The sequence below is a fragment of the Aegilops tauschii genome, chromosome 6 (genome assembly GCF_002575655.3).
Source record: "Aegilops tauschii subsp. strangulata cultivar AL8/78 chromosome 6, Aet v6.0, whole genome shotgun sequence".
Classification (NCBI taxonomy): domain Eukaryota; kingdom Viridiplantae; phylum Streptophyta; class Magnoliopsida; order Poales; family Poaceae; genus Aegilops; species Aegilops tauschii.
The window spans coordinates 288,808,008-289,096,365 of NC_053040.3; the positions used below are offsets into that span (position 1 = coordinate 288,808,008).

Sequence of the window (288,358 nt, forward strand, 5' to 3'; positions counted from 1 at the left end):
GATCACATCCGGGACTCCGAACAACCTTCGATACATCAAAACATATAAACTCATAATATAACTGTCATCGTAACGTTAAGCGTGCGGACCCTACGGGTTCGAGAACTATGTAGACATGACCGAGACACCTCTCCGGTCAATAACCAATAGCGGAACCTGGATGCTCATATTGGCTCCCACATATTCTACGAAGATCTTTATCGGTCAGACCGCATAACAACATACGTTGTTCCCTTTGTCATCGGTATGTTACTTGTCCGAGATTCGATCGTCGGTATCTCGATACCTAGTTTAATCTCGTTACCAGCAAGTCTCTTTACTCGTTCCGTAATACATCATCCCGCAACTAACTCATTAGTTACAATGCTTGCAAGGCTTATAGTGATGTGTATTACTGAGTGGGCCCAGAGATACCTCTCCGACAATCGAAGTGACAAATCCTAATCTCGAAATACGCCAACCCAACAAGTACCTTTAGAGACACCTGTAGAGCCCCTTTATAATCACCCAGTTACGTTGTGACGTTTTGTAGCACACAAAGTGTTCCTCCGGTAAACGGGAGCTGCATAATCTCATAGTCATAGGAACATGTATAAGTCATGAAGAAAGCAATAGCAACATACTAAACGATCGACTGCAAAGCTAACGGAATGGGTCAAGTCAATCACATCATTCTCCTAATGATGTGATCCCGTTAATCAAATGACAACTCATGTCTATGGCTAGGAAACATAACCATCTTCGATCAACGAGCTAGTCAAGTAGAGGCATACTAGTGACACTCTGTTTGTCTATGTATTCACACATGTATTATGTTTCCGGTTAATACAATTCTAGCATGAATAATAAACATTTATCATGATATAAGGAAATAAATAATAACTTTATTATTGCCTCTAGGGCATATTTCCTTCAGTCTCCCACTTGCACTAGAGTCAATAATCTAGATTACACAGTAATGATTCTTACACCCATGGAGTCTTGGTGCTGATCATGTTTTGCTCGTGGAAGAGGCTTAGTCAACGGGTCTACAACATTCAGATCCGTATGTATCTTGCAAATTTCTATGTCTCCCACCTGGACTAAATCCCGGATGGAATTGAAGTGTCTTTGATGTGCTTGGTTATCTTGTGAAATCTGGATTCCTTTGCTAAGGCAATTGCACCAGTATTGTCACAAAAGATATTCATTGGTCCCGATGCACTAGGTATGACACCTAGATCGGATATGAACTCCTTCATCCAGACTCCTTCATTTGCTGCTTCCGAAGCAGCTATGTACTCCGCTTCACACGTAGATCCCGCCACGACACTTTGCTTAGAACTGCACCAAGTGACAGCTCCACCGTTCAATGTAAACACGTATCCGGTTTGCGATTTAGAATCGTCCGGATCAGTGTCAAAGCTTGCATCAACGTAACCATTTACGATGAGCTCTTTGTCACCTCCATAAACGAGAAACATATCCTTAGTCCTTTTCAGGTATTTCAGGATGTTCTTAACCGCTGTCCAGTGATCCACTCCTGGATTACTTTGGTACCTCCCTGCTAAACTTATAGCAAGGCACACATTAGGTCTGGTACACAGCATTGCATACATGATAGAGCCTATGGCTGAAGCATAGGGAACATCTTTCATCTTCTCTCTATCTTCTGCAGTGGTCGGGCATTGAGTCTTACTCAATCTCACACCTTGTAGTACAGGCAAGAACCCTTTCTTTGCTTGATCCATTTTGAACTTCTTCAAAACTTTGTCAAGGTATGTGCTTTGTGAAAGTCCAATTAAGCGTCTTGATATATCTCTATAGATCTTGATGCCTAATATATATGCAGCTTCACCGAGGTCTTTCATTGAAAAACTCTTATTCAAGTATCCCTTTATGCTATCCAGAAATTCTATATCATTTCCAATTAGCAATATGTCATCCACATATAATATCAGAAATGCTACTGAGCTCCCACTCACTTTCTTGTAAATACAGGCTTCTCCAAAAGTCTGTATAAAACCAAATGCTTTGATCACACTATCAAAGCGTTTATTCCAACTCCGAGGGGCTTGCACCAGTCCATAAATGGATCGCTGGAGCTTGCACACTATGTTAGCTCCCTTTGGATCGACAAAACCTTCCGGTTGCATCATATACAACTCTTCTTACAGAAATCCATTCAGGAATGAAGTTTTGACATCAATTTGCCAAATTTCATAATCATAAAATGCGGCAATTGCTAACATGATTCGGACAGACTTGAGCATCGCTACGGGTGAGAAGGTCTCGTCGTAGTCAATGCCTTGAACTTGTCGAAAACCTTTCGCAACAAGTCGAGCTTTATAGACAGTAACATTACCGTCAGCGTCAGTCTTCTTCTTGAAGATCCATTTATTTTCAATGGCTTGCCGATCATCGGGCAAGTCAACCAAAGTCCATACTTTGTTCTCATACATGGATCCCATCTCGGATTTCATGGCCTCAAGCCATTTTGCGGAATCTGGGCTCACCATCGCTTCTTCATAGTTCGTAGGTTCGTCATGGTCTAGTAACATAACCTCCAGAACAGGATTATCGTACCACTCTGGTGCGGATCTTAATCTAGTTGACCTACGAGGTTCAGTAATAACTTGATCTGAAGTTTCATGATCATTATCATTAACTTCCTCACTAATTGGTGTAGGTGTCGCAGAAACTGGTTTCTGTGATGATCTACTTTCCAATAAGGGAGCAGGTATAGTTACCACATCAAGTTCTACTTTCCTCCCACTCACTTCTTTCGAGAGAAACTCCTTCTCTAGAAAGGATCCATTCTTAGCAACGAATGTCTTGCCTTCGGATCTGTGATAGAAGGTGTACCCAACAGTCTCCTTTGGGTATCCTATGAAGACACATTTCTCCGATTTAGGTTCGAGCTTATCAGGTTGAAGTTTCTTCACATAAGCATCGCAACCCCAAACTTTAAGAAACGACAACTTTGGTTTCTTCCCAAACCATAGTTCATATGGTGTCGTCTCAACGGATTTCGATGGTGCCCTATTTAGAGTGAATGCAGCCGTCTCTAAAGCATAACCCCAAAACGATAGCGGTAAATCAGTAAGAGACATCATAGATCGCACCATATCTAGTAAAGTACGATTACGACGTTCGGACACACCATTACGTTGTGGTGTTCCGGGTGGCGTGAGTTGCGAAACTATTCCGCATTGTTTCAAATGTAGGACAAACTCGTAGCTCAAATATTCTCCTCCACGATCTGATCATAGAAACTTTATTTTCTTGTTACGATGATTTTCAACTTCGCTCTGAAATTCTTTGAACTTTTTCAAATGTTTCAGACTTATGTTTCATTAAGTAGGTATACCCATATCTGCTCAAATCATCTGTGAAGGTGAGAAAATAACGATATCTGCCACGAGCCTCAATATTCATCGGACCACATAGTTGCTCTCTCCATAGTTCCGGAGAACGGTGTTTTAGTCATCTTGCCCATGAGACACGGTTCGCAAGTACCAAGTGATTCATAATCAAGTGATTCCAAAAGTCCATCATTATGGAGTTTCTTCATGCGCTTTACACCGATATGACCTAAACGGCAGTGCCACAAATAAGTTGCACTATCATTATCAACTCTGCATCTTTTGGCTTCGACATTATGAATATGTGTGTCACTACTACCGAGATTCATTAAAAATAGACCACTCTTCAAGGGTGCATGACCATAAAAGATATTACTCATATAAATAGAACAACCATTATTCTCTGATTTAAATGAATAACCGTCTCGCATCAAACAAGATCCAGATATAATGTTCATGCTCAACGCTGGCACCAAATAACAATTATTTAGGTCTAATATTAATCCTGACGGTAGATGTAGAGGTAGCGTGCCGACGGCGATCACATCGACTTTGGAACCGTTTCCCACGCGCATCGTCACCTCGTCCTTGGCCAGTGTTCGCTTAATCCGTAGTCCCTGTTTCGACTTGCAAATATTAGCAACAGAACCAGTATCAAATACCCAGGTGCTACTGCGAGCTCTAGTAAGGTACACATCAATAACATGTATATCACATATACCTTTGTTCACCTTGCCATCCTTCTTATCCGCCAAATACTTGGGGCAGTTCCGCTTCCAGTGACCAGTCTGCTTGCAGTAGAAGCACTCAGTCTCAGGCTTAGGTCCAGATTTGGGTTTCTTCTCCTGAACAGCAACTTGCTTGCTGTTGTTCTTGAAGTTCCCCTTCTTCTTCCCTTTGCCCTTTTTCTTGAAACTAGTGGTCTTATTGACCATCAACACTTGATGCTCCTTTTTGATTTCTACCTCCGCTGCCTTTAGCATTGCGAAGAGCTCGGGAATTGTCTTATTCATCCCTTGAATGTTATAGTTCATCACGAAGCTCTTGTAGCTTGGTGGCAGTGATTGAAGAATTCTGTCAATGACGCTATCATCCGGAAGATTAACTCCCAGTTGAATCAAGTGATTGTTATACCCAGACATTTTGAGTATATGCTCACTGACAGAACTATTCTCTTCCATCTTGCAGCTGTAGAACTTATTGGAGACTTCATATCTCTCAATCCGGGCATTTGCTTGAAATATTAACTTCAACTCCTGGAACATCTCATATGCTCCATGATGTTCAAAACATCGTTGAAGACCTGGTTCTAAGCCGTAAAGCATGGCACACTGAACTATCGAGTAGTCATCAGCTTTGCTCTGCCAGACGTTCATAACTTCTGGTGTTGCTCTTGCAGCAGGCCTGGCACCCAGCGGTGCTTCCAGGACGTAATTCTTCTGTGCAGCTCTGAGGATAATCCTCAAGTTATGGACCCAGTCCGTGTAATTGCTACCATCATCTTTCAACTTTGCTTTCTCAAGGAACGCATTAAAATTCAACGGAACAACAGCACGGGCCATCTATCTACAATTAACATAGACAAGCAAGATACTATCAGGTACTAAGTTCATGATAAATTTAAGTTCTATTAATCATATTACTTAAGAACTCCCACTTAGATAGACATCCCTCTAATCATCTAAGTGATTACGTGATCCAAATCAACTAAACCATAACCGATCATCACGTGAAATGGAGTAGTTTTCAATGGTGAACATCACTATGTTGATCATATCTACTATATGATTCACGCTCGACCTTTCGGTCTCAGTGTTCCGAGGCCATATCTGCATATGCTAGGCTCGTCAAGTTTAACCTGAGTATTTTGCGTGTGCAAAACTGGCTTCCACCCGTTGTAGATGGACGTAGAGCTTATCACACCCGATCATCACGTGGTGTCTGGGCACGACGAACTTTGGCAATGGTGCATACTCAGGGAGAACACTTTTATCTTGAAATTTTAGTGAGAGATCATCTTATAATGCTACCGTCAATCAAAGCAAGATAAGATGCATAAAAGATAAACATCACATGCAATCAATATAAGTGATATGATATGGCCATCATCATCTTGTGCTTGTGATCTCCATCTCCGAAGCACCGTCATGATCACCATCGTCACCGGCGCGACACCTTGAGCTCCATCGTAGCATCGTTGTCGTCTCGCCAACTATTGCTTTTACGACTATCGCTACCGCTTAGTGATAAAGTAAAACAATTACATGGCGATTGCATTGCATTCAATAAAGCGACAACCATATGGCTCCTGCCAGTTGCCGATAACTCGGTTACAAAACATGATCATCTCATACAATAAAATATAGCATCATGCCTTGACCATATCACATCACAACATGCCCTGCAAAAACAAGTTAGACGTCCCCCACTTTGTTGTTGCAAGTTTTTACGTGGCTGCTACGGGCTTAGCAAGAACCGTTCTTACCTACGCATCAAAACCACAACGATAGTTTGTCAAGTTGGTGTTGTTTTAACCTTCGCAAGGACCGGGCGTAGCCACACTCGGTTCAACTAAAGTAAGAGAGACAGACACCCGCCAGTCACCTTTAAGCAATGAGTGCTCGCAACGGTGAAACTAGTCTCGCGTAAGCGTACGCGTAATGTCGTTCCGGGCCGCTTCATCTCACAATACTGCTGAACCAAAATATGACATGCTGGTAAGCAGTATGACTTATATCGCCCACAACTCACTTGTGTTCTACTCGTGCATATAACATCAACGCATAAAACCAGGCTCGGATGCCACTGTTGAGGAACGTAGTAATTTCAAAAAAATTCTACGCACACGCAAGATCATGGTGATGCATAGCAACGAGAGGCGAGAGTGTTGTCCACGTACCCTCGTAGACCGAAAGCGGAAGCGTTAACACAACGCGGTTGATGTAGTCGTATGTCTTCACGATCCGACCGATCAAGTACCGAATGCACGGCACCTCCGAGTTCAGCACACGTTCAGCTCGATGACGTCCCTCGGACTCCGATCCAGCCGAGTGTTGAGGGAGAGTTTCATCAGCACGACGGCGTGGTGACAATGATGATGTTCTACCGATGCAGGGCTTCGCCTAAGCACCGCTACGATATTATCGAGGTGTAATATGGTGGAGAGGGGCACCGCACATGGCTAAGAGATCAATGATCAATTGTGTCTCTAGAGGTGCCCCCTGCCCCTGTATATAAAGGAGCAAGGGGGCTTCGGCCAGCCAAGGGGAGAGGCGCGCCAGGAGGAGTCCTACTCCTACAGGGAGTAGGACTCCCCCCTTTTCCATGTTGGACTAGGAGAGAGAGGGGGAAGAGGTGGAGGGGAGGAAGGAAGGGGGGTGCCGCCCCCCTCTCCTTGTCCTATTCAGACTGGGGGGAGGGGCGTGCGGCCCTGCCCTGGCCTCCTCTCCTCTCTTCCACCTAGGCCCACTAAGGCCCATTAAGTTACCGGGGGGTTCCGGTAACCTCCCGGTACTCCCGAAAAATCCCGATTTCACCCGGAACACTTCCGATATCCAAACATAGGCTTCCAATATATCAATCTTTATGTCTCGACCATTTCGAGACTCCTCGTCATGTCCGTGATCACATCCGGGACTCCGAACAACCTTCGGTACATCAAAACATATAAACTCATAATATAACTGTTATCGTAACGTTAAGCGTGCGGACCCTACGGGTTCGAGAACTATGTAAACATGACCGAGACACCTCTCCGGTCAATAACCAATAGCGGAACCTGGATGCTCATATTGGCTCCCACATATTCTACGAAGATCTTTATTGGTCAGACCGCATAACAACATACGTTGTTCCCTTTGTCATCGGTATGTTACTTGTCCGAGATTCGATCGTCGGTATCTCGATACCTAGTTTAATCTCGTTACCGGCAAGTCTCTTTACTCATTCCGTAATACATCATCCTGCAACTAACTCATTAGTTACAATGCTTGCAAGGCTTATAGTGATGTGTATTACTGAGTGGCCCAGAGATACCTCTCCGACAATCGAAGTGACAAATCCTAATCTCGAAATACGCCAACCCAACAACTACCTTTGGAGACACCTGTAGAGCCCATTTATAATCACCCAGTTACGTTGTGATGTTTGGTAGCACACAAACTATTCCTCCGGTAAACGGGAGTTGCATAATCTCATAGTCATAGGAACATGTATAAGTCATGAAGAAAGCAATAGCAACATACTAAACCATCGAGTGCTAAGCTAACGGAATGGGTCAAGTCAATCACATCATTCTCCTAATGATGTGATCCCGTTAATAAAATGACAACTCATGTCTATGGCTAGGAAACATAACCATCTTCGATCAACGAGCTAGTCAAGTAGAGGCATACTAGTGACACTCTGTTTGTCTATGTATTCACACATGTATTATGTTTCCGGTTAATACAATTCTAGCATGAATAATAAACATTTATCATGATATAAGGAAATAAATAATAACTTTATTATTGCCTCTAGGGCATATTTCCTTCATGGGGGAGACCTAACTATAGAGATACAATGGCTGGTATATGTGTGGAGGAGGATAGAGACCTACCTTATGTATTGAGGGAGATCGATCGGCATCCATGCATATGTGCAGGAGAGGAATAATGTTGTGCGAGAGACAGAGCTAGTGTCAGAGGGGTTGGTGGTGGAGTTGCTTCTAACAAATGGTGGGAGAAGCTTGCTAGACAAATGGAGGGCACGCCTGCAATATCAATAAGAGAGGGGATGCCTGCCTGTCTGTGCATGTGCGTGTGAGAGACAGGTCAGGAGGCATGCACGAGTGATGAGGGAGGACGATATGGCTATGGTAAGAAGACGTAAATACATAGGAAGATCAATCGTCCTTTGTCAGAGAAAGGAGAGACATAACTTGTGAGGTACGTCGATCGATGGGTGGGGAAAAATAATTAAAGTCGACCTAGGTATATGTAGGGAGATCGATCGATATACATGCATGTATGAGTTAGAAGCAAATAAGGCCCAGAGAGAAGGATAGAGAGAGAGGGATGCAGCTAGGAGGTGGTGCGAGAGGCATACTATATCAAGGGGGATGGATTGTGCGAGTACGAGATCGATGAAAATAGGGGCGGTTGTGAGGCATGGACGGTGAGAAGAGAAGAGGGAAAGCTTGTGTTTGTGGTAGGCACACCCGGCTAGAGAGGCATATGGATCAATGAGTGCCGTAAAGAAGGAGTTGGGGGGCCTACACACACCGTGGGTGAACGACCTAAAGTGAATAGACGAATTTGCACGATGGAGCTAGAGAATGCTGAGGGAGGGTGACAGGGATGCGAGCATGTGCATGCATGAGACAAAGTTAGCGCTAGCTATAAAGATAAGAGGATTTTGTGGGTGTAAAAGACGAATGGAGATCATAATTCATTATAAAAAGTGAAATCAAATATTTGAAGAATTTATCATAGTGTTTTAAACCGACGCATGTATGAATATAAAACGGTGATACACGTGGTGTGGTTATGAACATGTTATACTACATATAATATATTTTATATAAAAAACAGAGTTGGTGATGATGGTGTACCTGCCATCCTACAATATAGGTCATCCGATTTATATGTGACGGATAGGAAGGAGACTATGGAAATTTTGAAAAAAGATACCCCTCACCCCTCTCCACATTTGCAAATAAGGCCTCCCCTCGATCATCTTGATGTTCGGTGCAACGCATGGGCATCTTGCTAGTACTACATATAATATATAGAACATTGATTATAATTTGGGATAATGTGTGGCTTTTGCAGCTCAGGGCTAAATACTTGTCATAATGTAGGGGGCGGGGCACTATACTTTGTGTGATAAACATGGTGTATGTATGGAACATGGTTTAGATTATGAATATCTAGTTAGTACATCAAATGTACTATTATTTGGAATCAACATCAAGTGTATTCAAAAAATTGAATTCGAGTTCATATAGTACACATAGTTCATATCTATCTCTATAGTAATCATGTGGTGTGTTGTAAGGTAATACGCGGATGATGGTTGAAGTTGGCAACAATCATGATTGTAGATTCTTATTCAAATAGAGAAATGAATTAAAATTTAGTTCGAATTGCAGCGGTAGTATAGACATTTGGAATGCACTAAATGTTGGTATGAGTAGGTTACATGCATTATACAGCCAGCGAAAAAATTTAATTGGACATAACATGGATTCATAGCTTTGAATAGCATTTGTATAGTAAACCGGGACAAGACTCTCTCTTTGTGTGGTGTGAATAATTATTTTTCGTTTTTTCGTTGAGGGAAGTGGGAATTGATTTGGTACGTACAAGTACAATATTACACGTTAGGCTTGTCCCTAAAATTCAACCCACGCCTTGTTATATCCCGAAAATTCATATATCATGCTCCCAAAACTCACGCCTTCACAAACCGCGCCTTGCTATCCCCAAATTACAACATGCGCGAAAACTCCTCCAGCTGCCAAATCCCGATACGTGAAATCCCCCTTCTAACCTTGAGCCGAAAGGGCCGCTAGTTCAAATTGGTGGGGGTACTTTTGTAACACACCCTAAATTTTGTACAAGCGCGTCCCAAGTCATGGTTCCCCCCTCCCATCACCTCCTTTTTGCCATTCGAAATCCCACGCCATCATAACCTCTCTGTTGCCCACCCCCTCCGTCCTCCAGCTCACCGCTGCCCAGCCGGAGCCTCTTCCCCGACGATGTCATCCACATCAACAACTCGACATCCCTCATCCACCTCCCCGGATGAGGATCCGTCATCCATCTTGTCGTCCCATCGGTTCAGCCGCCCCGTCCTTCACCTCCAAGGAGCTGCTCCGATGATCGCCTCGTCTATCGCGGCTGCTCCATCCCCACAGCGCCGCCTTAACCTGCTCCATGGAACCGCAGGATCCTCACCGACTCCTCGGACGAAGCCGAGGCCTACTCAACGCCACCAAAGAGGTTGTACACTCATCGCATCGCACCTTCTCCTTAACTCGACCTCCCGTCGCCGACGGTGCTCCATCCAGCACCCCCATGGCACGACTACCTCGAAGCCGGCGCCGCGAGCGACATCTCCATGGCGGCTCTCCCCCAGTGCGAGGCCCCTTCAGCGGTGGCATCCATACCAGCCGGATCTGCTGCTGCTGCTCCAGCTCTCGCTCGCTCGCGCTGCTGCTGTTGCCGCTCCGGCTCTCACTCGCTCGCTCGTGCTGCAGCTGCTCCGGCTCTCGCTCGCTCGCGCTGCTGCTGCTACTCTCCCCCTCGCTTGTGCTGCTGCTCTGCTCCGATTTACCTACACTTCAGTCGACTGAATCGACTTTTGGGTCAGTCGATTTTCAGGGGGTGGGGGGCTCGCCGGAGTTAAGGAAGAACCACCCGCAGCGGGGAGGGGGGCTCGACGGAGAGGTACCCCAGTATCTATCTTAGGGTTCAAGGTGGGGGCGGTGGTCGCTGGCGGTGGAAGGGCGCGGAGGTGGCGCGGTGGCGTGGGTATCGCCGGAGAAAAAGCTCGGGCACGGGGGGGGGGGGGTGGGGTGCTAGAGGGCTGGCTGGGGCGGCGGCGAACCGGCGGTGAGGAGTGGTTCCGGGGCGGCGAGGCGGCGCTCCCGGCCGCGGGCGGCAGGGGCCGGCGGTTGGGCCGGTGGTGGCCGGCGGCTTAGGGGGGTGCAGGTCGAATATGAACTACAGGCCCTCCCTAAACTACATGTGAAGTGCCTCTCTACTACCATTGCGTTCAGTTTCGACAGTAACATTTAGATTCCACAGTAAATTTCAGTGTCGACAGTTAAGTTCAGAGTCAACAGTTTTTACCTCATCTATTGTAGTCAGGTGTTTTTGGTGATGTAAATTTTACATCTAACACTTTTTGGTAATGTATTTTAGATCATCTATTGGAGATGCTATTAGAATCCCACTTGAGATTAACGATGTATGTCTTGTACTGCTTCAGCCTCGACGTCTTACGGCTCGCCGGAGCTGCTCCAATGACGGAACCATCCATCACAACAGAGCAGTGCCCTGGACGCCATCTACAGATTCCTCAGATCTTTCTCCACACCTCCGACAGCCACCTCTGCCTCAACTTCTTCAGCGACCAACCCAATGATGCTGAGGTCGACACAGCTACGGCAAAGAGGTTGTACACTTGTTGCATCACTTATTACTCTACATTCATGTCGATCCATTAGGGCTATTTTGGTTCAAAGGAAAAACTTAGCAAAAGGAAATTTTCCAATGGCACTCAACTATTCAATTATTCATGCATTTTGTTAAAAGGAATGGAGCAAAACTTCCACCTGGACCTACTTTTCAAAATCCTATGCCTGAAAACAAGACCAAGTGCATTAGTGGCAGAATAACATTCTAACTGTACACGCTTTTATATGGTTTCACTTTAATTTGGCCATGTTTCTTTGCATTCCTCTGCTCTTCCAATTCTTGTGAACCAAACACCCAAGTTGAAAAATATCATGTGTTTACAAATACTTTGTTTCCCATGTGCATTCCTATCCTATTCCGGTGTTTTTCCTATCCCAGCGTTTTTAGAATCATGCAAGCCAAAGGAGCCCTTACTGAATTACTTCAGTTACACGTAGGTGTCGAAGAAAAGTTTGTGTGGTTTGTCCTGCTCCTGCCGCAACATCGTCCACCTCACCTGAGCTGCTCCATCGACAGAAGCGTCCACCAAACCAGACATCACGACTCTTGACTGTCTTTCGCCACCTCAGATCCCCTTCCCTGCCGCTGGCACCCACCGCAACAACAACATCACCATCATCGACTCAGCAGATGAACCCGAGGAGTACACGGGTCCACAAGAGAGGTCGCTCTCTTTTGTTTCTGCTTATGTTATGCATTGCTTAATATTACCTGCTACTTTCTCGTCCTGTTCACATCTTAGACTCCAAGTCAGGTCCAAATTAATGTTCAAACTTGAGTTATAAATTAGTTGTGGGGCACATATCGAGGCAGCAATGAATAGTATCTTTGTCTATTATCTGGTTCACCTAGGGTATGCCTATGTTGTTCATCTTGGGTGGGTAACAAATAGTAAGCAATCATCATCTGTCTTTTTATTAAATTAAAGCAATCATCAGCCTGCTATCATTATTTTTGGATCTGTCCACTGGTTGTTACCATCACTCTAGATTTCTGCATGCTCTCCTTACATAATCTCACTATCTTTTTTCATATGCATGTCAGATATTGTACACAGTCATGCTGAACATGTAGAGAAAAAGAGAAGAGTTTTGCGCGACAATACAATGTCATAGAGACATCGCTCCATGGTGGGTTCAATGGCAAACCCTCCCCCCTCTCCAGATTGTAATCCACAGGAAGATATCTGTTCTGAGGCGGATTCAGACGCAGCTGACAACACCTATTTACCCCCAAGGTGTTTTCTCTAACTTGGCATGATGATGTTAGTCATATCATGCATATGTTGCCTTGCAGTGCCTACTTTCGACATCATATATGTCATCTGCTTAGTTTAGACATGTTCTGTAATGCCACCTGTTTAGTTTCTATATCATATATGGGAATTATGCAGTCTCATGTCTTTTAGCCAGCCATAATATATGTGAAATGTGCAATGCCATCCTGTTTATTTGAATGATATCTTGCCCATCCTTTTCTTCATTACATTCCCATTTGTCGACAATGTTTGTACATTAAACTACTCTTCCTATGAATCATCCATTTGAGTGGGTGATGGAAAAATCTAGAGTGAAAACAAGGCGTTTAGAGCAGACAGTGCTACCTGTCGAAGCAGATCTCTTGCTGGGTCCCGATAGCTCCTCAGAGATGGATTCAGAGACACATGACCAGTCCTATTCCCCCACCGAGGTGTATGTTCTAACTTGGCACGGTTATACTGCTCATATCATGCATATGGTGTCTTACATTGCATAGTTTAGACATCATATACACAATATTCAACACCATGTTCTTAGTTTAGACATCATATATGCGAATGTCGTCTGCTTAGCACATAAATCACATATGTGAATTAAATCATGCGATCCTGATTACTTAGATAACATGTATGTGAATTATGTCATGCGATCCTCTTTAGTTAGTCATCATATCTTTGAATTATGTTATGTTATGCTATCCAGTTTAGATAGACATCATATATGTGAAATTATGTCATGCTGTCCGTTTTAGTTAAACAATATACATGTCAACTATTTTATGCCCTCTTTTTTCCACACTATCTATTGCATATGTCTCTCATACAATGTCTATACATTCATGGCAGTATCTAGCGGAGTAAACACGGTCTTCAAATAAAACAGTGCTACCTCTTGGTGGAGATAGCACCCCGGTTGTACATGCACGAGAACCAGCCCTACCACACATAACCCAGACTCTCGCAGATTGTACCCCTACTGCGATGGAAAGAGAACCAGATTCACCCAATCTAACCCCAACCCTAGCAGATAGTAACGCAGTTCCTATTGACACAGCACCATCTCCACCACAGAGCCCCCAAAGAAGAGCAGTTAGTAAGGCAGCTCCAGTGCCCAAAGCGCCAGTACTACCATGGCGAACCCCAACTCCACCAGTTAGTACACCTATTCCCATGGAGGAAGCACAACCAGCCATCCGTAGTTTAGCATCTATCGCATTTGATGTTGTTAAATCCTATGTGCGTATCTTCCCATCATGGAAATATTATACTGAAGATGAAGGAAAATGCCAGTTGCAGGTGTTTTTCCAGGAGTTATGTGTAAGTAATGTTATTCATGGCAATTACTTTGCTTTGTCCCATACATTCTACCGACATGATGGTTATAATACAGCAAATTTCCCATTTTTCTCTATAGAGAAGGACCCATTTGGAAACTCGGGATGAGGTAACCTGTGCTAATACCTCTGCTATCTTCAAGAATGCTTGGTGGCAGTATTAGAATTACCTGAGGAAAACATACTTCACTGGCAAAGAAACTAGTCAAATTCCCTTACGTTCTCCTAAGACACATTTACTGGACGCTGACTGGGAACGCCTTGTTCTGTACTGGTCCCGATCCAAGAATGTGGTAAGGTCTATGAGCTCATTTTTTAAGTACTATATGCTTGGGTCTTACTGTACTCTTTTCATGTAGAACAAGTGCTTAAACCTGAAGAACAACTGTTCTCATTTAAGATTCCATTGCTATCATGCATACTTCTTTGCTCTTGTATCATTGTATTTACTCATACAAACTTATTTTTAAATTGAAGGATCCAAATCGAAACTCCAATGGCACAACAGGTATGTTTACACATGTTTCTTTAAAAGGTTTTCTCTTATAAATAGCTCTGTTGATTTCAATTTCAATTGTGTATACAGTTGACTTCTCATATCATGCACATTACTAGCATCACAACAGAGCCAATAGTGTTGTTGTACAGGTAGACCCATGGTACCCATCAGAAATCTTGTTGTGCCGTGTAGTTTCCCACGCTTTGTATTCTTTCAGTGCTGCTTTCTCCTGAACTGATATGATTTGAACCGTGTCTCTATATTGATTTGGAAAGACAATGCAGTGACCATAGGATATAGATATATGCTTGCACTACTAGGGAAAACCTTATACACAGAATCTTACCAGCAGCGCGGTTTAAAAACAAACACTACCGCTAATTAGCAGTAGCACTGTTCGAAAGTGCACGCTACTAACACCAAGTTAGTAGTAGCGCGCTAAGGTAAAAGAGCGCTACTACTACAATTGCCTGGGAGTTGCCTCCAAACTATGTATTGTAGTAGCGCCCTTCACATACATTTGCTACTGCTAACTTGCCTAGCAGTACCGCGTTATTCCAGAACCCGCTACTGCTAAAGTCCCATCCCCTCTCGCACCTAAGTTTAATCCCATACTGCTAAATGAACAGGGTTTTTACCACCTTAAATACGTACTTCTCAAACCATCACAAGCACTTGGTCTCCATCGAACTCTATGTGTAGGATCTGTGGCCGCAATAGGAATCTTCACCGGTCCTTAAAAACCGGGGAAGATTCGTATTGACAATTTAGATTCTACACAAAAAGATCATTGATGAATAGTGTATTTTTGAATTTTTTTACATGCCTAGTCTTAGCAGTAACGCATTTTTCAGAAGGCGCTACTGGTACAGGCATGGCAGTAGCGCTTCTACTGCTATACGCGCTACTGCTATAGAGATTAGCAGTAGCACTTTATCCTGTCAAGCGCTACTGCTAAGTTGAATTTTACCTCCCCCCACCGCCCGCCCCCACTCTCCCTCTCCACTCTCTTACTCCCACGCACCCCCCGTCGTCCACCGCCGCCGCCTTCCACGACCACCGTCGTCGCCCGCTGCCGCCGACGCTCTTGCTCCTCCTCCACTGAGGTAATCCCTCCACCTCCGGCCGCCCCCTCCTCCCTACCGCGCCCCTCCCTCCACCTCCAGTCGCCCCCTCCTCCCTCCTCCCGGATCCTCCGGCCGCCCCCTAATCGCTCCTCCCTCCTCCTCCGGCCGCCCCCACCTCCCCCCTCCCTCCCCCTCCTGTCGCCCCTCCTTCCTCCTCATCCTCCCCCTCCACTCCTCCTCCGTCCGCCCCTCCTCCCTCCTCCTCCCTCCTCTTCCTCCTCTCTACTCCCTCCTCCTCCCTCCTCCCAACCCCCTCCTCCCTCCATCTCTCCTAAACCCTAAACTTTTTTTGTACTGTTCTTGTATAATGTAGTTTTTTATTGTTTTTTAGTTAGAAAATTAATTATTTTTATTTATAGTAAGTGCTTAGTTGTACTAGTTTAATTAATAGAACTATTTATTTTTAGTAAGAAAATTTAGGTATATGAGATTTGATGATCTAATTATAATTTTACTATAGAAGTAGTTTATTTTTGTAAGAAAATTAATAGAACTACTTTATTTTTAGTAAGTGCTTAGTTGAACTAGTTGAATTAATAGAACTAGTTGAATTTATGTCATTATCACTTTGTCATCAAAGAATGCTATATGAGATTTGATGATCTAATTAAAATTTTACTCGGTGGAATATGCAGGCTTTGTACGGTCGTGACTCATTGCAGTCATCGTCATCCGAGCTACCTCTACTTCCTCTACACTCGAGTCGGTGAGCTAAAAGTCCACCTCCTCTTTATCCACTTCTCGGTGTGTTGAATAGAGTAGAACTACGGTATTTAGTCGGTGAGCTCATGTGCGAATGCTTATGATAATTGATCTGGATGGAATTGCTAGTTTAAGCATGCTAGGAAAATCCGAGTGGCCTATGTTTTGCCAGAGTGCTGATTCATTTCCGTTCCGGCAAATTTCAGGAGCTCGATATGTCCTATTTTAGCAACGGTCGTGCCGGAGTTTTTTGTGAATTTAAGCATGACTTGTGCTAGAATATGTAGGAAATATTGAGTGCCCTGGATTTGTGTGTTGAGTTTCCTGCTAGTTGCCTTCGATTGATTTTCAATTAATGTTTTAACCATGAACATAGGAAATGTCTGACGACGAAAAGGATTTCGGTATTTACGAATACTGTGAAGACAAGCGAGGCCTGTGAGACAGAATCTTCCAAGTTGATGATAGGCGCTTCAGCATCAAGCTGGACGAGACCTTCGAAGTGGATATAGTAAGTCACAACGACAAGTCTTTTTTCGTAATTAAGCATGATTTCTGCTTCATTTGCTTCAAATTATAATTTAATTTTTTTACTATTCTACTAGCATATCCCCTGCCATGCAAGAGTTTTTCTCTTGGATAAGATAGGTTTCAGTCCTATGAAAACTATGGAGGTAAAGAGAGTTTACTTGAAGACCGAGCATGGTTATACTTTTGATGCAAAATTATACAATGCAGACACCTACACCTATTTTGAATGCAAAAGTTGGCAAGCACTATGCAAGGCTTATGTATTTGAGCCTGATATGGTCATCACCTTTGATATTCGTCCGGAAGATGATATTGAAGTTAATAGAGACAACTGGGTCGATGTGCAGACGCCTCCAGTTCTACCACTATGTGAGTTTCTCAACCATATTTATGTCTTGGATATTATTTATTCAACAATAGTTGACAACTAATTTATATTGACAGCTTATTTCCATTCAAGCAAACATGTCCAGCGCTTGGTAGACATGACCTTCCACTGTCCCGGGGCTGAACTAAACTGCGAGGAGATATGTCATTATGTTTCCTGGCTTCAGGATATTGATGTTGTCAAGACAAATTATTTTCCTGGACTTAAAAATCTTAGTACTCAAAACGTGCGACCAATAGTGTTCGTATTGAACTAGGTCACATCTATTTAGGAAAGATGGTAAGATTTTTACTATTTGTCCTCAGTGCATCTTTTGCATACATTATTTTTTAAGCTAAACTTCATTGCGAAGTATGTTACTACGATGTTCTTCAACAGGGACTCCCGATGAATGTTGTGCCTCATTGGATCGAGACTAAAGGTCGCATGAGTATGGTTAGTTTACGGCCAAGACATCCTACATTGGACTTTAGTGCATTCAAGATTTCTCAAAGAGAGGAAGTCTTAATAGTCAAAGACTGGAGCAAAATTGTGAAGGATCGCAGAGAAGTACTAGGGGGCAACAATCAGAAGCGCAGCCCACAATTAGGAGACAGGTTCATCTGCCTGCTCCAATATGATGAAGCAGGAGTGCTACACATGTTTTATGTTATTTTACCTGACAGGGAGCAGTAGGAGTGATTAGCTAGTTAGAATGAGTTCGAAGATGATGATGTGCTACACTATGACTATGATGATTAAATAGATAGTGTTGGTGGTAATGACTATGATGATGATTACATAGCTTGTGTTGGCGGATTAGATTCAAGTGGAGGCAACATGTGGTGCACATCAAAAGTACTACTAGTCAAAATTAGATCAAGTTTGGATTAGTAGTATACTTTCGACATGCACCACATGTTGCCTCCACTTGGACCTAATCCACCTTCATTTCCGACACTGTTATGAACATAATGATATAACAACCGCATAATTGGTATTGTACCAAAATTTGTATAACGGTGTATAAATACACTAAAAAAATGAAAAACAAAATACTAGTAGCGATGGACAGGAAACACGCTACTACTAGCTAGATTAGCAGTAGCGCTGGAGTAAGCACACGCTGCGGCTATATGTCTTAGCAGTAGCATGTGCCGCACGCGCTACTGCTAAGGAATAGCTGTAGCGCCTTACTAGTAGCGCGGTTTTCCCGCGCTACTAGTAGGCATTAAACCCGCGCTACTACTAGGCTTTTCCCTAGTAGTGTTGTTTGATGCTTTTATAAATTACTACTTGGCAATAGAAGACTTGGTAGTTTAATCTTGTCCACCTTACTAATGAACTAGTTCACCGAAATGAGTTTCACATACTAGTACATGCTAAACCTGGTATGTGTCTGCTTGTTTCTTCTTTTAGAATGTTGACAGAATATTGGGGAAGAGTGCCTTATTAAGAAGTAATGCAGATAAGGTTCATGATAGTGAGACATCCTTGTTGGTCTCCAACAAAGCTGAAAAAACAGCTTAGGAAAACTATCTTGAAGATAGTGAGACAACCCCAAAGTCATGTCTTGGTTTAGTGTTCGAGTTACTGGCCACTACCGCTGGCATAAGCTATTCAAACTCACTGTCTGAATCAGTTCGGTTTCTTGAGTCTCAACTACAAGCTAAAAGACATCGATCAGCTGTGCTGCGACAAGAAGCGGAAGGACTGCAGAAGTCCCTGGAGCATTCAGATGCATACTTTCTGGTGCAACAGCAAGCGTTGGAGGATTTTAGCGCCAAACAGGGCAAAGCTAATAAGCTTGCTAAGCTTATTGCCAGCATGGTGGATACCCAGGATAACATTTCTTGAGCTCTTCCGAAGTTGTTTCAGTTATGGACTTGTTTTGTTGCCGCATTTATTTGCACTGGTGGCCAATTTAGACGGCCAGTGTATGTAATATGCTACTTTGTTCCCTATATTTGCACTGGTGGTGAACTTTGATGCCCTGAGGATGTAATATGTGTAATAGCCGTAATAGCCTAGCGTTAGTTGCCTACTTATTTATTTCCTTATTGTCTAGTTTAGTTGTTTTCTTGTAGTCACTGCAGTTATTTTTCCGCGTTTTTCTAGTGGCCACAATAACCTATTTTTGATAACTAGGCCACAATAACCATGGCAACACACGGACTATTTTAACCATGGGCCTCCTGCGGGCCGTAGGATCCATGGGCCTTCTATGGGCGGGATCCATGGGCCTTCTCCGGGCCGTAGGATCCATGGGCCTTCTACGGGTCGTATGATCCATGGGCCTTCTATGGGCCGTAGGATCCATTGGCCTTCTACGGGCCGTAGGATCCATGTGCCTTCTACAGGGCATATAATAATTTCACCAAACATGGGCAGTACTACTCGTTGACCATAACGGGCCGTTAATAGGCTGTATTTGATAACGCTACAAGAATAGCCCAACGGGTTAATGGGCCACAAACGGGTCGAATGTAACCATGGGTTGAATTTGGCCCACAAACGGAACAGGCCAGTAACGGACCGTAACTAACCAAATTCTAGAAATGAGCCCAAGAATAAATGGGCCCTTAGAAGACCTAAAGTTAACACGGCCTGGAAACGGCCGACGGAATAATGGGTCGTTAATGGGTATAAAGCGATACACTGTTCATTATGGGCCAGTTTCATCTCGGGTCTTTAATGGGCCTAGAGTTACAAAGGGCCTCCTATGGGCCGAAAGACGTCATGGGCCATACATGGGCCGGAAGTTACAATGGGCTAGTATCATATTAAATGGCCCAGAGGACGCTACTGGGCCAAATTCCGCTAGGCCATGAGTTAGCGGGCTGTAAATGGGCTATATGCGAACATGCCGTTAACAAGCTTTCCGTGGGCCGGCTCGCTACCTTTTGACCAACTCAAATGGGCTGGCCTTTTCACTGGAATGGGCCTCTATTGGGTCGTGCCACGTGTAGATGAATCATAGGCGCCTTCGGTCCAATGAGTGGACGACATCTGTCCCAACCGTGAGCCGACACGTGGTTACTCTGGCCATTGAGAATTTTACATATGGAAAATCCCCATTGGTCCGGGCTGTTAACGGGTTATCGGATCCAAACCGGAACACGATAGCTTAACGGTGACCCGTTATGGTGGATGCCACGTGTCGGTCACCCTTGTCGAAAGCACTTCTATGACGCGTGATTTATCGTCAAGGAAGTGGACACTTCCGTGATGATAATTTTGATAATGTCATGGACCACTTCTACGACATCACAGGTATGACTATCTTTATTCTGTCATAAAATCGTCATGGATGTACTTGCATGACAGAAAACGTGACCTACTATGACAAACACGTATCATCACGAAAATGTATTTTTTTTGTAGTGATATCTTTGGTCAGAATCTTGGTTTAAATATGGGGCAAGGTCATATTGATCAAGGCGACTTCATTGAGCTTAATGATTTGCATTATGAGGTTCAACAACTAAACCAACAGGAATTTGAGGAACTTAATGATTTGTTAAACCCAACCCTACTATTCACATGCCACTGGAGCCTCTGGATCTTAATTTACCCATAGCTGAAGATAACAGTGACCCGACGGCTACCTTCAGCCTACATTCTGAAGGGACTACTAGTGGATCTATCCAAGGATTGGGTAACCAACAAGCTCCTGATATCGATATCAATCTGATAAATGCTCCTGCTAGGTTTAAAAATTACATTGATATGCGGGTGGATCATCAGTTACTAGTTCATCCTGGTGACCCTAATCAATCTCTGGTTTTACCTGCTGCTCAAAACCAATATTTGCCTCAAGCTCAGATGTTCCAGAACTTGCATGTTGGTATGATTTTGATAGAGCCTCATGTGGAATTCTAGGATCTGCCCAAGCATGCTGCACCTAAACTATCTGTTACCCAAAAGGGGGGAAAACCAATGAAGTTTCCAGAGGATATACAGTTTGAATGCTCTGTTCTGGAGAAGGCAAATACTTACATGGTTTGTTCCACGGCCATGCCTATTAATGTGGTCCTTTATTCCCTTGACACACACATAACTGAATCCAGTGTACATTCTGCAGAAATTTCTCATGATACTCCAGCCATGGACGTGGAGGAAGACCCACCTCAGGGAGTAGAGGATATACCACTACATATAAGACTGGGGATGAGCCTACTTTTGAACATGTTTCCAATGATAATCTGGTTGTCTCCACTATTTTCTCCCGAGAGGGGGAGAGGGCTTGGAAAGATTTCTTCTGCCCAAATTCTGAGACCATAACATCCATCTCAGTCCTTGCCGAGGGAGTCCTGTACTAGGGGGTCCTCGGGATGTCGGCCTACCTCTGGTGGGCCGGACAGGTGGGGTCGCTATACAACTACCACAAGGCCGAGCTATAAGGTGACTCCGTCTCTGGATAGGAAACCCTCAAAGTCTTTGTGTGTACTCCATGTCAATATAGAAGATACGGCATGTTTATTCCCTTGTCGTAACCGACCATGTGTAACCCTAGTACCCCTGGTGTCTATATAAACTAGATGATTTTGTCCATACAGGCTAGAATAACAATCATCATCCTACTCGCCTAGGGTTTAGTTCATCTGATCTCGTGGTAGATCGACTCTATAATCATCCTTTACACTTCAATATAATCAAGCAAGACGTAGGGTTTTACCTCTTAGAGAGGGCCCGAACCTGGGTAAACATCGTGTCCTTCGTCCCTTGTTCCCCATTGATCTTAGGTACATCACACACAATTTTTCCCATTAAATCATTTGCGATAGCATTGCCATTGCACACAATATTAAAAAAATTATCGTTTGCGTTATTGGATGCATCGCACATGGTCCGTAGAACAAACTGTGTGGCAAAGGTTGTCCATCACACACAGTTTTTAAGTGGTAAACGTTTGCGCAAGGTGGCCTAGCGCAAACAGTTTTCAAGAGAAAGTCGTGTGTGATTGTTCATTGATCCAACACGGTTTTACTCCTAGAAACTGTGTGTGTTGCCTGAGGTCATCGCCCACGGTATTTTTTTAATAACCGTTTGCAATAGCAAAACCCAATTAGCAGGTTAATTCGCCATTAGCAGGCTAATTTCCCTATTATTAATAATCCATTTATTAATCTAATTGACATTCATATTCAGCACGTAATATATTTCATTTCCATATTAAGGAAGCAAAATTTCATAATTGAAATACATCAGAGTACAACATGATATAGCTTCAGCACTCAGCTACCCATTACACGACTACACCAGCACCAAGTTTCACAAGCAACATGTAGAACCTTTCAAAATTAGCATCATAGGCGGTATATAGACGGATGCATCTCATCTGGAAAACTGCTGAAGCGGAAGGCGAATATATTGATCCTTCATTCATGTTGAAGGTCTTTGCAACTTTAGGCTAGTGCCTGTGGATGATTGACCGTCCGTCCTTTGTCCTCTTCAGAAACACTTGAATATTCAACAGTTGGTGTTGTATGAAAACCTTCCTCACCTCCTGACCATAGAGGTGGTTTGAGAGGTAATCATCATTGAACTGCTTTGGAAAGGCCTGAAAACAAGGATGTGTATAAATATCTTCTCTATATTGGAAATGGGGCAAAGGAATAAAAAAAGGCAAGGTATAATAGTTAGTACCATCCTGTAGTGAACTAATGTCTTCTTCATTGTGCAAACAAAGATCTTGTTGTTTTTTGTCGCTAATTTCTTTATCCTAACAATCTTTCTGGGTTTCTTGACTTGATTGATATTCATGGACAACTCATTTCCCCATATGCAAAAAGGGTCGAACAGTGGGTCAACACTTCTGACAGCAGGACCTACATGTGCAAGACGAAATTGTTAAAAACCTAAATATTAGAATGGTTGCTGCAATTGCACAATAATGTGCTATTAGACAACGGACCATGCACATGCAGTTAACTAAACACCACAACAAATGAACCAAACATTAACTGAGCACCACATTGCACAATATAACATACTCCTAATAGAAGATTAGACAATTAACCAAACCAAGCATGCTTAAGAACTTGGAAATATAGCAATTGTATTTGTTTCTCATGTATTTAGTACAGCCACATTCGATTTATTTCTCACATGGTATACAATAACAGAATGCAGCCACAACAATTGAACATCGCATTGCAGAATTGAACCAAACAGTTAACTAAACACCACAACAAATGAACCAAACGTTAACTAAGAACCACATTGCACAATATAACATACTCCTAATAGAAGACCAGACAGTTAACCAAACCAAGCATGCTTAACAACTTCGAAATATAGCAATTGAATTTGTTTCTCATGTACTTAGTACAGCCAAATTCAATTTATTTCTCACATGGTATACAATAACAGAATGCACCCACAACAATTGAACATCGCATTGCAGAAATGAACCAAACTGTTAAATAAACAACACAACAAATGAACCAAACGTTAAATGAGCACCACATTTCACAATATAACATACTCCTACTAGAAGATCAGATAGTTGACCAAACCAAGCATGCTTGAGAACTTGGAAAATTGCACACTGAGGAATTGAACATCACATTTGCAGAATTGAACCAAACAGTTAACTGAACACCACATTGCACGACATATAGAACATATACTCTAGAGCAGAAGATAGCATGGTAAAAGTAGATAGCACAATTCACTAGAATTTGTTAAGGAAAGGAAGTAGCTAGCAAACTGAACATGGGTCGTTATAGTGAGCTAATAAGACAAGCTACTCCTTATTGTTGGAGATATCGATGATGATTGGCTCCTTGGACATGGAAGAGGGCGAGGCCTCCTCTTCGTGGGTGCCCTCATTGTAGTGGTGAGTTGCCTGAGCCGCTCCGGGCACCAACCTGCTGGCTCTCGAGATGAGGTAAGCACGTGCACGCTGAGAAAACACCTCGTAGTCTTCGTCGGAGGCGCCGACGGTGGCCTTGAGAAAATGTGACAAACTATCGTTTAAAGAAGCCAACCGCATCGCGGCGTTGACGCGCGAGGCGTCGACGGTGGCCTCGATGGCGAGGTGCTCCTCCAAGATCTGGGGGTCAGCGCGAATGGCAGCCATCGCGACCTCATCCGCGCGTGCGACCATGATTTGCTTCTCCGCTGCCAAATGCTCCTTGAGATCCTGGCAATACTGCATGCACCATGGCTTAGGGCGGCGCTTATTTGGTGGAGGGGTCGGTGATTTGGGTGGAAGGTGTCGCGATCGCGCCGGCGGTCGGGGCATGTGGGATGGGGCAGGGGGAGGAGGATGGGGGTCGGGTGTGGATTACCTGCCTGGATAGGCAAGGCCGAGCAGCGTGAAGGAGGGTCACTGGCGAGGAGGCGGCGCTGCAAGCAAGGAGTGAAGGTTTCCACTTGGAAAGGAAGGCGGAAACAGGGGAAATGTGGCTTTTGGTAAGGGGGGGGGGGCGGCGGGGAGGTAGATATTTCCGCGGAACCCGAAAATTTGGAATCGCTTTAGCGAAAAAACTGGCGCACAAAGTGTCATCAGACACGGTATCTTATTCAAAGCGGGCTGTGGACTGTAGCCGTCGCACCTTCTCGGGTAAGCCGTATGCGTACTATAATCCGACGGTGCTCCAAGATATTTTGTGCTGCATCTGACACGTTTGGTGATAATAAACTCTGTGGGGTCTACTTGATTTTTCGTCATGATTTGTATTACATAATGGGGTCACAACAGCAATGGACGGTGTTTGAATTGCTAGACCTTTTATCTACAATGAACATGCAACTATACGTGTGTCGTAAAAAATTGGAATTATTCAGGCGAGTGCGTGGCGATCTTATCCCCTCCTCGACGCCGGCGAGGGGGTCAGGCGGGGACGCGCCCCTGTTCCGACACGGGTCGGGGGAACAGGGAAGGGAGACAAGGCAGGGTGGCCGGGCCGGCTGTTGGGAAGCTGGGCCAGGTGGGCCGGTCTGGCCTGTGAGCTGGGCCGCCTGGTCCAGTGGCGGGCCCTTTTCTCTTTTTTTATTTGTCTTCTGCTTTTGTATTTTCTTTTCTTTTATTTCTTTTCCTTTTCTGTTTTATTTAATTTAGGGCATTTAAGTATTTTATAAAATTGGGTCTTCTACACCAAAATTACCTATGCCATATTTGGCACTGTCCGAACATTTTTGTTTCAACTTTTGAAAACTTTCGTTGTTTGACATATTTTGAATTTGACTTTTGAAAGGGTTTTGAACTAACGAGAGATTGGCAACAGTAATTAGAGATGACATGGCACCATTAGGAGAGTTTTACTGTAGCCTAATTATGTGGGCATTACAAATCTCCTCCACTACAAGAAATCTCGTCCCGAGATTTAAGAGGCGTAAGGTGGGGAGGTTCTGGTTACGAAGTTCTATCGAGTGTTGTTGGTCTTCGTTGCTCTTCTCAAAGAGGTAGATCCATAACGCTGATGTCTTCATACTTCAGCTTGAGGTCATCAAGATGACGCCGGCATCCTTTCTTCGGGAACTCCATCGTCCTTACGAAAAGGGTAAGGGGGTAGCTCTACAACGATAGAATGTTATAAAGGAAAATCATCTGGGGGTATCTCAAGAATGAACACATGAGTATCTCTCGAGTCGAACAAATGAAACACATCGAGAGCAAAGTAAGAAGGTACCATAAAAAGTTTCAAGCGGTTAGACAATCGTCGTTACCTGAAACATCGTGTGAAAGGGGTTCAGTGCAACGAGAATTATTTTTGAGTCTGATACCAGAATTGACGATTTCTCGGAAGGTGGCCCATGTATTACCCATGAGGATACATGCGAGGAGTATATTTGGGAACATGGGGTGTACAGGAGAGTCAGGTTTCAATCCTGTGGAACTGTGGGTTATGGGCCCACCATGTGGATTAAAAGCAGGAAGGGCTGTGACGTCTTGCACGATCATGAAAGCAAGGCATGTCAGAGGATAGTATGTCGGTTATGTCGGCAACAACATCGGTAGCAAGGGCGAGGGACGAAGAGAACCATTTTCCTGCTCGTTGAACGAGGCGGACCAATAGGCAAAGTTCTCATCCATCGGTGGTTACCGGAATGTCATCAACAATAGTAACAGGGTCTTGCTGACAGAATTGTACATCGAGGGGGTTACATAAGCAAGAGAATATTACTCCTTAGACCATATAGATCACAAGAAAGGTTAAACCAAACAATGGAAAGGAAATATGATTATCAGATTGAACAGAACAATGAAAAGGAAAATGTTTTAAACACATATTTCAACGGTATATCCTTCCCAAGGACAAGCAGAGCATGATATCCATGTCAGGATATAATGTAGAAAACTCTTTAGGTAGGGGAGAGAAATTTCATGACATTACCCATACAGCGGTGTTTGGATAATTGAGCAGGAAACATTTAGCATTGGGCTTCAAATGTTCTTATTGAAAATCGGAGTACCACAGACAAGCTTCGAGATAGCATTGACATGGTCTTCAAGCAAAGGTCGGACTTTTGATGCAGGAAGGATCCATCAGGAACAACTTGTAGAATAAGTCTTACAATTTCCTCATGGATGAATGGATAACCTTGCAGAAAAGGAAACTATAACACTAGGTGCTCCGGCCAGGTGTGCTAGGCATGACATCACCTTACCCGGTCATGTAAAGATGTTATAACTCTTGGAAATATGTTCCAACCATCATATCTGACCGAGATTTAGATCTGATTGGTGTCAGGATAACTCAGACTCAGGATGCCTGAGAGGAAAGGTGCAACCCAAATTGTCGCGACGACATTGTAAGATTCTCGGGAATTGAACCAAGGAAGTGAGTTCTGAGACAAGGGTTCGTCATCGTTAAACCAAGGAGAGGACAAGGAGGTGGCTGATGATCTCAGCGACAATTCATTGGGATTTCGAAAAGATGGATTTCCACAATTATGTAAACAAGGAGATAACATTTGTCGGATCAAATGATATAATGAGGTATGCTCGAGGAAAACATAGACAATTAAACATTGGTTGAAAAGTGCACCCGAAATATGGGCTTAGGTAGTACAATCAATGCTTAGAATGGTGATTCGATAACCAATGGTCTAAGAATGAAATGTCGACCATTAACTTCAAAGCAATAGGACCGCTAGAAGTTTCGAATTCGCACATCCAAGTTCAATTGTCAGTTTTTTGATTGGAAACAACATGGGGCCAAGAAGGAATTGTGATGGTGAGAAGTATTAATTGTATCAAGAATTCTCAAGAGGTGGTAAAATTCCCACGACATTCTTGACATAAAAGGTGGTAATATTCCAAGGTAAAGAAGAACAAATATTGGATAGCAAGGAACTCCAGGTATAACACAAAACACAAACAAGTTTGTGTTGGAGGGAAGGCAATAAAGTGGCCGATGATAACACAATTCATCGAGGGCAAGGATGGTATTTCTCATCATGAATCCGATTGATATCCTGGAAGAGCTCATAAGGTTGATGATGATCACGACACATTTGTCGAGAGATTTCATGAAGATGTATTCAATCAGCGACGACATCAGGCCAAAGGAATGATGAAGCGAAGGGTTATTGGAACCAAGGGTACGTCATAAACTCAGAATCCAGATTGTGGTTCGAGGTGAAACGATAAGACAAGGAAATCAACGTAAGCTTAGCTTATTGTCGAAAGATGTGCTCCGGTAATAAGGAACGGGTGGCACGGTTAAAATTTAGCACGATAATGATATAGCCAATCAGGCTAGGAATGACTTGAAGGATTATTAAACTCATAAGCCACGAATAGAGTTATTGAATCGGCGTGCTGAATGGATTCACTTATCGGTGTTCTCAAATGACTATTAACTCATAAACCGGGAGCACCGGAATCGGCAAGAATAATAGTTGATGAAGAACTCATAAGAAATCGTGATATTCTCGAGATACCTGAGGGTATACTCGAAGGTAGAGCAGAATAGAGGTTGGATAGATGTATTGACCTGCAGAAGACAAGTACTTCAACTTCTCCGAGAAATGGGATCAAAGAAGAAGAATATGGTCGGAACCATAGCTGCAGGGGATCCAATTTAATGACACCAAATGAATTACCCAAATGATTAAATATTTTGCAAGAAGCTTCCATGATAAGTTCCACATCGGGTCCATGGGCATGAACACAAGTTCAAGGTCGACTCCCACTTCTTCAATGTATAACCTTCCATTCACCTCTCATATTTCGAAAATGACATTAGTTGTTGAGAGTTTTACCTAGTGCAATACCAGATAAGTATGACCCGTGAAATCTTCCGGGCTCACACAGATTAGGGAAGGCGTTGGTTCAACCCATCGGGGCATCTTAGGAACATATACCACAAACTTCAGAGTAAATAATACAAGCTCGAAAGTAGCACAAGGTTGAGAAAGCAGAGGATACAATTTACCCAAGGCATTATGTATCCGCGGACGGCTCAGAAGATTATTGAATATGAAGGACGCTGTTAGATAAAATCCAACAAAGTACCTGACGGTCCATAACAGTGTTAATGTGAGTACCGGCACAATCAAAGGAAGAAACAATGCAAAGGCACTGGATTATAGAAACAACTGACTAATTCAAAGTTCAGATGCAAAGGACTTTATGATTTCCAAATCAAGGGATCAGAAGCAAACGCTCTGATTAAGGATGGATAACTTGAGTAAGCTTAGGGGTACAACCGACGATAATTTGATTGGTTGAGATCCAGCTCATGTTAAAAATGACGTCTGGGTGGGAAGGATGAATTCTAGGATATGATTGAGGATTGCGAGCATACGCAACATATTGAATCAATGGACTCAAAATGATATTGACAAAGGATGCTAATAAGATTACTGGACTTATGGGATTAATCATAATGCTAGTAAGCAAGCATTTCAAGAGCATTAGGATGTCAAGGATTTTTAGAAGAACGAATGGTATTTTGAAGACATTTGTGAAATACAGGAATCAACTGTGGATGAACGGATACTCGATAAGTGTGAGGAATTATCCGTAGGGGGATTCATGTGGTAAAGAACTGCAAGGCAGTGAGCTCAAAGGATTCTCGGGACAACAGAGAGTATTTCGGGACATCTTGTAATAACAAGATCAACGGGGAATGATTTTATGAATGGAAAGTGTATTCAGTTTTCATAGGGGTTGGCGCCGGAAGGAAATCGCAAATGCGATGGCACAAAGACTCGAGAGAACATCGTAGAGTAACTTCGGAATCTTCTAGTGCAGCAGGCGATCATCTGAAGTGAGGGGCTCTCCGGGAGAAATTACTTTCGAGAACCTAAAGTTAGTTTTGTTTTTAGCAAAATCATTTAACCCGAATAGAAGAGAGCTCAGAGTCCCAGAGTAAAGATCGAGGAGTAAAAGATCCTAATACCACCCAATGGTGACATGGGCCCATAAGCCGCACAGCCATGTTAGTAAAAGTTTTGCAATGTCTAGACTCGACTTCGGCCAAGGAGTGTGGAAGGGGGATTCCTACAGGCAGTCGGCTCTGATACCAACTTGTGATGCCCCCGATTCAATCGTACACTAATCATGCACGCAAACGTGTACGATCAAGATTAGGGACTCACGGGAAGATATCACAACACAACTCTAAAACATAAATAAGTCATACAAGCATCATAATACAAGCCAGGGGCCTCGAGGGCTGGAATACAAGTGCTCGATCATAGACGAGTCAGCGGAAGCAACAATATCTAAGTACAGACATAACTTAAACAAGTTTGCCTTAAGAAGGCTAGCACAAACTAGGATACAGATCAAAAGAGGCACAGGCCTCCTACCTGGGATCCTCCTAACTACTCCTGGTCGTCGTCAGCGGGCTGCACGTAGTAGTAGGCACCTCCGGTGTAGTAGGAGTCATCATCGACGGTGGCGTCTGGCTCCTGGGCTCCGGCATCTGGTTGCGACAACCAGGCAGAAAGGAAAGGGGGAAAAGAGGGAGAAAAGCAACCGTGAGTACTCATCCAAAGTACTCGCAAGCAAGGAACTACACTACATATGCATGGGTATATGTGTAAAGGGCCATATCGGTGGACTGAACTGCAGAATGCCAGAATAAGAGGGGGATAGCTAATCCTGTCGAAGACTATGCTTCTGGCCACCTCCATCTTGCAGCATGTAGGAGAGAGTAGATGGTAAGTTCACCAAGTAGCATCGCATAGCATAATCCTACCCGGCGATCCCCTCCCCGTCGCCCTATTAGAGAGCGATCACCGGGTTGTATCTGGCACTTGGAAGGGTGTGTTTTATTAAGTATCCGGTTCTGGTTGTCATAAGGTCAAGGTACAACTCCGGGTCGTCCTTTTACCGAGGGACACGGCTATTCGAATAGATAAACTTCCCTGCAGGGGTGCACCACATAACCCAACACGCTTGATCCCATTTGGCCGGACACACTTTCCTGGGTCATGCCCGACCTCGGAAGATCGACATGTCGCAGCCCCACCTAGGCACAATAGAGAGGTCAGCACGCCGGTCTAAATCCTATGGTGCAGGGGTCTGGGCCCATCGCCCATTGCACACCTGCATGTTGCGTGGGCGGCCGGAAGCAGACCTAGCCTAGCAGGCATTCCAGTCCAATTCGGCGCGCGCCGCTCAGTCGCTGACGTCAAGAAGGCTTCGGCTGATACCACGACGTCGAGTGCCCATAACTGTTCCCGCGTAGTTGGTTAGTGCGTATAGGCCAGTGGCCAGACTCAGATCAAATACCAAGATCTCGTTAAGTGTGTTAAGTATCCGCGAACGCCGACCAGGGCCAGGCCCACCTCTCTCCTAGGTGGTCTCAACCTGCCCTGTCGCTCCGCCACAAAGTAACAGTTGGGGGCCGTCGGGAACCCAGGCCCACCTCTACTGGGATGGAGCCACCTGCCCCTTCAGCCCCCATCTCCGAACAGTATCATCAGTACCGTAACAGTTTAAAGTATATAGCATATGCCCGTGATCACCCCCGAAGTGATCACGGCCCAGTAGTATAGCATGGCAGACGGACAAGAGTGTAGGGCCACTGATGGAATACTAGCATCCTATACTAAGCATTTAGGATTGCAGGTAAGGGTAACAACTATAGCAACAATGACAGGCTATGCAGCATAATAGGATTAACCGAAAGCAGTAACATGCTACACTACTCTAATGCAAGTAGTATAGAGAAGGAATAGGTGATATGTGGTGATCAAGGGGGGGCTTGCCTGATTGCTCTGGCAAGAAGGAGGGGTCGTCAACACCGTAGTCGGTCGGGGCCCAGCAGCGGCGTCGGTCTTGTAGTCTACCGGAGAGAAGAGGGGGAAGAAACAATGAATACAATGCAAACAGATGCATAACGATGCATGCCATGACAAAGCGTGATGCTAGGTGTGCCCAAACGCGGTAGTAGGTGATACCGGTGAAGGGGGAAACATCCGGGAAAGTATTCCCAGTGTTTCGCATTTTCGGACAGATGAACCGGAGGGGGAAAGTTGCGAGTTCGATATGTTAGGGATGTGTGGCGGACGAACGGGCTGTGTATCCGGATTCGGCGGAGGCTTACGGAGCGGCACACACGGTGGCCCTTGGGTGTTTAGTAGCTGCAGGGGTGTCGCCGGAGTTGGTGAAGAGCGGCGGTGTAGCTTGTCGGAGCAGAGGAGGAAGACAGCGACGTCGTGGGCGTTGCGGTGGCTCCGGACTCCAACGGGGTGCACCGGTCGAAGCAGCGGACGACGGCGGCCCTTGGAGACACAGTGGGGCGGCGAGGTGGGCAACGGTGGCCGTGGCTAGGCCGGAGCCATGGCGGCGGTGGTGCTCGGATGCGAAGGGAAAGGAGAGGCAGCGAGGTGGATCTGAGGGGAGTGGGAGGCGCAGGGACCGAGAGGGCGAGCGGGGGCGAGTGGGAGATGGGATCAAGGAGGCGAGTGCGTGGCGATCTTATCCCCTCCTCGACGCCGGCGAGGGGGTCTGGCAGGGACGCGCCCCTGTTCCGACCTGGGTCGGGGGAACAGGGAAGGTAGACAAGGCAGGGGGGCCGAGCCGGCTGTTGGCAAGCTGGGCCAGGTGGGCCGGTCTGGCATGTGAGCTGGGCTGCCAGGTCCAGTGGGGGGCCCTTTTCTCTTTTTTTTTATTTGTCTTCTGCTTTTGTATTTTCTTTTCTTTTATTTCTTTTCCTTTTCTGTTTTATTTAATTTAGGGCATTTAAGTATTTTATAAAATTGGGTCTTCTACACGATAATTACCTATGCCATATTTGGCACTGTCCGAACATTTTTGTTTCAACATTTGAAAACTTTTGTTGTTTGACATATTTTGAATTTGACTTTTGCAAGGGTTTTGAACTAACGAGAGATTAGCAACAGTAATCAGAGATGACATGGCATCATTAGCAAACTTTTACTGTAGCCTAATTATCAGGGTGTTACACACATGCTCTAATGCATATAAATTGGTTGAAAAATCAAATCTGTGCCCCTGGGTGCATGCTTAGGTCTCATGCAAGAAATGGGAATGAATTTCAAACACCCTGCCACAGTCACTCGGCCGCAAACATTGAGATACCTGGTTTTTAAATTCTAGTAAATCCAAAGCTCGTCTGAAATTCATGAAACTTGGCATGCTATCAGGGAGCGGCATCAACATGCCATGGCAAATTTTTTGTCCCATTTGGGGTAGGTTTGGGGATATGCTTCTCACAAACCAGAGCTTCTCACAACAAGCCTGATTGTTTCGGTAGGGAATGTCCCACCTTTGGGGACGAAACGATATCCATTGCCTCTTATTTCTTTCAAAAAAATTCTCGTGTCAACACAAAACAACTGGAGTGTTGTGCCAATTTTTTTGATTTTTCGGGGCTCGTTTGGACGTTTTTATGCATTAATTGAGTTTCCAATGCATTTATGTGCATAATTCAAATTTGAACTACATGCACATGCTCTAATGCATATAAATTGGTTGAAAAATCAAATATGTGCCCTTGGGTGCATGCTTAGGTCCCATGCAAGAAATGGGAATGAATTTCAAATAGCAGGGCATCGTTGATTGTCGGCAAAACGTTGAGACACTTTGTTTTTAAATTCTAGTAAATCCAAAACTCGTCTGAAATTCATGAAACTTGGCATGCTATCATGGAATGGCACCCAACATGCTGTGGTATTTTTTGTGTCCATTTTGAGAGAAGGTGCACTCGAATAATAGCCAACAAAGGCATTTTGAAAAAATAGCTGCCACTTTAATATCTCAACGTTTCTATAATTCATATCGTGTGCGTTCAGTCAACCATTCATGTGACACCACGTGTCTTCGTTTTAATGGCTATAGGAGGTGCCATGCGGACAGCTGCTTGACCTTGACTGAATGGCAGGCGTGCGAGCGGAGTCCGGTGTGAAGGCTCACCGGGAAGCGTGCGAGCTGTACGCTGTGCGGGTTCACGGGAAGCGAGCCCTTTGACTTCCATTGCCGCCCGCCCTCCTCTCCATTAATGGCGCCCGAGCCACTGTTTAAAACGGGCGGCCTTACTGGTCGCCTCCCATTCCCCTCCCTCCCGCAGACCTCCACCAACGCCATGACGCAAATGATCATCTGCCACTAGTCTTCAAGTTTGGTGAAGTCGACTTCGAGCCGGAGGAGATAGAAAATAAGGAGGAATGGGGCCTCATGGACATGGCCCAGAACGAGCTGGCCGCAGCGGTTGCTGCCCCCGCTCCCATCCCAGCTCCCATCCCCGCGCCCGTGCCAGCGACCATCCCCGTAGCATTGACGGGCTGGTAGCCGAGCACTATCGCAAAGCTGGAAGCCGCGGGCGTCAGCAAGATCTCCGTGGACCTGTGCGAGCTCGTGTACATGCCAGCACCAGCGCCCGTGCCCGTGCGCGCCCCTCCACCCACCGTGGCGCCGGCCCCCGTGCGTTTGGCTGCACCCACCGCGCCCGTGCCCCTGCCCGTGTGCGCCCCTCCACCCACCGCGGCGCCAGTCCCCGTGCGTTTGGATGCACCCACCCCGCCCGTGCTCGTGCCCGTGCGCACGCCCCCCTCAGTGGCATGTGACGCTGCCGTCGACCGCTACCTCTCAGCGGCGCTAGTTGCCGTCCTCCCGCGCCCCGCCCGTCGATCGCGCGACAACATGATGTTTGATTTACAAGTGAAGAACATTTTGTGCTGCCTTGAAGACCTAAACAACGGCGTCCCGGAGGACAACAACGACAATGACAGCTCGGCACGCCACCTCCGCCGCCGCCGGAAATAGTTTATTTGGGGTTGAATACTGTATCTCGAATTCTCGACCATATGAATATAAATTCGCAGTGTAACTGAATGAAAGATATGGTTTGAACGAACTTGCGTTTTTCTCTCTTAATGTACACACTTATCAAACGGTTTTCTTTAAAAAAAACATCAATGGTTTTTAAATATAAAACACTCATCACAAACATTTTAGTTAGAACACCCGTATGCAAACCGACAGCTTCCCCAGGAAGCCAAGGGAAAATGTGCCGAGCAGGATTTTTGCATTCCTTAAACACAAACGTTTTAGTTAGAACACCCGCATGCAAACCGACAGCTTCCCTAGGAAGCCAAAACAAAATGTGCTGAGCAGGATTTCTGCAGCTCTTGATCGCAAACGTTTTTTATAGAACACCCGTATGCAAAGAGAGAGCTATGGTCTTCCCCCTTAAGTCGAGGAAAAATCCACAACGCAGGATTTGTGCATCCCTTCAACGCAAACGGTTGTTTTGGATGACCCGTGTGCAACCACGTACAAACAATTTGATAAGATTTGCATCTGTTATATTGGGTATGTTGCCATTTGTCAAACTGGAAAGATTGACATTTGTTGATCTAGTAAAATTGCCATTTGCCAATCCTTGGAACACTGCGATTCGTCAAAATATGAAGCTAAAAATCACTAGCAGTATCTAATTTTTTGCAACTAAATTTTAGTAATTAATCTTAGATGGAGGCGAGTTCAGCCGGGCGTGCAGCGGGCGGTGCAGTACTATTTGATTTGACAGCGGGCGGCACAGTTCCCGATACTGCTTTAATGCAGACGAGGGAGAGGGTAGCGGTTCCTGAAATGTTGAACGGCCAATGATGCATCCTCCTTCAATTAGCATCGTGTGAATGCATGAGGGAAGTAATGGGAGGAGGACTAGGAAAAGAGGCTGCATGATGTGAATGCAACACAGTTTAAACTCATATAAAGGCGCCTCTCCATTCCAATGCATCTACCACATCGTACGCACCTAAGCACCTACACTAAGCACAAAAGTGCTCACTCCAGACCCATGGGGGCGATGCGCGCGAGCGGCCAGCGGCTGTGCTAGATGTTCCACGACGCCAGCCCGCAGCATGGCCCCGTGGATCGTCTCCAAACGGTGTTGGCGACCGGCTGGTGGATGGCCGCCGTCGACGCCAGATACAATTCTCATTTGGACCAGATGATGGTTCACACCACCAACAGGTTCACCGTCATCAAGAGGCTCGCAGACGACATCGCCGTACTCCTCCAGCCCATGTGCCCGGGCTCCTCATTGCCAGCCACCCTAATCGGCCTCCATGGTGGGAACCTCTTTCAAGCACTGGTGGCCCTGCGACTTCCCGTCGACGCCATGAAGAATGCCACCTGGAGGTCGCGCTCGCCGCGAGGCGCCTCGCCCTATAAGAATCCGTCGACCTACACATCCATGTGTACGAGCAAATCGTGTACATAGGTGTCTACAAGGCTAGTGAGGAGGCCACGACGTTGACCTCGCCACAAAAGCCGCCGCTCCTTAGCCGCCGATCGGTGGCCCGGCGCAATGAGTTGAGGAGGAGGAGGTCGTACGTTGATGGATGCATCTTTCTTCTTGCCTCCTGTAACCACCACTGCGGTTGCATCATTGTGGCCTTAATTCTTATTGTGCTATTGCATTCTCGTTCCAGTCAATACAGACATGTGCGATCCCTTTGCTTAATTATATGCATCACTGTAACTAGTACTCCATCCATCAATTTATAAGTTGTGTTGCCAGGGTCTATCTCGTAACTTTTTGATAATTTTTGTTTTTTGAACACATGTTGATTGGCTTGAATGAAGGTATATCCCGCTGTTAGGCGCCGCAGTGCACTGTGCTCGCCGTTAGGCGCCGCGGTGCACTCTACTCGCGTCCGTAGGTGCGCTCTGCTCGCGTCCGTCGGCGCGCTCGGCTTGTGGACAACTTTTCCTTGCATGTTCAACTACTATATATATATATGTGGTTGCTCGCCGTTGAGGCCACCGCGGAGCGCTCTGCTCGCGTCCCTCCGAGCGCGCTCTGCAAGCGGTTGGGCGTGTGCAGGGCCCCATATGCATGCGGTTGCGCCGCGCGCGTTGCCACGCGATGCAGTTACGTGCGGCACGATGGAGTTACGCGCTGCAAATTAGAACTGCCATCAGGGCCTGCCGATATTCCTGGCCGTCCGGCTTCCCCTTTAATCCCCGCGGCCATTATAACCTTAGTCTCCTCAACCTTTCGATCGCGCCCCACAACACAACAAGCACACCCACGATGACACATAGAGAGGGGATGTCCAGCGGCGCTCCAATGGAGTTCAGCGAGCATAGAGTGGAGACCCATGCGAGGGAGACGGATCTCTCGGTGGTGTACACCATCGACCCGGCCATGGTGGACGACTACATCAACAGCGTTGAGCAGTTGCTTGCTCGAGACAAGTACAAGGTGGTCGGCATCGACCTCCACTACACCGCCGGTTGTCCTGGCATAGATCAGAAGGTTGCCGTTGCCTAGTTGTGCATGCGCCATCATGTCCACATCTACCACTACTGCATGGCCATAGAGCCTTGCGAGCGTTTCAACAGGTTTGTCAACAACACCGACTACAAGTTCGCCATGGTGGAAACCACTGACGATGTAAACACGCCCAGTATTACGAGCATGGCCAGCAAGAACCTTGTCGAAATCCGTGACCACTACAGGGTCTGAGGCAGCACGAAGAAGGACTCCTTGGTCAAACTCGCCTCGGCCATCATTGACCCCTACTACGAAAAGATGAAGAAGGATGCCCAGAGAACAAGTCCCCTATCCTGGCACAGGGCCTGGATGCGGCAATTGGATGAACCTCACCTCAGGTTCACGGCCAAGAGCGTGTACACATGCTACGACATGCACAGGCGGATCGTTGACATGAGGAAGTGCCATGTTACCCAAATCGACGAGCCCGGATCGAGCCACAAGCAGAGCAAGCGTCACAAGAAGTAGATGATGATCAGATGATCGTTTATGATAGTTAATCATGCATGTAATATATAATTTACATTATTGGTGTGTGGAAATGTCATGTGTGTAGTAGCCACCTATGTAATTATGCATGTAATAGTTTACTTTGGTGTGTGCAAATGCCATGGTTGTAGTAGCCACCTATGTAAGTGGATGTTTAATTTGGTTATGCAAGCATGTCCTTATAAGTGTGTGTGTGTGTGTCTATATATATATATATATATATATATATATATATATATATATATATATATATGTTGTTGTTCTAAATGCAATCCCATCACACAACACACACGTCTTATTAGCAGCAACCGTCTGTGTTATTATCGGTCTTCGCACACATTTCTGATTATAGACCTGTTTGCCGTGTATCACACACATCTTGTTATATTGAACCGTTTATGTTCTCTTGTCTCAACACAAACAGTTCATCCGAGTGAACTGCATGCCATATATCGCACACACCTTGATCCGGGTGACCGTTTCTTTTATGTTGCCTAATCACGAACAGTTCATCCGAGTGAACTGTATGCTGTATATCGCACACACCTCCATCTGGCAGCCCGTTTCTTTTGTTCCTCCTCATCGCAGGAAGTTAATTGAACTGAACCGTATGCCCTGCATCGCACACGCAACTAAAATATGAACCAGGTTTGATGCATCCTCCATCGCAAATGTTTTGCACCTTTTTTTACGGGTTTTTTACACCACCGTTTGCGATTATGGCATCGCACACAGTTTTGTTGAAGGGTCTCTGATCATAGTGTCGCGTTAGCAGCATCCTGCAGTAGTGCATCTTCATCCCCGGCTAGCTTTTCGCGTTCGGCGGCATCGTTCTACACACCGACTCGACCGGTCATCTCGACCAGGTCGATAGCCTCGCCCCTGAGCACCAGATCAGGTTTGGTAACCTATAGTACATCGCCGACGCTCGTGGCGATCTGTATTCATCGGCTTCGCAACCTCATCTGAGATGCCCACAAACCCTGAAGCATCGACTTCGGGACCTCTTCCCGATCCAATCTCGGGATCGGCTCTTATCTCACAACTAGCTTCAAGCCTAGATGCGACAACCATGTTCGAAGACCGGTAGTCATCTTTGGCCAGACTCACCCTCCTTACCACGGATCTGGCTTTGAGCCCTCACGCAAGTTCGGCGTCCAAAGACGAGGGGTCAACCCTGGCCGAACTCACCCCTCACCTCACCATCACACCGGAGACAGACTCCAGAGAAACCTCATACGCTAATCCAGCTACTCTCGCCCTATTAAACGGGGCACTAGATCGGATCCAGATGATGACTAACTTGGATGGCCCATCCTTTGCCTACACTCAGCGGGGCCTCGAGGCAGGCCACATGGAATTGTATGTCCCACCCACCACCCACTTAGTAGCCACTATTGAGGACTTAACTGGCATGATAGACTACGCCTCTAAGGAGGCCGACGACCTAGACGAAGATTGTGAAGCCATGGCCCATGCTGACACTACCCCTTCTGTCACTGGCCAATGGACGGCCACCTCCACCTATGATGTTTACATGGTGGACACTCCCAGGGACAATGGCGATGGCACTAATAACGGTGACAGCGGCCCCAGGAGATATAGCAACAAGTTGGGCGAGGATCCTCTCAAACGCCAAAGACAACACCAACGATCCAGGGGGCGTCGGGGCAGAGAAAGCAATACGGGCACCGGAGAAGACGGCACCCCAGAAAAAATGGAGAACCTCGGCGATCCAGCTACCGCCGAACAACAGCCAGACTATTCGAAGTAGCGTGAGGCGCAGTTCGATCGCAAGGACCCTAATGACTCCGAGGACAAGCCGGTTGGAGAGGCCAAACACCCACCCACTCCTCCTCGTCAAAGAGGCAAGAATACAAATACGACTTACGCCATGACCTGGATGCTAGAATAGGTCAAACAAGCTCCATTTGCAGATCGAAAGAATACCCTCCTGATAGACGGGACAGATACCAAGCTTGGCTCGATCGAAATGATAGGGTTTGGGAGCAGCACCGTGCCCGGATGGCAACAGAACTTCGGCGCCACATGGCATAAGTCAGGGGCGCCGCTCACCCGATGTGCTTTACAGATGAGGTAAGCAGCATCAGTTCCCTGAGGGATTTAAACCCTTAACATCGGACAATATGATAGGACTACAGACCCGACCGTGTGGATCGAAGACTTTCTTCTCCACATTCACATGGCTCGAGGAGATGATCTCCATGCCATAATATACTTGCCACTAAAGCTCAAAGGACCAGCCAGGCATTAGCTGAAGAACTTCCCTGAAAACTCCATAGGGAGTTGGGAAGAGCTTGAGGGTGCTTTCCAAGCTAACTTTCAAGGCACTTATGTCCGTCCTCCAGATGCCGATGACCTGAGCCACATAGTCCAACCGCTCGGTGAGTCAGCTCAGCAGTTTTGGAATCGGTTTTTGACCAAAAAGTACCAGATCGTCGATTGTCCGGAAGCCAAAGCCATAACTGCATTTAAGCAAAATATCCGGGACGAGTGGCTAGTGCGCCAGCTCGGCCAGGATAAGCCAAGGATCATGTCGGCACTCACCTCTCTGATGACCCCCTTTTGCATCGGGGAAGGTAGTTGGTTGGCTCGTAGAAGCACCAACCTAGAAGACCTCGGCACCTCGGAAGTTCGGGACGGAAACGGGAAACCACGGCGCAACAGGCATAAGCGTCGCCACAATGACTGTGAAGCCGAAGACACGGCAGTGAATGTCGGATTCCGCAACCCCAAATCAGGACCGCGGAAGAAGCCCTCCAAATGCATTCAGGATGGACCCACTAAATTGGACATAATCTCGGACAGGCCCTGGCAGATCCACGACGCCTCTGACAAGCCCGCCAATCACACCAACCGTAACTGTTGGGTGATTAAACAGGCCAGCAAGCTCATGGCCGAGCTCATAGGCAAAAGTCCCCACAGTGAGGATGATGAGGAACCTCGCAGGCCGAACAATGGAGGCTCGAAACAATTCCCTCCCGAGGAAAAATGGTGAATATGATCTACGCCACCCATATCCCTAAGAAGAAGAGGTAACGGGCACTTTGGGACGTCTACACCGTGGAGCCTGTAGCCCTGAAATTTAACCCATGGTCGACATGTCAGATCACCTTTGACTGAAGAGACCATCCGACCAGGATCCGTCATGGAGGATCGGCGGCCCTGGTTCTTGACCCCATTATTGATGGATACCACCTTAGTAGAGTCCTCATGGATGGAGCAGCAGCCTCAATTAGTTTTACGCACATACACTGAGGAAAATGGGTATTGACCCGTCAAGGATAACCAAATAACACTACCTTTAAAGGGGTAATCCCAGGTTTGGTGGCCCGCTGCTCGGGCACCCTAACCCTGGAAGTGGTGTTCGGCTCACCGGACAACTTCTGCAGTGAAGACTTGATCTTCGACATTGTCCCCTTTTGCAGTGGCTATCACGCACTCCTTGGCCGAAAAACGTTTGCTCGTTTCAACATTGTCCCCCACTATGCGTACCTAAAGTTAAAGATGCCTGGACCCAAGGGCGTCATCAGGTCAACGGCAATACGAAGCGCTCACTCCGGACAGAGGAACATATAGCAGCTCTGGCAGCCGAAGACCAAACCGGCATTGAAGGGCCGAAGTACCAGCCCGCCATTAAGGCACGAGATGCAAGTAAGCGGGCCCGAGCCCTGTCCCCATTTAGGGAGCCTCCCTACGCTCGACGTAAATAGGGATACACACCCCACAACATGCCCACCACAGTCGCACGCTACATGCCTCGTAAGCATAACTTCGCGCTCAAGATACCATGGGTAACTGTGGGACCTAACTAAACTAAACACCAAGTATTTGGCTCAGCCGAGCTATGGTCACATACGTCTTCGGACGTTGAACAGGTACCATCTAGGACCTATCCAGCATCAAGCTAGAATAGTACATCGACCTCTCAAGGCTCCATGTCAAGGGCCCGTCGGCCAGTTACCACCCCCTGTGTGGAGTTCTTCTTCCCAACAGAAGCAAAGGTGCAGACATGCAGCATGGCATAGTAGGGGCATCAATCCACACATCAAGGCCCTGTGTAAACCTTTCATCGGTAAAACCTTATTTCCTTTTATTACAAAGTACCTGTAATAGATGCTTCGGTAGTTCAAATTGTACGACTCGACGTCATGAGCTCATTGGAAATAAAGACCATCTTTTACGTTCCTCTCGCAGTCATTTATATTGCACCTTTTTCGCTCTTTGACGCCGCTATAAACTAGCTCGACACAAATTTTCTCTAAGATGGAATAGGCTAATAGACCGGGGGCTCGATCGTAATACTTGCTCTATGCATCAAGTCTGGCACTAGTTTTTCTCCATGTGTTCGGCGTCTCGAATATTGCATTATATGAATCGGTTCCGAATTATGTCTTGGGTCAATAGTTGGGTTGCCCGGCTCCTGTGCTTACCTTCTTACGTTCCGCACGTTCAGCTAAGATGGTAAAGGGAGAACCACTGCAACTGTACTTCTGGCTAGCCTGGTTAAGTACCTCAGTGGAGAAAGCCAAAAACTGACTATCATAATAAGAAAGAACTGGTCGGCGATCCGACGACAAGTGTCAAACTAAAAATCGATGGCGATTACCCCATGTCATACGAAGGGTTTGTCTTCTCACAAACCAAGTGATAATGGTATATACCTCGGCTCTCCCGAACGTCACAAACACTGGGGGCTAGTCACTAGCCCCCGTAGTCAAGCTCCTATGGCTAAGTGAAGGTAATAAAACCGCATAGTCTGATTGCCTTGTTTCACTTACGCACTACAACCTCCGGGCACCGAGACGTTGGCTAAGGGTCACAGTGCGGAGGAGGAAACACCCCTCATAGTATCTACATGGGGGCTGAAGCCGACGACTGGTAACTTTCAGATTCAAAACGGCCGCACAGGAGTCAAAATAAATCAAAACAGACACAAGTATGATAAACCATACAAAATAGCCGCATTAGCAAAAGGCCCAATTATCATTTAACATATAATAGTATGTTCATTCAAGGTTTACTTCTTTGGGACACCGGTCCTCTATCGCCCGAGCACCATCCATCACGATGGGGAAATACCGCTCAGGATGTCGATGCCCCTTTCCAGGAGGTGGGGGACCGGTGGCCATATCCACTGGCTTGATCTTAGGACAATGCACCATGGTCTTCGCAAAGGCCATTTGAGCTCCCTCAACCGAGGAGGCTGCATCGCGCAGCTTCTACACCAGGCCGAAGTAACTGCTCGGTATGGGCTCTGCAGGCCATAGCCGGACACAAAGGTCCTCATGGCCGGTTTCGCCATCCGATGCAGTTCCATCAGTTGCTTCATCTGGTTGCTCAGGAGGGAGGGTGTTCGGGCATGTGGAACTGCGTCCAGAACAGTTTGTGCTCGATGTCACCCACCTGAGCGGCGTAGTACCTTAGTGCATCAGCCACACTCCTGGGAAGCTCTGGAAATGCGCCTGAGGAATGCCAGACTCGTTTGACCAATGCAAACCTGTGGCCGCAAAAGGAACTCTGCAGTAAGTATGGCTTGCCATCAACAATTTGCTTTAATGGGCGGGGCTCTTCTCGGGCGCCCCACGCCTCCGTCCTTGCCTCCTGGATCTTCTACCCTATCTTGGACAACTCGGTGGTTTGATCCTTATTTTTATTCTCAAGGTCCTCACATTTAGTGATGGCAACCTTGAGCTCTTTGCACTTAGGCTACCCTGGCCTCGTGCTTGTCATTGACGATTTTCCTCGTCGTGAGTTAGGCGGTCGCTTGTTCAACCACCGCTTTCTGTTTGGCAGCATCTTTCTTGGCCGTCGCCAGTTCGGCCTTGAGGCTCTCGACCTCCGCGACGACAGCTGCAGCAATATTTAAGCACCTCTTGCTTAGGGTTAATCCGAATACTTTGCTCAATGTAAAATTACTAAGTCTCGATCGGGCTAACGGTGCGCCTCGTCAAACCGCTTCTTAACAAGGTCGAGCTCCTCATCGGCGCTTTTGAGCTTCCGATTCATCTCATCAAGCATTGCGGCATTAGTAGCTGCTGCCAAAGACGAGGCCTAAAATAAAAAACCGATCACATCATTAAGACTCCCGATCCAAGAATTTTCGATCCTCCCCCAGGTTTTTCAATCCTGATAGAGTCTCGGTAGCAGCTATATATGAGGACTGATCAAACTTTGCTCGCAAATTCCGCTCTGTGGAAATAATATTATGTGGCTTGCCTTGAAGACCGTCAGAAGGCCGCTGAAGGCTTCCTTTAGTCCACTGTTGACGGCCGAGTACTTCACAGAACCACGCCCATCAGGGCGCATTGTTGCACGATGATCGAGGAGTTCTTCGCAGCGTCCTCTGTCGGTGTCAAAACCGGTGGATCTCGGCTAGGGGGTCCCGAACTATGCGTCTAGGATCGATGGTAACAGGAGACGGGGGACACGATGTTTACCCAGGTTCGGGCCCTCTCTATGAAGGCAATACCCTACTTCCTGCTTGATTGATTTTGATGAATATGAGTATTACAAGAGTTGATCTACCACGAGATCGTAATGGCTAAACCCTAGAAGTCTAGCCTGTATGACTATGGTAATGAGTCTCTACCTATCCGGACTACGCTCTCCGGTTTATATAGACACCGGAGAGATCTAGGGTTACATGGAGTCGGCTACATCAGAGGGTATCTACATAGTCGGTTGCCAAGCTTGCCTTCCACGCCAAGTAGAGTCCAATCCGGACACGGGTACAGTCTTCGGTCTTCATGTCTTCACAGCCCATCAGTCCGGCCCACGGATAACAAGCCGGACACCCGAGGACCCCTTAGTACAGGACTCCCTCAGTAGCCCCTGATCCTGGCTTCAATGACGAGGAGTCCGGCGCGCAGATTTGTCTTCGGCATTGCAAGGCAGGTTCCTTCCTTCCGAACTCCAGAATAGTCTTCGGATGTAGTAAGTATATCCGGACCTATGCATATAATTGCAGAGAATACAATATTCCATGAGTCCAATTTGCTGATAACTGTTACGACGTCGTATCACGCCTGCCCGGTTACTATTTCCAACCGTTGGCTAGGACGTCGCCCCACGTCTCGGGACGCGGTTTTACTGGCACGTCTTGTCAAGGTAGAGATCGTGTCCCCTTATTCACGGGATTTTCATTAATGCAGGCGTGGGTAACCCAACCGTCCCCTAGGTACAACTCTTTGGGGATAGGTAAGTTTCGAGACCCAGGTGGAGACGCTCAGTATTTGGGGTCTTTATATAGGGACCTAGTCTCGTATTTTTCTTTTGCGCTTGCTTCTTCCTCAACCCCAGCCACCTCGAGTTCTAACCCTCGGGTTCCAATCTCCACCAGCCCCAATCATGTCCGGATCCAGCCGTCCAGGCCGGTGGGTGGCTTCTTCTGTCACGGAGGAGGATATCGCAAAGCTCCGCGCGATGAGGTATCTGACCCTAGAAATCCTTCATCGGCTTCCCTCAAAGGGGCAAGTTATTCCTACCCCCAAATCCGACGAGAGGGTAGTATTTGTGTCCCACTTCCTCCATGGGTTAGGGTTCTCGATTAACCCCTTCGTCCGGGGGCTCATGTTCTACTATGGGCTAGATTTTCACGATCTAGCCCCGGACTCTATTCTCCTCATCTCGACAATTATCGTCACGTGTGAGGCTTTCCTCCGGACTCCTACGCACTTTGGTTTGTGGCTCAAGACCTTTGACGTGAGGCCGCAGGTGACAGAGGAGGAGCAGGCAGAGTGCGGCAGTGTCATAATAGGCAAGCTTGCTAGCAAGGTTTGGTTTGAAGATCTTTCGCCAAGTCTTCCGACCTATGGCAGCAGGGGTGGTTTTATATCAATGAGCCACGGGGCTCCAAGTGGGCGGCTACGCCTGCGTACTGACCCGGCCCTCCAATTCAGCTTGCTTCATGGATCAATAAGGGATTGGACTGGGGATCCGTCAATGAAGTGCAGACTCTGCAAGGTCGCATCCGAAGCCTTACCGAGAAGGGCATCGATATTGTGAATGCCGTTCAAGTAATGCTAGTCCGTCGGACCCTGCCATGTCAGCGGTGGCCTCTCCGTATGTGGGAGTTTAATCCAGAAGGGCGGCGGACTCTTCAGCACTTCTTCGGCACCACGCACGAAGGAATGTGGAAATTATATTTCGGAGAACAAGAGCAATGGCCGAACACCACCGAGGATGTTGGCCTTGACTGCAATCATCCGGATACTGCGGTAAGTATTCAATCTCCGAACACCTTCCATTCAAGCATCTCTTGACAAGATACTGAACAATCCGTCCCAATACAGGACTGGGTAAGGAAAGCGGTGTTAATCTGGTGTCCGGTGCCCCTTCCCGAAGACTCTGTGACCGCCCTGCTGATGAGAATGCTGATTCCGACACCGTACCAGGTGTCTGCAGAGGGGGGCGAGAGCGGGGAGCCCAGAGGTGATTCCCGCCCTGAGGATGAATTAGATGCTGTGTTCGGGGAAACTGATACCCTTTTGGCCAAGGGCAAAGGTGCAGAGGAAGCCCTCCATGGCAAAAAGAGGGTCGCTTCCGAAGATCAGGAGGGGAAGCCTTCCAAGAGAGGAAAACTGCCATCGTCGGGTGGCCTGGGCCGGGCGACCGATGCTTCCATAGGGCTTTATGACGAGGATGAACCTCTGGCCAGACCGTAAGTGAAGCTGGGGCACTTTAAACGTACCTCATTCTTTTCCTATTAGTGAAGTAATCATCCGACATATGTACATCCACGCAGGTTAACGCCCGGTGTTTCTCAATCGTCCTCCTCCTCGGGAGACCTTCTTCCGGAGATGATGGAGAGCGATACGCCTTCTCCGGCCTCATCGCCCAACAGGGCAGTTGATTTTGAGGTATCATCCCGGAGGACTCCTCCCGATCGACAAGTAGTGCAGGAAATGAAAAAGCCGCTACCCGAAGGTGGTGCCTCTGTCACTCAAGGTTCGGGAATCAAGAATGATGGCCCCGAACTGTCCGGTTTATAGCCGGAGACGATTCTGGAGGCGAGTAAGCGGATTCCTTCAAAGGAATGTCGTACTCCGGCGGCGGTTTCTGAAGACCCCGGAGCGCCGGAAATGCTGACGGACATGCTGCAACAAGCGTCCATTTCAGAGGAGCACCGTGCCTTGATGGTTACGGTGGTCGAAAAGGTTCTATCCATGAAGAGAGGATTGAACGAGGCCTTCTCGAGCCTTCTAAGAGGTTTTGAGGTTTGTGATGTAGTTTTGTCAATTGAATAACATTGACAGAATGCACCTGTTGTATATTCAGTACCCCTGAGACTCGGATTGCCTTTCGAAGGAGGCGATCGGAGGATCAAAAAGATATGCTCAGGTACTAACCTTGACTTAACTTGGAATACAGGTTGCCTCCCCTCCTGCGGCTACCCGAAATATGGAAGTGGCCGAACTGCAGCGAAAGCTGGATATTGCGGAAGATGACATTGCATTGATCAACAGGCGTCTTGACGACTTGCAAGGTATATATTGCGAGCGTTCCTTACACCAATGTGCTTGTAATTTAGGCCTGACGCCGAAAAGAGTTTTATATGAAATGCATGAGTGCAGATGGTGCTGCCGCCATTGAAGCTCTTCGGGCAGAGCTAGCCCGGGCCAAGGAGCTGGCCCGGTGGAGTGATGCGGCTGCCGAGAAGGCATCGACTGATCTAAGAGCCGAACAAGCAGCTCAGCGCCAAAATGAGGAGAAAATATCCGCACTGGCGCTTGAATTGAAGAATACTTCCAGCCGCTGTGAGTACCTTGAGAAGGAGAATAAAGCCAAAATGGCTGAACTTGATAAGGCCGTACAAGAGGCAAGTGAAGCTCAAGCTCGGTCTGAATCTAGGGCAGCTCGTGAAGAGATTCGGCAGGCTAAGGAGATAGCGGCCGGTAAGCCCTTTTTGCTTCAGACTAAGTTTGGCGATCCGGACTATGCTCAGCTGAACCAGGTCTGGAGTTCTCCGGCTGAATTTTTGGACTTGCCGGAGAGTTCTTCCGATACGGCGCAATTTTACCAAGCACAAGAGGGGTATGCAACGGAGAAGCTTTTCTTGTCATAATTTGGCGCATCAAAGCGCCCTCTGTTGCTGAATGAACAGATGTCCCAATGGGCCGAGCTTCATAGGATATCCGGCGACGCCATGAAGAACGTCATAATTCGGTTGTGGCCGAATGAGGCTGTTCCAAAGAGCTACTTTGTCCTGGTGCAGCGTCTTGTTGATGCGGTGCCTCGTATCGATGATGCGAAGCGGTCAGCGTGCGTTGAAGGTGCACGGATGGCCTTTGCTCGAGTCAAGACGTTCTGGGGGAAGATGAAGGACGTCGATGTTGCGGCGAAGAGTCCGCCCAAGGGCAAGGACCGTAGTGAGTCAGAGCATTATTTTGAAGATGTCCTGGAAGCCGCCCGCCTGATAGAGGGTCAATGCTCGAAGAACATAATGTTCGAGTGAAGTGTATTAGAATTGTAAAAGACAATTTTATAATTGATCTATTTTTATATTTTTGCTCAAACGCTTGAATTCCTCCTGTGTGGCCGTTTTAATATAATCTGAAAGTTTTCCAGTTGTCGGCTTCAGCTCCCTCGTAGGAAGTACGGGGGTGTTTGGAAAAGCATTTAATCACTCTTTATCCAACGTCTTAGTCCGTGAAGGAGGCGATAATGCAGCGAACCAGGCAATCGGACTATAAGGCGTTAACACTTTCACTTAGCCATATGAGTTTTATGGTGGGACTACGACATAGCCCCTAGTATGTATGCGGCGTGTAGTGCCTGACATATTTGATCTAAAAAAGATCCCTCGTGTGACACGGAGAATCGCTAAGGATTCCAAGAAGTCGTCAAGTGGTTGACCAGCTCTCCCCGCATCATGACAGTCAGTTTTCGGCTTTCTCTACTGAGGTGCTCATCCGGTTTAGAGCAGGGCACAATCGCAGCAGTTCTCCCTTTACTACCCTAGCCGACAGAGCGGAACGTAGGGTAGCAAGCACAGGAGCCGGGCAACCCAACTATTGACCCAAGACAATGATTCGGAGCTGATGCATATAAGGCCAAACTTGCGACGCTGAAGTACGCTATAGAGCTATTCGGACTTGTACTGGCAACTCATTCGTTCCCATTCCGAGCCCCTGGCCGGGTATGCCGAGGTGCATCTGTAAAGCAGCCGTTGAGGCCGTACACATTGTTGAAAGAGTATGAAAGGTTAGTTCGGATGAGGTTTACCGGGAGCGGAGCAATATTCCAATGATAAATTTATGTATATGTATATAAAAAGAGGGAAACCACAAACCCGGCTATTTGACATGCTCGGGGTCGGGAACAGAGGAAAAAGGGCATAGTACAGGCTCGGAATAAAGAGTGCGGTCTACGAAAAGTTATTTTGGACCTCCTGTCGCACGTCTGCGCAGCCCGTCCTCGGGGAGGGGAATCCCTAACGGAAGTATCCCCTTAGGTGAGTGTACGGATCCGAACTCCGATAGAGTCCGTTGTAGATGATTTCCTGTTGGTCACCTGTTCTTAAGAAATGATACAGAAAAATAAGGAAAACAGATAAAAAAACGTTACGGGAATGCTTGCAGGGTTGTCCGTATTGTGCTTCCGCCGATGCCCATGGTATCTTGAGTGCGTAGTGATGTACGCGTGGTGTGAATCTTGCGAGTATAGTAGGTGGGTGGCGGAAACCGAACTGCTATTTCCGTTCCGGGAGTGGTCGAACTTCATAGGGAAACTATTTCTGGCCCCTGGTGTGTGGCTGGCGAGCCGCTCCGTCGTCTTTATCGCCTGGTGGCCTCCTCCCCTTATGAGCGACGTTAAGCTTGCCTGCCTGCTTGAGGACCCAACAGTTTCTGTTGGTATGATTAGCTGGCTTATCAGGGTGGCCGTGAATCTGACAAGGTCGGTCCAATATCCTCTCAAGGGTGGATGGTCCATCCTGGTTTGCCTTTAGGGGCTTCTTCCGTTGACTGGGTTGCGGATTGTGAAATCCGGCGTTGATCGCTGTGTCACGTGATCTTTCAGTATTATTGCGGCTGTTGTGTTCGGTTCGTCGTGGCTTACCGTTGCCGTCTCGGATTTCGGAAGTGCCCGGGTCGCTGGCGTTGTAGCCTTTACGAGCGAGCCAATTGTCTTCTCCCGCACAAAAGTGAGTCATTAGAGCAGTAAGGGCTGTCATGGATTTGGGTCCTTCTTGGCCGAGGTGGCGTGCTAGCGATTCATCTCGGACGCTATGTTTGAAGGCCGCGAGGTCTTCCGCGTCCGGAGAGTCGACGATTTGGTTCTTTTTGACTAAGAACCTGGTCCAGAGCTCCCTGGCTGACTCGCCGGGCTGCTGGACAATATGACTTAAGTCGTCGGCATCTGGTGGACGGACATATTTTCCTTGGAAGTTGTCTCTAAAGGCGTCTTCCAAATCTTCCCAGTTGCCAATAGAATTTTCTGGCAAACTATTTAGCCAGTACCGAGCTGGTCCTTTGAGCTTGAGATGTAGGTATTTAATGGCGTGAAGGTCGTCTCTGCGAGCCATGTGAATATGGAGGAGGTAATCCTCAATCCATACCGCGGGATCTGTTGTTCCATTGTATGACTCGATGTTAATGGGTTTAAACCCGTCTGGAAACTCATGCTCCATTACCTCGTCAGTGAAGTAGAGAGGGTGTGCGGCTCCTCTATGTTGGGCCACACTATGAAGCACCTCCGGCGGACTCCGTTTACAGTGTTCGGACCGGGCGTGGTCAGCTCTGTTGTGTCCGAATAGGTAACCATCATCACCGGTCGGGGCATGTCCCCGCGATCTGTATATCGATTTTGTGTGTCTTGTTCTACCCTCCAGGTCTTGTTGGATGTCGTGAGTATTCCCCGAGCTGTTTTGTTCTTGTTTTGACGGCCAGATGGGTTGGTATGGTGCTCTGCTTGGGCTGCTGCTTTATCCAGACCGAACTGTGGTCGGCCTACCGCATTATTCGATGGTGGTGTGGGCTCCAACGCTCTACCATCGTATTGAGGGAGCCACCTACCCTTGGGGTGGCTTTTGTCTGGGACGCTAAGGCCGTATTCTTCGACGGCCAAGACCTCGGTCCATCTATCATTGAGCAAATCTTGGCTCGCTTGAAGCTGTAGGTGCTTCGTCCTTAGGCTCCTTGTAGTGGCTATGAGCCGGCGTTTAAAGCGCTCCTGCTCGCGAGGTTCCTTAGGCACAATAAAATCTTCGTTGCCAAGGATCTCCTCTTCCTCGGAGAGTGGGAGATAATTGCTATCCTCTGAACCTGCATATGTGGCCTATTCATCATGGCTGTGTTGCCCGCCTTCCTGTTCCTCCTGTTCGGATCCAACCTCAACAGGGTCTTCATTGTCTAGAGTGTTATCTTCTCCGGTGCTAGTATTGTTTTCTCTTGAGCGACGTGACTTAGGGCGGCGCAGGACGCACCGGTGTTCAGACTGTGTACCAGGAGGTTTATCCTCAACTGGGTCTACCTTGTCATCGTTGAGAGTGTCGTTGGGTGTGTCTACCATAGACACGTCGTACCATGAAGTGGCCAGTGAGGGAGTCCTAGATTAGGGGGTCCTCGGACGGCCGGACTATATACTTTAGCTGGACTATTGGACTATGAAGATACAAGATTGAAGACTTCGTCCCGTGTCCGGATGGGACTCTCCTTGGCATGGAAGGCAAGATTGGCAATACGGATATGTAGATCTCCTCCCTTGTAACCGACTCTGTGTAACCGTAGCCCCCTCCGATGTCTATATAAACCGGAGGGTTTAGTCCGTAGGACAACAACAATCATACCATAGGCTAGCTTCTAGGGTTTAGCCTCTACGATCTCGTGGTAGATCAACTCTTGTAATACTCATATCATCAAGATCAATCAAGCAGGAAGTAGGGTATTACCTCCATCGAGAGGGCCCAAACCTAGGTAAACATCGTGTCCCCCGCCTCCTGTTACCATCCGCCTTAGACGCACAGTTCGGGACCCCCTACCCGAGATCCACTGGTTTTGACACCGACATTGGTGCTTTCATTGAGAGTTCCACTGTGCCGTCACCGTAAGGCTTGATGGCTCCTTCGATCATCGGCAACGATGCGATCCAGGGTGAGGTTTTCCTCCCCGAACAGATCTTCGTATACGGCGGCTTCGTACTGCGGGCCAACTCGCTTGGCCATCTAGAGCAGATCGAGAGCTACGCCCCTAGCCATCAGGTCAGGTTCGAAAACTTGAACTATACTGCCGACATCCGCGGATACTTGATCTTCGACGAATTCGAGCCCATGTCAGGTGCGCCGCACAATCACGACGAGCATGACTTAACTCTGCCGTCGGACAGTGTTCGGGAGATCACACTTGCTACTACTCCGGCCCTCAATCCGGAACAAATTGCGCCATCTAAGGACGGGTGGATAGACCCCGCCACAGAGGCCGCACTCTCAGTGGCGATAGAGCCGAATACTGACTTCACCTCCTATGAGAGCCGTGTTGCCGAACCATTGGATTCGTCCCCGGCCACGGCCTCCGAGCCGCCCGCGTCCGTGCCTATCGAATCCGATTGGGCACCGATCATGGAGTTTACCTCCGCGGATATCTTTCAGCACTCGCCTTTTGGCGATGTGCTAAATTCATTAAGGTCTCTCTCCTTGTCAGGAGAACCTTGGCCGAACTATGTCCGGCTAGAATGGGATGCGGACGACGAAGAAATTCGCTCCCCACCCACCACCCACTTAATAGCCAATGTCGACGTTTAACCGACATGCTCGACTTCGACTTCGAAGACATCGACGATATGGACGATGATGCAGGAGACGAACAGGAACCACCACCCACAGGGCGCTGGACCGCCACCTCATCATATGATATATACATGGTGGATACCCCCAAAGAAGGTAATGGCGATAAGACAGCGGAGGATGACCCCTCCAAGAAGCAACCCAAGCACCGACGTCAGCGGCGCCACTCTAAGTCCCGCCATAGCAAAAGTAGCGATACCGGCACAAGAGACAATAACACTTCGGATAGTGCCAAAGACGACGACAATCCCCTCCAGCCAGATTTAGAGCGGGAGGATGAACAAGCTAGCCCTCCAGAATAGGCAGCAGAAGGAGAAACGGAGGATGACAATTACATGCCTCTCTTCGAAGACGAGGTGAGCCTCGGCGATGAAGAATTTATCGTGCCTGAGGATCCCGTCGAGCAAGAGTGCTTCAAGCGCTGGCTTATAGCCACAGCAAATAGCCTGAAGAAAAAGCAACAACAGCTTCAAGCTGATCAAGATCTGCTAGCGGATAGATGGACCGAAGTCCTTGCGGCCGAGGAATACGAACTCGAACGCCCCTCCAAGAGTTACCCAAAGCGCAGGTTGCTACCCCAACTCGAGGAGGAAGCATTAAAACCCACATCACCAGGATATGATGCGGCTGATCGGCCACCTCATGGCCGAGACAGAGGGGCATATCAGCCCGAAGTCCAGCCCACACCCCGTCGCCAGACAACCAAAAACACCAAGGCCCGGGGCAACACGCGGGACCTGCGAGACGTATTGGAAAACAAAGCAGCATACAAGATCAATCTACGGATCACGGGGTCGCGCCCCAACGCGTGACGATGATCGTCACGCCGGATACACTAAAAGCAAATCCAGCTGGGCCGAACACAGCAGACAAGACTCGTATGAACTGCGTCGTGATATAGCCCGGCACAGAGGCGCCGCACACCCCCTATGCTTCACTGATGAAGTAATGGATCATGAATTCCCAGAGGGTTTTAAACCCGTAAACATTGAATCATATGATGGCACAACAGACCCCGTGGTATGGATCGAGGATTTCCTCCTCCACATCCACATGGCTCGCGGTGATGATCTGCATGCCATCAAGTACCTCCCACTAAAACTCAAAGGACCAGCTCAGCATTGGCTGAATAGCTTGCCAGCAGACTCCGTTGGCAGTTGGGAGGATTTGGAAGATGCATTCCTTGACAACTTCCAGGGCACTTACGTGCGACCACCGGATGCTGATGACTTGAGCCATATAACTCAGCAGCGAGGGGAATCGGCCAGGAAATTCTAGACCCGGTTCCTAACTAAGAAAAACCAAATTGTTGATTGTCCGGATGCAGAGGCCTTAGCGGCATTTAAGCATAACATCTGTGACGAGTGGCTCGCCCGACACCTCGGCCAAGAGAAGCCGAAGTCCATGGCAGCCCTCACAACACTCATGACCCGCTTTTGCGCAGGCGAGGATAGCTGGCTGGCTCGCAGCATCAATACATCAAGGAATCCTGGCACCTCAGATGCCAAAGATACTAACGGCAGACAACACCGTAACAGACACAAGCGCCGCAGCAACGGCGATAACGCCGAAGAGACGGCCGTCAATGCCGGATTCAGTGGCTCTAAATCCGGTCAGCGGGAAAAGTCGTTCAAAAGAAGATCTCCGGGCCCGTCCAGTCTGGACCGTATACTCGATCTCTCATGTCAAATTCACGGCACCCCCGATAAGCCAGCCAATCACACCAACAGAGAATGCTAGGTGTTCAAGCAGGCCGGCAAATTGAATGCTGAAAACAAGGACAAGGGGCTGCATAGCGACGACGAGGAAGAGCCTCGGCCGCCGAACACAGGAGGATAGAAGAGGTTCCCTCCACAAGTGAAAACGGTGAACATGATATACGCAACCCATATTCCCAAGAGGGAGCGGAAGCGTGCACTAAGGGACGTCTATGCGATGGAGCCAGTCGCCCCAAAGTTCAACCCATGGTCCTCTTGTCCGATCACCTTTGATCGCATGGACCACCCCACTAGTATCCGTCATGGCGGATCTGCCGCATTAGTCCTTGACCCCATCATTGACGGATTTCACCTCACTCGAGTCCTTATGGACGGTGGTAGCAGCTTGAACCTGCTCTATCAGGATACAGTGCGCAAAATGGGCATCGATGCCTCAAGGATCAAACCCACAAAAACCACCTTTAAAGGGGTAATCCCAGGAATAGAGGCCTATTGCACGGGCTCAATCACACTGGAAGTGGTCTTCGGGTCTCCGGACAACTTTTGAAGCGAGGAGTTAATCTTCGATATCGTCCCCTTTCGCAGCGGCTATCACACACTACTCGGACGAACCGCATTCGCCAGATTCAATGCGGTACCACATTATGCATACCTCAAACTCAAAATTCCAGGACCACGTGGGGTTATAACAGTTAATGGAAACACAGAGCGCTCGCTCCGCACGGAGGAGCACACTGCAGCTCTCGCAACAGAAGCGCAAAGCAGCCTTATTAGGCAAGCTGAGAATTCGGCGAAAAAGACCTCGGACACCTTCAAGCGAGTCCGGAGTACCCCACAGGCGGATCAGCGGGCACGTTTGAGGCTCGACTAGCAATTCGGCCTCCGTCCTAGTCCCAGTCAAGTGGCGAAATCTGTGCCACGCATACATAACTACGCACTCAAGATACCATGGACATAGGCGGAGGCACCAATACGGCACATCCCACCATGCGGCTCAACCGCCCCAGGGGTTGTATACCTTTATCATTTCTCTGTCTTTCAGGACCTTATTCTCTGGAAGCCCTTTCCGGCAGTCCAATTGTTGGACTCATCGCAGTAAGGAAATACCAAGGAAGCAAGACGGTCTGACGTACAAGGGAATCCCCAGTGGTCTCTGATAACGATCAAAATACCTGTTTTACATACCCGCACGCAACTTGCCATTGGATAGGACATGTCAAATGGCCCTATTTTCTGCTTATTGCGCTACTTGTATCCGTACGCTTTGACGTACTATTTAATAACAATACGTAGCGTTAGCCTATTATTGCATTACCCTTTCTTTTTTTTTCTTTCTCTTCTCTGCTTAATTATGACAGATTGCACCCGTACATTCTAGTACGACTAGTATGCCAGGGGCTTCAGCATAACCCATAATACGGCATGAGAAGTCCGAACACTTTCGACAGTGCGGCGCCCCGAACTTATAGCATTATATGCATGAGCTCCGAATCATGTCTTGGGTCGATAGTTGGGTTTGCCCGGCTCCCTTGTTTTGGTACCTTACGTTCCGCAAAATCGGCTAAGGTAGCGCTGGGAGAACTACTGCGATTGTGTCCCGGTTATTCCGGACAAGCACCTCAATAGAGAAAGCCGAAAACTGACTGTCATGATGAGGCGAGAGCTGGTCGCTGTTCGAGAGGTCTCAAGTCCTTAAAGACTTTTTCTGCTTCGGGCGAGGAGTCGGCCTTGCCCGACTTAGGCATATATAGCGCCCCAAATTCGGCCTTCCGAATACTAGGGGCTTCGCCAAAATTTAAAATTGTAGACTTCTATGGCTAAGTGAGTGTTATAAAGCTTTATAGTCCGATTGCCTGGTTCACTATGCTGAACACCTCCTTCGAAGGACCCAAAATTGGGATAAAGAGTGTTCATGTTTATCCCAAACACCCCAGTACTAGTTACATGGGGGCAGAAGCCGACGACTGTCCAACCCTCAGATTTCATAAATGGCCGCACAGAAGGTAATATTTTAATATAACAAGCGTTGCATAGCGCAAATGAACTCGTTTCACATTACAGGATCACATGAGTACATTCATTCGAATATTACATCCTTAGCACATTCCTCCGCCACAAGGTGGGAACCCTTCAGGACACTGTCATAATACATTTCGGGGTGGCGATGCTCCTTCACCAGCTTTACGACGTCCAGCTTCGCCCAGTGCACCTTCGCCCGGGCAAAAGCCCTGCGTGCACCCTCGATGTAGACGGACCGCTTTATGACTTCAAGCCGTGGGAAGGCGTTCACAAGCCGCCTCACGAGACCGAAGTAGCTATCAGGCAGGGGCTCGCCAGGCCACATCCGGACTATAAGACCCTTCATGGCCTGTTCGGCCGCCTTGTGGAGCTCGACCAGTTGCTTCAGCTAGTCGCTCAAGGGCATGGGGTGTTCGGTCCCAGTATACTGAGACCAGAAAAACTTCTCCGTCGAGCTCCCCTCCTCAGCCCGGTAGAACTCCGCGGCATCCAACACACTGCGGGGAAGATCTGCGAATGCTCCTGGAGAGCTCCGAACTCGGGTAAGTAAAAGGAAAGTTTCCTTCACATGCTTGCTTTGCATAATGACTGCCTTACCCGCTGCTATCTTCTTAACCGCCTCAATTTCCTGGAGGGCCTTCTGGGCTTCGGCCTTGGGGTTTTGTGCGCTTTCGAGGGCATTCGCAAGCTCGGACTCTCGCGTCTTAGAGTCAAGCTCCAAGGACTCGTGTTTTTTGGCGAGAGCCTGGAGCTCTTGCTGCACCTCGCCCACCCGGGCTTCTTGCTTTTCTCGCTCGATGCGCTCCTTGGCCGCTTTGTCTTCGGCCTCGGATAGCGCCTTCTGCAGGGTCGCCACTTCGGTCGTGGCCCCTAGCAAAATTCATGGCGATCCTATTATTCTAAAACCAAATCTTAATAATGTACAGACGGGGTATGACTTACCTTTGTTCTCTTCAAGCTGCCTCTTGGTAAGGCCGAGCTCTTCCTTGGACCGCTCAAGATCCTACTTCAGCGCAGCAACCTCTGCAGTACGTGCGGCAGCGGCTAGCAGTGAAGCCTGCATATGCACATAGACATATTCCGATTAGACTCTTGCAGTCATTATTTGAACCTCTATTCGGCCTTTCTTCGCGAACGCCAAATAGAGCATCAGGGGCTACTGTCGATGCGGTAATATTTTCTTATAATTTGATTACTTACCTAATAGTTAGTCCGCTTTTGGCGGACTGAACTTTCTCGATCACCGCACTCATGATAGTGCGGTGCTCTTCGTCGATGGAAGCGCCGCGAAGCGCTTCCAGCAAGTTGTCCGGTGCCTCTGGATGGACAGAGGCCACCGGCACAGGCGGCTTGCCCCTCTTAACGAGGGGTCACCTGACAGAGTCCGGAACCACTGGAGGTTCCGGTGCAGTGTTCTGCTGGGGACCGAATTCGGAGCCCATGGGAGTCTTGCTCCCCTTGCGCCCAGGGTCCGGAATGTCGCCTTGAGGCAGCTCCAGGACTACCTCCCCTCGGCTCGGTGCCCTTTGAGACAACACCTCAACGTTGTCCGTAGGGCGAGGGGAGGAGGCGGTCGGAAGTGAATCGCTATTCATATCTGACGGGTCCAAAGAACCATCCGACGAAGATACGTCGATATGGGCTTGAGACGGACTGCATAATCATGTTCGGCGCGATGAGAAGCAGTGCAATAAAACATACCATGAATTACTATGGTATCCTGATACTTACGACTTCGTCAGGGGCTTGTCCCTGGGCAACCACTCGTCGTCGCTATAGGCGGCCGTCGTGGAGCAGTCCGGGAGAAGGGTCCTTCCCTTCTTGGACCCTTCGGCCTCCCCGGATGGGGCGGCCTTCCTTTTCTTGTCTCCCCCGGCTGGGGGGAGAACTTTCCTCTTCCTCCTCCTCATTTTCGTGGGAGGAGTGTGCCTTAGTGTTCTCGGACGATGAGTCCAATATAACCTTGCGCCGGAGACCCTTCCGGGTCCCCGTGGCCTTCTTCTTGGCCTTCTTCACCGGCACCTCGTAAGGCGCCGGAACCAGCATCTCTGTTAGGAGAACATCTGCTGGATCTTCAGGCAGGGGGCTGGGCAATAGTTCTGCTCCGCTGTCTCTACCCAGTCATGTTAAATGGCGTGGAGACTTAGATCCCCACATGGTTAAACTGGGGAAAATAAACATCTTATGAGATATAAAAGACTTACCAGATTGGCAGGGCGCTTTGCGCTGAGTCCGCGGTCCTCGGTAAGGGGAGGAGGTACCTCGGCGCCCTTGAATAGCACCTTCCAAACGTCCTTGTGCGTCGTGTCGAAAAGCTATCGCAGCGTCAGGTGCTCGGCCGGGTCGAACTCCCACAAATTGAATGCCCATCATTGACACGGGAGTATCTGGCGGAAGAGCATGACCTGGACCACGTTGACGAGCTTGATTTTCTTGCTCATCATGTTTCTGATGCATTTCTGGAGTCCGGTCAGCTCCACCGATGAACCCCAGGATAGGCCCTTCTCTTTCCAGGAGGTGAGTCGTGTGGGGATTCCGGATCGGAATTCAGGGGCCGCCACCCAGTTGGTGTCGCGCGGCTCGGTGATGTAGAACCACCCCGATTGCCACCCCTTTATGGTCTCCACATAGGAGCCTTCGGGCCAGGTGACGTTGGGCATTTGGCCACCATAGCGCCTCCGCACTCCGCTTGCTGGGCGACCACCACCTTCGGTTTAACATTGAAGGTCTTCAGCCACAGGCCGAAGTGGGGCCTGATGCAGAGGAACGCCTCGCACACGACGATAAACGCCGAGATGTTGAGGATGAAATTGGGGGCCAGATCGTGAAAGTCCAGCCCGTAGTAGAACATGAGCCCGCGGACAAACGGGTGGAGGGGAAATCCCAGTCCGCGGACGAAGTGGGTAAGAAAAACCACCCTCTCATGGGGTTTTGGCGTAGGGACGATCTGCCCCGCATCTGGCAGCCGGTGTGCGATATCCGCGGCTAGATATCCAGCTCCCCGTTGCTTTGTGATGTTCTCCTCCATGACGTAGGAGGCCATCCACTTGCCTCCTACTCCGGTCATGCTTGGAGTGGTTTGAGGAGAAAAATGCGAACTTGGGCGCTGGAGCTCGAGTGCGCAAGAATGGATGAGCAAGGAGGAAGAAGGCGTGGGTGAAAAGGGGGAATACTTGTCCCTTTATAAGGGCGGAAGAAGCTATGCGTCCTGATAAACTCGCTTATTCCCCAAGCGCCGTAATTGATGGCGCGGTTGGGTTACCCACACCCGTATTGATGAGAATCTCGCGATAAGGGGACACGATCTCTGCTTCGACAAGACGTGCCAGGAAAACCGCCTCGCAATATGTGCAGTAGCTGGTTGAGAAAAACGGTTCGAATAATGACCGGGCCGTGGTATGATGTCATGCTGCCGAACGTGTCAGCAGATTAGATTTGTGGAAATATTATTCTCTCTACGAAGGTATGTGGAATTTATTTTGAAGAGCCGGACACTGTCCTTGTGTTCAAGATCTTCTATGGAGTATTCGGAGGAAGAACCCGCCTTGCAATGCCGAAGACAAATCTCCGCGCCGGACTCATCGTCATTGAAGCCTGGTTCAGGGGCTACTAAGGGAGTCCTGGATTAGGGGGTCCTCGGACGGCCGGACTATATACTTTAGCCGGACTGTTGGACTATGAAGATACAAGATTGAAGACTTCGTCCCGTGTCCGGACGGGACTCTCCTTGGCGTCGAAGGCAAGCTTGGCAATACGGATATGTAGATCTCCTCCCTTGTAACCGACTCTGTGTAACCCTAGCCCCCTCCGGTGTCTATATAAACCGGAGGGTTTAGTCCGTAGGACAACAACAATCATACCATAGGCTAGCTTCTAGGGTTTAGCCTCTATGATCTCGTGGTAGATCAACTCTTGTAACACTCATATCATCAAGATCAATCAAGCAGGATGTAGGGTATTACCTCCATCGAGAGGACCCGAACCTGGGTAAACATCGTGTCCCCCGCCTCCTGCTTGATGTAGGGTATTACCTCCATCGAGAGGACCCGAACCTGGGTAAACATCGTGTCCCCCGCCTCCTGTTACCATCCGCCTTAGACGCACAGTTCGGGACCCCCTACCCGAGATCCGCCGGTCTTGACACCGACAGCCAGCCCGCGTCTAGCGGGTAGTGAGTTCTGGCCTTGCCCCTCATCGTCGTCCATACCGTCGATGTCTTTGGAGCCAGGGTCAAGCGTGTTGGTTGGGTCTTCGACAGTGGCTATGAAGTGGGTGGCGGGTGGGAAGCAAAATTCTCCATCATCCGCCGCAAGTTCGAACCGAACATAGTTCGGCAGCGAGTCACCTGCCAGGGATAGGTTTTTAGTGAGTTTAGTACGTCGCCCATGGGCGAGTGTTGGAAGACGTCTGCGGCGCTGAACTTGAAGATCGATAACCGATTGAGTTCTGTATCCGCAGACTCGCAGGGTTCGGAACTAGTCACTGGAGATGAGTCCGGGGCTCCATTGATGCAGATATCATATGAAGTAAAAATTGTGTGTGGCTCCAACGCCATGGGATCAGCAGCCTCCGTGACGGGGTTGAGCTTCCCATCCTCGGATGACTCGATCTGTTCCAGATCTAAGGCCGGAGTTGTTGCAGGAGCTATCTCCTGGATGGGGCGTGATGACAGGTTTAAGCCATGCTCATCGGGGCGAAGGGGAGCGGTGGCCGCGGTCTCAAATCCGTTGAAGATCAAGTCTCCACGGATGTCCGTGACGTAGTTTAAGCTTCCGAATCTGACCTGATGGCCAGGGGCGTAGCTATCGATCTGCTCCAGATGGCCGAGCGAGTTGGCCCATAGTACGAAGCCGCCGAATACGAAGATATGTCTGGTGAGGAAGGTTTCTCCCTGGACAACGTCATCACTGACGATCGAAGGGGCCATCGAACCTTTCGTCGATGGCACAATGGAACTCTCAATGAAAGCACCAATGTCGGTGTCAAAACCGGCGGATCTCGGGTAGGGGATCCCGAACTGTGCGTCTAGGATCGATGGTAACAGGAGACGGGGGACACGATGTTTACCCAGGTTCGGGCCCTCTCTATGGAGGTAATACCCTACTTCCTGCTTGATTGATTTTGATGAATATGAGTATTACAAGAGTTGATCTACCACGAGATCGTAATGGCTAAACCCTAGAAATCTAGCCTGTATGACTATTGTAATGAGTCTCTACCTATCCAGACTACGCTCTCCGGTTTATATAGACACCGAAGAGATCTAGGGTTACATGGAGTCGGTTACATCAGAGGGAATCTACATAGTCGGTTGCCAAGCTTGCCTTCCACGCCAAGTAGAGTCCAATCCGGACACGGGTACAGTCTTCGGTCTTCATGTCTTCACAGCCCATCAGTCCGGCCCATGGATAACAGGCCGGACGTCCGAGGACCCCTTAGTCTAGGACTCCCTCATCCTCCATCACATCTGGCCACCTAGCCGCAGCCCAGTCTCTGGTGTTCGGCGTTGGTGGCCGGGCCCCGGCTCCCCCTTCGATGGGGGCGGAATTGATGCCTCTGAGGGCCTCGGGGACTCCGGAATCATATTTTGGGAGGACTCATATCGATCAAACTCCCCCTTCTTGTTCACCAGGAGAGATCCTCCCTCATGGTCGTCGGTGACTGAGGTGTTAGCCTCGGCCATGATGCCGTCGCTGCCACCTCCCATGTCCGGGCCAGGAGGGTTCCTTCAGTACAGCACCTCCCCAGTCTCTCTGATGACTAGAGGAGGCATAGAACGCAATGCAATAACACTCTCCGCCAGTTGGGCTGGCGGAGAAGTCCCCTCTCAGACTTGAACAGTGGGGTGGTCACACGGTGAGCTCTAGCATGCGATGCATATACACTATCAGTAATAGACTAATGAAACAAGCGTCTGGGCAATCTTTGAATTCGTACCTTTGGGTAGGGGCCTTCACCCTGGGGTTCCTTTTCAGAACCTCTTCCAACGTTGTGGACTCCTCGTCGGTATCTGAGCTATTGTCCGGCAGGAGCAGCTAGACCTGTGCACTTCTTCTTCGGGGAATGGGGAGGCTGCTCCTCCACAGCATCGTCCGACGCCGCCCTCCTCCTTCTCCCACTCCCGAGTGGAGGGAGTGTGGGTGTCCTCGGGTGTTCGGATGCGCTCTTGGGCGGAAGCCTTCCCTGGGCTCCTTGCCTCTTTCTTCTTCTTCTTCTTATTTTCTTTCTTCTCCGGCGCCTTGTACGGTGCCACGGCTAGCATCTCCTCCAGCTGGGCCGACCTGGGGTCTTCTAGCAACGGAGCTGGACTGTTGATCTGCTTGGCCATCTCGAGCCAACCCTATAGAGTTGAGAGAACATGGGTTAAATCCCTTCGAATACAAACTTCCGAACATAGAATGGATAAATCTTCATTATCTCGTTTGGGGGTTGCACGGCGTCGATGTCGATGTCTTCCTCCTTGGTCGGCCACGTCTTTTGGGGCTTGAACAACACCTTCCACAACTTGTCGTGGGTAGTGCCATAGAAGTGATGCATGATGGTCGGATCCTCGAGCTTGTATGACACATTGGGGTGGAACTTTGCTGGCAAGGAAGAAGGCGGCGGCAGAGCATCACCTGAACCATGTTGGTCAGTTTGCCGCCAGCATTTATCATGTTGGAGATGCGTTTCTGCAGCGACTCCACTTGTGGTGTTCTGGGAACGGGGGTACCTAGACTTTCTTGCCTGCGGCCCATGGCGTGGCTCCATCAACGACCTAGTACGGCCCAGCTTCAACATCAACAACTCAAGACCCTCACAAGGGGCCAAGACTCGCGAGGCGGACGACACCAAGACCTTCATGGGGGCGGCCTCCCCAGGTTGGCTCCTGAGGAGCGGAGATATCTATGCAAGCCTCACCTCACGAGGTTCAGATGATGTGAGCCATGACGACCGCGGCCAGGCGGGCGCCAGCGGGCACAGTGTACCAGTTTCCTCTTTGGTGCTAAGGAGGCAAGCGCAGGCGCGGGGTCCCGAGGAATCAGCGAAAGGTTTCCATTCCCGTGCAGCAAGACCAAGACCGCCAGGACGGCAGGATGGAAGTCATCGTCGAGCCCACCACGGCGTCACCACCAGAGGCTTTTGCAGGCGAAGACCACTTTTGTCAGGATAGCATGTACTAGTTGTCTCCCTTCGAATTTGGCCGTTGTGGGATCCCTTCCCGCCCTCCTTTGGGAAGAGGACCAAGGTCCCTATAAATAGAGCAGCACCACCACCATGGTAGACGACGGAACATTCAGATCGTCCTCGCACCGACCAGCTCATCGAGCACAAGAACACTTCTCCTCCTCATGTTGTTCTCCCACTACTAGTTCATCCTCAGCCCCTCGAGGCCAATCCACCATAAAGCAAGAGTAGGGTTTTACACCACAAGGTGGCCCAAACCTGGTAAACTGCTGCATCTCTTTTCATTCAGTTCGTCGAGCTAGGCTGTGAGATTAGCGCGTAGGCAGACAGGGGAGGACGAGTTCTTCGCATGCACCCCAGAGTTTGAACCTCTCAAGGGTCTACGGAACTCGAAATCCGACATTTGGCGCGCCAGGTAGGGGTGCGTCGGAGCCTCTCTTCCGCCGGTCGACTCGCCACCGCTCCACCGCTTCCATGGCTGACGCCCCTCGAGCCCGTGTGTCGAACTAAATAGCCACGGGTAGCCTAACCGACTCCCCCTGGCTCTTCGAAAAATTATCAGGCCAATCGAGCCTTCAAGCATCCAGAGCATGGGGCCGCCTTCCTCTGGCCGGCTATCCCCAAGGCCGACTACCAGAAGGCGACCCAGCCTCAAAAACCTTCCCGAAGAAAGCTACGGGATGGCCGCCTCCAGGAAGCTGGCCCCAAGAGGACCGACTCCCAGAAACCGGCCATGAAGAGGACCGACTCCTAGAAGCCGGCCATGAAGAAGACCGACTCCCAGAAGCCGGCCAAGACTGCACCCACATAACGATGATAAGACGGGGCATGGCCGCAGTACAGCCCACTACCCCCGAATCCCGGAACATGCATGGCCACAGGGCGCCGTACGGGTCAGCCATCCCCCGTCCGGCGCGGCACTGTAGCCATGTTGACCTCAACATCACCCACGACAGGCGCCAGTACGGCCCGCGGGCGGCGGGCCCCTTTAGCTAGAGAGACACTCGAAGGCGGCCCGGCCTACCCTAGTTGGCCCGGGGCATAGCCGGCTCCCAATAGCCGGCTACCTCCCTCCCTCGAAACATGTGCATCATTAAGGAGACAAGACGAGGTGAGGCTACAGTGAGAGCCCGCAAGGCGGCGGCACTGTAGCCACGCTTACCTCGACAAAGCCCTCGTCATCAGGGGCGAGGCAACAGTAACCAGCCGCCGACAAGGCACCCAGGCGGTGGGGCCGGCCTGTCGGCCAAGAGGCCGGCAGCTGGCGGGACCCACCAGTCGGCGGGCCCTAATGGCCGGCGGAGAAGCCGGCGAGCACAGACACTGACGGCTGGGACCCGCGCCCAGCCGGATTACCATTGTACCCCTTGGGGGTAGGCCTATATAAATGCCTTGGGACACCCATGCAAAGGGTGGATCTCATAGAGTTTTACACACCACATAGAGAGAAAAGGAGAGCTAGCCTTGCCCTTCTTCTTCCCCTAGCCAAACAGCTCAAGGAGCACTTGTAGCTACTCGTGTTGATCTAGTGATCATGCGGAGACCCCGCAGAGCAGGACTAGGGGTGTTATCTCCACGGAGAGCCCCGAACCTGGGTAAGATTCGCCGGCGTGCATGTCTTCGCCTTATCCCGTTTCCAGGAACCGGCGATGTCTTACTGGCTCCCACAATGATAAGCCACCAGTTGGCATATGTCGCACCTACCACCCGACATTTGGCGCCCACCGTGGGGCCAGGTGCACAGTCGTCCGGAGACCTGTTCTGGACGGGAACCCTTTTTCTCCCCCGCGAGCGTAGCCAGCCCGCTACGCCCGATGGCGCTTGCCCTGACGCGCAGCAAGGCGTCGACGATGCCTACGCGGCGAGCTGCCTCGCCGACCTTCTCGGCAAGACTCGCATCTCCGACGAGCCCGCGTCCGACGCGGGCACAGACTACCCCGAGAGCCGCCTCGTCAGCCTCCTCGACCAGCTCCACGTGTCCAGCGAGCTTGCTGTGGACTTGGAGTCGGTCGGCTCCACCGACCCGATGCTTGTCGACTCCGACACGGCATCGCTTGACGCCTTCCCCACCGACGTGGTAATCATCGACGACCCTCTCCCTCGAGCCGACAGTGGCAGCAGCGCTGTCACTGAGGTGCTAGTTATCAGCCACGGCGCCGACTCGGGCGAGAACGCCCACGACGCCCTACAAGCGGCGTTGCACGACTTGTCCGTCCCCATCCCGGCCGACGCCGACGCCGAGACTCTGGAGGCACGCCGCCTCGCCCTCATCGCGGAGGGCCAGAAGATAGCATCCATGAGACGCCTCACCGAGGCTCACCAGCGCGAAGTCGACCCCGCCGCCTTTGGTACGCCACCCCCTGGTGGGCCGAGCCGAGCCGGCCTCGTCAAGAAGCGCGGCGCGGCCATCGCCAGCATGCTGGGAGCAGACCGCCCAGTCTACGCCACGCCACTTGAGAACCTGCGTGCCGCTCAGGCGGCCGCAGAAGAGCTGAACGGGCTGGGGGCTGATGAGCTCCCCTACATGACTAGACGCATCCAGCAGCTGATCGACACGGCCGCAGAACGGCATGAAGCCGGCGCCCGCCCTGAGAGTCCTCCCCCGCGCCGAGAACACGCTGCGACATCCCGGACGCCGACTGCAAGCGGCGCCCGCACAAGGAAAGACAAGGAGCCGGCTGCTAGCCGCAGCCGGACTCGGGTCACCATCGAGCGCGACGCAGAAGGCCGCCCCCGAGCGGTGGAACGACAGGGCAATCCACCTCCCCTCCCACCTCGTGGGGAGAGATATCCCACCCTGCCGCCTGTCACGCATCCGACTCTCGGTGGCCGACTAGGCCACCGCGAAGGAGTCGGCGAGAATGATGCCCGCCATCGGATCGACCGCCTAGCGTGATCCCTGGCGCTAGAAGAAGAAGATGATGTCGGCCCGCCTTTCTTTGGCCCCTGCATCCGCGACGAGCCCTTCCCCAAAGGGTTCTCACTCCCCAAAGACACGCCAAAGTACAACGGCTCCGTGAAGCCGGAAGATTGGCTGGTCGACTACTCTACCGCAGTCAGCATAGCAAACGGCAACAGGCGCGTTGCCGTGAAGTACGTCCCTCTCATGCTTCAAGGCACGGCACGCACCTGGCTGAACACCCTCAAGCCCTACAGCGTCAACAGCTGGCTAGAATTCACGGAAGTCTTCGTACGCAACTTCACCAGCACATACAAGTGGCCTCCCAAGCCCCGCCAGCTCTCCTTATGCGTCCAAGGGCCCAGCGAATCGACTCGCGACTACCTCACGCGTTGGGCTGAGCTCCGCAACTCCTGCAAGGGGGTGCACGAGGTTCAAGCCATAGAATACTTCACCGCCGGGTGCCGAGAGGGCACCCTCCTCAAGCATCGACTCCTCTGCGATGAGCCGAATACCCTCGACGAGCTGCTGATCATAGCAGACAAGTACGCCATGGCCGACTCCTCGATGAAGACCGAGCTCCGAGTGGACGCCTCTGGAAAGGTGCTCGCTCCGGCTCCCAAGACGTCGGCTGGTGACTCCAACTGACGCCCCTACCAGAACGACGACAAGCGCAAGGCCCCTATGCTGCCTTCCACCAGTCGACAGGTGGCCACCGTCGAAGACGAGCAGCCCGAAGAGTGGCCCGCTCCCAAGAAGAAGGGCGGCAGGCCGGCTTGGCAGCCGGACTTCTCCTACGAGCAAACTCTCGATGCCCCCTACAAGTTCCACAGCAGCGCGAAGCCGTCCAACCACACGACCCGGAAGTGTCATTGGCTCATGCGGATATCTAAGGGCGAGGGGCTGGTGCCGCCTCCAGCCCCCCAGCAGCCAGCTGTTCGACCAGCAGTCGGAGCCATTCAGGATGAGTTCCCAGATGAGCACGCCGCCTACGTCGTCTTCATGAGCCAGATTGAAGACAAGCGCAGTCGGCGCCGATAGCACCAAGAAGTCAACGCGGTCGCCTCCAGCAACCCCGAGCTCATGCATTGGTCTGAAAGGCCTATCAGCTAGAGCCGGGCCGATCACCCAGAGGTGATGCCGTCTCCCGGCTCCTACGCATTGGTGTTGGATGTCACCCTCGCGACAGAAAGGCAAGCTGCCCCGTTTCTCCCGTGTGCTGATTGATGGTGGAAGCAGCATCACCATACTGTACCACGACACCATGGAGAAGTTGAACCTCAAGGTGAAGCTGCTCATGCCAAGCCAGACTCTGTTCCATGGCATCGTACCCGGCCTGTCCTGTTCCCCAATCGGCAAGATCAAGATGGATGTTCTTTTCGGAGACAAGGATCACTTTCGCCGAGAAGTGATCTGGTTTGAAGTAGTGGATCTAGAAAGCCCTTACCACGCCTTGCTTGGCAGACCAGCCCTGGCTAAGTTCATGGCTGTGCCCCACTACGCCTACCTGAAGATGAAGATGCCGATTTCAAAGGGGATCATCACTATAGCCGGAGACTACATGAAGTCCATCGAGTGCGCTGCAGCCAGCAGCCGACTGGCCGAGTCCCTCGTGGTTGCTCAAGAGAAGAAGATGCTGGACCGAGTCGTGGCCATGGCCGGCAAGCAGCCGGCCCTGTCCCCCAACCCCAAGGAATATGATGCTCAGGGCTCCTTCCAGGCGGCCAAAGAGACAAAGAAGATACCTCTGGACCCGGAGAACCCGAAGAGATTTGCGGTCATTGGTGCAAACCTGGACAGTAAATAGGAAGGCGAGCTCCTTGACTTCCTCCGTGAGAATCGAGACATCTTTGCATGATCCCCAATGGACATGCCGGGTGTTCCGAAGGATTTCGCCGAGCACAAGCTACACGTCTGAGCGGACGCGAAACCAGTCAAGCAGCCTCTCCGCCGACTGTCGGAGGAGAAGAGAAGGATCGTAGAAGAAGAGATAGCCCGGCTCCTGGCTGCCGGCTTCATTATGGAGGTGTTTTTTTTCCAGAGTGGCTTGCCAACCTGGTCTTGGTGTTGAAGAAGAACAACGAATGGCATATGTGTATAGATTACACCAGCCTCAACAAAGCCTGCCCCAAAGATCCGTTTGCCCTACCACGGATTGATCAAGTGATAGACTCCACAGCCGGATGCGAGCTGTTGAGTTTCTTGGAGTGCATACTCAGGATACCACCAGATCAAGTTGGACCCAGCCGACCGCCTGAAGACCGCCTTCATAACACCATTTGGAGCTTTCTGCTACCTGACTATGACATTCGGCTTGAGAAATGCCGGTGCCACCTTTTAGTGTTGCATGCAAAAATGCCTCCTCAAGCAACTCGGCAGAAATGCCCACGTCTATGTAGACGATATTGTGGTGAAGACGGAGAAGCACGGCACCCTACTGGAAGACCTCAGAGAAACATTTGCCAACTTGCGCCGATTCCAAATCAAGCTCAACCCCGAGAAATGTGTGTTTGGAGTACCAGCCGACCAGCTTCTAAGCTTTTTTGTCTCCGAACGCGGCATTGAGTGCAACCCAGTGAAGATCAAGGCCATAGAGAGAATGGAGATTCCTACCAAGTTGCCAGATGTTCAGAAGTTTACCGGGTGCCTGGCCTCCCTAAACCGCTTTATCAGTCGGCTAGGGGAAAAGGCTCTCCCCCTGTACCGACTCATGAAGAAGTCCACCCACTTCGAGTGGAACAACCAAGCAGACCAAGATTTCCACGAGTTGAAGAAGATGCTGACCACACCACCTGTCCTGGCAGCGCCGACTAAGAAAGAGCCCATGCTCCTTTACATTGCTGCGACTAGCCGAGTGGTCAGTACAGTCATCGTGGTCCAACGCCCAGAAGAAGGCGGAGCTCAGTTAGTCCAGAGGCCGGTATATTATTTAAGCGAAGTATTGTCCACCTTGAAGCAAAACTACCCGCATTACCAGAAGATGTGCTATGGAGTGTACTTCGCCGCCAAGAAGCTGAAGCCCTACTTTCAAGAGCATCCCATCACGGTCGTATGCACCGCCCCGCTTGCCGAGATCATAGGCAGCCGGGATGCATCCGGCCGGGTGGCTAAGTGGGCCATTGCGCTGGCTCCTTGCACGATCTTCTACCAGCCCCGCACCACCATCAAGTCCCAAGCATTGGCCGACTTCCTTGTCGACTGGGCCGAGACCCAGTACCTACCGCCGGCTCCCGACTCCACTCATTGGCGGATGCACTTCGACGGATCCAAGATGCGCACCGGCTTGGGAGCCGGCATCGTCCTCACCTCTCCCAAGGGCGACAAGCTCAGATACACATTGCAAATTCATTTTGCCGCCTCCAACAATGTGGCTGAGTACGAGGTGCTCATACACGGGCTCCGACTAGCCAAACAGCTCGGCATACGCCGGATCCTGTGTTATGGCGACTCGGATTTGGTGGTCCAGCAGTTATCTGGCGACTGGGACGCCAAGGACGCGAACATGGCGAGCTATCAATTCCTCGTCCAGCAAATTAGCGGATACTTTGAAGGGTGCGAGTTCCTCCACGTGCCACGGGCCGACAACGAGCAAGCAGATGCCCTGGCATGGATCGGCTCCACCCGACAAGCTATACCGACCGGTGTCTCTCTCCAGCGCCTCCTCAAACTGTCTGTCAAGCCGTCTCCAGAATCGGACTCTATCTTCGTACCGCCTGCCCCTGATGCAGTCGGATCCGACTGGGGGAACCCAGCAGGCGGCTCGGGGACTTTGACAAGCGGCCCGGGGACTGCCATAGTCACACCCGGCTCGGGGACTTCAGAACCCGGCCCGGGGACTGCAGCAGTCGGCCCGGGGACTACAACGACACAACAGGCGGTGGCCGACTCCAACTCTCCACCACCCAACCCACCCACCCGGGTCATAGTAGCCGTACTGACAACAGAAGAAGTCACAGCTCCATCATGGGCCCAGCCCATCCTCAACTTCCTAGTAAACAGAGAGCTGCCGACTGATGAGATCTCGGAAAGACTAGTTCAACGCCGAGCTGGAGCATACGCAATAATAAACAGAGAACTTGTTAAGCGTAGCGTCACTGCAGTCTTCCAGCGCTGCGTCGAGCCAGAGAAGGGCATAGAAATCCTCAAGGATATCAACCAAGGCGAATGCGGCCACCACGCGGCCTCAAGATCACTTGTCGCCAAAGCTTTCCGCCATGGTTTCTTCTGGCCGACTGCTTTGGAAGATGCCAAGGAATTAGTCAAATGCTCCAAAGGATGCCAAGTCTTCAGCTCCAAGCAACACCTGCCGGCTTCTGCACTCAAGTCCATCCCCCTCACCTGGCCCTTTGCCGTTTGGGGGCTGGACATGGTGGGCCCATTCAAGACAGCCCGCGGCGGCATGACACATCTGCTTTTCGCCGTGGACAAATTCACCAAGTGGATTGAAGCGAAGCCAATCAAGAAGCTGAACGGGCCGACTGCCGTGACATTCATCGCAGACATCACTACTCGGTATGGTGTACCACACAGCATCATCACCGACAACGGCACGAATTTTGCCAAGGGAGCACTGGCACGTTTCTGCGCGACACAGGGCATCCGACTGGACTTAGTGTCCGTTGCCCACCCATAGTCAAACGGCATAGTCTAGCGAGCAAATGGCCTCATCCTCTCCAGCATCAAGCCCTGACTGGTCGTACCACTGGAGCGTTCGGCCGGCTGCTAGCTCGATGAGCTGCCGACTGTCCTCTGGAGTCTGCGTACTACCCCGAACAAGTCAACCGGCTTCACTCCTTTCTTCCTTGTATATGGTGCCGAGGCTGTCATCCCAACTGACATCGAGTTCGACTCGCCTCGGGTCACCATGTACACGGAGGCGGAGGCCAAGGAAGCGCGAGAAGACGACATCGACCTGCTGGAAGAAGGCCGGCTGTTAGCACTCAGCCGGTCCGCCATCTACCAGCAGGGTTTGCGCCGTTACCACAACCGGAAGGTCAAGCCAAGATCCTTCCAAGAGGGCGATCTTGTGCTCTGGCTAATCCAGCGAACAGCCGGCCAGCACAAGCTCTCGGCCCCTTGGGAAGGCCCTTTCGTCATCAGCAAGGCCCTAGGCAACGACTCCTACTAATTGATCGACGCACAGAAGCCGAGAGCACGCAAGAGGGATGATTCCGGCAAGGAGTCGGAACGACCATGGAACGCCAATCTCCTGAGAAGATTTTACAGTTAAAAGCAGTATGTATCATGCTACCTTTTTGTATTAAGTACTAGACAACGGGGCCCCCGAGGCGCACTCGGGGACTGCCCTCCTTTATCTATGAATGACGAGTGTCATACCCCTGAATGTACTATCACATTTGATTCTGTATCTGGCACCGGGTTCGACTAGTCGGCCCGGGGACTGGCCGCCTTGAGTTATATTAAAAGTTCTACCTAAAGTCAGACAAGTAGCGTGCCAGCACCCGAGCCCTCTCTTGTTGTAAGTCGCAGCTCGAAGAACCGACTGTCCGACTGGCAAGAGCCAAAGGCAGGAAAACGGCTAAGGACTAACAAACTTATATAACACAAGCCGGCCTCCCACAACGCCTACCGGCTGTCAAAACAGCCGGCTGGCCGGCTTCCCAGTCACTTCGCTACAATCCAGGAAAGCTAGAGTACTTGCCCTCCCAACCGGCCAAGCACCCCTCCAGCCAGAGACTGCAGAGCAGCTGTCTGGCTAGGAAGGCAGCAACCAAGGGAGGGCGGCAAAGGAAACAGCCAAAGGATGAAAAGCAAGAACAATGGAAAGCTACACACATGCATGATTATATTTACACATAAGGCCTTCAACAGGCCGGCAGTCAATATAGTTTGAATACACCCCCAGTGGGTGGAACTGCGCAAACTTAACAAAATATTATTCAAAGAGTAATACAACAGGAAAGTAAAGGCGGGAGATTAGGCCAAAGGCGCAGCAGGGGAGCCGGGCTGGTCGGTGGAGATGGCAGCGCCGGCTGGAGGAGTGGCCGGCTGGCGAGTCTCGGCTTGATCATCGCCGGCTGCAGGCGGTGCGCTCGCACGCGCCTTGTTGCTGGAGGCATGGTCAAGCTGAGGCTGGCCGGCTGCTCCACCATCTGGCACGGGGTCTTCACCCTCCTCCTCCTCCTGCTCGCCCTCGTCGCTGGAGTCGATCTCCTCTGCCGAGTCCTCGCCATCTGCTGGGTTCAGCCCGAACCACTCCTCCGGCTGGGCAACGCCATTGTCATCCACCTCAGGAGCAAAGGCGCTGGTGTCGGTGTAGTCGGCGATCGCTGAGGCACGCTGGATGATAGCCGGCCCCACCGGCTCCAGCTCCGTGTCGGCCTCCTGCTGCCAGGTGGCCAGCTGGTCCAAACTCAGCTCAAGATACCAGGCTTTGACGAACTCCAGCGCCCGCCTGGCGCCTGACCGAGCCGTAGAAGCCTTCCAGTCCTCGAAGCGGCCGGCCGCTACGTCCAGCCAGTCGGCAGTCCGACTGGGGGTGCGGGGAATCACCTCGCCGGGCCAGAGAGCGGCCAGCACCTGTGCCCCAACACGCTGAAGCCGGCAGAGCATGCGGTGAGACGGCTGGAGGCGGGCTTGAATCGCTAGGAGCTGTTCCTCAAGCGACCGGCGAGCGTTCGACGCGATCTCAGCGCCAGCCTGCCTTTGCGCCTCGCGGTGGGCCTCGATGACCTGGTTGGCGGCAGTAGAGTTGCCAGGGAAGTACTCTGCACAAGAAAGAAGAGAAAAATACCAAGTTAGAGAGTGAACCAAACGGCAAGCGGCAAGCAAGGAACGAAGAAGAGGGCGGCCTACCATCAACCAAGTCTTTGATCTGACCGTAGCCGTTGATCAACGACTGCCTTGACTCAGCCCAGCTCGCCGCCTCGGTCTCATACTCGGCTTGGAGGGCGGCCTCGCTATCCTACACCGCCTTCAGGGCCGCCTTGTGGCTCTCCTCCTGGTCGGCCAGCTTCTTGACCAGGCGGTCACGCTCCTGAGCCAAGGCGTTGAACTCGGTTTCCTTGGCGCGAAGGGCGGCCTGAGTCCCACCCAGCTGCTCCCTCAGTTTGGCGTTGGCCGCTGCAGATAAGGCAGAGAAGAAAAGAGCAACAAGAAAGAAGTCGTCAAGAAAGATCCGACTCGACTGCTCAGCAGTCGGCCCGAATCTCGGGGACTACACCCAGTGGGTGCGCTGATGCGCCCCCACGTGAGATAACAGATGAAGCACTTACCCTGGCTCTCAGCTAGATCAGCAGTCTTCTGGGTCAGCTCCCGAGCCTGGGAGTTGAAGGCAGCCGCACGGAGGTCGTGGTAGTCCTGCAAGTCGGACAGAGAAGCGAATGAGAACAAGATAGCAAACAAAGCCTACCAAGAAGTTCCAAGCCGCCTGCTCAGCAACCGACTCGGAACTCGGGGACTACACCCAGTGGGTGCGCTGACGCGCCCCCACGGAAGAAACCAATATCAAGAAGCAAAAAACGGGAAGACTTACCCGAATGGCCGCCCGTGTCGCGAGGAACTCGTCATTATACTGCCTCAGCACTGCGGCCTGGGGCTGAAGCCGGTTCCGGACTTCTTGCGCCGCCACATTCACCACGGCCGTCCCACCACCTGGAGTCCACCCCGAGCTGGCGCTGGCCGTCTACACGTCCTGGGCCGACGAGCTAGGGCCCGCGGCCTTCTGCGGGTCCGGAGCCGAAGTTGCCTTCCCCGCGCGCTGGCGCGATGGCGTCCGGACCACCAGGTCCGTCCTCACATACGGCTCACAGCACCACCGTGTTTGGAGTGAGGTGGTGCGGCTGGAGTTGATAAAACTCGAGGAAGGAGCGGAAGAAGGGGCTCGCGGGCAGACCGAGGCCGCGCAGGAATTGCGAGCGAAAGATTACCCGCTCGCCTTCCTCCGGCGCCGGCGTGATCTCCTTCTACGGCGCGAGATGGACCCGCACCTGATCCTTGCCGGGCAACCGCCGCGTCTTGTGGAGGAAGTCGATGTGGTCCATATGGACGTTGGAGCCGTCCCAGTCTCCGCCGTACTGCATGATGGCGAGAAGCTGGCGAGAAAGGGTGCGGCGGCAGAGAAAGCATGGCCCCGCGGCGGCGAAGCTGCGGGGTGGTGCAAAGATTGGTGGGACGGCACGGCGGCAAGATGCTGCTGCGACGGAAAGGAGGAGGAAGAAGATGGCGGGGAGAGGACGAGCGTGCGAGCGTCTGCCGCTTCCCCTCCCCCCTACTTATAGCCTCGTGCGGCAAAGCCGAGGAGGCGAGGCGTGGGGGGAACGTGGGATTAACTGCGCCCACTCCCCCACGTCCCATGATTATTGCGCCCTAACGACGTGCAGAAACTGCCGCCGGAAGGCGTGCGGCCTGCTTTGGGCCACAGAGAATCCGCGCCTGGGCCTAGGCGTAGGAGTGGTGGGCCCCCGGCCTGCGGCGACGTCCTATCATGTGCGTGGGTTGGCAGGATTTTTTCAGCCGGAGGATGCCACGTGGTTCGCGGGCGGCGAGCGGCCGGCCCGCGGCCCGGCGCGCGCACCAACCGACTCCCGCCTTCAGACTTCAGAAGTTTCGCCAAGACGGCACGCCCAACTGAAGCCGGCTCCCAGCTGCTGGCTCGTCAAGATAAGAAGCTGACCGAGCTTCTCGACCTCCTCTCAGCCTCGAAGCCCAACCAGATTCGGGGACTACTGTCGGAGTAAATGGCCACGGTTAGCCTAACCGACTCCCCCTGGCTCTTCGAAAAATTATCAGGCCAATCGAGCCTTCAAGCATCCAGAGCATGGGGCCGCCTTCCTCTGGCCGGCTATCCCCAAGGCCGACTACCAGAAGGCGACCCGGCCTCAAAAACCTGCCCGAAGAAAGCTACGGGATGGCCGACTCCAGGAAGCCGGCCCCAAGAGGACCGACTCCCAAAAGCCGGCCATGAAGAGGACCGACTCCCAGAAGCCGGCCATGAAGAAGACCGACTCCCAGAAGCCGGCCAAGACTGCACCCACCAAGGCTGCACCCACATAACGGTGATAAGACGGGGTATGGCCGCAGTACAGCCCACTACCCCCGAATCCCGGAACATGCATGGCCACAGGGCGCCGTACGGGTCAGCCATCCCCCGTCCGGCGCGGCACTGTAGCCATGTTGACCTCAACATCACCCACGACAGGCGCCAGTACGGCCCGCGGGCGGTGGGCCCCTTTAGCCAGAGAGACGCTCGAAGGTGGCCCGGCCTCCCCTAGTCGGCCCGGGGCATAGCCGGCTCCCAATAGCCGGCTACCTCCCTCCCTCGAAGCATGTGCATCATTAAGGAGACAAGACGAGGTGAGGCTACAGTGAGAGCCCGCAAGGCGGCGGCACTGTAGCCACGCTTACCTCGACAAAGCCCTCGTCATCAGGGCGAGGCAACAGTAACCAGCCGCCGACAAGGCTCCCAGGCGGTGGGGCCGGCCTATCGGCCAAGAGGCCGGCAGCCGGCAGGACCCACCAGTCGGCAGGCCCCAATGGCCGGCGGAGAAGCCGGCGAGCACAGACACTGACGGCTGGGACCCGCGCCCAACAGGATTACCATTGTACCCCTGGGGGGTAGGCCTATATAAATCCCTCAGGACCCCCATGCAAAGGGTTGATCTCATAGAGTTTTACACACCACATAGAGAGAAAAGGAGAGCTAGCCTTGCCCTTCTTCTTCCCCTAGCCAAACAGCTCAAGGAGCACTTGTAGCTACTCGTATTGATCTAGTGATCATGCGGAGACCCCGCAGAGCAGGACTAGGGGTGTTATCTCCACGGAGAGCCCCGAACCTGGGTAAGATTCGCCGGCGTGCATGTCTTTGCCTTATCCCGTTTCCAGGCACCGGCGATGTCTTACTGGCTCCCACAATGATAAGCCACCCATTGGCATATGTCGCACCTACCACCCGACACCGTGCTGAGCGTCGGGTCGCCCTCGCCGTTCTCGTCACCCAGACGACGCCTGCTGGCGGGCCTCCCCGTCATTCCCCATCGCCTGCCGCCAACGCCGCAACCGGCCCGACGGGGCATGAGCAGATAGCTTTGTTGCTGCGCCCCTCCGTGTGGCGTGATGGGCGCACCGCTGCCCCGTTGCTGACTCTGGCTGATTCATCGTCCCATGCTCGTCACGGCCCGGCGGATGCGCAGGTTACGCTGCTCATGGCGCGCAAGCTCCTGCGCTACCGCCCCATCGACGACCTCTACGAAGACTGGCTACACCGCATCGCCGAGCTTGTTAGCGCCGCCGGGAGCTCTCCTGCACCGTCTCTCTAGCTGCCACGCCTGCCGCCTACTGTGGGTGACGTAGCCCACGGAGCACCTCCTCCACCTCCCTGTCAAGACGTCGCCCTTGGGCCGAGGCGCGAGGCCCCGCGGCGCGACCCGCCATGCAGGGCGCCGGCGCATGAGGAAGAAAGCTGCCAGGTGGTCCAGCGGTCGCAAGGCGAGGCGCGTGCGCTTCCAGCACCGCCGCGTCAAGACCGCGCGCCGCCTGTGGTGGTGGTGCACGATCTCCAAGATCAAGCTCCACCTCCACGACGGGCACCCGTGACCACGGTGTGTTGCCGCGCCTTCACACCCGAGCTACGCAGCGTCGTCTGGTAGGAGAAGTTCAAGCCCGACCTGCCTCCATGCTACGACGGCACCCTCAACCCTACTGATTTCCTGCCGTACGAGCTGAGCATCGAGGCGCCAATGGGGATGAGCAGGTTATGGCGAACTAGTTCCCCATGGCCCTCACGGATGGCGTGTGCTCGTGGCTCTTGAACCTGCCCGTGGGATCGATCTCCTCCTGGGGCGAGATGCATGAGCGTTTCGTCACGAACTTTCAGGGCACTCGCAACCGCCCACCGGCTGCGGGAGACCTGTGGCGCATCAAGCAGCAGCCAGGCGAGACCTTGCAGAAGTACATCCACCGCTTCAACAGCGTTCGTCTGAAGATCCCCAAGGTGTCGGACGAGGCCATCATCTCCGCGTTCACTGATGGCGTCCGCGACGTCAAGATGAAGGAGGAGCTCGCCATACACGAGGACCTGTGCACGGCCCTGAAGATGTTCAACATGGCGACCAAGTGTGCGAGAGCTGAGGAAGGAAGCCTCTCCCTCCTCGAGCGCCCGAAGGCTGATCCAGAGCCCAAGAAGGCCAAGGCCAAGGACGTGAAGTGCAAGGGGGCAGCCGTGCTCGCGGCCAAACCAGAGATGAAGTGTGGTTGCGATCACTCGGAGTCATCCAAGGGCAGCCGCCCTTTCTGCGTCTTCCACAACATGCACAACCACAACACCAACGACTGTCAGGAGCTCAGGGCCATCCGCGACGGGCACCTTGGTCGTCGCCCCGAGCGCAATGATCGAGGCTACGGCCGTGGAGGAGGCCGAAGTGGAGGACGCTGGGATGATTGCGGCCCCGCCAGGAGTGGCGCGATCAGCCTCGTGAGGAACGATGGCAGGGCCAGCCTCGTGAGGGCCCCTGGAGGGACTAGCCTCATGAGGACCGTCCTCAGGGGAACGCTGGCCTCCCTCCACTGCCACCACCGCCAAGATGGAATGACGACCACCACCAGGACGAGGGGGCTAGGGGCTTCCAAGAGCCTCGTGCCATCGCCTGCATCCTGGGTGGCGCTCAGGCCCCTGCCTCTCATCGCATCTTCAAGAAGTTTGCCCGTGAGGTGAACATGGCCCTACCCAAGCTCGAGGCTAGGCGTCCGCTCAGGTGGTCCAAGTGCACCATCACCTTCAGCTCGTTCGACCAGCTCAAGTGCGCGGCAACTGTCAGTGCCCTCCCGATGCTCTGCTCGCCCGTCATCAGCGATGTCCTCATCACCAAGACTCTGCAGGGCTTAATGTTCTGTCCATCGAGACGTTCGATCACCTCCAAGTGCCCTATGACCAGCTGCAGCCCACCAAGCCCTTCTCAGGAGTAACCACGGCTCCACTACCCCGATAGGGCAGATCCGCCTCCCTGTCACCTTGGGAAAGCGCGACAACTACTGCACAGAGCTCATGAACTTTGACATCGCCCACTCCGCCTTCCCTACAATGCCATCTTTGGGTATCCGGCCCTGGCCAAGTTCATGGCGGTGACTCATCATGGTTACAATTTCCTCAAGATGCCAGAGAGCCGCGACGTCATCACGGTCGCCTCCAAGGAGAAGGATGCAGTGTGCTCTCTCGAGCGCGCCTACCAGGTTGCGGCAGTCGAGAATCCAGACGATGAAGGCACCGTCTACCCTCCTAAGGCTATCCCCAAGAAGAAGAAGAAGCTGCTCCGCCAAGAACCTCCGGGGAGCGGTGTGTAAAGCGGCACCACCTCAGGACCTGCGCCCACGGATGGGGTGCCTCCTTCTCTCGCATAGGAAGGCGCACCCAGAGCCCCTCTCAGGCTGGGCTCGGGGGCTCTCCTCTGGAGGGCCTCTAACCTAGCCAACGTCACGAGGGAGGCGCTCGGGCATGATACGTCTCCAACATATGTATAATTTTTGATTGCTCCATGCTATATTATCTTCTGTTTTGGACATTATTGGGCTTTTTATTCACTTTTATATTATTTTTGGGACTAACCAATTAACCGGAGGCCCATCCCAGAATTGCTGTTTTTTGCCTATTTCAGAGTTTCGCAGAAAAAGAATATCAAACGGAGTCCAAACGGAATGAAACCTTCGGGAACGTGATTTTTGGAACGAACAAGATCCAGGAGACTTGGACCCTACGTCAAGAAACAAAGGAGGAGCCCACGAGGTAGGGGGACGCGCCTACCCCCCCCCCCCCAGGGCGCGCCCTCCACCCTCGTGGGCCCCCTGTTGCTCCACCGACGTACTCCTTCCTCCTATATATACCTACGTACCCCCAAACGATCAGATACGGATCCAAAAACCTAATTCCACCGCCGCAACCTTCTGTACCCACGAGATCCCATCTTGGGGCCTGTTCCGGAGCTCCGCCAGAAGGGGCATCGATCACAGAGGGCTTCTACATCATAACCATAGCCCCTCCGATGAAGTGTGAGTAGTTTACCTCAGACCTTCGGGTCCATAGTTATTAGCTAGATGGCTTCTTCTCTCTTTTTGGATCTCAATACAATGTTCTCCCCCTCTCTCGTGGAGATTTATTCGATGTAATCTTCTTTTGTGGTGTGTTTGTTGAGATCGATGAATTGTGGGTTTATGATCATGTTTATCTATGAACAGTATTTGAATCTTTTTTGAATTCTTTTATCTATGATTGGTTATCTTTGCACGTCTCTTCGAATTATCAGTTTGGTTTGGCCTACTAGATTGATCTTTCTTGCAATGGGAGAAGTGCTTAGCTTTGGGTTCAATCTTGCGGTGTCCTTTCCCAGTGACAGTAGGGGCAGCAAGGCACGTATTGTATTGTTGCCATCGAGGATAACAAGATGGTTTTTTTATCATATTGCATGAATTTATCCCTCTACATCATGTCATCTTGCTTAAGGCGTTACTCTGTTTTTATGAACTTATTACTCTAGATGCATGCTGGATAGCGGTCGATGAGTGGAGTAATAGTGGTAGATGCAGGCAGGAGTCAGTCTACTTGTCTCGGACGTGATGCCTATATACATGATCATACCTAGATATTCTCATAACTATGCTCAATTCTGTCAATTGCTCAACAGTAATTTGTTCACCCACCGTAAAATACTTATGCTCTTGAGAGAAGCCACTAGTGAAACCTATGGCCCCCGGGTCTATCTTCATCATATTAATCTTCCAACACTTAGTTATTTCCTTTGCTTTTTACTTTGCCTTTTATTTTACTTTGCATCTTTATCACAAAAATACCAAAAATATTATCCTATCATATCTATCAGATCTCACTCTCGTAAGTGACCGTGTAGGGATTGACAACCCCTTATCGCGTTGGTTGCGAGGATTTATTTGTTTGTGTAGGTGCGAGGGACTCGCGCGTAGCCTCCTACTGCATTGATACCTTGGTTCTCAAAAACTGGGGGAAATACTTACGCTACTTTGCTGCATCACCCTTTCCTCTTCAAGGGAAAACCAACACAGTGCTCAAGAGGTAGCAAGAAGGATTTCTGGCGCCGTTGCCGGGGAGGTCTACGCAAAAGTCAACATACCAAGTACCCATCACAAACGCTTATCTCCCGCATTACATTATTTGCCATTTGCCTCTCGTTTTCCTCTCCCCCACTTCACCCTTGCCGTTTTATTCACCCTCTCTTTTCCGTTCGCCTCTTTTTCGCTTGCTTCTTGTTTGCTCGTGTGTTGGATTGCTTGTTTGTCACGATGGCTCAAGATAATACCAAATTGTGTGACTTTACCAAACCAACAATAATGATTTCCTTAGCACTCCGATTGCTCCTCTTATCGATACTGAATATTGTGAAATCAATGCTGCTTTGTTGAATCTTGTAATGAAAGATCAATTCGCCGGCCTTCCTAGTGAAGATGCCGCAACTCATCTAAATAGATTCGTTGATTTGTGTGATATGCAAAAGAAGAAAGATGTTGATAATGATATTGTTAAATTGAAGCTATTTGGTTTTTCGCTTAGAGATCGTGCTAAAGGTTGGTTTTCATCTTTGCCTAAAAATAGTATTGATTATTGGAATAAGTGCAAAGATGATTTTATCTCTAAGTATTTTCCTCCCGCTAAGATCATCTCTCTTAGAAACGACATTATGAATTTTAAGCAACTTGATCAGGAACATGTTGCACAAGCTTGGGAGAGGATGAAATTAATGATACGTAATTGCCCTACTCATGGTTTCAATTTGTGGATGATTATACAAAAAAATTATGCCGGATTGAATTTTGCTTCTAGAAATCTTTTAGATTCGGCCGCGGGAGGCACTTTTATGGAAATCACTTTAGGAGAAGCTACTAAACTCCTAGATAATATTATGGTTAATTATTCTCAATGGCACACTGAAAGATCTACTAATAAAAAAGTGCATGCGATAGAAGAAATTAATTTTTTAGTGGAAAGATGGATGAACTTATGAAATTATTTTCTACTAAGAGTGTTTCTTCTGATCCTAATGATATGCCTTTGTCTACTTTGATTGAGAATAATAATGAATCTATGGATGTGAATTTTGTTGGTAGAAATAATTTTGGTAACAACGCGTATAGAGGAAACTTTAATCCTAGGTCTTATCCTAGCAATTCCTCTAATAATTATGGTAATTCCTACAACAACTCTTATGGAAATTTTAATAAGATGCCCTCTAAATTTGAGACTAGTGTTAAAGAGTTTATGAATTCACAAAAGAATTTCAATGCTTTGCTTGAAGAGAAATTGCTTAAAGTTGATGAATTGGCTAGGAACGTTGATAGAATTTCTCTTGATGTTGATTCTTTAAAACTTAGATCTATTACTCCTAAGCATGATATCAATGAGTCTCTCAAAGCCATGAGAATTTCCATTGATGAGTGCAAAGAAAGAACCGCTAGGATGCGTGCTAAGAAAGATTGCTTTATGAAAGTGTGTTCTTCAAATTTCTATGAAAATAAAGATGAAGATCTAAAAGTTATTTATGTGTCCCCTATTAAATCTTTGTTTTGCAATATGAATCTTGATAATGATGGGACTGAATATGATCCACCTTTACCTAGAAGGCGTTCCAAAAATTCGGAGTTTTTAGATCTTGATGATAAACTTGATAAAAGTGGGATTGAAGAAATCAAAACCCTAGATGTTAATAAACCCACTATTTTGGATTTCAAGGAATTTAATTATGAAAATTGCTCTTTGATAAATTGTATTTCCTTGTTGCAATCCGTGCTAAATTCTCCTCATGCTTATAGTCAAAATAAAGCTTTTACCAAACATATCGTTGATGCTTTGATGCAATCTTATGAAGAAAAGCTTGAGTTGGAAGTTTCTATCCCTAGCAAACTTTATGATGAGTGGGAACCTACTATTAAAATTAAGATTAAGGATCATGAGTTCTATGCTTTATGTGATTTGGGTGCTGGTGTTTCCAATATTCCCAAAACTTTGTGCGATTTGCTAGGTTTCCGTGATTTTGATGATTGCTCTCTAAACTTGCACCTTGCGGATTCCACTATTAAGAAACCTATGGGAAGAATTAATGATGTTCTTATTATTGCAAATAGGAACTATGTGCCCGTAGATTTTATCGTTCTTTATATAGATTGCTATCCTTTATGTCCTATTATTCTTGGTAGACCTTTTCTTAGAACGATTGGTGCAATTATTGATATGAAGGAAGGGAATATTAGATTCCAATTTCCATTAAAGAAAGGCATGGAACACTTCCCTAGGAAGAAAATAAAATTACCTTATGAATCTATTATGAGAGCCACTTATGGATTGCCTACCAAAGATGGCAATACCTAGATCTATCCTTGCTTTTTATGCCTAGCTAGGGGCGTTAAACGATAGCGCTTGTTGGGAGGCAACCCAATTTTATTTTTAGTTTTTTTGATTTTTTCTTCTGTTTAGGAATAAATATTTGTTCTAGCCTCTGTTTAGATGTGTTTTTATGTTTTAATTAGTTTTTGTGCCAAGTTAAACCTATAGGATCTTCTTGGATGATAGTTATTTGATCTTGCAGAAATTTCCAGAAACTTTCTGTTCAAGAAAATAATTGTAAAAAATCACCAGAACGTGATAAAATATTGATTTCAATTGCTGCTGATCAATAAACAAATTGTCTAGGTCTTCCTATTTTGGCTGATTTTTGGAGTTCCAGAAGTTTGCTTTAGTTACAGATTACTACAGACTGTTCTGTTTTTTACAGATTCTGTTTTTCGTGTGTTGTTTGCTTATTTTGATGAATCTATGGCTAGTAAAATAGTTTATAAACCATAGAGAAGTTGGAATAAAGTAGGTTTAACACCAATATAAATAAAGAATGAGTTCATTACAGTACCTTGAACTGGTATTTTGTTTTCTTTCGCTAACGGAGCTCATGAGATTTTCTGCTAAGTTTTGTGTTGTGAAGTTTTCAAGTTTTTGGTGAAAGATTTGATGGATTATGGAACAAGGAGTGGCAAGAGCCTAAGCTTGGGGATGCCCATGGCACCCCCAAGATAATCTAAAGACACCATAAAGCCAAAGCTTGGGGATGCCCCGGACGGCATCCCCTCTTTCGTCTACTTCCATTGGTAACTTTCCTTGGAGCTATATTTTTATTCACCACATGATATGTGTTTTGCTTGGAGCGTCTTGTATTATTTGAGTCTTTGTTTGTTATTTTACCACAATCATCTTTGCTGTACACACCTTTTGAGAGAGACACACATGATTCGGAAATTATTAGAATACTCTATGTGCTTCACTTATGTCTTTTGAGTTATATAGTTTTGCTCTAGTGCTTCACTTATATCTTTTAGATCATGGTGGTGGATTTGTTTTATAGAAACTATGGATCTCTCATGCTTCACTTAGATTATTTTGAGAGTCTTAAAAAAATAGCATGGCAATTTGCTTTAATATCATGAGAAAATTGATGCTTGATAATTGTTTTGAGATATAAAGGTGGTAATATCATAGTTGTGCTAGTTGAGCAATTGTGGAATTGAAAAATACATGTGTTGGAGTTTGCGATTCCCGTAGCATGCACGTATGGTGAACCGTTATGTAACGAAGTCGGAGCATGAAGTATTTGTTGATTGTCTTCCTTTGTGTGGCGGTCGGGATCGCGCGATGGTTAACTCCTACCAACCCTTCCCCTAGGAGCATGCGTAGTAGTACTTTGCTTCGAGGGCTAATAAATTTTTGCAATAAGTATATGAGTTCTTTATGACTAATGTGAGTCCATGGATTATACGCACACTTACCTTTCCGCAATTTTCTAGCCTCTTCGGTACCGCGCAATGTCCTTTCTCACCTTGAGAGTTGGTGTAAACTTTGCCAGTGCATCCAAACCCCGTGATATGATACGCTCTTTCACACATAAACCTCCTTATATCTTCCTCAAAACAGCCACCATACCTACCTATCATGGCATTTCCATAGGCATTCTGAGATATATTGCCATGCAACTTTCCACCTTTTCATTTATCATGACATGCTCCATCATTGTCATATTGCTTTGCATGATCATGTAGTTGACATTGTATTTGTGGCAAAGCCACCGTTCATAATTCTTTCATACATGTCACTCTTGATTCATTGCATATCCTGGTACACCGCCAGAGGCATTCATATATAGTCATATTTTGTTCTAAGTATTGAGGTGTAATTCATGAGTTGTAAGTAAATAAAAGTGTGATGATCATCATTATTAGAGCATTGTCCCAAGTGAGGAAAGGATGATGGAGACTATGATTCCCCCACAAGTCGGGATGAGACTCCGGACTAAATAAAAAAAGAGGCCATAAAAAAGAGAAAAGGCCCAAATAAAAAAATGAGAGAAAAAGAGAGAAGGGACAATGTTACTATCCTTTTACCACACTTGTGCTTCAAAGTAGCACCGTGATCTTCATGATAGAGAGTCTCTCATTTTGTCACTTTCATATACTAGTGGGGAATTTCATTATAGAACTTGGCTTGTATATTCCAATGATGGGCTTCCTCAAAATTCCCGAGGTCTTCGTGAGCAAGCAAGTTGGATGCACACCCACTTAGTTTCTTTTTGAGCTTTCGTACACTTATAGCTCTAGTGCATCCGTTGCATGGCAATCCCTACTCCTCGCATTAAAATCAATTGATGGGCATCTCCATAGCCCGTAGATTAGCCTCGTTGATGTGAGACTTTCTCCTTTTTTGTCTTCCCACATAACCCCTACCATTATACCTTATTCCACCATAGTGCTATATCCATGGCTTGCGCTCATGTATTGCGTAAGAGTTGAAAAGGCTGAAGCGCGTTAAAAGTATGAACCAATTGCTTGGCTAAAACCGGGGTCGTACATGATATGAATATTTTGTGTGGGGAAGATGGAGCATAGCTAGACTATATGATTTTGTAGGGATAACTTGCTTTGGCTACGTTATTTTGATAACACATAATTGCTTAGTTAGTATGCTTGAAATATTATTGTTTTTATGTCAACATTAAACTTTTATCTTGAATCATATCAAATCTGAACATTCATGCCACAATGAGAATAATTATATTGAAATTATGCCAAGTAGCACTCCGCATCAAAAATTCTGTTTTTATCATTTACCTACTCGAGGACGAGCAGGAATTAAGCTTGGGGATGCTTGATACGTCTCCAACGTATCTATAATTTTTGATTGCTCCATGCTATATTATCTTCTGTTTTGGACATTATTGGGCTTTACTATTCACTTTTATATTATTTTTGGGACTAACCTATTAACCGGATGCCCATCCCAGAATTGCTGTTTTTTTTGCCTATTTCAGAGTTTCGCAGAAAAGAATATCAAACGGAGTCCAAACGGAATGAAACCTTCGGGAACGTGATTTTTGGAACGAACAAGATCCAGGAGACTTGGACCCTACGTCAAGAAACAAAGTAGGAGGCCACGAGGTAGGGGGCGCGCCTACCCCCCAGGGCACGCCCTCCACCCTCGTGGGCCCCCTGTTGCTCCACCGACGTACTCCTTCCTCCTATATATACCTACATACCCCCAAACGATCAGATACGGAGCCAAAAACCTAATTCCACCGCTGCAACCTTCTGTACCCACGAGATCCCATCTTGGGGCCTGTTCCGGAGCTCCGCCGGAAGGGGCATCGATCATGGAGGGCTTCTCCATCATCACCATAGCCCCTCCGATGAAGTGTGAGTAGTTTACCTCAGACCTTCGGGTCCATAGTTATTAGCTAGATGGCTTCTTCTCTCTTTTTGGATCTCAATACAATGTTCTCCCCCTCTCTCATGGAGATCTATTCGATGTAATCTTCTTTTGCGGTGTGTTTGTTGAGACCGACGAATTGTGGTTTTATAATCAAGTTTATCTATGAACACTATTTGAATCTTTTCTGAATTCTTTTATGTATGCTTGGTTATCTTTGCACGTCTCTTCGAATTATCAGTTTGGTTTGGCCTACTAGATTGATCTTTCTTGCAATGGGAGAAGTGCTTAGCATTGGGTTCAATCTTGCGATGTCCTTTCCCAGTGACAGTAGGGGCAGCAAGGCACATATTGTATTTTTGCCATCGAGGATAACAAGATGGGGTTTTTATCATATTGCATGAATTTATCCCTCTACATCATGTCATCTTGCTTAAGGCGTTACTCTATTTTTATGAACTTAATACTCTAGATGCATGCTGGATAGCGGTCGATGAGTGGAGTAATAGTAGTAGATGCAGGCAGGAGTTGGTCTACTTGTCTCGGACGTGATGCCTATATACATGATCATACCTAGATATTCTCATAACTATGCTCAATTCTGTCAATTGCTCAACAGTAATTTGTTCACCCACCGTAAAATACTTATGCTCTTGAGAGAAGCCACTAGTGAAACCTATGGGCCCCGGGTCTATCTTCATCATATTAATCTTCCAACACTTAGTTATTTCCTTTGCCTTTTACTTTGCCTTTTATTTTACTTTGCATCTTTCTCACAAAAATACGAAAACCATTATCCTATCATATCTATCAGATCTCACTCTCGTAAGTGACCGTGTAGGGATTGACAACCCCTTATCGCGTTGGTTGCGAGGATTTATTTGTTTGTGTAGGTGCGAGGGACTCATGCGTAGCCTCCTACTGGATTGATACCTTGGTTCTCAAAAACTGAGGGAAATACTTACGCTACTTTGTTGCATCACCCTTTCCTCTTCAAGGGAAAACCAACGCAGTGCTCAAGAGGTAGCAGGGCACCACGTGGAGGCGTGCTTCAGCGCGCGCTTCCGCCAGGAGGGCACAAGGCACAGGGTTCCAAGTGCTCAGGAGTTCATCACCAAGGCAACCGAGGAGCTTCAAGAGGTGAGGGCCATGTGCGGCGACCGCTGCCCACCACCCGGTATGGCTCCTTGTCCTCGCGAGGACAGCGAGCTGTGTCGGAGTTATTGGCCATGGGTAGCCTCATCTGCCCCCATGACATTTCAAGACATCGGGGCCAACTGCGCCCCTCAGACCTCAATGCATGATCGCCGTCTTCTTGAGGCCGGCTGGTCCAAGCGGACGGCTGCCGGAAGGCGGCGGGCCCCAGAAGACGGCCACGAAGTGGGCCGCCTCCTAGCAGGCGGCCTCCCGAGAGGCCGGTTCCTAGCAGGCGGCCCCATGCGCCCTCAAAGTCTGCACCCTCCTGAATGCGATGAGACAGGGCGTAGCTACAGCGAAGCCTGCCACCCCCGAATCCAGGACAGGTCGTGGCCAAAGTGCACCGTACCAACCGGAGATCTCCTACGCGACGCGGCACTGTAGCCCCTCCGCCCGTGACATCACCAAAGTCAGAAGGACCATGCTCCCACGACGGGCTGTCGGTATGGCCCGCAGGCGGCGGGCCCTACCTCCAAGTGAGAAGCTAGAAGGCGGCAAGCCTGGCCAGCCGGCCAAAGGGGGAGGCCGGCACTCAGAAGGCGGCCCTCCCCTTCCTAGGATTTTGTGCGCCATTAACCAGAAGAGATGGGGAATGGCTACAGTGGACGCCCGCCAGGCGGCGGGACTATAGCCACGCCTTCCCCGACAAAGCAAGCGTCATTAGAAGCACGGCTAAAGTGATGAGCAGCCAGCGAGACCCGCAAGTGGCGGGCGCGGCCTGTCGGCCAAGTACAAGACAGCCGGCGGGGCCCACCAGTTGGCGGGCCCTAGCAGCCAGCGGAGAAGCTGGCCACAAGAGACACTGACGGCATGGGCCTTCACCCGGCCAGTTTACCATTGTACCCCTGGGGGGTAGGCCTATATAAACCCCCCAGGGCACCCATGCAAAGGGTTCAGATCCTTAGACTACACAACCACACACATAGAGAGAGTAGAGAGCTAGCCTTTCCCTTCTTCCTCCTCTAGCAATCAGCTCAAGGAGCAACTTGTAGCTACTTGTTGAGATAGTGATCATGCGGAGACCCTGCAGAGCAGGACTAGGGGTGTTATCTCCTAGGAGAGCCCCGAACCTGGGTAAAGTTCGCCGGTGTACGTGTCTACGCCTCATCCCGCTTCCTGGCACCGGCGACGTCTTACTATCCCCCACCATGATAAGCCACCCGGTCGCATATGTCACACCAAAACCTTGACATTTGGCGCCCACCATGGGGCTAGGTGCACCGTCGTCCGGAGATCTATTCTGGACTGGAACCCTCTTCCTTCCTGGCGAGCGCAACCAGCCTGGTACGCCAGACGGTGTTTGCACCAACGCGCTGCATGGCGCGAAGGTCGCTTGCACGGCGAGCTGCCTCGCTGACCTTGTTGGCGAGATCCGCCTCTCCGACAAGCCTGCGTCCGATGCAGGCACAGACGGCCCCGAGAGCCGCCTCATCAGCCTCCTCGACCAGCTCCACATCGCCAACGAACCTGCCTTCGACTTGGAGTCGACCGGCTCCACCGACTCGATGCTTGTCGACTCCGACACGGCATCCCTCGACGCATTCCCCAGCAATGTGGTGGTCATCGACGACCCTCTCCCTCGCGCCGACAGCGGCGGCAGCACCGTCACGGAGGTGCTCGTCATCAGCCACGATGGAGCTTCCGGTGACGGCGCCCGAGATCCGCTCGAGGCGGCACTATGAGACATGTCTGCACCCATTGCAGAAGATGCCGACACCAAGACGCTGGAAGCTCGCCGTGTCCAGCTCGTCGAGAGCGCCAAAAAGCTAGCCAGCATGAGACGCCTCTCGGAGGCTTACCAGCGCGAGATGGACCGTGCTGTTGGCAGCACGCCGGCTCCTGGCGGGCCCAGCCGCATCTGCACGGTCCGGCAACACGGCGCGGCCATTGCCAGCATGTTCGGGGCAGACCGCCCCGTCTACTCCATGCCCATGGAGAACATACGAGCTGCCCAGGCGGCAGCAGATGAGCTGGACAACCTCGAGGGCGACGAGCATCGCCACATGACGGAGTGCATCCAGCGGCTCATTGACGTGGCTGCTGAGCAGCAAGAAGCCAGTTGCCATGTCGAGGAACCCAACCGGCGGAACGACGACCCGCCTCCTCGCTGAGAGCACGGCGCGACATCCCGGACGCCGACTGGGGGCGCCCGCGGACGACGAGACAAGGAACCGGCTGCAAGCCGCAGCCGGACGCACATGACCATCGAGCGCGAGCAAGACGGCCGCCCACGAGCGGTGGAGCGACCAGGCGACTATCAACCTCCCCTGGGCAGAGAAAGGCGCGTCTCCCCGCCGCCTGTTGATCATCCGAGTCTCGGTGGCCGGCTTGGCCCCCGAGAAGGAATCGGAGAAAATGATGCCCGCCACCGGATCGACCGTCTCAATCGATCCCTGGCGCTAGAAGAAGAAGACGCGCTGGGATCGCCCTATTTTGGCCCCCGCATCTGCGACGAGCCCTTCCCCAAAGGGTTCACGCCCAAGTACACCGGCTCCGTGAAGTCGGAAGACTGGTTGGTCGACTACTCCTCGGCCGTCAGCATAGCGAACGACAACAAGCCCGTTGCCGTGACGTACGTTCCGCTTATGCTCCAGGGCACTGCCCGGACATGGCTGAACAGCCTGTAGCCCCGCAGCATCAACAGCTGGGTAGATTTCACTGAAGCCTTCATCCGCAACTTCACCAGCACATACAAGCGGCCACCTAAGCCCCGCCAGCTCTCCTTGTGCGTCCAAGGCCCCACCAAATCAACTCGCGACTACCTCACGTGTTGGGCCGAGCTACGCAACTCTTGCAAAGGCGTGCACGAGGTGCAGGCCATCGAGTACTTCACAGCCGGGTGCAGAGAAGGCACCCTACTCAAGCACCGACTTCTCTGCGACGAGACGACAACCCTCGACGAGCTGTTGATCATAGCACAAGTACGCCACGGCCGAATCCTCCATGAAGACGGAGATTCAAGTTGATGCATCCGGCAAAGTGGCTCCTCAGGCCCCTCGGACTCCGGCTGGTGACACCAGTCAGCGTCAGCAACAAAACGACAACAAGCGCAAGGCGCCACAGCCGGCTTCCACCAGCCAGCAGGTGGCGACAGTCGAAGACCAGCAGCCGGAGGGGCAGCCTGCTCCTAAACGTTAGAGGGGCGGCAAGCCAAACTGGTTGCCCGCCTTCTCCTATGAGCAAACCCTTGATGCACCCTGCAAGTTCCACAGCGGCGCTAAGCCGTCCAACCACATCACTCAGAAGTGTCACTGGCTCACCCGAATCTCCAAGGGCAAAAGATTGACGCCGCCTCCGCCTGCTGGCCAGCCGCCGCCACCTCCTCCTCCGCAGTAGGCGGCCCGGCCAATTGCCGCCATCCAAGACGAGTACCCAGAAGAGCAAGGAGCCTACATCGTCTACACCAGTGTGGCCGATGACAGGCACAGCCGTCGCCAGCAGACCCGAGAGGTGAATGTCGTAGCTACTGAAGCCCCAGAGTTCATGCACTGGTCAGAAAAGCCAATCAGTTGGAGCCGAGCCGATCATCCAGAAGTAATGCCTTCTCCGGGTTCCTACGCTCTGGTGTTGGAAGCCACCTTTGCTATGGAGAGGCGAGCTTCTCGCTTCTCCCGAGTCCTGATAGACGGCGGTAGCAGCATCAACATCTTGTACCGCGACACCATGGAGAAGTTGAACATCAAGCCGAAGCATCTCATGCCCAGTTGGACTGTCTTTCATGGCATAGTTCCTGGCCTTTCACACTCACCAATCGGCAAGATCAAGATAGATGTCCTCTTTGGAGACAAAGATCATTTCCGCCGAGAGCCCGTCTGGTTTGAAGTAGTTGACCTAGAGAGCCCTTACCATGCACTGGTTGGCCGACCTACCTTGGCCAAATTCATGGCGGTGCTGCACTATGCTTACCTCAAGATGAAGATGCCAAGCACCAAAGGGGTTATTACCATCTCCGGAGATTACCAGAAGTCGTCCGCCTGTGCGGCCGCTAGCAGTCGGCTGGCCGAGTCCCTTGTGATCGCTGCCGAGAAGCGGCTCCTTGACCGGGTTGTGGCCATGGCTGGCAAGCAGCCGGACATGTCCCCTGATCCCAAGGAGTCGGAAGGCTCCTTCAAGCCAGCCAAGGAGGCAAAGAAGATACGTTGGACCCAGAGCACCCGGAGAGGTACACTGTCATAGGTGCAAACCTCGACAGCAAATAGGAAAGCGAGCTCGTCGATTTCCTCCGTGAGAATTGGGACATCCTTGCATGGTCTCCTAAGGACATGCCGGGTGTTCCGACGGATCTCGCGAAGCACAAGCTACACGTCTGACCTGACGCCAAGCCGGTCAAGTAGCCCATCCGCCCCCTGTCGGAAGAGAAGAGAAGGATTGTTGGTGAAGAGATAGCCCGGCTCCTAGCAGCCGGCTTCATTATGGAAGTATTCTATCCGGATTGGCTGGCCAACCCAGTCCTTGTACTGAAGAAGAACAACAAGTGGCACGTGTGTATTGATTATACCAGCCTCAACAAAGCTTGCCCCAAAGATCCATTTGCCTTGGCAAGGATTGACCAAGTGATAGACTCCATAGCCGGATGCGAGCTGTTGAGTTTTTTGGATGCATATTCAGGGTACCACCAGATCAAGTTAAACCCGGCTGATAGGCTGAAGACCTCTTTCATCACGCCATTCAGAGCCTTCTGCTACCTATGGCGCTTGGCTTGAGGAATGTCGGCGCCACGTTTCAGTGTTGCATGCAGAAGTGCCTCCTCAAGCAGCTCGGCCGAAACGCCCATGTCTATGTGGACGATGTCGTGGTGAAGATGGAGAAGCGTGGGACCCTCCTAGAAGACCTCAAGGAGACTTTTGAAAATCTGCGCTGATTTCAGATCAAGCTCAACCCAGAGAAGTGTGTGTTCGGAGTACCAGCCGGCCAGCTCCTCGGTTTCCTTGTCTCCGAACGCGCCATCGAGTGCAACCCTGTGAAGATCAAGGCCATCGAGAAGATGGAGAAGCCTACCAGACCGAGAGATGTTCAGAAGTTCACCGGTTGCCTGGCATCCATCAGTCGCTTCATTAGTCGGCTAGGCGAGAAGGCACTTCCCCTGTACCAGATCCTGAAGAAAACCACACACTTCGAGTGGAATGACAAGGCGGATGAGGCTTTTCTCCAGCTCAAGAAGATGTTGACCACGCCGCCTGTCCTGGCCGCGCCGGCTGCTAAGGAGCCCATGCTCATCTACATCGCCGCCACCAGCCGGGTGGTCAACACAGTCATGGTAGTTGAGCGCAAGGAATACGGCAAGGTTCCGCCGGTCCAGAGACCGGTGTATTATCTGAGTGAAGTGTTGTCGGCTTCCAAGCAAAACTACCCCCACTACCAGAAGATGTGCTACGGCGTGCACTTTATCGCTAAGAAGCTAAAGCCATATTTTCAAGAGTACCCCATCACGGTTGTTTGCACTGCCCTGCTTGCTGAGATCATAGGTAGCCGAGATGCTTCGGGCCGAGTGGCTAAATGGGCCATCGAGTTGGCTCCCCACACAATCTTCTACCAGACTCGCACTGATACCTCTCCAACGTATCTATAATTTTCGATTGTTCCATGCTATTATATATTGTGTTTTGGATGTTTAATGGGCTTATTTATAGACTTTTATATTATTTTTGGGACTAACCTATTAACCGGAGGCCCAGCCCAAATTGCTGTTTTTTTGCCTATTTCAGTGTTTCGCAGAAAAAGAATATCAAACGGAGTCCAAACGGAATGAAACCTTCGAGAGCGTGATTTTTGGAACAAACGTGATCCAGAGGACTTGGAGTGGAAGTCAAGAAATCAATGAGGAGGCCACGAGGCAGGGGGGCGCGCCTACCCCCTAGGCGCGCCCTCCACCCTCATGGGACCCTTGTGGCTCCACCGACCTACTTCTTCCTCCTATATATACCTACGTACCCACAAACCATCGGAGAGCACCACGAAAACCTAATTCCACTACCACAACCTTCTGTACCAGTGAGATCCCATCTTGGGGCCTTTTTCCGCGCTCCGCCGGAGGGGGCGTTGATCACGGAGGGCTTCTACATCAACACCATAGCCTCTCCGATGATGTGTGAGTAGTTTACCTCAGACCTTCGGGTCCATAGTTATTAGCTAGATGGCTTCTTCTCTCTCTTTGGATCTCAATACAAAGTTCTCCTCGATTCTCTTGGAGATCTATTCGATGTAATCTTCTTTTGCGGTGTGTTTATCAAGATCCGATGAATTGTGGGTTTATGATCAAGATAATCTATGAACAATATATGAATCTTCTCTGAATTCTTTTATGTATGATTGGTTATCTTTGCAAGTCTCTTCGAATTATCAGTTTGGTTTGGCCTACTAGATTGATCTTTCTTGCAATGGGAGAAGTGCTTAGCTTTGGGTTTAATCTTACGGTGCTCGATCCCAGTGACAGTAGGGGAAATGACACGTATTGTATTGTTGCCATCGAGGATAAAAAGATGGGGTTTATATCATATTGCATGAGTTTATCCCTCTACATTGTGTCATCTTGCTTAAAGCGTTACTCCGTTCTTATGAACATAATACTCTAGATGCATGCTGGATAGCGGTTGATGTGTGGAGTAATAGTAGTAGATGCAGGCAGGAGTCGGTCTACTTGTCACGGACGTGATGCCTATATGCATGATTATACCTAGATATTCTCATAACTATGCTCAATTCTATCAATTGCTCGACAGTAATTTGTTCACCCACCGTAATACTTATGCTATCTTGAGAGAAGCCACTAGTGAAACCTATGGCCCCCGGGTCTATTTTCCATCATATTAGTCTCCCATCAACAAGCTATTTCTATTACCGTTTGTTTTACAATCTTTACTTTTAATCTTTATCATAAAAATACCAAAAATATTATCTTATCTTCTCTATCAGATCTCAATTTTGCAAAGTGGTCGTGAAGGGATTGAGAACCCCTTTATTGCGTTGGTTGCAAGGTTCTTATTTGTTTGTGTAGGTGCAAGGGACTTGAGCGTGGCCTCCTACTGGATTGATACCTTGGTTCTCAAAAACTGAGGGAAATACTTACGCTACTTTGCTGCATCACCCTTTCCTCTTCAAGGGAAAACCAACGCAGTGCTCAAGAGGTAGCAAGTAGGATTTCTGGCGCCGTTGTCGGGGAGTCTACGCACAAGTCAAGACATACCAAGTACCGATCACAAACTCTTATCCCTCACATTACATTATTTGTCATTTGCCTGTCGTTTTCCTCTCCCCCACTTCACCCTTGCCGTTTTATTCGCCCTCTTTTCCGCTCGACCTTCTTTCGCCATGTCTGAATCAAAAAGGGCTAGGGGTTCTCTCCCGGGTTTTACTACCTTGGATAACCCCTCTGTCCTATCTAAGCTCATAAAGAATGATGCTATAGAAAGACCTACCAGGGTCATCAATGAGAGTCTGAATAATTTTGATGAAGATGATTCTGGAATATTCCATTATTTACTTGATGAGTCTTTAAAAGATGCTTGGGATAGGTTACTATGAATCCGGGCTAGCTATGTACCCCAATATCAAATTGAAATATACTTAAAAAGTTTTTATGTTGCCTTACCTTCGTCGTTTAAGCATGTCTTAGACTCTATTTTTGAATAAGGTTTTCTTGAAGGGGATGCCATAGATACCTATGAAAGGTGAAAACCATATTTGGGCACCCCACGAATGAGAAGGTCGATTCTACCTCTCTTTTGCTCTCTTATCAAAGTGAAACTATCAAAGAGATGAAGGCTAGCTTAGATGCAAATTTTCGTAACGTTCTTAATCTTTCTTCCACCATTAATGGCCATGTGCTCTATCAGAATAGAAAGATTAATGCTTTTTGGTTCTGTTTAGGAATAAATAATCCATCTAGCTTCTGTTTAGATGTGGTTTTGTGTTTTAATTAGTGTTTGTGCCAAGTAAAACCTATAGGATCTTCTTGGATATTAGTTATTTGATCTTGCTAAAAAAGTCAGAAACTTTCTGCTCACGAAAACAATTGTTTAAAATCACAAGAATGTGATAAAATAATGATTCCAATTGCAGTAGATCAATAAACAAATTATCTAGGTCGTCCTATTTTGGTAGACTTTTCTGAGTTACAGAAGTTTGCGTTAGTTACAGATTACTACAGGCTGTTCTGTTTTTGACAGATTCTGTTTTTCGCGTGTTGTTTGCTTATTTTGATGAATCTATGGCTAGTAGTGGAGTTTATGAACCATAGAAAAGTTGTAATAAAGTAGGTTTAACACCAATATAAATAAAGAATGAGTTCATTACAGTACCTTGAAGTGGTGTTTTGTTTTCTTTCGCTAACGGAGCTCACGAGATTTTCTGTTAAGTTTTGTGTTGTTAAGTTTTCAAGTTTTGGGTAAAGATTTGATGGATTATGGAACAAGGATTGGCAAGAGCCTAAGCTTGGGGATGCCCAAGGCACCCCAAGGTAAAATTCAAGGACAACCAAAAGCCTAAGCTTGGGGATGCCCCGGAAGGCATCCCCTCTTTCGTCTTCGTCTATCGGTAGCTTTACTTGGGGCTATATTTTTATTCACCACATGATATGTGTTTTGCTTGGAGCGTCTTGTATGATTTGAGTCTTTGCTTTTTAGTTTACCCCAATCATCCTCGCTGTACACACCTTTTGAGAGAGACACACATGATTCGGAATTTTTTAGAATACTCTATGTGCTTCACTTATATCTTTTGAGCTACATAGTTTTTGCTCTAGTACTTCACTTATATCTTTTAGGGCACGGTGGTAGTTTTGTTTTATAGAAATTATTGATTTTGCATGCTTCACTTATATTATTTTGAGAGTCCTACAAAACAGCATGGTAATTTGCTTAAATTGTGAAATTAGTCCTAATATGATAGGCATCCAAGATTAGTAAAAACTTTCTTATAAGTGTGTTGAATACTAAGAGAAGTTTGATGCTTGATGATTGTTTTGAGATATGGAGGTAGTGATATTAAAGTTGTGCTAGTTGAGTAATTGTGAATTTGAGAAATATTTGTGTTGAAGTTTGCAAGTCCCGTAGCATGCACGTATGGTAAACGTTGTGTAACAAATTTGAAACATGAGGTGTTCTTTGATTGTCCTCCTTATGAGTGCGGTCGGGGACGAGCGATGGTCTTTTCCTACCAATCTATCCCCCTAGGAGCATGCGCGTAGTGCTTGGTTTTTGATGACTTGTAGATTTTTGCAATAAGTATGTGAGTTATTTATGACTAATGTTGAGTCCATGGATTATACGCACTCTCACCCTTCCATCATTGCTAGCCTCTTCGGTACTGTGCATTGCCCTTTCTCACCTTGAGAGTTGGTGCAAACTTCGCCGGTGCATCCAAACCCCGTGATACGATACGCTCTATCACACATAAACCTCCCTATATCTTCCTCAAAACAGCCACCATACCTACCTATTATGGCATTTCCATAGCCATTCCAAGATATATTGCCATGCAACTTTCCACCGTTCCGTTTATCATGACACGCTTCATCATTGTCATATTGCCTTGCATGATCATGTAGTTGACATCGTATTTGTGGCAAAGCCACCATGCATATTATTTCATACATGTCACTCTTGATTCATTGCCCATCCCGGTACACCACCGGAGGCATTCATATAGAGTCATGCTTTGTTCTAGTATCGAGTTGTAATCATTGAGTTGTAACTAAATAGAAGTGTGATGATCATCATTCATAGAGCATTGTCCCAAATAAAAAAAGTGAGAAAGGCCAAATAAAAAAAAGGCCCAAAAAAAGGAAATAAAAAGGGGCAATGCTACTATCCTTTTTCCACACTTGTGCTTCAAAGTAGCACGATGATCTTTATGATAGAGAGTCTTTCGTTTTGTCACTTTCATATACTAGTGGGAATTTTTTATTATAGAACTTGGCTTGTATATTCCAACAATGGGCTTCCTCAAATTCCCTAGTTCTTCGTGAGCAATCAAGTTGGATGCACACCTACTTAGTTTCTTCTGTTGAGCTTTCATACATTTATAGCTCTAGTGCATCCGTTGCATGGCAATCCCTACTCCTTGCATTGACATCAATTGATGGGCATCTCCCTAGCCCATTGATTAGCCGCGTCAATGTCAGACTTTCTCCTTTTTTTGTCTTCTTCACATCACCCCCATCATCATATTCTATTCCACCCATAGTACTATATCCATGGCTCACGCTCATATATTGCGTGAAAGTTGAAAAGGTTTGAGATTACTAAAGTATGAAACAATTGCTTGGCTTGTCATCGGGGTTGTGCATGATGAGAGCATTCTTGTGTGACGAAAATGGAGCAAGACCAAACTATATGATTTTGTAGGGATGAACTTTCTTTGGCCATGTTATTTTGAGAAGACATAATTGCTTAATAAGTATGCTTGAAGTATTATTACTTTTATGTCAATATTAAAATTTTATCTTGAATCTTCCGGATCTGAATATTCATGCCACAATTAAGAGAATTACATTGAAAATTATGCTAAGTAGCATTCCACATCAAAAAATCTATTTTTATCATTTACCTACTCGAGGATGAGCAGGAATTAAGCTTGGGGATGCTTGATACGTCTCCAATGTATCTATAATTTTTTATTGTTCCATGCTATTATATATTCTGTTTTGGATGTTTAATGGGCTTATTTATACACTTTTATATTATTTTTGGGACTAACCTATTAACCGGAGGCCCAGCCCAAATTGCTGTTTTTTTGCCTATTTTAGTGTTTCGCAGAAAAAGAATATCAAACGGAGTCCAAACGGAATGAAACCTTCGGGAGCGTGATTTTTGGAACAAACGTGATCCAGAGGACTTGGAGTGGACGTCAAGCAATAAATGAGGAGGCCAAGAGGCTGGGGGCGTGCCTACTATTGGGGATACACATAACAGGTAGGCCCATGAAGGGTCGAAATATCATGAAGCATGGGGTCCACACAACATGTGGGTCCAGGTAAATTTCATACAGACATACTATCCATTCGGACAAGCAGCATACTATCCACTCGACCAAGCAGCATACCATCCACTCGGATGACAGTTCACCACTCAATCGTATGACTCACTCGGATATACAACGACCAGCAGGCAGCAAAGCAGTCGGCATCATTCTCATAGTGAGGGCTTGATAGTGGGCTGGCATTATGGCATTCATGCCCCACTTTGTAACATAGGAGGTGAGGGGGTGGCGCACTCTATATAAGACACCCCCCACCACTAGACTAGGGGGGCTTTTTTCTTCATTCTCTCTCTCTTTTTCACCATTAGTCTCAGGACTACGGGGATCCGTTCTCCTCTCATTGTAATCTCCGGATACATACTAAGATAAAACAAAGCCTCTCCGGAGCACGAGATGTAGGGTTGATATCTCCCCCGTGAGAGGCCCGAACTCGCTAACCACCGTGTCACCCATATGCATCTCGATAGATCATGCTCCTTTATCCAACCCCTATATTATTGTCAGAATCGTTACCATGACAGTTGGCGCCCACCATGGGGCATGGCGTCTATCGAGCCATGATGCAGATGGTTTTTTATTTATTCATCTATGTTTATTTTATATTCCTATTGTTCATACTGTTCATCTCCGCAGCGAGTAACGGGAGCATCAAAAAAGGAGGAGAAAAGATACATCTTCACCGGACGTCATGCCGATCGATTCAAGAATGTACAAGAATCAAAGAGTAACAAACGCCGGTTCAGGTGGTCGTCTCGCGCGGACCTGATGCAGCACGGAGCATCAGCTGCACGGCGCGGACACACGGCGGCTCCGCTCTTCGACATCCTCCTCTATCGTCCCGATGGACTGCTGCGCCTAGCAGCGCGCCGCTCCTCCTTCCGATTGGTGGCTTGGCTGCAGCTTCTGTGCGGGCTAGGTAGTCCCAACCGGTCGGCCCACTCCCCGAGTGATAAAGCGTAGGAGCCAGCAAGCGGAGCTTCGTCCTCGGCAGATGCGGCCGCGCCTCCACAACGGCTCAGCGGTGACAATGGGGCCGACAGCTCGGTGGTGACCTCCGTAGGGAGCCTCAGGCCCGGCGTAGCTCCCCTCGCACGCGGCCTCGCTGGACAGCGCCGTTCCGCACGTCCATTCCAAAGCCGCTGCCGCTGCCATGGCCGACCAGGGAGCTCTGTGCCCCGCCTTTAACTCTCCCTTCTAACCATAATTCCTTCCCGTTTATTACCTGCATGCAGGGGATAGCATGCATTAACAGCCTTAACTCTTGCCTAATTAACGTCTCCTACATGCACATACAGGTTCAGGACGTGAGCCTCATAGCTCTTCCGATGAGTTAATTGACCGCCTCATTAATCGGCCAGTTAGTGGGGATTTCCAGCGTCGGTTACCTGATTATCGCGGCCAAAGCACGCTCTACTTCCGTTATTTCTGCACTAGTTAATGGGTGCATGCATGCATGCAGGTATAACCACACAACATTTTAATCGTGACTTTACTTACAAACTTGCAGGGTCACCCCCGATGGATCTTTCAGTCGGACAGTAGCGAACCAGGTTCGTTCAGAGTTCAGTCAGATAAAGCCACTCGGACACAAACTCAAGTTCACTCGGCCACGGACCTGAGTTCGCTTGGACGGATTCCTCGTCCAGTACCTGAGCGCAAGTCAGAGGAGGAGGCGCGTCGTCACTCTGCGAGACGTGTCTACATTACTCAGATGTCTACATCACTCAGATGCCCTGCGTCTCGCCACTCTGCAGAACGCGTCTACTTCACTCGGACGTCCCGTGCATCGTCACTCCGCCCTATTGGGAATGTCTTCATCAACTTGTTCACTCGGCCGCATGGCGCACCGTCAAGCAGTTGGGTACATCTTCGACAACATGCTCGACTCGGCCACCCTGTGCACCGCCAAGCAGTTGGGCACATCTTCATCAGCTTGCCCACTCGGCCGCCCCGTGCGTCGCCGCTCAGTTGGGCACATCTTCATCAACTTGCCCGCTCGGCCGCCCCGCGCATCGTCACTCCGCGGGACGCGTCTATTTCACTCAGACGTCCCGCGCATCGTCACTCTGCAGGATGCGTCTAACCCAATCGGACACCCCGCCCGTCGGCACTCTGTGGAACGCGTCTACATCATTCGGCCGCCCCGTGCGTCGCCACTTGGTTGGTCACCTCATCACCATTCGGCCGCCCCGCGCATCGCCACTCTGCTGGTCACCTCATAGCCATTCGGCCGCCTCGTGCGTCGCCACTCGGTTGGTCACCTCATCACCATTCGTCCGCCCCGCGCATCGCCACTCTGTTGGTCACCTCATAACCATTCGGCCGCCCCGCGCGTCGCCATCGGTTGGTCACCTCATCGCCACCCGGCCGCCCCGTGCGTCGCCATCGGTTGGTCACCTCATAACCACTCGGCCGCCCCGCGCGTCGCCATCGGTTGGTCACCTCATAACCACTCGGTCGCCCCACGCACCACCACCAAGTCCCAAGCGCTGGCCAACTTCCTCGTCGACTGGGCTGAGACCCAGTACCTGGCGCCAGCACCGGACTCCACCCATTGGTGGATGCACTTTGATGGTTTGAAAATGCGCACCGGTTTGGGCGCCGGCATCATCCTCACCTCTCCCAAAGGCGACAAGCTCAGATACACACTGCAAATCCATTTTTCCGCCTCCAAAAATGTGGCCGAGTATGAGGCACTAGTACACAGACTCCAGCTTGCCAAAGAGCTCGGCATTCGTCGGATTCTGTGCTACGGTGACTCTGACTTGGTGGTCCAACAATCGTCTGGTGACTGGGACGCCAAGGATGTGAATATGGCAAGCTACCGCTTCCTCATCCAGCAACTGAGCGGATATTTTGAAGGGTGCAAGTCCTTCACGTGCCACGAAACAACAACGAGCCAGCCGGTACCCTGGCATGGATCGGCTCCACCCGTCCAGCAATACCAGCCGGCGTCTCCCTCCAGTACCTCCGCAAGCCGTCGATCAAGCCTTCTCCAGAATCAAAATCTATCTTCGTGCCGGCTGCTCCTGAACAAGCCGGATCCGACTCAAAGGCTGTAGCAGTCGGCTCGGGGACTTCGGCAGTCGGCTCGGGGACTTCGGCAGGCGGCTCGGGGACTGCAGCAGTCGCACCCGACCCGGGGACTTCAGATCCCGGCCCGGGGACTGCAGCAGTCGGCCCGGGGACTTCAACGACACAGCAAGCGGCGGCCGACTCCAACCCGCCACCCCCAACCCAACCACCCTCGTACAAGTGGCCATAGTGGAGGTAGAAGAAATTCAAGCACCATCATGGGCAGAGCCCATCCTCAAGTTTCTGGTGAACAAAGAGCTGCCAACTAATGAGATCTCGGCCCGACAGGTGCAACGTCGGGCAGCAGCATACACCATCATCAACAGGGAACTCGTGAGGCGCAGTGTCACTGGTGTGTACCAGCGCTGCGTAGAGCCGGAGACGGGCCAAGAGATCCTCAAGGATATCCACCAAGGCGAGTGTGGCCACCACGCGACCTCAAGATCACCTGTGGCGAAAGCTTTTCGCCATGGTTTCTTCTGGTCGACGGCTCTAGAAGACGCCAAAGACTTGGTCAAGAAATGCAAGGGGTGCCAGAAGTTCATTTCCAAGCAACATCTGCCGGCTTCTGCACTCAAGACCATTCCCCTTTCCTAGCCTTTTGTCGTCTGGGGACTGGACATGGTGGGACCGTTCAACACAGCACGTGGCAGTATGACTCATCTGCTCGTTGCCGTCGAAAAATTCACCAAGTGGATAGAAGCAAAGCCAATCAAGAAGCTGAACGGTCCGACTGCTGTGAGTTTCATCGCAGACATCACCACTCGGTACAACATACCTCACAGCATCATCACCGACAACGACACAAATTTTGCCAAGGGCGCCTTGGCCCGTTTCTGTGCGACGCAGGGCATCCGAGTGGACTTAGCGTCGGTTGCCCACCCGCAGTCAAAAGGCAAGGTTGAGCGAGCAAACGGCCTCATTTTGTCCGGAATCAAGCCCTGACTAGTCAAGCCTCTGGAGCGTTCGGCCTGCTGTTGGCTCGACGAGCTGCCGGCCGTCCTCTCGAATCTGCGCACCACTCCGAACAAGTCAACCGGCTTCACACCCTTCTTCCTTGTATATGGCGCCGAGGCTGTCATCCCAATTGACATCGAGTTCGACTCACCTCGCGTCACCATGTACACGGAGGCGGAGGCAAAGGAAGCACGAAAAGATGGCGTCGATCTGCTGGAAGAGGGCCAGCTGTTGGCACTCAGTCGGTCCACCATCTACCAGCAGAGTCTACGCCGCTACCACAGCCAAAAGGTCAAGCCAAGATCCTTCCAAGAGGGAGACCTTGTGCTCCGGCTGAGCCAGCGAACAGCCGGCCAGCATAAGCTCTTGGTCCCTTGGGAAGGCCCTTTCATCATCAGCAAAGCCTTGGGCAACGACTCATACTACTTGATCGATGCCAGAAGCCCAGGGCGCGCAAGAGGGACGACTCCGGCAAGGAAACAGAGTGCCCATGGAATGCAAATCTCCTTCGAAGATTTCACAGTTGATGCAGTATGTACCATGCTACCTTTTGTATTAAGTACAAAGACTTCGGGTCCCTCGAGGAGCACTCGAGGGCTACCCCTTTTATCTATATGATAAGTATTATGCCTATGAATGTGTTATTTCATTCCTCCGCCTGAAACCGGGTTCGATTAGTCGGCCCGGGGGCTTGCCGCCTTGTACTATGTCGGTGTTTCCTGCAGTCGGACAAGTAATGTGCAAGCACCTAAGCCCTCTCTAGCCACAAGCCACAGCTCGCAGAGCGGCTGTTCGCTTAGCAAGAGTTAAAGGCAAGAAATAGTGCTCACATGAAAAATGGCTAAGGACCAAAACATCGACATAGCACAGGCCGGCCCTTCGCCTCACCGACCGCCTGCTGAGCAGCCGGCCGGCCGGCTTCCTAATTAGCTTGCAACGTTCCAATCGGCCAAAGTACTTGTCCTCCCACAATGGTGAAATACTTGACCAGGCCGCCGTCCGCAGAGCGGTTGTCCGGCTGGCAAGTAGGAAAACCATGGGAGGGCGGCAAAGGAAAAAGCCAAGGAATAAAAAACAAGAAAAGTCGGAACTCGCCAAAAGCATAGCTTGTGCGGGAAATAATTTACATACCAAAAGGCCATCGGCCAACATTCAACATAGTTTGAATACACCCCGCGGGTGGAATTGTGCGAATTTAACAAAAGTTAGTTGAGAAAACTACTAAGCAGAAAAATCTACGATAAACTGGCGGCCTAGACCAAAGGAGCAGCAGGCGAGTCCGGCAGGTAGGTGGAGTCGGGGGCGCCGGCTGGTGGAGTGGCCAGCTGGCGAGTTTCGGCTTGGCCACTTTCAGCAACAGTCGGTGTGCTTGCGCACGGCTCGGTGCTAGAGGCGCGGTCGAGTTGAGGCTGGCCGTCCGCTCCAACCTCCGACGCGCCGTCTTCATCATCCTCGTCTTCCTCGTCTTCCCCTTCGTCGCTGGAGGCGATCTCCTCTGCCGAGTCTTCGCCTTCATCCGGGTTCAGTCCGAACCATTATGGCGGCGCCTCGGCGCCGTTCTCGTTCAGCTCAGGGACAAAGTCACCGGTGTTGGTGTACTCGGCAATCGCTGTTGCGCGGATAGTGAGGTCACGCTCCGCCGCCACCAGCTCGGCGCCGGCTTCCTTCCAAAACGTGGCCAACTGGGCTAGATCTAGCCTAGGATACCACGCCTTGGCGAACTCCAAGGCCCGTCGCGCTCCTGCTCAGGCCGCGGAGCCCTTCCACGCCTAAAGACGGCCGGCGGCCGCTTCTAACCAGTCGGCGGTCCGACTGGGGGTGCGTGGGGCTTGCCTGTCTGGCCATAGGGCGGAGACCGCCTGAGCCCCAGCACGCTGCAACCGGCGCATCATCCGGTGGGCCGGCTGGAGACGAGCCTGAATGCTAAGGAGCTGCTCGCCAAGGGTCCGAGGGGCGTCGGTAGCAATCTTCGCGCCCTCCGCCCTTCGCTCCTCGCGGCGAGCCTCAATGGCCTGGTTGGCAACGGTGGAATGGTCGAGGAAGAAGTCTGCACAAGCGAATAGTAAGTCAGGAGTCAGAAGCTAGAAGCCGGCTCGCTAGACAAGCCAACAGTTGAGAGAAGAGAAGAAAACTCACCATCGACTATGTCTTCGATCTGGCCGTAACCAGCGGTCAGTGCCGCCTCCGTCTCAGCCCAACCCGTGCGCTCAGTCTCAAACTCGGCCAGGAGCTTGGCTTGGTTGTCCTCCGCCAGCTTCAGGGCTGCCTTGTGAAGCTCCACCTGGTCCTTCAGTTCCTTGGCTAGGCTGTCACGCTCCTGGGCCACCCTGTTGCACTCGTCCTCCTTGGCACGCAGCACGGTGTTGGCTTCACCCAATTGCTGCTGCAAGATGGCGTTGGTTTCTGCAAAAACAATCAAGAAGGAAGAAAAGTAATTGCCGGAAGATCCGACCCGACTGCTCAGTAGTCGGCTCACATCTCGGGGACTATAGCCCGCGGGTGCGCTGACGCGCCCCCGCAGAGAAAAGAAGATGCAGTGCTTACTCCGGCTTTCCGCCAAATCGGCGGTCCGTCGGTCCAGCTCCCGGACGTTGGCGTTGAAGGTGGCCGCGCGGATGTTGTGGTAATCCTGCAACAAAGCAACAGGAAAAGAAGTGAGCCGGCCCGGAACTCAGGGACTACACCTAGTGGGTGCGCTGGTGCGCCCCCACCGACGATTACATGAATCAAAAGCCAAAAAGCAAGTTACGTACCCGGACGGTGGCCCACGTCTTCACGAACGCCTTCATGCATTGTGAGAGGGCGGCGGCTTCGGCCTGGACATCTTGCGCCGCCTTGATCAAGGCGCTCGTCCCGCCCCCGCGCACCCACTCTGCCGGTGCGGCGCTGGTGGCATCGGCTTCAGGGGCCGATGAGCTGGCGCACCCGACCTCCACCGGCCTCGGCGCTGATGCCGCTTTCTCCACACGATGATGCACCGCAGTGCGGGTCGTGGGAGCCGAGCCCACTACCAGCTCACCTCCGGCTGGCGTTGCCAATGGGGCGGCCGGCTGGCTGCCCTGCGCGTCTGCAGTCGACGGTCGCAGATGCACCTCTACCTCTGGGAAGATGACATCGCCGCCTTCCCTCTCCATGACCGGCTGCTTATCGCCGGCTCCCCAGCTGGTGCCGAGAACTCTTGCGCTAGTGGCGCGGAGCGCAGGGGGGTGATGAGCTGCGGGATCTACTGGCATGTGGCATCCTCCGCCCCTTCCTTGGCCGCGGCGTCGGCTTGGGCCTTGGCCGCCGCGTCCGCGTCCGCTTGCACCGCCTTGGCTGCGGATGCCTCGTCGGCCTCCGCCTTCTTGGAGGCGGCTTCCTTCTCCTCCCACACCTCCTGTGCGTCCCTCTCCTGTGCGTCCCGGAAATCGGCGGCCGGGTCTATACGGCGGTTGTTGGTGGAGCCCTCCGCCGCCCTGACGATGGAGGCTGAGGTTGACCGCTCAAGAGAGAGCGGGGCCCTGCTCAAGCGAAGGGTGGGAAGGATATTCAGAAGGAGTCGACAAGATAATAGAACAAAAGAAGACACAAGAAAGGCTGAGCACTTATGCTGACACCATCGGAGGCTGCTTGGGGGCCTTCTGGAACTTGGTCGCCTTCGTGGCGGCCTCGCGCCGCTTGGTCGCAGCGGCCAAGTGCTTGGCCTTCTTGGGGTGGCTGCTGAATAGAAGCGCGCCTCGGCGCTTCGGCCCACCACCTGGTGCGGTTGGTATGGCTGAGGAGCTTCCATCTGCCCTGTCGGAAGGCGGCGGGCGGCGGGGCACCTCCTCCTCCTCCTGCGGAGCCGCCTGCTCCACCACCACCACCATCTGTGGCGTCGTCCTCTAGGGCGGCCGCCCCCAAGTCGGGGTCTGCCACGTCGCTCACTTCCCGGTTCGGCATGAAGTCGACGTTGGCCTCCAGCTGGGAGGGGAGGACCTACATCATGGTCGAGCTGGTCACCCGGCAAGAGAGAACCCGGCAAGAGAGAGCCCGGCAAGAGGAAAAGAAAAGAATCAAGAGCTTACCATAGGCGGCGGATCTGCGGGAGTATGTCCGCTTGCCGAACCGCCACTCCTCCGGCTCGAGCTTGAGGTTGGCAATCTCATTCACCAGATAGCCCACCTCGGCAGTCGGCATCTCCTTGGTGCACATCTGGCATGGGTCGCGATGCCCACTCATCTGGCTTATGATGTGAGGCCGGCCTTGGATCGGGAGGACTCGGCACACCACGAAGGCGAGTAGCAAGTCGGACGCCTTGAGGCCCTCCAACTCCTTCATCACCTTGAAGTGGGCGATGGCGGCGGAGGCGTCGGGCGACAGCAGCTTCGGCTTGAAGCCCCAATTGGTGCGGGGCTTAGCAGGCGGACCGGCCACGTAATCCAGCAGGTTGATGAAGTCGATCGCCAGGTTGACGTTCTTCACGTAGAAGTACGACTTCTGCCACAGCTTGACCGACTGTATCAGCTTGATGGCTGGGAAGGCGTTTCTAGCACCCGAGCGCCGCACAACAATGAAAGCCCCACACTGAGCCGCCTCCTCCTTCGCGGAGGTGCCAAGCTTGGTGTAGAAGAAAGCCCCCCAAAGCTCGATGGTGGGGCGGATGCTTAAGTACCCCTCGCAGAGGGTGACGAAGGCCGACAACCGCACCACCGTGTTCGGTGTGAGGTGGTGCGGCTGGAGTCGGTAGAAGGTTAGGAACGAGCGGAGGAAGCCGCTCGCCGGCAGGCCGAAGCCACGGAGGAAGTGTGAGCGGAAGATGACGCGCTCGCCTTCCTCCTGCGCCGGCGAGATCTCGTCGGTGGGCGGCACGTGCTTCTTGATGTAGCCCGCGCCGGGCAGCCGCCGCGTGTCGCGGAGGAATGTGAGATGGTGTCAGGACCCCCATTCTAAGTCACACCGATCTAGCATGTAACACATCATATCACTTTGCGGCCTCATGCACGGTATTCCCACGGGTGCCACCTTACCTGGCCTGGGACCGTTTGTCCCTTTTGGCTCACGTATATGATATTGTCGCTAGTATCCATATGACAGAGAACCCAGGCCGACATGACTAGTCATGAACCCAAAGAGGCGCTAACTTACGGGGATAGGCATACATGAACCAGCATCGAACGTGTCGGTCATCAGCGTGTGAATCCGGGCTGTAGCAACTGGGCTAACAGGACTCCGAGAACCTGGGCTGTAGCAGGCTAGCAGGACTCCGAAAGTCACCGCGTGACATTTCCCCGAAGGGACAGACACAGGAACGAAGTGGGACACATGTCGGCCAGTCTAAGTGTTCCGGAGCAGTAGTAACTGGGCTAGTAGGACTTCGGTAAACCGGGCTATAGCAGACTACCATGGCTCAGTGGAAGCACCAGACTACATTTCCCCATAAGAGAGGCTACCAAGGATAAACAACTAGGTTGTCGGATCCCACACATACCAAGCATTTCAATCATACACACAATATGCTCGATATGTGCAAATACAACATGGCATCACAACAAGACTCTATGACTCAGAGTATTTATTCATTAGGCTTCGAAGAGCCAGATATTACAAACATGGGTCTGATGACCCAGCATTAAAGTCATACAAGCAACAAGCACATGCGGAAGCTTATCTTGTCTGAGTACAGACAACTACAACTGGAAAAGGCTAAGAAGCCTACAAGACCCTACTGAGGGCACAAGATCGTAGCTGAGGTAACAAGCTAAACGGAGAAGTCCACGCAGAACTACTAGTGAGACTGAAGTCCCTCTGCAAAAACATAAATTAGGCAAACGTGAGTACAAATGTACCCAGCAAGACTGACATCAGAACTAACTACATATGCATCGGTATCAACAAAAGGGGGTGGTGGAGTTTAACTGCGGCAAGCCAGCTTTGACTCGGTGGCTATCCTAAACTACGACTTCGAGTAACTCTTTTGAGGTGGCGCACACGAGTCCACATATTCACCAATCAATACACCACTATGGATCCGCTCCCGTCTCCCTACGAGAAGGCCATCCATACCACTCACGCTTATCTTGTGCATTTTAGAGTATCCACTTCAAGTTATCTATGAACTGTACAGGCAACCCAGAAGTCCTTTACCGCGGACACGGCTATTCAAATAGATGATGTTAACCCTGCAGGGGTGTACTTCTTCACACACGCTCTCGCCACTTACCACCATGTACACGTCGTGTATCTCGGCAACCTTCAAGCTGAAGCCTGGCAAGGGAGTCGGCCATGACCTGACTAACCACACAAGTCTCTCGTCCAGGTGTATCACCTATTCGGGTTCCATCCGCAAGGAGATCCAGCCGGGGTGTCGCTCACGGCCCCAAATGATGTGTGTAGGGTTCCCAAGCCCACCTCGACGGATGGATCAACGCTTGGTACACCGTGCCACGGTGCCTAGTCTGTCCCAAGCCCACCTGTACCGGGTGCCACTTGGTAGACTACTAACACAACCTGCAAACACCAGAAACTAGTTGCAACTCATGGACAGAGATCAGGTTGATTAATAAGTCGAGAGAGCTTGGAGTGCCCGGAGCCCAATGTGTGGTAGTAGCTGCTCATGGATCACAAACACAGAACTCAGTTCCTAAGGACGGTTTCAATGAGACAACCCACCATGTACTCCTACATGGCCACTCACCGCTACATTTACCAAATCGTGTTCACACACTTAGCTCTCAATAGTAGGACATGTTCACCACATTCCAATTCATCCCCGATGAATCAGTCCTGACTGAACTCTAAGCAGTAGCAGGCATGACAACAAGCATGAATGAGTAGGCACATCAGGGCTCAAACAACTCCTACTCATGCTAGTGGGTTTCATCTATTTACTGTGGCAATGAAGGTCATGCAAAAGAAAGGGGTTCAACTACCGCAGCATGTAACTGTTCAATCGTTGTTGTCCTAATGCAGTAAAAGAGAGCAGAGGTGAGAGAGTGGGATTGTATCGGAATGAACAAGGGGTTTTGCTTGCCTGGCACTTCTGAAGATAGTATAGTTCTTCATCGGTGTCATCGATCTCATCATCGGAACCATGTCTACTGAGAGGGGACAAAAACCGGCAAACAAGAAAGAACACAATCAATGCAGTGCAACAATTATGATGCATGATTTCGACATCGCAATATGATGTGATTTGACCTAATGCAACTAGCAACAAAATTAAGTGTAGTTGGTTTGAACCCAAGGTTCAAATTCAAACTCCACATATGGTTATTTAAATGTCATTCATTCGATTTGTCCTAAACAGTAGCCAAAAGTTGTTCTAACATACATGAAAATTATACAGATGGATAGATTGGATTTTTCTGATCATTTTTCATATATAAATTATTTCATTTGGAGTTACGGTTGAATTACTATGAATTTTAGGAGTTTTGAGTAATTTCTGAAATAAATAAATCATTTCTGATTTATTTTAAAATCCAGAAACATTTACTGCGTCAGCACTATGTCACGGCGACGTCAGCATTGACCAAAGTCAAAACTGACCCATGGGGCCTACCTGTCATCGAGTCAGTTAACTAACAGGGTTAATTAACCTAAACGAAACCTGTTAGTAGGGCTAGGCCCACTTGTCAGTGACTAGGGGTTAGTTAAGCATGTGATTAACCCTAAACTAATGAAGCCACGTCACCTAATCCGGGGTTAACCGCCGGCGGATGCAGCCAACAGCGGCGGCACGCCGTAGATGCTCGGGCTCGCGCTACAGTCAGTGGTTTGCGGCGGGGTTTGGCTCTACGCGAAGCGCACGCTCGCGCGCTTCCAACGCAGCAAGCGGCGGTGGCTGGGGTGCACGGAAAAGACGCCGACGGCGAGAAGCGTGGCGGCCGGAGTTCGGTCAAGCTCGGGGTCGGTGTTGCGGTCCACTGTAGGGCATGCCGGTGGATGGGTTAGCTTCCTAGGAGTTCCAAGAACGCGTTGAGGTGCTCGGGCACGAGCTCTGCTAGCGGTACCCACAGCAGCGTAATGGCCGGAGGCAGAAGCTTGCGGCCATGGCCGAAGGCAGCTAGGCACGGGAACGGAGGGGGCGAGCAAAGGGAGAAGATCAGGAGCTCACAGGGAAGTAGCACAGTAGGTCAGAGGGCTCGGGGACGCGCTGGTTGCTGCAAATCGATCGAGGGCGGCCGTCGGGGCAGACGAGGAAGATGGCGACACTAACGAGCCTGCAGGGCATCCACGGTCCCCGGCTTCAGCTCGGAGATGAAGTGCTCGACGGCGGACCTTCCGGGCACGGCGTGGGTGGGCACAGGGACACCGGTGGGCGCAACATCGGCAAGCGGCGGGGACAAGCTCGTTTGGCTGGGCGTGGGAGAGAGAGCCAGGGGAGGAAGGAATGAACGAGAGGAACAAGGTAGAGGATCAGGGGGCTGCGTGGCGACGTCCAGAGCCTCTAGGCGTTGAGGGGCAGCTAGGCAGGCAGGAGGTGGCTGGCGCGCGGTGGCCACAGGCCCTCCTGCCTACTGGCAGGAGGTTGAAGACAGTGTGGCGGCTGGGCTGGGCCGGCTACCGTGCTGGGCCGGCTGGGCTGGACAGGTAAAAAGGCCCGGGTGGGTTTCTTTATCTCTCTGTCTTTCTACTTTTGTTTCTGTTTTCTAGTTTTTTGCTGTAGCTTTGAGCTTAGGAAAAATACCAAGGCATTTCCTAAAATACTGAAAATATTCATGGACACTTGCTGAATTATTTCAGTGGCCCAAAAATAGTTGCAACATTATTTGAACATTTAAATTATGTATAGTATTTAAATGCCCAAAGTCAAATACAATATGATTTAATTCAAAAATCCAGAATGGCCTAGAAATATGTGCATCATTTTTGGCAGAGTTTTCACCTTTAGCAAAAATCATGAACTTTTCTAAAGGGCATTTGGGTTCATTGAAAATATTTTTATTGAACCTATTAAGCATTCATCGCTTTCACTATTAAGCATTCAACGCTTCCAGAAATCCTGAATGCACTCATGTGCACTATAGGATATCTTGGCCGTAAGCTAACAACTGACATGCGACCTTTAGTCTCGATCCACTGAGGCACAACTGTCATCGGGAGTCCCTGTTGAAGAACATCGTATAGTAATTAATATACTTAGCAATGAAAGTTTAGCTTGAAAAATAATGTATGCAAAAGATGCACTGAGGACTAATAGTAAAAATCTTACCATCTTTCCTAAATACATGTGACCGTAGTTCAATACGATCACTATTGGTCGCATGTTTTGGGTACTAAGATTTTCAAATTCAGGAAAATGATTTCTCTTAACAGCATCAAGATCCTCAAGCCATGAAACATAATGACTTATCTCCTCGCAGTTTAGTTCAGCTCCGGGACAGTAGTAGGTCCTGTCTACCAAGCGCCGGACATGTTTGCTTGAATGGAAATAAGCTGTCAATAAAAATTAGTTGTCAACTATTTTTGAATAAACAATATCAAAGACATAAATATGGTTGAGAAACTCACATAATGGTAGAACTGGAGGTGTCTGCACATCGACCCAGATGTCTCTATTACCTTCAATATCATCTTCCGGACGAATATCAAAGGTGATAACCATATCAGGCTCAAATGCATAAGCCTTGCATAGTGCTTGCCAAGTTTTGCATTCAAAATAGGTGTACGTGTCTGCATTGTATAATTTGACGTTGAAAGTATAACCAGCATGCTCGGTCTTCAGGTAAACTCTCTTTACCTCCATAGTTTCCATAGCACTGAAACCTATCTTATCCAAGACAAAAATTCTTGCATGGCAGGGGATGCGCTAGTAGAATAGTGAAAATTTAAAATTATAAGTTGAAGCAAATGAAGAATATATAAGTCATGCTTAATTACGAAAAAAGACTTGTCATTGTGACTTATTGTATCCACTTCGAAGGTCTCATCCAGCTTGATGCTGAAGCGCCTATCATCAACAAGGAAATTTCTGTCGCACAGGCTACGCTGGTCTTCACAGAATTCGCACTTAATGAAATCTTTTTCGTCGTCAGACGACATTTCCTATGTTCATATAGGTGAAACATTAAACACTTACTAGTTCTATTAATTCAACTAATTCAACTACTTCTATTAGTTCAACTAGTTCTATTAATTCAACTAATTAAACTAAGCATTTAATAAAAATAAACGTGTTCTATTAATTTTCTTACTAAAATAAAGTAGCTAGTTCCATATAATAATATTTTAATTAGAACATCAAATCTCAGATATCTAAATTTTCTTACTAAAAATAAACTAGTTCTATTAATTCAACTAATTCAACTAAGAATTTACTAAAAATAAACTAGTTCTATTAATTTTCTTACTAAAATATATAAAGTAGCTATATATATAGTAATATTTTAATTAGATCATCAAATCTCATATACCTAAATTTTCTTACTAAAAATAAACTAGTTCTACTAATTCAACTAGTTCAACTAAGCATTTACTAAAAATAAACTAGTTATATTAATTAAACTAGTTTAAATAATCTCATATACCTAAATTTTCTTACTAAAAATAAACTTGTTCTATTAATTTTCATACTAAAAATAAACTAGTTATATTAATTCAACTAGTTCAAATATCATATATATACCTAATTAATATCTAGCTAATTCATCTAAAATTGACATTAATATTTAACATCTTTTCCATATAATTCATCTAACATTAACATTCTAACATTCTTATCTACGTAATTTATCTAACATTAATCTAAACAACAGAAAACAGAAAATAAGTAAAAACAATATGTGTGTGTGTGTGTCTGTGTGTGTGTGTGTGTGTACGAGCTGGGGGCGGCGGCATACGGGCGGCGGCGCGAGACGGCAATGCGACGGGGACGGTGCGACGACGAGCGGCAGGCCGGGGGCGACGGCGCGATCGAGACGGCGACGTCGTACGGGGCGGCGGGGGCGACGGCGGTGACGGCGACGACAGGCGGTGAGGGTGACGGCGACGACGGGCGGCGGGGGCGACGGCGCGCGGCGGGGGAGACGGCGCGCGGCGGGGGCGGCGGCGATGTCGCGCGAAGTAGTTGGAGAAGAAGTGGTGGTCGATGAAACTAAATTTTTTGTAAGTGCCATATATATATAGGAGGGGCCTTTAGTACCGGTTGGAGCGACCAACCGGTACTAAAGGCCAATTTTTGCCAGGCCAAGGGGCGGGAAACTGCCCCTTTAGTACCGGTTCGTGGCTCCAACCGGTACTAAAGGCCCCCCTTTAGTACCGGTTGGAGCCACGACCCGGTACTAAAGGTGTGCGCTGGCGCAGGAGCGGTGCAGGCAAGTTTAGACCCACTTCACTAGCCAAGGGGCGCCCGCACCAGTTTAAAAGCCCCGGCGCGCCTGCTGTCTCGAACTCCTCTCTATAGCAGGCTTCTGGGCCTAACTTTGGCGCGCTACCCGTTGAGCCTGCAGGCCCTTCTGGGCCTGTATTTGCAAACCCTAGGGTTGGCAGGCCCAGCGGGCAGCGCCCCAACAATTTTTTATATAATTTTCTTCTATTTGTTTCCGAGTAATTTTTTTTGTTGTACTTAGTTTCTTTGTGAATATAAAAAAATTATATAGTTTTTTCTTTTCTGCATTATTTATTTTCTGCTATTCATTTTGTAGTGATTTTCAATTTGTAGTTTTATAAAAAATTATATAGTTTTCAGTCATTTTATAGTTTTTTCTGCATTATTTTCTGCTATTCATTTTGTACTGAACGCAAAAATAGGCTGGAGTTCAAATAAGTTTAAAAAACATTGAAGTGCCCATGTAACAGATGAGTTCTCGTCCGAAACCCTGATACTCCGAAAGAGATTGTCCAGTATGTACACGAGGTGCGTCCAGTTTTCGCCGTGACCCTCTCTACTCTTTTGCACATGCTATGTGGGCGAAATGATGATACCATGCCAAGTTCTAACATTTTTAGAGTTCATTTTGTAGTGATTTTCAATTTCACCGTCATTTAGCTCCCTAAACAAATCGGTAAATGACTGAAAAACAGCAAATGATGTCAGAACGTGTTGGAAATTGATGACGTCGCTTTGAAAGATGCATACTGAACACAAAAATAGGCTGGAGTTCAAATAAGTTTAAAAACATTGAAGTGCCCGTGTAACAGATGAGTTCTCGTCTGAAACCCTGATACTCCGAAAGAGATTGTCCAGTTTGTACACGAGGTGCGTCCAGTTTTCGCCGTGACCCTCTCTACTCTTTTGCACATGCTATACGGGGGAAATGATGATACCATGCCAAGTTCCAACATTTTCAGAGTTCATTTTGTAGTGATTTTCAATTTCACCGTCATTTAGCTCCCTAAACAAATCGGTAAATGACTGAAAACAGCAAATGATGTCAGAACGTGTTGGAAATTGATGTCATCGCTTTGAATGATGCATACTGAACGCAAAAATAGGCTGGAGTTCAAATAAGTTTAAAAAACATTGAAGTGCCCGTGTAACAGATGAGTTCTCGTCTGAAACCCTGATACTCCGAAAGAGATTGTCCAGTTTGTACACGAGGTGCGTCCAGTTTTCGCCGTGACCCTCTCTACTCTTTTGCACATGCTATAAGGGGGAAATAATGATACCATGCCAAGTTCTAACATTTTCAGAGTTCATTTCGTAGTGATTTTCAATTTCACCGTCATTTAGCTCCCTAAACTAATCGGTAAATGACTGAAAAACAGCAAATGATGTCAGAACGTGTTGGAAATTGATGACGTCGCTTTGAAAGATGCATACTGAACGCAAAAATAGGCTGGAGTTCAAATAAGTTTAAAAGAGAGCAGAAGCGAGAGAGTGGGATTGTATCGGAATGAACAAGGGGTTTTGCTTGCCTGGCACTTCTGAAGATAGTATAGTTCTTCATCGGTGTCATCGATCTCATCGTCGGAACCACGTCTACTGAGAGGGGACAAATACCGGCAAACAAGGAAGAACACAATCAATGGAGTGCAACAATTATGATGCATGATTTTGACATGGCAATATGATGTGCTTTGACCTAATGCAACTAGCAACACAATTAAGTGTAGTTGGTTTGAACCCAAGGTTCAAATTCAAACTCCACATATGGTTATTTAAATGCGATTCATTCGGTTTGTCCTAAAAAGTAGCCAAAAGTTGTTATAACATGCATGAAAATGATACAGATGGATAGATTGAATTTTTCTGATCATTTTTCATATATAAATTATTTCATTTGGAGTTACGATTGAATTACTATGAATTTTAGGAGTTTTGAGTAATTTCTGAAATAAATAAATCATTTCTGATTTATTTTAAACTCCAGAAACATTTACTGCGTCACCACTATGTCACGGCAACGTCAGCATTGACCAAAGTCAAAACTGACCCATGGGGCCTACCTGTCATCGAGTCAGTTAACTAACAGGGTTAATTAACCTAAACGAAACCTGTTAGTAGGGCTAGGCCCACTTGTCAGTGACTAGGGGTTAGTTAAGCATGTGATTAACCCCAAACTAATGAAGCCACATCACCTAATCCGGCTTAACCGCCGGTGGGCCCAGCCGACGGTGGCGGTACGTCGTAGATGCTCAGGCTCGTGCTACAGTCGGTGGTTTGCGGCGGTGTTTGGCTCTACGCGAAGTGCACGCTCGCGCGCTTCCAACGCAGCAAGCGGCGGTGGCTGGGGTGCACGGAAACGACGTCGACGGCGAGAAGCGCGGCGGCCGGAGTTCGGTCAAGGTCGGGGTTGGTGTTGCGGTGCACTGCAGGGCATGCCGGTGGGTGGGTTAGCTTCCTGGGAGTTCCAAGAACGCGTTGAGGTGCTCGGGCACGAGCTCTGCTAGCGGTAGCCATGGCAGCGTCATGGCCGGCGGTAGAAGCTTGCGGCCATGGCGGAAGGCACCTAGGCACGGGAACGGAGGGGGCGAGCAAAGGGAGAAGATCAGGAGCTCACAGGGAAGTAGCACAGTAGGTTAGCGGGCTCGGGGACGCGCTGGTTGCCGCGAATCGATCGACGGCGACCGTCGGGGCAGACGAGGAAGATGGCGACAGTGACGAGGCTGCAGGGCATCCACGGTCCCCGGCTTCAGCTCGGAGATGAAGTGCTCGACGGCGGACCTTCCGGGCATGGCGTGGGTGGGCATAGGGACGCCGGTGGCGCGACATCGGCAAGCGGCGGCGACGAGCTCGTCCGGCTGGGCGAGGGAGAGAGAGCCAGGGGAGGAGGGAGTGAACGAGACGAGTGAGGGAAAGGACCAGGGACTGCGTGGAGACGTCCTGAGCCTCCAGGCGTCGAGGGGCAGCTAGGCAGGCAGGAGATGGCCAGGCGCGCGGTGGCCACACGCCCTCCTGCCTACTGGCAGGAGGTTGAAGACGGTGCGGCGGCTGGGCTGGGCCAGCTACCGTGCTGGGCCGGCTGGGCTGGACAGGTAAAAAGGCCCGGGTGGGTTTCTTTATCTCTCTGTCTTTCTACTTTTGTTTCTGTTTTCTAGTTTTCTGCTGTATCTTTGAGGTTAGGAAAAATAACAAGGCATTTCCTAAAATACTGAAAATATTCATGGACACTTGCTGAATTATTTCAGTGGCCCAAAAATAATTCCAACATTACTTGAACATTTAAATTATTTATAGTATTTAAATGCCCAAAGTCAAATACAATAAGATTTAATTCAAAAATTCAGAATGGCCTAGAAATATGTGCATCATTTTTGGCAGAGGTTTTCACCTTTAGCAAAAATTATGAACTTTTCTAAAGGGCATTTGGGTTCATTGAAAATGTTTTTATTGAACCTAGTTGAATTCATTTGGTGCTAGGGTTTCAACAATCCCCATTTCAACTTCCAAAGAAATTTAGACATGATGCATGGATGCTTGTGCAACTATTTGCAACCAAATTCTAGGGTTGTGACAGATGGTCTTCATGGACGTTGGAGCCGTCCCTGTCACCGGAGCTCTCCATGACGGCCCGAGCTCGACGAAGACGAACGGCGGTGACGAGCGCGCGAGCTCTCCGTGAAGCAGAGAGAGGGCTTGGAGAGGAGAAGCTCGAAGGCGATGGCGAGCCGCGGCAGCACTTCGACGGAGCGCGAGTGTGGCGGCGGTGAAGAAGAGGTAGAAGCAAGAGGAGGCGAGGGAGAGGAGAGCGCGCGTGCCTTTGCCGCTCCCCTCCTCCCCCGATTTATAGCCCCTTGCTGCGAAGCTGAGGGGGCGGGGCGTGGGGCTGTGGGATTAACTGCGCCCACGTCCCCACGACCCTGCATTTACCGCATGGTAAAGACGCGTGGTAATGGCACGTGGGATCCCAACCGCCCCGCCTCGGCCGCAGCGGATCCGCGCGCGCGCCGAGGCCTGGTAGTGGCAGGCCCAGCCTGCAGCATGTCCCGTCATGCTCGTGGGCTGGCAGGCCAGCCTGGCTGGCTGATGCCGTGTGGCGTGCGAGCGGCGGGCGGCAAGCCTAGATGCCTAGCTAGCGCGCCACCGGGTTCCTGCCTTGGCGGTTCAAAATTCATCAGGCGGCCATCTGCCGCATCCGACCCCTAGCAGTCGGCATACGAGAAGACGGACAAGACGAGCAAACAAGACTACACAGAGTAGGAAGCTGATGGGGCACCCCGCCTTGTCAGCCGCAGCGACCCACCAACTTCGGGGACTACTGTCGGAGTTATTGGCCATGGGTAGCCTCATCTGCCCCCCATGACATTTCAAGACATCGGGGCCAACTGCGCCCCTCAAACCTCAATGCATGACCGCCGCCTTCTTGAGGCCGGCTGGTCCAAGCAGCCGGCTGCCGGAAGGCGGCGGGCCCCAGAATACGGCCATGAAGCGGGCCGCCTCCTAGCAGGTGGCCCCAGACGCCCTCAAAGTCTGCACCCTCGTGAATGCGATGAGACAGGGCGTGGCTACAATGAAGCCTGCCACCCCCGATTCCAGGATAGGTCATGGCCACAGTGCGCCGTACCAACCGGAGATCTCCTGCGCGGCGCGGCATTGTAGCCCCTCCGCCCGTGACACCACCCTAGTCAGAAGGACCATGCTCCCACAACGGGCTGTCGGTATGGCCCGCAGACGGCGAGCCCTACCTGCCAGTGAGAAGCTAGAAGGCGGCAAGCCTGGCCAGCCGGCCAAAGGGGGAGGCCGGCACCCGGAAGGCGGCCCTCCCCCTTCCTAGGAATTTGTGCGCCATTAACCAGAAGAGATGGGGAATGGCTACAGTGAACGCCCGCCAGGCGGCGGGACTGTAGCCACGCCTTCCCCGGCAAAGCAAGCGTCATTAGAAGCATGGCTACAGTGATGAGCAGCCAGCGAGACCCGCAAGCAGCGAACGCGGCCTGTCGGCCAAGTACAAGACAGCCGGCGGGCCCCAGCAGCCAGCGGAGAAGCCGACCACAAGAGACACTGACGGCCTGGGCCTACACCCGGCCAGTTTACCATTATACCCCTGGGGGTAGGCCTATATAAACCCCCCAGGGCACCCATGCAAAGGGTTCAGATCCTTAGAGTACACAACCACACACATAGAGAGAGGAGAGAGCTAGCCTTTCCCTTCTTCCTCCTCTAGCAAACAGCTCAAGGAGCAACTTGTAGCTACTCGTTGAGATAGTGATCATCCGGAGACCTCGCAGAGCAGGACTAGAGGTGTTATCTCCTAGGAGAGCCCCGAACCTGGGTGAAGTTCGCCAGCGTACGTGTGTACACCTCATCCCTCTTCCTAGCACCGGTGACATCTTACTATCCCCCACCATGATAAGCCACCCATTGGCATATGTCGCACCAAAACCCCGACAAGTTGCGCGCCTGCGTCAACATCCCTGGGCTCAACAGGGTCGCCTCTCATAGCCGTCCCGCGTCGGTCGGTGCGAGGGTCCACCTCACAACTACGTTCGCATGCCTTTTGGCTTGCCGAACGCGGCTGTTACGTTCCAGTGCCACATGCGGAGCGTCCTGGCGGCTCAGGAGGCCACGCACCAGGCGGTCCTAACGGAAATGGCGACGGTTCTTCATGAGCTTCGCGGGCCTCCGGGGCCTCCCGAGGTTCAGGACCTAGGTGACTCATGAGGAGCGACTTCTGCAGCATGCATCTTCAGCTACATCAACATCTCTTTAGCAATGGTGCCAGGTGACATTTTCTGATTTGTTCAGTTGGGGGCGGCCCTCCGACTGCATCATCCACAAGCCGCATGGGTCTGTCCCTGTGGCATGTATCGTTTTTCACATCTATTAGAGTTGGCTTACCTCCTTCCATGGGTTGCTTTATGATTACCATCTGCCTATCCGGTACTTCGTTGTCGTGAACGTCATACGCCCTTGCAAACCCACCCACAACCGCCTCATGATTAAGGGCAGGCACGGCGTCTGTGCTGGAGTCCGTCCCTGCAGTGTCGCTAAACCCAAGAGGCTGCGCTCTGGCTCACGGGCCAGCTCCCGTGCACGTCACGTCCCATGGTCCTTGGTGCCTTGTTCTCGCATGAGCTAATCGCGGGCGGATGAGCAAGGGCGTGCGACCCGGTGCCTCGTTACCACGGGAGTCGCGCGCTGGTTGTCTTTCTTCAGGACTTTCGCATGAGAAGACTGGGCACCGTGTCTGTGCTTGGGTTCGTCCTTACAGCGTCGATAAACCCAACGACTAAGCTCTGTCTGGAGGGCCGGCCCCATTCACGTCACCTCCGGGGGCCGTTGGTGTTTGGCCTTCTCATGTGATAACCTCAGGAGATTCATTCAGCGCAGGTTGCCTAACCATCTCGCAGGGCCATCACAAGTGTTCCGAATCAAATTCAGGTGCAACCCGCCTTGAGTAGGGCCTCCTGAGTCCCGCGCTGGCTCACGAGTGCCCATACACACGTCCTCTAGCCCTGCCGTGCAAGCCACGTGTCAGGGCAGGGTTGTACAAGCCTCGGGGGCTCCACTCAGAGGGAGCCCCACACACGCCCAGTCGAAGCACCATGCTCCGTGATGGTAGTCGACACGGTCGAGGAGCGGCTATGCCCGTGCAAGTGCAGAAGCGCCATGCTCCGCGCTGGTGATAAACAACTAAGGGCGGCCCCATGGCCGCTATAACCTCAGGGAGCCGCCAGGCTTAGTGTTCAGCCTCCCCACAACGCTTTCCCTTCATGAGAGTCGTGTGAGGGGGCTGGGCACGGGGCTACACTCAGGTCACGCCTAGCGTACGCCGCCCTGCCAGGTCCCTCGGACCTGGTCTTCGCACGCCCCTCCCGAGCAGGACCTCGGCCAGGAAAGTTATGGAGGTCTGTTCGTATGTCAAGGGGGACTCCTGAGCATCGCGACTCAGGAGCCTAACTGGTCACGTAGCCCCTCACCCCTTGGTCTCGTCTTGGTGATCCGGACGACCCAACGGCGGCTGAAGTATGGGCAGAGTCGGGGCCTACCGACGCAGAGCGCTAAGGCCTACTCTTGCATCTCCTACCCGAGGGCTGTTTGCACGTCAAGGGGGACTCCTGAGCATCGCGACTCAGGAGCCTAACTGGTCACATAGCCCCTCACCCCTTGGTCTCATCCTGGTGACCTGGACGATCCAACGGCGACTGAGGTACGCGCGGGGCCGGGCCCTGCCGACGCAGAACTTTAAAGCAAACGGAAAAGAAATAGCAGAATCCTAGCAAATTATTACAAAACATACTGTCTCTTAAAAGTACCAAGCATAAGTTTTTATGCCTCCACGAGGCACGATACATGTTGCAGGACTTAAACAAAGGGGAGCGTCGCCGTTGAGCCTCTTCTTCAGCCTTGGACACTGCCATCGCCCACGAGGAGAGTCCCGTCATCAACGACGTCACCGTCACCCGTGCCGTCAGCCGTGGTCGCGGGGTCGACGGAAAGGAACTTCCGCAGCAGGGCCTCCACCTGGTCCTTCATGGCTTCGGTAGCGGAGGAGTAGCGCTCCGGGTCCATAGGCTCAAGCAAGGCACCAAAGTCGAAGCTGGGGTCAAGAAGATGGAGGTGGCTGAAGACGCGTGTCACCACCGAGGTGGAGAGCGCGCGGGCTTCCCCTTCCACCATGGGGCCAACCCCAACAACAACGCCCTTGAGCGCCGTGACGAGCTTGGGGAGCAGCTCGGCGGGGCCTTCTCCCGAAGTCACCAACGGCTCCTTCAACCCCCTCCCGTAGAGATCCCGCACTGCCTTGCGGGACCTCTGCTCGAGGGAGTCGAAGGTGACATGCCCTGTGGTGGCTGCTTCCTCAGCCTCGGTAAGGAGCTTTACCCTAGCTTCCAGCTGGACATTCTCCGCCTCCACCTCTTCCTTCAACTTCTCCAGGCGGCCGTGCTCCATGGCATGCTTCTGGGCTGCTTGCTCCAGCTCGGTGTCGCGATCGGCAACTGCAGCTTCCCAGGCCTTCATCTCCTCCCCCCGCACCTCGAGCCGACGGGCCTCGGCAGCCTGCCTGTCGCGGAGGGTCTTCAGCTCGGGCCTCCGCCGCTCGGCAGCACTCCTCGGCGGCCTTGGCGTCCTTCACCGCCGCGTCGCGGGCAGCCGTGGCTAGGCCGGCTACCTGCTTGCCCTCCTCTAAGGCCGCCACGGCCTGGCCCCAAGCCACCCTTACAGACGTGTCGGCCCGGAGCCATCCTGAGATCAGCTCTAGGTGCCCCCGATGCCCTGCGCTGGTCAGGCCCCTGAAGATCACCCTGAAGTTGATCCAGCATGTAGAGGGCCTCCTCTAGAACACCGGGCGCGGCGAAAGAATCACGGCCCAGTGGCGTGATGGATGGGGGAGGAGACGGTGCCAGCGCCAAGACCGGTGAGGCTGCAGCGGCAGAAAGGGCCGGGGGCTCTGGAGCCCTCGGGGCCTCAGCAGGCGAGCTGAGGATGCGCGCCTCCAGAGTCGTCCGGGCCTCCGAGCCTCGGGAGGACGACCCAGCCGCAGGAGCGCACGGGCCGGCCCCGTCCTTCTGCGTCGGAGGTGTCGCGGCCGCGGCAAGCTGCTTGGCCTTAGTAGTCCTGGCCTCCTCCTCCTTCTTCTTCGTCGCCGGTGTTGGCCTGGCCACAGAAGAGGGAAACATCAAGACACTACAACAAGAGCAGGAAGCAAAGACAAGACGGCGCGCTTACTGGTGCACGGCGTCGTAATCCCTCGCCCTCTTCAAGAGTGCCATGCCCGCTGGCTTCATGGTCATGGGAGTTGTCCTGCAAGCCTCGGGGGTGGGCGAGGGCCCGGCACCCGGATCTGCACCAGCATCGTCGGCGACGAGGCGGAGGCGTTGCCTTGGGAAAGCAGCGCCGACCTGCCCTTCTTTGGGACCCCCCAGCTTCAGCTCCTTCGGAGGGGTGCCCCTGGACCTTGTGGTAACCTCGACGGAGCGTGGCGACTCCCGAACCGGGTGCTCGCCTGCGTTGTCGTCATCGGAAAGGACGCGGAGGATATCGGTCTAGCACGGGGGAGAGGTCTCCCCCACACCTTCCCAGGTCACCTCCGAGTCCGCACTCTCCTCCTCCCCAGGATCGCCAGAGGACACCGGTACCGGGAAGCCCAAGGGCTAGGAAGGCTCCAGCGGCGCAAGCCCCGGCTTGTTGAAGACGGGCATGGCGGCGGCCACCTTCTCTCCATCAGGGCGGCGGTACAGCAGAAGATGTGTGTCCGGGGGGGAACCCTGGTCCTTCACGAGCAAGGTGTGCACGACCTTGTTTAGCTCCTCATCGGACAGGTTGTCCAGGCGCAGCCGGAGGTCGCCTTCTGTGCCCTTGAGCCTCCATATGGGGCGTGAGTGCGCCTGGAGTGGAGCCAGGCACTGCCTCAGGAACTCCTTGACGATCATGGCTCCCGTCAGCTTCTCCACCTTCGGGTCGTCCGTCTTCAGGTCGGCCACTATTTTCTCCAGCAACTGCTCTGCCCGGGGATCTGTGAGCTTCTCATGAGACCATCCTTCCTGGGGCGTCGGCAACCTGGTCGGCAGCTCCAGCCGAGGGTATGAGCACTCGGCATCCATGAAGATCCACTTGTTCCAGAAGTCCTCCACCTTCTTTCCGGCACGCGAGATCACGTTGCTGCCATTGGCCACGATGAAGCTGGCGCACCACGAGCACTAGCTGCCATTGACCCGGAGGTAGAAGAAGTGGCGGAACAGCGCCACGGAGGTCATCACCCCCACAAACGCCTCGTAGTAAAAGGCGAAGATTTACAGGAGAAGGATGGAGTTGGGGTGAAGATGGAGGGCGTGGAGCTTGTAATGGCGAAGGATGGCGTAGAAGAAACTGGAGCAAGGGAGAACCGGCCCGGCGAAGACACTATGCAGGAAGAAGGGGTAAAAGGTGCTGCCAAAGGTTTCCGGCTTGGTGGAGCCAACCAGGAGCACCGTCTCTCCCCCCTCGTTGCTGCTGCTCGCCATCAGCTGGAGCGCGGCGGCGAGGTGCTTCTCCTCGGCAATGGTGGACGCGCTCAGGGCTATCTCTAACCAGGAGGCTTGACGCATAGCCACGGAGGAGGGCTTTGCCTTGTCGGTGGCCATCGGTCGTGGACTTGGGGAAGAGATTCGGTGGATTTGGAGGTTTTCTGGGCAGACGGAGAAGGGGATCCGGAGCAAGGAGAAGGAAAGGCAATGAAAGCTCTGCAGTAAGGGCCAGCCTTTTTGTCAGCCAGGAACGGTTGCCGAGGCCGCGTGGGGAAGCGGAGACGCCCACGTCCCATCAATCACCAAGCGTCGACCGAGGCCGTAGGCACTTAGGGCCCACGGCGCTCCGCACTTGCCCTTTAGCTTCGCCTCGAAGCCAAGTCCTAGCGCCTTGGGCCCGGGGGCTACTGTTGGTGTTCTGGGAACGGGGGTACCCAGACTTGCTTGCCTGCGGCCCATGGCGTGGCTCCGTCGACGGCCTGGTATGGCCCAGCTTGAACATCAACAACTCAAGACCCTCGCGAGGTGCCAAGCCTCGCGAGGCAGGCAACACCAAGACCTCCGCAGGGGGCTGCCTCCCCAGACTGGCTCCCGAGGAGCGGAGATATCTATGCAAGCCTCACCTCGCGAGGTTCAGATGACGTGAGCCATGATGACCGCGGCTAGGCCGGCGCCAGCGGGCGCAGTGTACCTGTTTTCTCTTTGGTGCTAAGGAGGCAAGCACAGGCGCGGGGTCCCGAGGAACAGCCAAAGGTTTCCATTCCCGTGCAACAAGACCAAGACCGCCAGGATGGCAGGACAGAGGTCATCGCCGAGCCCAGCACGGCGTCACCACTAGAGGATTTTGCAGGCGAAGACCACTTTTGTAAGGATCCCTTCCCGCCTTCATTTGGGAAGAGGACCAAGGCCCCTATAAATAGAGCAGCACCACCACCATAGTAGATGATGGATCATTCAGATCATCCTCGCACCCACCAGCTCATCGAGCACAAGAACACTCCTCCTCCTGAGGTTGTTCTCCCACTGTACTAGTTCATCCTCAGCCCCTCGAGGCCAATCCACCACAAAACAGGAGTAGGGTTTTACATCGCAAGGTGGCCCGAACCTGGGTAAACCGATGTGTCTCTTTTCCATTTAGTTCATCGAGCTAGGCTGTGAGATTAGCGCGTAGGCAGACCAGGGAGGATGAGTTCTTCACACGCACCCTAGAGTTCGAACCTCTCAAGGGTGTGCGGAACCTGAAATCTGACATCCACCTCCGTGGGGGATCCCTAGTCAAGGCCCTTCTTGGTCCACGAGGTTAGCCTCGCCGGCGGTCCGGATCTGAATTCAGGAGCCACTGTCCAGGCCGCATCAAGTGGCTCTATAATGTAGAACCACTCTTTCTGCCAGACTTTGCCAGTGTCTATGAATGTGCCCTCCGACCACTCGACCTGAGCAAGGTTACTGATCATCGCCCCACCGCAGTCCGCCTGTTGGCCATCGACTATCTTAGCCTTGATGTTAAAGACCTTCAACCACAAGACAATGTGTCGATGGACCCGCAAGAGGCCTCGCAGATGACGATGAAGGACGAGATATGAAGGAAAGAGTTTGTGGCCAGATCGTGGAAATCTAAACTGTAGAAGAACATCAGCCCCTTCACAAAGGGGTGGAGAGAGAAGCCCAGTCCGCGGATGAAGTGGGGGACGAACACCACCCTCTCGCCTAGTCGAGGCGTGGGGACGGCCTGGCCCTCCTCTGGGGCCCGATGACCGATTTTGGCCGGGAGGTAGCCGGTGTGCTTCAGGTCCTCGATGTTGTCGTTAGTGATGATGGAGCCCTCCCACTTTCCCTTGGCACTGGATCCGGCCATGGCCGAAGTAAGGAGCTGTCTTGGAGGGATTCCTCATGGAAGAATGCCACAGGGTGCTGGAGCTCTATAGATTGGGAAATTGATGGCGAGAGGAAGGAGAAGTCGTACACCGATAGCGGTGGTCGTTTCCCTTTTATAAGCTACCGCAATGCCAAAGGTCCTTTTACTGCACCGCAGGCCTCGCCACTTCCCGATATACTCGTGACATTATGCGCAAGTTGGATAATCAAAATCATTGATCATATCCCTTAAAACACGGGGCACGGTCTCCACTTTGATGAGATGTGCCAATGAAGGAGTTGCCTTGAACCGCGCATCGAGTGCTCACAACGGTTCGACGTTTGTGACCGACCGCGACCTTTCGCCCAAAGTTGTCAAGCGAAGGCACTATTCACACTTAAGCGGTTGGCCTTCGAGGCTAAGTAACATCAACAATCCGGATTCCGGATACAACTTAATTGAGCACATGGCCGAACTTAGCCGAGTGGTTTTAGGAGGTTCAGCCAAGGGAGATTGTTCCGAACACACAAGAAGAACTTGCTTCCAAGCCGGAGACTGCAGATATGGGAGGTACAAGACGCCAGCATTGGAGGCTAGTTCGGGGGCTACTGAGGGAGTCCTCGGGCTGCCGGCCTACCACATGTGGGCTGCTATAAGAATGCCACAAGGCCGAGCTATAAGGTAACTCCGTGTCCGGACAGGAAACCCTTGAAGTCTTGGTGTGTCCTCCAAGTCAAGATAGAAGATTCGGCATGTTTATTCCATTGTTGTAACCGACCATGTGTAACCCTATTACCCCTGGTGTCTGTATAAACCAGAGGGTTAAGTCCATAGAGGCTAGAACAATGATCATCATCCTACTCGCCTAGGGTTTAGTTCATCTGATCTCATGGTAGATCGACTCTGTAATCATCCTATACACTTCAATATAATCAAGCAGGGCATAGGGTTTTACCTCATAGAGAGGGCCCAAACCTGGGTAAACATCATATCCTTCGTCCCTTGTTCCCCATTGATCCAAGATCCACAGCTCGGGACCCCCTACCTAAGATCCGCCGGTTTTGACACCGACACCTGGACCCTAGGTGGATGTGGGGACCCCAACTCATAAGTCATGATCACTGAATGCCCATGTACAGTGATTCCAGAGATCAATGCTAACTGAACACACAGAAACTGAATAACAAGATTCTTACATCCAGTACATACCGTTTTACTCAAATTATGAACATTATGGTCAAGTGTTACATAGATAAAGCCTCAAGGGCTTATCAACAGGTAAAACGAAAGTAGCGGAAATCTTCATCGATAATTAGAACCCATGCCATCTGCCTTAACCCTACAGGCATTATGATTGGGAAAGCGTCCTAGTTCGCATGTACGTCACCGAAGAACTCTTCCTCATATTCCTACTCTTCCATGCCTGGCCAAGTAAATAGCCAGGGACAAGCCAATGAGTACGTTTGAATATACTCGCAAGCAACCAATGAATGGTAACAGAATGACATATGCATGATAATATCACTATGCTGGCATGCTGGTGGTAAGCTAGTTTTTCTCATGCAAGTATGATCAACATTTATCAAGGACATGAAAATGCGTCTGCAACAAGTATCAGGAGGTTACAGACATCAACATCGAGAAGGAGTTACGAATAACTCATGCTCAAGCTTATCGTGACTTCCTCACGAATCACATCGACAATATTACCAAACCGTGTTGTTTGTCAGAAACATATGGACATAGTCTAAGCAGCACCACCCAACTGTCCTTGACCGTGGACACGGCTATTCGAATAGTTTGACACTCTACAGAGGTTTCACACTTTACCCACAAGATCCGGGTAACTTTCGTATCATCCACGACCTGCGGTACCTCAAGTACCCAGGGTAAGCATCCGATCACTACCTTTCCCTAGCCGTGACTAACAGAGAGTCCACTCGATTGGTAGCAGCCCCTGTGCCAGACATTGTCACATGATGAATTTTGTGGAGCCATGCTACCATAATTTTTCACTTAACACAAGCACGGGGTACCAATGGCGTGTCCGGTGCCTTATGAAAAGAGCCATGGCCGCCTATCCAAGCACGACCCCGTTCGAGAGTGACCACGCCACTCCTGTCACTAGTAATGCGGGCATCCATGCTAGCACGAACTAGGTAATCAATAATGCCCTTTCCCATAGAAGGGTAGATTGGTTGCACATGTTTGGTTGGGATGGTCGTCAAATCTTAAGTCTAATTCGTCTCTGTAAACAACACTTTCATCAAGCCTTGGTACACTACTTCTCCACCAAGTAGTGACCTAGTTCATCACCATCTCCCAGCAGCATTAGGGGCACCCGATGGGGTTTTCAAAGGATTGTAATCAAGAGATGATCATGGAATAGATGCAACATCATGTGTCATTATCAAGTATTTTTCATCACATATCTAGCACAAGGTAGAGCTATGACCATGCAAGTACCAACGGGCATGCAGCAATGCAACGATTATACCAAGCTCATATTCAACAATGTCATCATGCATACGGAAATTTATCGATGAACAAGAGGGGTGAATCATGGTCAAAGGGTTGCTTGCCTTTGTTGGCTTGGTCTTCAAAGTCTTTGAGTCCTTCTCCTTCTTCTTCTCCAACTATGTCGTCAAACACGGGATCTATTCATCGCAAAGGAACAACGAGAAAATAAGGCAAAAGCAAAAACAGAAAAATGAAAGTGCTCATAAAAATGTCAACTTATTTTTGTTAAATATTAGGATGAAAACTAAGAATGCAAAAAATCTTAGTTTTGGATTTGGAGTTATGGAATAATAGAAATGGGTTTTCCGAGATGGATTTGAATGCTCAAATTTGAATTTAAATTTGAACAGTACATACAAGTTTGTTGGGTATGTATGCAAGCTACACCAATAAATAGGTGGGATTTTTAGAAGAATATAGGAGTTGGAATTATTTCATTTGGAAAATTATTTTTATCTATGTAATTGTAAGTTTCTAGAAAAAGAAAAAGAAGAAATGGCACTCTGAAACTGGGCCTATTTAGCCACAGTGCAGCAGGCCCAGAGGGGATCCACCCCACGTGGCTAGCCACATCGAAGGCGTATTCAAAGAATACGGCTCCAGCCGACGCAACGTACCGCTTCGCCGCGGGGGAGATTTGAACCTGACGTGTGGGGCCCACCCGTCGGAGTGTGAGGCTGACCGACGGGCCCCACAGTCATCGTCGTCAACCTTGGGCCAGAGAGGGCGGCGAGCTCACCAGCGTCGCTGTGGTCGACGACGAGGCGATTTGAGGGCACCAACGTGCTCAGGACAGAGTCGCCGTTCGTGTGGAGGTGGAGTTGGTTGCCGGGGTGTCGGGGGTTCGCCGGCGACGAGAAAGCCGACATGGCTTCGGGAGGTTCTTGCCCCGGTCGATTTCGGCTGCAATAGAGAGGGGAAACAAAGGGGAAACCGTGAGGGAGGTGCGGCGGTTCTAGATCGAGAGATAGAAGAGGCGGAGAGGGCATGTACCCCGAGATCGACGGCGACCCGAGGCAGCGGAGCTCGAGCTCGATCTCGAGCTCGAGCGCTTTTGAAGAGGAGTGGTTAGTGCAGGGGGTTGATTAGGAGCTTCAGAGCGAAAGTGGTGAGGAGAGGAGGGCTTGGGGAGGCCTTATATAGCATGCCCGAGGCTCACTGTGGACTCCTGCGCCGGCGAGGACGCAGTCGAGGCTAGGGGCCATGGGAGTTCGCAGGGGAGCGTCCGGGGCGTTTGTGGAGGAGGTCTATGACTAGGGGGAGGAAGAGAGAGAGCGAGGGAGGGCCGGAGTGGTCGTGCGGGTGAGGCTGCTCATTGGAGCTCTCGGGCGGCCGGCGCGCGTGTGGAGGGAGGCAGCAGGAGGAAGAAAGAGAAGGGGGACAGGGGCTTAGCGTGTTGCGGATGCCGAGGGGCTCTGGCAGGCGTGTGGGGGAGGCCCGAGATCGTCGGGGGCATCAGGCAAAGGGTGGCTACACTGCAAGGGCGCACTGTAGCACGCTCCAGAGCGTGCCTTTGGCCGGCATGGCCATTTTTTTAGGCACCCTTGCATGGCCTATAGTCTCTAGGGGGTTGAGGGAGTAGTTAACAATGGGGAGGCAGCTTTGGATGCTCTGGAGGTGCTCCGGAACAGAGGAGGAGTTGAGAGAGAGATATATAATGGGGTTGTCCAAAGAGAGAAAAATGGGGTTTTCACCCACCAATGATTGAGCCATGGTCATGCAAAACTTGATGGAGGTAGAAGAGAACTAGAAGGAGCTGTGGTAAAAAGTTGAACTCGTGGAGAATAGTGGAAGGCGTCAAAACAGTGGTTTTGGTAAAATAACAGAAGGTGTTTGATGATGTGTTGGGCAAGTGAATGAATTCTTCTTGACATGAGAATCAGCAGGGTTAAATTTTATATGCAAATGAGGTTAATCACCAAGTTTTAGTCCATTTGGAGAAAGTTGCCAATGTAACTTTGGCAAACCCTAGAAATCAACAGAAATGGTTTTACCATGATTTAGTCATGCAAATACTTTCTCCTTGATGCACCACTTGGCGTAGTGTCATCATTTGAGGATTTGAGCATGCCCACAAAAAATGGGATCAAAAGGAGACACTTGGCAATGTAGAGTTGCTCAAATTTGGTTCTGGACAAAGAGGGTTTTGGGGCACTTTAATCAAGTTATCTTCTTATCCAAATTGTGCCATTTGGTATAGATGAATAATCAGACCATGTGTACCAAGTTTGGGAGCATTTGGACATGTTTGCTAGCGAAAAGTTGTTCAAACTTGGAAATGGACAAAAATCGTTTTGAGGGTGTTTCATGGGGTTATACTATTCTCCATGACATGAGACTTGTCAAGATCATCAAGTAGGCCATTTGTTACATGGTGGAATTTTCTTGGATTTAATGGAGAATATTTCCTTTGTAAATATTTCAAAATCCTGAAATATCCAGAAAGGGTTTTTGAGGGATTTGACTAATGTTTTGGTCATGACCATGTGTTGAAACTCATTCTAACCTATAAGGTTGCTAGCCAACTTGGATCCAGAATGATCCCCCGAATTTGTCCACTTCTGGCCATCGGATGTTGGTCAATCTGGTCTTCGGGCTCATCTCCAATGTTGGATCTACATTGATTCAACTTTACCTCGCCATTGTTTTTCCAGGGCAAATGACTGGTGGGCTCATGCGGTGTGGCTATTGGCTGGGTCAACTGTTTAAAAGTGTGGGACGAGCCTCTCCTTACGCGCCGTGTGCACGTTGATGTCTACTACGCGACTTTATTCTTGTAGACACGTGTTGGGCATCCAAGCGCAGAGTTTTGTAGGACAGTAGCAATTTTCCCTCAAGTGGACGACCTAAGGTTTATCAATCCGTGAGAGGTGTAGGATGAAGATGGTCTCTCTCTCAAACGACCCGGCAACCAAATACAAGAAATCTCTTGTGTCCCGAACACACCCAATACAATGGCAAATTGTATAGGTGCACTAGTTCGGCGAAGAGATGGTGATACAAGTGTAATATTGATGGTGAAAATATATTTTTATAATCTGAATAAATAAAAACAGCAAGGTAGCAAATAGTAAACGGGCACAAAAACAGTATTGCAATGCTTGAAAATGAGGCCTAGGGTCCGTAGTTTCGCTAGTGCAATCTCTCAACAGTGCTAATATAATTGGATCATATAACCACCCCTCAAAGTGCGACGAAGAATCACTCCAAAGTTCCTATCTAGCGGAGAACATAAGAAGGAAGTGTTTGTAGGGTACGAAACCACCTCAAAGCTATTCTTTCCGATCAATCTATCCTAGAGTTCGTACTAAAATAACACGAAGCTATTCTTTCTGATTGATCTAACCAAGAGTTCGTACTAAAATAACACCAAAGCAAATTCATATTCATAATACTCAATCCAACACAAAGAACTTCAAAGAGTGCCCCAAGATTTCTACCGGAGAAACAAAGACAAGAACGTGCATCAACCCTTATGCATAGATTACCCCAATGTCACCTCGGGAATCGGCGAGTTGAGTGCAAAACATATATTAAGTGAATCAATACGATACACCATTGTCACCACGAGTATTCAATGGCAAGACATATATCAAGTGTTCTCAAATCCATAAAAGTATTCAATCCGATAACAACGAAATCTCAAAGGGAAAAACTCAATTCATCACAGCAAGATAGAGAGGGGAAAACACCATATGATCCAACTATATTAACAAAGCCCGTGATACATCAAGATCGTGACATTTCAAGAACACGAGAGAGAGAGAGAGAGAGAGAGAGAGAGAGAGAGAGAGAGAGAGGTTAAACACATAGCTACTGGTACAAACCGTCAGCCCCGAGGGTGGACTACTCCCTCCTCATTGTGGTGGCCGCCGGGAGGATGAAGATGACCACCGGTGATAATTCCCCCTCCGGCAGGGTGCCGGAACGGGTCTAGATTGGTTTTCGGTGGCTACATAGCCTTACGAAGGCGAAACTTTTGATCTAGTTTAACCCCGAAGGGTTTTGGAGTATTTGTGAATTTATAAGGTAAAGAGGGGATGCGGGAGGCCACCGAGATGGGCACAACCCACCTGGGCGCGCATGGGCCCCCAGACGCGCCCTGGTGGGTTGTCCCCCCTCGGGGCACCCCCCAGGTGCAGCTCTAGCCCAATGGATGACTTCTGGTCCATAAAAATTCTCCAAAAAGTTTCATGGTGTTTGGACTCCGTTTGATATTGATTTCCTGCGATGTAAAAATCAAGCAAAAAACAGCAACTGGCACTTGGCACTGGGTCAATAGGTTAGTCCCAAAAAATGATATAATGTTGCTATAAAATGATTGTAAAACATCCAAGAATAATAATATAATAGCATGAATACTTCATAAATTATAGATATGTTGGAGACGTATCAGCATCCCCAAGCTTAATTCCTACTCGTCCTCGAGTAGGTAAATGATGAAAGAAATAATTTATGAAGTGTGAATGCTAGCAAAGTGCATAAGTTTGATCAACGACAATTTCAATCACTTTTCCTAGCATCATAACAGCAATTCTTTCTTATAAAACTTCTCATGTTATAGTGGCAACCAATTCACGTGTTAAGGTTCAAACAATGAATTCTCTTGAAACTCAACAACCTATGTTCTCTGTCACCAAGCAATTGTAATTCAACTTATTGAACAGAGTTTAAGTAAGAGCTCCACATACTCAACCATCTTATAGTCTTCTATCATTGCTAACACTCACCACATACACATGAGAAAAACATTTCAACCAAACACATAGAAAGATAAGGGCTTATTGTTTTGCCTCCCAACGTATTCACCTCAAGGGTGATTACCACAATAATAACTCATGCTACCCATATTCAACTGGACATATGTGCCTAGATCTTTCCTCACCACATGATGCTTGCCAAAAGAGAAAAATAAAAAGGAATAGAGAGAAAAACTTTTTCTCTTTGCATAAAAGTAAATACTGAAAAGTAAAAGATAATAAAGGTTTTGACAGCAAATGGATTGGCTGGATAAGAGAGCTTTTGTCATCTGGCACTTCTTCTGTCATTCTGAATGGAGTGTCTAGAAAGCAATTTATCTGTAGAAGGGGTGTGAGGCAGGGTGATCCTCTTTCACCCCTTTTGTTTGTTCTTGCAGCTGATCTGCTACAAACTTTGGTGAATAACATGCTGAGAAATGGAGAGATTTATTTGCCTATTGAAACCCATGATAGGATTTTCCTATTGTTCAGTATGCTGATGATACTCTTCTCATTGTACCTGCTGTGGACTCATAACTCCTGGCTCTTAAGGACATGCTGCAGGATTTTCATGCCTCGACTTGGCTCAGAGTTAACTTTCATAAGTCATGTATTTTGCCCATAAATGTGGATGAGGCAAAAACTGCAAGATTGGCTGCTGTTTTTGGTTGTCAGGTTGGGACCCTCCCTTTTACCTATCTTGGGCTCCCTGTGGGTACAACTAAACAAAGGATACATGACTTAATCCCAGTGGTGGATAGGGTTGAAAGAAGACTGTCTGCTAGTTCTTGCCTTCTCAATCAAGGGGCAAGACTACAATTGCTTCAATCAGTTTTGTCCTCCTTGCCCAAATATTTTCTTTGCATTTTATGTCTACCAGCTGGTATTATCAAGCAAATCGAAAGAATTATGAGACAGTGCCCATGGAGAGGCAACTCTGACACTCCCAGACAATCCTTGGCAGCTTGGCCTCTAGTTTGTAGGCCTAAAGATAAAGGTGGCATGGGGATTATCAACCTGAACATCCAGAACAGAGCCCTTCTTACCAAACATCTGCCTAAGTTTTATAACAAAGCAAATATTCCTTGGGTGTCTCTCATTTGGAACACATATTATGATGGAGTTGTGCCCCATGGAACAGTGTTGTGTGGCTCCTTTTGGTGGAGGGATATCATCAAACTTAATGAAGCTTTTAGGCTGCACTGTCAGGTTACTATAAACATGGGAGACTCTGCTCTATTCTGGTTTTATGCTTGGATCTTCTTGGGATCATCTGTTCCTCTTAGGGAAAGTTTTCCCAGGCTCTTCTCTTTTGCCATTGATGATAAGGTCTCTGTTAGAGATGTTCTCAACACTCTTGATATGTCTGAGCTATTCCATCTGCCCTTATCACCAGAAGCAATGGAGGAAATGATCACTGTACAGAATGGCCTGCTTGACATGAATACTGATGACAGTATCAATGATTCTTGGTCATGGACCCCAGGCAAAGGAAAATTTTCTGCCAAGAGCTACTATGCAATGATGCATGCCCACCTTCCTATTAATATGCCGGCCAAATGGATTTGGGAAAGTAGATCAACAATGAAAATCAAGGTTTTTGCGTGGTTAATGCTTAATGATAGGCTCAACACCAGAGATTTGCTGGTTAGGAGGCACTGGAGATCGCCTCAGGAAGACAACACTTGCCCCTGATGTCATGCTCAAGCCCATGAGGACAGAGATCATCTATTCTTCACCTGTCAATTCAGCTCAAGGGTCTGGAATTATTTGCAAATTCAGTGGCTAGCTGGTTTGTCTCCTTCACAGTGCCTGATTGCTGCCAGGAAGAGTTTTGGACAGCCTTTCTTCAAAGAGGTTGTTTATCTAGCTGCTTGGAATGTGTGGTTATTGAGGAATGGAAGAATGTTCAGAAATGAGAGGCCTACCTTTGCAGCATGGAGGAGGAATTTCATCCATGATATTACCCTGCTCTCCCAATGATTCAAGACTAGTTTAAAGCCTTTGTTGTTGCTTTGGATTAATTCTTTGCCCTATATGGCTTCTTGTAATTATGTAACCCAGCATGTAATTATGTACATAGGACCATAGGTAAGTAGTCTAACTTTACTTACCAGAACCTTTTGTATTTTGTTGGTTGAGTTTTAATAAAATACTGTGGGGCTGTTGCCTCACAGTTCCCAGTCAAAAAAGTAAAAGATAGGCCCTTCGCAGAGGGAAGCAAAGGATGCCATGCGCTTATTTGTTTGTATGCTCAACCCATTAGTGCAAAAGAACGTCCGTTATATTGCCCCTTATGATAGCAACCTTTATTATGCAGTGTGTCGCTTTTATTCTTTGCCATCACAAGTTCGTACAACGCTCAATTTTCTCTTACACTAAATGATCTAACACTTTTAGAAGCAATTTTTATTGCCTTATTGCACCGATGACAACTTACTTGAAGGATCTTATTCAATCCCTAGGTAGGTATGGTGGACTCTTGAAAATAAGATTTGGGTTTAAGGGTTTTTGAATGCACAAGTAGTATCTCTACTTGGTGCAGAATGTTTGGCTAGCAAAGATGGGGGGCAAGCGCCACATGTTGAAGGATCTATGACAATATAACTTCTATGTGAATATGAACAAACATAAACCATTACATTGTCTTACTTGTCCAACGTCAACAATTTTGGCATATAATATTTTGATGGGGGCTCACAATCACAAAAGATTTCCAAGATAGTGCATTTGCATGTGAAAGTTCTCTTCCTTATACTAATTATTCGTGAATTGCTTGTATGACCAATATTTTGATTGTCAAGCCTCAAAAGATTTCACTTTCTAAACCCAATGTGAAGCTACCACTAGGCATGAGGATATGATTTTGACTTCATGACATTCAATTTATTCAACAGTTTACTCATAGGATATAAGTGAAGCACAAGAGTAAATGACAAGCTACTCCCAAAAGATATTAGTGAAGATCATGAGCATAATATTTATTTCTCTCGAATTAGTTTAAGTGAATCAAGAGAGAATTTCTTCAAAAATACTCAAGCACACCGTGCTCAAAAAGATGTAAGTGAAGCACTAGAGCAATTCCATAGAAAAGAGCTTCGTTGACGGGATGTGCGTTCCGCTTACCTAGCCTCCCTGGCAACTATTTGAGGACTCTATTTTCTTTACAAACTTTAAGATCTAAGTACTTTATTAAAACATCAAGAAAAAACAAAATAAAATGACATTCTAAGAATAGCACAACTCATGTGGAGAAGCAAAAACGTAGGGTCAACCGACACTAACCGATAATTGTTGATGAAGAATGGTGGGATGCCTACAGGGGCATCCCCAAGCTTAGATGCTTGAGACTTCTTGAAATATTATCTTGGGAAGCCTTGGGCATCCCCAATCTTGAGCTTTTGTGTCTCCTTAATTCTTCTCATATCACGGTTTTCCTAAATCTCAAAAGCTTCATCCACACAAAACTCAACAAGAACTCGTGAGATAAGTTAGTATAAACCAATGCAAAAACCTTATCATTCTATACTGTAGAAAATCACTAAAATTATTATTCAACATTGCATACTAAATGCCTCTGCATATTTAATACTCCTATCCTCAAATAGAATCATTAAACAAGCAAGCATATGCAAACAATGCAAACATAACAGCAATCTGCCAAAACAGTACAGTCTGTAAAGAATGCAATAGTATCAATACTTATTCAACTCCAAACATTATGAAATTCTACCACACTATAGAAAATTTATCATAGCTTATTTTACAAAACGTTTCAACATTTTATCACATTCTGATTTTTCTAGCGAATTTTTGCAACATCGATAAACTTTCTGTTTTGAAACAACAACATGTAGACTTGTAAAATAAGCAAGGTGAAGGCTATCCTTGACATTTTTATTGAAAAGAAAGATGCAAAATATTATTCTAAATAACAGCAACAAAATCATACAAAATAAAGTGATGCTCCAAGCAAACCAAATATCATGTGACGAATGAAAACATAGCTCCAAGTGAGGTTACCGATAATGTTGGAGACGAAAGAGGGGATGCCTTCCGTGGCATCCCCAAGCTTAGTTGCTTGGATATGCCTTGAATATCACCTTGGGGTGCCTTGGTCATCCACAAGCTTAGGCTCTTGTCACTCCTTATTCTCCTCATATCGACATCTCAACCAAAACTTAGAAACTTCAATCACACAAAACTTAACGGAACTTTGTGAGATAGGTTAGTATGATAAAGAGCAAACCATTTCACTTTGGTACTGTCAAATACAAGACTCATAATTGTTTCCACACAATTCCTACTGTAGCATATCATTTCCACAATTTATATTGAGCAATATAAGTCATAGAAACTAGAAAACAAGCAAACTATGCATTGAAAACAGAATCTGTCAAAACAGATCAGTCTGTAATGATCTTGATAACTACCATACTTCTACTACTCCAAAAATTATGAAAAAATTAGGGCCACGCGAGCAATTTTTATATTAATCTTTTGCAAAAAGAATCAACTCAAAAGCAATCTTCTGTTAAAAATGAGAATCATATTCGTGAGCGCAAAAGTTTCTGTTTTTCAGCAAGATCAAATCAACTATCACCCAACATGATCCCAAAGGCTTTACTTGGCACTTTATTGAAACAAAAGCAATAAAACATGATTACTACAGTAGAATAGTCATGTGAACACACAAAAACAGTAGGTAAAATTGTTGGGTTGTCTCCCAACAAGCGGTTTTCTTTAATGCCTTTTAAGCTAGGCATGATGATTTCAATGATGCTCGCATAAAAGATAAGAATTGAAACACAAAGAGAGCATCATGAAGCATATGACAATCACATTTAAGTCTAACCCACTTCCTAGGCATAGGGATTTTGTGAGCAAACAATTTATGGGAACAAGAATCAACTAGCATAGGAAGGCAAAACAAGTATAACTTCAAAACTTTCAACACATAGAGAGGAAACTTGATATTATTACAATATGTAAATGTATTTGTTCATCTCTCATAATAATTTTCAGTAGCATCATGAATGAATTGAACAATATAACTATCACATAAAGCATTCTTTTCATGATCCACAAGCATAGAAATTTTATTACTCTCCACATAAGCAAATTTATTCTCATCAATAATTGTGGTAGCAAACTCAACAAAAGAACTCTTATGTGATTGGAAATTAAAATCATGATGACAAGTTTCATGTTTATAATTATTCATATAGCATACATGTCATCACCATAATCATCATATATAGGAACTTTGTTGTCATAATCAATTGCAATCTCCTCAAAAATAGTGGATTCATCATTAAATAAAGTCACAACCTCTCCAAATACACTTTCATCAATATAATCATCATAAATAGGAGGCATGCAATCATCATAATAAATTTTCTCATCAAAACTTGGGAGACTAAAAATATCATATCCATCAAATATAGCATCCCCAAGCTTATGGCTTTGCATATCAGCATCACGGATATTCAAAGAATTCATACAAATAACATTGCAATCATGCTCATCATTTATACCAAACATTCTATGAATTCTTCTTTTATCAATTGAGCACAATTTTCCTTTTCATCATTTTCATGAAATACATTATAAAGATGAATAATATGATGCAACCTCAATTCCATTTTTTGTAGTTTTCTTTTATAAACCAAACTAGTGATAAACAAGAAACTAAAAGATTCAATAGCAAGATCTAAAGATCTACCTTCATGCACTCACCTCCCCGGCAACGGCGCCAGAAAGAGCTTGATGTCTACTACACAACTTTATTCTTATAGACACGTGTTGGGCCTCCAAGCGCAGAGTTTTGTAGGACAGTAGCAATTTTCCCTCAAGTTGATGACCTAAGGTTTATCAATCCATGAGAGTTGTAGGATGAAGATGGTCTCTCTCAAACGACCCTGCAACCAAATACAAGAAATCTCTTATGTCCCCAACACACCCAATACAATGGCAAATTGTATAGGTGCACTAGTTCGGCGAAGGGATGGTGATACAAGTATAATATTGATGGTGGAAATATATTTCTATAATCTGAATAAATAAAAACAGCAAGGTAGCAAATAGTAAAGGGCACAAAAATGGTATTGTAATGCTTGAAAATGAGGCCTAGGGTCCGTACTTTCGCTAGTGCAATCTCTCAACAGTGCTAATATAATTGGATCATATAACCACCCCTCAAAGTGCGACGAAGAATCACTCCAAAGTTCCTATCTAGCGGAGAACATAAGACAGAATTGTTTGTAGGGTACGAAACCACCTCAAAGCTATTCTTTCCGATCAATCTATCCTAGAGTTCGTACTAAAATAACACGAAGCTATTCTTTCCGATCGATCTAACCAAGAGTTCGTACTAAAATAACACCAAAGCAAATTCATATTCATAATACTCAATCCAACACAAAGAACTTCAACGAGTGCCCCAAGATTTCTACCGGAGAAACAAAGACAAGAACGTGCATCAACCCCTATGCATAGATTACCCCAATGTCACCTCGGGAATCCGCGAGTTGAGTGCCAAAACATATATCAAGTGAATCAATACGATACCCCATTGTCACCATGAGTATTCTATTGCAAGACATATATCAAGTGTTCTCAAATCCATAAAAGTATTCAATCCGATAACAACGAAATCTCAAAGGGAAAAACTCAATTCATCACAACAAGATAGAGAGGGGAAAACACCATATGACCCGACTATATTAACAAAGCCCGCGATACATCAAGATTGTGACATCTCAAGAACACAAGTGACAGAGAGATTAAACACATAGCTACTGGTACAAACGCTTAGCCCCGAGGGTGGACTACTCCCTCCTCATGGTGGTGGCCGCCGGGATGATGAAGATGGCCACCGGTGATGATTCCCCCCTCCGGCAGGGTGCCGGAACGGGACTAGATTGGTTTTCGGTGGCTACAGAGATTTGCGCCAGCGGAACTTCTGATCTTGGTTAACCCCGAAGGGTTTTGTAATATTTGTGAATTTATAGGGTAAAGAGGGGGTGCGGGACGCCACCGAGGTGGGCACAACCCACCTAGGCGCGCCTGGGCCCCCAGGCATGCCCTGGTGGGTTGTGCCCCTCTCGGGGCACCCCCCAGGTGCAGCTCTGGCCCATTGGATGTCTTCTGGTCCATAAAAAATCTCCACAAAGTTTCATGGTGTTTGGACTCCGTTTGATATTGATTTCCTGCGATGTAAAAAACAAGCAAAAAACAGCAACTGGCACTTGGCACTGGGTCAATAAGTTAGTCCCAAAAAATGATATAAAGTTGCTGTAAAATGATTGTAAAACATCCAAGAATGATTATATAATAGCATGAATACGTCATAAATTATAGATACGTTGGAGACGCATCATGCATTTCTGGGCAGCAGCAGTTGCAGCTTCCTCCAGTTTTTGCGCCTGGGTCATTGGTTGCTACAGCTGCAAGTGGGTCTTCTCTTTCATGGGACCCACGCGTCAATTGGTTGGTGTGTATTGGTTTGAGTGAGCTGTTGCGTAGCATCCCGTGGTTGGAGAGAGGGAGGGGATGACTCCTGCATCATGGGTTCTGTGGCTGACGCCTACACCATGCCGCGTTGCGTTGTAGGTCCCAATGGACGTGCGAGCGTCACCATGTGCGTCCCGGGTGCGCGGCCCTCGCGTTGCTATTCTAAAAAAGGTCTTCACATTAGCTCGTCTACTGTGGGGTGGTTGAATCATCTTTGCTGATGATCTCCTCATCTGTGGTAAAGCATCAATCCAGGAGGCCATGACCATGAAGCAAATCCTTGACTCCTTTTGTTCTGCTTTAGGTCAGACACCGAATTGGAATAAATCGGGTATCATCTTTAGTAGACATGTGGATAACAATAATATGGAAGCCATCAAGAGAGTTTTTTCTGTCCAGCACATAGATGATTCCTTTGTTCACTTGGGGCACCCTCTTATTCTCCCGGCGAAAAACAGAACCTCGGCTTATAACTTTTTCCTAGACAAATTGAAGTCCAAGCTTAACACTTATAAAGCTGATAAACTTTCACATGCAGCTCGGCTTCAGCTCATTCAATCTGTTTTTAATTCAATCCATGTTTATTACATGTCTAACATTTTGTTCTCTAAGAAGTTTATTGCAAAATTGATAGCTATCATCAGGAACTTCTGGTGGACTCGAATCAGGGAGGAATCCACTCGTAGCCTCTGCCTCAAAGCTTGGAAAGACATATGTGCTCCAAAAAAACAAGGCGGTTTGGGTATTAGGAATTTGCAAGCGGTCAATCAAAGCTTGATCCTCATGTCGGCCTGGCGCATTGCTCAAAACCCCGATGATCAACTCCACAAGATCCTGCGGGCCAAGTATTTTCCATATTCATCTATCTGGCACCCCAAGCCAAATATCCCCAAATTAGCTTTCTGGGCCTCTATCCTTAAAATCATTCACATTCTTAAGGCCCATTCTTTCTATCAGTTAACTGTAGGCAATGTTTCTATTTGGAGTTCACCCTGGTGTGTAACACCCCGCATGTAACTTGCCATATTTGTAACTCCGTCTCTTGCCATTTCCGGCTATGTGATATGTTTTCCCTCCGTGTCGGGTTTTGTCTTTCGTTTTGTATTTTGCATGTCATGAATTTTCACATCATGTCATCATGTGCATTGCATTCGCATACGTGTTCGTCTCATGCATCCGAGCATTTTCCCCGTTGTCCGTTTTCCAATCCGGCGCTCCTATCTCCTCCGGTGCACCCCTCTTGTTTTCTTTCGTGTGCGTGTGTCAAACTTTCTCGGAATGGACCGAGGCTTGTCATGTGGTCTTATTACACCACCCGGAGACTACCGGTCAAGTTTCGTTCCATTCGGAGGTCGTTTGGTACTCCAACGGTTAACCGGGCATCCGCAAAGTCCATTTGAGTATCCAGCAAAAACCCCCTCCAAAACCAGCCCAAAACCCACCAAACTCTCTTCCATGCTCTAGGTCGTTCGATCACGATCGTGTGGGCGAAAACCGCACCTCATTTGGAGCCTCCTAGCTCCCTCTACCTATTTATATGTGGGCATCCTAAAAACGAAATCGCAGTCTCCCGTAACCCTAATTCCCCTCTCCGCGGGTGGACGCGTCCAGCGCCAGCCGGACAAACGCGCCGCCGCGCCCGGCGAACCAGCGCCCGCCACCTGTCACCGCCGCCCCCGCCGCCGCGCCGGCCCGCGAAGCCCGCCGCGGGCCCGCGGGCCCGTTCGCCGCCGCCCGCGCCTGCCCGAGCGCCTCCCCGCCGGTCCGCGCCTCCGCGCCGCCCCGCCGACCCGCCAGTGCCGCCCCGCCGACCCGCCGCCGCGCCGGCCGGCCGCCGCCACCACCACGCGCTCCCTCCGGCGCCGCCCCCGCCGGCGACCGCCGCCCCCGCCGGCGACCGCCGCCTCCGGCGCCCTTCCTCCCCACGGCCGCCGCCCCGCCGCCTCCTCTTCCCCCGCGAGCGAGCGCCATCGTCGGGCTCGAGCTCTCTGGCTCGATCCAGATCCAGCCGCCCGAGTCAACGGAAGGTTGACTTTTCCTGCGCCGTTTTTCTTCTAAGTCATTTTCTGTTATATGATGTGCCTCTGTTCGTATAGCCGTAACTTCGTGCATGTAGCTCCGATTCGCGCGTATAATATGTCAAATTGTTCGCCTCGTGATGCTCTTCATTTTGTTAAATTGCACCATGTTTATTAGTGGTCATCTTGATGCCCAAATCTTCGTTGGAAGAGGGCTAGTTGCTGTTATTCTCTGGTTCTTGACAGAACATCGGGATTTGTCATTTTTGTATCATTTATTCTGTGCATCTTTTGAGCATAAGCTCTACATGTGTTTTGAAGTATGCCATGCCATCTTTCCATTGGTATAGTCCATGTATTTTTATGATCTCTGTGGTGACTAGCACAAGCATGCAAAGTAGGTCCCGTAATATTTCTGATTTCAGGGACTTGGTGATTTCTCCAAGTCTTTGCCTGCTGTAATTTTGTTGCCATATAAACTTGATGCTACAGAGAGATCCATGCATATTTTGGAGATGTTTAGTAAGGATGTTTTGTAGATATAGTTGTAATGGATCCATTCCTGCGATTTTTTGCAATTTTAGAGTACCATAGCATGACTCAATCTTGCTCTACTTTTGCTATAAAATATTTCTGGCAGATTCTTAACATGATATGCATTTTTGCCAAGCTTATTGTAGTTGATCCATCCATGCTATGCAATTGTTCTTGCCATGGATAGCTTCATAAACATGCCATCTTGCTGTAGGTATGCTTGGTTTGTCATGAATTGCTCTGTAGTGAGTGCATCAAGCTCACAGAGAGGCCTACATATTAATATTTCTGCCATGCTCTGTTTTCCGCTAAGTCTGAAACCTGATAACGAAACTTGCTATGTTCACATGCTTGCCATCATATCTTCTGGTCCTTTTTGGCTTATTGTCAGTAAGGGACTTTTGTCATGTGCATTTAGTAGAACACTACCATGCCTTGTTTTGCTATGTTAAGGTCCTGTAGCATGTTGATTTCGTGCTCTGAACATTGCTACCTGATGCTGTTTTCTGCCATGTCCAGTTTTTCACTAAGTCTGTGAACCTGTAATCTTTTGCACTTTTGCCATGCTTGTTTGAGCTTGATATGTTGTGAACTAGCCGTAGCTCAGTGTTCATCTTTTGTCAAGCATCTCCTGTAGTTTACTGTCATATGCTTTGTTGCTATGTTGGGGTGCTTTAGCATTGCTACTTGTTGCATTTTAAGTGCTATCATGCTGTTAATCGCAGATTCGTGTCATTCTTGTTTTGCTTGCCATTTGCAAACCCTGCATCCGATTCCAGTGATCTTTATATCGATTTCGACCGAAATCATCTCATCTTTCCAGTGGCATGCTTGGTTTGCCAAGTTACTTCCATGTTCATCTTTTTCCTTCCGGAGCACGCATACGCATCGCATATCATATCTTGCATATCATACATGTTTTGCATGATGTTGCTTGCGCATTTCTCGTTGTTGATTGTGGTTCCGTTTGTTTGTGTTCTTGTCTTGGGTAGAGCCGGGAGACGAGTTCGTGAACGAGGAACCTGTCGAGTACGCTTACGAGGATCAAGCTTTCGACAACTCTGAGAACCTTGCAGGCAAGATGACCACCCCTCGAAATCACTTCTATCTTTGCTATGCTAGTTGTTCGCTCTATTGCCATGCTCCGCTACCTATCACTTGCTATATCATGCCTCCCATTTTAGCCATGTCAGCCCTAACCATCCTTTCCTAGCAAACCGTTGTTTGGCTAAGTTACCGCTTTTGCTCAGCCCCTCTTATAGCGTTGCTAGTTGCAGGTGAAGTTGAAGTTTGTTCCATGTCGGTACATGGATATGTTGGGATATCACAATATCTCCTATTTAATTAATGCATCTATATATTTTGGTAAAGGGTGGAAGGCTCGGCCTTATGCCTGGTGTTTTGTTCCACTCTTGCTGCCCTAGTTACTGTTATACCGGGATTATGTTCCTTGAGTTTGCGTTCCTTACGCGGTCGGGTGATTTATGGGACCCCCTTGACAGTTCGCCTTCAATAAAACTCTTCCAGCAAGGCCCAACCTTGGTTTTACCATTTGCGACCTATTCCTTTTTCCCCCGGGTTTTCTAGAACCCGAGGGTCATCTTTATTTTAAACCCCCGGGCCAGTGCTCCTCTGATTATTGGTCCAAACTGTCAGTCGCCGGTGGCCACCAGGGGCAACTCTGGGCTGGCCTATCGGAAGCTTGGACAATCCGGTGTGCCCTGAGAACGAGATATGTGCAGCTCCTATCGGGATTTGTCGGCACATTCGGGCGGCTTTGCTGGTCTTGTTTTACCATTGTCGAGATGTCTTGTAAACCGGGATTCCGAGACTGATCGGGTCTTTCCGGGAGAAGGTTTATCCTTCGTTGCCGTGAGAGCTTATGATGGGCTAAGTTGGGACACCCCTGCAGGGTATTATCTTTCGAAAGCCGTGCCCGCGGTTATGAGGCAGATGGGAATTTGTTAATGTCCGGTTGTAGATGACTTGTCACTTGACCCAATTAAAATACACCAAGTGCGTGTGTAACCGTGATGGTCTCTTCTCGGCGGAGTCCGGGAAGTGAACACGGTCTGAGTTATGTATGACGTAAGTAGGTGTTCAGGACCACTTCTTGGTCATTGCTAGATGACGTCCGTTCCTTTGCTTCTCTTCTCGCTCTCATTTGCGCAAGTTAGCCACCATATATGCTTTTGCCGCTGCAGCTCCACCCCTTTGCACCATTCCCCCCTTTAAGCTTAAATAGTCTTGATCTCGCGGGTGTGAGATTGCTGAGTCCCCGTGACTCACAGATTCTACCAAAACAGTTGCAGGTGCCGACGATACCAGTGCAGATGATGGCGTCGATCTCAAGTGGGAGTTCGACGAGGAACGTGGTCGTTACTATGTGTCTTTTCCTGATGATCAGTAGTGGAGCCCAGTTGGGACGATCGGGGATCTAGCATTTGGGGTTGTCTTATTTTCATCTGGATTTTGACCGTAGTCGGTCTATATGATTGTATTTTGGATGATGTATGATGATATTTATGTATTGTGTGAAGTGGCAATTGTAAGCCAACTCTTTATCCCATTCTTGTTCATTACATGGGATTGTGTGAAGATGACCCTTCTTGCGACAAAACCACTATGCGGTTATGCCTCTAAGTCGTGCCACGACACGTGGGAGATATAGCCGCATCGTGGGCGTTACATGGTGCTCCTCCTGGACTTCTATCTACGAAAATTTAATCATTCAACCATCAAACTTCACTTACCCTGCTCTTGTCAAGGACTTGTGGTCCCTAAAGCTTATTGACACTATTTTTAGACCTCCAACTGCTCAGGCCATCAAGCGCACTCCTATTTTAAATTCAAATGAAGATGATTTACTTTGCTGGAAGCTAACAAACAATGGCAGATGCCATGCCAAGAGTGCATATTATGCTTGTGTGCAGGACTTGTATAGCTCAGGCGAGGATAAACCGAGGCAGCCATCTCCAACAACATGCCAAATCCTTAATCAGGTATGGAAAGACAAATCCATAATCCCAAGGGTTCAGACTTTTGCTTGGAGGTTTCTTCGGAGGGCTCTTCCCACTGGTGCTCGAGCAGGTAGATTCTCCACACACATAGGGAAACTTTGCTGCAGGTGTGGACTTGAGGAAGATGATGTACACCTTTTTTTCACTTGCCCTTTTGTCAAAGCAGCTTGGTTCTTGGAGCCCTGGTTCATTCGTACCGATATCCTTATTCAAAATTGCAACTCGTTATCTGAGATCATTTTGAATTTACTAAACATGAATCATCCACATGGCTCCTTGATGAATATACTCAATTTCATGTGGTGCATTTGGAAGTCTAGGAATGATATGTTGTTCGACAGGAAAAAAGGAGAGCCTTATCAGATTAGCATCAATGCCCAGGTGCTTTCAGCCAATCTCGAATTGGTTGATCCTGTCAATGCAAAGTTACAGGAGAAGCAGCTCAAACCCCCTTTGTTGGAGCGGGTGGTGTCTATGCAAGTATCGACCATCTCCACTGACAGGAGTATCCCTGGCTGCTTTATCTTTGCTGATGCTTCTTGGAAGTGCAGGGATATTTCAGGTGCGGATTGTCTTCAGGCCACTGGCATTGGGGTATACATCAGGAGCGACCTTGCTGGCAGGGATTACACCATCATGATACAAGCATCGGCACCGCAAACATCTTCAGCCTTTCAAGCAGAAGCGAAAGCTCTTCTGCTGGCGGTAACTTTGACGCATATCCTTCAGATTCAGTGCCCAACTTTCCTTACTGATAACCAGGTTCTCGCGAGGGTGGCGGCCGCCAGGAGGTTGGACCATCCACTAATGCGTTGGGACACTAGAGATATAATTGCAGATTTTCTCCAAGCCACTCGTACAGATTTAGTACAACTATTTCATATCAAGAGGGAGCTCAATGGTGTGGCACACAACTGTGCAAAACAGATTCGAAAGCGACGCCTTGACCAATCTATCTATGTATGCTCTAAATCAGCTCATTCCTCAAACTGCTGTCCTGTTTTGCTTGCTCTTCAGTCTGCTACACTACTGCAGAGCATTGTAATAAATACTGTATTATGTTGTTGAGCTGAATGCAATTTGGCGCCTTCGGCGCTCTCTGTTGTTCAAAAAAAAAGAATCATCTCTCCCTTGTCTCTCTGACGATAGGGCTTACGGTCCACTGCGAACACGTGTCGGCCAGCGTTTCGTGGTTGTTGGTGCTCCTCTCTCCGAGTTGCATGCACCGGCGATATGGAGAGAGCCCCTTTTCTCTTCTGCATTTACCTTTCCTCCTCCTTTCGCTCTGAGACAATCCTGTACACGCTTCGTTCGGCCGATCGCTCTCTCCCTCCTCTCCGCACTGCTGCGCCCTCTCCTCGACTCCTCGTCCCCTCGTCTCGCCTGCTTCGTCTTTCCCGCGTCACGGTCTATTGCGATGGGACTCCTTTGCTCGATGGGCGCCCCTGGTTGAGGTTCGTAATGGTCTTCTTCTCATGTTCTTCAGCTCTCTTTTTGCTTCACCCTGCTAATTTCGCCTGCTTTGATTCCTTTCGTTCATGCGCAGTCTGGTTTGTTTGCCATTGTTGACTGCGTCAAACCATGGATCCTTCTGTCCTTACCAATGAGGTTAGTACATGCCGCTTCTGCTTGCCTATGACATGTATGATGAAATGCGCATGTGCTGTTCGATGAAGTCCGTATGTGCTAACGTTTGTTCTACAGTTCAGGCTGTTCTTCTCGTTTGTCCTCCTGCGTAGCTTGCGTCTTCTCCTTCTAGCTCAGGTAAATAGCTTGTTCTTTTACTTATCTGACCACCGGTGAGTGTTTCTTGCTTGCGTGTGTGTCGTTGCAAGCCATAGTTAAGCTCTGACCGGTTTTTTTCTTTATGCTTTGCAGGTTGTACATCTTGTCTGTTGCTCCATCTCCTCTCCGTTCTGCTCGTTGTTGCATTTGCGTTCTGCTCATCAAGGTTTGCTGCTCTCCGCTCTGCCTACCTTCGTGTTGTGCTTCCTGTATGTGCTACATATTGTCTAGTCTGCTAATTGTTTTAATATGTATTATGTATATGGCCGACCGTCGTCTGCTCTTCGTTCTTTTGTTTATTATAACCCGTGCTCGCGTGTGAGCAGGATGTGTGCATTTGTTTCAGTCATTGTACCTATTTTGGCTCTTTCCGTCTGTGGTCGCTTTTGTATCTATGTGAGGTCGCAGAGGACGGGTCTGCCCTTATTGGGGTAGTGCTCGAGCTTCCTGGGGACGGTTCTGGTCCAGTGCGACGAATGGAGTTCTTTTGGAGCTCTGCCTGGTGTTGTTTCATGAACGCCTATGAACAAGATGCTCTACATGACATACGTTATTTACAAGTGATAATGTTGACCATTTACGGCAAGGGTTAGGCAAATATTTTGTCCTGTAGAATGTATTACCAGTTCTTAACACACCCCAGTAATTTTATTTGCGTTTTTAATGCATCACATGATTTCTTTTATAACAAGGCATCCTCCAAAGCAATTTCACGAGATCAGCAGTCAGTTCTCGACAAATCGCTATAAGGTGTTCTCTCTATACCTGTTGATTTTTCCATCTCTCTAGTTCTGATTTCCTGTTATACAGTTTATATAAACACCACAATATGGCAGATATGAAAGAGACAAGCGACAGAAGAATCCAATGGAAGAATTTGGTGAAGAACAAGGTGCCTCTCTCTCTCTCTCTCTCTTGTGAACACAGTAAGTTTATTCCTGCATTTTGATGCTACGATTCATGCTAATGTAAACATGAGCTGTGCGCCTGGTACAGGAAAGGGAAAGGAGGCCACACTGATGCTTTTCAGGTAAATGCTTCTTCATATTTTTCTTCTATTGGTGCGTTGGGATTCATATGTGTCATCAGGTTTACTTGCTCAAGTCTCGCATCTCCCACTTATTGAACACCATGCCCATGCATATCACAATCTCTTTTGTTCCAAGATTTTCCTTTGGCTGTAACTCTTCCAATTTAACTTGATTATCCAATATATACTGCTCTTTGGATCCATGGGATCCGTCAGGCAAACTGTCCCTTACATCTTTATTTGGTTTTTCTTTGGGTTTCTTGGCGGAGTGGCTAGATTTGGAGTGAGAATCGTTTTTCCTCTCTTTAACTCCAGCAGAGAAAACGAGCACCCTTGTCAACACCCAGAAGATCAGAAGATGTTGGAACATTCTTCTTTTGTTCCCTGTGAATTCTTTTGGCCTCAATCTTGTGTTATTTTTCACATTTGTATCACAAAGTGAAGTCTCTTTGCTAATAACGTTGTCCATGCTCCTGCAAACAACATGGGCTTATTCATCTATAAGTGTGTTTTCTTTTAAGTTAACTATAGAAGCATTGCTTTTATTCTCAGGTTTTATTTTTCTTCCATGTTTCCTATCCAACAGAAAATCTGTGTCACTGGTTGTAACATTTGTTCTAAAGTCAACGCTGTCTTTTCTGTCACAGATTTACTGGTTTTTCTATTTTCAGTCCTATGGCATGTCTTTCTGTAGCGAGCGTCTTTTACGCTTGGCTACCAAACCTATCAATTAGCATGCCTATTACTCTGCATTGTATAACCTTTATTATAACTGTAAAGAATACACTTTGAGGATAATCTGCCAATCCTTCTGTCTTTAATATAAAATAATTAGGCAATTCTAAATTGTCTTAAATTTTCCTGAACTTAAAAATGGACTGATCTACCTGCTGTCTGTGCTACTAAACATAAATCTAAAAAACTTTTACTTCCATTCTGTTGGTACTTTCCATAATGGACTGGGTTTCTGTTCACACACATGTACTGCTGCACTATCCTATACATGTTGTGATTCACTTTTATCCTCTCTATTCTAATTCAGTAGCTTGCTCATTGTTTTTGTTTGTTCACTTATTTGTGTTGCCTCACACATTATGAGTTGCAAGTATGGGTGGCATCTGCAACCATGCTATTATATTTATTACTTTTCTAAACTGAAGTGTTCCTAACAATTACATATGAGAGTACATATAATTGAGTTGTGCTGACTTGCTTTTCTAAACTGATAAGCTGGAGACAGAGTTACATATGAGAGTTGAGATAATTAAGTCGTGCTCCTGCCTTACTTTTCTGAACTGAAGTGTTCCTAGGATTGCCTTCTTTAATTGCATCTAACTATTAGCTGCCTGATAAGAGTAGAGATAAATGCCTTTTCCTCTTAAATTTATATGTATGTCGGTGGCGTTGTTTTTATTGTGTTGATGTCGGTCTATGTAGGTTATTAAATCGTCTCCTTGTTTATGCTTTGTTGTGCATGTGATTCTATATACTTGACTACTTTGTGACATGAATTTGCATAGTCATATACATCTTGTTCCAGGAAGTGAGCTGGATTATCAATATGCTTGGAGCCCTATTTCCAATCACTCTCAAATCGCCTCTTGTTTTGTAAATTGCTTTGTATGTTTACTGGTTTTGACATAGGCTTAGGGTGGACTTTATAGGAGCATCAAGTTGGTGAATGTGATGCTATATGACCGGGTTCTCCATTCCTATTTTTACGCATTTGTTCATCCTCAAAATAGTTCCAGAGAACTGATTTAGTGAAATGGTTGGTGTTGCTTAATATGGTGGCCACTCAAACCCGCTCTACATACTTGAATTTTTAGTTTTTTCCAGTGATATCTTCAACTTCATATCAGATTTGGATTTTTATCCTGTGTCACTTGCTTGGTTCTTTCAATTACTTGGTAGTCATGCATCCTATGTCATTTATCGGTTCTTGCTTATGGTTTTCAAAACTCCAGCCATCCATGCTTGCTCGAGCTATGAGAAAGTTCACCTTCAAACTCACTATGACCATGCAACCTCATTAATATAAAGGTACATATATTTTAAAACAAAAGCCTATGTATTTTTTGCTAAAACACAAAGTCACTGCAAACTGCAAATGTTTTCAATGCGAACATGATTTTAAATGGGTCCCTTTGAACATGGTAAAGTATTTTGACTTATCAAATTAAAATGTGTATATACATCTCATTGTAGACAACAATTTATCATGTTTCCTATTAAAGGGGATTAAACCATGAGTATTTTTTTCATCGCACACATGGATTTAGCGTGCCTCTGCGCCCTTTGGCGCAACGGGTCCACTAGTATATATAGACAATATATGTCCATTGAGTCTCCCTAAATTTTCTCAAATATTTTTGAAACTTTAAAATAATTTTTACCTATTAAAGACATTTCTGGCCTAAAGAAAAAGCCTTTAAATAAAATAGCAAAATAACTTTTAAAATAATATTTTTGTGGTTTTAGGTAGTCCTATATCTAATAGGATTCAAATATAATTTTTGAAAGATTTTTCACATTCCAGATTAAGTACTTGTAGTTCAAGCCTTAACTCAGGGGTTTTTGGAAAACCTAATTTAGAAAATAATTTTTGGCCAAATTTACAAGAAAATACTATTATGACCTATACACATGGCATGATCATTGGGCAAAGTTTTGGATCAAAGAGATGAAGTATAGGAGTTGGAGGATTTATTTGATTTTGAGAGCACTTTCAAACATCAAACAAAAATCCAATCAAGCAAAGTCCAAAACACTCAAAAGTTTTTGTCAAACCACATTTTATCATGACTTATTAGCTTAAGTGTTGTGGTTTGAAAACCAGGGTGACAGACCTACCACCTTACAAGAATCTCGTCCCCGAGATTCCCAAAGTAGGCATGGAAAGGAATAAGAAAACTTGGATCGGGGGTAGTCTTCCCGTCATCATGCTGCTTCTGCTTCCATGTGGTTGCTCCGCTGAACCTTGAAGTACTTGATGGTGCGGCTTCGTGTATGACTCTGCTTGATTCAGGCTGTTGATGGGTCTCTTGCGGTAGGCCAGATTGGGCTGGGGGTCGATGGCTTGGTGGTCGATTGCCTTGTAGGGATTGTGCTTGTCATGAAGTTGGAAACACTTCCAGAGTTGTGACACATGGAAAATGTTGTGCACATTGGGTAACTCAGGTGGCAACTCTAGCTGGTAACCGTCTACTCTTCGTCGTGCTGTAATCTTGAAAAGGGTCGATGGATCTTGGTGTGAGCTTCCCTTTGACATGGAAATACTTGATTCTTTTGAGAGGACTGGCTCGCAGATACACATGGTCTTCGACGCAGAAGTATACTTCTTGAAGATAGTGGTTGGTATAGTTCTTCCTCCTTCATATGGCGGTCTTCTGATGCCCTCTGACTAGCTGAACGACTCTTCTTCCGTCTTCGGGTAGACGAGTAGGTCACCAAGTAATGATGACCCCAACTTGTCAAAGTACTCCATGTAGACTTTGTTCACGAGGTACATAAAGTAGACTGGGGCATTGGTGGTGGTCACGGTTTAGTGTTGGCCAAGGTCTTCTCTATCTAGAGTCAAGGCCCAAGGTCATGATCCGACCATGTTGTGGATTCGTAGGGCTTAAGGGTTTCAAGGATTCTAGGGTGCGAGTGAACGTTTATCATATTATCCTTGAGCACGGCTTATGAGATGCCAATTGTTCTATCTAGTCCTCTAAACAAATCACCTTATACCACCGAAAGAATGTTCTCGTATAGGTCAACCCTAATCATCTCTCATGCTATTCATATCCTCATGACTCCCGAGAGGAGGTCTAACAAAATCATACATGTCAACGATCCCCAACTCATATGCATAGTTATCCTTAATTATGTAAACTCCATACAAGCTACTAGGCTTGAACTAAACATCACAATCAAAGTACTCAACTTATTCTTCCAAGGTCCAAGATAGTGCATCTCTATCCTAAGGAAACGCGTCGTATGCCAAATCCAAAATCTTGTTTCCTTCCTATGTATCAACTCCAATGGCCCATTCACTTCATTAATCACTACATGATCCATTTATTCTACAAATGCAATGCCTATGGTGTTCCACATGATCTCCTAAAGTCCCTATAATCCCCAAATACTTGAAAGGGCTATCCTTACCATAGTCCACCAATTTTCATTATCGGGGTCAAGTAACCTCCAACGTCAAGCTTATATAGATCCCTAAATCATCTCCGACATTTAATCCAATCTCCTAGTTTATCGTCCACCTAGAAACATGGTATCATGATCGAGATCATCAATCTAAATCCAATTTACTCCAAACCATGTAGACTTACTAAGCATCTATACTCCATTAGGATCATCTATTTAATCCAAATCTCATGTCCTACGAGAATTCCTACATGTTTTCCCCCAACTCATTCTCGTGATGTCAACTATCTCCTATAAATATCCCCTGGCTAAGTTAAATCCTTATATTTCTAAGAATTTCAGCTTGTGATAATAATTGTCCTAAAGAAATCCAATTTACCCCAGGGTGATGAAGGTTACGCTACTCTATTAACATGATCCCACCAAGCCCATCTACCAATATGAAAGCCTCATAATCCACCAAAGAGTCTCAGATATTTCCTCAAGGTTAGTAGTATAGCCTCATCAAGTCATTTATCCTTTATTCATATATCCTTAAAACGATCTTCCCTATGGCATCGTCAGTTCTGGTGCTATCTTAGGATGATAATGTGCTTGTTCACTATGCCCACTAGCTTCACAATGAACCCAATTAGGAGCAAAGGTTACTGAAACTTAACTGGTTCAACTATAGAGCTCCTTTTTACATGTGTGGCTGTTGTTATTCAAGAGAACCGATTTAGTGAAATGGTTGGTGTTGCTTAATATGGTGCCAACTCAAACCCGAATTTTTAGATTTTTCCAGTGATGTCTTTAACTTCATATCAGATTTGGATTTTATCCTGTGTCACTTGCCGGGTTCTTTCAATTACTTGGTAGTCATGCATCCTATGTCATTTATCGGTTCTTGCTTATGGTTTTCAAAACTCCAGCCATCCACGCTTGCTCGAGCTATGAGAAAGTTCACCTTGAAACTCACTATGACCATGCAACCTCATTAATTTAAAGGTACATATATTTTAAAACAAAAGCCTATGTATTTTTTTTGCTAAAACACAAAGTCACTGCAAACTGCAAATGTTTTCAATGCGAACATGATTTCAACAGGGTCCCTTCGAACCACTACAAAAAATACACATCCATGACATTTTGGGCCGAACGAATTTTTTTTCTGTCATGCTTATGACACTTCTATGACGATAATTGTGACAAAACCCGGTATCATCATAGATGTTGTGGGCTCCTACTTCTATGACAAAAAATCATGACAGAAAATGGGCTTTTCATCTTGGGCGGGCCGGAGACGCAGCTGCATGACATTCTTTGGGCCGTCCATGACGGAAAAAACATGGTAGAAGCGAGGGCGAGGAAAATATCGGGGGAGTTCCCGGTTACGATGGGTGGTCGGGGGCCAAGCGATGCGCGTTTCTCTCGTACGTACACGCGTGTGTGCGAGGCGTTGGGCTCTAACTGAACCCGAGCGAGGCGTTGGGCTCTAACTAAACCCGAGCGATTGCACTGCAGGCTACGTGTTACTGAACCCGAGCGATCGATCGATCCCTTGCTGTTAACTGAACCCGAGTGATTCCTTCGCTACTGCTGCTAAATGAAGCCGATCGATGCTGCCTTTGGATGGACAGTGAGTGTTGTTGGGGGGTTTGGATGAACAGTTCCCGGTGGGGGGTTGGATGAACAGGACCCCGTGGTAGTAGAGGTCGTTGTGGCTGGATGAACAGGACCCCGATCGAGCCGGTTGGGGGTGGATGAACAGGACCCCGTGGAGGGCTGGATGAACAGGACGACCCCGTGGAGGGTTGGTTGAACAGTAGCCGGTGGAGGGTTGGATGAACAGTAGGCCATGAAGGGTGGTTGAACAGGACCCCGTGGAGAGGGCTGGTTGAACATTAGCCGATGGAGGAGCGGTGGAGGCTGGATGAACAGGAGCCCATGGATGAACAGTGGCTGGTGGAGGCAGGAGGGGAGACGACGTGGATGAACAGTCGCAGGTGGAGGCTGGAGGAGGTCGACGGTGGATGAACAGTAGCCCGTGGAGACAGTCGATGGTGGAGATGAACAATATCTCATGCAGTCCGTTTTGCAGTACGCCACACCCCTCCTGATGAACACGACCCCCGTTTCGACTGTAGCGCTCCAACACAAGTCCGTTTCCTCCGTTTTACGGTATGCCACACCCCTCCCGATCAACAGGACCCCGTTTCGACCAAGAGAAGTCTGTTTCCTCCATTTGGCGGTACGCCAGACCCCTCCCTATGAATATGATCCCGTTTCGACCGTGGCCGGTCGAACACAAGACCGTTTCTCTGTTCTGCCGTACGTCGGGCTTCGTTTCCATCGGATGTTCCGTCCAAGCCGGTTGGCTCCCGATGAACAGCACGCGTTCCTTGCCTCCCGATGAATACGACGCATTCTGTTGCCTCCCCATGAACACGACGACGACGCAGTTTCTCTGTTCCGACCCAGCCATGTACACGAGCCCTGGCCGTACGTATGCGCGAGTAGGCGTTCAAGACCCCGCCCGTATGTACGTACGTGGCCGTATTTACTTTCTTGCACCCTGGCTGTTGATGTCTACTACACAACCTTCTTTTTGTAGACGATGTTGGGCCTCCAAGTGCAGAGGTTTGTAGGACAGTAGCAAATTTCCCTCAAGTGGATGACCTAAAGTTTATCAATCCGTGGGAGGCGTAGGATGAAGATGGTCTCTCTCAAACAACCCTACAACCAAATAGCAAAGAGTCTCTTGTGTCCCCAACACACCCAATACAATGGTAAATTGTATAGGTGCACTAGTTCGGCAAAGAGATGGTGATACAAGTGCAATATGGATGGTAGATATAGGTTTTTGTAATATGAAAATATAAAAACAGCAAGGTAACTAATGATAAAAGTGAACGAAAACGGTATAGCAATGCGTTGAAACAAGGCCTAGGGTTCATACTTTCACTAGTGCAAGTTCTCTCAACAAGGATAACATAATTAGATCATATAACAATCCCTCAACATGCAACAAAGAGTCACTCCAAAGTCACTAATAGCGGAGAACAAATAAAGAGATTATTGTAGGGTACGAAACCACCTCAAAGTTATTCTTTCCGATCAATTCATTGGGCTATTTCTATAAGTATCACAAACAGCCCTAGAGTTCGTAGTAAAATAACACCTTAAGACACAAATCAACCAAAACCCTAATGTCACCTAGATACTCCAATGTCACCACAAGTATCCACGGGTATGATTATACGATATGCATCACACAATCTCAGATTCATCTATTCAACCAACACAAAGAACTTCAAAGAGTGCCCCAAAGTTTCTATCGGAGAGTCAAGACGAAAACGTGTGCCAACCCCTATGCATAGATTCCCAAGGTCACGGAACCCGCAAGTTGATCACCAAAACATACATCAAGTGAATTAATAGAATACCCCATTGTGACCACGGGTATCCCACGCAAGACACACATCAAGTGTTCTCAAATCCTTAATGACTCAATCCGATAAGATAACTTCAAAGGGAAAACTCAATCCATTACAAGAGATAGAGGGGGAGAAACATCATAAGATCCAACTATAATAGCAAAGCTCGCGATACATCAAGATCGTGCCAAATCAAGAACACAAGAGAAAGATCAAACACATAGCTACTGGTACATACCCTCAGCCCCGAGGGTGAACTACTCCCTCCTCGTCATGGAGAGCGCCGGGATGATGAAGATGGCCACCGGTGAGGGATCCCCCCTCCGGCAGGGTGCCGGAACAGGGTCTCGATTGGTTTTTGGTGGCTACAGAGGCTTGCGGCGGAGGAACTCCCGATCTAGGTTTCTTTTCGGGGGTTTCTGTATTTATAGGAATTTTTGGCGTCGGTCTCATGTCAGGGGGGTCTCCGAGTCATCCACGAGGCAGGGGGCGCGCCCAGGGGGGTAGGGTGCACCCTCCACCCTCGTGGATGGCTCGGGACTCTTTTGGCCCAACTATTTTACTCCAGGGGCTTCTTTTGGTCCATAAAAATCATCAAAAATTGGCACGTCAATTGGACTCCTTTTGGTATTCCTTTTCTGTAAAACTCAAAAACAAGGAAAAAACAGAAACTGGCACTGGGCTCTAGGTTAATAGGTTAGTCCCAAAAATCATATAAAATAGCATATAAATGCATATAAAACATCCAACATGGATAATATAATAGCATGGAACAATCAAAAATTATAGATACGTTGGAGACGTATCAAGCATCCCCAAGCTTAATTCCTGGTCGTCCTCGAGTAGGTAAATGATAAAAACAGAATTTTTTATGTGGAAGGCTACCTAACATATTTATCAATGTAATCTTATCTATTGTGGCAAAAATATTCAGATCCATAAGATTCAAAACAAAAGTTTAATATTGACATAGAAACAATAATACTTTAAGCATACTAACAAAGCAATCATGTCTTCTCAAAATAACATGGCCAAAGAAAGTTATCCCTACAAAATCATATAGTCTGGCTATGCTCTATATTCATCACACAAAATATTTAAATCGTGCACAACCCCGATGACAAGCCAAGCAACTGTTTCATACTTTTGATGTTCTCAAACTTTTTCAATCTTCACGCAATACGTGAGCGTGAGCCATGGACATAGCACTTTAAGTGGAATAGAATGGTGGTTGTGGAGAAGACAAAAAGGAGAAGATAGTCTCACATCAACTAGGCGTATCAACGGGCTATGGAGATGCCCATCAATATATATCAATGTGAGTGAGTAGGGATTGCCATGCAACGGATGCACTAGAGCTATAAATATATGAAAGCTCAACAAAAGAAACTAAGTGGGTGTGCATCCAACTTGCTTGCTCATGAAGACCTAGGGCATTTTGAGGAAGCCCATCATTGGAATATTCAAGCCAAGTTCTATAATGAAAAATTCCCACTAGTATATGAAGGTGACAACATAGGAGACTCTCTATCATGAAGATCATGGTGCTACTTTGAAGCACAAGTGTGGTACAAGGATAGTAGCATTGCCCCTTCTCTCTTTTTCTCTCATTTTTTTCTTTTCTTTTTTTGGGCCTTCATTTTTTGGCCTTTTTATTTTATTTTTATTTTTCGTCCGGAGTCTCATCCCGACTTGTGGGGGAATCATAGTCTCCGTCATCCTTTCCTCACTGGGACAATGCTCTAATAATGAAGATCATCACACTTTTATTTACTTACAACTTGATACTTAGAACAAAATATGACTATATGAATGCCTCCGGTGGTGTACCGGGATGTGCAATGAATCAAGAGTGACATGTATGAAAGAATTATGAATGGTGGATTTGCCAAAAATACAATGTCAACTACATGATCATGCAAAGCAATATGAAAATGATGGAGCGTGTCATAATAAACGGAACGGTGGAAAGTTGCATGGCAATATATCTCAGAATGGCTATGGAAATGCCATAATAGGTAGGTATGGTGGCTGTTTTGAGGAAGGTAAATGGTGGGTTTATGGTACCGGCGAAAGTTGCGCGGTACTAGAGAGGCTAGCAATGGTGGAAGGGTGAGAGTGCGTATAATTCATGGACTCAACGTTATTCACAAAGAACTCATATACTTATTGCAAAAATCTATTAGTCATCGAAACGAAGTACTATGCGCATTCTCCTAGGGGGATAGATTGGTAGGAAACACCATCGCTCGTCCCCGACCGCCACTCATAAGGAAGACAATCAAAAAATAAATCATGCTCCGACTTCATCACATAACGGTTCACCATACGTGCATGCTACGGGAATCACAAACTTTAACACAAGTATCTCTCAAATTCACAACTACTCACTAGCATGACTCTAATATCACCATCTTCATATCTCAAAACAATCATAAAAAATCAAACTTCTCATAGTATTCAACGCACTTTATATGAAAGTTTTTATTATACCCATCTTGGATGCCCATCATATTAGGAATAGTTTTATAGCCAAAGAAAAGTACCATGCTGTTCTAAAAGACTCTCAAAATAATATAAGTGAAGCATGAGAGATCAATAATTTCTATAAAATAAAACCACCACCGTTCTCTAAAAAGATATAAGTGAAGCACTAGAGCAAAATTATCTAGCTCAAAAGATATAAGTGAAGCACATAGAGTAGTTGAATAAATTCCGATTCATGCGTGTCTCTCCCAAAAGGTGTGTACAGCAAGGATGATTGTGATAAACTAAAAATCAAAGACTCAAATCATACAATACGCTCCAAGCAAAACACATATCATGTGGTGAATAAAAATATAGCTCAAAGTAAAGTTACAGATGAACGAAGACGAAAGAGGGGATGCCTTCTGGGGCATCCCCAAGCTTAGGCTCTTGGTTGTCCTTGAATATTACCTTGGGGTGCCTTGGGAATCCCCAAGCTTAGGCTCTTGCCACTCCTTATTCCATAGTCCATCGAATCTTTACCCAAAACTTGTAAACTTCACAACACAAAACTCAACAGAAAACTCGTAAGCTCCGTTAGTATAAGAAAATAAATCACCACTTTTGGTACTGTTGTGAACTCATTATAAATTCATATCGGTGTAATATCTACTGTATTCCACCTTCTCTATGGTTCATACCCTCCGATACTACTCCTAGATTCATCAAAATAAGCAAACAACACATAGGAAACAGAATCTGTCAAAAACAGAACAGTCTGTAGTAATCTGTAACTCTCGAATACTAATGTAAATCCAAAAATTCTGAAATAAAATGGTGGACGTGAGGAATTAGTCTATTAATCTTCTGCAAAAAGAATCAACTTAAAAGCGCTCTTCTTTAAAAAATGACAGCTAATCTCGTGAGCGCAAAGTTTCTGTTTTTTACAGCAAGATCACATTAATTTCACCCAAGTCTTTCCAAAGGTCCTACTTGGCACAAACACTAATTAAAACATAAAACCACATCTAACAAGAGGCTAGATAGATTATTTATTACTAGACAGGAGCAAAAGGCAAAGAACAAAAATAAAATTGGGTTGCCTCCCAGCAAGCGCTAACGTTTAACGCCCCTAGCTAGGCATGATGATTTCAATGATGCTCACATAAAAGATAAGAATTTAAATATAAAGAGAGCATCATGAAGAATATGACTAACACATTTAAGTCTAACCCACTTCCTATGCATAGGGATTTTGTGAGCAAACAATTTATGGGAACAAGAATCAACTAGCATAGGAAAGCAAAACAAGCATAACTTCAAGATTTTAAGCACAGAGAGGAAACTTGATATTACTGTAATTCCTACTAGCATATACTCCTCCCTCATAATAATTTTCAGTAGCATCATGAATGAATTCAACAATATAACCATCACATAAAGCATTATTTTCATGATCTACAAGCATAGAATTTTTATTACTCTCCACATAAGAAAATTTCTTCTCATGAATAGTAGTTGGGAGCAAACTCAACAAAATAACTATCATGTGAGGCATAATGCAATTGAAAATTAAAATCATGCTGACAAGTTTCATGGTTATCATTATTCTTTATAGCATACATGTCATCACAATAATCATCATAGATAGCAACTTTCTTCTCATAATCAATTTGAACCTCTTCCAAAATAGTGGATTCATCACTAAATAAAGTCATGACCTCTCCAAATCCACTTTCATCAATATAATCATCATAAATAGGAGGCATCCTTTCATCATAATAAATTTGCTCATCAGAACTTGGGGGACAAAAAATCAACTTCATCAAACATAGATTCCCCAAGCTTGTGGCTTTGCATATCATTAGCATCATGGAAACAAGGCCTAGGGTTCATACTTTCACTAGTGCAAGTTCTCTCAACAAGGATAACATAATTAGATCATATAGCAATCCCTCAACATGCAACAAAGAGTCACTCTAAAGTCACTAATAGCAGAGAACAAACGAAGAGATTATTGTAGGTTACGAAACCACCTCGAAGTTATTCTTTCCGATCAATCCACTGGGCTATTCCTATAAGTGTCACAAATAGCCCTAGAGTTCGTAGTAAAATAACACCTTAAGACACAAATCAACCAAAACCCTAATGTCACCTAGATACTCCAATGTCACCACAAGTATCCGCGGGTATGATTATATGATATGCATCACACAATCTCAGATTCATCTATTCAACCAACACAAAGAACTTCAAAGAGTGCCCCAAAGTTTCTACCAGACAGTCAAGACGAAAACGTGTGCCAACCCCTATGCATAGATTCCCAAGGTCACGGAACCCGCAAGTTTATCACCAAAACATACATCAAGTGGATCAATAGAATACCCCATTGTCACCATGGGTATCCCACACAAGACATACATCAAGTGTTCTCAAATCCTTAAAGACTCAATCCGATAAGATAACTTCAAAGGGAAAACTCAATCAATTACAAGAGATAGAGGGGGAGAAACATCATAAGATCCAACTATAATAGCAAAGCTCGCAATACATCAAGATCGTGCCAAATCAAGAACACGAGAGAGAGATCAAACACATAGCTACTGGTACATACACTCAGCCCCGAGGGTGAACTACTCCCTCCTCGTCATGGAGAGCGCCGGGATGATGAAGATGACCACCGATGAGCGACCCCCCCCCTCCGGCAGGGTGCCGGAACAGGGTCCCGGTTGGTTTTTGATGTCTATAGAGGCTTGCGGCAGCGGAACTCCTGATCTAGGTTTCTTTTCGGGGGTTTATGGACTTATAGGAGTTTTTGGCGTCGCTCTCATGTTAGGGGGTCTCCGAGTCATCCACAAGGCAGGGGGGCGCGCCCAGGGGGGTAGGGCGCGCCCTCCACCCTCGTGGATGGCTCGGGACTCTTCTGGCCCAACTATTTTACTTCGGGGGCTTGGTCCATAAAAAATCATCAAAATTGGCACGTGAATTGGACCCCGTTTGGTATTTCTTTTCTGTAAAACTCAAAACAAGGAAAAAACATAAGCTGGCATTGGGCTCTAGGTTAATAGGTTAGTCCCAAAAATCATATAAAATAGCATATAAATGCATATAAAACATCCAAGATGGATAATATAATAGCATGGAATAATCAAAAATTACAGATACGTTGGAGACGTATCAGTTGTACGCACGTGTACATGCTACATGCGCGCCTCTACAACGACACGTGTGCGCCTCTACTACGACATGTGCGCACCTCTACATCGACCAGTATGTACGTACACATTCGCGACCAGAATGACAACGCTACATACGCTTCGACCAGGTAGGCCCCGACTGTCAGGCACTTCCTTCCGTGCGAAGATGTAGCTGGTGAGTCCTAGCAGTCAGGGGGGGGGGAAACCTTTTTTTGCCCATAATATGGACGCACTTCCTTGTGTGCGAAGTTGTAGCTGGTGGGTCCCAGCAGTCAGGGGAAAACGTTTTCTTTAGTGAAATATGATGGCCCGTCCGGTGGGTCCCTGCTATCAGGTGGAGGAATCATTATTTTTCGCGTAATAAGGAGGCACTTCCTTGCTTTGGCCGAGGACCCAACTGTCAGCCTCTCCACGTACAGTACTCTTCCAACGGAAGTCGGTCGGTGACTACATTGACCATGCCGCGCCGAGAGCACCAAGGCGGTGGACGACGGCGAGGCCTAGGAAGGGGACGACGCGGAGCCGGGGAAGACGTGGCAGTGGATGCCCACGCGGAGAGGAGTACGAGGGTTCACTGGTTCGGCTGCGGTGTGAGGCAGCCGTTGCTACAGGGCCTGGCCAGCGGTGGGAGTGGTAGGGGGCGGTGAGGCCTCCGCGGCAGCACAGCCGGCCACGGGAGGCAGGAGCAGGTGGCATGACCGGCGCTGCTTTGGGCGACTGGAGCAACAAGACCAGAGGTTGAAGAATCACGACGGCCATTGGATGGACATCGTACGGTCACTGCAGCTAGAATCGTTTATATTGACTAAGTTGACAAAGCCCTTGGTACGCGTCAACTTAGTAGGCCCATAGGTCAGCCTCCAAAACGATGCGCCCCAGATGTCAGGGAGAGGAATTATTTTTTGGGCGGCTAAAGCAAGAATATCTAAGATTGAAGAAGAAGCATGACATCCGTTGGATGGACATCCAACGGACACTGCTGCTAGAACCGTGTATTGACTATAAGTTGACAAAGCCTTGCATACGCGTCAACTTACTTTTTTTAGGGGACGCGTCAACTTAGTAGCCCACAAGTGTGTGGCAAAGAACTTTTAGCCCATTTGCTATTTGTAAGAATGTACAACCCATTTTTGAATTCTAATGGAATTCACTACAATCCATTTACAGTTTGTTAAAATTACAGCCTATTTTCTAGCTAGGACAAAGATGAATAGTTTCAGCCAACCGTTCAAAACAGAATTCAATAAAATTTCTCACATTTTGATGGGATCCGAAATATTTTTATCCCGAAATTTCTAGTCAGATTAAATACAATTTCAATATAAATTTTTATTACGTAAAAATCTAACAAAACATTGCGCGCGCAACAATTAATGAAATTAAGATTTTCAAAATCCAAAAGTAATATTTTATAAACTAATTACGTGTTTGGTGCATTTTTTATAGTTACTGCCCAGTTTTTGTAATTACATCCCATTTAGTATTTCTTAAAGACCATTTTCTTGTTAAGCCTAATGCATCCTCTTAGGAAAGATTTGCAGCCCAACGGGGCGGAGAATAACAAGTTAACCCTGATTGTGTACAACTGTCAGCCCAGTTGCATTGCTGATGTTGAAAAAAAAGGCCTGTGTAGTACAGTACAACCTTACATGGCTACTCAGCCCACATTCAGCGATGCCGGAAAGGCCCAAACAAGGCGTCTGTACAACTTTTTGAAGTCTGTGAGCTCAGTTAATAACTTAAGAAAAAAGTTAGAGTACAGTGGAACCTAATTAAAAGTTGTCACGAGCGAAGAAATAATTCAACGGGTTCCACTTGTGCGTGTGTGCATGTGTGTGTGTGTTTGTGTGTGTGTGTGTGTGTGTTGTGTGTGTGTGTGTGAGAGAGAGACCCATCGGTCGATGCTCGTAAATACATCTTTCAGCCATATGCATTGATGACGCTCAGTAAAAACTTATATAGTTGACACAATCGTATAAAACATCATAGCACATTGAACTTGCATACAAAAATATCATGTAGGCAACACAATCAGGGTGGAAGTAGTGGATCGTTACGGGTAGGGCTATGTTGAAACCAACGAACTCGTACATAACGGTTCATTGTCTTTATCAATAACGGGGAAATATCTTGAATGTTGTGCAAAGAAAACAGACAGACAACACAATATATAAGTTCTGCTAGAACATTAAGTTGGCGTACAACCCTTTCTAAAAAAGGTTCAAGTAAAAAATAGAACATGTCACATTCAAATGTACTGGCACATCAGTGCTTCACACCCATAGCTCGGATTTAACTAGTACAGTATCTGACAAGATTCAGTTGTTACCTCAAATTAGAGCACATCCAGGCAGCCAGCCCTGCCTCTTCTCCCAAAGAAGCAGTGGCCTCCGCCGCGCGATGGAGTAGGCCTTGTGCCATCCATCGTTCTAAGCAACACGGGGAAAGTCTGACATTGACTCCTATAATGGACGACGTCGACGGACCCGGGCACCAGCGGCGGCGGCAGGACTTCGATTGATGGATTGACCACTTCTTCGACATGCACGAACACTCGATACAGGTACATCCCTAACATGGTCTGCGGCGGCCTTGGTGGTGACGAATAGTACAACCCCGGTTCCTGCACCGGTATCTCAACACCAATCACCTTCAGTATGGTGGACGGCTTCTTCATCCATGCCATAACCGTCAGAGCCCAGCTGTCTGGAGGAACAAACATACTTACGAGCTCACCTCCAAGGTCGTTGATAAGCTCATTCATGGACTCGCTATTCCAAGGACGTCGAGGCATGCCATGGAAGGTAAGCTTTGTTAAAAACTCAAGCTCAGAGGGCACCGAGCCCCATCCTGGGTGCCACCGATCAAAGCTCACCAGCGCGCCATCACAGAACAAATGCTGGGAAGATTCGAACACATGTCTGTAGTCGAAAGTTTTTCGGAACCTGACGAAGAAATCAACCGGTGACGGATAGATTTTAACGAGCAAGTCACTTATTTTGGATGCCGTGCACAATGCCAAGAGCTTTGACAAGGTCGTCCGGCGAGACTGGAGGCCGGTCGCCATTGATGGTTACCATCAGCACTTTGCCGGCAAACTGGTTGTCAAGCGCTGCCATGCCATTGTTGAGCGACAGCATGCAGCGCTCGAAGGCAGGACGGACCTCAGGATCTCTGGCTCGGAGATCCGCGTTGACCGGCGACATGATAGTGCGCTTGAGTACAGGGAGTACAGGAGGGGGATTTGGGGGAACTGGAGTAGGAATCGAGATTCCAGAGGTGGGGGAGGGGCGGGAGGTTGGGGATGAAAAGGTAGCATGAATTTAGAACATGCGCCAATATGCTCACGGCGCGCAAGTGCATGAAAACACCGGTGACGCCCACATGTTGGCCTAAGAGTCCTTATTCTTTCTTTTTTTGAGAGCCCGACCTTTTTTGAGGATCTTTTGAGAGCCTAGCCTGAGAGTCATAATTGACCTATTTGGCATTGCGTTACTACTTAGCCCATATTCAACGACACCTGTACATCATCGAAATGACACTGAGTTCAAATTATAACTTGAAAAAAGGAGATATACTCTGAACACTAGAGAATGGTGATGCCCTCATTTAGCCCACCAGCAGTTCAAGACAATAAACAGTTCGAAACAACGATATATACAACATTCAAACACTGACTAGTGACTACTACTGACATAAACAACAAGACATGATAGTTCATAAGAAGTCTTGCTACACCACCAAACCGCACCCATCTGCAGCGCTCAGACTCTCGTGATCCAGACGAGATGACATTCTAAATAGAGGCAACTATTACATAGTAAGAGTGACATAGACGAGGATGACCAGATGACAAGGAATATGCATAACAAAAGAGAGAACGACCCATACAGAACAAGCAGCAAAGACAACAAGTCATTCGAAGAGGGATGATCCAACACCATCATAATTTGCAGCCCCGGTTCAGCCACCAGTGATCCGGAGACACCAGTACTCCACCCTTTCGATGCAATAGCCCAAGTACCTATCAACCTGAAGGCTTGAACCACATCACTGCCTGTCGGACTCGACACATCCAAGGATCAAAGTTAATCCAGATGCCTTTGTCATTCTCACCTTCTTTTGGCTGCAGGTTGTATCGTTGACAATCAGGGGAGTTTGCTCCCGAACTCCTAGGGCTCGCCGTGTAGACACAGTTTTCCATAGCAAACGGAGCCTCTCTGCCATGAAGGTCCTTGCCAATGGTGATCTCCTGGTTAATCGGATAATTGAGTCCGAGAAACAGAGAGTGTGAACCAAGGCTGTTTACCCGCCTCCAACTCAAAAATCCTGAAGGCCCCAACAAGATGGTATCCTGCTCATAGACGTAACAGCCACTGTCCGGATACTCAAGTATTTCACGGTGCTTGCATACAGTGGGGTTTTTGCAATATAACTTTTTCGGCTCCTGTGTCCGAATGATCATCAGTCTTTTGCCGTTGTCTGATCGAGCGAGGAACCAGTTGTGCTTCCCTGTTTTTGGAAAAGGTGGTATGATTACAAAGGGCAGTAACTGTAGGGACACTGTATAATATCAAAAAGGACATGCATTGTTAATGTAAGATCAGCATTGTACAGAGTATGAGTAGGATAATGCCAGAAACAACATTGATATGTCCCTGTTGGAACTGGGAGGAAAATACAGGGAAATGTATACTGGGTTCGAAAATATAGAAGTGCATGCATGGTTATACTTATGTTATCTCACAATCGATTCTTCACAGGAAACTACCATGTCATGCATGTTATGTAATCATGTTCTGTCCTCACAAACAAACTCTTCAAGGAAACTAACAAACCATGCATTGTTATATACTCATGTTCTGTGGGCAAAATTTTTGTGAGCATATTATTCTAGCCCTGATTGCTAAAGGGCGAAGATAGATATGTACAGATGGTAAGCATTACATGATTTCACTACTTACAAATATAGGGTTCTCCATATACACATTTACTTCCCTAATGTATGGTTAGATGAAACCAACAGTGTGATGCATATTTCTACATCATGAAAATGAGGAAACTAACATGTCCATTGATACACACTCATATTTAGTAGTATGTAGATTACTATAAAATAAGGATAATATCAATATCTTCCTAACCGTTTGATTATTCAGGGGTACAAATTGGCTGTAATGACATGGTCACAATCGCATGAATTAACTCATTCCAAATATAGCTGATTTACGGCGTCTCTAATACATTGCCATAGTTCTACTCAAATTCTGCTCAAACAGGGATATTTCAATCATCACAAAAAGTTCAAACAATGTCATGGCGTAATCATTAACATCAGACAGAAATAACTTACACGCGCCTTCCTAGCAATATGTGGTGCCATCTGCTTTGTCGATCGCGTAGATGATGCCATTGTGTTCAATAGCATCACAGAAGTGTGTATCAGCTTTTACGATGATCCACTGCGAGCTGAGCTGTCTCCAGCTAACGAAGGCACCGGCAGAAAGATAGGCAAGTCCCTTGTCGAACAAGGCAATTAGCTTGAAGTCTGTGTAATCCGCATGGCGTGTGGGCACTTGGCAGATTACCATCTGCAAAACAAGGTGTGTCTAACTAACGACGTAATCTAGATGACTTAGACGACGACAGTAAAACTCTATATCATCCAACAGAGGAAGGATAATCTCATGGGAGGTCTGGAAGTTCACGAGCACCAACTTTTTCCCGTCTTCTCTGACGGCAGCCATCCAGTGGGAGTTCATGTCGACCCAGTACATACCTGCAAGAAGTTTCGGGCGATGGTGATCAGATCGAAGTCGAGGGAAATGATGTACGGTGACCCACTACGTACCTGCAAACAAGTTTCGCCTAATGGAGGTCGGATTGAAGTCGAGGGGCATCATGTACGCCTCTGTATCATGGTGAGAAAATCTCGCAAGACCAGATAGCAGCAAACAGGGTGTCTTGAAAATCTTAGGCCTCGCTTCGAAGATGGCCGTGTGCATGCCCCTCGAGCATGCAGCCAGCCGCAGGGCGCTCAACATATCCATACACGAACAACAGAGGTCGAGGGCGTCACTGGGGAGATTGCTCCAATCGCGGCTCATATGGATGTTGCGCGGTTCGCGTTCGACCATGGTGGAGTTTGGAAGGTGGGGTTTTGGGGGGCTTGATTTACGGGGCAGAAGGCTCTCGGTGTCGGAGCGGCTAGCGAGGGAATAGTGGTACTGGGGGAGGCGAGCGAGGCGAGGGTACATCAAGATGCATTTGTATGAGTAGTTTATCTTGTGGGAGAAAAGGATGAACGAGGGAAGGCCTTTTTGCAAATGTGGAGAGGGGTGTGGATTTTTTTTTGCAAAATTGCCATAGTTTCCTTCCTATCCGTCGGATATAAATCGAACGGCCTATACTGCAGGATGGCAGGGACACCATCATCAACAACTCTATTTTTTATAAGAGTAGAGTAGAGATAGAGATAGAGACTACTACTACCAATGTGATGGCCCGTGCGTTGCAATGGATTCAAAGTAGTAGAATAATACTTGTTCACGGGCTTGAAATATAAACACTCTAGTTTTGATATACATATATTAGTAAAAGTAAATCATGCTTCACTCAAAATATATTCCTCGGGCTGTTTTGATGGTTTGAAGATAACATGTTGTAAAAAAATTGGAGCTGTTTTTTTTACATTTTGTAGCATGGCACGGCATCCGGTGCACCTAAGCATTTGAAAAAATAATTGAGTTTGGGTCGGTGGCACACCCTGCGGCAAGATGCCCGTGTGGGCTTCTTCTATAACTAGCAAGAGGCCCGTGCATTGCAGGGAACATCAAGATGCATTTTCTTACAAAACACCTATTGTGATTGACCCTTGCAGGAGTAATCCCATGTGTAAAAACTAACGATATCTCGAGAATTTTATCGGAAAAATTGTATCTTTGGAAAAAGTTTTCTCTACTACTGCTCCTTGCAGTGAGCAGTATGCAATGCATGTGTCAGCAGACATGACAGCTTGTCCATGGAAGTTGAACCACGGCGACCATCACTTTTCTTGTTTCTACCACTGCCACACCCACACGCGATTCCCACGACGCCGCTCCAACCCACGACATGACGTCCCCCGACATGCGCCCCATCCCTCTCGGCCCCACCGCTTCTTTGCCTTTGTGTGCATGACATGTGGGCCAGCTGAACTGCGGCGACCATCAACTTTCTACCACAGCCACGCCCGATTGGACGCGGTTTGCTTGCTCCGCTCCTATGCTCCGATCCGTACTCCCGCACCATCGAATTTTCATCCAGCGGCTGTGACACATTTCATCCCGGGCATCAATACTTAGCTGGAGTACATCTGTACTACAGGTAGTACCCGCCAGTATGGCCATCACGCCTCGTAACGCCTTGACGCCCAGCTGTGGCACCCTCGCCATGGCCACGCCACCACCGGCCGGTTCATCTTGAACGAGTGAGTCACGAACCACGCCACCACCATGAGAATGACATGCGGGCCAACCGCATTTAAGGTCCGCATGTCAATGACTCATAGGCCGGTGCACTAAGCCACTGAAGCTCGGTCCCGTGGGCCCCGAGAGGGAAATGTAACTCCTGCGACAGGCCTTGTGGTGCTCCCGTAGTACGAGCTCGTGCCAAACCCGTAATTTGTTTCTTACAACTACCAACTAGTAAGTTACACGTGCATTGCATGCATGAGATTTGGTAACCAAATCTCTACTCTTTACTCTTATAAAAACAGAGTTGGTGATGATGGTGTGCCTGCCATCCTGCAATATAGGCCATCCGATTTATATCTGACGGATAGGAAGGAAACTATGGCAATTTTGCAAAAAGATACCACACCCCTCTCCACATTTGCAAGTAAGGCCTTCTCTTGTTCATCCTTTTCTCCCACAACATAAACCACTCATACAAATGCATCTTGATTTTCCGTGCAACGCATGGGCATCTTGCTAGTTATGAATAAATAAGAGTAAGTACAATAAAGCTGAGTCAGCTGGCTATAAGAAATAAACTAGTATATTCTTGCTTACTTGGAGGAAAGAAAAGAGGAGAGAGAAGGTAAGTGGGCTCTTGGTGAAGAGCCAGCTCTAGTACGTTCTCCTAGGCACTTTGTGAGAGTGAAAGGTGGGCCATATAATAAAAAAGTAGTACACTCTTCTAATCAGCTATTGTACATATTGGCTATAAGATGGGCCATATATGACATAGTAATGGCTTATAGCTCGCAGTTGGCTATACTATTAACCATGCTCTAACACTCTATCAACGAGCCCCATCAGACATCAAATTTCTTAGCTTCCGTGCATCAACTAGATCTTCCCCTCGTTTCTGTTTTCCAACCCAGCGGCGGGCGGGGTGCGGTTTGCCAATAGTCGGTTTGCTCAATGGCGGTTCCACATGAAAGTGAAAATGCTAGGCAACACGCCTTCCATAGCTATGTGGCGTGCCGGACGGGCCGTGGAGTACTCCCGATTCCCGGGTGTGTGGGGGTGCGACGCGAACGCGTTAGGTCTTTTCCTTTTACTGGCAATGTGCCCGTGCGTTGCGACGGATCCAAAGTAGGAGAATAGTAGTACTTGTTCACAAACTTGAAAGAAATCACTCTTGTTTTGATATACTCCTAATATATTACTCCCTCCATTCGGAAAAGCTTGTCACAAGCTCGTTTCTCAAATGGATGTATCTAGCACTAACTTGATGCATGCTAGGTACATCCATTTGAGGGACAAGTTTTTTCGGACAGAGGAAGTACTTTTCACTCAAAATATATTTCTCAGGCTATTTTGATGAGGTGAGGGAGGGATGTGGTTGCTTTCAAGATAATAAGGGGTTTTCTGGAAATTGGAGCAGAGAAGTGGGCTATTGTTGCAAAAATGCCACAACTTACCTCACAGCCGTTAGATGCAGATCTAATGGTCGGAAACGACGGATGGCAGAGACACCACCATCACCAACTGAGTCTTTTATAGGAGTAGGAGTAGAGAAAAATGTATAAATTGTAACATTTGGTTCTGCTCCTTGGCACGATCGATAGATAGAAATAACGATTGGAAACGCTCGGGCGGGGCTATTTCCGCCATATAAGCAGGGTACATAGTAGCTAGGTTGGCGCATCGTCGGTTTGGTTACATGCGGTCTAACATGCTCTAGTGTTTCTAGCAAGATGCCCGTGCGTTGCACGAAGTTGATGGAAAAGGTAAGCACAACTTATAAATTGACGGATGGAGTACTAGTTACAGTGATGCATATAATTAAGTAAAGGGATCGCACATGTCGGTATTGACTAGAACGAGAATGCAATGGCATAATATGAATTAAGGCCACGATGATGCGATCGCAGTGGTGGTTACAGGAGGCAAGAAGAAAGATGCATCCATCAACGTACAACCTCCTCCTCCTCAACTTAGTGCGCCAGGCCACCGACCGGTAGCTAAGGAGTGGCGGCTTCTGTGGTGAGCTGAAGGTGCTTCTCAGCAAAGGCATCCAAGGCTTCCAGCCGGTTGAGGAAGGCCAATGTCATAGCGTCCTCAATGGCCTTATAGATACCTTTGTACACGATTTTCTCGTACATGTGGATGTGTACGTCGGCGAATTCTTGCAGGGCGGGTCGCCTCGTGGCGAGCGCGACCTCCAGGTGGACATTCTTCGTGGCGTCGGCGGGCAGTCGCAGGGCCACCAATGCTTGAAAGAGGTTCTGGCCATGGAGGCCGATTAGGGTGGCAGGCAATGAGGTGCCCGGGCGCGCGGGATGGAGGAGTACGGCGATGTCGTCCGCGAGCTTCTTGAGGACAGTGAACTTGTTGGTGGTGGCAACGATCATCTGGTCCAACTGAGAGTCGTTGTTGGCGCCGATGGCGGCCATCCACCAGCCGGTCGCCGACACCATCTGGAGACGATCCTTGGCACCATGCCACAGGCCGGTGTCGTGGACCATCTGGCACAGCCGCTGGCCGCTCGCGCGCATCGCCGCCATGGGTCTGGAGTGAGGACTTTTGCGCTTAGTGTACGTGCTTAGGCAAATGCTTAGGTGCGTACGATGTGGTAGATGCATTGGAATGGAGGGGCGCCTTTATATGAGTGCAAACTTCGTTGCATTGACATCGTGCAGCCTCTTTTCCTGGTCCTCCTCCCATTCCTTCCCTCATGCATTCACGATGCTAATTGAAGGAGGATGCATCATTGGCCGTTCAACATTTTGGGAACCGCTACCCCTCCCTCATCTCCATTAAAGCCGTATCTGGAACTGCGCCGCCCGCTGTCAAATCGAATAGTAATGTTCCGCCCGCTGCATGCCCAGCTGAACATGCCTCCTCACCTCCATCAAACACCTCCATTAAACCCGCATGCAAACCAAAAAACCTCTTCCGGCCACATGTCCGTTCATGAGCGGGCCGGAATTAAACGCAACACCGGCCAAGCTCCTCTCGTCCGCCCTCAGTTTAAACGAGGCCAGATGCCGGCCAAGCTCCTACTGTCCGCCCTCTATTTAAACGAGGCCAGACAGATAGCAGGCAAGAATCACACCCTCCGCTGCTCCCCCATCTCCTCCTTCACCATTTTCTCCACTCTTCTGATGGCTTCCGAGGAGCCATTCTCTGGCATACTACCCGGCTGGGTGGCCCACCGAGCCATCCAGATATGGGTGATGCCGCTTGGTGCTTCACCAACCTCGCTTGGCCCGACGGAGCCAGTTGCCGCCCCAAGCCGGCGCGAGGTTCAGCAACTCGCCGCTCCAGTTCAGCTCAATGAGGAGTGGCGAGTTGCTCCACGCCGGCACGGCGGCGAACACGCCGGTATGGGCGTCATCGCTGCCGCGTCGTACCGCGCCACCAGTGTCTGCGGTGGCCTCGCCTCCCGTGTCTATCGGCGCGCCTCCCGTGCCTGCGGCAGCGCCATGCAGGCAGAGACATAAGCCGGGTGTGTGGAGAGCGACGAGTCGGTGGCTAGCTTCTCCGTGTCCGCCGCCATCATCGAGGAGAAGTAGAACACAGGAGGCCGCCGCCACTTGGGTCCCATGAAGGCCACCACCCAGGCGACGACTGCACATTCAGGTGTTTTCTTTGCTGCTTCGTATCTTCCGAGGACCTTCGTCGACCCCGTCTTGGGGCTCAGGAACGACACCTATGGGATCACAGGGAATCCCTACTACTGTTGGCGGGGCGTGGGGCTGCGCAAAGAGCGGATCTAGAAGATCAACACCGGGGGGGGGGGGATTTTACCCAGGTTCGGGCTGCGAACGATGCGTAAAATCCTAGTCCTGCTTTGTGTGTATTTAGTGTTCTTGAGTTATTGAACTAGCTGCGGTGCATGCCCAGTCCAAAAAGTCCGAATCCTCCCTCCGTACGCCTCGGGCCTCCTTTAATATGTCAAAGGGGTTGCCACAGTGGCACACAGGAGGTGGAAAGTATGTAGAGTGTACAAGTTTATCTCCTGACATCATAGGACAAACGCACTTAATGCGCCGCCTATGTGTCCTCTTGCTTTATCAGGGACGACAAAGAAGCTCGTCCCATCCATCACCGCCTCGCCTTGCTTCGACGCGCGTCCAAGGTGACGAGGCATGCAGCACCATGCTGGCTGGCTTGCTACTGAGCTGGTGCGGTGGCAGGGTCTTCACGAAGATCTGGATGCCACCACATAGGTACTTGGCAAGTTGGCTAGAAGCGGCATGCTGCCATGCAGGCACTCGCCTAGTTGGCGGGCTGGCCGCCACGTTGGAACAGGTGCGGGGCAGCGAAACTCTCGGAAGTGCGGGCCTGGCCTCGGCCCCGCAGATGTCCCCGATGAGGGTTTTGCCGGGGCCCAGGCAAGGGCCTTGCCTGGGGTCTTTGTCTTCTGGTTCTGATCTAGTTTTGCAGGCTTTTGGTCTTTACAAAGATCTGCATGCCACTACGCAAGGCACCCCTGAGTCTTGGCCTTGACGCTGTCGATGGTGCCAGAGCTCTCAGGCTCAAGGGTAGCGGCCTTGCTGGTGTTGGGCAAGTTGCCCCGGCAAGGCCGCCCCGGCAAGGCTCTTGCCGGGGGAAGCCCATCTTGTCCCTTAGCTCTTTATGCTCCTCGCTTGAGTGCTGCCTCGGCAGCCTTGTATCTTTGCTTCCTCCGCTTCGTCAAGCGTGGCCGTAGGCGTGGCTACGACTGCCCGTGCACAAGTAAAGGGGTATAGAAAAGGCCCCTAGTTTTGTACACCGACAGGAGACCCCGGTCTTGGGCCACACACAAGCGCAAGGCGTTGTTGGGCCAGGCCCAGAATGGTGCGCGGGCACGCGCGGCAGAGTTTTAACTGTAGTAATCCCTTCGCCAGTTGCGCTTCCCCACGATCCGTATTGAGTGCGTGACGTGGGGGTCGTGCGTGGAATGACCGCAGCATGCTTGCGTCATCCCGCGGTGAATAGTAAAGAGGCGTCCCGCATCTTCCCCATAAAAAAGGGAAAACTGTAGGGCTGCTGCTCATTTACTCTCCTCGCCTCTCTCAACCTTGGAACCTCCGTTCCACGTTTCCCACCACGCCCGTCTTTTTCGCCACGTACGCCACATGCATGGCGTGGGGTAGGTGATGGACGCGCGGGATATGGGAAGGCGTGCCATGGCCGATACCCATGCGCCTTTGATTGGCGCGGGGAGGACGGTCGACGACCTCACTCGTCGCCAGCTTAATGAGCCAGACTTGAAAGGGCTCTTCAGAGGCGTAGAGCTAGTCTTCAGCCCTCCCTGCTTGGCTATAAAAAGGGGACTCAGGAGGAGGATGAGAGGCATCTCCTCGCTTCGCATCCATTCTCGGTCGTCCTTCTGCGGAGGCGACTAGATCTTCCTCTAGTCAAAGAGCCATGGTGGTTAAGGAAGAGCCAGACGCCCAAGGTGGAGGCGCCGGACGGGGTCGCGGTCGGCGAGGCGGTCGAGGCAGAGGTGGGCGCTGAAGGGGGACACCTACGATGTCACCATCTCCGCCACCATCTCCTCCTGCTTCGTCGAGTGGCCATGTCGGGGACACGTCGCTAGAGTTCATCTTGCAGTTGCACGAGCCACCGCGTAGCCGCCTTCGCCTTCCCGAGGCATTCGCGAGGGTGCTGGAGATCGACCAGCCGCCGAGGCCGAGGCTTCACATGAAGGGGTGTTGCAATGGCGACATGTGGGTGAACACAAGGTTCCCCGTCCCTCATGTAATGCTCCTTCGTCAGGGTTGGAAAACCTTCGCACGCGCCCACTGCTTGATGAAGGGGCACGTTCTCCTCTTCAAATTAGTGGAGAGCGACCCGCTCTCCGTCAAGGTCTTCGGGCACTCGGGAAACAGGTTAGGGTGCTGCGCGGAGAGCTCGACCGACGACGAGAGCTCCTCCTCGAGCGACGGTGATGAGGAGGGGACCGGTGGGGAGGACGACGGGGATGTGTCTGACTAGACGTCGGACGCCCCGTCCCTAGGTGACGCCGGCAGCAACACCATTTGCACCTGGCTTTCTCCCCAGCAGAGTGATTTGCCGGGGGGGTGGGGGTAGTTCTTGGCGGCGGCTCCTCGAGCCAGCTCCTTGAACTTCTCGGGGCCGTCGCTTCTGGAGGCTGGCACTGGAGGGCCGGAGAAGACGAAGAAGGCGGCTGGCGGGCCGTCAAGTCGGAGTACGATGGTATCGACACCTTCATCTCATATTGCCGGCCCGCTGCCTCATCTTCCGGCTTCTTCTCCGGTACCGTCATCACCAGCCCTCTTTTGGGCGGCCGCCGGGATGTTCTCTTGGTGTCTTCTGCTGCTCGTACCTCGCCTAGGTACTCCTTTTGCCCTCCTGCTATCCCGATCCACTTCTTGAGGAGAGGGACAAGAAAGGGATTACGTGCACCTTATCTTTTCTTTTAAATCCTAAGCCTGCGGGCACTTGTCGAATTTAGACTTTGTAACCCCTTGCTCATGTTTACGTTCCGTATGAATTGTACTTGTGTAATCATCGTATTAATGAAAAAGGGTGTTTGCCAGGTTCTTTTGTACGTGAGTAAGGCCCACACTAAGGAGCGAGTCCTTGTTATTTTAAGCAAACAACGTCGCCCGGCAACAAACCTTGACGTCCTCCCGCTTTATACCACGATCACACCCACGCCCTTGGCGGGAGTAAGGGCAAAGTCGGATCGGGCCCTTCGTTTGTTTCCCTTCAACCGCAACTACAACCAAATTCCAGCCTGGAAGGGATTTCGGGCATAGGAAGAAGGGAGCACGGTGGCATAGGAATGAACGAAGTTTCGTACGTTCAAGTTTCATACGGAAACGCATGGCGGGGGAGAAAAGACTTATCTGAATCTGCAGCCCCCGGCAACCTCGGCTTGCCGGGGTCCGGGGTGTCGGTCTATCCTCTTTCCTCCAAACGGTTTTGCAGAAGCGCCTGTGCAGCCTGCGAACCAAAAAGGATTGGAAGAGACAGAAGACACGCACTCGACCTCTATGCTAGGGTTTAGTTGCCGCTAAGCACTATCAACCCTACCAGGGGGAGACTCAACCTAACATGCATGTTATCTCTTGGGGTGCCAGCGCTTCATTTATTCATCTGTTGCTCAAGGTCTGCGCCTGGCTTTGTACAAAGGGTTACATGCTTGCCGGCAAGGCTTGTACAAAAAGTGGTCTGTTGGGGGGACCCGGCAACCGCGTCTTATGGGTAAAATTTGCGAAGATGTTCGATGTTCCAGGCGTTGCTCACTGGAATACCATCTTCAGTCTCCACGCGGACCACACCAGGCCTGGTGACTCGTATTACCCGATAAGGGCCTTCCCACTTTGGCGTTAACTTGTTGGAATTCTTGGCGGATTGAACTCGCCGAAGAACAAGGTCGCCTTCCTCAAGGCTTCGGCCATGAACCTTGCGGCTATGGTAGCGGCGCAAGGCTTGCTGGTAGCAAGCAGCTCGCACAGCAGCTCGAAGACGATCTTCCTCAAGGAGCGTCACATCATCTTGGCGCAACTTCTCTTGCTCAAGCTTATCATAAGCGAGCACTCGAGGTGACCCGTATATGAGTTCCGTGGGGAGAACTGCTTCTGCCCCGTATACCAGGGCAAAGGGTGTCTGGCTAGTGGCTCGATTCGGCGTCGTTCTGATCGACCAAAGAACCGTTGGCAACTCATCAATCCAGCGCCTTCCGCACTTGTGTAGCCTGTCAAAGTCCTGGTCTTGAGGCCTCGCAACACCTCTGCGTTTTCCCTCTCAGCCTGGCTATTACTTCTGTGATGAGCAACAAAAGCAAAACAAACCTTGCCGCCGAGGTCTTGGATATACTGCATAAAGGTGTGTCTTGTGAACTGCGTGCCATTGTCAGTGATGACTCTATTCGGCATACCAAAACGGCAGACTAGTCCCTTGAAGAACTTGACGACTGATTGTGCTGTCACCTGTCTCACCGGTTTCACATCTGGCCACTTTGTGAACTTGTCGATTGCAATGTACAAGTACTCAAAGCCCCCGACAGCATGGGGAAAGGGGCCCAGTATGTCTAGCCCCCAGACCAAAAATGGCCAGGAGAGAGGGATTGTCTGAAGAGCTTGGGCTGGTTGATGAAGATTCTTTGAATGGAACGGGCACGCTTCACACTTGGTTGCTAGTGCAGTTGCATCCTGGAGGGCAGTGGGCTAGAAGAAACCTTGCCAGAATGCCTTGCCGGCAAGGGCCCTTCATCCTATGTGAGAGCCACATATGTCTTCCCGAGGAATGCACTTTAATTTCACGCCATTCGGTCTCCTTCTGTATAGGGCATCATCCACAAATTGGTAGATGCTGGACCGACGGGCTACTTTCTCTGCCTCTTCCTGTTCCTCAGGGAGTTCCCCTATTTGGAAGAAACAGACGGTACGCTGCGCCCATGCCGGAGCCTGGGGCTCGACGGCGAGGACTAAAGGCTCATCTTCGGCTGTAGGTGCAGCTGCCTCTACGGTCAGGGCCAGGGGCCCTGCCAGAGGTTGTTGCCCCTTGGCAAACTTGGGGTACCCGGCAACTTCCTTGCTGGTGGCTCCTGGGAGCTCAACGGGAAAGTACTTGCCGGGGCCTGCCTTCCTTCGCTTGTTCTGTCTTGCTGATGGCTTAATGGATGGGTGAGTTAATTGAAGCACAAAGGTACCTGGTTCCACAGGCAACTTGAGGGCAGGGCGTTTCGACAGGTCGTCAGCAATGCTGTTCTCTGCTCGGAGAACATGCTCCGCTTGTAGACCGTCAAAACGCTCTTCCAACTTCCTCACTTCATCCACATAGGCTTCCATCAACGGGCTCTGGTAATCCTTGTTAACTTGCTTAACGACGAGCTGCGAATCACCTCTGATGATGAGCTTCCTGATTCCGAGGTCTGCCGCGATCCTGAGGCCGGCAAGCAATCCCTCATACTCCTTCGTGTTGTTCATTGATTTTTCCCGGGGAAAGTGCATCTGGACTACATACTTGAGGCGCTCTCCGGTGGGTGCGACGAGTAGCACGCTGGCACCAGCACATTGCAGTGAGAAAGCTCCATCAAAGTACATAATCCAATCGCGACATGTCTCCTTGCTGGGAAGGGTGGTCTCTTGAATCTCTTCGTCGGGTGTTGCAGTCCATTCTGCTATGAACTCTGCCAAGGCTCGACTCTTGATTGTTGAAGTACTTTCAAACTTGAGGCCAAAGCTCGACAGCTCCAACGCCCACTCCACAATCCTCCTAGTCGCATCTGGGTTGTGCAAGATTCGTTGCAAAGGGAGGCGGGTGACGACGGTGATCTCATGTGCTTGGAAGTAGTGACACAGCTTTCTCGAGGCCATGAGGAGGCCGAAAAGTAGCTTCTCCATGCCGGAATATCTTGACCTAGCCCCCTGCAAGAGGGAACTGACAAAATAAACCTGGTGCTGCACCACATTCTTCTTCTGTTCAACTTCACCCATCTGCGCAGGTTCTGTCTTGCTGGGACCGGGCCTTGCCGGGGGTTCCATCTTGCCGGCATCGGGCCCTACCGTGGAGTGCTCCGGCCCATCATCCGACGGCTCCGCTACTACTACTGCTTCTTCCTCAAGTTCCCTCTGTGCCACTAGCACAGCACTAACCACTTGATTCGTTGCCGCTAGATATAGTAGCAACGGCTCTTGCGGTCTAGGTGCGACTAGTATTGGCGTGGAGGAGAGGTACTGCGTCAAATCTTGCAGCGCTGCCTCTGCCTCCGGAGTCCATTTCATCGGACCCGCGTTCTTCAAAACTTTGAAGAAGGGGAGGGCGCGCTCAACAGATTTGGAGATGAACCTACTTAGAGCAGCAACACAGCTGGCAAGCCTACGGACGTCTTTGACTCGTCTTGGTGCCTCAATCTACACAATTGCTTTGATCTTTTCGGGATTTCTTCGATTCCACGTTGAGACACAAAGAACCCAAGAAGTTTTCCGGATGGGACGCCAAACACACACTTCTCTGGATTGAGCTTGAGGTTGATCTTGCACAAGTTGGCAAATGTTTCCTCCAAATCCTGCACGAGCGTGGCCTTGTCCTTGGTTTTGACTACTATATCATCCATATAGGCTTCCATATTTCTATGTAGCTAGGGCTCAAAACCAATTTGGAGCGCTCGAGCAAATGTCGAACTAGCGCTCTCCAGCCCGGAAGGCATCCATACGAAACAGTACGTACCACATGGGGTGATGAACGTAGTTTTCTCTTCATCTTCCTTCATCATGAAGATCTTGTGGTATCCTGAGTAGGTGTCGAGGAATGGCAACAAGTCATACCCGGCAGTGGAGTCCGCTATCTGGTTAATGCATGGCAAAGGGAAAGGATCCTTTGGACAGGCCTTATTCATATCTGTGTAGTCAATACATAGCCTCCACTTCCCATTTGCCTTACGCACTACCACTGGATTGGCCAACTACGTGGGGTGGAGCATTCTCTAACCAAGCCTTCCGTCTCCAACTTCCAGATCTCTTCAATGATGAACTCTTGTCACTCCAAAGCTTGTTTCTCACCTTTTGCTTGACGGTCCGCGCATGGGGCCAGACAGCAAGGTGGTGCTCAATCACCTCCCGGGGAATGCCAGGGATGTCAGATGCTTGCCATGCAAACACGTCGACATTCGCCCGCAGGAAGGCGATGAGCGTGTGTTCCTATTTGCTGTCGAGGGTGGAGCTTATGGTAAAAGCTCCACGCGTGCCATCCTTCTCGACGGGCACCTTCTAGGTTTCTGGCTGGGCCGCCTTAGACCTCTTGCTCCTGCTAGCGGAGCTCTCTGGCCCGTCCTCAACGGTAACGCGGCGCTCCGAAGAGGCGCGTTTGCCAGAGTAGGTGCAGGAGTCCTTGCCGGGGTCGGAAGTCTTGCCGGAAGGGGCCTTGAAGGCAGAGGTAGAGGCCTTGCCAGTTTTCATCCCTCCTCGGGCCTCAGCGGCAGGAACAAGTGCCTTGGTGGTAGCTGCTGCAACAGCCTCCCGGTAGAGTTGGTCGGCGCAGATGAGCGTGTCCTTCTTGTCGGAGGGGATAGTGATGATGCTCATCGGCCCGGGAATATTCAACGTATTGTAAGTGTAATGTGACGCTGCCATAAACTTGGCCAGTGCTGGGCGGCCAAGCATCCCATTATAGGGCAAGGGGATCCTGGCAACACAAAAAACGATCTTCTCCGTCCGATAGTTCAGCTCGCCCCCAAAAGTGACGGGCAACGTGACTTTGCCCTTCGGCTGACTCCTCCCCGGGTTGACCCCTTGAAACGTGCCCGTCTCCATCGGGGATTTGCAGCCTTTCAATCACAGCGGGCGAGATTAATTTCAAACCAGCCCCACCATCAACTAGTATTTTCGTCACCTTGAGGTTGCGTATTGTTGGGGAAACAAACAACGGCAAACACCGGACCGCAGTTGTGCGGTCAGGGTGATCCTCGGTGTCAAAAATAATAGGCATGCTAGACCACTTCAGTTGCCTTTGGGCGTCGAACGATGGCTCCGCCGCAGTGACTTCATGCGCCCACTGCTTCAGTTGGCGGTGAGAGGTGTGCAGCGAGGCGCCACCGTCGACGCACATGGCCTCTGTAGCTTTCTGGAACTCATGCTCGCCGGACTCGTCGTCCTCATCGTGATCGTCATCTTCCTCCTTCTTGTCGCGGCCCCAGGCGGGCCTCTCTGGTTGGTTATCTTTGCCGCGGCGATCCCCTCGGCCGCCACGCTTCTTGCCGGACCCCTCAGCACCATCCTGGCCCTTCTCCTAGTCCCGCCTCTCATATTTTGCTCTCTGCTTCTCTGCAAGCAGCTCAACCTGCCGCAGTTCTAGAGGTCATGGCCCTTGGTGTGATGGATCTTGCAGTACTGCTTGCCGGCAGCCGCCAAGGCCCGGCAGGCGGCGCACCCGGCAACTTCCTTGCCGAGGTCGTCAACCTTGGCCTTATTGGCGGCGCCGGGGTCGCTGGATCCCTCGACGGCAAGCACGATCTTGCCCTGATGCTTCCTGTTGCGGCGTCAGCCCTTCTTTGCCGGGGCGACGGCGTCTTTGTCTGTGGAGTCGGTTTCCGCGCTGGCATCTTCGCCGGGGTACTTCCTTCCTTCTTCAGCCTGAGTGCACCTATCGGCCAAAACATACAGCTCGGCTACATCCTTAACCTTGTTCATCGCCAGCCCCTCGCGCATCTTGTGGTTGCGCACATTCTGATGGAATGCACTAATGACAGCGGTGGGATGAACATCTGGGATGTTGTACTGCACATGGCTGAACATTTGTATGTACTTGCGCAGGGACTCGCCATCCTTCTGGGGGATGACATGCAAGTCACTCACCTGGCCAGGAGCTTGGTGGCCTCCGGTAAAGGCGCCAACAAACTCGTGGCACAGATCCGACCAGGAAGAGATGGAATCCACTGGCAGGTGCATCAACAATGACATGACGTTGGGCTTAAGTGCCAACGGGAAATAATTGGCAAGCACCTTATCGTCGCGAGCCCCGGCAGCTTGCATCGCGATGGTGTAGATGCCGAGGAACTCCAACGGGTGAGTCTTGCCGTTGTATTATTCTCCGACCTCAGGCTTGAACATGCGCTGGGTGGGCCACTGGAATCGCCGCAGCTCATGGGTAAAGGCTGGACAACCCACCTCGTAAGGTAGGTCACCGGCACCCCCCGGCGCTGGGCAGTCCATAGCGGATCCCGCACGCCTATCTGACTGATGGCGCGCGTCCCGCCGCCGCTCGATAGTGGTCCGAGCGTCTTCCTGAGCTCACTCCCGGAGTACTTGACATTGGTCGCAGCGGGTTCGCGGGTCGGACGACGCCGTAGAAACGTTGTCGCTGGCGTCGGCCCGGCGAGCCGGCGGCTGCTGTTGCGGTCGTGGGGGAGGAGAGTGCACCGTGGTCACAGCGTCTCCGGTCCTCCCACGGCCAGCATGCACCGGCTCGGCAGAACACAGGCACGAGGGCCCCGTTGGGTGCGGCTCATCTTTGTTGGCGAAGCTGATGAGGCTTCGAATGGTGGCCCTCCACTTGTTGAGCTTCTCTACTGCTGGAGGGAAGTCGAGGAGTAGCTGCATGCGTGCCAACTCTTCCGCTGGCATGGGTGGCGGCGAAAGCTGCGTGGACCGTGACGCACTCCGACTTCTAACCACATTAGAAGGAGCTCTATCACGGTCTCGCTGTCGCGCGCCATTTTCGCCAGCGTCTGGGCACGCACGCCGGCCCGGTGCGTCTTGAGAGTGACAGAAAGGGCTCTTCCCGTGGCGGTGTCCGGAGGCACCGACGTCGTGATGTTTCTCCTCACGTGCAGCCTAAGAAGGTCACGGCACGGGCACTGGCTGGGGCGTCCAGGAGGTCGCCGCACCGCTCGTGGGCAGCACGGGCGCGCCCCCGGGCCCAGCGGCGCGCGGCTCGTCGTCATGGGCACGCACGATGCCGCTTGCCTGGCTTCGATTGCTAGAGTGTCGTGGATGCTCGAGGGCCACGCCTCCGCTACCATCCATGACTGCTCCGTCGCCCGCCCGCTCCGGGACGGGTGGTTCGGTCCCGGACGAGCCGATCGCTGTGATTGCCTTCTTCTTGGGAGCCATCGTGACGATGGAGTCGATGAGTTGACTTCAAAGCCAGATTTTCATAGCCTCAGCACCCCCTACCTGGCGCGCCAAAGATGTTGGGGCTTAGGAACGGCAGCAATGGGATCACAAGGAATCCCTACTACGGTTGGCGGGGCGTGGGGCTGTGCAAAGAGTGGGTCTAGAAGATCGACATGGGGGGGGGGTTTACCCAGGTTCGGGCCGCGAACGATGCGTAAAACCCTAGTCCTGTTTTGTGTGTATTTAGTGTTCTTGAGTTCTTGAACTAGCTACGGGTGCACGCCTAGTCCAAAAAGTCCGAATCCTCCCTCCGTATGTCTCGGGCCTCCTTTTATATGTCAAAGGGGTTGCCACAGTGGCACTAAGGAGGTGGAAAGTATGTAGAGTGTACAAGTTTATCTCCTGACATCATAGGACAAACGCATTTAATGCACCGCCTATGTGTCCTCTTGCTTTATCGGGGACGACAAAGAAGCTCGTCCTGTCCATCGCCGCCTCGCCTTGCTTCAACGCGCGTCCAAGGTGACGAGGCATGCAGCGCCATGCTGGCTGGCTGGCTGCTGAGCTGGTGCGGTGGCAGGGTCTTCACAAAGATCTGCATGCCACCACGCAGGTGCTTGGCTAGTTCGCCTAGAAGCTGCATGCTGCCACGCAGGCGCTCGCCTAGTTGGCGGGTTGGCCGCCACGTCGGAACGGGTGCGGGGCAGCGAAACTCTGGCAAGTGCGGGCCTGGCCTCGGCCCCACAGATATCCCCGGCGAGGGTTTTTCTGAGGCCCCGGCAAGGGTCTTGCCGGGGTCTCATGGGCGTCCTCGGCAAGGATCTTGCCGGGGGTCTTTGTCTTCTGGTTCTCATCTAGTTTTGCAGGCTTTTGGTCTTTCCAAAGATCTGCATGCCACTATGCAAGGCACCCCTGAGTCTTGGCCTTGACGCTGTCGATGGGGCTAGAGCTCTCAGGCTCAAGGGTGGCGGCTTTGCTGGTGTTGGGCAAGTTGCCCTGGCAAGGTTCTTGCCGGGGCTACGTTGGCCGCCCCGACAAGGCTCTTGCCGGAGGAAGCCCATTTTGTCCCTTTGCTCTTTATGCTCCTGGCTTGAGTGCTGCCTCGGCAGCCTTGTATCTTTGCTTCATCCGCTCCGTCAAGCGTGGCCGCAGGCGTGGCTACGGCTGCCTGTGCACAAGTAAAGGGGTACAGAAAAGGCCCCTACTTTTGTACACCGACACCCCGCAAGTGTCTGCCGGACATGTGGAAGAAAAAGGGATCTGTAGGCGGCCATTTAGATTAGGTACTCCCTCTCCGGCTGGCGGGAAATATTTGTTCTAAGAATGGATAAATTGGATGTATCTATAACTAAAATAAGTCTAGATACATCCATTTCTAGGACAAGTATTTCCGGATGGAGGGAGTATTAATTATACCAACAGAGCCGGATTGACACCGCTTAGTTCATGTAAATCTAATGAAATCCATCATGTTTATGTGAAGATCTGGCGTTTTTATATGAAATCCTTCATGCTTATACGAAAACAGTCTGTGTTTGCACGAATTTCATCTGGTTGGTTAGAGTTGTGAAAATGTATGCCGCTGGCATTTGATGTCGTCTCCGCGGAAGGAAGCGGGAGGAAATTTGCCGGCTGCCGTTGGAGATGCTCTTATGCTGGACATAATAGGGTCACATCCAATCCATTTGAGTTAATTGCGTGTATGATTCTCCCTCTATAAAAACTTAATTGCATGTACGGTGTACACGCGACTTCCAGGGTGGCTACAGCTTCGTACAGAAAGTTAAAAAGAAACAAGTCCATCCTTAATCTTGTATTCTAAGTACTCTGTGGGTTCCACTGTCAGTACAATAGCGAAAGAAGTATATATTAAATAAGTAATATATAATATAAAAATTTAAAGTTAAAGACAGAATTCAAACTTAGGTCATCGCGTTGCGAGCATCCGACGCTAACCAGTCCAGCACATTTTTGTTGTAGACCATGCTGGAGATATATCTCCATGTCTACTCTTATACTCTATCCGTTCCTAAATATTTGTCTTTTTCTGATTTCAAATGGACTACCACATACGGATGTGTATTTAGACATATTTTAGAGTGTAGATTCACTCATTTTGCTCCGTATGTAGTTGATAATCCCCAAGTGCAGGGAATCATCGTAGCAATTTCCAAAGGTGGAAGTGATAAGTATGGAGTGTCGAACCCATAAGGAGCTAAAGGTAAGATCAATATTCTCTCAAGCCCTATCCGCCAATGATACGACTCTACGTACACCGAACGTTTGCTTCCAACTAGATACGAGAAATAAAACTACGTTGTGGGTATGAAGAGGATAACTTTGCATGATATCGGAGAGCTAAAACATAAAAGTAGGTGCTATTATCATTAAGTTAGAATATATTACTAAATATTATAAACAGCGAGTGTGGAATAATGATGGGTCGGTGTGCGGAATTATCCTAGGCAATTGTTAACAAGATCGGTAATCACTATTGCAATTTCATATGAGGGAGAGGCATAAGCTAACATACTTTCTCGTCTTGGATCATATGCACTTATGATTGGAACTCTAGCAAGCATCCGCAACTACTAAAAGATCATTAAGGTAAAACCCAACCATAGCATTAAAGCATCAAGTCCCCTTTATCCCATACACCGTGACCCACTTATCCGTGTTTATGCTTCTGTCACTCAAGCAACACAGACAATAAGTAAACCATGGACATATTGCAACACCCTACAGCGGGAATCCCTCACGCTTGCGTGACACGGAGGGCACCATACCAAAATAAAACATACAACTCATACCAATCTAGATCATCAATCAACCCAAAGACAAAGGATATCTACTTAAAACATCATAGGATGGCAACACATCATTGGATCATAATATGTGGCATAAAGCACCATGTTCGAGTAGGGATTACAGCGGGGTGCGGGAGAGTGGACCGCGTAAAAGAGATGAGGATGGTGATGATGATGGTGATGTTGATGAAGACGATCACCGCGGCGATGATTCCCCTCCCTATGGCACTCCTGCGCCATCGAGACAGAGGAGGAGAGGTTCTCCCCCTTGTGCTTCCTCCTCCATGGCCTCCCCCCTAGACGGGGAGAGGTTCTCCCTCTGGTCCTTGGCCTTCATGGTGATGATGGCCCCTCCGGGATCCTCCTCCATGGCCTCCGGTGATGATGGCCCCCTCCGGCAGGGTGCCAGAGAGGGCCTAGATTGATTTCTTGTGGCTACAGAGGCTTGCGGCGGTGGAACTTCCGATCTAGGTTAATTTCTGGAGGTTTGGGTAATTATAGGAGAGGTTGGCGTCGAGAACAAGTCAGGGGGCCCCACGGGTAGTCCACGAGGCACAGGGGCGCGCCCAGGGGGGTGGGCGCGCCCCCCACCCGCGTGGGGCCCACGGGACTCCCCTCCGGTAGATTTTTGTTCTAGTATTTTTATATTTTCCAGAAAAATTCTCCGTTGATTTTCAGCGCATTCCGAGAAATTTTATTTCTGCACAAAAACAACACCACGGTAGTTCTGCTGAAAACATCGTCAGTCCGGGTTAGTTATAATCAAATCACACCAAAATCATATAAAACAGTAGTAAACATGGCATGAATACTTCATAAATTATCGAAACGTTGGAGACGTATCAGTAGTCACTTGTTGAAATCTCTAAAAGAAAAATATTTAGGAACGGAGGGAGTAGAAAACAGAGTTGGTGATGATGGTGTGCGTGCCATCCTGCAATATAGGCCGTCGGATTTATATCTATCGTATAGGAAGGAAACTATGGCAATTTTGCAAAAAGATACCCACACCCCTCTCCACGTTTGCAAATAAGGCCTTCCCTCGTTCATCCTTTTCTCTACTATTACTAGCAATGTGCCCGTGCGTTGCAACATATCCAAAATAGAATAATACATGTTCACAAACTTGAAAGAAAAACACTCCCGTTTGGTGTATATATAACTAAAAATATACTCGTATTAGATTTCACTCAAAATATATTCCTTGTGGCTGTTATGATGATGTGGTTGGTTTCAAGATACTAAGGGGTCTCTGCAAATTGGAGCAGAGAAGTGGGGTCTTGTTGCAAAAATTCCACGACTTACATCATGGTCGTTAGATGTAGATCTTGTGGTCAGAAATGACGGATGGCGGACACACCATCATCACCAACTGAGTCTTTTATAGGAGTAGAGATAAAAAAAATAGAGTTGGTAATGATGGTGTGCCTGCCATCCCGCAATATAGGCCTTCTGATTTATATCCGACGGATAGGAAGGAAACTATGGGAATTTTGCAAAAAGATACACACACCCCTCTCCACATTTGCAAATAAGGCCTTCCCTCATTCATCCTTTTCTCTCACAAGATAAACTACTCATATAAATGCATCTTGATGTTTCGTGCAATGCATGGGCATCTTGCTAGTCTCTCACGAGATAAACTACTCATACAAATGCATCTTGATGTTCCGTGCAATGCACGGGCATCTAGCTAGTTTCTTTCAAAATAGTTACTGCGATAATTGGGTTGAAGTAATATCTTTTATGTCTACCCCGAATGATTTCAGATTCACTAGTAGTAACAAAGAAAAGGTTGTCTAGTTAATTAATAGAAAACAGGGTGAAAACTATCAAATGAGGCCGGTAAAAACAAGGCACACTGGGTTCAGCGTCATCGTCACTACAGCTGTGCGCGCGCGAGAAGTCTACATATCGAGGGGGCTACGGAGAAAAAGACGTATCGAGTGTGTCTGAGCGAGGCATAGAGACACAATGTTTGAGAGAGAAACCAATTGACAGATTAAGATCAGATCGAGCTGTCACCCTTCTGCTGTCATTGTTGGGGTTGGGGGGGTGGAGGGGGAGGGAGAGAAAGACCTATCGAGAGTGTGCGTGGTAGGCACAGAGGCACAACTAGCGAGTGTATGTGTGTATGTGTGTGTGTTTGAAAGAGGAGTAGATAGATTACTATCAAGATCGAGGTGCCACCCTATTCCTTCGGTGTCGGGTAGTGTGTGTGTGTGTGTTTGAGAGAGAAGCCAGTCGATAGATTAGTATCAAGATCGAGGTGTCACCCTACTCCTTCGGTATCGGGAAGTGTGTGTGTGTGTGGGTGGGTGGGGGAGGGGGCAGTGACACTTACATATCTCTACTCTTATAAAAAACAGAGTTGGTGATGATGGTGTTCCTGCCATCCTGCAATATAGGCCATTCGATTTATATCTGACGGATAGGAAGGAAACTATGGCAATTTTGCAAACAGATACCCACACCCCTCTCCACATTTGATCCTTTTCTCCCACAAGATAAACTACTCATACAAATGCATCTTGATGTTCTGTGCAACGGATGGGCATCTTGCTAGTAGGGAGAAGAAGTTTGTGTGACACATATCTATATTCAGGGATAGGTAGATAGCATGTGTGCGAGGCATACTTAAAGCATCACTGAGATAAACAAACGATGTGCATGCAAGTGCCGGAAAAATGAAGCGATAAACAATTTCTACGCGCACGCGCGCATGTGTGTGTGTGTGAGAGAGAGAGAGGGAGAGAGAAAGAGAAATCTCAAAAAAAAAGGTGCTCTGCTGGAATCCCATTGTATGTATTCATATGGTTGCGGAACTCGAGTTAACCTTAGGCATATGTGTGAGAGACAGAATTATCCTTTGAGACATTAGTGGCTGTGGGTGGGCGGAATTAAAGGGGTGGGCGTGTTCAACAGAGAGAGCGTGTGTGTTTCTGTGTGAGAGACTTGTAGGACGGGGTAGAAAGAAGAATTCTAACCTTGACAGAGGGAGATAAATACACGAAGTGCGCGTTGTGATTCCTATGCCCACGGGGAAATGAGATATGTATGTGTGTGAGAGAGATTGCACAATTCATTCACGTAACACTATCTAGCGATCGTGGACATGCATAGCTTGAACATAAATGAATATATACTTCGTATCATGTCCAAAGGTACAATATCGATTCAACACTATAAAGATTAGACACTCACATATCACATTTTTTATATCTGAATAAACCTTTTCAATCGTGCATGCCAAAGTTACAGTGATGTTTCTTCAAACAACCAATGTAGCTATCATGAACATGCACCATTGTTACTCTTGCATTCAAATTCATTAGTCTTGGATGATTTAAGGTTCTATTATGAAGTAATATATGTAATATTCATATATGAATTCAACGGGTACGCAATTTATGAAATGGAGGCTATGTAATCATATGAGGTAACACTTTTAAGTAGCGGACTACAATATCCATTTCTTTTGTGGGACTACAATATCCATTTCTTTTTGTGCACCTCTACACTAACACGTCAATGCATTATGTTTAAAGTAATTAACCAATGGCACTAAATCATCTATTTACACGAGAAATACATAGGCTGAGCGTTTGATCCCTTTTTTTGTGAACGCGCCTCTAGACCCGTATGATTGGCCGCGCCCGTCTGAATGTCCAAGTTATCGACGCATCATCCCGAGTTATTGAATTTTTTCTGGGGTGGACTTCACACCAGTTATTAACTTCTGAGCGTGCTCCGTGTACACAATCTCGCATGATCTTCCCGCTAGCACGGTCCAAAATTAGTTGAAACTGGATACGAATGACCCCGCTGGCGGCAAAATCTTCCGCCTCCTTATAAAATTTCCGCCACCTAGTCTTTAGCATGCGAAATTCCCCTTTTGTCCTTGGTGCACGGAGAACAACAGTTACAATACCGCCCTCATCTACATAATAGGTCGGGGATGCTTTGGTAACTTCCGGTTCCCCCCACCACACGGCACCCCCATTTCCTCTCCCCCTCCCGCAAAAATGACTAACTCCACAGCACCAGAGCATCTTACATCACACCGTCCGTACTTCATCGGCCTTTCTACCCCTCCCCTCTCGAAACCCTAGACTGCTCATCCACCGGCGTACCAGAGCCCATTCACTGCTAGTGGCGTCCACCTCGCCAGATCTGCTTCCGCGACCGCATCTACCCCTCCCACCTCCACTAGAAACAAGTAGACTGCTCATCCACCACTGTACCACAACCCATCAGTGCTGGCATTGTCCACGGCACCGGATCTGCTTCGCCGGTGCTCTCATCAACTACAGCGCATCGGCAGCGGATCATTCGTACTCCCCACCGGAGACGCTTCGTCCACACCCCTCGGAGTCGCCCCACCGACGCCCCCGTCGACGGCCGTTGATCCTCTTCGCCGACACCTTCCTCAACCCTACCGGAGCCGCTTCACCGACACCATTGTCAACCCTACTGGAGTAGCTTCGCCTATACCATTCTCAACCCTACCGGGGCCACTTTGCCAACTCACAAGTCCACGGCCACAGATCTGCTTTGTTGCACCCTCATCTAACCTACCGGAGCAGCTTCTGACGCCCCGTCCACGGCCGCAGATCCGCATCATCGACACCATCCTTAACCCAACCACAGGAGAAGCTTCACCGACGCCCTCGTCCATGGCCACAGATCCGCTTCGCCCACACCGTAGTCCACCCTACCGGAGCCGCTCCACAAACACCCTACTTGACGGTTCTAGATCTCCTTACCGGACCCCAACAGCCAACGCAGTGTCATCACCCTTGATGTTTCTAACCTGATTCCCACCGTCTGGCAAGATGCCAAGCACCTGCCACGGCCTACGTACTTCACCTTTAAACCCGTCCAACATCACCTGCCCGATGTACTTCAAATATACTAACATGTCGCTGTTACCTGTTATGCAGCTGGCAAAAACTACAAGGACGATATTTCTTCTGGATCTAACAGCTTGGCCAACAAAGATCCTGGACTGAGGCATTGTTATGATCTTGTAAGTGCGTATCTCTCTCTCTTGTATTGTCGTGTGTCTTCCAGCGTGCTTTGCTAGGCTTTTTGACCAGTAATCCCTTTGTGCAGACAATGATTTCTACTACTGGCTACTAAATTAGATATGTAGATGTCATACATGATACTACCTCATACCTCCGTTCCTAAATATAAGTCTTTCTAGATATTCCACTATAGGCTACATACGGAGAAAAATGAGTGAATCTACACTCGAAAATGCATCTATATACATCTGTATGTGGTCCATACAGGAATCTCTACAAAGACATATATTTAGGAACAGAGGTAGTACATTACACAAAATCGTAGCTGGCATGTAGGAATTCTAGTGCACTACATTAAGCTCCCTTAGTGTGCTTGCTAGTCCAGCACACAGAGTCATGGCTAGTTTATGCTACACACACAATCGTTAATTGGTGGTATAAATATGCGCAAGGGATATGCAATGTATTATCATGTAGAGATGTTTGAAATTAGCCGTGTCAATTTGCAGATAGTGTCGGGTGGTAGGTGCGACATATGCCAACGGGTGGCTTATCATTGTGGGAGCCAGTAAGACATCGCCGGTGCCTGGAAACGGGATAAGGCGAAGACATGCACGCCAGCGAATCTTACCCAGGTTCGGGGCTCTTGGTGGAGATAACACCCCTAGTCCTGCTCTGCGGGGTCTCCGCATGATCACTAGATCAACACAAGTGGCTACAAGTGGCTCCTTGAGCTGGTTGGCTAGAGGAAGAAGAAGGGCAAGGCTAGCTCTCCTCTTCTCTCTATGTGGTGTCTAAAACTCTAAGAGATCAACCCTTTGCATGGGTGCCCCGAGGGGTTTATATAGGCCTATCCCCCAGGGGTACAATCATAATCCGGCTGGACGCGGGTCCTAGCCGTTAGTGTCTGTATTCGCCGGCTTCTCCGCCGACCGCTGGGGCCCGCCGACTGGTGGGTCCCGCCGGCTGCCGGCCTCTTGGCCGACAGGTCGGCCCCACCGCCTGGGGGTCTTGCTGGCGGCTGGTTACTGTAGCCTTGCCCCTGATGATGAGGGGCTTGCCGAGGTAAGCATGGCTACAGTGCCGCCATCTGGCGGGCTCTCACTGTAGCCTTACCCCGTCTTGTCTCCTTAATGATGCACATGCTTCGAGGGAGTGAGGTAGCCGGCTATTGGGAGCCGGCTACACCCCAGGCCGACTGGGGAAGGCTTGGCCGCCTTCGAGCGTCTCTCTGGCTGGAGGGGCCCGCCGCCCGCGGGTCATACTGACAGCCTGTCGTGGGTGGCGTCATGGTCAACATGGCAACAGTGCCGCGCCGGACGGGGGATGGCCGACCCGTACGGCGCACTGTGGCCATGCGTGCTCCGGGATTCGGGGGTGGCAGGTTTTACTATAGCCACGCCCCGTCTCGTCACCGTTATGTGGGTGCAGTCCTTGAGGGTGCAATCTTGGCCTCTTGCCGGGAGCCGACCCTCTTGTGGCCGGCATCGTGGAGTCTGTCTTCTTGTGGCCGGCTTCTGGAAGTCGATCCTCTTGTGGCCGGCTTCTTGGAGTCAGCCTTCTTGTGGCTCTCTTCGGGAGGGTTTTAGGGCCGGGCCGCCTTCCAGTAGTCAGCCTGTGAGATAGCCGGCCACGGGAAGGCGGCCCTGTGCTTTGGGTGCTTGTAGGCTCAATCGGCCCGATAATTTTTGAAGAGCCAGGGGGAGTCGGTTAGACTACCCGTGGTCATTTACTCTGACAGTAGTCCCCGAAGCTGGTTGGGCTTCGTGGCTGAAAGGAGGACGAGAAGCTCAATCAGCTTCCTATCTTGAAGAGCCAGTAGCTAGGAGCCGGCTTTGATCAGGTGCGCCGTCTTGGTGAGGCTTTGAAGTCTGAAGGCGGGAACCAGCTGGCGCGCACGCCAGGCTGCGGGCCGGCCGCTTGCCGCCCGTGCGCCATGTGGCGCCCTTGGCTAGAAGAGCCTGCCAGCCCACGCGCGCGATGGGACGCCACCGCAGGCCGGGGCCCGCCACTTCCACGCCTCGGCCTAGGTGTGGATCTTCTGTGGCCCAAAACGGGCCATTCGCCTTCCAACGGCAGTTTCCGCACGCCGTTAGGGCACAATAATCGCGGGACATGGGGGAGTGGGCGCAGTTCATCCCACGTCCCCCCTACGCCTCGCCTCCTCGGCTTCGCCGCACGAGGCCATAAATAGGGGGAGGGGGTGGAGCGGCAGACACTCGCACGCTCGCCCTTGCTCCGCCATCTTCTTCTTCCTCTCCATCGCTATAGCCCCTCGCCGTCGTGCCGTCCCTCCAGTCATCGCACTACCCCACAGCTTCGCCGCCGCGGGGCCGTGCTTTCGCCGTTGCCGCGCCTTTTTTATCGGCTTCTTGCCCTCATGTCGTGCGACGGAGACTGGGACGGCTCCAATGTCCACGAAGACCACATCGACTTCCTCCGCAAGACGCAGCGGTTACTCGCCAGGGATCATGTGCGGGTCCGTCTTGCGCCAGAGGGAGATCTCGCCGGCACCGGAGGAGGGCGAGCGGGTAATCTTCCGCTCGCATTGCCTGCGCAGCCTCGACCTGCCTGGGAGCGGCTTCATCCGCTCCTTCCTCGAGTTCTACCAGCTCCAGCCGCACCACCTCACTCCAAACACGGTGGTGCTGTTGTTTGCCTTCGCCCCTTTGTGCGAGGGCTTCATCGGCGTCCTTACCACCCTCGAGCTATGGGGGGAATTCTTCCAGTCCAAGCTCGGTACCGCCATGAGGGGCGTGCCAGCTCAGAGCGGCGCCTTCATCGCAATGCGGAGGCCGGTAGCCGACAACCCTTTTCCTGCCATCACGCTGATCCAGTCGGTGAAGCTCTGGAAGCAATCCTACTTCTATGTGAAGAACGTCGCTCCGCAAGGCGACTTCGTCAACTTGCCAGCTTATGTAGCCGGCCCGTCGGCTCGGAGGCGGCCCCAATGGTCCTATCGGGCCAAAACGCTGTTGCCTGCTGGAGCCGCCGCCGTCGCACGACTCCGGGTATTGTGTAACACCCCGCATGTAACTTGCCATATTTGTAACTCCGACTGTTGCCATTTTTGGCTATGTGCTATGTTATTCCCTCCGTTGTCGGGTTTTGTCTTTCGTTTTGTATTTTGTCATGTCATGCATTTTCATATCATGTCATCATGTGCATTGCATTCGCATACGTGTTCGTCTCATGCATCCGAGCATTTTCCCCGTTGTCCGTTTTGCATTCCGGCGCTCCTATCTCCTCCGGTGCACCCCTCTAGTTTTCTTTCGTGTGCGGGTGTCTAACTTTCTCGGAATAGACCGAGGCTTGTCAAGTGGCCCTAGTATACCACCCGGAGACCACCGGTCAAGTTTCGTTCCATTTGGAGTTCGTTTGGTACTCCAACGGTTAACCGGGCATCCGCCAAGTCCATTTGAGTGTCCAGCAAAACCCCCCTCTAAAACCAGCCCAAAACCCACCAAACTCTCTTCCATGCTCTAGGTCGTTCGATCACGATCGTGTGGGCGAAAACCGCACCTCATTTGGAGCCTCCTAGCTCCCTCTACCTATTTATATGTGAGCATCCCGAAAAACGGAATCGCAGTCTAACCCTAGCGTCCTCCACCTCGCGCCGCCGGACAACGTCCGCCCGCACCGGACACGTCCGCTTGCGCCGGCGGATGAATCGCAAGCTGCCACGTGGCCCGCCTCCGGCATCCCACCGCCGCGGCCCGCAGGCCCGCCGGCCCGACGCCTCGCCGCGCCCTCCGTGCCCGTTGCTCCGCCGCCGTCCGCCGTCTGCTCCTCGCCGCGCCGCCGCGCCGGGCATCCTCGTCGTTGCCGCCGGCCGTGTGCCCCGCCGCCGCCCGGCTGGCCCTCGCCGCCCGCCGCCTTCCCGCCGGCGCCGCAGCCCCGCCGGCCGCCGGCCTCGCCTCCCCCTCTGCATCCGGTCCCCGCCGCCTCCTCCCTCACGGCAGCAACTCCGGCGGCCGGAGCCCCGAGCTCGAGCCCGAGCTCCACGAGGACTCCCCGATCCAGATCTCTCTCTGTGAGCGTTGACCTCCCGAGCCCTTCTTTTTTTCTCCAAGTCCTCATATTTTGACAGCAAGTGCTCCTGTTCCCGATGTTATAACTTCTTGCATGTAGCTCCTATTCGTGTGTGTAATATGTCAAATTGTTCGTCTCGTGATGCTCTTCATTTTGTTCAATTGCACCATGTTCATTAGAGGTCATCTTGATACCCAAATCTCTGTTGGAAGAGGGCAGGTTGCTGTTATTCTCTGGTTCTTGACAGAACTTGGAGATTTGTCATTTTTGTATCATTTAATCTGTGCATCTTTTGAGCATGAGCTCTACATGTGTTTTGAAGTATGCCATGCCATCTTTCCAGTGGTATAGTCCATGTATTTTGGTGATCTCTATGGTGACTAGCACAAGCATGCAAAGTAGGCCCCGTAATATTTCTGATTTCAGGGACAGTGATTTCTCAGTCCTTGTTTGCTGTAATTTTGTTGCCATGTAAACTTGATGCTACAGAGAGATCCATGGATATTTTGGAGATGTTCAATAAGGATGTTTTGTAGCTATAGTTGTAATTGATCCACTCCTAAAATTGTTTGCAATTATGGAGTTCCATAGCATGACTCAATCTTGCTCTACTTTTGCTATAAAATATTTCTGGCAGATTCTTAACATGATATGCAATTTTGCCAAGCTTATTGTAGTTGATCCATACATGCTATGCTTTTGTTCTTGCCATGATTAGCTTCATAAACATGCCGTCTTGCTGTAGGTATGCTTGGTTTGTCATGCATTGCTCTGTAGTGAGTGCATCAAGCTCACAAAGAGGCCTACATATTAATATTTCTGCCATGCTCTGTTTTCTGCTAAGTCTGGAACCTGATAACGAAACTTGCTATGTTTCCATGCTTGCCATCATATCTTCTGGTCCTTTTTGGCTTACGGTCAGTAAGGGACTTTTGTCATGTGCATTTATTAGAACACTGACATGCCTTGTTTTGCTATGTTAAGGTCCTGTAGCATGTTGATTTCGTGCTCTGAACTTTGCTACCTGATGCTGTTTTCTGCCATGTCCAGTTTTTCAGAGTCTGTGAACCTGTAATCTTTTGCACTTTTGCCATGCTTGTCTGAGCTTGATATGTTATGAACTAGCCGTAGCTCAGTGTTCATCTTTTGTGAAGCATCTCCTGTAGATTACTGCCATGTGCTTTGTTGCTATGTTGGGGTGCTGTAGCATTGTTACTTGTTGCATTTTAAGTGCTATCTTGCTGTTTATCGCAGATTAGTGTCATTCTTGTTTTGCTTGCCATTTGCAAACCGTGCATCCGTTTCCGGTGATCTTTATATCGATTTTGACCGAAATCATCTCATCTTTCCAGTGGCATGCTTGGTTTGCCAAGTTACTGCCATGTTCATCATTTTCCTTCCGGAGCACGCATATGCATCGCATATCATATCTTGCATATCTTACATGTTTTGCATCATGTTGCTTGTGCATTTCTCGTTGTTGATTATGGTTCCGTTTGCTTGTGTTCTTGTCTTGGGTAGAGCCGGGAGACGAGTTCGTGAACGAGGAACCTGTTGAGTACGCTTACGAGGATCAAGCTTTCGACAACTCTGAGAACCTTGCAGGCAAGATGACCACCCCTCGAAATCACTTCTATCTTTGCTATGCTAGTTGTTCGCTCTATTGCCATGCTCGCTACCTATCACTTGCTATATCATGTCTCCCATTTTAGCCATGTCAGCCCTAACCATCCTTTCCTAGCAAACCATTGTTTGGCTAAGTTACCGCTTTTGCTCAGCCCCTCTTATAGCGTTGCTAGTTGCAGGTGAAGTTGAAGTTGGTTCCATGTCAGAACATGGATATGTTGGGATATCACAATATCTCTTATTTAATTAATGCAACTATTTATATTTGGTAAAGGGTGGAAGGCTCGGCCTTATGCCTGGTGATTTGTTCCACTCTTGCCGCCCTAGTTACTGTTATACCGGGATTATGTTCCTTGAGTTTGCGTTCCTTACGCGGTCGGGTGATTTATGGGACCCCCTTGACAGTTCGCCTTGAATAAAACTCCTCCAGCAAGGCCCAACTTTGTTTTACCATTTGCCGCCTAAGCCTTTTCCCCCGGGTTTTCGCGAGCCCGAGGGTCATCTTATTTTAACCCCCCTGGGCCAGTGCTCCTTCGAGTGTTGGTCCGAACCGAGCAGCCTGCGGGGCCACCTCGGGGAAACTCGAGGTCTGGTTTTACTCGTAGCTTGACTTATCCGGTGTGCCCTGAGAACGAGATATGTGCAGCTCCTATCGGGATTTGTCGGCACATTCGGGCGGCTTTGCTGGTCTTGTTTTACCATTGTCGAAATGTCTTGTAAACCGGGATTCCGAGAATGATCGGGTCTTTCCGGGAGAAGGTTTATCCTTCGTTGACCGTGAGAGCTTATGATGGGCTAAGTTGGGACACCCCTGCAGGGTATTATCTTTCGAAAGCCGTGCCCGCGGTTATGAGGCAGATGGGAATTTGTTAATGTCCGGTTGTAGATAACTTGTCACTTGACCCAATTAAAATACATCAACTGCGTGTGTAGCCGTGATGGTCTCTTCTCGGCGGAGTCCGGGAAGTGAACACGGTCCGAGTTATGTATGATGTAAGTAGGTGTTCAGGATCACTTCTTGGTCATTGCTAGATGACGACCGTTCCGTTGCTTCTCTTCTCGCTCTCATTTGCGCAAGTTAGCCACCATATATGCTTTTGCCGCTGCAGCTCCACCTTGTTGCACCATCCTTTCCTATAAGCTTAAATAGTCTTGATCTCGCGGGTGTGAGATTGCTGAGTCCCCGTGACTCACAGATTCTACCAAACAGTTGCAGGTGCCGACGATGCCAGTGCAGATGATGGCGTCGATCTCAAGTGGGAGTTCGACGAGGAACGTGGTCGTTACTATGTGTCTTTTCCTGATGATCAGTAGTGGAGCCCAGTTGGGACGATCGGGGATCTAGCATTTGGGGTTGTCTTATTTTCATCTGGATTTTGACCGTAGTCGGTCTTTATGATTGTATTTTAGATGATGTATGATGATATTTATGTATTGTGTGAAGTGGCGATTGTAAGCCAACTCTTTATCCCATTCTTGTTCATTACATGGGATTGTGTGAAGGTGACCCTTCTTGCGACAAAACCACTATGCGGTTATGCCTCTAAGTCGTGCCTCGACACGTGGGAGATATAGCCGCATCATGGGCGTTACATATTGGTCCAGTCGGAGGGCCTAACCGGGCCCGACCTGCTGGCCGCCTTCGTGGCGCGCCGGGTGCTCCCACTCCAAGGCCGCCCTCATATGATTTGTCAAATGAGCGGCCAACTCGATCCGATTCGGCTGTGTACCAAGGAGATGCCTCATGCAGAGGTAGCTCTCATGGTGAACTACCTTGCGAACTGCAAGCTCACCGACGAGTGGCAGTTTGGCAAGGAGCCGTACTCCCGTGCCAATCCCCTGCCTATGGTAAGCTTTCTTTTTCTTCTCTTCTTTACTTTTGTCACCAAGTTTCTCTTGGCCGACTCTGATTAGTCTATTTGTCTTGACAGAGCTCCCTCCTTCGACCGGCAGCCGGGGCAGCGGGGGTGGAACGCCAATATCTTCCCGACCGGACGACGCACGACTTGGACGACCCCGACTTGGGGGAGGCCGCTCTAGACGATGATGCCGTAGGGGGAGGCAGCGAGGCAGGTGGCTCCGGTCTTGGAGCCAGCTTCGACGACTGGCCGGATGATGACGAGGCAGAAGTCGTCCCGTGCCGCCAGCCGGCGTCCGATCATCATGGCGCGGGTTTATCTGCCGCGCCGGCTGTCCGAGGCGGCGTGCAAAAGCGCCGGGCCGTGCCGAGCCTATTCGGCAGTCGGCCGAAGAAGCCCAAGAGCGTGGCGGCGGCGACCAAGCGGGACGAGGCAGCCGCGAAGGCTGCCCGCTTCCGCAAGGTGGTGAAGCAGGCACAAATGCTTTCGGCGTAAGTGTCAATTCTCTCACATATTCCTTCTTCTTTTTTGTTGATATTCTTCTGAGTCCTTGTCTTGACTTAAAAAACAGGGCTCCGCTTTCTCTTGAGCGGACCGCTGCCGCCTCCGTGGTTGGAGCGGCGGGAGGATCTGCAAGCGCCCTCCGCGTGGACCCCCGTACCGAGCTTCAAGGGGCGACGGAGCGGAATGCGCGGGAGGCGCGGGAGGAGCGGGAGGCGGAGGAGCTGAGGGAGGCCGCTGCCAAGGCGGCGCAGGAGACGATGGAGGAGTCGGCGGAGGCACAAGCCGACGCAGCGGCCAAGGCTCAGGCGGAGGCTGCAGCCGCAGAGAGGGCGGCGGAGGCCCTGTGTAACCGGCCTCCGCAGCTTGTCGCCCACCTTCGCGATGTGGCGCCCGAGATCCCGGTGCCCCCACCGGAGGAAGCCGGTGGCGATCAGCTGGTGATGGAGAGGGAGGAGGGCGACGTCGTCATCCCGGAGAGGGAGGCGGCACCGCCATTGCCGACTGGGGCGGACCAAGGCAGTCGGCCTAGCACGCCACCCGTGCAACTGGCTGGAGGCAAGCCGGCTGCGAGGGTAGACCTTGTGGTCCAGTCGCCATCGCGCCAGCGCGCAGGGAAGGCGACTTCGGCGCCGGACCCGCAGAAGGCCGCGGGCTCTAGCTCGTCGGCCCAGGATCTGGAGACGGCCAGCGCCAGCTCGCCGGGGTGGACGCGGGGTGGTGGGACGGCCGTGCTGAACGTGGCGGCGCAAGAAGTCTGGAATCGGCTTCAATCCCAGGCCACCGTGCAGAAGCAGTATACTCAAGAGTTCCTCGCGACGCGGACGGCCATTCGGGTGAGTCTTCCCGCTTTTTTGTTTCTTGTTCTTGATTTCTTCCGTGGGGGCGCGTCAGCGCACCCACTGGGTGTAGTCCTCGAGTTCCGAGTCGGCTGCTGAGCAGGCGGCTTGGAACTTCTTAGTAGACTTCGATTGCTATCTTGTTCTTATTCGTTCCTCTGTCCTATTTGCAGGACTATCACAACCTCCACGCGGCTACTTCAACTCCCAGGCCCGGGAGCTAAACCATAAGACCATTGATCTGACTGAGAGCCGGAGTAAGTGCTTCATCTTTTATCTCACGTGGGGGTGCGTCAGCGCACTCACTGGGTGTAGTCCCCGAGATTCGGGCCGACTGCTGAGCAGTCGGGCCGGATCTTTCCTGGCGACTTCTTTCTTATTGCTTTTTCTTCTTTACCATATCTGTAGAGGCCAATGCCGACCTGAGGGAGCAGTTGGATGGGGCCCAGACCGCCCTTCGCGCCAAGGAAGCCGAGTACAACGCCTTGGCTCAGGAGCGTGAGCGCTTGGTCAAGAAGCTGGCCGACCAGGAGGAGAGCCATAAGACGGCCCTGAAGGCGGCGCAAGACAGCGAGGCCGCCCTCCAAGCCGAATACGAGACCAAGGCGGCGAGCTGGGCTGAGGCAAGGCAAGCGCTGAGCGACGGCTACGGCCAGATCGAAGATTTGGTTGACGGTAGGCCGCCTTCTTCTTCGTCCCTTTGCTTGCCGCATGCCATTTGGTCCATTTTCCGACTTTGTGTTTTTTCTCTTCCTTTCTTACTTGTGCAAAGTACTTCCCTGGTTACTCCATTGCCGCCAGCCAAGTCATCGAGGCCCACCGCGACGCGCAAAGGCAGGTTGGAGCTGAGATCGCGCCGGGTGCTCGCCGGTCGCTTGAGGAGCAGCTTCTGGAGATCCAAGCCCGCCTCCAGCTGGCTCACCGCATGCTCCGTCGTCTTCAGCGCATTGGGGCGCAAGTGCTGGCCGCCCTCTGGCCCGGCGAGGTGGTTCCCCGTACCCCCAGTCGGACTGCCGACTGGCTGGAGGTAGCGGTTGGCCGCTTCGAGGCATGGAAGGCTTCTACAGCTCGGTCAGGCACCAGGCGGGCTCTGGAGTTCGTCCGAGCTTGGTATCCTGGGCTGGATTTGGCCCAGCTGACCACCTGGTGGCAGGAGGCCAACGAGGAGCTGGAGGCGGTGCGGCCGGCTATCATCCAGCGCGCCTCGGCGATCGCCGACTACACCGACACCAGTGCCTTTGCCCCTGAGGTGAATGATGACGGCGTTGCTTAGCCGGAGGAGTGGTTTGGGCTGAACCCAGCGGATGGTGAAGACTCGGCGGAGGAGATCGACTCCAGTGACGAGGGCGAAGAGGAGGAGGGAGAGGATGGTGAAGACGCCGTGCCGGACGGTGGAGCAACCGGCCAGCCTCAGCTTGATCGTGCCTCCAGCAATGAGGCACGTGCGAGCGCGCCGCCTGCAGCCGGTGATGATCAAGCCGAGACTCGCCAGCCGGCCACTCCTCCAGCCAGCACTATCGTCTCCACTGACATGCCTGGCTTGCCCGTTGCACATTTGGCCTGATCCGCCACCTTTGCTTTCCTGTTTATTACTCTTGGAACAATATTTGTTAAGTTTGCGCAGTTCCACCCACTGGGGGTGTATTCAAACTATGTTGAATGCCGGCCTTTCGAAGGCCTTCTGTGTAAATATAATCATGCATGTGCTTGGCTTCCGATTGTATTTGCTTTTCATCCTTTTGGTTGTTTCCTTTGCCGCCCTCCCTTGGTCGCCGCCTTCCCAGCCGGACAGCTGCTCTACAGTCTGTGGCTGGGGAAGGGCTTGGCCATTTGGGAGGGCAAGTACTCTAGCTTTCTTAGATTGTAGCAAGGTGAATGGGAAGCTGGCCAGCCGGCTGTTCTGACAGCCGGTTGGCGGGGTGGGGGGCCGGCTTGTGTTATATAAGTTCGTTAGTCCTTAGCCATTTTTCGTGTGGGCATCCATTCCTGCCTTTGACTCTTGCCAGTCGGACAGTCGATTCTTCGAGCTGCGACTTTCAACAAGAGAGGGCTTGGCTGCTGGCACACTACTTGTCTGACTGCAGGTAGAACTTTAATATAACTCAGGCCGGCAAGTCCCCGGGCCGACTGATCGAACCCGGTGCCGGACAGGAAAACAAATGTAGTAATACATTCATAGGTATGACACTCATCATACATAGATAAAAGAGGGTAGTCCCCGAGTGCTCCTCGGGGGGCCCGTTGTCTTGTACTTAATACAAAAGGTAATGTGGTACCTACTGCATTTAACTGTAAAATCTACGGAGGAGATTGGCGTTCCATGGTCGTTCCGACTCCTTGCCGGAATCATCTCTCTTGCGTGCCTTCGGCTTCTATGCGTGACGAAGGTAGCATAGTAGGAGTCGTTGCCTAGGGCCTTGCTGATGATGAAGGGGCCTTCCCAAGGGGCCGAGAGCTTGTGTTGGCCGGCTGTTCGCTGGATCAGCCGGAGCACAAGATCGCCTTCTTGGAAGGATCTTGGCTTGACCTTCCGGTTGTGGTAACGGCGCAAACCCTGCTGGTAGATGGCAGACCGGCTGAGTGCTAACAGCTGGCCCACTTCTAGCATGTCAACCCCGTCTTCTCGCGCTTCCTTGGCCTCCGCCTCCGTGTACATGGTGACCCGAGGTGAGTCGAACTCAATGTCAGTTGGGATGACAGCCTCGGCACCATATACAAGGAAGAAAGGGGTGAAGCCGGTTGACTTGTTCGGGGTAGTACGTAGACTCCAGAGGACGGCCGGCAGCTCGTCGAGCCAGCAGCCGGCCGATCGCTCTAGTGGTACGACCAGTCGGGGCTTGATGCCGGAGAGGATGAGGCCGTTTGCTCGCTCGACTTGGCCGTTTGACTGCGGGTGGGCAACGGACGCTAAGTCTAGTCGGATGCCCTGTGTCGCACAAAAACGTGCCAGTGCTCCTTTGGCAAAATTCGTGCCATCGTCGGTGATGATGCTGTTTGGCACGCCATACCGGGTGGTGATATCTGCGATGAATGTCACGGCAGTCGGCCCGTTCAGCTTCTTGATTGGCTTCGCTTCAATCCACTTGGTGAATTTGTCCACGGCGACAAGCAGATGTGTCATGCCGCCGCGCGCCGTCTTGAATGGGCCCACCATGTCCAGTCCCCAGACGGCAAAGGGCCAGGTGAGGGGGATGGTCTTGAGTGCAGAAGCCGGCAAGTGTTGCTTGGAGCTGAAGACTTGGCACCCTTTGCAGTATTTGACTAATTCCTTGGCGTCTTCCAAAGCAGTCGGCCAGAAGAACCCATGGCAGAAAGCTTTCGCGACAAGTGATCTTGAGGCCGCGTGGTGGCCGCATTTGCATTGGTGGATGTCCTTGAGGATTGGTATGCCCTTCTCTGGCTCGACGCAGCGCTGGAAGACTCCAGTGATGCTGCGCCTAACGAGTTCTCTGTTTACTATTGTGTATGCTCCGGCTCGGCATTGAACTTGTCTTGCCGAGATCTCGTCAGTCGGCAGCTCTCTGTTTACCAGGAAGTTGAGGATGGGTTGGGCCCATGATGGAGCTGTGACTTCTTCTATTGCCAATACGGCTACTGCGACCCGGGTGGGTGGGTTGGGTGGTGAAGAGTTGGAGTCGGCCACCGCCTGTTGTGTCGTTGCAGTCCCCGGGCCGACTGCTGCAGTCCCCGGGCCGGGTGGAACTACGGCAGTCCCCGGGCCGCCTGTCAAAGTCCCCGAGCCGCCTGCTGGGTTCTCCAAGTCGGATCCGACTGCATCAGGGTCAGGCGGTACGAAGATGGAGTTTGATTTCGGAGACGGCTTGACAGATGGTTTGAGGAGGCGTTGGAGAGAGACGCCGGTTGGTATAGCTTGTCGGGTGGAGCCGATTTGTGCCAGGGCATCTGCTTGCTCGTTGTCGGCCCATGGCACGTGGAGGAACTCGCATCCTTCAAAGTATCCACTGATTTGCTGAACGAGGAAACGGTAGCTCGCCATGTTTGCGTCCTTGGCGTCCCAGTCGCCAGATGATTGTTGGACTACCAAATCCGAGTCGCCATAGCACAAGATCCGGCGGATGCCGAGCTCTTTGGCTAGCCGGAGCCCATGTATGAGTGCCTCGTACTCGGCCATGTTGTTGGAGGCGGCAAAATGAATTTGCAATGTGTATCTTAGTTTGTCGCCCTTGGGAGAGGTGAGGACGATGTCGACTCCCAAGCTGGTGCGCATCTTGGATCCATCGAAGTGCATCCGCCAATGAGTGGAGTCGGGAGCCGGCGGTAGGTACTGGGTCTCGGCCCAGTCGACAAGGAAGTCGGCCAATGCTTGGGACTTGATGGCGGTGCGAGGCTGGTAGAAGATCGTGTAAGGAGCCAGCGCAATGGCCCACTTGGCCACCTGGCCGGATGCATCCCGGCTGCCTATGATCTCGGCAAGCGGGGCAATACATACGACCGTGATGGGATGCTCTTGAAAGTAGGGCTTCAGCTTCTTGGCGGCGAAGTATACTCCATAGCACATCTTCTGGTAGTGCGGGTAGTTTTGCTTCGAGGTGGACAGTACTTCGCTCAAATAATACACCGACCTCTGGACTAACTGAGCCCGGCCTTCTTCTGGGCGTTGGACCACAATAACTATACTGACCACTCGGCTAGTCGCGGCAATGTAGAGGAGCATGGGCTTTTTCTCAGTTGGCGCCGCCAAGACAGGTGGCGTGGTCAGCATCTTCTTCATCTCGTGAAAAGCTTGGTCTGCTTGGTCGTTCCACTCGAAGTGGGTGGACTTTTTCATGAGTCGGTATAGGGGGAGAGCCTTCTCTTCTAGCCGGCTGATGAAGCGGTTCAGGGAGGCGAGGCACCCGGTAAACTTTTGGACGTCTCGCAGCTTGGTAGGAATCTCCATTCTCTCTATGGCCTTGATCTTCACTGGGTTGCACTCGATGTCGCGTTCGGAGACCAAGAAGCCTAGAAGCTGGCCGGCTGGTACTCCGAACACGCATTTCTCAGGGTTGAGCTTGATCTGAAACCGGTGCAAGTTGTCAAATGTTTCTCTGAGGTCTTCCAGCGGGGTGCCGCGCTTCTCCGTCTTCACCACAATATCGTCTACATAGACGTGGGAATTTCTGCCGAGTTGCTTGAGGAGGCATTTCTGCATGCAACGCTGAAAAGTGGCACCGGCATTTCTCAAGCCGAATGTCATAGTCAGGTAGCAGAAAGCTCCGAATGGTGTGATGAAGGCGGTCTTCCGGCGGTCGGCTGGATCCAACTTCATCTGATGGTAGCCTGAGTAAGCATCCAAGAAACTCAATAGCTCGCATCCGGCTGTGGAGTCTATCACTTGATCGATTCGAGGTAAGGCAAACGGATCTTTGGGGCAGGCTTTGTTGAGGCTGGTATAATCTATACACATGCGCCATTTATTGTTTTTCTTCAATACAAGGACCGGGTTGGCCAGCCATTCTGGAAAAACCACCTCCATAATGAAGCCGGCTGCCAGAAGCCGGGCTATCTCTTCTCCTACAATCCTTCTCTTTTCCTCCGACAGTCGGCGGAGAGGTTGTTTGACTGGTTTTGCGTCTGCTCGGACGTGTAGCTTGTGCTCGGCGAAATCCTTCGGAACACCTGGCATGTCCTTTGGGGACCATGCAAAGATGTCCTGATTCTCACGGAGGAAATTGACGAGCTCGCCTTCCTATTTGCTGTCCAGGTTTGCTCCAATGATGACAAACCTCTCCGGGTTCTCTGGCTCCAGAGGTATCTTCTTTGTTTCCTTGGCCGGCTGGAAGGAGCCTTGAGCATCATATTCCTTGGGGTCAGGGGACAGGGCCGGCTGCTTGCCGGCCATGGCCATGACTCGGTCCAGCATCTTTTTTTCTTTGGCAATCACGAGGGACTCGGCCAGCCGGCTGCTGGCTGCAGCACACTCAGAGGATTCCTTGTAGTCTCCGGCTATGGTGATGATCCCCTTTGAACTTGGCATCTTCATCTTGAGGTAGGCGTAGTGGGGCACAGCCATGAACTTGACCAGGGCAGGTCGGCCAAGCAACCCATGGTAAGGGCTCTCTAGATCCACCACTTCAAACCAGACTGCTTCTCGGCAGAAGTGATCCTTGTCTCCGAAGAGAACATCTATCTTGATCTTGCCGATCGGTGAGCAGGACAGGCCGGGTACGATGCCATGGAACACAGTCCGGCTTGGCATGAGTTGCTCCGTCTTGATGTTCAGCTTCTCCATGGTGTCATGGTACAGTATGTTGATGCTGATCCCACCGTCAATCAGTACACGGGAGAAACGGGCAGCTCGCCTTTCTGTCGCGAGGGTGGCGTCCAACACCAATGCATAAGAGCCAGGAGACGGCATCACCTCTGGGTGATCGGCCCGGCTCCAGCTGATAGGCTTCTCAGACCAATGCATAAACTCTGGGTTGTTAGAGGCGACCGCGTTGACTTCTTGGTGTTGTCGGCGCCGACTGCGCCTGTCTTCAGTTTGGCTTGTAAAGATGACGTAGGAGGCATGCTCGTCCGGGAACTTGTCTTGAATGGCTCTGACTGCTGGTCGAGCAGCCGGCTGCTGAGGGGCTGGAGGTGGCCGGCCAGCAGGTGGAGGCGGCACCAGCCCTTCGCCTTTGGAGATTCGCGTGAGCCAATGACACTTCCGAGTCGTGTGGTTGGACGGCTTCACGCCGCTGTGGAACTTGCAGGGGGCATCAAGGGTTTGCTCGTAGGAGAAAGCCGGCTGCCAAGCCGGCCTGCCGCCCTTCTGCTTCTTGGGCATGAGCCGCCCTTCAGGTTGTTCGTCTTCGACTGTGGCTACTTAACGACTGGTGGAAGGCGGCATAGGGGCCTTGCACTTGTTGTCATTTGGGTACGGGCATCGATTGGAGTCACCAGCCGGCGTCTTGGGAGCCGGAGCGAGCACCTTTCCAGAGGCATACACTTGAAGCTCAGTCTTCATTGAAGAGTCGGTCGTGGCGTACTTGTCTGCTGATCAGCATCTCGTCGAGGGTAGTCGGCTCGTCATAGAGGAGCCGGTGCTTGAGGAGGGTGCCCTCTCGGCACCCGGCGGTGAAGTACTCTATGGCTTGAACCTCGTGCACCCCTTCGCAGGAGTTGCGGAGCTCGGCCCAACGCGTGAGGTAGTCGCGAGTTGATTCGCTCGGCCCTTGGACGCACAAGGAGAGCTGGCGGGGCTTGGGAGGCCACTTGTATGTGCTGGTGAAATTGCGGATGAAGACTTCCGTGAAGTCTAGCCAGCTGTTGACGCTATAGGGCTTGAGGCTGTTCAACCAGGTGTGTGTCGTGCCTTGAAGCATGAGCGGGACGTACTTCATGGCAACGCGCCTGTTGCCGTTGCTATGCGGACTGCGGTGGAGTAATTGTGACACCCAAGTTTTTATTTGGATTTTTCAAATGATTTTATTTGACACTAGGGGAGTGATTTAAATTTTTCTTCAAGAGAACTCTCACTCTCAAATATTTTTTCTTTATGTCAAAAGTTTTGTTTGGATTCAACCAAGATCTGTCTTTGGTCTTGGAGGTTCTTGCTTTTCACTTGGACTCAAGACAAAATATTTTCACTTGGGAAATGACTTTTGAGAATCTCCTTGAAATTTGCACTATGGCTTTTGGAAAATCCATTGCCACTTTCAACAATTCCTTCTTGCCATGGCCTTAGTGCAAATCCCCTCTCCTAACCCTTTCCTCACCTTTGGATCATGATTTGCATCAAATCCAGCAAGTTGAACCTCCCCATGTATCTATTTCCATTTAAATCTTATTCAAACAAATTTCTGTCTTCTTTTCTAGCACTTGGAGATTTGCAAAGGAACTCCACTTTCTGTCTTGATTTTTGCCCCCAAACCTTTTTCCCCTCCTAGTCCTTTGAACCCTCAACCAAGAACCATGAAGATCCACTGGTCTTCAGTTCAAATTTTTCAAACTACACCTGCTGCAAGTTTGGACCAGATTTGTCAAATTTGGTGAAATTCATTCAAAACCTTCTCCAAAAATTCCAAGTAAAATCAGGCAGCCTCTGGGTGCATTGAGTGGTCATCTCACCAAGTTACAGCTCCAGAAAAATTCATCTCATTGCAAAATCTTTCTGTCGAACACCTGCAGTGCACTGTCTATGTCAAGTTCAGAAAGTTCAGAGAACACTGCAGTGGCCTGCTGTCGTTTTCTTCAGAGAAGGACGTCGATCTCGCCAGTACCACCGCGTCGCCTTGCTCCTCGTCCCCGCCCTCTTGTTCCTGCACCGCACGAACGCCTAGCGCCTTGCGGGCGTCGGCGACGAGCAGCAGAAGGTGCGCCGCCCCGTGACCGACGCCGCCGGCGGCTTTGCGGACGCCAGCGGGAGACACGGCGCCGACGACGCCACCCAGCGCCGCCCAAACCACCGGAGCTCGCCGCGTGGCCTTCCACTCCCCCGAACGCGCTGCCGCTGTCGTCGTGAACCGCAGGGCGCGGAGCGTGCTCTCTGCCGCCGTTGAGCCCGTGCGGTCACCTCACCATGGACCGACGCCATTACGCCAAGACCGACCCCGTTTAGCTGTGAAACGACTCCAATAACCTCCACTGATGCTGCCTGGCCACTCAAACCTCCTGCCAATCCACTGCTCCGCCGTAATCACTTGCCGGAGATTCTCCGTTCACGGCCACCCCATCGATCTGCCTATAAATAGAGGCCCCGAGCTTCAACACGAGCACCCACCATCCCTGCACTCCCCCTAGAGCAAGCCTAGCCACTGGTAGAGCCCCGAGGAGGTCTACTTCCTCGACTCCGGCCGCCGCGACCCGCCACGGGATCCAGCCCGATTCGCCCCCGTGTGTGCTTCCCCGCCTCCATTCTCTTGCCAATAGCTTCACCTTGCATCCCTCGTTCTGACCCGCGCCTCAATTCGTAGTTTGCAGCCCTCCACCGGAGTTCCCCATCCTCACCCGAGCCGCCGTCCGCCGGAGATAGTGTCGCCGTCGACGTGGTGCTCCCCGTTGGACGAGTCCACCACCCACCGACGCGGAAGAAGACTCTAAAGCTCTTGGTACCCTCCGTTTCTCCTAACTCGCCGTGGTTCGACGCCGGCGTCCACCGCAGTCTTCGGGCGCCGGCGAGCTTTTTAAACCTAACAGGTGGACCCCGCCTGTCAGCCTCTATTCTGTTCTCCTTCGAACCATTTTCTGTTGGCGCCTTCGGGAAAATACGTTTTCTCCTTTGCGCTTACGCATTCCCAACCGAAGCGTTTTCTGTTTTCTCAGTTAAAACCCTGGAACTTTTCTGTTTCATTACAGATAAGTCCCTGGACAGAAACCTTTATAACTTTTTAATAAAAAGGAATTTTTGAGTGATTCTTTTTCTGACAATCTTCAAATTTGTTCTAGTTTTTTATGGGATTTATTTGAAAATTATTTGGAAAAGTTTCTGTGCAAGTGTTGGTTTTCACGTTAGTACCCGTTTCGTGATTGCCGTAGGTTCCGGAAGAGGTGACGGAGCCGCGAACTTAGCCGAGCTAGACTCCGACTTCTCCGAACCAGGCAAGCATGTTTTGAACATTTGATATGATAGGTGTTTTACATGTTCACGTGAGAGTTTGTGCGTGGCATCTGAGTGTCGGTAAATACCTCGTTGCTTGTAAGGCAACGACCCGGTTGTTCCAAAGTCGCGATGATCTCTGATGAGAGATGGCCAAATCATGTGGTGACATGAAGGGCAGCAAGGTGGTACTGTTGTAGCATACCAGCCTTGCGTCATCCGACTTTCTCCGACGTTAACGTGGTTGGAGCCACGTTATCGTTCTTTTCCCGCATGTTCCAAAGTTGCGATGATCTCTGATGAGAGATGGCCAAATCATGTGGTGACATGAAGGGCAGCAAGGTGGTACTGTTGTAGCATACCAGCCTTGCGTCATCCGACTTTCTTCGACGTTAACGTGGTTGGAGCCAAGTTACCGTTCTTTCCCCTTTCCGTGCTACCACATGTCTCATTTCCAGGATGCGGTTTAGTAAGTTGGTAACCTCTTTCCGTGTACACACCAAACAGAGAGGCCGGGATGATGGTACCTTGGCCCAGGATTAAAGCCAGTCATCCGGTCAGGGGGCATGGGTGTTTCCGGTTGGGACCGAGAGGGGGGGCACCCCCTTAGAGCGCGCGTATAGAAATTTGATCCCATGCTACGCGAGGTTGTAGCCTCCCCGTCTCAAGGTTTTTCTTGAATGTTGCCGAGGGTGATCCCTGGCTTCGGATGGTTGAATTGGGTGTGTACTGGTTAGACGTGTTTCTTCCAAAACACCGTAGACGGAACTAGTCCCCGTGACTACTGAAATCCGTTGGCTGTGGTTAAGTACAAACTCTGCAGAGTCAATTCTTTCCAAATCATCGTATCCATGATCAAGTAGTGTAAACATTATATCCATATCTATCCGCGTGAAAAACTTGTCCCCGGTGAACAAGCTCAAGTGGTAAATCCAGTTTTATTGTTATTCCTGTGGATGGACTAACTTTATATTTGTCGCATGCTTGTGATAATTTATGTTCCCGAACGATTGTATTATCGAGCTGTGATATAAGCCCTTTATGTGACGTCGCGCAGACGTCCGACTGTGGCATGTGCTTGTTTCTTATTTTAAATATAAGCCCTTTTTGTGATGTCGCACAGACGTCCGACTATGGCATGCACTGTCTTTATTTTCTGCTGCAAGCCCTTTATGTGGTGTCGCCTCGACGCCCGACTGTGGCATTATTATTCTGCATTTTCCTCTCGAGGAGTCTTTCAGACACTCGTTTGGCACCCGCATTATTATTGTGCATTTTCCTCTCGAGGAGTCTTTCAGACACTCGTTTGGCACCCGCATTATTATTCCGCATTCTCCGCTCGAGGAGTCTTTCAGACACTCGTTCGGCACCTGTATTATTATTCCGCATTTTCCGCTCGAGGAGTCTTTCAGACACTCGTTTGGCACCAGTATTACTATTCTGCAGTTTCCGCTCGAGGCGTCATTCAGACCCTCGCTTGGCACCCAGTATTTATTATCTCTATGTCTGATCGCACTGGTTAACTTGTTCATGTGCTTCATGTTTACATTTGTTATACCTTATGTCCGAACTGTCTTGCGAGTACTTTCATAGTACTCACCTGGCTGGTTGATTTGGCCAGATGTTGACGAAGGCGATCTCTTGGATGAAGAGTTTGATAGCGCGTCCGATGCCTAGAGGAGTCCCAGTCAGTCCTGCGCGATCCCGGATATTGGTCACTTGTATTGTATACGCGTCCGCCACCCACAATAAGTCTTCTCGAGCCTCACTCCGACGCTCAAAGAGTTGTAGTCTTCTGGAATCATATCACTCGCTTCGCGATGATATTTCCACCACCGTTATTATCGTAAGTTAGTAGTTTGCCACCCTATCCGCCGTCTTGTTTTAGCGGCGTGCATGTAATAAATTGTTGGGCAGTCTCTGCTCAACCTTGTATTATATTTAGTACTCCTGGTATTTTTCTTCTGTGACCAAGATATTGTCTACCAGTGAGAAGGAATTCTTCCTCGCTGGTCCGTAAAAGGGATTGGTCTCTCAATAATTATTTTATTGAAAAACCGGTCGTGACAAGCTTGGTATCAGAGCCAGGCTGACTGTAGGAAGCCACTAGGTGCGATCGCTAATCGGTTATTAGCGTCTTTTGTGCTTTTTCAGCATTTTGCAATTGTAGCTATTTTCTGTTGGTCATCATAAATTTATGACATGACTACTCATAATTTTTGCCTACTTTTGTAGATGGCTGGCAGCAGCTGTGAGAATCGAGTGTTCACCAACGTGCCCGAGGGGTTTGTCAAGCTCCTCGTCTCCATCACCAAGCTCGCGATCGGGCCAGCAGCTCGCCCGGAGTTCACACTCTACCAGCACAAGCTCAGTGACGATGTGTCTATGCACCAGGCTGTGGTGCAATTCAAGGGAGGACGTTCTGCTGCTCGCCACTTCCGTTTCGTGGGAAGGGCCATGCCTACGGAGAGGCATGCCATGCAGATGGCTGCCCGTGAGGCGATAGCTCGCCTTCGGGACATCCTTCCTACGATGAAGACTCGTCGCTACCGCTACCTCCCATGCCATGTGCCTTACACCAGCCACTATGCGTTCCCCTGCCATCGGGGAGAGCGAGATGAAGCCATCGAGATGGTTGTGGAATATCTCAAGGCTCTGGAGGAATCTTTCGACAACCTCGTAGATGATCTTGTGGCTGCCCGCATGGACTTAGTCCGGGGCGGTCCTGCCAGCAGGAAGGAGCTTCTCAACATGGCGCCGCCCCTGACATTCGTCTCGTCTTCAGCCTCTTATGCACCGGCCATTTTGGCCACTGCTCGCCGTCTGCCTACCACTGAGGAGTTCGACCGAGTCATCGCTCCTACTCCAGTCAGAGCCGCACCACCTGCCGCACACGCTCTACCACCAGTCGCCCCCGCACCATCACCGCAGCGCAGCGTCACGCGCCAGGAGCCAGCTAGAGAGGAGGTGGAGGTTGACTCTCCTGGACCGCTGAGCCTTGCCATCGGCAAGGGGGAGGAGATCTTCACCATCTCCGACTGAGAGCACCGAGAAGCCGCGTGTTATGTCTGCCTGTATGATGTGCTGTTTATTCCTGTATGATAGTTTGTATTGGTGTGTTTGCTGCCTTCCGGAGTAGTACGCTAGTTTTTAATAACATGTCAGGATTGTGTACGCGCATCCTGAGTGCTGTATCTTGTGTTTTCTTTTCGCATGTAAGATTTATGTTAAGCACTTCTTCTCCATAAAAAATCATTTGTGTTTCTTTGAAAACCTTGAAGCCTTTTGATTATTGCCTTTGCGAGATTTTTCTTGTGCTACACAGTTTTTCTCATGGGTTTTGCAAATAATACCCCAGACTGGAAAAATGTCTCGCCCGTGGACTCGCTCCATGCCCAATCAGCCAGAAGAGGTTTACGGGACACAGACCAGCAACAATTTCACTCAGGGTCAGTCCAGCCAACAGGACAGTGAAGCAGCACTGTCTCAAGTATGCCGTCTCTTCGAGCAAAGCCAGCAACAGCACCAAGAGATGATGAACCATGTCATCAATATGGGAAACCACCGTGAACCCTATCAACCACATTCCAAGTTATCCGAGTTACAGAAGACTCGCCCCTCAACTTTTGCTCGCACCGATAGACCGCTGGAAGCCGACGATTGGCTTCGTGAGATTGAAAGGAAACTGATTATTGCTCAGTGCTCAGATCATGAGAAGGTGCTTTATGCACCACACTACCTTACTGGAGCAGCCGCAGCATGGTGGGAAAACTTCCTACACATGCATCCCAGGGAACACAACATCACCTGGGAAGAGTTCAAGGAAGGCTTCCGTGGGGCACACATCCCCAGGAGCATCCTAAAGATCAAGAAGAGAGAGTTCGATGACCTGAAGCAAAGAGGCATGTCAGTGACAGAGTACAACGGTCAGTTCACCCAGCTGTCTCGTTATGCCTACGACGAGCACATGACAGAAAGCAAGAAGATGGAAAAATTCCTGGACGGCCTGGCACCAGCACTGAGATGCCAACTGATTGTGCATACCTTTCCGGATTTTAAGACGCTGGTGGACAAGGCCATCACCTTGGAGAATGAGCGCCGTAGTCTGGAAGATATCCGTAAGCGGAAGAGGGACAAGACGACTCTTGCCCGCAGCAACCGAGGCAAGACTGAGGTCCCAAGGACAGACGCAAGGAAATCCACGACTACTGAGCCAAGGCCCGTCGGACAGTTCCATGCCAGGGACAAGGAGTTCACATACCGTCCAGGGGTCACCTGCTATGCTTGTGGTGAACAAGGGCATTATGCTAAACAGTGCCCGAAGCCAAGAGACTCGGCACCCAAGCCGAACAATGGTGGAAACAATCCAGCCCCCAAGCGCAACAACTTCAACCCCAGCAACAACCACAGGAAGGGTCACCTGAACCATGTGACCAGGGAAGAAGCGCAGAATGCCCCAGACATCGTGCTCGGTACGTTCCCTGTCAACACAGTACCTGCCACGGTTTTGTTTGATTCTGGAGCTTCCCATTCGTTCGTTTCGAAGAGTTTTGTTTCGCAACATGATTTTCTGATACTCCCCTTGGAAAAATCTATGATCATCAAGTCCCCCGGAAATAAGCAAATCGCTCAAGGTTACTGCCAAGGAGTGGTCATTGAGTTCGAAGGACTACAATTCCACGCGAATCTCATCGTGTTGGAAAGTAAAGGACTGGATGTCATTTTAGGGATGGACCGGTTGACCACCAACAAAGGATTCATCGACTGTTTCAATCGGACAGTGATTCTCACTCACCATCACGGCAAGACTATAAGAGTTTCCGCTCAAGAAAGGCCACGATCACAGAAACCAAAACTAAACAAAATGGACATCACAGAATTGGGAAAAGTTCCAGTGGTATGCGAGTTTCCTGATGTGTTCCCGGAAGAACTGCCAGGCATGCCACCAGACCGAGAGATAGAATTCAGCATTGAACTAGCACCTGGCACCGCTCCCATCTATAAGAAGCCTTATAGAATGGCACCCTCAGAATTGGTGGAGTTGAAGAAGCAGATAAAGGAATTGTTGGACAAAGGATTTATTCGAGCCAGCTCCTCACCTTGGGGTTCGCCTGTGTTGTTCGCCAAAAAGAAAGATGGGACACTGAGGCTGTGCATAGACTATCGAGCCCTCAATATGGTCACCATCAAAAACAAATATCCGATGCCACAAATAAATGATTTGTTTGACCAGCTCGCACAGGCCAAGGTATTCTCAAAAATTGATTTGAGATCGGGATATCACCAATTGAAGGTACGGACGGAAGATATCCCCAAGACAGCTTTCACTTCCAGATATGGGTTATACGAGTTCACAGTGATGCCTTTTGGACTAACGAACGCCCCCACATATTTCGTCCACCTCATGAACAAAGTGTTCATGAAATTCATGGACAAATTTGTGGTGGTATTCACTGACGACATTCTGGTTTACTCAAGGACACCAGAAGAGCATGCTGAGCACCTCAGAATTGTTTTGGGAGAATTGAGGAAACATCAGTTGTACGCCAAATTTAGCAAGTGCGAATTTTGGCTAAGACAAGTTGGCTTCTTGGGCCATATACTGAACCAAGAAGGCGTGGCCGTAGACCCAGAAAAAGTCAAGGCCATACTGGACTGGAAGCCACCCGCCAATGTTACTGATGTGCGGAGTTTCCTGGGAATGGCCGGATATTACAGAAGATTTATTGAAGGTTTCTCCACTGTGGCAAAACCTATAACACAGTTACTCAAGAAGGACAAGAAATTTGTATGGACGGAAGCATGCGAGCAGAGCTTCCAAGAACTCAAGAAGAAGCTGACAACCGCACCGGTCCTAACTGTGCCAGACATACACAAGAGCTTTGAGGTGTATTGTGACGCATCCCGAAAAGGACTCGGATGCGTACTAATGCAGGATGGCAAGGTTGTCGCATATGCCTCTAGGCAGCTGCGAAAACATGAGGAAAATTACCCAACACATGACTTGGAGCTAGCAGCAGTCATACATGCACTCAAGGAGTGGAGGCACTTTCTGTTGGGAAATCGCTGTGAAATATATACAGACCATAAGAGCCTCAAATATATTTTCACACAGCCAGAGCTGAATTTACGCCAACGATGCTGGTTGGAACTGGTCAAAGACTATGACGTCGGCATTCACTACCACCCAGGGAAAGCAAATGTAGTGGCCGATGCCCTTAGTCGAAACCCCAGCCCGGACAGTGACGGTCAGCAAAATTTGAGGCCTGAGTTTCAGCGAGAGTTCGCTAGGCTCAACATGATGTTAGTCTCCGAGGGCACCGTATCGAACCTGGAGATACAACCCACCCTGGTGGAACAAATCAAGAAGGCTCAACAGGGACATCCCAGCATCGAAGGCATAAAGAAGAAAATGAATCTTCGTAAGACTTCCGAGTTCGTCACCGACAGTGAAGGAACATTATGGTACCGAGACAGACTTTGCGTACCTAACATTGAGGAACTCAAGCAACAGATCTTGACGGAGAGCCACACCGCTCCATACTCGATTCATCCTGGAGGAACCAAAATGTACAAGGACATTCAGGAAAGATTTTGGTGGCACGGTATGAAAAGAGATATAGCCACATTCATTGCTTGTTGCGATTCGTGTCAGCGCATCAAGGCCGAGCATCAAAAGCCAGCAGGGCTACTCCAGCCAAACAGGATACCGGAGTGGAAGTGGGATGAAATAGGAATGGATTTCATCGTCGGATTACCCCGATCACAACGTGGGAATGACGCCATATGGGTTATCACAGACCGACTAACCAAGGTTGCTCATTTCATTCCCGTGAAGACTACCTACTCCACACAAAGACTGGCAAAACTTTATCTCTCCTGTATAGTTTGTTTGCACGGAGTCCCAAAGACTATAATATCAGACTAAGGCACCCAATTCGTCTCCAAATTTTGGGATCACCTACAACAAGCTCTGGGCACGCAACTAGCCTTCAGTACAGCATACCACCCTCAGACTGATGGACAGACGGAACGTGTGAACCAGATCCTAGAGGATATGCTAAGAGCCTGTGTCCTCACCTATGGATCCAGTTGGGAAGAGAGTTTGTCGTATGCCGAATTTGCTTACAACAACAGTTACCAAGCCAGCTTGCAAATGGCACCCTTTGAAGCATTGTACGGACGAAGGTGTCGTACCCCACTGAATTGGTCAGAAACAGGTGACAGCCGTATCTTCGGCCCAGACATGCTTAAAGAGGCCGAGGAGAAAGTTAAACAAATCCGGGACAGACTCAAGACAGCACAGAGCCGCCAAAAGAGCTACTATGATCAGAAGCACGATGAGGTCAGCTTTGAACCCGGTGATTCCGTATACCTCCGAGTATCTCCTATGAGGGGTCTACAACGGTTCAAAATTAAGGGGAAGCTAGCCCCAAGATTTATTGGACCATTTTGTGTAAAGGCACGAAGAGGCACGGTAGCCTACCAACTAGACCTACCCAAGGAGCTGTCAGACGTCCATGACGTGTTCCACGTCTCACAGTTAAGAAAATGTGTGAGCAACCCAGAAAAGCATGTACCTCATGAGGACATTGATATGCAACCAGATCTCACCTACAGAGAAAGGCCAGTAAAGATTTTAGAAGAGTCTGAACGGAGGACCCGTCAGAAAACGACAAAGTTTTTCAGGGTTCAGTGGAGCAACCACACTGAGGATGAAGCTACATGGGAAAGGGAAGATTTCCTTCGAGCAGAGTATCCATATCTATTTGAGGATCAGCAGAAATCTCGAGGACGAGATTTTTCCTAAGGGGGTAGGTGTTGTGACACCCAAGTTTTTATTTGGATTTTTCAAATGATTTTATTTGACTTGAGGGGAGTGATTTAAATTTTTCTTCAAGAGAACTCTCACTCTCAAATATTTTTTCTTTATGTCAAAAGTTTTGTTTGGATTCAACCAAGATCTGTCTTTGGTCTTGGAGGTTCTTGCTTTTCACTTGGACTCAAGACAAAATATTTTCACTTGGGAAATGACTTTTGAGAATCTCCTTGAAATTTGCACTATGGCTTTTGGAAAATCCATTGCCACTTTCAACAATTCCTTCTTGCCATGGCCTTAGTGCAAATCCCCTCTCCTAACCCTTTCCTCACCTTTGGATCATGATTTGCATCAAATCCAGCAAGTTGAACCTCCCCATGTATCTATTTCCATTTAAATCTTATTCAAACAAATTTCTGTCTTCTTTTCTAGCACTTGGAGATTTGCAAAGGAACTCCACTTTCTGTCTTGATTTTTGCCCCCAAACCTTTTTCCCCTCCTAGTCCTTTGAACCCTCAACCAAGAACCATGAAGATCCACTGGTCTTCAGTTCAAATTTTTCAAACTACACCTGCTGCAAGTTTGGACCAGATTTGTCAAATTTGGTGAAATTCATTCAAAACCTTCTCCAAAAATTCCAAGTAAAATCAGGCAGCCTCTGGGTGCATTGAGTGGTCATCTCACCAAGTTACAGCTCCAGAAAAATTCATCTCATTGCAAAATCTTTCTGTCGAACACCTGCAGTGCACTGTCTATGTCAAGTTCAGAAAGTTCAGAGAACACTGCAGTGGCCTGCTGTCGTTTTCTTCAGAGAAGGACGTCGATCTCGCCAGTACCACCGCGTCGCCTTGCTCCTCGTCCCCGCCCTCTTGTTCCTGCACCGCACGAACGCCTAGCGCCTTGCGGGCGTCGGCGACGAGCAGCAGAAGGTGCGCCGCCCCGTGACCGACGCCGCCGGCGGCTTTGCGGACGCCAGCGGGAGACACGGCGCCGACGACGCCACCCAGCGCCGCCCAAACCACCGGAGCTCGCCGCGTGGCCTTCCACTCCCCCGAACGCGCTGCCGCTGTCGTCGTGAACCGCAGGGCGCGGAGCGTGCTCTCTGCCGCCGTTGAGCCCGTGCGGTCACCTCACCGTGGACCGACGCCATTACGCCAAGACCGACCCCGTTTAGCTGTGAAACGACTCCAGTAACCTCCACTGATGCTGCCTGGCCACTCAAACCTCCTACCAATCCACTTCTCCGCCGTAATCGCTCACCGGAGATTCTCCGTTCACGGCCACCCCGTCGATCTGCCTATAAATAGAGGCCCCGAGCTTCAACACGAGCACCCACCATCCCTGCACTCCCCCTAGAGCAAGCCTAGCCACTGGTAGAGCCCCGAGGAGGTCTCCTTCCTCGACTCCGGCCGCCGCGACCCGCCACGGGATCCAGCCCGATTCGCCCCCGTGTGTGCTTCCCCGCCTCCATTCTCTTGCCAGTAGCTTCACCTTGCATCCCTCGTTCTGACCCGCGCCTCAATTCGTAGTTTGCAGCCCTCCACCGGAGTTCCCCATCCACACCCGAGCCGCCGTCCGCCGGAGATAGTGTCGCCGTCGACGTGGTGCTCCCCGTTGGACGAGTCCACCACCCACCGACGCGGAAGAAGACTCAGAAGCTCTTGGTACCCTCCGTTTCTCCTAACTCGCCGTGGTTCGACGCCGGCGTCCACCGCAGTCTTCGGACGTCGGCGAGCTTTTTAAACCTGACAGGTGGACCCCGCCTGTCAGCCTCTATTCTGTTCTCCTTTGAACTGTTTTCTGTTGGCGCCTTCGGGCAAATACGTTTTCTCCTTTGCGCTTACGCATTCCCAACCGAAGCGTTTTCTGTTTTCTCAGTTAAAACCCTAGAACTTTTCTGTTTCATTACAGATAAGTCCCTGGACAGAAACCTTTATAACTTTTTAATAAAAAGGAATTTTTGAGTGATTCTTTTTCTGACAATCTTCAAATTTGTTCTAGTTTTTTAAGGATTTATTCGAAAATTATTTGGAAAAGTTTCTGTGCAAGTGTTGGTTTTCACGTTAGTACCCGTATCGTGATTGTCGTAGGTTCCGGAAGAGGTGACGGAGCCGCGAACTTCGCCGAGCTAGACTCCGACTTCTCCGAACCAGGCAAGCATGTTTTGAACATTTGATATGACAGGTGTTTTACATGTTCACGTGAGAGTTTGTGCGTGGCATATGAGTGTCGGTAAATACCTCGTTGCTTGTAAGGCAACGACCCGGTTGTTCCGAAGTCGCGATGATCTCTGATGAGAGATGGCCAAATCATGTGGTGACATGAAGGGCAGCAAGGTGGTACTGTTGTAGCATACCAGCCTTGCGTCATCCGACTTTCTCCGACGTTAACGTGGTTGGAGCCACGTTATCGTTCTTTTCCCGCATGTTCCAAAGTTGCGATGATCTCTGATGAGAGATGGCCAAATCATGTGGTGACATGAAGGGCAGCAAGGTGGTACTGTTGTAGCATACCAGCCTTGCGTCATCCGACTTTCTCCGACGTTAACGTGGTTGGAGCCACATTACCGTTCTTTCCCCTTTCTGTGCTACCACATGTCTCATTTCCAGGATGCAGTTTAGTAAGTTGGTAACCTCTTTCCGTGTACACACCAAACAGAGAGGCCGGGATGATGGTACCTTGGCCCAGGATTAAAGCCAGTCATCCGGTCAGGGGGCATGGGTGTTTCCGGTTGGGACCGAGAGGGGGGGCACCCCCTTAGAGCGCGCGTATAGAAATTTGATCCCATGCTACGCGAGGTTGTAGCCTCCCCGTCTCAAGGTTTTTCTTGAATGTTGCCGAGGGTGATCCCTGGCTCCGGATGGTTGAATTGGGTGTGTACTGGTTAGACGTGTTTCTTCCAAAACACCGTAGACAGAACTAGTCCCCGTGACTACTGAAATCCGTTGGCTGTGGTTAAGTACAAACTCTGTAGAGTCAATTCTTTCCAAATCATCGTATCCATGATCAAGTAGTGTAAACATTATATCCATATCTATCCGCGTGAAAAACTTGTCCCCGGTGAACAAGCTCAAGTGGTAAATCCAGTTTTATTGTTATTCCTGTGGATGGACTAACTTTATATTTGTCGCATGCTTGTGATAATTTATGTTCCCGAACGATTGTATTATCGAGCTGTGATATAAGCCCTTTATGTGACGTCGCGCAGACGTCCGACTGTGGCGTGTGCTTGTTTCTTACTTTAAATATAAGCCCTTTTTGTGATGTCGCACAGACGTCCGACTGTGGCATGCACTGTCTTTATTTTCTGCTGCAAGCCCTTTATGTGGTGTCGCCTCGACGCCCGACTGTGGCATTATTATTCTGCATTTTCCTCTCGAGGAGTCTTTCAGACACTCGTTTGGCACCCGCATTATTATTCTGCATTTTCCTCTCGAGGAGTCTTTCAGACACTCGTTTGGCACCCGCATTATTATTCTGCATTTTCCTCTCGAGGAGTCTTTCAGACACTCGTTTGGCACCCACATTATTATTCCGCATTTTCCGCTCGAGGAGTCTTTCAGACACTCGTTTGGCACCTGTATTATTATTCCGCATTTTCCGCTCGAGGAGTCTTTCAGACACTCGTTTGGCACCAGTATTACTATTCTGCAGTTTCCGCTCGAGGCGTCATTCAGACCCTCGCTTGGCACCCAGTATTTATTATCTCTATGTCTGATCGCACTGGTTAACTTGTTCATGTGCTTCATGTTTACATTTGTTATACCTTATGTCCGAACTGTCTTGCGAGTACTTTCATAGTACTCACCTGGCTGGTTGATTTGGCCAGATGTTGACGAAGGCGATCTCTTGGATGAAGAGTTTGATAGCGCGTCCGATGCCTAGAGGAGTCCCAGTCAGTCCTGCGCGATCCCGGATATTGGTCACTTGTATTGTATACGCTTCCGCCACCCGCAATAAGTCTTCTCGAGCCTCACTCCGACGCTCGAAGAGTTGTAGTCTTCTGGAATCATATCACTCGCTTCGCGATGATATTTCCACCACCGTTATTATCGTAAGTTAGTAGTTTGCCACCCTATCCGCCGTCTTGTTTTAGCGGCGTGCATGTAATAAATTGTTGGGCAGTCTCTGCTCAACCTTGTATTATATTTAGTACTCCTGGTATTTTTCTTCTGTGACCAAGATATTGTCTACCAGTGAGAAGGAATTCTTCCTCGCTGGTCCGTAAAAGGGATTGGTCTCTCAATAATTATTTTATTGAAAAACCGGTCGTGACAGTAATCGATCAACCAGTCTTCCAGCTTCACGGATCCGTTGTATTTTGGCGTGTCTCTTGGGAGTGAGAACCCTTTGGGGAAGGGCTCGTCACGGATGCGGGGGGCAAAGCAAGGCGGGCCGACATCATCTTCTTCTTTTAGCACCAGGGATCGCGCTAGCCGATAGATCCGGTGGCGGGCATCATTCTCGCCGACTCCTTCGCGGTGGCCTAGTCGGCCGCCGAGAGTCGGATGCGTAACAGGCGGCGGGGTGGGATATCTCTCCCCACGAGGTGGGGGAGGAGGCGAATTGCCCCGTCGTTCCACAGCTCGGGGGCGGCCTTCTGCGTCACGCTCGATGGTGAGCCGAGTCCGACTGTGGCTAGCAGCCGGCTCCTTGTGTTTTCTCGCGCGGGCGCCGCCTGCAGTCGGCATCCGGGATGTCGCGTCGTGCTCTCGGCGTGGGGGAGGACTTTCAACGCGGGCGCTGGCTTCATGCCTCTCTGCGGCCGCGTCGATCAGCTGCTGGATGCGTCTAGTCATGTAAGGGAGCTCGTCAGCCTCCGGCCCGTTCAGCTCATATACGGCCGCCTGAGCGGCACGCAGGTTCTCAAGTGGCGTGGCGTAGACTGGGCGGTCTGCTCCCAGCATGCCGGCGATGGCCGCGCCACGCTTCTTGACGATGCCGGCTCGGCTCGGCCCGGCAGGAGGCGGCGTACCAAAGGCGGCGCGGTCAACTTCGTGCTGGTGAGCCTCAGTGAGGCGTCTCATGGATGCTATCTTCTGGCCCTCCGCGATGAGGGCGAGGCGGCGTGCCTAAAGTGTCTCGGCGTCGGCGTCGGCCGGGATGGGGGCGGACAGGTCATGTAGCGCCGCTTGTAGGGCATCATGGGCGTTCTTGCCTGAGGCGGCGCCGTGGCTGATGACCAGCACCTCAGTGATGGTGCTGCCGCCACTGTCGGCTCGAGGAAGAGGGTCGTCGATGATCACCACGTTGGTGGGGAAGGCGTCAAGCGATGCCGTGTCGGAGTTGACAAGCATCGGGTCGGTGGAGCCAACCGACTCCAAATCCACAGCAGGCTCGCTGGAGACGTGAAGCTGGTCGAGGATGTTGACGAGGCGGCTCTCGGGGCAGTCTGTGCCCGTGTCAGACGCAGGCTCATTGGAGATGCGAGCCTCGCCAAGAAGATCGGCGAGGCAGCTCGCCGCGCAGGCGTCGTCGATGCCTTGCAGCGCGTCGGGGCAAGCGCCATCGGGCGTGCTGGGCTGGCTATGCTCGCTGGGAAGAAATGGGTTCCCGTCCAGAACAGGTCTTCGGACGACGGTGCACCTGGCCCCACGGTGGCGCCAAATGTCGGGTGGTAGGTGCGACATATGCCAATGGGTGGCTTATCATTGTGGGAGCCAGTTAGACATCGCCGGTGCCTGGAAATGGGATAAGGCGAAGACATGCACGCCGGCGAATCTTACCCAGGTTCGGAGCTCTCCGTGGAGATAACACCCCTAGTCCTGCTCTGCGGGGTCTCCGCATGATCACTATATCAACACAAGTGGCTACAAGTGGCTCCTTGAGCTGTTTGGCTAGAGGAAGAAGAAGGGCAAGGCTAGCTCTCCTCTTCTCTCTATGTGGTGTCTAAAACTCTAAGAGATCAACCCTTTGCATGGGTGCCCCGGGGGGTCTATATAGGCCTACCCCCTAGGGGTACAATGGTAATCCGGCTGGACACGGGTCCTAGCCGTCAGTGTCTGTATTCGCCGGCTTCTCCGCCGACCGCTGGGGCCCGCTGACTGGTGGGTCCCGCCGGCTGCCGCCCTCTTGGCCGACAGGCCGGCCCCACCGCCTGGGGGTCTTGCCGGCGACTGGTTACTGTAGCCTTGCCCCTGATGACGAGGGCTTTGCCGAGGTAAGCATGGCTACACTGCCGCCGTCTGGCGGGCTCTCACTGTAGCCTTACCTCGTCTTGTCTCCTTAATGATGCACATGCTTCGAGGGAGTGAGGTAGCCGGCTATTGGGAGCCGGCTACACCCCAGGCCGACTGGGGAAGGCTTGGCCGCCTTCGAGCGTCTCTCTGGCTGGAGGGGCCCGCCGCCCGCGGGCCATACTGACAGCCTGTCGTGGGTGGCGTCATGGTCAACATGGCAACAGTGCCGCGCCGGACGGGGGATGGCCGACCCGTACGGCGGTGTGGCCATGCGTGCTCCGGGATTCGGGGGTGGCAGGTTTTACTGTAGCCACGCCCCGTCTCGTCACCGTTATGTGGGTGCAGTCCTTGAGGGTGCAATCTTGGCCGCTTGCCGGGAGCCGGCCCTCTTGTGGCCTGCATCGTGGAGTCAGTCTTCTTGTGGCCGGCTTCTGGGAGTCGGTCCTCTTGTGGCCGGCTTCTTGGAGTCGGCCTTCTTGTGGCTCTCTTCGGGAGGGTTTTAGGGCCGGGCTGCCTTCCAGTAGTCGGCCTGTGAGATAGCCGGCCAGGGGAAAGTGGCCCTGTGCTTTGGGTGCTTGTAGGCTCGATCGGCCCGATAATTTTTGAAGAGCCAGGGGGAGTCGGTTAGGCTACCCGTGGTCATTTACTCCGACAGATAGGGTTACACAATGAAAAAGTACAAGATGTATGTGGCAATTTCAGGGAAGATCGCAAAAAAAGGAGAGGCAGCGGTGAGCCTATACAGTGTGCTATGGTAGGTCACTCCTCCATTGCAATCATCATGAGATGTTATTTATATGTAGTTCTATTGGCCAAGTTTCTTAGGGACAGTTATTACGAGTTATCCTAAGAAAATAAGCACATGTGAATATAAGCTCCAGGTAATAAGCCAACCAGTTCTTTTCATTGCCTTACTTTTCAGCTTATATTTGGTATGATCAGTGAAAAGTCTAGATTGCATTATATTTTGTCATTTTTCTGCCCATATGAAAGTTAAGTTGACTTGCAAACATCACAAATTGAACCCACTACGGTAATTAATATGATAGGAAAACAGACCATCACTATTTGTTCAAAATGCAAATACAAAGATACCATCTACTTGGCACAATCTACTTTGGTCAATGTCTTCCATAGAGATCCCATTGCCTAATTTAAATGAAGAACGCATCACCCACATTTAAATGAAGATCAATTATTTATTGAAATTCGGTGGTCCAAGTGGCTGGTTATTATCATATAGCAGCACCACCTGAAAGCATCATATAGTAGCAGCAGCAGCTCATAGCAACTCATCATACAACAACAGCAGCAGTAGTGTGCAATTCATCATATACCAGCAACAACACATAGCAATTCATCATATAGCAGCAGCAGGAGCAGCTCATAGCAATTCATCATATAGCAGCAACAGAAGCAGCACATAGCAATTCATCATATAGTAGCAGCAGGAGCAGCTCATAGCAACTCATCTTATAGCAGCAGCAGCTCATAGCAAATCATCATATAGCAGCATCAGCTCATAGCAATTCATCATATAACAGCAGCAGGAGCAGCTCATAGCAATGCATCATATAGCAGCAACAGAAGCAGCTCATATCAATTCATCTTATAGTGGATCAGAATGAAAATTTGGCAAAAAATCAGAGGAGATCCTCACCTTGTTGGATGAGCTCATCCTTCAACAGCACCTCAAGGCCACGGCCTGGGAGGAGGGGAGGGGGATAAGGTGCCTTCTGTCGCAGTGTGGCATCAACCGTAGTTGTGTGGCGCCCGCCGAAGTAGTGCGTTTGACGGACCACAGTGGAGCAGCTGCTGGAGACCATGAGAATGAGTGGCGGCGCCAGAGGGAGGAGCAGCCTGGGGGATTTGGCCCTACCCGCCGGCCATGTAGCCTAGCTGGACAGAGCATCGTCGAGGACCAGGCTAGATGGGACCAGTGGCGACGGCTCGCTGGAGGAACCCTAGCGCTGCAGGCATGGGATCGAGGTAGAGGGAAAGGGGAGAGGAGATGCAAGCGGGCAGGGCAATTGCATTTTGAGTGTAATATAGGCAGACAATAGAGTCATTTTACTATTCCCCTTCCCTTCAATTTTTAGTGAGCTTCTACCCGAAACACCCCCCTCCAAAGCAAAATAAGTTAAGCCCAAGTCCATTACTCAAAAATGACTTCTTTACATCTTTTATGGCTTATTTTGACAATAAGCTCTGAAAAGGCGGAATAGAACCGACCCTTAACCTGCAATTCAAATATGCGTGCAATGATGAATCACTCCTGCCCACTATAGTGTACATTTAGGCATCATCATACATGGCATAACCTAATACATGTGCATTCCATTGTAGAATCTGGAATATGCAATGTTTATGTTAGTTCATATGTTGCACATGATGTTTAAATGCCCCTTAAATCTGGTCAGTCAAGTGATGGTCTTTAAGCCTCCTTCTTTGCTTCTTTCTTGATACATCTGTTCAATTGCTTGTTTGCATCAGCCAGCTATCAGAGCTGTTTGCTTTGATTACTTGTTGTTCTTGACCTAACACTCTAATAGAGCTTGTCAACGATTTAAACACTAAGGGCTGCTGTAGTGGGGGCTTGTCTAACACATAGGTGACATAAAGGTTTGGCTGTACACTAAAGTAAGCTCTCCAAGAGTACCTGGAGATCCAGATCGAAGGTATGCCTAGTTTTTACATAGCGCACACATAGTAAATGCTCATTTCATTGTGTGCAAGTGCAAGAGATGTGGCATGTTTCATTATGTGGTGTTGTTTTGTTATAATCTCATCCTTTTGTGTTGTTCACAGACTGGAAAGTATGCATATTTATCTTCCAAGGAGACGAGTAACTAGTTTGTGTCACCTTGCAGAGGGGGTGCAATGAAGATAAGATTGAGGATTTCCAAGTACAAGATGTTAGGAAGGAGCCTTGCAAGAGAAGTAGGAGCAGCGCTGAGCCTGTTCAACCAGTTAAGGTATGTCACTGTATCCAACTCAACAGTTCAATTCCTTGTTTATTTCAGGCATCGTTAATTTGCTCTTTTCAATTGCTTTATTTGTCCTCAGTTAATGAGATGCCCAAACAATGATGCCTGATGTTGGGTACTTGTATAACTATTAGTTGACATAATTAAAGGCCTTACCATTTAATTACTCTGGCGAAGTGTGCCTGAAGCTTTGAAGTCTATTAACCAACTATTACTGCATGAGGCTCACAATCTAGTTTATACTAGGCTAATGATTGCATAGCTTTGCTTGCTGTACTAGGTTTGTATGAATCCCTCTGTTGTTCATTATGCTCCTTGAGACATTAATTGAGCTACAGAATGGCCAACTGCTTGCTTACTTATACGCAACGTGCTGTCTAAATTTGTAACTTGTCTATGTTTTGGATTTGGCCCCAACATCATGCTCCTCTGGTGAGCTAAGAGAGATTTCTGTATGCAGGCTGCACACAGCCAACCATTTTTATAATTTTTAAAATATCACCTGCTTATGCTTCATGACGTGTAACATTATTGTTAGTCCTTTCTTGCCATGTACAAAACAGTCTGTCTTGCTCGCTTCACTGTTTTAACTATATTTTTGCCCTAGTCATGTGTGCTTAGAGAAACATTTCAGGATGAAGTGACATCAACACAAAGATCTGCGAGCAGTGCGACATGGCTGTTACCGAAAGATTATGGATTGGAATTGGAATGTGCTGGTGTTCTCGAGCATCAACTAGAGGTGGAAAGACGACGTGTACATGATTCTCAACGTACAATCAACAACTTGAGCCTGGACATGCAGGTATTAGACGCAGGAGTCAAAAAATGAAACAAGACACTGAGGTAACCACGAAGGAATTGGAGATTTTGCAGACTGAAATTTGTGCTATCTGAATCCGGCCAATCCTATTTTCTGAAGAGATTATATTTCAAATGGTAAGTTCTGTTGATGCGTGTCCATGATGTATGAGCTTTATTTGTCCAGTGTATGTAATTTGCTATTTGTGTACACTTTATTATCACTGGTGCCGAACTATAATGCCCAGTGGGTATATTCGGCTGTAATTTCTTTATTGTATAGTGTAGGATTATTCTACATTTCTATGCCTTAGTCTTTTTATTGTATAGTGTATGTTTTTAGAGGTGATAGTATAGAGTAGGATAATTCTTGAATATGCTATATCGTTGAAACGGGGGCCCACACGCCCAAACATTTCCTGGACGCCATACAAACGAACAAACATGTGTAGTCAAAGCGGGCCTTAAATGGGTTGGTCAAAATAATATTAAGTGGATCCCAATTGATGTGGCCCACCATAACAACGGCTCTCAGCAGGTCGTTAACAGCCCAAAAGCTTGATAGGTCCGTATAAATGGAAATGGCCCACGGGCCACTAGTAGGCTGAAATAAATGTCAATTTTGTCTCAGCCCTTTTACTTTACGGGCCAATAAGAGGCCGAAAGTGTTATGGGCCAGAGGAGGCCCAATTTGCAAACTAGGCTTTCAACAGGCCGAAAGTCGCGTCGGGCTGAAATTTTGCCGTGCAGAACGTGGGCCCCTAATGGACCCAAAGTAAAAGGCCCAACTGTTGTGCAGGCTGTTAACAGGCCGAAAGACAAAATGGGCTAGGAATTGGCCCATTTACCGAATGGGTCGAGGACAGGCCTAAAGTCACAACAGGCTAGAATTGGCCCAACTGCAGAATGGGCCGAAAAAAGGCTGAAAGACGTTCTGGGTCGTTAACGGGGCTGGAACTGACGATGGGATGCTAACAGGCCGAAAGAAGCTTGATCCACATTGGGCCCAAGGACGTAGTGGACCGTTAACGGGCTAAAACTGACGATGGGCTGGAAATTGTCAAATGTAGAATGGGCCTTTGATGGGCCGATTCTGTGTAACTTGTATGGGCCATGCTTGTAAATGGACCTGACTCAAGTAGGCCACTAACGGGCCGGCCCGCTTATTTTGACAGGCCCGGCATTTTAACCTGAATGGGCCACTGTTGGGCCGGTCCACGTGTCGACATATCATAGGCGCATCTCGCCCATTGGATGAGTGGCACCTGTGCCAACGCGGAGCTGACACGTGGTTCCGTCGGCCAATGAGAACTTTACATGTGGAAAATCGTCATTGGTCGTGGCTGTTAGCGGGTTATCGGATCCAAAACTGGACCCGATAGCTTAACGGCGACCCGTTACGGTGGATGCCACGTGTCGGTCACCCTTGATGAAAGCACTTCCATGATGTGGCATTTATCGTTATGGAAGTGAACACTTCTGTGATGATAATTTTGGTAATGTCATGGAACACTTCTATGACAGCACAGGTATGACTATCTTGATTCTGTCATAAAATCATCATGGATGTACATGCATGACAGAAAACGTGACCTACTGTGACGAACACGTATCATCACGGAAGTGTATTTTTTTTGTAGTGAACATGGTCAGCTATAACCGTCATCGTCAACCTCGGGCCAGAGAGGGCGGCGAGCTCACCGGCGTCGCTGTGGTCGATGGCGAGGTGATGACCCACAAGTATATGGGATCAATCGTATTCCTTCCGATAAGTAAGAGTGTCGAACCCAACGAGGAGCAGAAGGAAATGACAAGTGGTTTTCAGCAAGGTATTCTCTGCAAGCACTGAAATTATAAGTAACGAGTAGTTTGGTAGCAAGATAATTTATAACAAGGAAGTAATGGTAACGGTAGTAAAAGTGCAGCAAGGTAGCCCAATCCTTTTGAGGCAAAGGACAGGCCAAAACGGTTTCTTATGATAAGCAAAGCGTTCTTGAGGGTACACAGGAATTTCATCTAGTCATTTTCATCATGGTGGTTTGATTGGTGTTCGCTACTCTAATAATTTGATATGTGGGTGGACCGATGTCGGTGTCAAAACCGGCAGATCTCGGGTAGGGGGTCCCGAGTTGTGCGTCCGAGGATCGAAGGTAACAGGGGACAATGGCGACACAAGGTCTACCCAGGTTCGGTCCCTCTTAAAGGAGGTAAAACCCTACCTCCTCCTTGATTGTATTCAATGAGTATAGGGGTTACAAGAGTTGATCTACCTCGAGATCGTAATGGCTAAACCCTAGCTGTCTAGCCTATGAGAATTCTGATAGCCTCTACGGACTAAACCCTCCGGTTTATATACACACCAGAGGGGCCTAGGGTTGTACAGAGTCGGTTTGTAAAGGAAGGAAATAACATATCCGGACACCAATCTTGCCATCCACGCATATAGGAGTCCTACCCGGACACGGGGGAAAGGCTTTTGCCTTTATCTTCATGGCCCATCAGTCCGGCCCATATCAAATAGTCCGGACACCCGAGGACCCCCTAATCCAGGACTCCCTCAGTAGCCCCTGAACCAGTCTTCGATGTTGATGTGTTCGGCACGCGGATTGTCTTCGGCATTGCAAGGCGGGTTCCTTCTCTTAAACATTTTAGAATAGCTCCCTGCATAAAGGATCTATATCCGGCTCTACATAACTAATACAACCTTTAGCCACGAAGGCAAGATATCAAAATGAAACATTGTCTTTTACTGACAACTTTTTCGGCAAAGCATCACATCTGGCTCTTTAACATTTCAAACTATTTTTTCACCTCCCGTTTCGTGTTTCGAGGCATAGCCTCCATTGGCATGTCATGTGAAAACAGAGATCATGCCCGCCCATTGCGGGATTCTCATCAATATGGTTTTGGGTAATCCAACCGTGCCATTCGCACGATCTCTTTGGGAACAAGCGAGTTTTAAGGCCTGAGCGGGGGGGGGGGGGGCGTTTGATATTTCACTGCCTATAAGAGGTTAGAAAATCCCTTCTTTCTTCCCCATGCCTTCTTCTAGCTCTCGCCTTCCCACCTCGGAGCTCCAGTGCCCCAAAACATCAATCTTTCCCACCGCCACTAACCTCCCCAGCCATGTCTGGATCTGGTTCCAAGGGAAAGTGGGAGGCCTCCTCCGTCACGGAGAAGGACATCAAGGATCTCCGGAGCGCAGGCTATCTGTCTATGGAGATCGCGCACAGGCTACCCCAACATGGGTAAGGTCACCCCTACCTCGGAGCTCGGCAAGAGGGTAGTGTTCATTTCTCACTTCCTCCGCGGGCTAGGGTTTCCCCTCCACCCCTTCGTCCGCGGCCTCATGTTCTATTACGGGCTAGATTTCCATGATCTTGCCCCAAATTCCTTCCTCCACATATCGGCGTTCATCGTTGTGTGCGAGGCTCTCCTCCGCATCCCACCACACTTCGGCCTATGGCTCAAGGCTTTCAATCTAAAGCCGAAGGTGGTCAACGGACAGCACTCGGACTGCGGTGGGGCCATGGTGAGCAAGCTTCCCAACACCGTCTTGCACAAAAGGGCATTCGTGGAGACGATCAAGGTGTGGCAGCAGGAGTGGTTCTACATCACTGAACCCCGCAACGCTAACTAGGCAGCGACGCCCGACTTCAGATTCGGACCCCCCACTAGGCTCACCTCCTGGACCGCTATGGCCCTTGACTGGGGGGCCACGGCGGAGGTGCAGATGCTGCAAAAGCGCATCACCAACATGTTAGGCAAAAACATCGGTCTCACAGACGTGATTCAGGTGATGCTCTTCCGCCGGACTCTTCCTTGCCAACTCCGGGCCTCTCACATGTGGGAGTTTAGTCCAGAGGAGCCACGGACCTTGAAGCACTTCTTTGGCATGATGCACAACGAAATTTGGAAGTTGCTCTTCAAGGCCCAAAAAACATGGACGAAGAAGACCGAAGACATCAGTCTCGACATCGAGAATCCGGCCTCGCCGGTAAGCATGATTTTCCCGAGTACCTATCACGTGCCGGAGAAGAAGGCCAAGAAGAAGAAGGCCAAGGAGGCTAGAAGCGGCCCCCGCCACAAGGGTCCTTCGGACGCGGTGTCCGGAGAGACCGAAGCCCTCTCTTCCCTCGAGGGAGATGAGGAAGAAGAAGAGGAGGAAGCGGAAAGCGACTCCCCTCTTAAGGGGAGGAAAAAGAAGAGAGCGGTCTCCATAGACCCCGAGGGGGAGGCGCCCAAGAGGGGGAAGATGGCCCTCTCGGATGGTTCGGACTCAGAGTCCGAAGTAGTCCCCAAGAGATCTCCCAGGGTGAATCCCCTGGCAGAATCATAAGTATCAAAAAGATCTATTGTTAATCTTCGGTCTTCCTATTTTCATTGTGTAAGTTATTATGCCATGTGGCTTTCAGCACTCCCCGCGATCCCCCGAGCCCTTCATTATTGGAGGGGAGTTCTCTGCCACCTGAGATGGCGGAGAGCGGGATACCGCCACGAGCCCCCTACCATGTCACCATGGATGACACCGAGGTGTTATCCCGAAGGACTTCTCCTGGCCGCGGAGGGGCGGGCGAGGCTGTCGAGAAAGCGCCCGAGGTTAATACCTCAGCCGCCGAAGACATAGAGGAGGCGACCCCTATGATAACCGACGGTGGGGACTCCCAACAATCCGGGCCCTAGCTGGACATTCTTCCGGAGACCAATGTGGCTCCGGGATCGGGTGAGCAGCCCCCCTCAAATGAGGGGGAGCACCAGCTCCGTCAGCAACCTCCATTGATCCGGAGGCGCCGAACACTCTAGCGGAAGCACTACAACGTGCTTCCATCACGGAGGAGCATCGCACCTTAATGCGTGTGGTGGTAGAGAAGGTTCGGTCTGCCCAGAGCGGATTGAACGAAGCCTTTACCAGCCTACTGACAGGCTTCGAGGTATGTGGCGTAATGCTCTAAATGCTTTTCCATATATGAATAGTAGCCCCTAAGGCTCTGTCCTGTGGAAAAGAAACCGGACAGAGGATCCACATAAAATTTGGGAAAGCTAACGTACTTCTCTGTTATTCTAATAGGCTTCCCTGTTGGCGGCGGTTCCGAACTCAATTGGAAGCTTCGGGTGGGCGATGAAGAGATCGACCGCATTAACAAGCAGTTCGATGAGACGCAAGGTATGCGTATAGTGTTTAAAAGTTTAGTTGTATATCATAAGTAATAGTTATATTCAGAGGTTAACTCGTGTAATGCTTTGGTTATGAGCGTGGTTGGTGCAGCCGAGGTCGAGACCCTCAAAGGTGCCCTTTCCCAAGCCCGGAAAGAGGTGAAGGCAAACAAGGCAGCCACTGACAAAGCGGCTGCGAAACTGAAGACCGAACAGGCCGCCCGCCGCCAACATGAAGCTCGGGTGGCCAAAGTTGAGCAGGAGCTAAAGGACGCCATCAGCAAATGCGAGGCTTTGGAGGAGAAGACTTTGGCCCAATCATCCAAACTCGCCAAAGCTCTCCAGGAGGCTAAAGAGGCGCGGGTTGAGTCGTGGAGTGCTCGCGAAGAGATCCGGCAGGCGAAGCTGATAGCGGCTGGTAAGGCCTTTCTTTTGCAGAGTATATTTGGAGGTCAAAGATATGCTTTGCTGACTCAAGTGTGGAGTTCTCTAGACGCGTTTGCGGATCTTCCGAGGAGTGCCGCCGATGCCACACAATTCTTCCGAGCCCAGGAGGGGAACTCGACCGAGAAGCTGTTCTGGTCACAGTTTCTTGCGCCAGAGCACCCGACGCCCCTGAACGACCAACTGAAGCAGTTGATGGAGCTGCATAGGGCGGCCGGCTTGGCCAGGAAGGATCTAATAGTTCGGATTTGCCCAGCCGAACCAATTCCTAGTAGCTACTTCGGTTTGGTGAGGCGGCTCACCGACGCGCTGCCTCAGGTTGATGTTGTGAAGCGCTCGGCGTGTATAGAGGGTGCTCGGATGGCCTTTGCCCGTGTCAAGATGCATTGGGCAAAGATGAAGGCCACCGACATGGTGACCGCGGGCCCACCTAAAGGAAAGGACCACCGCAAGTCGGGGAGATACTTCAAAGATGTCCTGGCGTGCCAATGCTCGAAGGACGTTATATTTGAGTAGATGTATTCGGTTGCAAAAACTATGTTTGTGAACCCAGACTTGTAATATATTTGCGCCTTTTATCTTAAGCGATTTCCCTCCTGTGCGGCCATTTAATTCTGAAAGTTGCCAGTCGTCGGCTTCAGCCCCCACACAGATGCTACGAGGGTGTTCGGTGTAGCCCGTGACCACACTTTATCCAATGTCTTGGTCCGAGAAGGAGGTGTCTGCGAGGTGAACCAAGCAATCCGACTATGCAGCTTTACTACTTTCACTTAGCCATAGGAGTTTGACGATGGGGCTAAGTACTAGCCCCTTGTTCATGTGCAGCAATCCAAACTAAGGTGCCTTTTCCACGCGGCTGGACAAAGACCAGCCCCTCGTACAACACGGAGTAAATCACTAACGATTTGTAGTAAGTCACCGAATCGCGACCAGCTCTCGCTTTATCATGACACACAGTTTTCGGCTTTCTCTACCAAGGTATTTGGCCGGACGAACCAGAATTACAATCGCAGTAGTTCTCCCTTTACTACCTTAGCTGAACGAGCAGAACGTAAGGTGATAAGCGCAGGAGCCGGGCAACTCAACTATAGACCAAAGACATGATTCGGAGCCAATGCATATAGTGCAATATTCGGGATGCTGAAGAGTGCCCAATAGGTGTTCGGACTTGAAAACGTGCGAAGCCGAATATAGCCCCCGGTGTTGAGGCTGGACTAAAGCATGTGTGACAATCTGAAGTAAGGAGGGAATACAGATGACAAAATAAAGTAGTACCAAATGAAAGTGGTGATCAACTGTTTCCTTTATATCCTGGTTAATACATCGAGACATGCTATTACGGATAATGCCATGAATATCAAGGCTATTTTACATGCCGAGAGTTTACACAAGGGAAAGTTTTACGCAGGGCCTAAAAGCAGTGGTTTTGAAGATCCCAGTGGTGCCTTGCCGCATGTCTGCGTCGTTTCTCCTTGGTGCGAATTCCTTTGAGAGGAAAAGTTGATGGTCGTCCATACGAAAGGGGAGCCTAAAAGGGCACTTGTATGACCATAGGGTAGATAGGTTTTTAATGAACCTGTAGTACAAAAAAAGAAAAAAGGGAAAAAAGGTTAAGGTCCGAATACGGTCAAGCCGTACTATAGACCTTTTCCACAGTATGCCTCTGGCGCTGCCCAAGGTATTTTAAGTGTGTGATTATGCACGCACGATACGTATGCCACAACCTTATGGGGCGATCGGCGGAGGTTGAACTCCTATTCAAGCTCTGGATCCGCCGCGTTGTCGTGCTGTAATGTGGATCGGACTCGCTTGGCAGTGTCAGGTGTCTTAATGACCGACGAGTTGTTCGGCTTGATGAGGCCGTTTTGTACCTCGGCTGCAAGGGCCGCGGTGTGCTCCTCGGTACGGAGGGAGCGCGCCATGTTTCCATTTACTGTGATGACGCCACGTGGTCCGGGCATTTTGAGCTTTAAGTAAGCATAATGTGGGAATGCATTAAAGCGGGCGAAAGCAATTCGTCCAAGCAGCGCATGATAACCGCTCTGGAAAGGGACGATATCGAAGATCAATTCTTCACTTCCAAAGTTATTTGGACAGCCGAATACTACTTCCAGTGTTAGGGAGCCCGTACAGCGGACCTCCACGCCAGGTATCACTCTTTTAAGGCTGGTGTTACTAGGTTTGATCTTTGACGGGTCAATACCCATCTTACGGGCAGTGTGTTGATAGATTAAGTTGAGACTGCTTCCACCGTCCATAAGGACTCTGGTGAGATGGTATCCGTCAATGATGGAATCAAGAACCAGGGCTGCCGAACCTCCGTGACGGGTACTGGTTGGGTGGTCTTGGCGATCAAAGGTGATCGGACAAGCCGACCACGGGTTGAATTTTGGGGCGACAGGCTCTACGACGTAGATGTCCCTTAATGCGCGTTTGCGCTCCCTCTTGGGGATATGGGTGACATATATCATGTTCTCCGTTTTCGCATCTGGGGGAAACTTCTTCTGTCCCTTTGTGTTCGGAGGGCGAGGCTCATCGTCGTCCTTGCTTTGAGGTCCTTTCCCCTTATGTTCGGCGTTTAATTTACCGGCCTGTTTAAAAACCCAGCAGTTTCTGTTGGTGTAGTTCGCAGGCTTGTCAGGGGTGCCATGAATCTGGCAAGGCCTATCTAGTATTTTGTCCAGATTGGATGGATCATCTCTATTTCCTTTGAATGACTTCTTCCGCTGACCGGGTTTGGAGCCACTGAATCCGGCGTTTACCATTGTATCCTCAGTTTCTTCGCTGTTGTTCCGACGCTTATTTTTTCTACGTCGTGGACGTCCATTGCCATCCCTGGCCTAAGAGGTGCCTAGGTCGCTGGTACTGTTGCTTCTACGAGCCAGCCAGCTATCTTCTCCCATGCAGAAGCAGGTCATAAGTGTAGTAAGGGCTGCCATAGTCTTTGGCTTTTCCTGACCGAGGTGTCGCGCGAGCCATTCATCACGGACGCTGTGCTTAAAGGCCGCTAAGGCTTCAGCGTCCAGACAATCAACGATTTGGTTCTTTTCGATTAATAACTGAGCCAGAGTTTGCAGGATGACTCCTCGGGTTGCCGGACTATGTGACTAAGGTCATCTGCGTCCGGTGGCCGGACATAAGTGCCTTGGAAGTTGTCTTGAAAAGCATCCTCCAAGTCCTGTGTCGGATTCAGGGTTCCGCAAACCCTTGAGAGGTTCGACCTCTGGGGTGCGTACGAAGAACGCTCTCTCCCCAGTCTGCCACTCAATGATTCCACGGCCTAGCTTGACGAACCCAAGGAACAAGAGACACATGGATTTATCCTTGTTCGGGCCACCTTGCGGTGTAATACCCTACTCCAGCTTTGTGGTGGATTGCCTCAAGGGGCTGAGGATGAACTAGTATAGTGGATGAACAGCCTCACGAGGTGAGGTGTTCTTGAGCTCGATGAGCTGGTGAGGTGGTCAGGGTAGAATGGCCCCGATTCAAGATGCCTTGCTACCGTGGTGGCTAAGCCCTATTTATAGTGGCCTTGGTCCTCTTCCCAAATGTAGGCGGGAAGGGATTCCACAACGGCCAAATTTGAAGGGAGACAACTAGTACAAGCTCTCCTGACAAAAGTAGTCTTCGCCTGCAAAGGCTCTGGTGGTGACGCTGCAGTGGGCTCCGCGATGACCTCTGTCCTGCCGTCCTGGCGGTCTTGGCCTCGTTGCACTGATAAGGAAACCTTTGCATGATGCCTCGGGACCGCGCACCTGTGCTTGCCTCCTTAGCACCAAAGAGGAAACTGGTACACTGCGCCCGCTGGCGCCCGCCCGGCCTTGATCGTCATGGCTCACGTCATGTGATCCTCGCAAGGTGCACCTTGCATAGATATCTCCGCTCCTCGGGAGCCAACCTTGTGAGGCTGCCCCCAGTGAGGTCTTGGTGTCGTCCGCCTCATGAGGCTTGGCCCCTCGCGAGGTTCTTGAGTTGTTGCTTGCCGAAGCTGGGCCGTACTAGGCCGTTGATGGAGCCACGCCACGGGCCGCAGGTAGGCAAGTCTGGGTACCCCATTCCCAGGATAACGATAGTAGCCCCCGGGCCCAAGGCGCGCTCGGACTTGGCTTCGAGGCGAAGCCAAAGGGCAAATGCGGAGCACCGCGGGCCCCAACCGCCTGCGGCCTCGGGTGACGCGTGGCGATTGATGGGATGTGGGCGCCTCTACTTCCCCACGCTGCCTCGGCAACCGTTCTCATCTGACAAAAAGGGCTGGTGCATGCTACAGAGCTTTTATTGCCCCTCGTTCGTCTTGCTCCGGATCACCTTCTCCTTCTCGCCCGGAGAGACTCCAGATCCACCAGAACTCTTCCCCGAGCCTGCCGCCGATGGCCACCGAAAAGGTGAAGGCCGCGCGTTCACCCTCCTGGTTCATGCCAGCTCTAAGCGCGTCCACGGTCTCAGAGAAGAACCTCGCCTCGGCGCTCCTAATGACGGTGGGCGATAGCAATGAGGGGGGAGAGACCACGCTTCAGGCTGGCTCCGCCGAGCCGGAGGTGTCGGGCAGCACCTTCTATCCCTTCTTCATGCACAACATCTTTGCAGGGCTGGTCCCCCCTTTCTCCGAAATCTTCTATGCCGTCCTCCGCCATTACAATCTCCACGCCCTCCATCTTCATCCCAACTCCGTCCTCCTCATGTCGATCTTTGCCTTTTATTGCAAGGCATTCGTGGGGGTGATGCCGTCCGTGGCGCTACTTTGCCATTTCTTCTACCTCCGGAACAAGGAGGGCCAGTGCTCGGGGTGCGCCAACTTCATTGCGGCCAACGGAAGCAACGCAACCTCAAGAGCCGGGAGGAAGGTGGAGGGCTTCAGGAACAAGTGGGTCCTCATGGATGCCAAGAGCCCCTACCCTCGTCTGGCGTTGCCGACGGGGATGCCAGCGCCTCATGAGGGATGGAATAGCGTGAAGCTCACCGACCCCCGCGCGGAGCAGATGATGGGGAGGATGGTGGCTGACCTGAAGCCAGACGACCCGAAGACGGAGAAGCTGACGGAGTTTTAGGCGCAGCGCCTGGCTCCGCTCCAGGCGCGCTCGCGTCCCTTGTGGAAGCTCATGGACGAGGGAGGCGACCTCCGCCTGTGCTCGGACACCTTGTTCGACGAGAAGCTGGACAAGGCCCTCCGCCTCCTGGTCGGGGAGGACCAGGGGTACCAGCCAGATACTCATCTTCTGCTATACCGCCGCCCGGATGGGGCGAAGATCGCCGCCACCATGCCAGTCTTCAACGAGCACGGGCTCATGCCGCTGGCACCCACGGGAGCCCCGGTGGTGTTGTCCTCCGGCGAGTCCGGCCAGGAGGAGGGGTCGGACTCGGAGGTGACCCGGGAGAGGGCGGGGGAGACTTCTCCTCCGCGCCTGATAGATCTCCTCCACGCCCTCCCTGATGATGCCGACGCCGACGAGCATCTGGTGAGGGAGTCGCCGCACCCCGCCGGGGTCACCACGAGGTCCAAGGGCACCCCCCCCCCCCATGAAGCCGTAGGCCGGGGTCCTAAAAAATAGCAGATCGGCGCTAATGTTCCGAGGCGATGCCTCCGCTTCGTCGCCGGTCGGTGCTGCCGCAGATCCGGCCGCCGTACCCTTATCTACCCCTGGGGCTTGCGCGCTAGTGCCCCAGTCCGCGAAGCCTTCAGGCTTGGTGCTTCAGAAGAGGGTGAGGGAGTACGCCGCCGTGGACCAGCAAGTGCTCCGCCTTAATCTTTTGTTCCTATCCTTGTTGTAGTTTCTTGATGCCTTCCCCTTATATTACTAGGCCAATGACGATGGTGAAGAAGAAGAAGGGGGCGACTGCAACCTCTGAGACCCAGCAGCCTGCCGTGGCCGTGCCACCTCCGGAGCAGAAGGATGGCGATGGCTGCCGAGCCTCAGCGGCCGGGTCATCCTCGCGAGATCCAGAAGCCCGCCCTCAGGAGAAGGCGGTGTCCATAGCCAAGCCGGCTCCTGAGGCGGCCGCCCCTAGCTCACCTGCTAAGGCCGCAAAGGCTCAGGAGCCCGCGGCCCCTTCTGCTGCTACTAACCTGTAGGCCTTGGTGCCGACGCCGTCTCTTCCCCCTTCCATCGTACCGCTGGGCCGTGATCCTCCTGCTTCGCCTGATGCTGTAGAGGACGCTCTTTTCGCGCTGACCTAGCTTCGCAACGACCTTCAAGGTGCCAACCGTCGGCTGGCGTCGGGACGAATGGAGTTGGTCTCGGGGTGGCTTCGATCCGATGCGTCCGTGAGGGCGGCATGGAGCCAGGCCATGGCAGCCTCTGAGGAGGGTAAGCAGGCTGCTTACCTGGCCGCGGCCTCCCGCGAGGTGGCGTTGAAGGATGCTGAGGCTGCCAAGGAGCGCTGCCGGGTGGCAGAGGCCGAGCTGGAGACCCTGCGTAACGAGCGTGCCCCCGAGGCTCGTCAGCGTGAGGCGTGGGAGGAGAAGCTGAAGGCTCGAGAAGACGCGGTCGCCGGTCATGACACCGAGCTGGAGCAGTCGGCACGGGCACAGGACGCAAAGCGCGATCGCCTGGAGAAGCTGAGGAAGGAGGCGGAGGGGGACAAGGTCCTGCTGGAGGCCAACGCAAACATCTTTGCCAACGATCATGCCACCTTTGATTCCCTTAAGGAGAGGTCCTGCAAGGCATTGTGGGAACTCTACTGAAGGGGGTTGAAGGCGTTGTTGGTGACTACTGAGGAAGGCCCTGCCGAGCTGCTCCCCCAGCTTGTCGAGACGCTCGAGGGTGTTGTTGCTGGAGTCGGCCCCATGGTGGAGTGGGAAGCCCGTGCGCTCTCCGCTTCAGCTATGACGCGCGTCTTCAGCCACCTTCATCTTCGCGACTCCAGCACCGACTTGGGGGCCCTGCTTAAGCCTGTGGATGAGGAGCACTGCACCGCCGCCGCCAAAGCCGTGAAGGACCAAGTGGAGGCCCATGCTGCGGAAGTTTCTCACCATCGACCCTGCGCCGCCGACTAACGGCGCCACCAAACCTGCAGCCCTCGCGGGCGATGGCAGCGCCTAAGGCTGAAGAAAAGGCTTGCTGACAACGCTTCCTTCTATTTTTATTTTCCTGCAACATGCACCATGCCTCGTGGAGGCGTTAAAACTTATGTTTGGTATTTGGAGAAACAATATGTCTTGTAATAATTTGTTAGGATTCCGTGACTTCCTTCCCGTTGCTTTAGTGTTCTGCGTCAGCAGGGCCCGACCCCGCGCATGCGTCAGCCGCCGTTGGGTCGTCCAGCTCATCAGGAAGAGACCAAGGGGTGAGGGGCCACGTGACCAGTTAGGCTCCTGCGTCGCGATGCTCAAGAGTCCCCCTTGATGTACAAACAGCCCTCTGGAAGGGAATGCGAAAGTAGGCCTTAGCATTCTGTGTCGGTAGGGTCCGGCCCCGCGCATGCCTCAGCCACCGTTGGGTCGTCTGGATCACCAGGACGAGACCAGGGGGTGAGGGGCTACGTGACCAGTTAGGCTCCTTAGTCGCGATGCTCAAGAGTCCCCTTTGACGTACAAACAGACCTCCATACATGTCCTCGCCGAGGTCCCGCTCAGGAGGGGCGCGCGACGACCAGGTCCGAGGGACCTGGCAGGGTGGCGTACGCTAGGCGTGACCCGAGCGTAGCCCCCATGCCCACCCCCCTCGCGCGACTCTCCCGGGGGGAAAGTGTTGTGATGAGGCTGGACACTGAGCCTGGTGGCTCCCTGAGGTTGATGCGGCCATGGGGCCGCCCCCAGTTGTTTATCACCAGCATGGAGCATAGCGCTTCCGCACTTGCATGGGCATAGCCGCTCCTCGACCGTGTTGACTGCCAGCACGGAGCATGGTGCTTCCACTAGTGCGTGGATGGGGGCTCCCTCTAAGTGGAGCCCCCGGGGTGTGTACAGCACCGCCTTGACACGTGGTTTGCACGGCAGGGCTCGACGAGGTGTGTCTGGGCACTCGTGAGCCAGCGTGGGACTCACGAGGCCCTACCTCAAGGCGGGTTGCACCTGAATTTGATTCTTGACAGCTGTGGTGGTCCTGCGAGATGGAAAGACAACCTACGCCGAATGAATCTCCTGAGGTGATCACATGAGAAGGCCAAACACCAATGACCCCAGGAGGTGACGTGAACGGGGCCGGCCCGCCAGATAGAGCTCAGTTGTTCGGTTTATCGACGCTGCATGGACGGACCCAAGCACAGACGCCGTGTCTAGTCTTCTCATGCAAAAAATCCTGAAGAAAGACAGTCGGCGCGCGGCTCCCGTGGTGGCGAGGCAACGGATCGCGGGCCCTGGCTCATCCGTCTACGATTAGCTCATGCGAGAACAAGGCACCAAGGGCCATGGGAGGTGACGTACACGGGAGCTGGCTCGTGAGCCAGAGCTCAGCCTCTTGGGTTTAGCGATGCTGCAGGGACAGACCCGAGCATAGACACCGTGCTAGTCGTTAATCATTAGGCGGTCGTGGGCGGGCTCGCAAGGGCGTACGGCGTTCATGGTATCGAAGTACCGGACAGGCATATAATAACCGTGAAGCAACTCATGGAAGGGGCAAGTTAGTTCAGGTAAACGCAAGAACGATACATGTCGGAGGGACGGACCCATGCGGCCTGGGGATGATGCAGCCCGAGGGGCGCCCCCAACAGAGTAAATTAAAGATGCAAAGGATACACATCATAGGGACATGCCCATGCGACCTGGGGATAATGCAGCCCGAGGGGCGCCCCCAACTGAATGAACAGGAAAGAGTCACCTGGCACCGTTGCTGAAGGGGTGTTGAAGGAGCTGGAGACGCGCGTTGGAGGAGTTGTTCCTCATGAGCTGCTTGGGTCCTGAACCTCGGGAGGCTCTGGAGGTCCTGGGGGCTCGCGAGGAATCATCGCCATCTCCGCCTGGACCACCTGAAGCCTAGTCTCCTGAGCTGCTAGAACACTCCGCAGGCGACGCTAGAAGGTAACAGCCGCGTTCAGCAAGCCGTAAGGCAAGCGAACATAGCTGCGAGGTGGACCCTCGCACGGGCCAACGCGCGAAGGCCAAAAGAGCTCCTGTGACGTGGCCCTGTTGAGCCCTGGGATGTTGACGCAGACGCGCAGCTCGTCGTCCTCGCCAGGACAAGGAGCTGCGCCAGGTGGTGGGCGGCGGTCGCCACGCATGGCTCTCGCCTCTTGAAGCTCCTCGGTCATCTTGGTGATGAACTCCTAAGCACCTGGCACCCCGTGCCTTGTGCCCTCCTGAGGAAATCGTGCGATGAAGCATGCCTCCATGTGGTGCCCGAGTGCCTCCCTCGTGACATTGGCTAAGTCAGAGGCCCTCCAGAAGAGAGCCCTCGAGCCCAGCCTGAGGAGGGGGCCGAGCGCGCCTTCCTATGCGAGAGAGGGAGGCGCCCCGTCCGTGGGTGCAGGTCCTGAGGTGGTGCCGCTAGAGACACCGCTCTCCTGAGGCTCTTGACGGAGCAGCTGCTTTTTCTTCTTGGGGACTGCCTCAGGAGGGTTGATGGCACCTTTGTTGTCTGGGTCTTCAATCGCTGCAGCCTGGTAGGCGCGCTCGAGGGAGCACACCGCGTACTTCTCTTCGCAAGCGATAGTGATGATGTCACGGTTCCCTGGCATCTTGAGGACGTTGTAGTCATGATGGGTCACCGCCATGTACTTGGCCAGGGCCGGATATCCAAGGATGGCATATTACGGCAGGCGGATGTGGGTGACGTCGAAGTCGATGAGCTCGGTGTGGTAGTTGTCGCACTGGCCGAAGGTGATAGGCAGGCGGATCTGCCCTATTGGAGTGGTGGAGCCGTCGGTCACTCCTGAGAAGGGCTTGGTGGGCTGCAGCTGATCATATGGCACTTGGAGGCGATCGAACGTCTTGATGGAAAGAACATTGAGCCCTGCTCCGCCGTTGATGAGGGTCTTGGTGACAAGGACATTGCTGATGACGGGCGAGCAGAGCATTGGGAGGGCGCCGGCAGTTGCCGCGCACTTGAGCTGGTCGGACGAGCTGAAGGTGATGGTGCACTTGGACCACCTGAGCGGGCGCGTGGCCTCGAGCCTGGGAAGGGCCGCGTTCACCTCACGAGCGAACTTCTTGAACATGCGCTGGGAGGCTGGGGCCTGAGCGCCACCCAAGATGCAGGTGATGGCGTGAGGTTCCTGGAAGCCCCCAGCCCCCTCGTCCTGGTGGTGGTCTTCGTTCCTCCTTGGTGGTGGTGTCAGCGGAGGGAGGCCGGTGTTTTCCTGAGGACGGTCCTCACGAGGCTGGTCTCTCCAGGCGCCCTCGCAAGGCTGGCCTTGCCAGCGGTCCTCACGAGGCTGGTCGCGCCACTCCTGGCAGGGCCGCGGTCGTCCCAACGCCCTCTGCTTCGACCTCCTCCACGGTAGTAGCCTCGATCGTTGCGCTCGGGGCGTCGACTGAAGCGTCCGTCACGGATGGCCCTGAGCTCTTGACAGTCACTGTGTTGTGTCTATGTGCGTTGTGGAAGGCACAGAACGGACGGCTGGCCTTGGATGACTCAGGGTGGTCGCAGCTACGCTTCATCTCCGGCTCAGCCACGAGCACAGCCGCCCCCTTGCGCTTCACGTCCTTTGTCTTGGCCTTCTTCTCTTCCGGGTCGGCAGGTGGGAGCTCGAGGAGGGAGAGGCGCCCTTCCTCAGCTCTCGCGCACTTGGTCGCCATGTTGAACATCTCCAGAGCTGTGCACAGGTCCTCGTGGATGGCGAGCTCCTCCTTCATCTTGACATCACGGACACCATCAGAGAACGCTGAAATGATGGCTTCGTCCCAAACCTTGGGGATCTTGAGGCGAACGCTGTTGAAACGCTGGATGTACTTCTACAGGGTCTCCCCTGGCTGCTTCTTGATGCGCCGCAGGTCACCGGCGGCAGGCGGGCGGTCGCGCGTGCCCTGGAAGTTGGCGACGAAACGCTCGCGCATCTCGCCCAGAGACGAGATCGATCCTGTGGGAAGATACAGGAGCCACGAGCGCGCTCCATCCTTGAGGGCCATGGGAAACCAATTCGCCTTGACCTTCTCATCGCCGCTGGCCGCCTCGTTGCTCAGCTCGTAGAGCTGCAGGAACTCCGCAGGGTCGGGGGTGCCGTCGTAGCGTGGAGTGTCACAACCCTAGAATTTGTTTGCAGTTAGTTGCATTGGCGAGCATCATGTCATCATATTTAAATTCAGTGAAAATGGAAATGAGGAAATTTGAAGCCTCTAAATTTTAATAAAAGGGCAAGAACCCAAAAATTGCAATAAGTGAATCCAAAATGCCCTAGAAATTTTTCTGACAATTTTGGGAAGAGTTATAAATCAAACCAAAATTCTGGAACATTTCTAAGGAATTATTTGGGCTCTCATTTTAAATCAATATTATATTTGAATTTGGAGATATACTCATAATGTGTAAAGTTTATATCTCCAAATAATCTGAAACATTTTATGTGCATTTGGATATTCCCATTGTGCAATATAAAAATATTCAGAGGAATGTTGTCACTATTTTCAATTTTTTTGGAGTTTAAAACAGTGGCAAAATGAATTAATAAAAGGAAACAGAACAGAAATAAAACAGAGAAGAGAAAACTTACCTGGCACTTTTGGCCCAACACTGTGAAGCCCAGCCCACGTAGCCATCTGCCAGTCATCTCCTAGCTCGCGCCAGGAGGACGAGCGCGTGGCTAGCGCGCGCGAGCACGCTCCCCGGCCACCTCCTGCCTGCTAGCCTGCGTGGATGCCGCGGACGACCTCATCGCTGTCTTCCGGATCCGTCCGACCTCCGCACTCTCCCCCTCACCCTCTCTCTCGCTTCCCCGTCGTCTTGGCCGAGGCGCTCATCACCACCGACGCCGTCCCCTCACCCCTCTGTCGTGTCCACCAGCACCGCCGTCGAGCGCCGCCTCCGCAAGCCGAAGGAACCAAGCCCGGACGCCCTGCATCGCGTCCACGCCATCGTCTTTAACCTCGGGCGCCGCCGAGATCGCCGGTGACAGCACCTTGTCCCCAGCCCGTCCCCGAGCCTGCTGAGACCGCCGTCTGACTCCCCTGTGAGCCTTCTGTTGTTTCCTCGCTCCCCTCTATCGATCTCGACCCCTAGCACCGATCCCGTCGTTGCCTGAACTCCGGCCGCCGCCACGAGCTCTGCTCCGGCGAGCTCCGACCGCCCCGCGACCCCCACCTGGTTCGTTGGATGCGCGCGAGTGAGGGCCTCCTCCCGGTTCCCTTCTGTCGCCCAGCCGCCTCCTGTAGCGCCGTCCCGTGTGGACTCTGCCGCGCAGGAAGGTCGCTGGCGGCTTAACTCCGGCCGTGCCGACGTGGCAGCGTCATTAGCGGCTAATGGCGCCACTAATTGAACCCACACCCACTAGCACCGGGCCCCACACACTAAACTAACCCCTGGCTAATTTAGTTTAACAAAACTAACTCTTTGTTAGTACAGAGCCTATGACATGTGGGTCCCGGTGTCAGGTTTGACCTGGGCTGATGTTGTTGACCAGATGACATCACACTGATGTCAGACTGACGCAGTAAACCATTTTCTGGATTAAATTTAATCCAGGAAATTGCAGAAAATAGTTAAAACTTTTAAAAATCATAGAAAATAATCTATAACTCACAATGAAATAAATTATATATGAAAAATTATCAGCAAAATCCAATCTATCCATCTGTACCATTTTCATGCATGTTAGAACAACTTATGACTACTGTTTAGGGAAAATGAAACAAATGGCACTTGAATCTCTACATATGGAGTTGAATTTGAATCTTTGATCCAAACCAACTTCATTTAATTTGGTTGCTAGATGCATTAGCTCAAATCACATCATATTGCCATGTCATGATCATGCATCATATTGTCGCATTGCATTGATTGCGTTCTTTCTCTATTGCCGGTGTTTGTCCCCTCTCAGTAGACGTGGTTTCGACGATGGGATCGATGACACCGATGAAGAACTATACTATCTTCAGAAGTGTCAGGCAAGCAAAACCCCCTTGTTCATTCCGATACAATCCCACTCTCTCGCTCCTGCTCTCTTTTACTGCATTAGGACAACAACGATTCAACTATTACATGTTGCGGTAGTTGAACCCATTTCCTTTGCATGACCTGTCATTGCCACAGTAAATAGATGAAACCCACTAGCATGAGTAGGAGTTGTTTGAGCCCTGATGTGCCTACTCATTCGTGCTTGTTGTCATGCCTGCTACTGCTTAGAGTTGAGTCAGGTCTGATTCATCGGGGATGAGTTGGAATGTGGTGAACATGTCTTACTGTTGAGAGCTAAGTGTGTGAACACGATTTGGTAAAGGTGGCGGTGAGAGGCCATGTAGGAGTACATGGTGGGTTGTCTCATTGCAACCGTCCTCAGGAACTGAGTTCTATGTTTGTGATCCATGAACAGCTACTACCACACATTGGGATCCTTAATTGACTCTCTCGACTTATTAACCGCCCCTGTCCTCTGTCCAGGAGTTGCAAGTAGTTTCTGGTGTTTGTAGTATGATGGGGGCCGTGCACAGCACTGACCCGTGGGGTGGGCTGTGATGCGGTAGGCACGTGGCACGGTGTACCGGGCGCCTGTTTGGTGTCTCGGGAACCCTGCACACATCGTTCGGCGCCGTATGTGGAAACCTCGGCCGGACTCCCTGCGGATGGAAACTGAATAGGCGATAAACCTGGACTAGGGACTTGTGTGTTAGTCAGGTCGTGGCCGATACCCTCGTCAGGCTTCCGCTTGAAGGTTCTCGAGATACATGACGTGTACATGGCGGTAAGTGGCGAGAGCGTGTGCGAAGAAGTACACCCCTGCAGGGTTAACATCATCTATTCGAATAGCCGCGTCCACGGTAAAGGACCTCTGGGTTGCCTATACAGTTCATAGACAAGTGAAAGTGGATACTCTAAAATGCGCAAGATAAGCGTGAGTGCTATGGATGGCGTTCTCGTAGGGAGACGTGAGCGGATCCATAGTGGTGTATTGATATGCTGAATATGTGGACTCGTGTGCGCCACCTCAAAAGAGTTACTTGCAGTCGTAGTTTAGGATAGCCACCGAGTCAAAGCTGGCTTGCTGCAGTTAACTCCACCACCCCCTTTGTTGATACTGATGCATATGTAGATAGTTCTGATGTAAGTCTTGCTGGGTACATTTTTACTCATGTTTGCTTAATTTATGTTTTTGCAGAGAGACATCAGTCTCACTAGTAGTTCCCGTGGACTTTGACGTTTAGCTTGTTACCTCAGCTACGATCTTCTGCCCTCGGCAGGGTCTTGTAGATAGTCAGGCTTCTCAGCCCTTTCTTTGGTAGTTGTCTGTACTCAGACAAGTTAAGCTTCCGCTTGTGCTTGTTGCTTGTATGACTTGAATGCTGGGTCATCAGACCCATGTTTGTAATATCTGGCTCTTCGGAGCCTAATGAATAAATACTTTGAGTTTTAGAGTTTTGTTGTGATGCCATGTTGTATTTGCACATATCGAGCACATTGTATGTATGATTCGAAATGCTTGGTATGTGTGGGATCCGACAACCTAGTTGTTTATCCTTGGTAGCCTCTCTTACCGGGAAATGTCTCCTAGTGCTTCCACTGAGCCATGGTAGTTTGCTACTGCTCCGGAACACCTAGGCTGGTCGGCATGTGTCCTTCTTCGTTCCTGTGCCTGTCCCTTCGGGGAAATGTCACGTGGTGTCTACCGGAGTCCTGTTAGCCTGCTACAGCCCGGATTCTCCGGAGTCCTGTTAGCCTAGCTGCTACAGCCCGGATTCACTCGCTGATGGCCGACACGTTCGTTGTTGGGTCATGTATGCATGTCCCTGTAAGTTAGTGCCACTTTGGGTTTACGACTAGTCATGTCGGCCCGGGTTCTCTGTCATATGGATGCTAGTGACACTATCATATAAGTGAGCCAAAAGGCGCACACGGTCCCGGGTCAGGTAAGGTGGCACCCGTGGGAATACCGTGCGTGAGGCCGCAAAGTGATATGATGTGTTACATGCTAGATCAGTGTGACTTAGGATCGGGGTCCTGACAGCTTTGGTATCAGAGCCTGACTACCTGTTGGACTATCAAGTCAAACTGGTCGAAGTTGAGTCTAGAAATTCTTTAGTTATATAAGGGAATTGATTGTGGATGGGAACATAAGGCTCTTTTTACTCCTTTACCTTATGCCCTTCTGATCCGAGTCATCCTATCTTTCCTACGGGGTTAAGGAACTAGGCTTTCTCTTCTTTTCTATCAGGATCACGTGTTACTAATCTGTAGACTTATAAGATTGTTGGACTCAAGCCTGAGTTCAGTTCCTACTACTTTCGTGTGTTTATAGCTGGCCTCAGAACCTTGATATTGTGATGCTAAGTGGTTATGCCACCATTTTGCAGGATGTCTCAAATCTTTTTGAGCATTTACAGCCGTTATGCTGTCCGAGTCATCCCGTGTTTCTAAACAATCTGATGCATTTGTAAATTCCTTCTTACCGCTCCGAAGTTCCTTTGTGTCATATTAACCACACTAACCAGTGTGCTGAGGTACTTCATTGCCTCGGTATATATGTTGAAGCTATTATCATGACCCTAGGTTTCCTATGAAACCATCTAGTAATATAGCCATATTTTGTGTTCCCAGTGTGATGAATCTGGCCATCATTCTCGAAAGCATCCCATGATGCCATTTAGTTAGTAGGCATTCTATTCCTGGGTTCTAGAACCCGAGATTCACCCTACTTACCTCCTATTGATAGTGTTTGCTCGTTCCTTTAGGATATTAGTAACTTTGCGATAGTCCTCGAGGTCCGTGGTATTTCCTTCTTCCAAATACTATGAACCGCTTATGGCAGAAGTTCCTCGCCGAACCGAAAGATCACAACAAGAGTGCTCTCGATGAGTTCCCCATTCTATATTGTGACTCTGCCAATCCTACCTTTCTGCATGGATTATCTGGAAGAAATATGTTGAACTTGTTTGACATACTAAATCTATGCATCCGCAACTCAGAAAACCTAATGTTCCTTTGAGTTGTCTCTCTTTAGTTGTATTTTGACCTCTATCTATCAATTGATAGTCAGGAGTAGTTGTGCATTTGTGTCATCTATACCTCATATTCTTTTGGTCTATCAAGCCATCCTATTCTGGAATGACTAGGAGAAACAAACTCCAGTACCTTGTCCACTTCGAGGATTGGTCAAAGTAGTTGTATTCTGTGGATCAAAATGCCAATCCAGCTTTTGCTCTGTTCTACCTTGGAGTGTTACCATATTTATGACAAGAATGTCATGAGAATTGCACCACCTCTTATGAATTCTTGACACAGTGATACTTCTCGCCATCATTGTTCATATCTCGGTCCTGTGTTATTATAACCAGAATGCCGACAAGTGAACCATGATGTGTGAATTCAGTACTCCTAGTAACCCCGTTGCTTGGTAGTCAAAGGACAACATTCTCATTCCTAGTGTGTTGGTTATTGAATTGTTATTCTAAGATTGATCCTGCTACCTAGTCTATTTTCCCTGGTGCACTCTTCGATCAAGAGTTGGGATTGTGTTAATCCTTGCTTATTTGGTCACATCATCTTGCCTGAAAGTAAGATTGTTCTTGAGCTTAATAACATATCGGTGGTTCGTGATTTTCTGGATATCTTCTCAGAAGTATTACCAGGTTGTCCCCTGACTGTTATGTTAAGCTCGTGATCGAGTTGGGTTCTTGTAAACCACCCATTCTCAAAGATTCTATGTTGGATACCCTGAACTAGTCGGTTGAGCTAAACAACAACTTGGGGAGTTGGAAGATAAAGCTTTATCTGACTTAGTTCATTCCAAAGGTATATCTTTTGTGTGTGTGTGTGTTGAAGAAAGATGATATCTCCATCGATTGGTCCTCGTGATCAATTGCTGGATCTATTATCTTGTCCAAACTTTGATTTGAGTGTGGGCTATCGTCAAATCAACTCATAACCAATGATATCCGTAATGTTGTCTTACTCGTGGTTATTTCCTCGAGCATACATCATTATATATTTTGGGTCTGACCAATGCTATAACCTTGTTCACATAGTTGTGGAATTCCATCTTCATGGAAATCTCGATGATTGCTGTTGAGCTCATCATCAACATTTCATCTTGTCCATGATTCATGTTGAACATCTAAGTTAGTGCTGGAAACTTTTGTAAGCATTTCTTCATCTCCCGTTCATGAAGTATATGTTTGGTGTAGGAAGTGACTTTCTCCAAGTTCACGTGCATCAGGTGCAAGTCGCCGCCATGAATTTGAGAAAGGTTTGTTTTGTTTCCTCTGGAACCATCCCAAGTCAGTTATGTATGTGTGAATGTATTCTATGGTTTGGTATATTAATTACCTCCATTCCATATGTATTCCCTAGCACACCAAGCCACTGACTGATTTGTTCAAGGAGAAGGAGTTCCTTCATAAGAGCTAATCTGGACTTAGGAAAGGACTTCGATGTCCTCGTTGATGGTTCCCAACCAGAACTCGGTAGTGTTTTGTTGTAAGACTACTACGTGGTCATGCTTGTCGGGGACAGCGTGTTCACATGTGTGTAGCAGAAACAACTCATGTTTTGGAGCTTGCTATCGTAGTTCATTCCCCGATAATCTCGCAACGCCATCTCATCGGTTTGTGTTGCAAACTTTCTTTTCCAGATATGTTGTCTGAAATATCTTGTTACCAACCAGATCTGAATCTCAGGCAGATATGATGGTTGGAACTTTTCCAAGATCTATGATGTAGGTCTCGACAAGGTTGATGTTCTGGCCGACACACCTAGCCGAAAGATCTATTATTATAGTATCTTGAATGAGAAATTTATCCATCTTCTCCATGAGGATTTCGTGCGACTTACTCTAGAAGTTGTTCCGTAGGGATTCTTGTGCTCTCAGTTCTTCAATGATGCTATAACCATTCAAACAGTGGAATCACTCTCTACTGTTGAGTTTTTTCCTAGTTACAAGAATCATTCCCAGCATATGCATTTTGTTCTCAGCTTGCACCCGCCATTGTGCCATTTTACTATGGTCCACCTTCTCGGTAATTACTGCTCAGGATTACCTTCAAAAGTGGGCTTACCATGGGTCCCATACATTTCAGATGATAGGCAAAAATCACTCATTACATTGTCTTCAACAAGGTAGTCCACATCATCCATTCTAGTCCGAGTATTTCATTCTTTCGAACTCCTTCAGATGATCGATTGTGATTGCCTCAGGCTGGTATAAAGAGTTTCACTTATCTAAATATCAAAAGTAATTCTTTTTGCCACTTAGGGGATTAATTCTATGAGTCACCTACTCTAAGGTGCCCCGTTATGGAATCATGGCAATTATTCCTCGCTACTTTGAAACCATGCACCATCTTCTAAAGCATGGAATTGTTGCCTATCAATCCGAACCTTCGTTACCTGCTTCTTTCCATCGCTCCTCATATGTGTTTTGTCCCTCAGCTCAAGAGATGTTTCTATGTCTCATTACGTGAGTTGATCGTCAGTTGCTCGATCCTCGAGAAGATCGATTCTTCTATAGTTCCCTTTCTTCTCGTGGTCATGTTGAATGGAGATCTCAGAGCAAGACGTCGAGACAAAGATGATGATCGAATCAACGTTCTTATGAAGTGCAACCTGGATCGTGAAGATTGTGTTAGCTTTGTGTCCCCTGTGTCTTCTTACCTCACGTCTTGAATCTCGGGACGAGATTCTTGTTTAGTGGGGGTGAGTTGTCACAACCCTAGAATTTGTTTGCAGTTAGTTGCATTGGTGAGCATCATGTCATCATATTTAAATTCAGTGAAAATGGAAATGAGGAAATTTGAAGCCTCTAAATTTTAATAAAAGGGCAAGAACCCAAAAATTGCAATCAGTGAATCCAAAATGCCCGAGAAATATTTCTGACAATTTTGGGAAGAGTTATAAATCAAACCAATATTCTGGAACATTTCTAAGGAATTATTTTGGCTCTGATTTTAAATCAATATTATATTTGAATTTGGAGATATACTCATAATGTGTAAAGTTTATATCTCCAAATAATCTGAAACATTTTATGTGCATTTGGATATTCCCATTGTGCAATATAAAAATATTCAGAGGAATGTTGTCACTATTTTCAATTTTTTTGGAGTTTAAAACAGTGGCAAAATGAATTAATAAAAGGAAACAGAACAGAAATAAAACAGAGAAGAGAAAACTTACCTGGCACTTTTGGCCCAACACTGTGAAGCCCAGCCCACGCAGCCATCTGCCAGTCATCTCCTAGCTCGCGCCAGGAGGACGAGCGCGTGGCTAGCGCGCGCGAGCATGCTCCCCGGCCACCTCCTGCCTGCTAGCCCGCGTGGACGCCGCGGACGACCTCATCGCTGTCGTCCGGATCCGTCCGACCTCCTCACTCTCCCCCTCACCCTCTCTCTCGCTTCCCCGTCGTCTTGGTCGAGGCGCTCATCACCACCGACGCCGTTCGCCGCGGCCACAACCATCCCCTCACCCCTCTGTCATGTCCACCAGCACCGCCGTCGAGTGCCGCCTCCCCAAGCCGAATGAACCGAGCCCGGGCGCCCTGCATCGCCTCCACGCCATCGTCTTTAACCTCGGGCGCCGCCGAGATCGCCGGCGACCGCACCTCGTCCCCAGGCCGTCCCCGAGCCTGCTGAGACCACCGTCCGACTCCCCTGTGAGCCCTCTGTCGTTTCCCTCGCTCCCCTCTGTCGATCTCGACCCCTAGCGCCGATCCCATCGTTTCCCAAGCTCCGGCCGCCACCACGAGCTCTGCTCCGGTGAGCTCTAACCACCCGCGACCCCCCATCTGGTTCGTTGGATGCGCGCGAGTGAGGGCCTCCTCCCGGTGCCCTACTCTTGCCCAGCCGCCTCTTGTAGCGCCGTCCTGTGTGGACTCCACCACGCAGGAAGGTCGCCGGTGGCTTAACTCCGACTGTGCCGACGTGGCAGTGTCATTAGCGGCTAATGGCGCCACTAATTGAACCCACATCCACTGGCACCAGGCCCCGCACACTAAACTAACCCCTGGCTAATTTAGTTTAACAAAACTAACTCTGTTAGTATAGAGCCTATGACATGTGGGTCCCAGCATCAGGTTTGACCTGGGCTGGCACTGTTGACCTGATGACGTCACACTGACGTCACGCTGATGCAGTAAATCATTTTCTGGATTAAATTTAATCCAGGAAATTCCAGAAAATAGTTAAAATTTCTAAAAATCATAGAAAATAATCTATAACTCAGAATGAAATAAATTATATATGAAAAATTATCAGAAAAACCCAATCTATCCATCTGTACCATTTGCATGCATGTTACAACAACTTATGACTACTGTTTAGGGAAAATGAAACAAATGGCACTTGAATCTTCATATATGGAGTTGAATTTGAATCTTTGATTCAAACCAACTTCATTTAATCTGGTTGCTAGATGCATTAGCTCAAATCACATCATATTTACATGTCATGATCATGCATCATATTGTCGCATTGCATTGATTGCGTTCTTTCTTTGTTGCCGGTGTTTGTCCCCTCTCAGTAGACATGGTTTCGACGATGGGATCGATGACATCGATGAAGAACTATACTATCTTCAGAAGTGCCAGGCAAGCAAAACTCCCTTGTTCATTCCGATTCAATCCCACTCTCTCTCGCTCCTGCTCTCTTTTACTGCATTAGGACAACAATGATTCAACTGTTACATGCTGCGGTAGTTGAAACCCTTTCCTTTGCATGACCTGTCATTGCCACAGTAAATAGATGAAACCCACTAGCATGAGTAGGAGTTGTTTCAGCCCTGATGTGCCTACTCATTCATACTTGTTGTCATGCCTGCTAGTGCTTAGAGTTGAGTCAGGTCTGATTCATCGGGGATGAGTTGGAATGTGGTGAACATGTCTTACTGTTGAGAGTTAAGTGTGTGAACACGATTTGGTAAAGGTAGCGGTGAGAGGCCATGTAGGAGTACATGGTGGGTTGTCTCATTGCAACCGTCCTCAGGAACTGAGTTCTGTGTTTGTGATCCATGAACAGCTACTACCACACATTGGGATCCTTAATTGACTCTCTCGACTTATTAACCGCCCCTGTCCTCTGTCCAGGAGTTGCAAGTAGTTTCTGGTGTTTGTAGTATGCTTGGGGCCGTGCGCAGTGCTGACCCGAGGGGTGGGTTGTGATGCGGTAGGCACGTGGCACGGTGTACCGGGCGCCCGTTTGGTGTCTCGGGAACCCTGCACACATCGTTTGGGGCCGTATGTGGAAACCTCGGCCGGACTCCCTGCGGATGGAACCTGAATAGGCGATAATCCAGGACTAGGGACTTGTGTGGTTAGTTAGGTCGTGGCCGACACCCTCGCCAGGCTTCCGCTTGAAGGTTGCCGAGATACATGACGTGTACATGGCGGTAAGTGGCGAGAGCGTGTGAAGAAGTACACCCCTGCAGGGTTAACATTATCTATTCGAATAGCCGCGTCCGCGGTAAAGGACGTCTGGGTTGCCTATACAGTTCATAGACAAGTGAAAGTGGATACTCTAAAATGCGCAAGATAGGCATGAGTGCTATGGATGGCGTTCTCGTAGGGAGACGTGAGCGGATCCATAGTGGTGTATTGATATGCTGAATATGTGGACACGTGTGCGCCACCTCAAAAGAGTTACTTGCAGTCATAGTTTAGGATAGCCACCGAGTCAAAGCTGGCTTGCTGCAGTTAAACTCCACCACCCCCTTTGTTGATACAGATGCATATGTAGATAGTTCTGATGTAAGTCTTGCTGGATACATTTGTACTCAAGTTTGCTTAATTTATGTTTTTGTAGAGAGACTTCAGTCTCACTAGTAGTTCCGCGTTGACTTCGACGTTTAGCTTGTTACCTCAGCTACGATCTTGTGCCCTTGGCAGGGTCTTGTAGATAGTCAGGCTTCTCAGCCTTTTCTTTGGTAGTTGTCTGCTCTCAGACAAGTTAAGCTTCCGCTTGTGCTTGTTGCTTGTGTGACTTCAATGCTGGGTCATCGGACCCATGTTTGTAATATCTGGCTCTTCGGAGCCTAATGAATAAATACTTTGAGTTGTAGAGTTTTGTTGTGACGCCATGTTGTATTTGCACATATCGAGCACATTGTGTGTATGATTTGAAATGCTTGGTATGTGTGGGATCTGACAACCTAGTTGTTTATCCTTGGTAGCCTCTCTTACCGGGAAATGTCTCCTAGTGCTTCCACTGAGCCATGGTAGCTTGCTACTGCTCCGGAACACTTAGGCTGGCCGGCATGTGTCCTTCTTTGTTCCCGTGTCTGTCCCTTCGGGGAAATGTCACGTGGTGTGTACTGGAGTCCTGTTAGCCTGCTACAGCCCGGATTCTCCGGAGTCCTGTTAGCCCAGCTGCTACAGCCCGGATTCAGTCGCTGATGAGCGACACGTTCGTTGCTAGGTCATGTGTGCATGTCCCTGTAAGTTAGTGCCACTTTGCGTTTACGACTAGTCATGTCGGCCTGGGTTCTCTGTCATATGGATGCTAGCAACACTATCATATACGTGAGCCAAAAGGCGCAAACGGTCCTGGGTCAGGTAAGGTGGCACCCGTGGGAATACCGTGCGTGAGGCCTCAAAGTTATATGATGTGTTACATGCTAGATCGGTGTGACTTAGGATCAGGGTCCTGACATGGAGGCAGGTCTGGCTTGAACTTGCCCGGCCAGACAACGTTGCATAGTTCAGGGGTGAATGCGTGGCAGCCCTCGGTGGTCACTGGGGCTCGTAGTGGAAGCGGAGCCTGGTCTTGGTACCCGCACGCCGGCGGCGCAGGCGGCACGCGGTCTTGACATGGAGGTGCTGGGAGTGTAGGAGCATCTTCTTGCGGGCGCTGGACCTCCTGGCAGCTTTCTTCTTCATGTGCGGGCGCCCTGCGCGGCGGGTCACACCACGGGGCAGCGTGTCTCGGTCCGAGGACGACATCTTGACGGGCAGGTGGTGGAGGCGCTCCATGGGCTACGTCGCCCGCAGCGGGAGGCGGGCGAGGTAGCGAGAGGGACAGTACAGGAAAGCCCCCGGGGGTGCTGATGAGCTCGGCGATGCGGTCCAGCCAGTCCTTGTAGAGGTCATCTATGGGGCGGTAGCGCCAGGAGCTGGCGTGCCATGAGCAGCACAGCCTGCACGTCCGCGGGCCTGCGACGAGCGGGAGACGCCGAGCCGGCCGGAGTCAGCGACGGGATGGCGGTGCGTCCGTCCCTCCGCACGGAGGGGTGCAGCGACGAGGCGTGCTGCTCGTGCCCAACCGGGCCGGTGGTAGCGTTGGCGGCGAGTGATGGAGAACGACGGGGAGGCCCGCTGCCGGGCACCGTCTAGGCGATGCGAGCGGCGAGAGAGGCTCGGCGCTCAGCACGGGCTCGACGAGCATCAGCCATGGAGATGGTGGAGCCGTGGCGAGTCAGTCGACGGAAGAAAGGCTTCGACGCAACCCTACATGGCGTGCCAAATGTCGGATTCAGGGTTACGTAGACCCTTGAGAGGGTCAAACTCTGGGGTGCGTATGAAGAACTCTCTCTCCCAAGTCTGCCCGCTCAACGATTCCACGGCCTAGCTCGACGAACCCAAGGAACAAGAGACACAAGGATTTATCCTGCTTCGGGCCACCTTGCGGTGTAATACCCTACTCCATCTTTGTGGTGGATTGCCTCGAGGGGTAAGGATGAACTAGTACAGTGGATGAACAACCTTAGGAGGTAAGGTGTTCTTGAGCTCGATGAGCTGGTGAGGTGGTCAGGGTGGAATGGCCTCGATTCGAGATGCCTTGCTATGGTGGTGGCTTAGCCCTACTTATAGTGGCCTTGGTCCTCTTCCCAAATGTAGGCGGGAAGGGATTCCACAACGGCCAAATTTGAAGGGAGACAACTAGTACAAGCTATCCTGACAAAAGTAGTCTTCGCCTGCAAAGGCTCCGGTGGTGACACTGCAGTGGGCTCCGCGATGACCTCCGTCCTTCCGTCCAGGCGGTCTTGGTCTCGTTGCACTGATATGGAAACCTTTGCCTAATGCCTCGGGACCCCGCGCTTGCGCTTGCCTTCTTAGCACCAAAGAGGAAACTGGTACACTGCGCCCGCTGGCGCTCTCCTGACCCTGATCGTCATGGCTCACGTCATGTGAACCTCGCGAGGTGCACCTTGCATAGATATCTCCGCTCCTCGGGAGCCAACCTAGTGAGGCTGCCCCCAGGGAGGTCTTGGTGTCGTGCGCCTCGCGAGGCTTGGCCCCTCGCGAGGGTCTTGAGTTGTTGCTTGCCGAAGATAGGCCGTACTGGGCCGTTGATGGAGCCACGCCATGGGCCGCAGGCAGGCAAGTCTGGGTACCCCCGTTCCCGAGACGCCAACATCCTCCCAACTGCTAATGGAGTTCTCTGGGAGGCTATTCAACCAGTGTCGTGCTGGTCCTTTTAGCTTTAGGGAAAGGTATTTGATGGCGTGGAGATCATCACCGCGAGCCATGTGAATGTGGAGAAGAAAATCTTCAATCCATACGGCGGGATCTGTCATTCCATCATATGCCTCGATGCTTACGGGTTTAAACCCTTCCGGAAACTAGTGCTGCATTACCTCATCGATAAAGCACATGGGGTGGGCGGCGCCTCTATATCGGGCAACATCACGATGGAGTTCGTATGACGTCTGTGTTCGGTTCTCGGCCCGAACTTTGTTATGCTTGTCGCGCCAAGCTTGATGGCCGTCTTCTCGTGTTGGAGCACGTCCTCTTGATCCGTAGATTGATCTGGTATGGCCGACTCTGTTTTCCTGGTCCTGACGTAAGTCGTACGTATAGCCCCGAGCCGCTGCCTCTTTGCCTCTACGGCGAGGTGGCGCGGGCTGGTGTTTGGCATAATTAGCCATTTTGTCCCGTCCACGTGGTGGTCGGTCTGGTTCATCGGCATGATTGTATCGTGACGGTATTGGCTCAAGGGCCTCGTCCTCGAATTATGGTACTAGCCTGCGCTTTGGGTAGCTCTTTGTTGGGCACTCGAGACCATATTCTTCAGCAGCCAGGACCTTGGTCCATCTGTCATTGAGAGTATCCTGTTCGGCTTGGAGCTGTTGCTGTTTGTTTTTCAGGCTCCTCATAGTAGCGATGAGCTGTCGCTTGAAGCGTTCTTGTTCGAGAGGTTCCTCTGGCATGATGAAATCTTTGTTGCCGAGGCTGACATCCTCTTCGGAGGCAGGTAAGTAGTTACTGTCTTCTGAATCCTCGTGATTGGCGTGTTCGGGGCTGTATTGGCCTTCTTCCCTTTCATCCCGCTCGAACGCAGGTTCAGCGGGTTGGTCGGCGTCTTCGGCATTCTCCGGAGTGTCATTGTCCCCGGTGCCGGTATTGCTTTCCTTCTCCCGACGCGATCGTGAGCGGCGCCGCTGACATCGGTGCTTTGGTGGTGCCTCGACGGGCTTGTCCTCAATCGGATCTTGAGTGTCATCGTCGTCCTTCTGATCGGGCATATCCACCATGTATAAGTCGTCACTACAAGTGGTCGTCCAATGCCCAGTGATAGGCGGGTTTTGGCCTGGTTCGGCTCCGGCATCTTCGTCCATACCGTCGATGTTTTCGAAGGCGTAGTCTACCATGTCGGTTAGGTCCTTGACAGTGGCAATTAAGTGGGTGGTGGGTGGGACGTAAAATTCCCCATTCTCAGCCCCCAGTTCAGGCTGGGCGTAGTTCGGAAGTGACACTTCCGTGATGGCGAGAGATAGTAATAGGTCCAGTGCCTCGTTTAGGAGTGAAAGCTAGATAGGTGATTGAGGACCTGCGGGGCTGGGTCCGGTAATCACCACTTGACCGAGCTCGGTAGACGCAGACCTCGAGAGTTTGGAGTTGAGAACCGGAGATGAGTCCGGCTTCCCGATGACAGGGAGAGTCCCGCTAGACTCCGGGCCCACTGACGGCATGGTCACTTCTAGGTCTCCGGCAGGAAGCTCCGTAATGGCAGAGAGTCCGGCGGGGTTTATCCTCCCATCTTCGGATCGAGTGGTCCGCTTTGGATCTAAGGCCAGGGCAGGCACGAGAGTCGATCCTTGAACGGAATCTGATGGTGGATTCGACGTGCTTTCTTCATGAGGAGCAGCGGCCGAGGCCAAGAACCCTTCAAAGACCAAGTCTCCTTGGACATCAGCGATGTAATTAAAGCTTCCAAACCTGATCTGGTGACCAGGGGCGTAGCTGTCGATCTGCTCGAGGTGACCAGTTGAATTGGCATGCAGAGCGAAGCCGCCAAACACAAAGAGTTGACCAGGGAGAAAAGTCTCGCTAGAAACAGCATCGGCGCCGATGACAAGTCGGGCCATCGATCCTTCTGTCGACGACATAGTGGAACTCTCAATGAAAGCACCAGTGTCGGTGTCAAAACCGGCAGATCTCCGGTAGGGGGTCCTGAACTGTGCGTCTAAGGATCAAAGGTAACAGGGGAAAATGGGGACACAATGTTTACCCACGTTCAGGCCCTCTTTAAGGAGGTAAAACCCTACGTCTTGCTCGATTGTATTCAATGAGTTTAGGTGTTACAAGAGTTGATTTACCTCCAGATCGTAATGGCTAAACCCTAGCTGTCTAGCCTATGAGAATTCTGATAGCCTCTACGGACTAAACCCTCCAATTTATATACACACATGAGGGGCCTAGGGTTGTACAGAGTCGGTTTGTAAAGGAAGGGAATAACATATTCGGATACCAATCTTACCGTCCACGCATATAGGAGTCCTACCTGGATACGGGGGAAAGGCTACTGCCTTTATCTTCAGGCCCATCAGTCCGGCCAATATCAAATAGTCCGGACACCCGAGGACCCCCTAATCCAGGACTCCCTCAACCGACGCTTAGGTGTTGTTCTTACTTGAACAAACCTCCTACTTATGATTAACCCCCTCGCAAGCATCCGCAACTACGAGAAAAGTATTAAGAATAAATTCTAACCATAGCATTAAACCTTTGGATCCTAATCAGTCCCTTACGGAATAGCGCATAAACTAGGGTTTAAGCTTCTGTCACTCTCACAACCCATCACCTAATAACTACTCCACATTGCATTCCCTTAGGCCCAAATATGGTGAGTGTCATGTAGTCGACGTTCACATGACACCACTAAGGGAATCACAACATACATACTATCAAAATATCAAACGCATATCAAGTTCACATGATTACTTGCAACAAGATTTCTCCCGTGACCTCAAGAACAAAAGTAACTACTCACAAATGATAATCATGCTCAAGATCAGATGGGTATTAAATAGCATAATGGATCTGAACATATAATCTTCGATCGAATAAACCATATAGTAATCAACTACAAGATGTAATCAACACTACTAGTCACCCACAAGCACCAATCTATAGTTCCGGTACAAAGATTGAACATAAGAAATAAACTAGGGTTTGAGAGGAGATGGTGTTGTTGAAGATGTTTATGGAGATTTCCCTCCCCAAGATGGGAGAGTTGTTGGTGATGATGATTTCCCCCTCCGGGAGGGAAATTCCCCCGGCGGAATCGCTCCGCCGGAGGGAAAAGTGCTCATGCCCAAGTTCCGCCTCGAGACGGCGGCACTTCGTCCCGAAAGTCCTCTTCTTATTTTTCTTGGTCAAAATGACTTATATACCAGAAGGGGGCACCGGAGGTGGGACGAGGAGGGCACAACCCACCTGGTGGTCCCCCTCTGGTACTTATATGCTCCAATATTTCTTATATATTCCATAAGAAATCTCCGTAAAGTTTCAGCTCATTTGGAGTTGTGCAGAATAGGTAGCCTGACGTAGCTTTTTCAGGTCCAGAATTCCAGCTGCTGGTATTCTCCCTCCTTGCGTGAACCTTGCATATTATGAGAGAAAAGGCATTAGAATTACTCCAAAAGGCATTATTATGCATAAAAACATTGTAAATAACAGTAGGTAAACATGATGCAAAATGGACGTATCAAGTCCCCCAAGCTTAGACCTCGCTTATCCTCAAGCGAAAACTGAAATCGAAAAACATGTCCACATGTTTAGAGAGACAGAGGTGTCGATAAAAACAAAATACGGACATAGAAGCATCATCTATATTATTATGATAGCAACAAGCTTTAACATAATACTTTATCATAGAACTTTTATCATAGACTTCTCATGAATAAGTAACAATTCACCACAGCATCGAAGTATAAAGCATAAACTCTATTGAAAACCAACAAACTATGTTCTCAGTTAACTTTGCAACTACAATTCATCATCCTTTCAGGAAGGGTCACGTATCGAAGCCTTTAGGCAAGTCCACATAATCAACCATCATATAGTCTTCTATGATTGCTAACACTCACCTCATACACATGAGCAAAAAGTTTCAACCGAACACATAGAAAGACAGGGGCTTATAATTTCGCCTCCCAACGTATTCACCTCAAGGGTGATGTCAACAATAGTAACTCATGCCACCCATATCCAACTAGATATATGTGCCTAGATCTTTCCTCACCACATGATGCTTGCCAAAAGAGAAAAATAAAAAGGAATAGAGAGAAATACTTTGACTCTTGCATAAAAGTAAATACATGAAAGTAAAATATAGGCCCTTCGCAGAGGGAAGCAAAGGTTGCCATGCGCTTTTTGTTTGTATGCTCAATCTCTTAGTGCAAAAGAACGTCATGTTATATTGGCCCTTTTATAGCAACCTTTATTATGCAGTCTGTCGCTTTTATTCTTTGCCATCACAAGTTCGTACAACGCTCAATTTTCTCTTACGCTAAATGATCTAACACTTTTAGAAGAAATTTCTATTGCCTTATTGCACCGATGACAACTTACTTGAAGGATCGTACACAATCCATTGGTAGGTATGGTGGACTCCCAAAACAAGATTTGGGTTTAAAGGTTTTTGGATGCACAAGTAGTGTCTCTACTTAGTGCGGAATTTTTGGCTAGTAAAGATAGGGGCAAGCACCACATGTTAAAGGATCTATGACAATATAACTTCTATGTGGATATGAACTAACATAAATCATTACACTGTCTTCCTTGTCCAACATCAACAATTTTGGCATATCATATTTTGATGGGGGCTCACAATAACAAAAGATGTCCAAGATAGTGTATTTGCATGTGAATCTTCTCTTCCCTTATTAATTTTTTCATGAATTGCAGCATTGACCAATGCCATGTTTGTAGATCTCCAATAAAATTTTCTACTTATACTCTTCCTTATGTAATGTCATTACTTACCATAAGATTAGCATATGATCTTTTTCATTTATTTCCTTTCATTTTATTGAACATGAAAGTAAAGAAAACAAAACTCAGACAAAACTTTATTATATATCTCGCACACGACTACAAGGATAGATCACTAAGCAAACTCTCGAAAAGAAAGGATCGAACTAAACTTTTATTCACCTAAAGCAAAACAAAACTATGGATCGAACTAAGATAAGTAAAGGCAAAATATAGTGGAGGTGATACAATATTGTGGCACCTCCCCCAAGCTTGGCACAAGCCAAGGGGAGTTCCCATACCCGATACTCAATTTTCCTTTGGTGATGAAGAAGGAGGTGGTGATGATGAAGTGGAGGGTTTGTCTTTCTCTTCCTCCAACTTACATCGGAGGATAAAGTTCTCTATCCTCAACTCATCGTTCTCCATCTTGAGCTTTATTATCCTCTTGCATAATGCCTCCATGCTTTCGTGCTTGAAACAAGGAGGGACTGGTTCATCTTCATCTTCCTCATTTGAGAACCATATGTAGGGATAGGTGTCCTTGAAGATGTTTCTATCTAAAGGCTGATAAGAAACCGGATACTCCTCCTCGGAATTTTGAGACGACGTATTTTCAGATCTGTCAGGAAATAGTGAGAAAGAAGAACAGAGGATTTCTCTGCGATACAGTGGTCAATAGGTTCGGGGGGGGTTTATAAAGATTTTTTTATCTTGGGAAACAAGCAAACGGTAGAAAAACGGAGTCTGGAAGGTACTCGAGGTGGGCACCACCCACCTGGGCGCGCCCTGGTGTCTTATGCCCACTAGGGTTGCCTTCCTAATTGTTTCTTATTTTCCTAATTTTTTATATATTCCAAAACTAACAAAAAATATGTTTGTGGATTTTTTGGAGTCCGTTTAGTAATCGTATAATGTGCCTCCTCTTTTTTTCATGATTCTGGAGTGTTCCGGAAGGTTTCCTTTATATGTTCTTCCGGTGTTAAAGTTCGTATAATATTACTTTCAACATTAATGAGCGTACCTGAGATATAATGCTTTATTCTTTGCCCGTTGACAACCTTCTGGTTAGTACCCTCGGCATTATTTATTTTGATGACTCCTGATCAATAAACCTCCTCGATAACATAGGGTCCTTCCCATTTGGAGAGGGGTTTTCCTGCAAAGAATCTAAAACGAGAGTTGTACAAAAGAACATGTTCTCCAACTTTGAACTCACGCTTTTGGATTCTTTTATCATGCCATCTTTTGTTTTTCTTTGAATAACTTGGCATTTTCATAAGCTTGGGATCTCCATTCATCTAGTGAGCTAATATCAAATAACCTCTTTTCACCGGCAAGTTTGAAATCATAGTTGAGTTCTTTAATTGCCTAATATGCTTTATGTTCTAACTCAAGAGGCAAATGACAAGCTTTTCCATAAACCATTTTATAAGGAGACATACCCATAGGATTTTTATAAGCTATTCTATAAGCCCAAAGTGCATCATCTAATTTCTTAGACCAATTCTTTTGGGATCTATTGATAGTTTTTTGTAATATTAACTTTATTTCTCTATTGATAAGTTCATCTTGACCACTAGACCGAGGATGATAAGGTGATGCAATTCTATGGTTGACATCATACTTAGCAAGCATTTTACGGGAAGCACCATGAATAAAGTGTGAACCACCATCAGTCATTAAATATCTAGGGACTCCAAACCTTGGGAAAATAACTTCCTTAAGCATTTTAATAGAGGTGTTGTGATCAGCACTACTAGTTGGAATAGCTTCTACCCACTTAGTAACATAATCAACAGCAACCAAAATATGTGTATACCCATTAGAGGAAGGAAAAGGTCCCATATAATCAAATCCCCAAACATCAAATGGTTCGATGCAAGTGAATAGTTCATAGGCATTTCTTGACGCTTACCAATATTACCAATACTTTGACATTCATCACAAGATAAAACAAACATACAGACATGCTTGAAGAGAGTAGGCCAATAAAATCCGGATTGCAATACCTTGTGAGCAGTTCTGTCTCCCGCATGATGCCCTCCATAAGCTTCAGAGTAACATTTTTGTAGCATTTGTCCCTGTTCATGCTCAGGTACACAACGTCTAATAGTACCATCTACTCCTTTATAAAGATGTGGGTCATCCCAAAAGTAATGTCTTACATCATAGAAGAACTTTTTCTTTTGTTGGTATGTGAAGCTAGGTGGTATATACTTAGCAACAATGTAATTAGCATAGTCAGCATACCAAGGAGTGTTATGAGAAACATTTATTGCAGCTAATTGCTCATCGAGAAAGTTATCATTAATAGGTTGTGGGTCATCAAGAATATTTTCAAGCCTAGACAAGTTATCAGCCACGGGGTTCTCAACTCCCTTTCTATCAGTGATATGTAAGTCAAATTCTTGTAGCAAAAGAACCCACCTAATAAATCTAGGTTTAGTATCTTTCTTTTCCATAAGATATTTTATAGCAGCATGATCGGTGTGACCAATTACTTTAAAATTAACAATGTAATATGTGAATTTATCACAAGAAAACACCACTGTTAGGAATTCTTTTTCAGTAGTAGCATAATTGTGTTGGGCACTCTCTAGAGTTTTACTACCATAATGAATAACATATATTTTCTTATTGATAATCGCCAAGTGCAAGGAATCATCGTTGCAATTTCCAAAGGTGGAAGTGATAAGTATGGAGTGTCAAAACCACAAGGAGCTAAAGGTAAGATCAATATTCTCTCAAGTCCTATCTGCCACTGATACAACTCTACGTACACTGAACGTTTGCTTCCAACTAGAAATGAGAAATAAAACTATGTTGTGGGTATGAAGAGGCTAGCTTTGCATGATATCGAAGAACTAAAATATAAAAGTACATGCTGTCAATATAAAGTTAGGATATATTACTATATATTATAAATAGCAAGTGTGGAATAATGATGGATCGGTGTGCGGAATTGTCCTAGGCAATTGTTAACAAGATCGGTAGTCGTCATTGCAATTTTATATGAGGGAGAGGCATAAGTGAACATACTTTCTCTCCTTGGATCATATGCACGTATGATTGGAACTCTAGCAAGCATCCGCAACTACAAAAGATCATTAAGGTAAAACCCAACCATAGCATTGAAGTACCAAGTCCCCTTTATCCCATACGCAACAACTCGCTTACTCGGGTTTATGCTTCTGTCACTCAAGCAACCCACTATAAGCAAATCATAAACGTATTGCAGCACCCTACAACGGGAATCCTTCACGTGTGCGTGGAACAGAAGGCACAATAGGACAGCACCAAAATAAAACATACAACTCAAACCAATCTAGATCATAAATCAACCCAAAGGACAAAACAAATCTACTCAAAACATCATAGGATGGCAACACATCATTGGATCATAATATATGGCATAAAGCACCATGTTCAAGTAGGGGATTACAGCGGGGTGCGGGAGAGTGGACCACGAAAAAGAGATGAGGCAGGTGATGAAGATGGTGATGTTGACGAAGACGATCACCGTAGCGATGGTTCCCCCAGCGGCACTCCGGCGCCACCGAGAGAGAGGGGGATAGAGTCTCCCCCATGTGCATCCTCCTCCATGGCCTCCCCCATAGATGGGGAGAGGTTCTCCCTCTGGTCCTTGGCCTCCATGGTGATGATGGCCCCCTCCGGGATCCTCCTCCATGGCGTCCGGCGATGATGGCCCCCTCCGGCATGGTGCCGGAGAGGGCCTAGATCGCTTTTCGTGGCTACAAAGGCTTGCCGCGGCGGAACTCCCGATCTAGGTTTATTTCTGAGGTTTTTGGGATTTAAAGGATGTGTTGGCATTGGAGACAAGTCAAGGGGGCCTGCGAGGTGATGACAAGGCAGCGGGCACGCCCTAGGGGGGTGGGGGCGCCCCCCACCATTGTGGTTACCCCGGGACTCCTCCCTGGTATCTTTTCGCTCCAGTATTTTTTACATTTTCCAAAAATATTCTCCGTAAATTTTCAGCCCATTCCGAGAACTTTTATTTCTTCACAAAAAACGACACCACGCTAGTTCTGTTGAAAACATCGTCAGTCTGGGTTAGTTCTCATCAAATCATACCAAAATCATATAGAATTATTGTAAACATGGCATGAATACTTCCTAAATTATAGATACGTTGGAGACGTATCAGCATCCTAAATTATGAATACTTCCTTAATTCCTACTCGTCCTCGAGTAGGTAAATGATAAAAGAAATAATTTTTGAATTGTGAATGCTAGCAAGTGCACAAGTTTGATCAATGATAATTTCAATAACTTTTTCTGGCATCATTACATGTCATAACAGTAGCTCATCTCATAAAACTTCTCATGATCAAGTAACAAGCTATTCACATGTTAAAGCATAGACCATAAACTTTCTTGAAAACTAACAAACTATGTTCTCGGTCATCAAACAATTGCAATTCATCTTATTTTAATGAAGGGTCTATGTAAGAGCTTTGATTTAGCAAATCCCACATACTCAACTATCATAGAGTCTTCCATGATTGCTAACACCCAAAGCATATTTTTAGAACAAATAGCATCCATCAAACACAAAGAAAGATATGGGCTTAATATTTCGCCTCCCAACTTATTTATCATATAGATAATTGTCAACAATAATAATTCATGATCAAATATATTTGAATGGCCATATATGCTTGGATATTTCCCCACCACATGATGCTTGCCACCTAAAGAATAATTGAGGTTGAAATAAGAAGGAATACTATTGACTCTTGCATAAAAGTAAATACATGAAAGTAAAAGTTAGGCCCTTCGAAGAGGGAAGCAGAGGTTGTCATGCGTTTTTAAAAGTTGGATGTGCAAACCCTTAATGCAAAGGAACGTCACATTGTATTTCCCTTTGTGATAGCAACCTTTATTATGCAGTCCGTTGCTTTTATTTCTTCACCACCACAAGTTCGTACAACGATTATTTTCCCTTACAATAAAAGATCACACATATTTAGGAGAAATTTTTATTGCTTTTTGCACCGAGGAAAACTTACTTGAAGGATCTTATTCAATACATAGGTAGATATGGTGGACACTCATGGCATGAAACTGGCTTTAAGGGTTTTGGATGTACAAGTAGTACCTCTACTTAGTACAAAATTTTGGATAGCAAAATATCCTAAGCAAGCACCACATGTTAGAGGATCCATAACAATATAACTTCTATGCAAATATACCCAAACATAACTCATTACATTGTCTTCCTTCTCCAACTTCATCTAATTTGCTCAAGTTTGAAAATAATTAATGGGGCTCACAATCATAGAAGATATCCAAGATAGTATATTTCTATGTGAAATCTCTCTTCCTTCTATATTCTTTCATGAATTGTTCAAGTGACCAATGTTGAGTTTGCTAACTTTCTATAAATTTTACCACCTATGCTTCTTATAAGTGAAGTCATTACTCCCCATGGGATAAGCATACGAAGCATATATAATTTCAGATCTATGATATTCAATTCATTCAACCATTTACTCATAGGATATAAGTGAAGCACGTGAGCAAATGACAAACTACTACAAAAAGATATAAGTAAAGAACAATGAGTAGTCAAATAATTAACTAGACATGGGAGGACTCTCTCTCATTCAAGATTTCAGATCCAATGATTTTATTCAAACAGCAAGTAAAATGAAAATATGCTCCAAGAAAAACACGTATCATGTGACGAATAAAAATATAGCTCCGAGTAAGGTATACCGATGGTTTTGAAGACGAAAGAGGGGATGCCTTCCGGGGCATCCCCAAGCTTAGGCGCTTGAGTCTTCTTCGAATATTACCTTGGGGTGCCTTGGGAATCCCCAAGCTTAGAGTCTTTCGACTCCTTATTCTCCTCATATCGATATCTCACCCAAAACTTGAAAACTTCAATCACACAAAACTTAACGGAACTTCATGAGATGGGTTAGTACGATAAAGAGTAAATCATTCACTTTGGTACTGTCAAAGACAAGATTCATAATTCTTCTCACACAATGCCTACTGTACCATATCATTTCTACAACTTATATTGAGCAATATAAGCCATAGAAACTAGAAAACAAGCAAACTATGCATTGAAAACAGAATCTGCCAGAAACAGAACAATCTATAATGATCTGAATAACAACCATACTTCTGTTACTCCAAAACTTCTGAAAAAATAGGAAAAACTAAGTAATTTGTATATCAATCTTGTGTAAAAAATTCAGATCAAAAACACGCTTATGTGATTTTTTAAAATTCTGTCAAAGCGCAAAAAATTCTGTTTTTCAGCAAGATCAAATCAACTATCATCGTAAGCCATCCCAAAGGTCTTACTTGGCACTTTAGTGAAACAAAAGCTATAAAACATGATTACTACAGCATCTTAATCATGCGAACACACAAAAACAGTAAGGTAAATATAGGGTTGTCTCCCAACAAGTGCTTTTCTTTAATACCTTTTTAGCTAGGCATGATATTATAATGATACTCTTCCAAGCCCAATTCTGATGATAGTCTTATTTATACTCGAAAAGGTATAAGTGAAGTTCATGGAGCATTCTACAATTAATATAGATTTACCAACATCCAAGCTCAAAATATATAAGTGAAGCACACGAAGCATTCTATAAAGCCGTACTCAAATGATTTAAGTGAAGCACAAAGAGCATTCTATAAAGACATACTCAAAAGATTTAAGTGAAGCACAAAGAGCATTCTACAAATCAATGAAGGGCTATCTCACACTAGCATGGAGCATAAAGGAAAAGAAACGAAAAATAAACTCAAAAGACACATATCATGTGAACAAAACAAAAACCGAGGTATACCGATAATTGTTGAAGAAGAAAGATGGATGCCAACCGAGGCATCCCAAAGCTTAGATGCTTGAGTATCCTTGAAATATTTAGCTGGGGTGCCTTGGGCATCCCCAAGCTTGAACTCTTGCCTCTCCTTATTCTTCTCATATCGGTAACTCCTCGCTTCGAACACTTTGTAACATCCCAAAATTCTAAATTTTGGAATGTTATAATGAATAGATAGCTTTGATTGATTGTTTGATTGATTGTGTGAAATTGAGTGAAATTCGAAACTTTCTGAAAGTTAAATGAGAGGGAATAAAAGGACTTTCCCAAACTTTCATCTTTGCTTGCTGATCTCCATGAATTCAAATTCTTTTCAAATACAAAACCCTTGAGCGAAGATGATATGACTTCTTCCATTTAATTAAATGAAAGGGTATTTGAAAATATTTGAATTTCATTTGGAAATATTTCAATTCATAAACTTCATGCAATTCAATGATTTTCATGAGAGAAGATAAAATGACTTCTTCAAAACATATGAAATGTGAGTTGGGAGTTTCAAAGGATCAAATTCAAAGTCCTTTTGGAAATTATTTTTAATTTGGAGTTATTTGGGTTTTATTCAAATTATTTTTCTCCAAAAATAAAATACATGATAAATAGGGTAACATGATTCCCTACAATAGAAATTGGGAGAGAAATAAATTTGAATTCATTTTGGTATTTTTTAAATGATTTTTGTTGGATTTTAATAGAGCAGTAGCACTCTTGGCTTTCTTTAAATTTGTGTAGATTTTATTTGACTCTAGAAAAATGTTCAGCTTGTAGGAAATGTTTTTCTGAAAATTTTGATATATTATATGCCTATATAAAAATTTTATTCATTTTGTTTTATTTGTGTTTGTTGTCTGGAAAATCTTTATTTAAAAAAAGAATCCCCGCCGACTGGGCCGGCCCAGCTCCTCAGCCAGGCCCAGCCTAGCTCGCCAACCGCCTCCGTCTCCGAGCTCAGGACGAAGTCCCGAGCATGGCCGACTCCGCCGCCGCCGCCGAGTCCCGGTCGGGCACACCTCCCCTTGCCCCTCCTCCACGCCTGGCGCCTCCCCTCCCCTCCTATAAAGGGCGCCGCCCGGGCCCTCTCCTCCTCGCCTCTCGTGCCGCCGCCCCTCGCTAGATCCGCCGCCGCCTCGACGTCCGTGCCGCCTCTGGACTCTGCGCCGCCCCCTTGCCCCTCCCGCATGCCATCTCGCCCCCTCCCTCCATAAATAGCGCCGCCCCCTTGCCCCGCGCTGCTCCTCGCAGCAACCGCCGCCGCCCCGGCGAGATCCGCCGCCGCCGCCGCACTTCCTGCATCGCCGCTTCTCGTCGTCCCGCGCCGCTAGCTGCCACCGCTGCCGCTCGCCGCCTAGCACCGCCCCGTGCCGCCGTAGCCACCTCCCGCGCCGCGCAGCCCCGCCGCCGTCTCGCCGTTGCCGCGCCGCATCCGCCGCCGCACTTCCCGTTGCAGCCGCCGGAAACCGCCGTCCTGTTGACCCGCCGTGGACCGGTAAAACCGCCCGGTCCGATCCGGTTTATTTCCAGCCTTCGGTTCTTTTGGTTAAACCCGGTTTTTCTTAATAACCTAGTTAAGTAGTGAACGTTCGTTGTTTTAGTCTTCGTAGCGAACGTTTTCGTCATATAAGTTTCTGTAGCGAACGTTCGCTATTTAGTCTTTTTCTTTTATTTTAGTTTTCTACCAGGGACTCGTTTGTGAGTATTTTATTTATAGATTGGCCCCTGTTTTTAAAACTAGCATAACTTTTTACTCGTTTGTCCAAATCCAATGAAACCAACGCCCACTTCTTCGTTATGATCCCCTCTATCCAGTAATACAACTTAAACATGTTTTTGAAAGTTTTAAAATTTGATTTCAAACAATTTTATATTCAGACTTCGTTTGGTCATAACTTGAGTTTTATAACTCCGATTTAGTTGATTCTTTTTGCTTATCGAAGCTCTTGACCTATACATTCTGATAAGTCCAAATTCACATAATTTTGGTACTATTAGAAATTGTTTCATGTTGCAAGAGTTATTTACTTTGGTTCTGATGTTTTCCGAATTGTCTTCTTCGTTCTTTCCGATCTTTTGAGTGATTGCTTATGTGTGGTTACCATTGCTTGCTGACGATAGATTGACCGGAGTGTGACGAGTAGATCTATCAAGAGTTTTGAGTGTGAATCATCTTCATCAATAGTACAGGCAAGTAACACTTTGATCATACCCCATTATTACCCAGTTTTTATGCATTAGTTTCCATCCTCAAAACATTGCATGAGTAGGATTGATAACATGTGGGTATTGGGAAGTAGTTGATGAGGTAGGAACCTATTGCCCTGAATTCAAACCTTGGGAGTTACTATTACGTTATGCTTATATTGCCATGCTATGCTCGTAGACGTGGATTTGGTTTGAGTGTATTCCATGACAGATGTGAGATTGTTTACTTAATGGTTCAACTTAAGGTGGCTACTTTAATACACATCTTGGTGGATTGGTTGCGGGCACCTGGAGAATCCAGTGTTGTCCTAGGATATCCCAGAGGTCCCGTGTGATCATCCTACGGTTCGCCACCCAGGCTCAAAGGGATCATAAGATTATTCATGCTAGAAACTTCCGTGTGCAGCCAAAAGCTATTATGGGCTCTAGCATAGTTGAGTAAGTTGCATGAGCTCTTGAAGAAGTGGATCAGCAGGTAGAGGGATGTAGGTTGGTATGGTCTGCCCGGAGTAAAGAATTAATGTTTCTGAAAGACTATGTCTCGGTCATCCGTTTCTCAAACACCATGTAGTGTGAGAAATCCAATGGAGGAGATCCAGTCTTTTGGGGAAAAGTGCGCAAACCTCTGCAGAGTGTACAAACTAATCATGGTTAGCCGTGTCCCTGGTTATGGACAATCTTGAGTCTCTGGTACTTGGATTGTCATATTGATCTCATCACGTTACTTAAATAATTTGTTGGGTTATTGATGTTAATTTGGGATTGCTTTGGAGGAACCTTCTCAATATTTTCAACCAACTTTGTAGTTAAATAAATATATTCCTTTGAAGTAGGAAAAAATTGGCTTTTCGCAAAAACATTGTAACCGTAGAGCTTTCCACCAGCCATATATGCATGTAGTGATAGCATTTATTTTACTCATTGCTCTACTGTGTTATCTTGCCAGTACATTCAATGTACTGACCCATTTCGGGCTGCAACATCTCATGTTGCAGGATTCTTACGACGAGTAAGTGATACGTTAGGGTTACGATTTCTACACTCAACTTTGCCGTTGGTGTTGATGGGAATCCACAACCTTGTTGTTACTTCCGCTATATGGATTGAGGTAATAGTATTAACGTTATTTTATACATGTGATTTACCTCTGTTATAAATCCTCGAGTACTGTGTGTGTCAGCATACCGATCCAGGGATGACACTTAAGCACAGAGACTTGACCGTCTGAGGTCGGGTCGCTACACACTTCATCCACACAAAACTTAACAAAACCTTTCTGAGATCCGTTAGTATAATAAAGCAAATCACTACCTTTAGGTACTATTGTAAACTCATTCCAATTTCATATTAGCATTATATCTACTGTATTACAACTTCACCATGGTTCATACTGCCCCGATACAACCCATAGATTCATCAAAATAAGCGAACAACACATAGAAAACAGAATCCGTCAAGAACATGACAGTCTATAGCAATCTGGAACTTTCATGTACTGTTGTAACTTCAAAAATTCTAAACAATTAAGACAATCTAAACAAATTGCATAGAAGTACTGTCTAAAGATTTCAAGATTTTATCACGCTCCAGTAAAAAATGAAAATTCAAATACTACAGCAAAAGTTTCTGTTTTTTCTGCTGCACACACCAAATAAGCAATTTAAACATTCTAAACGTAAACCTTGGCACACTATTTTTATAATAAAATGAATATATACAAGGGGATACTTATTTTTTAGAAACTTCCTTGAAAAAATCTACATTGTTTCCATGAGCATGAACACAAGTGTTCAAGGTCGACCCTCACTTCTCCAATGCATAACCTTCCAATCACTTCTCTTTTTGAAAAAAATTAGGCATAAGAGGCAAGTAATTTTTTTTGAATTTTCATTTTTGAATTTTTTTATATGTTTCACCCACAACTAAAGAAAAAAAATCTACTTAGTGAAGAAAGCAAACAAGCACACACGAGAATATCAAGCCCACGCTATTGCTCCCCGGCAATGGCGCTAGAAAAGAGCTTGATAATCCCCAAGTGCAAGGAATCACGTAGCAATTTCCAAAGGTGGAAGTGATAAGTACGGAGTGTTGAACCCACAAGGAGCTAAAGGTAAGATCAAAATTCTCCCAAGTCCTATCTGCCACTGATACGACTCTACGTACACCGAACGTTTGCTTCCAACTAGAAACAAGAAATAAAACTATGTTGTGGGTATGAATAGGATAGCTTTGCATGATATCGAAGAACTAAAATATAAAAGTAGGTGCTGTCAATATAAAGTTAGGATATATTACTATATATTATAAATAGCGAGTGTGGAATAATGATGGATCGGTGTGCCGAATTTTCCTAGGCGATTGTTAACAAGATCGGTAGTCATCATTGCAATTTTATATGAGGGAGAGGCATAAGTTAACATACTTTCTCTCCTTGGATCATATGCACTTATGATTGGAACTCTAGCAAGCATACGCAACTATTAAAGATCATTAAAGTAAAACCCAACCATAGCATTAAAGTACCAAGTGCCCTTTATCCCATGCGCATCAACCCCCTTACTCGGGTATATGCTTCTGTCACTCAAGCAGCCCACTATAAGTGAATCATAAACGTATTGCAGCACTGTACAACGTGAATCCTTCACGTGTGCGCGGCACGGAAGGCTCCATATAGGACAGCACCAAAATAAAACATACAACTCAAACCAATCTAGATAATCAATCAACCCAAAGGACAAAAGAAATCTACTCAAAACATCATAGGATGGCAACACATCATTGGAACATAATATGTGGCATAAAGCACCATGTTCAAGAGGGCATTACTGCGGGGTGCGGGAGAGTGAACCGCGTAAAAGAGATGAGGAAGGTGATGTTGGTGAAGACGATCACTGCGGCGATGGTTCCCCCGACGGCACTCCGGTGCCACCGTGAGAGAGGGGGAGAGAGTCTCCCCCTTGTGCTTCCTCCTCCATGGCCTCCCCCCAAGATGGGGAGAGGTTCTCCCTCTGGTCCTTGGACTCCATGGTGATGATGGCCATCTCCGAGATCCTCCTCCATGGCCTCCGGTGATGATGGCCCCCTCTGGTAGGGTGCCGGAAAGGGCCTAGATTGCTTTTTCGTGGCTATAGAGGCTTGCGGCGGCGGAACTCCCGATCTAGATTTATTTCTGAGGTTTTTGGGATTTATAGGAGGTGTTGGCGTCGGGGACAAGTCAATGGGGCCCGTGAGGTGATGACAAGGCAGGGGCGCACCCTAGGGGGGTGGGGGCGCCCCCACCCTTGTGGTTACCCCGTGACTCCTCTCTAGTATCTTTTCGCTCCAGTACTTTTTATATTTTCCAAAAATATTCTCCATAAATTTTCATCCCATTCCTAGAACTTTTATTTCTGCACAAAAAAAGACACCACTGTAGTTCTGCTGAAAACAGTGCCAGTCCGGGTTAGTTCTAATAAAATTGTACCAAAATCATATAGAATTGTTGTAAACATGGCATGAATACTTCATAAATTATAGATACGTTGGAGAATTATCACTTATCAATCCTTTGTCCTAGAACAACACCAACAACATAATCACTAGCATCACACATAATTTCAAAAGGCGAGTTCCAATCAGGTGCTTGAACAACAGGTGCAGAAATTAAGGCTTTCTTAAGTGTTTCAAAGGCTTCTACACAATCATCATAAAAAACAAATGGAACATCCTTTTGTAAAAGATTTGTAAGAGGCCTGGAAATTTTAGAGAAGTATTTAATAAACCTCCTATAGAAACCAGCATGACCGAGAAAACTACGAATACCTTTGATATCTTTAGAGACATGGCATTTTCCAAATTGCATCAACTTTAGCTTTATCCACCTCAATACCGTTGGGAATTGTTGCATGGAAAACAAAAAATCTAAGCACATGCAATGATCTATCCATGGAGATGCATAGTAACGAGGGGGAGAGTGTGTCTACGTACCATCGTAGACCCTAGGCGGAAGCGTTTCTCAACGCGGTTGATGTAGTCGAACTTCTTCGCGCTTCAACTGATCAAGTACCGAACGCACGGCTCCTCCGCATTCTGCACACGTTTAGCTCGGTGACGTCCCTCGCCTTCTTGATCCAGCAAGACGTCGAGGTAGCAGATGAGTTCCGTCAGCACGACGGTGTGGTGATGGTGAAGTGATCCTCGCAGGGCTTCGCCTAACCACTACTAAAATATGACCTGGGGTGTACATGATGGAGGGGGGCGCCGGACACGGCAAAACAATTGTCTGGGGTGTGCTAGCCCCCCCCCACATATATATATATATATCTATATATATATATATATATATATATATATATATATATATATATATATATATATATAGGTGGGAGGGGGAGGGGAGAGGCCAGGAGGCGCCCCCAAGTAGGACCATATCCTACTTGGGCTCCTCCCAAGCCGCACGCCCCCTGCCATATCTATCGGAGGGGGAAGGATGGGCGAATCCTATTCCCTTTCTTTCCTTTCCTCCTTCCCCTTTCTTTTTCCACCTTGGACAGCCCATATGGGGGGCACACCAGCCCCTTGTGGCTGGTGCGTTTCCTCTCTTGGCCCATAAGGCCCATATCTTTTGCCGGGGGTGCCCAGAACCCCTTCCGGTGATCCGGTATGTACCCGTACACTCCGAAACACTTCTGGTGTCCGAATACCATCGTCCTATATATCAATCTTTACCTCTCAACCATTTCGAGACTCCTCATCATGTCCGTGATCTCATCCAGGACTCCGAACAACATTCGGTCACCAAATCACATAACTCATATAATACTATATCGTCAACGAACGTTAAGCGTGCGGACCCTACGGGTTCGAGAACTATGTACACATGACCGTCACATCTCTCCGGAAAATAACCAATAGCGGAATCTGGATGCCTATATTGGCTCCTACATATTCTTTGAAGATCTTTATCGGTCGACACGTTATGACAACATACGTTATTCCCTTTGTCCATCGGTATGTTACTTGCCCGAGATTCGATCGTCGGTATCTGTATACCTAGTTCAGTCTCATTACCGGCAAGTCTCTTTACTCGTTCCATAATACATCACCTCGTGGCTAACTCCTAAGTCGTTTGCTTGCAAGCTTATGATGTGTATTGCCGAGAGGGCCCAGAGATACCTCTCCGATAGTCGGAGTGACAAATCCTAATCTCGATCTATGCCAACTCAACAAACACCTTCGGAGATACCTATAGAGCATCTTTATAATCACCCAGTTACGTTGTGACATTTGATAGCACACAAGGCATTCCTCCGGTATCCGGGAGTTGCATAATCTCATAGTCGAAGGAATATGTACTTGACATGAAGAAAGCAATAGCGATAAAACTGAACGATCATAATGCTAAGCTAGCGGATGGGTCTTGTCCATCACATCATTCTCCTAACAATGTGATCCCGTTATCAAATGATAGCTCATGACAATGGTTAGGAAACCTTAACCATGTTTGATATACGAGCTAGTCCAGTAGAGGCTCACAAGGGGCACGGTGTTTGTTTATGTATTCACACATGTATTAAGGTTTCCGATCAATACAATTCTAGCATGAATAAGGAAATATAAAATAACAACTTTATTATTGCCTCTAGGGCATATTTCGAATACCTCGTTCAGAAATTTTATGTCCCAAGACAATACCTTCATTAACCATAAAGTGGCACTTCTCGCAATTCAAGACAAGATTAGTTTGCTCGCATCTCTGCAAAACTCGATCAAGGTTGCTTAAGCAATAATCAAAAGAAGTTCCATAGACGGAAAAATCATCCATGAAAACCTCAACAATCTTTTCACAAAAAACAGAGAATATAGCAGTCATACATCTTTGAAAGGTGGTAGGTGCATTGCATAAACCAAAAGGCATACGTCTATAAGCATAAGTTCCAAAAGGACAAATAAAGGTCGTTTTCTCTTCAACATGTATTTGAGAAAAACCAGAATATCCATCAAGGAAACAAAAATGTGTGTGCTTTGACAATCTTTCTAGCATTTGATCAATAAAAGGCAGAGGGTAATGATCTTTTGTAGTAGCTTTATTTAATTTTCTAAAATAAATTACCATTCTATATCAAGTGACAATTCTTTGTGGCATAAGTTCATTCTTATCATTAGGAACAACAGTAATACCTCCCTTCTTAGCGACACAATGAACATGACTTACCCATCTACTATCAGCTATAGGATAGATTATACCTACTTCTAGAAGCTTTAGTATTTCATTTCTTACCACTTCTTTCATTTTGGGATTTAAACGTCATTGGTGTTTACCAACGGGTTTAGGATCAGGTTCCATATAAATTTTGTGCTGACAGAGAGTGGGACTAATTCCCTTTAAATCATCAAGAGTATATCCAATAGCAGCTTGATGCTTCTTCAGAACCTCTAATAATCTTTCTTCTCCATGTTCTGAAAGGTTCAATATGTATCCAGATTGAGACTTAGAGTCATCTAGATTAGTGTAAGCTTGCATCGACGTAACTATTTACGTCAAACTCTTTATCACCTCCATAACTGAGAAACATTTCCTTTGTCCTCTTTAAGGCACCTACGGATAATTTTGACTGCTGTCCAGTGGTCCACTCCTGGATCACTCTTGTACCCTCTTTGCCAGATAAGTGGCAAGACACACATCAGGTGTGGTACACAGCATGGCATATCGTGTAGAACCTATGGCTGAGGCATAGGGAATGACTTTCATTCTCTCTCTATCTTCTGCCGTTGTCGGGCATTGAGTCTTACTCAACTTCACACCTTGTAATAAAGGCAAGAACCCCTTCTTGGACTAAACCATTTTGAACTTCTTCAAATCTTATCATGGTACGGGTTTTGTGAAAGTTCTATTAAGCATCTTGGTCTATCCCTATAGATCTTGATGCTCAATACGCAAGTGGCTTCACCGAGGTCTGTCACTGAAAAATTCTTATTCAAGTGTCCTTTTATGCCATCCAGAAATTCTATATCATTTCCAATCAATAATATGTCATCCACATATAATATCAGAAATGCAACAGAGCTCCCACTCACTTCCCTGTAAATACAGGCTTCACCGTAAGTCTGTACAAAAGCATATGCTTTGATCACCTCATCAAAGCGTATATTCCAACTCTGAGATGCTTGCATCAGTCCATAGATAGATCGCTGGAGCTTGCACATTTTGTCAGCACCTTTAGGATCGACAAAACCTTCTGATTGCATCATATAAACCTCTTCTTTAAGATATCCATTAAGGAATGCAGTTTTGATGTCCATTTGCCAGATTTCATAATCATCAAATGTGACAATTGCTAACATGATTCGGACAGACTTAAGCATCGCTACGGGTGAGAAAGTATCATCGTAGTCAACTCCTTGAACTTTTCGAAAACCTATTGCGACAAGTCGAGCTTTGTAGATAGTAACATTACCATTAGCGTCAGTCTTTTTCTTGAAGATCCATTTATTCTCTATGGCTTGTTGATCATCGGGCAGGTCCACCAAAGTCCACACTTTGTTCCCATACATGGATCCTATCTCAGATTTCATGGCCTCAAGCCATCTATCAGAATCTCGGCTCTTCATACTTCGTAGGTTTGCCTTGGTCTAATAACATGACTTCCAGAATAGGATTACCGTACCACTCTGGTGCGGATCGTGCTCTGGTTTACCTACGATGTTCAGTAGCAACTTGATTTGAAGTTTCATGCTCATTATCATTTGCGTCCTCTCTAGTTGGTGTAGGCATCGTGGGAACAGATTTCTCTGATGTGCTACTTTCCAATTCGAGAGTAGGTACGATTACCTCATCAAGTTCTACTTTCCTCCCACTCACTTGTTTCGAGAGAAACTCCTTCTCTAGAAAGGTTCCATTCTTGGCAACAAAGATCTTGCCTTCGGATCTGTGGTAGAAGGTGTACCCAATTGTTTCCTTAGGGTATCCTATGAAGACGCACTTCTCTGATTTGGGTTCGAGCTTATCAGGCTGAAGCCTTTTGACATAAGTGTCGCAACCCCAAACTTTACGAAACGACAGCTTAGGTTTCTTGCCAAACCACAGTTCATACGGTGTCGTCTCAACGGATTTAGATGGTGCATTATTTAACGTGAATGCAGCTGTCTCTAATGCATAACCCCAAAATGATAGTGGAAAATCAGTAAGAGACATCATAGATTGCACCATTATCTAATTAAGTATGGTTATGACATTCGGACACACCATTACGCTGTGGTGTTCCAGGTGGTGTGAGTTGTGAAACTATTCCACATTGTTCTAAATGACGGCCAAACTCGTACCTCAAATATTCGCCTCCACAATTAGATCATAGAAACTTTATTTTTCTTGTTATGATGATTCTCCACTTCACTCTGAAATTCTTTGAATTTTTTTGAACTTTTCAAGTGTGAGTTGTGAAAAGTTTCATTAAGTAGATATACCCATATCTGCTCAAATCATCTGTGAAGGTCAGAAAATAATGATACCACTGCGTGCCTCAACACTAATCGGACCGCATACATCATTATGTATTATTTCCAATAAGTCATTAGCTCGCTCCATTGTTCCAGAGAACGTAGTTTTAGTCATCTTGCCCATGAGGCATGGTTCGCAAGCATCAAATGATTCATAATCAAGTGATTCCAAAAATCCATCCGCATGGAGTTTCTTCATGCGCTTTACACCAATATGACCTAAATGGCAGTGCCACAAGTATGTTGCACTATCATTATCAACTTTGCATCTTTTGGCATCAACATTATGAATATGTGTATCACTACAATCGAGATTCAATAAACCATTCACCTTGGGTCTATGACCATAGAAGGTTTTATTCATGTAAACAGAATAACAATTATTCTTTGACTTAAATGAATAACCGTATTGCAATAAACATGATCCAATCATATTATGCTCAACGCAAACACCAAATAACATTTATTTAGGTTCAACACTAATCCCGAAGGTAAAGGGAGTGTGCGATGGTGATCTTATCAACCTTGGAATCACTTCCAACACACATCATCACCTTGCCATCAACTAGTCTCTGTTCATTTTACAACTCCTACTTCAAGTTACTAATCAAAACAACTGAACCAGTATCAAATACCCAGGGGTTGCTACGAACACTAGTAAAGTACACATTAATAACATGTATGTCAAATATACCTTTGTTCACTTTGCCATCATTCTTATCCGCCAAGTATTGGGGCAGTTCCGCTTACAGTGACCATTCCCTTTGCAGTAGAAGCACTCAGTTTTAGGCTTCGGTCTAGCTTTGGGCTTCTTCATGTGAGTGAAAACTTGCATGCCACTCTTTTTGAAGTTCCCTTTCTTTCCCTTTTGCCCTTTTCCTTGAAACTAGTGGTCTTGTTAACCATCAACATTTGATGCCCTTTCTTGATTTCTACCTTCACCGATTTCAGCATCGCAAAGAGCTCGGGAATCGTTTTCATCATGCATTTCATATTATAGTTCATCACGAAGTTCTACTAGCTTGGGGAGAGTTACTAGAGAACTCTGTCAATCACTATCTTATCTGGAAGATTAACTCCCACTTGATTCAAGCGATTTTACTACCCAGTCATTCTGAGCATATGCTCACTGGCTGAGCTATTCTCCTCCATCTTGTAGGCAAAGTACTTGTCAGAGGTCTGATACCTCTCGACACGGGCATGAGTCTGAAATACCAATTTCAGCTCTTGGAATATCTCATATGCTCTGTGGCGTTCAAAACATTTTTGAAGTCCCGGTTCTAAGCCGTAAAGCATGGCGCACTAAACTATCAAGTAGTCACCATATCGAGCTTGCCAAACGTTCATAACGTCTGCATCTGCTCCTGCAACAGGTCTGTCACCTAGTGGTGCATCAAGGACACAATTCTTCTATGCAGCAATGAGGATAATCCTTAGATGACGAACCAGTCTGCATCATTGGTACTAACATCTTTCAACTTAGTTTTCTCTAGGAGTATATCAAAATATTAGGGAGCTAAATCGCGAGCTATTGATCTACAACATAGATATGCCAAAAGTATTAAGACTAAGTTCATGATAAATTTAAGTTCAATTAATCAAATTACTAATGAACTCCCATTTAAATAGACATCCGTCAAGTCATCTAAGTGATACATGATCCAAATCAACTAGCCCATGTCCAATCATCACGTGAGATGGGGTTGTCAACAATGGTGAACATCTCTATGTTGATCATATCTACTATATGATTCACATTTGACCTTTCGGTCTCCAGTGTTCCGAGGCCATGTCTGTACATGCTAGGCTCGTCAAGTTTAACCCAAGTATTCCGCATGTGCAAAAATGTCTTGCACCCGTTGTACGTGAACGTAGAGTCTATCACACCTGATCATCACGTGGTGTCTCAACACGACAAACTGTAGCAATGATGCATACTCAGGGAGAACACTTTTATCTTGAAATTAAGTGGAGGGATCATCTTATAATGCAACCACCGTTCTAAGCAAAATAAGATGCATAAAAGATATACATCACATGCAATCAAAATATGTGACACGATATGGCCATCATCTTGTGCTTTCGATCTCCATCTCCAAAGCATCGTCATGATCTCCATCGTCACCGGCTTGACACCTTGATCTCCATTGTAGCATCGTTTCGTCGAGGTCATCACGCCAACTATTGCTTCTACGACTATCGCAAACGCATAGTGATAAAGTAAAGCAATTACATGGCGCTTGCACTTCATACAATAAAGAGACAACCCTAAGGCTCCTGCCAGTTGTAGATATTAAAAAACATGATCATCTCATGCATCAACTTATATCACATCATATCTTGACCATATCACATCACAACATGCAATGCAAAAACAAGTTAGACGTCCTCTACTCTGCTGTTGCAAGTTTTACGTGGCTGCTACGGGCGTCTAGCTAGAACTGTTCTTACCTACGCAAAAACCACAACGGTGATTTGTCAAGTTTGTTATATTGACCTTCTTCAAGGACCTGCCGTAGTCAAATTCGGTTCAACTAAAGTAGGAGAAATAGACACCCGCCAGCCACCTTTATGCAAAACTAGTTGCATGTCTGTCGGTGGAACCGGTCTCATGTGCATGGACATGTAAGGTTGGTCCGGGCTGCTTCATCCCACAATACCGCAGAATATAAATAAGACGCTGGTGGTAAGCAGTATGACTATCACCACCCATAACTCTTTGTGTTCTACTCGTGCATATCATCTACGCATAGACCTGGCTCATGATGCCACTGTTGGGAATCGTTGCATGTAAAAAAAATCTACGCACATGTAATGATCTATCCATGGAGATGCATAGCAACGAGGGGGAGTGTGTGTATGTACCCTCGTAGACCGTAAGCGGAAGCGTTTCTCAACGCGGTTGATGTAGTCGAACTTCTTCGCGCTTCAACCGATTAAGTACCGAACGCACGACACCTCTGCGTTCTGCACACGTTCAGCTCGGTGACGTCCCTCGCCTCCTTGATCCAGCAAGATGTCGAGGTAGTAGATGAGTTTCGTCAGCATGACGGTGTGGTGACGGTGATGATGAAGTGATCCTCGTAGCGCTTCGCATAAGCACTATGAAAATATGACCGGGGGTGTAAGCGGTGGAGGGGGGCGCCGCACACGGCTAAACAATTGTCTGGTGTGTCCTAGGCGCCCCCCACACACGCATATATATATAGGTGGCAGGGGGAGGGGAAGGAATAGCACTCACGCTAGCACCTATGTCGCGTAAACCGTGATAATAGTGATCTCCTATTTTAACTGAGACAACAGGTCTATGTTTATCTTTCTTATCAGGTTTGGCAATTCTAGCAGCTTCATCACAGAACTAAACAACATGCCCATCTATATTTTCAACCAGGAGATCCTAACCATAGCAACACTAGGTTCTACTTTGATTTGTTTAGTTGGTTTAGGTGTTCTAATATAACTTTTGTTGACCACAGTTGAAACTTTAGCATGCTCCTTCATCCTAACAGGGAAAGGTTGTTTTTCAAAATAAGCAGTAGGAACAAATGGATCAACATTATAGATAATAGTTTCATCTTTAGTTATTACCGGTTCTTTAATTTCTTCTTTGATAGGTGGGTGATATTTAAACCACTTCTCCTTAGGGAGATCAACATGAGTAGAAAATGATTCACAAAATGATGCTACTATCCCAGAGTCAAGTCCATATTTAGTGCTAAACTTTTGAAAAGCATCGGTATTCATAAAAGATTTAACACAATCAAACTTAAGTTTAATACCTGACTCTTTACCTTCATCGAGTTCCCAATCTTCAGAGTTGCGTTTAGTTCTTTCCAAAAGATCCCACCGTAATTCAATAGTCTTCTTCATAAAGGAACCAGTACAAGAAGTATCAAGCATGGATTGATCATTACGATAAAGCCGAGCATAGAAGTTCTGAATAATAATCTCTCTTGAGAGCTCATGATTGGGGCATGAATATAACATTGAATTAAGCCTCCCCCAAGATAGAGCAATACTTTCTCCTTCACGAGCCCAAAAATTATATATATAATTCCGATCATGATGAACTAGATGCATAGGATAATTTTTTTGGTGAAACTCCAATTTCAATCGATTCCAATTCCAAGATCCAATATCATTGCATAGCCTATACCATGTGTAAGGGGATCTTTATCCCTAAGATGTTTTGGTGATTGATGACAATGCTTTTACGGACTAATCGTGTGCATTGAGTGTTTTTCAGAGATTCATCCTTTTGGCACGAGACAATTCCCTCCCCTCGGAGCTTGAAGCGAAGACGGTGTAGTCCTTTCGGATTAGTTTGGTGGACTAGTTTCATAGGGATCACCGTACTATCAAGAGGGGGTCCGTTTTGGAAAGGCTAGGGCGGAATCATCACGTACACTTCCTTTGCCCCTCCCTCCGAGCCTTTCCGTTTCGATGATGGGCTCGTTTCTCTTCTCTGTGTGCTCTCTCTGGTCCCAGCGGTAGTACCGCGGGACGGAGCGGTAGTACCGCTTGGGTGCTACAAGCGGTAGTACCGCTCCAGAGCAGTAGTACCGCTAGTAGCCCCCAGCCGTAGTATTGCCGTGGTCTCGTGCTAGTACCGCCTCGATTCGAGGGCTCTTTTTTCGTGTCGGGTTTTACGGTACTGGCCGCGGCAGCGGGGGGCCGTAGTACCGCTCGTATGCGGTAGTACCGCCCTCCCACCGCGGTAGTACCACTGTGGGCCAAGCGGCAGTACCGCGAGGAGGAGCGGTAGTACCGCTTATAGTGGCAAGCGGTAGTACCGCTGGCACAGCGGTAGTACCGCTCTCTGCGGGGCAGAAGTGGGGGTAACGGTTGGCTTGTTCCCCCCACTATATAAGGGGGTCTTCTTCCCCAAATTTGACCTACCTCTTCCCCCAAAAGCTCAATTGTTGCTCCAAGCTCCATTTTCGCCCGATCTCTCTCCCTAGCCAATCAAACTTGTTGATTTGCTCAGGATTGGTTGAGAAGGCAACGATCTACACTTCCACCAAGAGAAATTTGATTCCCCCCACTTATCCCTAGCGGATCTTGTTACTCTTGGGTGTTTGAGCACCCTAGACGGTTGAGGTCACCGCGGAGCCATAGTCCATTGTGGTGAAGCTTTGTGGTGTCGTTGGGAGCCTCCAATTAAGTTGTGGAGATTGCCCCAACCTTGTTTGTAAAGGTCTGGTCGCCGCCTTCAAGGGCACCAATAGTGGAATCACGGCATCTCACATTGTGTGAGGGTGTGAGGAGAATAACTATAGAGGTAGAACGACTCGTATATGTGTTGAGAAGGAGAGACCCAGCTATGTCTTGAGGGAGATCGGTCGACATCCATACATAACTGAAGGACGGGAAATATGATGGGACAGAGAGATAGAGAGAGGAGAGAGAGAGGGAGGGAGAGGGGTAGAGTGCTGGATGGGTGATGGAGTTGCTTCTCGAAGATGGTGGGAGAGGCCTACTAGACAAACTGAGGGTGGAACTGCAATGTTATCAATAAGAGTGGGGATGTGTTTCTGTGTGTGCCTGTGCGTGATAGATCTGTCGGGACGCATCCATGGATGATGAAGGGGAACCATGTGTTTGGTAAGCAAACCTAACTACATCGGTAGATCAATTGTTGTTTGTCGGAGGAAGGGAGCGACACAACTAATGAGGTAGATCGATTGACGTGTGGGTAAAAACGAGTTATAAGGACCTAGCTAGCTATATGTATAGCGAGAGATCGGTCAGTGTACGTCCATTTGTTAGAGGCAAATAAGGCCCAGCGAGACAGATAGACAGAGAGAATGGAGCTAGGAGGTGGTGCGAGAGGACCAACTACTAGCTAGTTAGGTGGAGGAGTGTGCGGTTGTGAGATCGATGAAAAGAGGGGCAAGCGTTTACACGTGTGTCTGACTGTATGAGAGACACGAGGCAAGGACACATAAAGGAGGAGATTGAAGGTGTGTGTGTATGTTGTAGGCAGGCATCGCTGGAGAGGTTTATCAATCGGTGTGTGTCAGAAAGGAGTTGTGGAGACTCTGGGAGAACGACCTAAAGAAAAAAATGAATGTGCCTGGTGGATAGAATGCCGAGGGAGGGGGAGGGCGTGTGCATGCACGAGAGAAAGTTAGTGGCAGCTACAAAGGTTAGAGGATTGTGTGGGTGTATGAGACTAACAAAGATCATAATTTGATATGAAAGCGGATTCATATATTTGAATAGGAGATCATAGTGTTTTAAACATTGCATGCATGAATATAGCGGTGATACACGTGTTGTGCACATGTTATACCATAATGTGATAATGCATGGCGTTTGCAACTCACAGCTAAATGCCGAACAATCTAAACCATACTATACATCAAACAATCTCACATTTTATTTGAACTTGTGATAATGTGTGGCGTTTGCAGCTTACAACTAAATATCGAACAATCTAAACAATACTATATATCAAACATTCTCACATTTTATTTGAATTTGTGGTAATGTGTGGTGTTTGCAACTCACATCTAAATACTTGTAGGCGTAGGGGGCGGGGCACCATACATAATGTGATAAACACATTATACATATGAGACATGGTTTAGATTATGAAGATCTAGCTAGAGCTAGAAATGTAATGTGATTTGAAATCAAAATAAAGTGGATTCAAAAAATCTAGTTCGAGTTGTTCATATAGTACACATAGTTCATATGTAACTCGAGACTAATCATGTGGTGTGATGTGAAGATAATACACAAACGATGGTTTAACTTGACAATAATGATGATTGTAGATCTTATTAAAACAGAGAAACGAATTCAAATGCTTTGACTTCACAACAATCATTACTGTAGATCTTATTCAAATAGAGAAACGAATTCAAATTTAGTTCATATTGATGCGGTAGTATATACGTTTGGAATGCACTAAAACGTTCATTTGAGTAGTAGGTTGCATGCATTATACACGTAGCGAAATATTTTAATTGAACATAACATGAATTCAAAGTTTTGAATGACATTTTTAGTGCGCATTGATTTGGTAAAGTACACGTTAGGCTTGTCCGGAAATTTCAACCCGCGCCTTGTTAGCCCGAAATATTAAAGATATATCTTTGTCTCGTTGTGCTCCGACAACTCCCTCCATCTCAACCCGCGCCTTGCTATTCCGAAATTACAATGCGCGCGAAAACTCCCACCTCCTGTGAAATCCCGACACGCGAAATGCCCGTGCTACCCCTGAACCGAAAGAACCGCCTCAAATCGGTGGGGGTACTTTCATAACTTACCCCACATTTCGGACAAGCGCGTCTCTAAACCATGGTTCCCCACTGCCATCCCATCCGCCCACCCATTCATACACCGAGGCCGCGAAAACCCGCGACGAAACCCCACACCCTGCTCCGTCCGCCACCCAGCCGGAGCCTCTTCCCCAACGACGTCGTCCACAGCAACACCTCCACGTCCCTCATCCACCGTACCGGATGAGGATCCGTCGTCGATCTCAACGTCCCGCCGGTTCAACCAGCCCGTCCTCCACCTCCAAGGAGCTGCCCCGACGTTCCACTCGTCTTTCGCGCCACCTCCATTCCCACACCGCCGTCTTCACCTGCACCACCGGAAGAGCATCATCATCACCGTTTCCTCGGATGAAGCTGCGGCCTAATTGGCGCCACCAAAGAGGTTGTACACTAATCGCCGCATTTTCTTCTTGATTCGATCTCACGGTGCTGCCGGCGCTCGGTCCCGAGCCGACACGGCGTGGCTCCATCCACGGCGGCGTCGCCGGCCACTTCCTCCACGGCATCGCTCTCTCGGCGGCGACGTCCACACCAGTAGAAGTTGTTGATTTAGCTCTCGCTCGCGCTGCTGCTCTGCTCTTGCTCTCGGTCCCCTGCCTGGTTTCCTCTTGCTATTGCACTTGCTCATGCTGCTGCTCTCGCTCTTACTCTTGCTTGCGATGCTGCTCCGATTTAGCTACACTTCAGTCGACTAAATCGACTTTTGGGTCAGTCGATTTTCAGGGGGTGGTGGGGGGGGCTCGCCGGGGTGAAGGAAGAACCAGCCGCGGTGGGGAGTGGGGCTCGCCGGAGAGGTACCCCACTATCTATCTTAGGGTTCAGGATGGGGGCAGTGGTAGCCGGCGGTGGCGGGGCGTTGGCGGGGCGGTGGCGTGGGGATCGCCGGAGAAAAAAGCTCGGCACGGGGGGGCCTAGAGGGATGGCCGGGGCGGCAGCGGACCGGCGGTGGGGAGTGTTTTCGGGGCGGGCGGGCGGGGCGGCGCACCGCCGACCACGGGCGGCGGGGGGCTGTTGTTTGGCTGGTGGTGGCTGGCGGCTCAGGGGGGTGGAGGTTGAAGATGAACCGCAGGCCCTTGATTTCGTATCCAATGGCTGCAAAATCGACTGACCAGAGATGAAAAAGTTAGTCGACCGATGTGTAGCCTCACCTTGCTAGTGCGTTCAGTTTCGACAGCAAAATTCAGTTTCGACAGCAAAATTCAGTTTCGACAGTTAAGTTCAGTTTCGATAGTTAAGTTCAATTCGACAGTTAAGTTCAGTTTCGACAGTTAAGTTCAGAGGTGAACGGTTGATGTATTTTACATCTAGCACTTTGTGGTTATGTATTTTACGTCATGTATTGGAGATGCTATTAGAATTCCACTCAGGTTAACGTTGTTCGTTGTCTCTCTTGTCCTGCTTCAGCCTCGGCATCGTACAACTCACCGGAGCTGCTCCAACGACGAAACCCTCCATCACAGCGGAGCAGTACCTCGGGCTCCATCTCCAGATGCCTAAGATCTTCTTCCCCTCCTCCGACAGCAAAGTCAGCCGGAGCATCCTCACCGACCAACCCAATCACGCTGAGATCGACATGGCTTCGCCAAAGAGGTTGTACACTTGTTGCATCTCTTTTTTACTCTACATGTTATATATATTGTCCACTAAGCACATGGATTTGTTCCTTTAGTGTCTCCTTGAAAGAAAAAACGTAGGAATTTTAATTTTCACTTGTCCTCCTTTTTAAATTCCTATTCATGAAGCACAAGACTAAGAGATAGTAGCATAATAGCATTATAACCGTACATTTTCTTGTGGTTTGACTTAATCTCACCATGCTTCTTTTCATCCTGTGATCTTCCAAATATTGTGAATCAAACACCCAGATTGGCAGAAATCCTGTGTTTTTAAATTCTCTGTTTTGCACGTGCATTCCTATCTTGTTCCTGTCTATTTCCTATCCCTGCATTGTTGGAATCCTCCAATTCAAACGAGCCCTTACAGAATTACTTCTCTTACAGATAGTTGTCAAAGAAAACCTTGCGTGGTTTGTCCCGCTCCTGCTGCGCCGTCGTCCACCCCAGCTCAGCTGCTCCAACGACAGAAGGGTCCAGCACAGCA

The 288,358-nt window shown here is 49.0% G+C and overlaps 1 long non-coding RNA gene across 4 annotated transcripts; it reads left to right on the top strand.

Annotated features, from left to right (window-relative positions):
* The first annotated feature begins 146,754 nt into the window (after positions 1 to 146,754).
* On the top strand, positions 146,755 to 150,179 carry LOC109781436 (uncharacterized). 4 transcript variants are annotated; one of them, XR_012187759.1, is made up of 8 exons: positions 146,755 to 147,036; positions 147,129 to 147,190; positions 147,287 to 147,346; positions 147,461 to 147,533; positions 148,060 to 148,117; positions 148,204 to 148,259; positions 148,364 to 148,397; positions 148,674 to 150,179. It is a non-coding gene; the product is annotated as an uncharacterized lncRNA (long non-coding RNA). The 4 variants fall into 4 exon arrangements; XR_012187760.1 differs by having other exon boundaries at positions 147,292 to 147,346; XR_005760168.3 differs by having other exon boundaries at positions 147,461 to 147,955; positions 148,364 to 150,179.
* The last annotated feature ends 138,179 nt before the right edge of the window (positions 150,180 to 288,358 follow it).